The sequence below is a fragment of the Microtus pennsylvanicus genome, chromosome 8 (assembly GCF_037038515.1).
Source record: "Microtus pennsylvanicus isolate mMicPen1 chromosome 8, mMicPen1.hap1, whole genome shotgun sequence".
Lineage (NCBI taxonomy): Eukaryota > Metazoa > Chordata > Mammalia > Rodentia > Cricetidae > Microtus > Microtus pennsylvanicus.
In genome coordinates, this window is record NC_134586.1 from 72,843,986 (window position 1) to 73,129,997 (window position 286,012).

Below are 286,012 nucleotides of genomic sequence, written 5' to 3' on the forward strand. Positions count from 1 at the left end.
TGTTTTGTTTTGGTTTTGGTTTTTCAAGACAGGGTTTCTCTGTAGCTTTGAAGCCTGTCCTGGAACTCACTCTGTAGACCAGGCTGGCCTCGAACTCACAGAGATCTGCTTGTCTTTCTGCCTCTTGAGTGCTGGGATTAATGGCGTGCACCACCACTGCCTGGCTCTTGCCCAGTAGTCTTTTAATAAGACTTTAATCTTGGATGATATTTTAAAAAAGTAAAGTGTTTTGCTTTCTTTCTTTGTTCAGAAAGGTTTGATCTATGCAGCCCTGGCTTGCTTGGAACTGGCTGTGTAGACCAGTCTGGCCTTGAGAATTTGCAGCAATTCTCCTGCCTCCCTAGTGCTGGGATTACATGTGTGAGTTACTGCACCTCGCTGGATTCTTATTTTGTTGACTGAATAGCTAAAGGTTTACTTACCTAAAGTGTCAGCTTGTGTTCATACCCTTTGTGCGTCAGAGGGACTGAGGGGAAAGGGTACACATAAAGCCACAGACAACAGGGAAGCAGCAACCTCTGTCGAAAGCAACCAGGATCTGATGAGTGTCTGTCTTACTGTCATCTAAGATACCATAATTTGGGCTAGAGAGATGGCTCAGTGGTTAAGAGCACTAGATGCTCTTGCAGAGGACCTGAGTTCAATTTACAGCACACACATTCAACCATATGTGACTTCAGTTCCAGGAGAGTCAATACTTCTGACTTGCATGGGCACATGATGCGTGCATGTGTGCATGTATGCATGCATGTATGTATGTATGCAAATATATGTGCATGCATGTATATATGCATATATACATATACGCAAGCAAAACATTCATACACATAATAAATCTTTAGAAAAGCTATAAGTTACAAGCTAGAAGTTCATGTAGGAGCTCTCTGAGACCTAAAAGTCATTTTAGGGTTTTCTGTGGAAGGGCTGGCAGGATGGGTCAGCGGGTAAGAGCATTTCCTCTGCAAGCCTGAAGTCCTGCAGTTTGAATCTCCATAGTCAGGCTTGACTGGTGTCTTTGAAACGCAGCATTGGGAGGCGCAAGGAGGTGAATCTGGAGAGCTCACTGAAACAGCAAGAGTGACAGGAAAACAGCAGTGTTCCTGCTCTGGCCTCAGGCACACCCACACACTCATGTGCCCACCCCACTCATAACACACACACACACCCCTGTGGAGTACAGGTGTTAGGAAGCAGGTTGTTCGCTATACTTTCATTGTTTCTTTGTGTAGATAAGGTATAGGCAAAACAAATTTACATTTTTATATTTCTATACACTTTGCTTTTGTTTTTTTTAATACAATTATACTCTGTATAATAATTCTGGCTGTCCCGGAACTCACTGAGATCCACCTGCCTCTGCCTCCTGAGTACTGGGATTAAAGGCGAGCGCCACCACCGCACGGTGTACACATTTTTGTTTTTTACTCAAAGGGCCATTGTCAGGTACCATGTGTGCCCCTCCCCACCCCATTCAGCAGTCTATCCTGCAATGACTTCTTGCCACCAGTTATATATAGCACAGCAGCTCCTAAGCCACTTTTGGGTGGCTTGCCATCTTTTGTTGTCACAGGAAGTGTGGCCTTGAATTGCCTGAATTGTGTGCCATTTGTTACCTCTGCCAGTGACTCATGGGGACAGATTCCTAGAAACAGCATTGCTAAATCAAAGGGTAAAGGCAGGTTCAATTCTGACAGCTATTGCCAATTTCCCTCCAGAGAGATGATGTCATTTTGAACTCCACGAACAATGTGTGTGAGAGCCTGCGTCCTCACAGCTCCTGGTGTCAGCGTTTGGAATTCTGCCAATCTGATAGTAAGACAAAAACGCTATCTCTGTGTGATTTTAATTTGTACATCTTCTATTATGTCAAGAGTCAAGCATCTTGGCCATTTATCACCCATTATCTATGTTCAGATCGTCAACTTATATAACATGAGGACCCGGGGCTGGGGAGATGTCTCAGTGGGTGAAAGAGCATGGGGACCTGAGTTTGGATCCCCAAGGGAGGTGACAGGCTGCTCCCTGGAGCTTGCTAATTGGAACTTGCTGCAGTAAACTGTCTGCTGCCTTAGAAATTAAGACTGTATGTAACTCAGTGGAACAGTGTTTGCCTATTGCCTAGCATGCATGAGGTCCTAGGATTGCATACACGTGCACTGTGTGTGTGTGTTTGTGTGTGCGCGCACGCGTGGGCATGCATGTCTAAGGGGCTGGAGAGATTGCAGTTAGAAGCACTTGCTACTCCTGTACAGGACTGGGTTTGGTTCCCAGTACCCATATGGTGTCTCACCACTTTGAACTCCAGTTCAAAGGGATTCAACACAATACTCCCTTCTGGCTTCTGAGAGCCAGGCTTGCGTGTACAGGGTGCACAGACATATACACATGATACAACAAGCAAAATACACCTAAAATAATAAACCTTTTTTAGAAGGAAAGAAATAATTTTAGATTTCAACATAACTCAGTTGGTAGAGTGCCTAGCATGCACGAAGCCTTGGGCTCAGTTTCCAACACCTTAAAGATAAATAAACAAACAAAACCAAGCAAGGTAGCAGGTGGAGGCAGGAGAATAAAAAGTCCAATGGCATTCTTCTCTACATATGGAGATCAAGACCAGCCTAGGTTACAACTGGGGTGTGTGTATGTGTGTGTGTGTGTGTGTGTGTGTGTGTGAGAGAGAGAGAGAGAGAGAGAGAGAGAGAGAGAGAGAGAGAGAGAGAGGAGAGGGAGAGGGAGAGGGAGAGGGAGAGGTTGTGGCATATTATGTTCTTGGCCCACAAAAGAGGTGCGTTGTCAGCATCGTGACAGCGTCAACATACATGACATCAAGAGAGTACTCAGAGCACTCAGCATAAACTGGACCTGGCAGTCCTAAAGTTCCCTGAGCCCAACAACAGGTCATTCGAAAGTTTAGTAGTGAGCCAGGAATGGTGCTGCACAGATAGAAGGCTCTAGAGTAGAATGCTAGCCTGGTCTACATAACAAACGCTGTCTCAAAAGAAAGCAAACAGCCGTCAGAAAAGGGTGGGGGCTGAGAAGCAACCCCTAGTGGGGAGAGCTGCAGACAGGGCATTGTCATTATTTTTGCTGCATAGAAAAAGAAGAAGCGAAAAGGGAAAATATGCACAGAATAGGCAGGCCTCAGTGAGTTCGAGGCTAGCCTGGTCTATAGACGGAGTTCCAGGACAGCCAGGGCTACACAGAGAAATCCTATCTCAAATATATATGTGTGTGCGCACGCCTATGTGTGCATGTGTATACACACACAGGAATAAAGGCAGCAGCTAACGGCTTAATTAAAGATGTAAAAGGAAGAAGCAGAGGCCAGAGACAGCCTTGGAAAGGAACACCCTGACATCTGCAAGCCTTTTTGGCACACAGCACGTCGGAGCCACTGTTTTCAGCTCACCAGTCTCAGGCTTTCTCTCCCAACTCTGCTGCCACGAGGAAGCCTTCACAGTCAGTGCAGAAATCAAAGAGCATGACTCATCTTCTAATTTGCCTTCTTCCTCTGTGATAAACACCATAACCAAAAGCAACCTGGGGAGGAAATGGTTTAATTCAGCTTCCAGCTTCCAGTTCGTCATGAAGGGAAGTCAGGACAGGAACTCAAAGCAGGAACCTGGAAACAGGAACAGAAGAGAGGCCGCGGCAGGACCTCTGCTTACTGCTTGCTCCCTATGGCTTCCTCCGTCCACTTTCTTACCCACCTCTATCCAGGATCACCTGTGCAGGGTGGCACCATGTGCAGTGGGCTGGGCCCTCCACATCAGTGATCAATCTAGAAAATACCACACAGGCGTGCCTAGAGCCGGTCTGATGGCTACATTTCCTCTGTAGAGGCTCCCCTTTCCCAGATGACCCCAGCCCGTGCCAAGTTGACTAGCACAGCTTGTTTCCACAAAACCCTCTCTGCAGTAGTCACTGAGTGGACCTGGCCTGTGGACTTTAGCTTAGCAGCCTCTGGGACAAATGGACGAGAAGAAATGGGGAAAGAGTGGGTGTCTTTGTCGCAACCGTCATTGACCACATGAATACATCCCCCCACAGTGACAGCAAGATATGGAATTTGTCTCAGCAGGTGTTTGCTGTACTGTGAGAGGACCTGAGTTTGAACCCCCAGAATTCATGTAAAAACTGGACATGCTGTCTCAGTATCTAATCCCCATACTCTTGTAGGAAGACAGAAGTGGGAACAGGAGTCCTCAGAAGCTTTCGGGCCAGCTAGCCTGGTAGAAGAAGTGGAGAAACACCGAGTCCTTGTCTAAATCAAGGTGGGGAGAAGGTGAATACCAAGGTCATTCTCTGACCTCCACACACACACCTGCATTGTCACACGCGAGTGCACAGATACACACAAACATCATATACACACATGCACACCTGCATTCTCACACGCGAGTGCACAGATACACACAAACCTCATATACACATGCACACCTGCATTCTCACACGCGAGTGCACAGATACACACAAACATCATATACACACATGCACACCTGCATTCTCAATGTGAGTGCACAGATACACACAAACATCATATACACACATGCACACCTGCATTCTCAACGTGAGTGCACAGATACACACAAACATCATAAACACACATGCACACCTGCATTCTCACACGCGAGTGCACAGATACACACAAACATCATATACACACATGCACACCTGCATTCTCACACGCGAGTGCACAGATACACACAAACATCATATACACACGTGCACACCTGCATTCTCACACGCGAGTGCACAGATACACACAAACATCATATACACACGTGCACACCTGCATTCTCACACGCGAATGCACAGATACACACAAACATCATATACACACATGCACACCTGTATTCACACAAATGCACAGACACACACAAACATCATATACACACATGCACACCTGCATTCTCACACGCGAATGCACAGATACACACAAACATCATATACACACATGCACACCTGTATTCACACAAATGCACAGACACACACAAACATCATATACACACATGCACACCTGTATTCACACAAATGCACAGACACACACAAACATCATATACACACATGCACACCTGCATTCTCACACGTGAGTGCACAGATACACACAAACATCATATACACACATGCACACCTGCATTCTCACACGCGAGTGCACAGATACACACAAACATCATATACACACATGCACACCTGCATTCTCACACGTGAGTGCACAGATACACACAAACCTCATATACACATGCACACCTGCATTCTCACACACGAGTGCACAGATACACACAAACCTCATATACACATGCACACCTGCATTCTCACACGCGAGTGCACAGATACACACAAACATCATATACACACGTGCACACCTGCATTCTCACACACAAATGCACAGATACACACAAACATCATATACACACATGCACACTGAGTGACTGATAACCACATAGGTGTGTGACTCTGCCAGCTGATGCCAGGCAGCTTCTGTTGTCATCCACTTCATTGCTGGCATGCTCACCCAGGAAGATTCCCTGTGGCAGGGTTGTGGGCTAGAAATGGTAAGGGTAAGCTGGTGGGCCGATAGGATGGCTCAGGGGGTAGGGACACCTGCTGTCAAGCCCGATAGGATGGCTCAGGGGTAGGGACACCGGCTGTCAAGCCCGATGATTCTGTTCGAGCCCCAGGACCCACAAGGTGGAAGGAGAGCACCGACTCCAACAAGCTGGCCCCTGACCTCCATACACATGCTGTGGTGGTTTGAATGCACTTAGCCCCCATAAGCGCATAGAGGTTTGGCTTTGTTGGAGGAGGCTGGATGACACATGGATTTAATCCAGACCTTGAGGCCGGAGGACACACCTTCTGTTGGAAGTGTGTCAGTGTGGGGGAGAGCTTTGAGGTCTTTTTCTCAAGGTTTGCTCAGTGTGACAGTCAGTCAACTTCCTGCTGTCTGAAGATGTAGGGCACTCGGCTATTTCTCCAGCACCATGTCTGCCTGCATGCTCCCTGCCATGACGGACTGAACCTCTGCGCTGTAAGCCAGCCACCACGATTAAACGTTTCCTTTATAAGAGTTGCTGTGGTCATGGTGTCTCTTCACAGCAATAGCAAACCCTAAGACACATGCCGTGGCACAGGAGCGGCTACACGCATGCACACGAAACAATAAATAATGGAATCGTTTTCGCCAGGCAGTGGTGGCGCACGCCTTTGATCCCAGCACAAAGGAGGCAGAGGCAGGTGGATCTCTGTGAGTTCAAGGCCAGCCTGGTCTACCGAGTGAGTTCTAGGATATCCAGGGTACACAAAGAAACCCTGTCTCAAAAACAAGTAACACATTTTAAAAGTGAGTTCTTACTCACCAAGGCAGGTATAGCGACTGTACCTACTGCCGGTGGCCAAGTTGCCTGCAGCAGAGACTAAAATCCTGAGTCCCAGTTCAGTTCAGTACCAGTCACTTGGTACCAAGATGATTACTGAGCCCCTGACACCGGAGTGGAAGAAGTAATTCTTCATCTTCACTAGCATTAATCCAATTTCTAAATCTAGTCTTTTCTTTTTAGCCTAAGTTTTGGACAGTGCACAGGCCTTCGGAGTGACCTACCAATACACAACACTCCATAGGCTGTCTCTATGAAACCCAACTTAACGCGATAATGTGACGGTGACATAGGATCCATTACTCTGCTTCTTTTCCTCTTGAGTCTGGGTCTCGGTGTAGCTCTGGTGTCCTGGAACTGGCTACATAAACCAGGTTAGTCTTGAACTTACAGAGATCTTCTGCCTCTTCCTTCTGAGTGCTGGGATTAAAGGCCTGTGCTACTACACCCTGCTGGGATCCACTATTCTTAATTTATTAAACTTTAAGGTCATATTCTGCTAAACAGGGAGTCCGTGGCCAGCCTGGGTTCTGTGAGCCTGTGCTTCCAGTTGCAGGGCTAAAACACACTGTGTAGAGTAGAACGCACTTTGGCAGACTGAAGGGTGTCGGGAGGGAAAGGAGGATCGGCAAAGGTGCCAAGAAATGCTAAATTAACGCCAGAATGTGGTTGTCCTTCTGATGCTCTAGAAAAACGAATTCTTTTTCCCAACCTGCATGTACGTGGGTCCCATTTCAAAATGCTGGAACAATTTTCAAATTCTGATGCGAAGAAAGTGCTGAGGGGCCGTCCGCTCTTTCAAAACTAGACAGCGAAAATAAATCGTGTCGAATTTTGCAAACAACAAGAGCACAAATGAGCTGGAAAGTCAGAAAGCCCAGAGCCCACTAAGGAAGGAAAGCTCACTTGTTGAAAGAAAATAGTAAATAAGACATTTCTGCTCAGCTGGGCAATGGTGGCACATGCCTTCAATACTCAGGAGACAGAGGCAAGCAGATCTCTGTGAGTTCGAGGCGAGGCCAGCCTGGCCTACAAGAACTAGTTTCCAGGTCAGCCAGGACTACAAAGAGAAACCCCGTCTGAAAAAACCAAAAAGCAAAAATAAAACAAAAGACGTTTTTCTCTCACACTCTTTTAAATTTTTGTTTTATATTTTGTGTATCGGTGTTTTGCCTCCACATATGCCGAGGCATCACTGGCATCCACAGAGGCCAGGAGAGGGTGCCAGATCCCTCGGGACTGAAGTTTCAGAGGACTGTGAGCTATAGCGTATGGGTGTGGGAATCAAACCAGGATCCTCTGGAAGAACAGCCTAACCCCCAAAGCATCTTTCCAGCCCCCTCTCCCAGCACCATGAGACGAACTGGTGTTCCCCAGTTGGACCAGGCACCCTTTACGGCAGCCTTGTTTGTAGAATGAGGACCACGTAGGACATTTGTAATTGTCTTCTTGTCTTAAAGATGAAGAAACTAATTCCAGATGCTAAGCTGATTTTCTCAGTCATGGGGTAGTTCTGAGAACCAGAGGCAAGCTTGAATCCTCATGACTTTCGGCTGACCTTGCACACGACAGGAGAGGTGGCATATTGCTCAACTTGATTTTTAAAATGTAAAGAATACTCAATACTCATTTATTGGAATGACTTGGCACAGCTTTTATAGATGGGAAACCCTTTAACTCACAGAGTAAGTAGGCTGTGTGCTCTTGTTCCGATCTTCGCCCAAACATACAATTATTGAACTTGATATTTGGAAAGGGATGAAAGGACATAACTGGAAATGTCCACTGTGACCACGGTAGGTATGTAGCGAGCAGATGAATGTCATGAGAAGGGCTCCTACCACACGCTGCACTCCGCCCTGACCTGGCACCACGTTCAGGAAAGAGTGGTGATAGGTACCCGGGTTCCGTCAGATTTACCCTCTAGATGCCGTTAGGGGCTGGGGACGACCCAGTTGATAAGTACTTGCCACACAGACACGAAGACCGAAGACATATAAAAGTCAGGCATGGCCGGGCGGTGGTGGCGCACACCTTTAATCCTGGCACTTGGGGCAGAGACAGGAAGATCTCTGTGAGTTTGAGGCCAGCCTGGTCTCCAGCAGAGCTACACAGAAGCCTTGTCTCAAAAACCAAAGCAAAATAAACAATCAGAAAGTTAGGCGTGGGTGCTAGAAGGATGGCTTAGCTGTTAAGAAAGCTTTTCATTTTTACAAAGGCCCCAAATTCCATTCCCAGCGCCCATGGCAGGAGACTCACAGATGCCTTTAATTCCAGCTCCAGGGGATCCAGCACTTTCTCTGGCCCCTGAGGGCACCTGCATTTCTTGTACATAAACGCACACACAGTTGAAAATGAAAATAACTTTTTAAAAAACATGTTTATTATATATCCGGTATTCTGCCTGCATGTATGCCTCTACGCCAGAAGAGGGCAGCATAAATGGTTGTGAGCCACAATGGGGTTGCTGGGAACTGAACTCAAGACCTCTGGAAGAACAGTGCTCTTAACCTCTGAGCCATCTCTCCAGCCTAAATATAACTTTTTTTTTTTAAAAGTCCAGTCTGTAATTCCAGTCTTGTATGTGTGGGAAAGCTAGAGACAGGCAAGTCCCTGAAGCTCACTGGTTGGCCAGCCTAGCCTAACGGATGTGAAGAGGTCAGAGGAAAACGTTTTCCCCTTCCACCGTGGGACCTGGAAACTGAAGACTTCAGGCTTGCACAGCAAGGTTTTAAACGTCTGGGCCATCACACTGTCTCTTACCTTGTGCTACTTTCAGTTTCCTGTTGTTTATTTTGTTACATTCTTCATTAAATTAAAAAGCCAGCCACGGTGGCAGGAGAATTACTGTTAGTTCAAGGCCAGCCTCAAGCAAAACAAAATAGAGCAATAGCAACAAAATAACAACAAAAACTCTCAAATTTAAGGATGATGGCAGAACCTTGGGGCGTTCTACACACATACACACACAACTTCAGTCATCTATAAACCCCTTGTGTGTGTGTGATATATGAACTTATACACACAAATACACATGCACATTCATGCAGGTTATATATAAATATACATATTCACATATACACATACACACATATCCATCTCTATGCAAAATTTGGAGGTTATGCATAAACTCACACACATATACACAGGGACATATTTCTGAATTTCTTCTTTGGTTAAAAAGTACAAATTCAAGAGCTGGAGAGATGGCTCAGCAGTTAAGAGCACTGGCTGCTCTTCCAGAGGTCCTGAGTTCAATTCCCAGCAACCACATGTAATCTGTAATGAGATCTGACGCCCTCTTCTGGTGTGCGGGCATATATGCAGGCAGAATGTTGTATGCATAATAAATAAATACATCTTTTAAAAAAAAGTACAAAGTCAGAACAAGGATTCTGCATTAGCTCACTGAGCGCTGCTGGCATGATGTCATCTTAAGGCTTCTCACATACTGGACAAGCCCTCTACCACTAAGCTACATCCCTGGGTCCCCAGTTTTTCGTTCTCCTTTTCAGGGGGGCTTGCCTCAAACTCACAGTAACTCCCTTGTCCCAGTCTTTAAAATGCTAAATTACAGATGGGAGCCCAGCTCCCTTGGCATCCGCGATTACCACTTTACTTGATTTTCTTGTAAAAATATATCATGCATTCGTTTATTTATTTATTTTATTTAGGTTTCTCAAGACAGGGTTTCTCTGTGTAACAGCTCTGGCTATCTTGGAACTTGTTTTGCAGACCAGGCTGGCTTCATACTCACAGAGATCCACCTGCCTCTGCCGCCTAGGGCGCTGGGATTAAAGGCAAGTGCCACCAGGCTAGGCTGCCTATTTGTTTTCTAATAGAAATAGAAAGAGATTAAATCCAGGATGGGAGGGGAGGTGGGGAGGAGCCAGAAGGAGAAGAGGGAAGGGAAACCATGATCTGTATATATTACTTGAGAAAAAAAAATCTATTTTCATTATAAGGAACAGAGTAAAAAAATATTAAAAATGAGTGATTGGGGCTGCTGGGATCTAGAATGCAGAACATTTATCTTCTAGATGTTGGCCTGGGCCTCGGGAGACTCGGGACTGGGAGGTGAGTTGATAGACCTCAGAAAGAGAAGAACCAGAGGAAACGGGACAGGGGGTAAGTTGTTGGGCAGATGATGGGGCTGGCAAGTTAGGGTTCATTCCAGGCCAGAGGGACTTCAGTGAATTCACACTATCTCGAGAAATTCATTTGACTTGAATTTCTTCAGGAACGGCTAGGGGAGGAAATACAAGCGGGAGACTGGTCGGAAGTCCGTTGCTGCTTCCCAGAGCTGAGAAGCCGTGATACTTGGGTTCAATACACAATGAAAAGTACAAGCCAGACAGAGTTTAGCTCAAACCTCACCCTTTTCCCCAAGCGGTTACTACTGGAGCTGCTGGGGTCGGACAAAACCAGTTGTTAGGGGCGGGGCCTGGACCCTAGGAGCCGTAACAGACTAACCCACACCTGTCCTCTGGAGACAAGCGTGAAAAGCAAACTAGTAAGATGTATCCAATGTGGTCACGATGGGAAGAGGAACAGTGAGGTCAAGTGATCCCTCCAGTCCAACTTTGGGGTCCTGAATTGAAGCTTGGGTGTAAAGAGAAGCGAGAGGTCTTCATAAGTAAGCAGTCGGGTGCGGGTGTGGTCCTGCCCCTCCCTGCCTCAGCTCCAGTCTCCCCCGCAAGGTGGTCTGCCTAGGGAGTCCGAACCGTGTGAAATCTCCCGGAGAGCTCCTCCTCTGGCCGCCCCAGGCCTATTCCTTCTCCCAGCGTGAGATTCCTGGGGAAATCCCCATATTAGTTCTTAAATGCAGTTTTATTATCAATCAGGTACATGAAGACAGCTGATCAGGGCGCAAATGCCACGGAAAAGATAGTTTGTAATTCTCTGTATCTAAAAGCAGGGACAGGCAATCCAACCCAGAGGCCCACGGGAAAGTACCGAGTCAGCCTGGAGGAAGGAGGGTTGAAGAGAAAGCCGAGCAAAACTTTGACTAAGATTTTCAGGGCAGGAATGGGAGAAGCAAGGTGAACTGGTCAAGCAGGTTGAGCTGCTAGTCTGAGTAGCTGCAGCACGCTCCAGTTTAAGTCAGGAGTGTGGTACCCGGCTCTGCGGAGATAGGGGGAGGAAGAGCCCAATAAATGGGGTACCTGAAAGGGGTTGAGTCGCTTGTTTTGCATATGGAAGACCCCATGGAAAGAAGTCATTTGCAATCTCTCGGACACTTACAGCATTCTGGTTATCTCTCCCAAGTCATCAAAGATCCACAAAGTTAAAAAAAAGTTTACAATACACATAATTAAAAATAAATATTTAAAAGAGCTGCTTTTGGAATCAGCTTGTGAATGTATGCACACACACACACACACACACACACACACACACACACACACTAAACCCAAAACAACCAGAACAAAACAACTGTAAAGCTTTGAAAGGACTGAGATGTTTTTTATTAACATTGTATTGTATGGGCCAGGCGGTGGTGGCGCACGCCTTTAATCCCAGCACTCGGGAGGCAGAGGCAGGTGGATTTTTGTGAGTTCGAGGCCAGCCTGGTCTACAAGAGCTAGTTCCAGGACAGGCTCCAAAGCTACAGAGAAACCCTGTCTCGAAAAACCAAAAAAAACAAACAAACCCAAAAACAAACAAACAAAAAACCCCATTGTATTGTATATATGTATCAATTTGGGGAGAACGAGCAATGAACATTTTGATAATATTATGTGTAATTATCTGTCCTGTCCATTACATTATGTCTTTCAGTTGGTGAAGATAAAAGTGGATTAGAGGTATGTGCCACCACCACCTGCCCATTCAAATCTTTAGTGGATTAGAGATGTGTGCCACCACCACCTGCCCATTCAAATCTTTTCTAAAAAATCTTTTTAAGACAAATTTTGAAATGTGTGTTTTGCCTGAATGTATGTATGTGCTGTATGTGAGGGCCTGCTTGTCACAGAGGGCAGAAGCCTGTAGATTCCTTGGGACTGGAGTTACAGGGGGTTAGGAACCACCGCGTGGGTGTTGGAAACCAAACCTGCTTCCTCAGGGAGGGTAGTCAACGCTCTTGTTTGCTGAGCCATCTCTCCAGCTCCAGGTTTACACACCATTTGTTGAACTTATTTCTAAGAATTCAGTAAATATTTTTTTTAATGATTAAAAAAATTTTGGGGGGGGAGGGGCTGAAGAGATGGCTCAGCAGTTAAGAGCATTGCCTGCTCTTCCAAAGGTCCTGAGATCAATTCCCAGCAACCACATGGTGGCTCACAACTATCTATAATGAAGTCTGGTGCCCTCTTCTGGCCTTTAGGCATATACACAGACGAAATATTGTATACATTAATTTTGTTTTGTTTTGTTTCCAGACAGGGTTTCTTTATGTAGCAAACTGTTCTGGCTGTCCTGGAACTCAGAGATCAGTCTGCCTCTGCCTCCTGAGTGCTGGGATTAAAGATGTGCACTACCACCACCCAGCAACAATTTAAAATTTACTACATTTCTATCTGTCTGTCTGTCTTGTCTGTCATCCATCCATCCATCCATCCATCCATCTCGTAAATCCTGGTCTCTGACCTCCATCTTTGGAGACCCCACCCCTGTACCCCTTTAACCTTGAATCCTCTCCCAGAAGGGTCGAGGTATCCCACCAAACCTTGACCCCTCGCCAGAAAAGGTCAAGACCATTCCCCCAGGTTATTTAAACTGCTCCCCCCCCCCCATAAACAAGTGCCATGCCCCTCCCCCCACGGTCGCATTGGCGGCCTTCTGGTTCCCCTCGGGGCCACCCGAGAGTACAGGAGTCCAGTTAAACCTGGATATCTTTTAATTTGGTCTGATTAGATTTGATTGGGATTATTTTGCCTCGGCAGAGAGCTCGTGTTAGAAAATATTCCTAACACATCCATCCATCTGTGTGTGTGCATGTGGAGGTCAGAGGGGAACTCGAGGTCCTGGGGATTGAATTTAGGTCTCCAGACTTGCCTTTAATTGTTGAGCCATCTCATCGGCCCTCGTTGAATTTCTGAATGATAAGTAAATTCTTATTCCTGGAATAGATGCAATTTATCATAATTTATTATTCTTTCCATAAAGAACTGAATTCAGAATATTTTAGATAGTTGCATTTATGGTAATGAGAAACACTGGTCTTTTTAAAATTTCTTTTCTTTCTTCCTTCCTTCCTTTTTTTCTTTCGTTCTTTGCTTTTTATTTTTTGCTTTTCTGGAGACAGGGTTTCACTTTAGCTATTGAGCCTGTCCTGGAACTAGCTCTTTTTTTAAAATAATATTTATTTATTTATTTATTTATTTATTTATTATGTATACAATATTCTTTCTGTGTGTATGCCTGCAGGCCAGAAGAGGGTCCCATTACAGATGGTTGTGAGCCACCGTGTGGTTGCTGGGAATTGAACTCAGGACCTTTGGAAGAGCAGGCAATGCTCTTAACCTCTGAGCCATCTCTCCAGCCCTGGAACTAGCTCTTGTAGACCAGGTTGGCCTCGAACTCACAGAGATCCACCTGCCTCGGCCTCCTGAGTGCTGGAATTAAAGGCATGTGCCACCAACACCTGGCTCTTTTTGGTTTTTAAAGACAGAGTTTCTCTGAGTAGCCCTGGCTGTCCTAGGACTAGCTCTGTAGACCAGGCTGGCCTCCAACTCAGAGATTCTCCTGCCTCTGCCTCCCGAGTGCTGGGATTAAAGGCATGTGCCACCATCGCCCGGCTCCTTTTTTTTTTTAAATTCATTCTTCTCTCATATATTACATCCTGACCACAGTTTCCCCTTCTTTCTCTCCTCCCCATCCTTCCCCACCACATCCAGTCTCCCTCAGATCTACTCCTTTCTCTTCAGAAAAGGGCAGGTCTTCCATGTTTATCAACCAAACATGGCCTGCCAAGTTATAATAAAACCAGGCACATGCCACCATATTAAGACTGGATCAGGTAACCCAGTAGAAAGGAAACAGGTCCCAAGTGCAGGCAAGAGCCAGAGATAGCCCCCACTCCCACTAAAAAATGTGGACGGCTTCACGAATCTGCGTGTCATCCTTGCACAAGGGCCATGCCAATCTTCTCTGTATTGTTCCAGTTTTACTATCTATGTGCTGCTGTAGGGAGCAGGTATCTTTTTTTCTTATGGTGTTCTGTGCTGGCTAGTTTTATGTCAGTTTGAAACCAAAAATGTCATCTGTGAGATGGGAGCCTCAACTGAAAGAATTCCTTCACAAGATGAGGCAACAGGCAAGCCTCTAGGGTGTTTTCTTAGTCAGTGATTGATGTGGGAGGGCCCAGTTCATTGTGAATGGGGCCACCCCTGAGCAGGTGGTCCTGGGTTCTATAAGAAAGTAGGTGATGGTGCATACCTTTAATTCCAGCACTCAGGAAGCAGAGGCAGGCGATCTGTGAGTTTGAGACCAGCCTAGTCTGCAAGTGAATTCCAGGACAGCCAGGGCTGCACAGAGAAACCCTGGTCAAAACAAAACAAAAAACTGGAAAGAGAGAGGGATAGAGAGAAAGGCTGAGCAAGCTAGTAACACACACACACACACACACACACACACACACACACACACACACACACACCATGGCCTCCATATTAGCTCCTGTCTCCAGGATCCTGCCCTGCTTGAGCTCCTCCCCCACTGCTTTGGTGATGAACTATCATACAGAACTGCAAATAAGCCCTTTCCTCCCCAAGTTGATAGAGGCTTGGCCAGTATTCACAGACTGTGCCCTCTGTTCAGTCCCCAGCACTGCCTAAAACTAGGCAGGGTAGCCCGTGGGAGGTAGAGACGAAGGTATATTATATGTACACAGGAATACAGGTGCCACAGAGACCGGGAGATGGTATGAACCCCCTGGTTCGTGGTTCCCGGAGGTTATGCTGCCTCTTATGGGTGCCAGGAATCAAACGTGGGTCCTCTGTAAGACTCTTCAATTTTTAGCCATCTCTTAAGTCCCTATTTATGTTTTCACACGACATGGCCCAGGCTGACCTTCAACTTACTATGTAACCCAGGCTCACCTCTGGCTTTGAACTTATAACCCTACGTTATAGGTCTCTTTGAACAGTGACAAGCACAGTTCCACAAGGTCCGAGTGTCCAGCTGGACAAATGCACCCTGATTTGACAAGGCAGTTTCCTACGAGAGACCATTGTGACTGTTTCTAGCTTTCCCCTGCGGTGCACACACGCTCCCAGGTTCTTTCTTTAGTATAGAATCCTAGAAGTACAAGGATGAGTCAAAGCATTTGCACGTCTAAAGATTTTCCGAGGCATTGCCAAACTTCCTCTCAGACATCTTCCACAACGGCCGCCTAGAGCCCTGTGTGCTTCTCTGAGCAGGGGCCAATGCCGGGTGTTACCCTTCCTTTCTACTCGTGCCAATCTGATAGGTGAGAAAATGCTATTCTACATTGCTTCAGTTTGCATTTCTCCCAAGTTGACAGGTGTGGTTGGCTGACAACAGCTCACTCCCAAGATGACAGGTCCGTAGCCTAAATCTGGAGCCTATGAATGAGGTCAAGAGGTCTTTCAAGATTTGATTCAGCTATGAATCTTATAGCCTGGCAGATAGATGATCCTGGGTTAGTGGAGTGGTCCCTAAAAGCTATTATGGGGCTCCGATGTTTCCACAGATAACAGAAATTAGCCATGTGTGGACCAAAGTTAGGTTAGAGTGCCAAAGGCCCCAGAAGCTAGCAAGAGGCAAGGGACAGACTAATCGGAACCCTCAAGGGAATATAATTCTATCACTCTGTTCTTTCTTTTCTTTCTTCTCCTTCCTCTTTCCACCCCTTCCCTGGGGGTTGAACTCAGGATTTCACATGCTAGGCAAGCTCTCTACCATTAAGGTTGAGACTGGGTTTCTCTGTGTAGCCCTGGCTGTCTTGGACCTCACCATGTAGACCATGCTGGCCTCAAACTCACAGAGATCCACCCACCTCCACCTCCTCTCCCAGGTTTGGGGATTAAAACGGCAGTCCACTATACCTAGTTTTGTTATGTTTAAAACATTTTAAAATATTCTCATACTGACTTCTAGACTGAGTCTAAAATGTACATTGTCACCAATAGTTTCCTACTGTAGACAACACCAGGCGTCAGCACTCCCCTTTATCCTTGCCGCCTGACGGAAGGTGTATGAGTCTCAGTAGTCTGTGGGGATTGAACAAAGGACCTCATGAACGATAAACACATGCTCTACCACCGAACGACACCTCCATGTTTCATACTTGCTTGTAAGTAAATGAATACATGAGGCATGGTCCACCTGTAGAAACTGACAGCTCAAAGGGTGTCTGTTCTCTACTTCCGCTGTTTCGGGCATGGACATGGAACTTAGGCCATGGGGCTTGAAGGCAAATGCCTTTACCTGCTGAGCCACCTCGTCGGCTCAGAAATATTCTCTCAAGGTTTCTTTTTTCTTTTCTTCTTTTTTTTCGAGACAGGGTTTCTCTGTAGCTTTTGGTGCCTGTCCCGGAACTAGCTCTTGTAGACCAGGCTGGCCTCGAACTCACAGAGATCCGCCTGCCTCTGCCTCCCGAGTGCTGGGATTAAAGGCATGCGCCACCACTGCCCGGCTCTCAAGGTTTCTTTACCTATGAAGCTGGTGGGGTAATTGGTTTATTATGCTTGTTGGCTATCAAGGCAGCTTCTTGCTCAGCTTTTGGAAGTTCTGGCTGATAATTTCTTCTTGAAATGAATACAATCAAAATCCCTTTTGAAATCAAGACAGCGAGTATTGGACTTCACATTTCTTCTCCAGCTCTAGAGAAAGAGTGGTCTTCAGGACATGATCAAAAACAGGAATGAGTTGGGACGCTACAGGAAAGAGCACGGAAGGCCGCTCAGCTTGCTTCGAAGTGTTAGAAATTTCCCCAGGCTTTTGCTTTATGCAAAAAGGGTAGAGGGGCTGATGGAATCACAGAGTGTTAGTGCGCGGCGGATCTGCGAGTCCCATGGTTTCCCGCAGGGGGCAGTGCGGTCTGCCAGTGAGGTGGGAGCGGAGTGGGAACCCGCGCGGAGTTCTGGGGGTTGTTTGCAAAGAAAGTTAGGAGACGCGTTGGAGTGCGAGGCAGACTCTCGGGCTTTGCGGGAGGGTGAGAGAAGGACCTCCCAGGGTACCCATGGGGTTCAGTGGAGGGGATCTGGATAAGTTTGAGGAGTAGGGCAGTTGCACGAGGAGGGGAGGTGCAGTCCCCCGGAAGGTGCAAGCGGGCAGGACGCGAGTGTGAATGCGAGTGTGCGTGCGCGCGCTGCAGTTCTCCCGGTTCCGCGAGGCGCGGGTGTCAGCTTGCAGCCGGGGCTCCTCCCTCCGGCCCCCCTGCCCCGCCGGGCGGTCCCTCCCTCCTTCCCCATCGCCCCTCCCCGGCGGGCCAGGCGCTGGGACGCCCCGGCCGAGCAGGCGACTGTGGTGGCGGCGGCTAGTTGGGGAACCCTAGGCTCTGTGCTGCGGGACGATCGGGAGCCGAGTGTCCCTTGTCCCGGCTGGGCGGTATTGGGCTTGCTTCCCACCGAACCACGCCCTGTCAAAACTTTGTGGCTGCAGCGGCCAAACGATCGGAGCCGGGCCAGCAAGCGGGAGGGAGGGGCGCCGGGCCGGGCCAGGCAGGGCGCGGGGCTCCGAGAGCAGCGGCCCCGGCCCGTGCCCCCACCATGCCCCAGCTCGGTGGTGGCCGCGGTGGCGGCGCCGGCGGGGGAGGCGGTGGCTCCGGAGCCGGGGCAACCAGCGGAGGGGACGATCTCGGAGCGAACGACGAGCTGATCCCCTTCCAGGACGAGGGGGGCGAAGAGCAAGAGCCGAGCAGCGACAGCGCTTCGGCGCAACGGGACCTGGATGAGGTCAAGTCGTCCCTGGTCAACGAGTCGGAGAATCAGAGCAGCAGCTCGGACTCGGAGGTAATGGGATTCCTAGGGTCAGCCCCTCGGGGGACCCGGGTCCCGCTCCCGCTCACCCGAGGCCCTCGCCTTTGTGTCTCCTCCACAGGCGGAGAGGCGCCCGCAGCCTGCCCGGGACGCTTTCCAGAAGCCGCGCGACTATTTTGCCGAAGGTACGTGCCTTCTCCTGCTGTCTCCACTCTCTGGCCGGCAGCGATCGGCTCTACGGGTCCCCATGACTCGGGTGGCAGAGCCCCTGTTCTCCTCCCATCTCTGCAGCAGCCACTATGGGGCTCACTCGAGGGGAACTCGGGTTCCAGATTCCCGCCTGGAGTTCCAGATCCCTGTGCTGTCTGGGGGACCCCTGACCTCACTCCAATTTGGTTTTTGTCCGCAGTGAGAAGGCCCCAGGACGGCGCTTTCTTTAAGGGACCTGCGTACCCTGGGTACCCCTTCCTGATGATTCCTGACCTGAGCAGCCCATACCTCTCTAATGGACCCCTGTCTCCTGGTGGAGCGCGCACCGTAAGTGTCAGACCAGCTGTGCCCGGACCGGTGGGCGCCGGGCTCGGCGGGATGCGCCTGCAGGCTCGGCCGTGGTGTGGGGGATGGGGCCTCCTGCGCCGATCCTGGGCAGAACTTGTTTGCGGAGTTAAACTCCCCTGTGGCGGCCTAGTATGAGACTGCATCGGCCAGTGCCGGGATGAAAGTAAAGATCTTTTAACTTTTCGCCTTTGGGAGATCCTTCTTGCCTTTGGGAGATCGCGGCCTGGTGGGTTCTGCTCCCAACCTTCCAAATTCTTGTTTCTTCCAAAGGAAAACTTGGATTTGTGCCTACTTTTGCGGGTGGGGGTGGTGGTCTCGTTTTCCTTCCTGGAGACCAGTCAACTTTCCCCTTGGCAAGGAGGAGAGTTGGGCAAGAGCCTGGAGGAGCCTAGCTTGAGATGTCCACTGACCTCCGGGCTCTCAGGGCTGCTGTGAGCTGTACAAACTCCTTATTTTGTGTGGATTATTCACGACTCCTGTCCCCACCCCCAATCCTCACATCAGGGTCTCAATTTTTCTGCAGAACTCTGGGTTTTAAACTCCTCTGAGATGGTTTGGAGGGCGACCCAAGGCATTCTTACTTGGCTTTTTCCCCCTTTTGTTGCCGGCTTTTCTCATTTAAAGCGAGCGCTGCGCCACTTTAAACCTGTTAATGGGAGCGCATTGTGTGCTGTGTGCCTGGCATTTAGAACAGTGATTAAGCAAATTGACCCGGCCCCAGACAATGTGCAAATGAGGGCGGATTCCTTCACCCCTCTCTAACTCTGAACTCCCGCCCCTCTCCCCCGCAGTATGAGGGGTGCAGTTCGGGGTTGGTAAGGCCTTCGAGCCGCTACTCCACACCCAGGTTTCCTGTGCTGATGGTGGGTCGGATGGTAGATCTTGGGTGCCCACCTTCCTCCTCATCATTTCTGCCTCCTACATAGCTTCCCAGAGTCGATTAGTTCATTCTCCGTGCTAAGCTCTTGTAAAAGTTTATCTTAAGTATGATTATAATCATGGGCTGCCAGGGAAGACGTGGGTGCTGAATGGGTCTTTTCTGCTGTCATTTCAAGGTCCTTCCTTGGTAGAGCCGACGGTCTCCATAGTTGGTGTAGTGTGTGTGTGTTTTCTCACTGGTTGGGGTTGGAGGAAGTTCTTTTGATGGATGAAGAAGGGCACGGAACCACACACACACCTCTTGCCCTTGCTCTGGGATGGAGACCCCATAGCTTTGGGCCTGCTGCACTTCAAGGCAACCCAAGAAGTCCTTTTGAAAAGTGGATATTGACCTAGACTTTTGCTTTTGCTCTTTCAAGGTGAAGGTGCGTGCAGATGTTGGGGACTCCCCCATCAACTTTTCCGCCTGCGCCTTAAGGTGCAGGAAGTTCTCATAACTCTCTGTTTGTGAGTCAGGCCACTTTAGTTCCATTTTTTTGTTTTCTTATCTGGAGCCACTAATGCCCACGTGTCAGCTCTGACCCAGATCTTAGGAAGTTAAAAGTCACTAGAAACAACCCAGATAGGACTAATTCTCCCTCCTTCGGCCAGGTAGTTCCTCTGCACACCCATTTCTTTTATTTTTTTTAACGCTTATTTATTTATTTTCCGTGTTTGTGTGTGCCTTCGCATTGGTATTTTTGAAGCTTATGCCAGGGTACCTGTGCGGAGGTCAGACGACCTTTGGATTCTCTCCTTCTGCCACATGAATTCCCATGGCCAACTCAGATGGTCAGACTTGGCCAGTGCCTTTACCCACTGGCAGGGTCGCATCTCACCCCCATACCTGTGTCTTATCTCCCTGACGAGTTGGCCTAGCAGCAGCAGGTCAGCTCCCTCAGTGTTTCTCTCATGAGCTGCCCTGCTCAGTTGAGAAGTTCACTGATGGACTAGAAAAGTTCTTTTCTAGTTCTGCTCAATTCTTGAGCATCGTGGCCAGTGAATGAAGCAAGTTAGAACACATATAAACACTTGTTTGAACTCTATGGTTGAAATTATCTTCTTCTTGATAATCATACCAATATAATTAATATGATTTCCAAGGGAGGCAAGTGGTTACTCAGACAAAACTAGACCTCTGCTGTTTTCCAGTGAAAGTAGATAGTTGAGGGTTACTGCAGGAGCTGGTAGATTGGAAGAAGATTCTTAGAATATATGATTCAGTCTTTGCTTTCTAGGTCTTGTTTTACCTCAAAATTATGCAACTGTTTTAAGGCTTTTGTTATTAAAGTGTGTGGGGGGATCCCATTTCCCTGCTGTTCTGATTTTATGGAAATAACCAAACCCAAAGTCAAAGTGGAGACCGGCTGCGGTGTTTTCCAGTTTGTGGCTCTTAGGTGTTGCAGACAGGAGCCTAAGCACCCTGACCTACTGGCATCTCTGTTGCCTGGAGCTAGCCAGTCTTGTCGTCAGGCCGTCGTTCTCCATGGGTCATCTCCTCTCCTCTCCACTCTGACTTGGCTGGGATGCTGGGAAGCAGTCTCTTCCCGAGACTGTTTAGGGGAGAGGTCACCCTAACCTGGGTTTTGAGAGAGTCTCATTATATAGTGCAGGCTGGCCTTGAACTTGGATCCTCCTGTGCTTGAGTGCGAAGTTTACAGATGTGTCACCATAGATGTCCTCTTTCTGGGATACCTGAGACTTGTGGAGAAGGGAATGACTGCCACATTCTGTTCTAGTCCTAGTACTTGAAAACATGGTGAGACAAGGTCTAGAATTGAATTATATTATATTATGAGATAACTGTCTAGTCTTGGCTGACCTAGAACAGCTATAGAACTGTTACAGACGAGGCTTGTCCTGAACGTGCAGTGGTCCTCTTGCTGAAGTCACAGGCAGGCATATGCCTCCATACCGGACTATACATACCTCCATTCTAGAGGGGAATTTGTGCAGGTTTACAAAACCATATAGTCTGTTAACCCGACGACAATTTTGCTAAGGAGATGTAAATTAAGTCAAGCATAATGGCACATGCCATTAATCCTGGAACACTAAAGACTAGGATGGGAGGATCGTTCTAAGTGTGGGGACAGCCTGGGCTACCTAGCAAGAGCCTGTCCCCGCAGCAACAAAAACGAACAAAAACTGATGAACAGAATATAATGGCTGCCTGAAAACAGTGGCTAAGGTAAAGGACGTATTGGCTGTGCTTGTGCAGGCCAGCGTTGTCCTGGCAGCAGTTTGTGCCTCCAGCATGGTGCTAGGGGAGGCGCTGAGCACGGCGTGTAAAGTTAGGAGTCACTCTGCATGAGCATACGCTTCTGTCCGGCTGTCCTGGCTTTACGTCTCTCGTGTTTCCTGAGGATGCACCGTCTGGCTGACACCGTTGGTGTGCCCTTTCTGTTCCACCAGACAAACAGAATCTCTAAACGCACGTAATAAGGTTGTTTGGGGGAAAATTATGTAACAACCAAGGAAAACCTTTTCTCTCTTTTTAAGAACAATTCATACACTCTACTATATTTTATTATTTTTGGGGGGGACACATATACCATGTCAGGACAGTGTGGGAGTCAGTGCTTTCCTGCTTTGTGGGTCTTGGGGATCAAACTCACGTCAGTAGGCTTGATGGCAGGCACCGTCACCCACTGAACCATATAGCCAGCCTACAGCCCCCCATCCCCCCCTTTTTTGCTCAGTCTAAACATGCTGTTTTTGGTAAAAATTCTTTTAAGTCATTTCATCTAAATATAACTTCTGTTCCATTTTTGCTAAATATAACTCTTGAGTTTAATGAGGGCTTTTCACATAGAGTGAGCTTTTGGGAGTGCCCTGACTGACTGTGTTGCTGAAATTTTGGCACTTGGCTTGCTGGGGTGACATTCGGTTTCAAACTCTGAGGCGGGACTTGAGTCCTGTCAGTCTTTTCTTTGGGTAGGTGGATCTGGCAGGGAATATCTGACTTGCGTGGTGATAATCTTAGAAACCTATGATTTAACCTCGTTCTCCATTGATCTCATTTCTAGGGCTTCTCAAGGAGCAAGTGGTCTAATTTGTACATGCACATACACACATGTACACATCTAGCCATATACACGTATGCACACTCAGGTATGACTATGAACAGTATTTTGTCCTGAACAGTAAACTAGCAGAATTGCAGTGTTTTGTTTGTTTTGTTTGTTTGTTTGTGGTTGTTTTGCCTGCATGTGCACAGATGTGCACCATGCCTGTGAAGTCCCCTTGGATCTCCTAGAACTGGAGTTACAGATGGTTGTGAGGCACCATGTAGATGCTGGGAATGGAACTCAGGTCCTCTGTAAGAGCAGCCAGTGCTCTTAACCACTAAGCCATCTCTAGACCTACACACTTGAAAGGTTAACCAACAGAATTGTGGGATGAATAATCAGCCCATTGGAAACCTTTTGTAACCAGAAGGCTGTACTCATCTTCCTAGTGGGAGGCGACTTGCATTTGCTACACTGGGGATACCCAAGATTCGCATACTTTACAATCAATCTGTAACTCTTGACTTCCTCTGATGTGTAGAGAGCTTATCCTGGGTGGTGCTGAGGGAGTGGGGGATAAGCTACATTAGGACACAGTAACACAGGCCCTTCCCCTTCGCAAGGATACAAGGAAGTCTCTGTTAAGAGGCAATTAAATCTGGAGGGGTGTTTTTTTAGAATAAGAAATTTGGAAAAATTGCTTTGAATTAGGATGTTTCGAGGAAGGCCAGTGGTGGTGTCTTTAAACTAATTCTTAAAACCCACTCTTTGCTGCTGTTGGGGACAGGCTGGGGTGGGGGCGGGAGGGTGGAGTGGGGTGGAGGGGAGAGTAGTGACTTGGGACACTACCGTAGTAGTGCTGAGCTGGTCAGGCACTAGCAATGTAGTTCAGGCTGTCCTCAAATTCATGCCAATCATCCTGCCTCAGCCTTCTAAGTGCTGGGGTTATGGGCTACCATGTGCTACTGTGACCAGCTTGTTTTAGGTCCAAGTAATTCTTGCTAGTTATAAACTACTTAAATGGCCTTGCTGTGTTTACTTATGATCTCTCTGATCTTGAGATGGAACCCAAGGAGGGAGAAAAGTTCTTAGTTGCAATAGAACTTACTGTGTTCTGTTGCCTAGAATGAGGAGGTGCATGTTAAGCCCTGAATGCTAAGAGAGCAATCTATTCTTACTCAGGGGGCAGCAGAGAACCCTCAAAAGTTATTCCAAGGGCTAGGCATGTACCTGTCAGTAGAGAACGTGCCTTAGGCCCTGGGTTCGAGCTCCAGCAACATACAAAAAAAAGTTATGTTGAAAAGCACTGTGACTCAAACACGTCCTACCACTGCTTAGAAAGATGAGGATGAGGGAAACTAGACTGTGGAGGAGACTCACAGGAGCCAGGCAGAGGTGATAGGGCATGCATGCCCGCAGGCGGGAAAGGCTGCATTGGAGAGGAGTGTGGGTACCCAGGTGGAAAAGTAGCTGTTGTCACAGTTCACTCTGGTATCTGAGCCTGGCTGACCTAGGGAATTATTCCTGCAAGTGGAATACTCACCTTCTATCTTTGCCACCCCGGTGCTGGACAGAAGCTCTGCAAATAGTTTGGCCACAGCAGAGCCCAAACAGGCTGTGAGAGGCTCTGGTTTGGAGGAACTGCTTGGTGTCAGCTGAGACACAGTGGGTGCAAGGGGAATGTTGCGGGAGAAGAGGGAAAAGGGTATCAGAGAAGAGGGGAGGATGCCCAGAGCAGGGAGGGATACCCAGAGCAGGGAGGGATACCCAGAGCAGGGAGGGATACCCAGAACAGGGGGCATGCATAGAGCAGGGAGAGATGCCCAGAGCAGAGAAGACAGTCACTGAAGGGGATCTCATTGGTAAGGGACTGTGAGTAACCTGGAAGGAAAGGCTTTCCACACTGCACTTTATTTTTCTTTTCCTTCTTTCCTCCCTCCCTCCCTCCCTCCCTCCCTCCCTCCCTCCCTCCCTCCCTCCCTCCTTCCCTCCCTCCCTCTTTTCTTTCTTTCTCTCTTGTAAGATTTATTTGTATTTTTGTGTGTATGGATGTTTTTCTAGCTTGTATGTAGGTGATCATGTGCATGCCTGGTGCCTGGGAGTCCACGAGAGGGTGTTGGATCCCTTGGAACTGGAGTTACAGGTGTTTGGAAGCCATACTGTGGGTGCTGGAAATCCAACCCAGGACCTCTCTGGAAGAGCAGCCAGTACTCTTAACTCCTAGACCATCTCTCCAGCCCCACAATTCCCTTTCTACCTAGGGTTACCTGAAAGATAATGGACAAGTAGGCTTTAGTCGACTCATTGAAGAAGCCTGGCTGTGAAAGAAGAGGGCCTACTGGAGAAGGGGCTTGGAGAGGGCTGGGACAGAGATCGTTTGGGGTAGTTTGACAGGATTTAAGATGAGTGGAGGAAGCCGGGCAGTGGTGGCGCACGCCTTTAATCCCAGCACTCGGGAGGCAGAGGCAGGAGGATCTCTGTGAGTTCGAGACCAGCTTGGTCTACAAGAGCTAGTTCTAGGACAGGCTCCAAAACCACAGAGAAACCCTGTCTCGAAAAAACAAAAACAAAAACAAAAAAAAAAAGATGAGTGGAGGAGAAGAGACGAGAGAACTTTGGCATGAGGCAATATCCTTCCTTCATCAGTGGAAGAAGTTCTGTGTAGACACCCCAGCTTTACAGACTTGTTGACACTGGAGGTGGCCGTGCTAGACATCAAGGGGAGTCTTGCACTGCGCGGCTAGGTGGACTTTCCTAAAAAGATTTATTTTATTTTTGAATATGAGTACGTGTGCCCATGAATATGGGTCTCCACAGAGGTCAGAAGTGTCAGAGCCTCCTGCCGCTGGAGTTGCGGGAGGTCGTGAGCAGTCCAACATGGGTGCTGAGAACAAAACTCGTCCTCTGCAAGAGTAGCAAGTGCTGTTAACCTCTAAGCCATTGTCCCAGCCCCTGGGTGGCCTTTTAATACTCAGTAAAACCAACGGAGAGTTGGCTGAGGGGAGGGTCCTAGAATTCAGTTAACTTTTTCTTTTCTCTCTTTTAAAAACATTTTTTTTTTTTTATTATTGTGCCACGCAACGCTGCAAACCAATCTCTGGAAATTTGTTCTAATGTAAAATGAAAACCTCTGCTATTAAAACTAAGTTTTTGTTCTATGAGATAGAGTTTCTCTGTGTAGCCCTGGCTGTCCTAGAACTAGCTCTGTAGACCAGGCTGGCCTCAGACTCACAGAGATCCGCCTGCCTCTGTCGAGTGCGGGGATTAAAAGTGTGTGCTGCCACTGCCGGGCTTACGTTAAAATTTGAAAAGTAAATTAGTGAGAATGAGCTGTGGGGAGTGGTGGGTGCCACCGTGTGTATGTGGGGTACAGAGGACAGCTGTGTGCGGTCGGTTCTCCTCTCCCACCTTTATCTGGCTGGGGTCCAGGGCTAGAGTCAGATTGTCAGACTTAGGAGCAAGCCCCTTTACTTCCTGTGCCACCTTGCTGCCCCCACAGTTGGCCTTCTGACCCTCTTGCCCCTTTGTCTTGAATGCTGGGATTACAGACATGTGCTACTAGGTAGGCCTGGCTTATGTTGTGCCGGGTAAGCCCAGGGCTTCGTGCATGCCGGACACACATTTAAACAGTGTGCTATGTCCTTTTGCCTTCTAAACTGGATCAGATTTGGGGATGAAGGCAGCGTGTTCACTTTCTAACACCTTGGTACATGGCAATGAAGGGAACGTGAAGGCAAGGAAAGGGGCTCAGTCTTTGTTCTAAGCTGCTGTCTGCCCAGAAATATCTCCCCAGGCACTGGTCTCTTCTTGTAACGCACCAAGTAATGCAAGTACACCCGTTGTTATTCCACTTGATAACTTTAGGGTTATAAAGCAAATTTCTAAATCCTTAATTGTTCCTTTTCGTTGTGTTTCTAGTCTAAAGTTTTTGTTTTGACGAGGCTGTATATTCTTAGCTGACCTAGAACTGACTATGTAGACCAGACTGGCCTTGAACTCAAGAAGAACAACCTGCCTCTGCCTCCTGAGTATTGGGATTAAAGGCATGCACCATTGTGGCTGGCTTTAGATGTCTGTTTTGTTTTTTATTGTGTGTGAGTGTTTCCATGTATGTTTGTGTACCAAGTGTGTGGAGGGCATACGGAGGCCGTAGGAGAGCACCAGGTCTCCTGGGACTGGATGCTGGGAACTGAACCTCAGTCCTCTACAAGAGCGAGTGTGGATGCTGGGAACTGAGCCCCAGTCCTCTACAAGAGCAGCCAATGCTTTTAACCGCTGCTATCTCTCGAGTCTTCCAAAACCCTGCCTCTCAAATAAACAAACAAACAAACAAATAAATAATAAATGAATAAGTAGACAAACCACTTCATTGCCGGCAGTTGTGTAGCAAAGGGCTGCTCTTGAGAGGGTAGAAATGGTATCACCCTATTTGGAAAGCGCTTGGCAATGGCTACTAAAATCTCAGTGTTTTTCTGACCCGCTAGGGAGTAGGCACTTGTTAATCCCATTCTGTGGCTGGGCAAATAATAGACTCGTAGAGGTCAAGTGTGTCATACAGAGGCACACTATTGGCTGTTTCAAGCACCAGGATTTGAACTAGGTTGCGTCCAAAGTCCAGAACAGCTAGCTCTTTCCTTTCTCCTCATGCCTTTACACACAAGCCTGGAATCATTGGCCGTCCCTAGGCAAGGGCGCTGGCTTGCTCCTCAGTGCAGAGATTCTGATATGACTGTGAGCTTGTGTGCAGAGGGGACAGACTCACCTCGGTGCCACACACAGGCACTGGGCACATCCCACGTCTGGTCAGCAGTGAGTAAGGGCGGCTGGAAGCTGTCCGGCCTGGACTGTGCTGCCGAGGGATCAGTGACCTTTAGCCTCACCACCTGCGGAAAAAGTCATTATCTGCTGACATTTGGAAGCTGCTTTCTCCTGGTCGAAATCAGTGAGGGCTGGAAGTACACACAGGTGTGTCTTTGTGGAAGCTCCTCGGAGGGGAGGAGGAGGAGGAGGAGGCCCACCTGTTCTCCTTGAGTTTGCATTACAGTCTGATTGGCTTAACAAACCAAACCCTGAGAAACCAAGCATGGAAATCATGTTTCCTACAGCGCCTTTTTTAAAACACTTGGTTAAGTCACTTGCTTTCCTTATGCACTGCCCAAATCAGTCTCATGTAGCTATGACAGACTATGACAGCACTGATTTATTACTAAAGAGATAAGTACTGGATGTTTACACAGTGATTATTTTAGGAATTGCAGAAGAGGTATGAGTGTCTTTGTGTGTGTTAGTTATGGTTTGAAATTAGAAGTTTCAAGGTTTCAACTTTTTTGAAGATTTATTTTAATTTAATTTGTTATTTTATCTGTGTGTGTTTAAGTGAATGTATTAAACCGGGTGTGCAGGTGCCAGAGGAAGCCAGGAGGAGAGTTTTAGGATTTTCTAGCAGCTGTGATGTTGGATGTGGGTAGTGGACCTGGAGCTTGGGTCCTCTGGAGAGCGGCTCTCCAGCCCCCAGCCTTCAGCATATTTTTCCCCTTTTCCAAACCACCAGGGAGGTGCTCTTCTCCTGAAAGCCACGCTGCTTGGGAAAGGCCGGAAATAGCCTTCCAAGTTGCTCTTGCTAGAAGCTGGGGTTTCTTAAGAGGCTGGAGAGCCGACTGCTGCAAGGTACCAATCTAGGATTAAAGGCGTGCGCCACAACACCCAGGATTTTAGTGAGGTGAAGTATCTTGGATCCCTCAAGGTGAATGGGGCAAGGGCTTGTAGGAATGACTGGAGGAAATGTGTGGAAAGACAGGAATTGAAGGGCCACGGCTACACAGAGAAACCTTGTCTCAAAAAATAAAAAAAGAAAAAAGAAACAAATGAAAAAACTAGGAGAGAGGAAAAAGAAAAAAAGGTGGATCTGAAGATGAGAAAGAAAATCACAAGAAGTAGGAATGAGCAGTACGCAAGCCAGATCAATTTACAAGTCCAGATTTGTTAGCCATAGTGAGTAAGCTCAGGCGATTATTGACCTGCCTAAAGCAAACAGAAGTGAATGATAGACAGAAGACGGGGATCAGGTGTGCTCGCTGGAATGTGACCCTTTGCCACAGGGAGCCATGCCCTAGAGACAGTATACCACAAAACCCTTCTGTATTTAAAATACAGCACATGCTGAATTTAAATGTGCACATACTAAGGGATTTATTTGTTATATTTGGCAGCACAAGTATTTAAACATCAGTGTTAAAAAAAAAAAAGGCCCTTGTAGGTGCCTCCAGCGTCTCGGGATCTGTTAGAACCCTTCCCACAGTGAACTCTGTGGATCTGATGGATAATCTCCCTGTTATCCTCCATCCTCCCGGAAGCTATGAGGTAAATAAATCCTAGGAGCCCTGAAGGTAATAGAGCCTTGGGGGTGGAGGAGGGACCTGGTTCCCCGGAGGCTTCATTTTCCCCTTAAGCAAAGTGGCCAAGAAGTAAATGTGAGGGGCTGGAGAGATGGCTCCGCGATTAAGAGCACTGACTGGGTTCAGTTCCCAGCACTCACATGGAAGCTCCACAGCCGTCTGTAACTCCAAGATCTGACCCCCTCACACACAGACATACACGCAGGCAAAACGCACATACAATAAAAAATAGATAAATAATTTACAAATAAGTGTGAAAATGCCATTTGGAGCAAAAGTTACAGCAATGGTTGTGCAGGTAAGACACTGAGTGATGTCCGCAGTGACTTTCCCCTCCCTTTCTCTTAGTCACCATCCGCTGACTGACGGTTGAGACAGGGTCTCACCATACAGCTTCGACTAGCCTGGAACTAGCTCTTGTAGACCAGGCTGGCCTCAAACTCACAGAGATCCACCTGCCTCTGCCTCCCAAGTGCTGGGATTAAAGAAGTGGCAATGTGATCGCTTCTTGGGCACTTTAGGTGCCTGGGGTGGTTAGCGCCTTCAGGCAGGTCTATTTACAGTTCCAGAGATGGTGTTAATTGCCGTCTTAGACTTTATTGATTCTGCCTCTGTCCTCCATTTGATCGGCCTTCGTCTGTTGACCCACTGTTGCTGACTACCTGCTTTGGACCAGCCCTACTTTATTGTATCTGTGAGCATTCTTGTGTCATATAAATTGAATGTGAACTTCCTTCCTTCCTTCCTTCCTTCCTTCCTTCCTTCCTTCCTTCCTTCCTTCCTTCCTTCCTTCCTTCCTTTCTTTCCTGTTGTTGTTGTTTTGTTTTGTTTTTTTCTTTCAAGACAAGGTATCTCTGTGTAACAGCTCAGGCTGTTCTGGAACTCCCTCTGTAGACCAGGCTGGCCTCAAACTCAAGCTCAGAGATCTGCCTGACCGCCCCAGCCTGTGGTCTAACTTTCTCATTGTTTATCTTCTTGGGCTGTTTTCTGAGTGGGCTAATGTAGAGGAGAGCTGTGGTGGGTGTGTACGGGTGTGAGATGAACACTTTGCGCGTCTATTAATGTTTTCCAGCCTTGGTGTTTGTGTTATGATATGCTTGTCAGGGCACGACCCTCCTGTCACAGCTCTGCAGTGGGAGAGGCTTATCCTCACAAAGGGGTTTCCAGATAACACTAGCGTGCTGGCCAGGGAGGGGCTGCGATGGACACTTTAGCCTCAAATCCCAGCCCATCTACAAGCTAGGTGAGCTGAGCTTGAGCAACAAAACTCAAGTAAAAAGTCCGAGGCCATAGTAGGCATCTGTCATCCCAGCACTCCCATAGGGGGATAGAAGGCGGAATCTCGAAAATACCCCGGAAACTTGAGGTCCAGTTAGCCTGGAGTATGCAGTCACCAGAACAGTAAGAGAGGTGGAAGCAGAGGACAAATTCCTGAACGCTGTCCTTAGACTTCCATGTATACACACACACAGCCACTCATACACACCACGTAGATGCAGAGAGAGACGGAGAGACAGAGACACAGAGACAGACACACAGAGAGACAGAGACAGACACACACACAGACAGACAGACATAGAGAGAGACACACACACAGAGACAGACAGACACACAGAGAGACAGAGACACACAGAGACAGACAGACACACAGAGAGACAGACACACAGAGAGACAGAGGGACAGACAGAGACACACAGAGACAGACAGACACACAGAGAGACTGAGACACAGAGAGACAGAGACACACAGAGACAGAGAGACACAGAGAGAGACACACACACACACAGACAGACAGACACACAGAGAGAGAAAGCATGCACTTTAAAAGCAAAAGGACCTCCGCTAGTGTAGCTTAGCTGGAGAGGGCTTGCCCAGCATGCTCAAGGCCCTGGGTTCAATCTCAGCTCTCTCAGAAAACAAAACCAAACAAAAAATGTAACAACTACTGTTGCCTAGGCTGTTTAGAAAGAGGAAGAGCCGCTTTCCTGGTCTGGGAGGAGCTGAGTGACAGGCTATGATTGATTTTTATGGGCTTTTGCTCGCTGCCACCCAAAGAGCAACTCTTTGGTCTGCCTGTCTCCCTCATGCTGTGGAGTGAGTGCTTCGGTCTGTCACTGGGTTAGAATCCAGTCTGCAGGGAGCTGGACATGGTGTGTCCACCTCAGGGAGACTGAGGCAGGAAGCCTCTGGAAGGCCACCCTACCTCACATCATTTCCACTCCCAAGTAAGCCAAGTAAGCTTGCCAAGTTTCCCCAGACATCTACTATATTTCTTTATTTGTTTTTACTGTTTCTTTTTTTCTAATGCATGAATATCTTACAGGAAATGCGTAAGAGACTTAAGTATCATGTTCTGTACCAGACTTTGCCCACAGTTTCGCACCCCTGTGATCCCTAACACAGGTGATTGATATTCGTGTCATGGTTGCCAAACAAATGGTCCACTTTTTAAACCTTGGCACAGGAGCAGGAGCAGTGTTGTCTCAGGTCACCGGTGCATTTGTGAATCTTAAGTAAGATGAAGGGACAAGGTGCTGTGGTGTGTCTGGGGGATAAAGGCCGGGTAGAAGAGAAGTGCTCCCCGGCATGCAGACTTCAGGTCTGAGTTTGATCCTAGTGCTCTAAAAACCAAAACAACAACAATGAAAAACCCAACAAACAAAAAGCAAAACAGAACAAAATGCCCCAAAACCAAACAAGGAGCCCAGGGTCTCTGGAGAGCTGCAGTCTGGGTCAGAGTGGGCTTCTCAAGGGATAACAACCGTGATTTGGGAGGAGTTTTTTCTTAGTGAGATATTTGAAGAGCAAAGGTTATATTTTGTTCCATTCCACATAGAATGGGAAGAGCTTACCAGCTGCAATCAGCGGTTTTTATCTGACAGCTGTAGAATTTGTCACAGTCTGATAATTGGTTTATTATTGGGGAGGGGCAGGATCTTCTGTAGCCCATTGTTGCCTAGAGCACAATCCTTTGGGATACTGACTGATATTACAAGCTCGAGCCCCACACCCAGCTTTAGAGTTAACATTTTGTTGGTTTTTGAGGTGAACTCTTGCTGTGTAGCCCCAGCTGGCCTAGAACTCATAATCCTGCTTCAGCCTCCCAGAGGTTGGAATTACAGGGCAGGCTGTAAATTTTTTTATTTTTTATTTTTTTATTTTCGAGACAAGGTTTCTCCGTAGCTTTTGGTTCCTGTCCTGGAACTAGCTCTTGTAGACCAGGCTGGCCTCGAACTCACAGAGATCCGCCTGCCTCTGCCTCCCAAGTGCTGGGATTAAAGGCGTGTGCCACCACCGCCCGGCGGCAGGCTGTACATTTATATTCTCAAAACATTTTAAGTTACATTTACTTATTTTATGTGTGTAGGTGGCATCCTCATGAAGGTCAGAAGACAGCAATGTGGGCGTGGTTTACTTCTACCGCCACCTGGGTTCCAGGGGTTGGGGCAGCAAGTGCACGCTCTCCCTCTTTCTCTCTCTCTCTTTCTTCTTTCACCATGTCCAGTGTGCGGCACCACACCCAGCAAGGTGAAGAGGTTTTCCTCCACCACCAGCATTTTCTTTTTAAGCTGTATCTCAAAGTTGCTTCCTAAGGAGGTGTTCAAGGGCTGCATCTCTCTGACATTAGCACCTACCTCCCCTTCCCTTCCCAGCCAGTCCAAGTGGCTGCAGTCTGCATTGTTCCTTCTTCCTTCATTGCCTGTACTTTCTTTAAATGAAAGTACCTATCGTCAACTGTTTCGTTCTCTTAGATCAAAGGGCAATAAATTACCATCCACAGATGAAATCCAAGCTGACACTTTTATCAGTAAAGATTGATTAGGACACAGCTATGCTTATTCATTTGCACAGTTGGGGCATCTCTGCGCTGAGGGACCTACTCCTAGTAGGGGTGGAAGCCCTCTTGGCCTCCAGAGTTACAGATCTCCTGACCGGCATTTTCCAGAGTTAACAGACCCTCACTGGGGATCACGTAAGGAAAGTGGTTTCCGTGCTTGGCTTCTTCGCCTTACTATTCCCCGTTAGTTCCTCTTGTCCTGTGAAGCTTATTAACCTACAGTGAACTTAGGTGTAGTGAGGAGCTGCGGACAGGCCTGCTTTTCGTCCCGCCCGGCTCCCGCATGGCTAGCTTTACACCCGAAATAACAACACACAATTTGCATTCTTTTAAACACTGCCTGGCCCATCAGTTATAGCCTCTTATTGGCTAATTCTCACATCTTGATTAACCCATTTCTAATAATCTGTGTAGCACTACGAGGTGGTGGCTTACTGGGAAAGATTCAGCATGTCTGACCTGGCGGCTGGCTCCATTGCGTCTGATCTCACTTCCCTTCTTCCTAGCATTCTGTTCTGTTTACTCTGCCTACCTAATTTTCTGTCCTATCAAAGGCCAAGACAGTCTCTTTATTGACCAATGAAAGTAGAAGGCCCACCTACATCTCTTCAGGACTTAACCCACTCCCCTTCCTCCATTCTGTTGGCAAATGCTATCCTATTGATACTCAAATTTTCTCATCTTTAGCCAGTTGGTGCTTCTTCTAATTGGCTACTGAGTCCTTTGGACAAGTGGAGGCATGACAAGCCGTTCCAGGTCTGCCCTGTCCACTCCCTGGCCCAGACATGGAGCTAGCTAGTTCTCGGGAGTTGACTTTTTTTTTTTTTTTAATTTATATTTCTGTTCAGTGTGAGTGCTCTGTCTGCAGCCCGGAAGAGGGCATCAGATGCTATTACAGATGGTTGTGAGTCATCAAGTGTATGCTGGGAATTGAACTCAGGATCTCTGGAAGAGCAGCCAGTGCTCTTAACTACTGAGCCATCTCTCCAGCCCCCAAGTTGGCCTCTTTTAATGGGAACGGGTGTTTAAAAACCTCACTGTAAACACTAAAGCACACATGTGAAGTACACAAGGGCTCCAGGCACCAGCGAGATTAGCAGTGGAATAAAATACGCCCCTTGTATCTCAAAAACGTCTGATAAGTGTTCTTGCTCTAAAAGACACCCTTTTCAGTATAACTCTTTCTGAGAAAGGGTCTCATGGTACAGCCCTGCTTAGCCTAGCCTGGAACTTGCTGTGTAGACCAAGCTGACCTCCAACTCACAAATAATTCTACCTCTGTCCCTCTGAAATGCTTGAGTTAAGAGTGTGCAGCACCGTGTGGGGCTTCAATATATTCTCAACGCTGAGTCATTTTCTCTGTTTACCTAGTAATCGTAATTATACATGGTAATTGTTTTTAAATAAAGTCTCATTTGTTTTATTCTTTCGATTAAAAAACTTACCTTTTAATCCCAGCACTCTGGAGGCAGAGGCAAGTAAATCTCTGTGAGTTTGAGGCCAGCCTGGTCTACAGAGCGAGTTCCAGGACAGCCAGGGCGACATGGAAGAACCAAAAAGGAAAATCACATACACCTCTGCCAACTGAGAGCATTTCAACAGTCACTAGTTGTGGCTGGAGAAACAGACAGCTTAGCTGTTAAGAGAGCAAACTGCTCATGTAGGGGCCCAGGATTGGTTGCCAACACCACTTCCAGTGACTCTGAGCTGCCTGTAGTTTTACCTCTGAGAGACCCCATGCCCTCTTCTGGATGACACTGGTGCCTGCCCGCACACATACCTACACAGTCACATCTGTAACTAAAAATAAAATAAACATAAAGGAGAAAGCTCGCGGGAGGGTTTCCACTCATTTCCCATGGAATGTCCATCTGATCATGAGAGGGCGTGTCCAGGTCATGAGAGCAGATCCAGTACCATGCCTGTGTCCTCAGTCCTAACATCACCGCACTGACGACAAACATTTGCCAGCTTATGAGAACATCAGGGCGTCGATCAGATGGACATTCAGGTCTTACTGAGATTGAAGCTACGTCTCAGTGACAGGTTCCTGTTCCATGCTGAGGCCGAGGCTACAGGATGTACTCCATAGATGCACAGGTTCACTAGGTGGTCGGTGGGTGCAGAGGGTAGCGCCCAACACACGGTAAAGGCTTTGTCAAGGTGAACTCTGCCAACTGAGCAAGTTCTGGGTTGTTAGAGATAGGCTTTCACTATGTAGCTCTGGCTGTCCTGGAATTTACAGTGTAGACCAGGCTGGCCTCAAATTTACCTGCCTCTGCCTCCAGAGTGTAGGATTAAAACCATGGACCACTATGCCTGGTCTGTGAAATTTTATTTGTACACTGGATTTTCAGCATATGTATTTTGGTTTTCAAATTTTTATTAAATATATATGTATAATTATATATTTGTATCTATATACATACATATATGTAATTTCCTTTTTATTTTCATGTGTGTAGTGTGCATTGTGTGTATACCTGTTTACATGTTTCTGGGCACAAGTATGTGTGGTGTGGGAAGTCCTTCTGTTTATGTGTTGCTTTTATTGGTTAATGAAGAAAACTGTTTTGGCCAGTGTCTTAGCAGAATAGAGCTAGGTGGGAAAACTAAACTGAATGCTGGGAGAAAGAAGGCAGAGTGGAGAAGCCATGTACCCCTGCCAGAGACAGACGCTGGATTGAATTTACGGGGTAAAGCCACAGCCACGTGACAATACACAGATCAATAGAAATAATTAATACTAAGCCAGGAACAAACAAGCAACCTTCCCCAACATATGTGTGAATGTGTGTATGTGTGTACATGCTCGTACATACAGAGGCCTGAAGTTGATGTCAGGAACCTCCTCCACGGTTCTTCCACCTTATTCTTTAAGGCAAGGTCTCAGTCAAGCCCAGAGCCCACCAATATGGAGGCCCTCTTGTCTACTTTTAAAGCAGAATTAAGGCAGGCTGCCACTATCCCTGGAGGCTGGAGCTCCACACTCGGGCCCCTGTGCTTGGGGACAAGTGCTTTGCTCACTGGTCATCTCTACAGCGCCCCATTTTATGGGTTTTGTTTTTGTTTTCCAGATTGGGTTTCGTGTAGCCCAGGCTAGCCTCTAGCTTGCTGTGTAACTGAGGGTGACCTCAAACTTCTGATCCTCCTGCCTCCACCTCCTGCATGCCTGGATTATAGGCCTGCACCTCACTGCCCAGTTTATGCGGTGCTGGGAATCAAACCCAAGGCTTTGTGCATGCCAGTTAAGCTCTCTTCCTACCCAGGTACAGCCCAGCCCACAGGTCCTCACCAACGCCAGAGAAGTGCTCTTCCACTCAGTGATATCTTTAGCCCCTTATGTTTAATTTGGGGTGGCCAGTTTTCTTGGGTTTATATTCCGAAGGACCCTGGGTATTAAATTTCGATTTTGATCCGCATGACTCTGAGACAATGCCTTGGGTAAAAAGTCTGCCTTCAGTCTACATGTGTGTGAATACCTGATATTGTCTATTTATATTTCTCTCTGTGCACAGTATGAAATAAAATAAACACGGAAACCTGTCTTCTTGGAAATTTTTGGGTAACAAGAGTAATGATTGTGTGCTCCTGTTGTACTCCATGGCGTAGCTTTGAGAAGTCGGTCATTGGTGGCCGATCATTTCATTCTGCTTATTATGGTAGTTTTTCTTTTCCCTCCCAATTCCTCCCAGAGTTGAGGCTGTGCAGCCTTTTAAAAACAAATAAAGCAGAGGTCTGAGCTGGAAATGGACCTTTGAACCTGGCTCCCTGGTTCATGTCTGTGGACTTCTCTGTGCCGGAGAGTAGGCGAGCGGTTGCCGAGACCATATGTTTTTATAGAGCTTTGCCAAGGAAAATACTTTAGAATTACATTAGCAACTCAAGGTATTTTGGCCGCTCCAAGAGGACACACGATCGTTTTCCAGTTACATGAACAAGGGCTTTTGTTTCAGACTGAAGGTTCTTACAGGCTTGGAGAACAATAGGCCTCTCTCAGTGCTTCCCAGAGGCCTTTGGGATGCTAATAGGTAGATGGACCATCCTTCCCTGCTTCTTCTGGGGGGTTCTTCTCAGGCCTCTGCCATGCCACCTAGGATTTCTTCTAGTGGACAGTGCAGGATTCCTCTGCTCATTTGGCTGAGGCTTTCCTTGTGCTTGAAGTCTCACCCTGCTCCATGCCTCCTCTGCCTCTCAGCCTCACCCAGCTTCACCCGAGGCACCCTGCTGAGCGTTCTTAAGCCCATCTCCCTCTTGGCAAACTTGTATCTTTCTCATCCAAAACATACTTGTCTCCTGGATCCCAAACTTGCTGAAGACGCCAGGGAATGGATCTGCTATTCCATCTTTATTACATTCTTCGCACCAGGCACACGGAAGGCTCTCACTCGGGATTTGTTGAATGAACGAGGGAACTGTAGAGGGTACACTCTAACCCCCCCGGGTCTAATGGAAACCGTCCTGCAGGGAAACCGTTTTCAGGATGAGAACCATAGATGGGTCTGTTGGCTGGTCTACTCTTGGTACTTCATTTTCAAATACAGATGACTAGAGGGCCAGAGGCCCTCGTCGCTTTTAGTTCAGGTACTAGGCACGTCCAGCAGGAAGCGGTCAGTTATTTAAAGATAAAGCACTGTGCTTGAAATAACTTGTCTCAGTGGTGTGCCGTGAGCCAGCCAGGATTAGAACCTTCATTTCCTGATACCTGTTCCGGGGCCGCTACTCAGTCGGCAGCCTGCACCCCCTTCCGATGCTGGTAGTTACATCAATGGGAACCAGTGTTTCCGACTGCGGGGAGGGAAGAAATCAGACTCCCCTTTGTACACTAATTAGCGCAGGCAGAACAAAAGGCCTAGCTTGGTTTTCGAGTTCAAGTTTGGCTCATATGCAGTTCTCAGTGAAGATTATGATCTCGGATAAATTAAAAACAAATGTTGAAGAAGTCATAATGAGGTAGGGAGGGAATTGAGGATTCTTGTTTTTAAGTAACGCTGGGTAAACAGTCTTCTCTCTAAAGCAGACATTCGTGCTCCCTCCACTTCGACTGTCCAGTTTTTGAGCCTTTGGGTTCGTTTGGTCTTCGTCCTGGTCACTCACCCTTCCTGAACCCAGAGAGGTGGGCCGGTGTCCGCCGGTCTCCTGACAGTGCGCACAGGCCTCATTCACCAAGCCTTTAGGTCTTTGGAAATAGGAAAACAGTACACAGAGGAGCTGGGTCAAATCCACCGAGTCAAAGGGAATCGCGCATTTGGCAAAATGCCCCTTGCCTCAGGAATGACCGACACAGCCTGCTGCCCTGGCGTGGCTTCCTTTTCCTCCAGTCTGCTGAAGGCAAGGACCCGGCAGGGAGCACACAGAAACCCCCTGTGTTCTTTCTTCTCCAGGCCGAGTTCCTGAGTACATTCTTGACCAGATGGGGGGAGCTGGGGGCCCAGCAAGCTGCTGCATTCAATGGGACTCTGTATGTATATGCCAAATGAAGTCTACAGGCGTCTTTACGAGCCCAGTGACCGTGCTGGCAGATGTAAAGAAACTCAGAGGGCCTGTGTGTGTAGAGTCTTGATTCCTATGAAGTTTCCATGAGTACATTCAAGCGCTCCATACATGGATATTCAGTGCCTCTCCTGACCCCCACCCCCGCCTAGAGACGGGGTCTCCTATAGCCCACGCTGTAGCCCTCACTGCGTAGCAAAGGGTGACCTTGATTTCTGGTCCTTCTGCCTCCACCTCAGAGTGCTGGCATTACATGTGTGCACCACCATCTCTGGTTTCTGCACTGCTGGGACTTGAACCCAGGGCCTCATGCCTGTGAGGAAAGTACACACCCCAGCCTACCCCATTTACTCTTTATTGTACTGACCGGTATGTGCCCGTAGTCTGTGTGGATTAACTTGTGCTCACTCATGCAGTTTTCAACAGGGCATACACCTCAACAGACTTTGGAAACGTCTAGAGAGATCTGGGATGTTTAAGTTGTAAGGAAGGGGACATGTTACCAGCGTCTAGCTAGGAGAGAGGCCAAGGATGCTTAGGCTAAGTGATCTTCAAGACAGAAGGGGAAGAAGCCACTTAACAACAAGAAGCTAACGAGGCGGCTCATGAGAAACCTACCAGGACCGGGACATGCGCTTCTCTCTCTGTATGTGTGTGTGCTCTGTGTGTGTCATATGGGTGTACATGTGTGTTAGAGGTCTGAGGTTGACATCGGGTATCTTTCAATCCCTCTCTATCTTTTATCACATCAATTCGTGTGTGTGCGCACACATGCACACACACACATGGACAGTGCCCACTTGCCACAGCGTGTGTGGCAGTCAGAGGACGGCTCCCAGGAGTCAGTTCTCCTGTGTGGGTTCCAGGGAGAGAACTCAGGTCATCCAACTTGGCGGCAAATGCCTTTACCCACTGTACAACCTGACCGGCTTTTTTTTGATCGAGGTCTCTCACTGAACGTAGAGCTTGCTGATTTGGCTAGGCTGACTTGCTGGGGAGCTCCAGGGTGTCCTGCCCCTGCCTCTCTGGCTCTGGGATTTCAGATCATGCTGCTGAATGGATTTGCATACTGGGAATGCAAACTCAAGTCCTTAGGTCTGAGTAGCAAACACATCACCAACTGGGCCATTTCTCGGCCCTAGCTCCTGAGCACTTTTTGCAGTGATGCAAACACTTCCATTTTCTGTTCTGTGGTTTAGAGAAGTATTATATTCATCACTTCATTGAGTCCTCAGAATGACCCTGCAGTGGGCACCAAGGTTATCCTTGTTTTACTCAAGATGAAATCAAGGCTCAGAGAAGCCAATATCCCTTCCTGAAGTCACACAGCAGTTCAGGGGAAGGGACAGGCTTCAGATCCAGATTTCTCTAACCCAGCTCCTGCTGTGTGGCGTCATTTCCCACGGTTGCTTACGCTTACGTGAACCTGCACCGTGCCACCTCCACAGGGAAGATGCTGAACTGGAGAGAGCAGGCGTGCACTCTAAGGCTCTGTCATTTGTGTCTGAGCTTTGGGGTCCCCAAGCTTTAGAACTCACAAACAGGGTGTCTCTGTGACCCTTACTGAGGACGTCTCTGGACGAGCTGCTGAGAAGTAGCTGGGGCAGTGGGCAGTCTGCCTTCAGGTGACTGAGGGAGCAAAGCGAGCTGGGCAGAACACAGAGAGAGACCCTGGTGGATTTACCCCTCCCGGGTCCCTCCATTCTGTTCAAGGGAGATCTTGGGCTCAACAAAAGGTGAGGGGCAATTGGTATAATTATTTGTCATTTGTGAAGAGGGGGGACATGAATTTTAGAAGCCACATCTGGGATGGAGAGGGCCCTGGAAACTTAGAATGCTTGTCTGAAGGTCAGAGAAAAGCATTCTGCATCAAGCGGGGGCAAGGAGGCTGGGTGCTAGGGAGCGCCACTGAGAATGAGGAGTCAGGCTTGGTGTGCAGCCCGGCGGAGGGGGCAGAAGATAGACAGAGCAAAGTTCGGGCCCTTTACATCCACCTAGAGACCCCTCAACATCTCCCTGGAAACCCGCTTCTGAGGCCTAGAGCGCACCTCCTGCTCTTACTCCTGTAGACAAACCCGAATGGTCTTTGGAACCTCCCAACTTTAGCTTCCGTGTCCAGTATTCTCTGAGCAGCCAGACCAGACCCTGTAACAAGCTCTGAGGAGAAACTCTCATGCTTTTTAAAAACATGAGACGATTTAGACATACTCTATCCCCGCATCTATCCTAAGGAAAGCGCTGTGCTGGAATTACTGAACACTATCGGGCCTAGGTTAGATTAAGTCCCCTCTCCCGGCGCGTGCGCACTGGTGCGCCTGCCGGGATGGGGGTAGTTTCCGTCTCCCCCTTTAAAGGAAAATTCTAGCGCTGTCTACTCTTAGTGTGTCTCTCATCCACCTGCCCAGCTTTAAGATAATGATTCTCTGCTTCTCTGTAAGTGACTTACTGAGCTGAGTACCACGCTGGTTTTCCTCTCAGAGAGGCATCTGGTGAAGCCGTTGAAAATGCTTCAGAACCCCTTAGCTCCAGCTCTCCCACCAGCCTCCCGCCTCTGCACAGGCCAGAGCCCCTCTCCCACCCCCCACTGTCTGTCCATCCTCAGAAGGTTGTGCTCTCCACCCTAAGGAAGATTTTCTAACTGAATTGTGCATTTAACTCTGACCAGGCTTTTCTCTGTGGCACAAGCTGTCTTCCCCTCGGGCCGTTTTTCCTCACAGTTGGCTGTGAGGCCTGTAGAAGCACAATTGGGCTTTGTGGTGAGAAGGTTTACAGTGCCCTGGAAGGTGGGGCCAGTCTTGTCTAAATAAATAGTAGTGGGCTTGGCCTCAGGAAGAGGGGATTCCTGGAAGGCGAGAGATGGAGCCTGATGCAGGAGGCACTTCCTGGTGTTCTGGGGCTCCTTGTGGCCTCCTCAGTTCTTTGCTATGAAGGCAGGATTTCCTTGGGCTTCAGGTCCTCAGGTGCTGCCCTGACTCAGGATCTTCTAGGATAGACCCTACTTTAGTGACAAGTCCTCACCCTACTGAGCCCTCCTCCTGCAAGTCTCCACAAGATAATCCGTTGACCACTGCTTGTGACCCAGGGACCTGTTGGGTGGACAGCTCTTCCTCTCTTGGCTTTCTACGGGCCTTGCCTACATTGCGGTTGTCTGCCTGCCCAGTGTCTTTTGACAGAGTCCTGGAGATCTAGAAGGGCCTTTACTTGCCGTCTGCCTGTAGAAGCTTTGACTGGCATGTAAAGAGTGTGGGGTTTGCCTCCTCCTGCTTTCCACATCAGTGCTGACTGACCTTGTGTCCTCTTCAGAGGACTTGCCTTTGGCCTGTCTGAGAAAGGTCATACAGTCAGGCTTCCTCGGCCTAGGAGACTGGAAAGCTCGGTCAAGGAGATGCTTGGTGGGAAATGAACTATCTGGCTCTTTTTCTGTTTACCCTCACAGCCCGCCTGGCCCCCTGGTCTGCAGGCCTTGCCTCTTTCTCATGCAGCAGCAGCAGCTGCCTTTCCAAGAGCTTTCGGTGCTGCCCAGTGGTCTGTTCCCACTCCTTCCCAGGTGCTCTGATTGGTTGGTGGTCACCTGGTTCTTTGGGCAGCAGCAAGGCCTTGGGAAGGGGGTGTGTGAGACAGCCAACACTTTCCTCTATTTAATAGCTTTGGGGTGGAGTGCTGGAGATGTGGCTCAGCAGCCAAGAGGATGTGCAAAGGACCTGAGTTGGGTTTCTGTCACCTACGTGGTTGGGGTGGCTTACCACCACCTGTACCCCCAGCTCCAGGATACCCCCTCTTCTGGCCTCCACAGACACTGCAGTTATGTGTACACACCCACATCCACCTATACATAATTAAAAATTTAAAAAATAGAGACTGGAGAGATGCGTTAGGGCTAAGAGTGCTTTAATGCTCTTCCAGAGGGTCCAGGGTCAGTTCCTTGCTCTACCCAGGCAACTCACAACTCTAGCTGCAGGGCCTGTGGACCCTCTTCTGGCCCCTGCATGCAGTTGGTCCAAATACAGACAGACAAACATGCAGGAACATTTTTAATAAGAGAAATCCTTGAAAGTTCATTTTTCCTTTCAAAAATCTAAAATTAATATATAGAAAAATGACCATTTTTAATAGGGGTTTATGATTTAAACAGATATAGATTCATGCCACTACCACTATAGTTTCCAACACTTGTAGCCACCACGCACTATACCCAAATGTTCCTTATCCACGCTGAGCTCCCCTGGGTTCCTACTGGTTAGTTAGTATAGGATGAAGTCCTAGAGATCCACCCCACCCTCCTGGAAGCTTCCCAGTCTCCTTTCCCTTTACTACTGTTCTGCCCTGAAGTCCCTCCCAGCAGGGTGACAGCCACTCTTTCAACAAAGACAAATCAGGGCCTAGGGTTAAGAGCGCTGGTTGCTCTTGCGGAGATCCTGAGTCTATTTGCAGTAGCCACTAGTAGCTCCAGGGGATCCAGTGCGGTCTTCTGGCCTCTGGAAGTACTGCACACATGTGGTGCACAGGCCTAGAAGCAGACAAAACACTTGTGCATGTAAAACCAACCAACCGACCAACACAGCTAACCAGCACGGGCCCAGTGGTCCACTGCCCCCAAGCCAGGCTGCAGCACAGCGGTTTTACCTACAAGCTGGCTCAATCCATATTTACAATGCCTCCCTTAGCTCTGCGCTTTAGAATCATGTATTATAGGAAGACAGAGATGGAATGAACGCTGTTCCTAGTGGTCATTCTCAGGCTACAGAGTGCCTGGTGGGACAACAACGAGTTAAAAAAAAAAAAAGCTCAGGACCCAGATGTGGTGGTGCACCTGAGAGGCAGAGGCAGGAGGATTGCTACAAGTCCCAGGCTAGAGGTGGTTGCACAGGGAGGCCCTGTCTCAAAAGACCAAACAAAATCAAAAAAGAAAACAAAACAAAACAAAAAAAAACCCACCACTTGACCACAGATGTAAGTCATTTATTTATTTCTTCATTTACTTACTGTGTGTGGTGTATGCCTGTGTGCACATGTGGTGGCCAGAAGCCAACACTGAGGGATCTTTCTCAATTGTTCTCCAACTTACGTTTTTTGTTTTGTTTTTAACTATGGTGTGTTACTATGGGAGCATGCATGTGAAGGCACACATGTAGAGGTCAGAGGTCAGTTTTGTGGAGTCAGTTCTCTCCTCCCACCTTTACAAGGTCCCAGGGATGGAACTCATTGGGCTCATACCACGGGTGCCTTTCCTTGCTGAGCCCTCTTGCCTACCGTCACCTTGCTTTTTGATGCAGGGTCTCTCAGGAACTCGAAGTCTGATGATCTGGAAGCTGTCTCTACCTATACATGTGTGTGTATATACACATGTATATGTATACACATGTATGTATGTATGTATATACATGAATATATACTTTGTACATACTCAGCCCATGGTAGGAGGATGCTATCCACACTGGAACAGGCTTGGCTTTTATTCACTTGCAGTAGGGTCTGTACCTACACCAGATGGCAGAGCTAGATGTGGTTGCATCTCCGGAGGTGGAGCACAAAGGCTCCTGTCCAGCTGGAGTCCAAGCAAAAGCCTGGGGAACAGGGGAAAAAGATGACGATCTTGCCGCATGGCAAGCCAGGTGTCAGGCTATGGGCCTGGCTGACTGTCCTTAGAAAACAAGCTTGGAGATCCATGCCCTATGAGGTCCCCTAAGGTTGAGAATTAATATTGCACCCCCCAACTTTCCTGGACCCCCCGCCCCCCCAAGTACAAGTGACTAAATCCTGTTTTCAGAATCTCTGGGTTGTGGGCCCTGGCTTGTATTAGCTGAAATATCGTGTTTGTGTTAGAACTGGGATAGAGGCCCCATTCCTCTGAGGCTACTCCTCAGCCCCAGCTACAAGGTTGCGTGCAGGAGCAGAGGTTCTCAGTGTTTTTGACCTTTCATGATGCATCTCGTGTGTGCAGTAGGAGGTCAGAGGGGTATCAGATCACCTGGAGCTAGAGTCTTAAGCGGTTGTGAGCTGCCTGATGTGGGGGCTGGGAATCGAACTCAGGTCTTCTGCAAAAACAGTATTCTGGGATTGGAGAGTTGGCTCTGTGGTTAAGAGCACTGACTGACTGCTCTTCCAGAGGACTTGGGTTCAATTCCTACTATCCGCATGGCAGCTCTCGGCTGTCTGTGACTCTGCTTCCAGGGGACCTGACATCCTGACACAAGTAGCCACACATGCAGGCACCAACACACCTAAGATCAAAATAAATAAATTTAAAAATGTCTAATTAAAGAAACAGTATTGCTCTTAATCTCTCCAGCCCTTCTTTATCTTTATATTTCTAACTGAACAGAACCATTACAGCCACCGGGTCAAGTCTTTCTGTGCTCTGTTGTCCGAAGGAAGAAATTCTGGATCCTCTTTTCTAACCGCCTTTGGGGTCATTGTCAGAAGCACGGGGGCAGGTACCCTTGCAGCTGAGGGGTGGGTCCTCAGGGTGCCGTGGCCAAATCTCCAGGTTGGTGAGACCTTGTCTCATAAAGTCAGGTGAAAGCAGCTGAAGAAAACACTCCCTGTCAACCTGGCCTCCGCATGCTCGTGCCTGTGTGGGCGCATACATGTGTGCATATAGGCACACACAAAGGCATGCGCTCACAGACACACACACACACACACACACACACACACACACACACTCTCTTCACCTACTCAGTTTCCCATAAAGGGCGCCTGAGACTGAATCTGGAGGAAACCAGACTCCAGGCAGCCCTGGGGCATGCTCCGAGAACCACTAAGATAAACACGAAATACACTCTCTCCAGATTCTGAGAAAGAAAAGCCCTCAAAGGTCAGAGGGTCCAGTGGCTCTCAACCCGGGATTGCACATTAGAATCATCTGGGGAGCTTTTCAGACATGCTCCTGCCCAGCCCCCACACCCCGAGCTCCGTGGTTCAGCTGGGCTGGGGTGGGGCTCCAGCTTCCCCGGAATTTTTCTAAAAGCTCCCCAGGGGCTTCTGATGCGCAGCCAAGTTTGTGAAGCACTGCCTATAGTCCCGAGATCCTCCCTGGATATTTGAATGACAGGATTAAAAAGATCCCCGCCTGGCAGGGTGGTACCCTCCCCAGCAGACCAGGGGCTGATGGTGGAATTGGCAGCCATTACCCCCAGGTTCCATAACGCCTCTCTGTTGTCCAATGTGTTTGCTCTTCTTGTCTTCCTGGCCAGGTCCCAGAAGCGTGTTCTGAACAGGGTGTCAGGTCCCTGGAACTGGAGTTAGAGGCGCTTGTGAGCCATGAGGGAGCGGGAATTGAACTAGGGGCTTCTAGCAGCCAGTGCGCTTACCCTCTTAGCATCTGACACAGTTTAAAGCCAGGGCATCTTGTGTTCGGCTCCACCGTTAGGCCTAGTCACCACTACCAGCCCCGCCACTGGATTGTCAAAGTGGGTTCTTTAGCGACTCTGACTTGTCAGATGTGTGCCCCCTGATGGCTAGGCAATTCTGCTAGTGTTCTTACAGTGAACCTCTTTATTTTGTGATTTATTTTCTGGGTGAAGCATCTTCACACATCACTGGAGGCCACCTACGGGAGAGTCTACGTTTGCTCTGCTTCGTTCTCGTCCCCTCCATACAATGCCAGCTTTTTTACTTATGCATCTAGTACCATTTTTTTTTTATTTTTGAGACAGGGTTTCTCCGTAGCTTTTTGGTTCCTGTCCTGGAACTAGCTCTTGTAGACCAGGCTGGCCTCGAACTCACAGAGATTCGCCTGCCTTTGCCTCCCGAGTGCTGGGATTAAAGGCGTGCGCCACCACCGCCCAGCTATTTAGATCTAGTACCATTTTGATAAACGCCCCAGGCTTCCTTTCCCACTGTCCAGTGCTCTGCGGCCCTGGAGAAGCTGGGGCTGTAGGTTTGTGTTTGTGATAACTTGTGGCTCTGGTCAGTTAATACCTCTATAAATGGAGCTTAGATTCCAGTCTTGATGGTCACTTGATGTAGTTAATAGCTATGCCTTTCCCTTTGGGTTGCGTGGGACCCCCTGGGTGTGCATGCACACATGCACGCACCATACGTGTGCACAGTTCACCATCACAATCACAGTGGAACAACTTGTTTGTGGCACTGGAGAGAGGGCGCAGTAGTCTGGAGTTTGATTCCCAGCACACACACTGGGTAACTTCAGCACCAGGGGACCTGACTTATTTCTCTGAACTTTCAGATGCATGCTGACACACAAGCATACACATATACCCATAATCATTTTAAATGCACATGTACACATAAACATAAAATGAACTTAGAAAAAGCTTGTTTGTGAGGCAAATAGTACGGTGGATTCTTCTCATACCTGTTAAAGTGTCCTGTAGCCTCCAGGCTGAGTGCAGCTGGAACATCTGCCTCCTGAGTAATCAGCCTTTGAGGCCTCAGGCTGGAGACAATAATTTGGCGACAGGACTGGGCGCCAGAGCCAGCATGGAAGATGATAACATTTGCCCCAGTGCTAAACATGGTTGTTGAGAAGCTGTGCCTGGACCTGGAGCATTGGCATTTTAGGTGGCTACTGTGGTCTCATACACAGGCAAATACTTTGGGATTTAGATCCAGAGAGATGAGGGGATATGGGAAGGGGGGATAGAGCGGTGTGCTGGCAGGGCCTGGGCAGACATCAGGGTTGTAGAAAGTTTATAAGCTGATGGGCATGGTAGATACCCAGGGTTCTGCTCCAGACATCCCATCTACTCCAGACCTTTGTGTACTGGGTACAGAGTCAGCTCTGACCTCACTGTGGGCCATGGCTTCTGGAGGCTGTATGGGAATTGTAGTTTGAATGAGATGTCCCTCGTAGTCTTGGGCATTTGAATATTTGGTCCCAGCTGGTGGGCCTGTTTGGATAAGTTTAGGAGGTGTGGCCTTGCTGGAGGAAGTGTGCCACTGGGGGTGGGCTGTGAACTCTCAGCCTCCCGCAATGTTTGGATAAGTTTAGGAGGTGTGGCCTTGCTGGAGGAAGTGTGCCACTGGGGGTGGGCTGTGAACTCTCAGCCTCCCGCAATGTTTGGATAAGTTTAGGAGGTGTGGCCTTGCTGGAGGAAGTGTGCACTGGGGGTGGGCTGTGAACTCTCAGCCTCCCGCAATGCCAAGCATTCTCTGCTCCACTCTGACAGTGAAAGATGTCAGCTCCTGCTTCCTGCTCCAGCTGCCATGCTTCCTTCCCCTCTGTTGTCACGATCTTTTAGTTCTCTAGAACAACCAGCTATCATGGTATTTATCACAGCATAGAAAATAACAGTCAGGGAAGTGGGCACCCAAGGTGGGATATTGCAATATTGATGTGACAGACCCAACCGTGTTGTTTTTTGAAAGAATGTAGAAAACTTAGGTTTTTGATGAGGAAAGCAGTCAAATGCTGTAAGCAGGGACTTAGTGGGCCTGGAAGACAGCACTGCCGAGAGTCGTGTGGACTATGGAGGCCCAGCCCAAGAGGCCCACCAATATTAGCCAACTGGTCTAGAGACCATGCTTGTGTTATCTTAGCAAAGAATGTAGCTGCCTTTTACCCTTGTCCTAAGAACTTGCTTGAGGCTAAGTTTAAAAGTAACGAGCTAATTTCTGTGACGGAGATTTCAGTGGTTGTTAGTAAACACTCCTATCTACAGTGAAGAAGAGCAAATATGGGGAAAGAAACACAAACTGTATGGTTTGGAGAGTAAAAGAACACCAGCAAGTCAGCCTTGCAGCCCAGGCTTGTGTTGAAAGAGACAAGCAGCCACCGTTTGCTCAGCACTGGGATAAAGGGAAGGTTGTTCCCAGGACAAGACCCCACTCAGCTGAGCTTCCAGCTTGTGAAAGAGCAGAAGGTATTTTTCCGCTCCTGAAAAGCAGATGTGGTTCAAGGGACCCAGGCCATCCCAAGCTGGGAGCTTGACAGGCCGTTCACTGGGCTCTAGCATCAAGAAGGATGCAAGAGTTAAGGAACGACGCACACTTCCTCCTTGGTGTCAGCAAGCCAAGCCCAGGCTCCGTAGCTGCAAGAGCAGAGCCAACTAAGCTGATTGGCCCTGGCCATGGCTGAGGAGCTGAAGCATCTGATGTTTGCCGGGCTGGGTTTCCATCTTGCTTTGGCCCAGTATCTCCTCACTATGCCCGTGCTGTCCCTCCATTTTTGAATGACAATGTGAATCCAGTGCCATTGCACGTTGGAAGTATGTGATTAACTTTTTTTGCTTTTTCAGGGGGTTTAAAATGAAGAGGTTTCCTTGAATTGCAGAAGAGACTTGGGCTTCTACATAGTGTTCAGACTGTGAAAGACTATAGGCACTTTTGAAGGTGGGAAAAATGTATTTTGCATTATAATATGGTCAAGAAACTAGGAGGGCAAGGAATGGAATGCTGCAGCCGGAATGAAAAATGTCCCCCACAGTCTCAGACATTTCAATACTTGGTTCCCAGTTGGTGGCGCTGTTAAGGTAGGTTTAGGAACTGTGGCCTTACTGGAGGAAGTGTGTCACTTGGGGTGCGTGGGTTTTGAGTTCTCGAAGCTTCCTGCCGTTCCTAGAGCTCCCCTGCCTCATGCTTTTGGTAAGATGGAAGCTGCCAGTGTCCTGCTCCTGCTGCCGTGCTTCCTTCTGGTGCGCCATCATCAACTCTTCTCCTACGGTTCTATAAACCCAAGTAAACTCTTCTGAGGAGCTTTGGTCATGGTGTTTTATGACAGTAATGAAGAACTAGCTCATGGGAAGGATAGGTGCTCTTAGACCCCATGATTCTGAATCAGGGATGTCAATCATTTGACATTTGTCATATTGTCCCTTGAGAACCTGACAAAGTTCACACTTGAGAACATTGCAATCCAGTTGCTCTTTTTTTTTTTTTAAGAATCTCCATGGTTTACCTAAGTTTATGATTTTATACGTGTCCACAGGCATTGATTGCATGTATTAAATACATATAAGTTAGGTCACACCTTGGGGACACAAGCAGGAACGCATGCTGGGCTGCGAGGTGAAAATCGTAAGGGAAGCGCTGAAGAGAGGCTGTGTGTCAAGAGCATGCATGTAATAGGGCCCCAGTTCAGTTCTCTGTACTCCCCTGACAGTACACAGTCACCTGCAAGTCCAGGTCCAGGGAATCTGGCGCCCTCTTCTGGTCTCCATGGGCAGCTGCATACACATGGTGCACTTGTACACGCTCAGGCCCACACACAAGCATATGAATACATTTTTTTTAAGATTTATTTATTTATTATGTGTACAACATTTCTTCCACGTGTGCCCGCATGCCAGAAGAGGGCGCCAGGTCTCATTATAGATGGTTGTGAGCCACCATGTGGTTGCTGGGAATTGAACTCAGGACTTCTGGAAGAGCAGTCAGTGCTATTAACCACTGAGCCATTTCTCCAGTCCCATGAATAGATTTTTTTAAAATAAATATTTTCCTCACTACAGAGTTTAGCATGCAGTCCCACTTATAGCCCCTGGGGGGACTTGTGATGTCAGGGAGAAGGGGCAGTATGTGCCCACGTGCCCTACACTGCCCAGTAAAGCTGGGTTTAGACACAACTGCAGGTTATCAACAGAGCGTTCGCAACTACAAACGGGCAGGAAGCCAGACTTGCCGCCACCAAGGACAGGAGTCTGGTTCAGAGCATCCTGTCTGCCTTCTCCATTGAACTTAAACTTGCCCACTGGGATGAGCTCCACCGTCCCAGTTCTTCGTTTTTAGGAAATCTGCGGTGGCTCCTTTTGCTCTGCCCACCAACCCCCTCACAGTTCTGGAGGCCTCCCTAGGTGACCTCCCCACCAGACCAGGCTCAGCTCTTGCCCGACGCCTTTATTCCGCACTTTTCACCCCACTCGTTCCACACTCAGTGGGCACTGACTTCCCCTCTGGACTTCCACCACGTTGGACATCTTACCCCTTGTCTAGCAACATTGGCTTCCACGGCCTGATGGGTGCCCATTCTCCTCCGGACATCACAGTCCACACAGCTGGTCTTCTACTTGACCTTATGACAAATATGCAGATAATTGGTATTTGGCTCCAGGTGTCGAGAAAACAAGACAAAGCAGACAGTGCTTGTCCCACAGTCAGGGTGGGACAAGGACCCCATGATGTGGCTTTCCGTTCTCCTGCTGCATAGCTGCAGATCTGTGCTACCAACACCACCCCACTTGCCGAGTGACAGACGTAGCCAGCTCTCCGCCTGGAGTGTCAAGGCCGCTGGCCTGGATCCTAGAGTGTCAGGCTCTTCCTGAGAGCACTGGAATTTATAATTACAGAGTCATTAGCCTGGAATGCCCGAGTCCCAACCATCAATCAGGATGTTAGTTGGTGGTTTGGGTTTTGCTTGGGTGATAGTTAGACAATTAAGCTAATTTTGAGTTTGAAAGATCAGAATTGGAAATTCTGTTTGGAATTTTTTTCTCCCCCCCCCCCAAACTTAGTTTGGGGGGGGGGGGAAACAACAACCAAACGAACAGTGTCTCTTTTATTTGTTTGTATGTATGTATGATGTGAAGGCATGCATATGTGTTTGCATGTGTGCGTGTGGAGGAAAGGGGTTGGCGTTGATTTCTTCCTTCACTCCCCACCATTTATACTCAAGAGCTTGCTAATTTGGCTATTCTAGATAGCTACCTTGCTCTGGGGATCCTCTGTCTCCTCTTCCTTAGCTCCGGGATTACAGATAGGCCACCATTGCCTGCCTAGCCTCACATTTATATAGTCAAGAACATTACTCACTGAGCCAGAGGTTTGTTTTGTTTTGTTTTTAATTTATTTATTAAGAACTTCAGTCAGGGGGTGGTGGCTTTAATCCCCAACATTCAGGAGGAAGAGGCAGGTGGATCTCAGTGAGTTCGAGGACAGCCAAGACTACAACAGAGAAAACCCTGTCTCAAAACCAACCAACCCACCAACCAACAAGTAAACAAACAAACGTTTTACATGAAGTACTGTATTTATTATATCATTCTCTCTCCTCCAGCTCCCTCTATCTCTCCCCCTCCTCAAATTCATCTTCTCTTATTCTTTAACTATTCCACACACATTTAGAAATACAACCTGTTGAATTCATTTAGTGGTGCTCATTTGTGTTTGGGGCTGCCTGCTTGGCACTGGATGACCTACCAGGGCTCCTTCCTGACAAAGAACAGTTCTTCCTCTCTCAGTGGCCGATCATTCCGGTAGCTCTGAGAGCTCCATCTGTCCTGCGTGTCCTCTGGTTGTCACCGTCGGGTCTCTTTAGATGACCCTGTACTGAGATCTCGCAGGTGCAGATCCACGGTCACCCACGGAGGACACAGTTGTGCAGCAGATGGCCAGGTCCTCTCTCTCAGTCTCCACCCCTCATCAGCCATGTTCCTGGGGCCTTAGGTTTAGGCTTGTGTTGCAGCTGTTTCGGCTGGGGGCGGGTGTCCCAAGGTTAGTTGTTCTTTGCAGCTTGACCAATTGTACGATTGTAGCTTCTGGTAATTGTCTCAGTCTGTGCTACAAAAAGAAGCTTCTTCAGTTTTCATACCCGGACTTGTGAGTGAGGAGATGGTGTCAGGGTGGGTGGGGCCAAAGGTGGTTCGTGAAGATAAGGCTTGAGCTGGGCCTGCCCGCATGAGGCCGCTGTTTTTGTTTTTAATTTTTAAAAATTAATTATTTTGTGAGTGTGTGTGTGTGTTTATGTTTAACTTGGCTATTGTTAGACTTGGTTCTCTCCTTTCGCAACGTGGGTCTTCTGGTTTGGCGCACATGGTGAGCAGCCCCCAGTGTGGTCTTACTACTGAAATCGGATGTGGTTGAAAGCTGCCTTCAAATGCAGACTTAGGCCTTCAGTGAGCAAGACCAGGTGGGCTGAAAGGAGTATTTCAGAGGGAGGAAGACAAGATTCCCAGGGCCCACAGCTGCCAACTCTGTGGACTTGTCTGTCCCACCTCCCGACGTGGGATGAGAGGAGAGCTTCTCTCACTCTGTCGAACTGTCTTAGGGTTTAGGCAAATGCACTGTCTTCCGAAGGCTGACTTCATTCTCAGAAGTACCAAGTCTAGCATTTTCTACAAAGGCAGTAGTCTTTGTCTATAGAAACAAACCATACACAGTCATCAAAAGAAAACCTAGTTGGGTATAGTGATACACACATTTAATCTAGCACTGTGAAGGCAGAGGCAGGTAGATCTCTGAGAGTTTGAGGCCAGCCTGGTCTACAGAGGGAGTAGACCAGGACAGCCAGAGCTGTGTAGAGAGACCCCATTTCAAAAAGAAAAAAAGGATTCAGAAGAAGGAAGGGAGGAAGGGAAGAATTGAGCTATTGGAAATTTTGTTTTTTACTGGTTTTATTTTTGTTTGTTTGCTTTGGTGTGTGTGTGTGTGTTTTGAGACATGATCTCACTATGCAACTCTGGCTGGCCTGAAACTCACAGATCCCTCTGCCTTCCAACTGTGCAACCAAGCCTAGCCTGATTTTTTTTCTTTTTTCTAATGAGCTTGGTATAGTACAAACATTACTTCTGGTACTTTTGGGAAAGGGGCAGGGGAATCAAGAGTTTAGGGTTATCTTGGGCTACTTAATGAGTTTGAGGCCAGCCTGGGCTACACGGGAGCCTGTACCAAACAGACAAATTAAGGAGTGAGTGGTGATAGCTATGGTTTAAAGTGCCAAATCCTAGCTTGTTCCAGACTCCTGTGATTCCTATAGCGTGTGCAGTGGCCTCTGCCTGCTGCTCCAGAGATCCCCAAATCCTGAAGGGACAGTGTGCTCCCTCCCCCTTCTCCCTCACTGGAGTTGCCTCTGTCTCCCATAGATCTTAGTTCTGAACGTCCCAGGAAAGAAAAGCGACACCTGGAAACTCACCCAGTAGTGGCGCTGTGAGAACTTGTTCTTCCCACCTGGCCAGGAAGCCAGTGAACAGCAGGCTTGGAGGTTCCTGGAGGTTCCCGCTGTGGCTGCTTCATTGGAGCCCCAGGCAGGAAGAGGTCAGGTGACCCCAGAGACAGAGACTCCCCTTGGAGTTTCCTGCCTAGGGACAGGATGAGTTCTGTGTCTGTTTGCCAAGGAGGAAATGAATCTTCTGTTTTACAGGCATTGGAAGGATTGTGTCAGAATGATGGTGGACAGGGGTGGGCTTGTGGTGCGGCCTTTAATCCCAGCAGAGGCTGGTGGATCTCTGCCTCTGAGGACAGCAGAGTTCACTGTCAGACTTACATGCTGAGACCCTGTCTCTCCCCCCCAAAACAACAACAACAACAACAACAAACACACACACACCTAAAGCAGTAGAGCAGGGCTGGGGGGCTCTGGGCAAAGTGTGCTGTGACAGCCTGAAGACCCTGTTCCAGCACTTAGACAAAACCAAGGCATGCCTTACATCTGTAATGCCGTGCTGGGTGGAGGGGGACGATCCCGGAGCTCCAGGTTCAGTGAGGGGCCCTGACCGAAACCTGTAAGACCAGCCCCAGAAAGTGTCACCGTGATGGATGGATTGGCTTTTCTTCCCTTGCTGGCGGCGGAGAGTAGAGGTCCGAGCCTCACCACTCTGAGACATTACTCCATATGACCCTTTGGCCTCTCTTCCCTCCCTGGGTTTTATCTTTATTTTTATTACTATTCTTTTTCTTTTTAAGACAGGATTTTGTAGTTGTGTGTGACCTGGAGCTCACTATGTAGATCAGACTGGCCTCAAAGTCACAGAAACCTGCTCGCCTCTGCCTCCTGAGTGATGGGTTTAAGGGCACACACCACCACACCCAACTGGTCACACTGGTCTTTAAATTTTTATTTTATTTTTATTCATGGATTTGTTTATGTCTGCGTGAGTATGTGCCACATGTGTGCTGGTATCTTAAGAGGCCAGAAGAGGCCATCAAATCCCCTAGAGCTGAAGTTTGAGCAGTTATAAGCTGCTCAACATGACTGCTGGGAACTGAACTAAGGTCCTCTGCAAGGGCAGAAAGTGTTCTTAACCACTGAGCCCCATTTCTTGTTCCCAAATTCCCGTGGCACACCCGTCTCGGGCCTTTCTATGGAAAGAGCAGAACAAACAGAAAGGTGAGGTGAGAGATGACTCCTGCTGGCTGTGCAATCGATGGCGAGAAGGATGAAGAGTTGGGGACAGTTCTAAGTCATGTGGTCATGGAGTCACTGAGAAAGTGACCATAAACCAAAGGAGCCAAAGAGGAGACGCAGGGAGCATGCTGTTTGCCTCCTTTGTTATAACTTCACCTCCACCAAGCTTGTTCACTGGGCCGTTCCAGTAACTAGACAGGGCCAGGCACTTAGCAGGTGCCCAAGAGATGTTTGTTTGTTGACAGAGGGTTTCATGTAGTCATGTAGCCCAGACTGATCTCGAATTCATTGTATCACTAAGGATGACTTTGGAATGATCCTCCTGCCTCTACCTGGGATAAGGTGTGCACCACCCTTTTTCCATGCGTGGAGACCTGGCTCCATGCTTTAGGTGTGCTAGGCAAGCACTCTGCCAAATGGGCTACACCCCCAGCCAACAGAATTTTTAAAGCAGCAACAGTATATACATATACACATATAGATTGTTTGTTTTTTCCAAACAGGGTCTTACTATGTAGCCCTGGCTGTCTTGGATCTCACTGTAGACGAGGTCATCCTCGAACTCAGAGAGATTGCCTACCTTTGTCTCCCAAGTGCTGGGATTAAAGGAGTGCACCACTACAGCTGACGACATTTTAAAGGGCCCAAATGTGCCTCCTTTCCCCACATAAGCTTTGGTTCCAAAAGGCAAATGAAGAAAACAAGTTAGTCTTCTCAGGCAGAGGGGCCCAGGGCCTGCAACTGTCAGTCAGAGGGTTCCAGGGCCCGCTGCCTGAGCTGCGGGTGCGGGTGGGGGTGGGAGAACTGGTCTTTTCTGACCCGCAGACACAGGGCAGGGAGAAACACAGGATACTAGGGGAGTGGGTTAGGTACTGAGAAGAACTTATTGGCGGGGCCACACATTGTTCTACAACCAATGGTACCCATTAGCGGATAATCAAAAATACTTCCTTGAATTATTAATATAGGCTAAATAGAATCCATATACACTGTACACAAAAACAGGAGACTAGTTTGCATTTAGAAAAGCTGCAAGCCAACTTTTAAATAATAAGTTTATTGGGATTTGCATGCCACAAAATTCGTCCTTTGTGGATACAGTTAAGTGGTTTTCAGCATATTCGAAAGGCCGTGCAGTGCTTACCACTGTCTGAATTGGTGACTCTGTCATCAACCCTTTGGCAGCATCTCCCCACTTCCCTCCCCCAACTCTCTCTGGGTTCTGGACATGTCACAAGTAGACACGCAGTCTTTGCGATGGGCTTCTGCCAAGCAGTATAATGCTTCAAGTTTCATCTATGTAGTAGCATGTATCGGCACTTTCATCTATGTAGTAGCATGTATTGCACTTTCATCTATGTAGTAGCATGTATTGCACGTTCATCTATGTAGTAGCATGTATTGCACTTCCATCTATGTAGTAGCATGTATCGGCACTTTCATCTATGTAGTAGCATGTATTGCACTTTCATCTATGTAGTAGCATGTATTGCACGTTCATCTATGTAGTAGCATGTATTGCACTTCCATCTATGTAGTAGCATGTATTGCACTTCATCTATGTAGTAGCATGCATTGCACTTCCATCTATGTAGTAGCATGTATTGCACTTCATCTATGTAGTAGCATGTATTGCACTTCATCTATGTAGTAGCATGTATTGCACGTCCATCTATGTAGTAGCATGTATTGCACTTCCATCTATGTAGTAGCATGTATTGCACTTCATCTATGTAGTAGCATGTATTACATTTTCATCTATGTAGTAGCATGTATTGCACTTCCATCTATGTAGTAGCATGTATTGCACTCTATTCACTTGTTTATGACCAGATATTGGTCCACTGAATGGATGTACCACATTTTGTTTGTCCACTCACTGGTCTGTGAGCGTGCGGGTTCTTTCTATCTCTTGATCTTCACTAAGCCGTCTGGAAATGCAATGAAATGCTTGATGGAGTTTTTAAAAAATGGAGGCAGCGTGGCTTCCCTGGCAGTTGGTGTGAGGCTTGGAGAAGATGGGTACATCATCTTTCTGTTACGGTGTGTAATCTGTTTCTTTTTTCTCTTCTTTTTGGTTTTTCGAGATAGGGTTTCTCTGTGTAACAGCCCTGGCTGTCCTGGAACTCACTTTGTAGACCAGGCTGGCTTCGGACTCACAGAGATCCGCCTGCCTCTGCTTCCCGAGTGCTGGGATTAAAGGCATGCGCCACCACCGCCCTGAAGGCATGTGTGTTTCTGTGTGTTGACCTGTGGGTCAGGTCTGGTTGGCCTCGCACTTGAGAGTTTCCTCACATAACAACACGGTTCCCTAACGTCTGCTGTGACACCAGGATCCCCTCCCCTCCCCTGTGCTGTGCACAGTGGGTATTGAATGCTGGCTATTGCAGCTGCTGGGAGCTGGGAGCCCTTTGCCGTGTAACTGGAGAGGACGGGAGCTGTGAAGGGGAGCACCTGCTTGGGTGTGCAGTGGTCTGTGCAGGGCATCAGGGTTAAATCATTCCCAAGCTTGCTTTACTCCCATTATGGCTTCTGAAAGCACATGGCTGACCTCACTAGAAAAGAAAATCCCTGAGTTCTGATAAGCAGAAACCATGGACTTCCTTTCCTCTTAAAACAACAGGTACCTGGCCCTGCTAAACAGGGCCTTTGAATATCCTCGGGCTGCCAGGAGCCCTGGGGCAGATGCTTCCCCTCCCTGAGGGTCACAGCCTTGAGGCTTGGCAGTTAGGTTTTGGGGACAAAACAGAACAAGTCCTGTGGACAACAATGAGGCCTCTTGGCTCTTTGTCTACCTGTCAACCTCTGATTTCCCGATGATCGGGCAATCTGCATTAGCAGGTAACTCAGCCCATCGGGAGTTCTCACTGCCTCTCAGTTGTCTGTGGTTATTGTCTGCAGAGACAGTATTGAACACAGAAAAAAAAAAGAAATTAAAAAGGGAAACTGGGGAGGGCCGGAAGAGCAAATCCCGAAGCCCTGCACACAAAAGGTAGTAAGAGCAGATCAGTAAGCCCAGCACACAAAAGGTAGTGGTAACCTGAGCCGGGGCGACTGTCGGAGAAGCTCTTCCCTGACATCACCAGCCATGGGCAGCAGAGAAAGAGAGATAAACATGTGAGTATCTCGAAGTGAGGGGTAGGGATTAGAAGGCTGGCTGGGTGTTCCCATGGATACAGATTTGCATTCCATGGGACATTCACTAACCGCCCCCCCCTCCTACAGGGGCTCCCAGGTGCTGGGATTATAGGTACTCACCAGTGTGACCAGTTACATCTGCTCTCATGGGAGGAGCTGCAGGGGTGGACAAAAGTGATGTTTGTAGGGACATTTGGATGCCTCAGACGGCTAGATAGAGGAGGTCTTAGACACCCCAGCTTGTGGTGAACCAGGAGCTCCTGCGGATGGCTGTTTCACAGCCAGGGAGATTGGGTTGGAAGTGCGCTTTCTCCACTCACTGCTCCCCTACGAGGGACCTGTTAAGGTCAGAAGAGAGTTCTCAAGTCCTCTAAGCTCACACATCCCTAGGATAGATGACCTTCTAGTTTCCCCTTCTCCACACACCGCAGATCCTGGTCAGGAGCCTGGCCGTGGCAGTGTCTTCTGAGGTTAGACGGTTCCGCTGATGGGCCACTTCTTTAGCTGTTAGCTTCTCCCTGCACCATCTGGATCCACCTGCCCCTGCGCCAGTGAGTCTGTGCCCACTCCCATAGCACAGACTCTAGCTTCCAGCGTCTGAGGGGAACTGGCTGTCACAGGAGTTAGATCCCTCTCGCCCACCCTCCCAGCCCAGGAGAGAACTGCCTTTCTGCAGGTCACACTCTGAGAAATTAGTGACTCCTGGAAGCTTTGCTCCATGTGGCTCGCTGTGACGACAGAGATGTAGTGGCTTATGAACCAGCTGCTTATTTCTCACCATTCCGGAGGGTGGGCGGGGAATCCGAGGTCAGGGTACCAGCACAGTACGGTTGGGACTGGAGGCTGACTGCTGGCTTTTGCTGCGTTCCTGTGTAACAGCATAGCCCACTGGCCCCATCCGTGACGCTTAACCTCCACAGCTTACTGTCCTCCCAAAGACACCTCCAGACCGCATCGTCTTAGATTTCAACCTAGGAAATTTGGGGTAGGGGCTTGAACATTCAGCCCATAGTTCTCGGTGCAGTTAGTATATGTTTTAATTTGTTTTGTTTGTGTGAGCCTGGGTCTCACTATATGGACGTAGCTGGCCTGGAACTCATAGAAGTCTATCTGCCTTTGTCTCCCAAGTGCTGGGGTTCAAAGGTGTCCTCTACCACACCTGACTTTATTTAAATCTTTCAATATAAAAATGCCCCGACCACATTATATAAAAATGGAAAAGATGATGAACCAGCATCTCAACAAGCCTGCTTTTTGTTTTGCTTACGATTCTGGGGATTGAACACCTCTTGTATGCTTAGCAAGCGCTGTGCTACTGAGCAGCTCCACCTCTTACATTTTTATTTCCGTGGGCGTGGGCGTGTGCACGTGTATGTGCGTGTACATGCACACATGTGTAGGTCAGAGGACGGATCTCTCCGCCGTGTGGGTCCTGGGAATAGAGCTCACATCAGCCTAGCTCTCTGGTGTCTTTATCCACTGAACCATCTCCCTGACCATCTTCTTACTTTTGAAATTGAGTACCAGTAAGCCGCATAAGTTGACTTTGAACTACTTTGGCCTTGAATATGCAATCCTCCTGCTTCAGCTTCCTGAGTAGCTGGGATTATTGGCAGGCCAGGCCCCCACATCCACTTTCACTGACTGCTTCCTTTGTGTATATTCTGACTCATCCTTATCTTGTATAGTTATGGCCAAATGTGCAAACTTTTGATGTTTTTTTCCCCTCTTCCAGTATCTATATAATAGTTTCCTCCATGAGTCTAGGCATTGAAGGGGAAAACTGAAGGATCCAGACACCCTGTAGCTCCAGTGAGCATTAGGATGGCTGTACACTGCACTCTGCACACTACTGTGTGGAAAGTATAGACCATCACTCATATCTTAACTAGTGACCTTGACCATGGAGAGCACCTCAGAAGCAGGGGCCTGAAGTAGCTTGAGGTAGGACCAGGTTCTGGGCCTCCGGACCATCTCCACACACGAAGCAATACAGTGTTATGAAGGAAGGGCTGAGATTTGAATCCTTCGGAAGGGGTGATAAAGCAGCTCCCACCCTTTCTAGAACTTCTGTGTTTTCACCTGTCCTTAGCCCCTGTTCTTTCATCTTCCTCTCTCGGTAGTCAGTGCAGTTTATTTTGTGAGCCGCTTCCTTCCTCTCCACATCGATCAGCTGAGGCATCAGTTCACAGGTCTCTTTCCTCTATACTCCTTCCCAGGGGCTCAGGTTGGAGGAGCAGGGATATGGGATACAGAAGGACCAGAGCTTCAGAATCCAGGACTGTCCACTCTCCCTTCCAGAGAGCTTGCTTTCCCCTGGCCTGGCCAGTGAACTCTGGGGATCCCCCTGCTCCTGCCTCACCACCCACTGTGGGGCCTTCATGTTTGTGCAGAAGGCACTCCACCAGCTGAGCCATTTCTCCAGTTCCACCCTCAACCTTTCTGAGGCAGAATCTGACTATGTAGCCCTGGCTGACCTGAAACTCACTGCACAGACTGGATCAGGCTAGCCCTCACACATGTGGCAAGCCTCTGCCTCTGCTTCCCAAGTGCTGGGGTGCTGGGCGAGGGGTGGAGTGTGTGTTCCCAACTTAGTTTCAGGCGGTCACACTGCTTGCCAAAGTGAACCCTGGACTGTAGCATCTCTCAGATTTGCCCCCCCCCCAACCTTCAAAAACACCAACGAATGGATAAGATTGGCACCGAGCCACCTGTCTGAAAGGGACTTTCTTTCCCGCGTAGAGCAGTTAAGTGATGCTGGCTGAAGTCCCAGAGCTGCGCTCTTCACACACACACACACACACACACACACACACACACACACACACACACACCCGCGCTCACTCTACCCATGAACAGCCCTTGCTCCTTTACCTGGCAGGGCAGGGATTTGATGAGAGGCCCGCGGGCTGGTCGGACAAAAGTCCTGTCACAGTGTTGGTTTGGTTCCTCTTCGCATGCGGAATTTGCTGAGCTAAGCATTTTTTCATGGCACGCACGTAAAAAGATTTCTCATCCTTTTCTTAAAGAGAGAAAAATGTCTTTCTCTGTCTGTAGTCAAAACTTGTTAGATGCTGTGCTCAAAACCGCTAGTCACGCTCTGCCCTCGGAACCCTTTCTTTCTGGCAACTTTCTCTGCTTCTAAAGATCTCTGGAGTTAATTTTTAATGGCTGCGTGTGTGGGGTGAGTCTGGCTGTCCCTTGTGGGTGTTACCACCCAGGACATGGCTCCACAAAGGTCCTGGGAACTGCTCCAAGGCTGAGTAGGCAGGAGGAACAGAGAGACATCAGCTGGGGAAAGACTCAAGGAGACCCTTCCCCCTCTTTGAGAGAGGGAGGCAGAGATGTGGGTTCAGGGACTTTATGTTGTGCCCTGAAGCTATGGGGTAGCAGTGTGCTAGCTGAGGGCCCAACTGTCTGTTGGGTGTGTCCACTCGCCTTGGTAGGACAGAATCAACTCATTATATATGTGGGAATCTACCCACGGATTTCACGTGTATGTGTGTAAGTATGTGTTTATTTGTGTACACATACATGTGGAAGTTAGGGTGTCATTTTCAGTAGCCACATACCTTTTAAGTTTTTTCATGTATATATGTGGTGTACGTATTTTTTTAAATTATTTTTACTTTATGTGCATGGCTGGTTTTTCTGCTTATTTCTGTATGAGGTTGTCAGATCTTGGAGTTATAGGCAGTTATGAGCTGCCATGTGGTGCTAAGAATTGAACCCTGGTCCTCTGCAAGAACAGCCATCTCTCCAGCCCCGGTGTGTATATTTATTGCATATTTGCATGGGTGTGGATGCTCATGTTTGTGCAGTATGTGTGCACATGGAGACCAAGGCTGACATCGGAAGCCTCCCTTGATCACACCCCACCTAGACCCTAGAGCTTAGAGCTCGCTGCTGTGACAGTCTAGCTGCCCAGCTTGCTCTGGGGATCTGGAGCTGGAATTACAGGTGGGCTGCAACATCCACCCAGCATTTCAGAGGGTCTGGGGATGCAGACACTAGTCTTCATACATGTTGCTTGCAAAACAAAGAAAGCACCGAGCCATCTCCACGGTCTCTACTCTCCTTTTTATTGAAGGAAGGGTGAGGTTGGGGGGAAGACGAATCTCCTACTGTTCTGAAACTTACCAAGTAGGCTTGGCTGACTAGCTGGCCACTACTCCCGGGGATTCTTCTGTCTCTCCACCTCCCCACTGCTGGGATTACAAGCGTGATGCCTGGCTATGTGGCGGGGGTGCGTATATTCATGAGTGCAGAGGAGGATGTCAGATCCCTGGAGCTGGGGTTACAGGCTGCTGTAAGACATCCAGCTTGGTGCTGAGAGCTGAGCTTGTGTTCTCTGGGAGAGCCCGATTTGCTCTTTAATGCTGATCCCTCTCTACAGTCCCAAGTACTGACTTTTTAGAAATGTCCGTTCTAGGGATCAGACCCATCCTCGATCCAAAAGCAAGCACTTTATGGACTGGGCCGTCTCCCCAGCCCCCATCACAGGTTTCTAGTAACTTTCATCTGATGAAATCTTTTCAGTTCACACTGAAACCCCCAAATGATACTCCACACCATCTGGCTCCCAGGAGTGTCTTGTGCTTGTTTTTTTGCATTCTTGGTGGCCTCCAAAGCAAGGAAGTGACAGCTGATGAGTGGGGTGTTTCCTATGCTCCAGGCACTGCTCGAAGTATCTCGATCCCCTCGTGTGCAGCAGCCTAAGAAGACAGGCTAAGCTCACCATCTCCATCTTACAGATGGGAAAACTGAGATGTCATAAGGTCATGCCATTTGTCCGACGTCACACAGCTTGCAAATTGCAAGCCGCCAGTAGCTTCCTTCCTGCCAGAACTGAATGTGATGACAAGCCACAGACTGGGAAGACCCTTGACCAGTGGCCCCTTGCCCTAGCATCTTGCATGGCTTTGCCTGAGGCTTCACCTGCTTCTTTATGTATTGATTCTAAGGGAGGGGAGACAAAGGTGGCTGTGGGTGGTTTCAGGTTCCATAGACCTCAGGGGCCAGCTACCCTGTGGCTCTGCCTGGCAGTGATTTTTGTGGGACTAGGAAAGCCTGTCCTAAGAGGAGGTTCCTGAGCCTCTGACAAAGAAGGCTGTACATTGTTACGTGAGAACAGATTGGGAATGCATGCCTGTCCAGTCTGGTGAGTGGCAAAGACTAGGTGTTTGTAAATCAATACACCATAAGCCACCCTAGGGAAATCTGCATGTGGTCTCTCATCTGCACTCCTAGCATTCTAGAGGCTGAGGAAGGAGGATTATGAGTTTGAGGCCAGCCTGGGCTACATGGTTGAGGAGACAGGTACTTCAATGCTGTCCTGGGTTTCAATACTGAGAATCAAGCCTGCTGGATCCCCAGAGCCCACTGACCAGCCAGCCAACCAAAACGAGATCCCTCCTCAAAGAGTAAATAAATAAATGATAAAGGAGAGCAATAAAAGACGCTCAACATACATGCACACACAAATGTAAGCCCTTTCCCCGTACCCCCCCACACTCACGCACGCATGCACACACACGCCCGTGCACATGCATGCACAAACCAGGCATCACAGGACAGCTTTAGGAGTGAAGCAGGTGCTCTTAACTATGACTGTAATCAGAGGGAACAGAGCCTGACCGCAGCAAATGGAAGGATTTCTACTTGGAGGAAGCGACCTGGAACACACTGGGTCCCAGCCGATGACAGCCTGCTGTCTTCATACCAAGTCTAAGATCTGTGGTCTTTGGGATACACACAGTATCTCCTGTGTGTACTTCCGGGATTCCCTCTGGACGTCACTGCCCCATCATTAGGTGACATTTGGTGGATCAGTGTAATAAGTGTCTTGTATTCTTGTCCCAAGGCTGGGGGCATATGTGGAAGGTAAGGTGTTCCAAACACAGGTCACAGCTTAACATACGGACGAGGAGACAAGCCACTGTTAACCCATGGACTCCATGACACCCAAGGCCACATTGGAGAGCCCTTCAGGCACAGAATGCTGAGTGACACAGTCATGAGAAAGGACGCAACAGGGAACCGAAGGAGTGAGTGGAGGTGGGGAGTTGGGGAGGAACTAGACCCGTCAGAGCTGAACTTGACCGTCAGACAGACAGCCTCTCACACAGCCTGGTTCTTGGCTGGGTTTGCCGTTCTTGCTACTAACCTGTGAGAACTGCAGGCCCGGCAACCCCGACATTCATTCTCTGTGAGCTGAAGTCTCGATGGGAGCGCTAGACACTCTCAGCTGAGAAGTGGCGGGCACCCGAACTGGCGCCAGGAGATGGAGGGCAGCAGGAATGTGTCAACACCAGCAGCTGGCTGATATCTGATCCTGGCTTTCCGTGGCTTCCGCTTCAGCCATTGTTAACATAGCGTGCAGGCTGTGAATGAATGAATGAAGTACGCAGAAGGGTTCTTATGTGCCCCCGCCCCCAGCCAGGGCAGAATAACCCTGGCTGTCTGACTCCTAGGGCTCCCAGCCTTTGGTGCTGGGAAACCTGATTGAGTAGTGGCCCTGATGAGCCGATTAGACTCAAAGCCAGTGTTGTTACTGTTTTTGTTGCGACAGAATCGTTGTTTTACAAAGTAACTCCCCCAAATGGCTTATTAACGCCACAGAGCTGATCTTCATGCATGGTATAGTAACTGCAAGCCTGAAGCATATTGCCTGCCATTCGCAGACACACGTTTGTCTAGAGTTCATGTCTTCCAAAACAGTGGTATCCACTTTGAGTGAGTCTCAGTATTCCCCAAGGATAAGGATTTCTGGGCTGGAAAGATAGCTCAGTCAGTAAAGTACTTGCTATGTAAGTGTTCCTTAAAACTCCCAGCAGCAGGTGTCCGAACACTCACAGGGCTGCTGGAAGCAGGGACAACAGAATTCTTGGGGCTTGCTGGCCAACTGGGCTAGTCAGATTGGCATGCCCTGGGCTCCGTGAGAGACCCTGTCTCAAAAACTAAGATGGAGAGTAATTGAAGAAAACACCGACATTAACCTGTAGCCTTTACATGAACACACATGCAAGCACGTGGGCATACACACATACACACACTCACACACATACACTCACACACATACTCACACACATACACACACATACACACACTCACACACACATACACACACTCACACACACACATACATACACACACACTCACACACATACACACACACATACTCACACTCACACACACACTCACACACATACACTCACACACATACACACACTCACACACACACTCACACACACTCACACACATACTCACACATACACTCACACACATACACACACACTCACACACACACTCACACACACATACACTCACACACATACTCACACACTCACACACACTCACACACACTCACACACACACTCACACACACACTCACACATACTCACACACACATACTCACACACATACTCACACACACACATACAGACACTCACACACACACACACACACACACTATACCCAAACCTCCATATTTCTCCTTCCTTCTTTTCTTTTCTCTCTCTCTTGTTTTTGTTTTTTAAAACAGGGTTTCTTTGTGTAGACTTGCCTGTCTTGGACCTCGCTCAGTAGACCAGGCTGCCCTTGAACTCAGAGATCTGTCTGCCTCTGCCACAAGTGCTGGGATTAAAGGTGTGTCCCACAGCCACCCAGAAAAGAAAACATAATATTTTTAATTTTTTGATGATTTATTTATATTTTATGTGCATCAGTATTTTGCCTATATGTGTGTCTATTGGGTCCTCTGGAACTGGAGTTACAGACGGTTGTGAGCTGTCATGTGGGTGCTGGGAATTGAACCCAGGTCATCTGGTAGCCAGTGTTCTTAATCGCTGAGCCATCTCTCCAGCCCCTAAAACCTCTATATTTTTTAATTTTTTTAAAAATTTGTTTATTCTAAAGGCTCTATATTTCTAAAGTTGTATTTCATTGTAGAAAGCTTGAGAATCGCTTGGCGCAGCGGTTCCCAGCGACAGCAGCAGCAGCTGCTGGCCCGGGGAACACCCTTTGAGAAACCCTGCCCTAAGGCTCTATAGTTCCCTCTTGAAGGGCTGCTTCCAGGCAAGAGCTGAGGGATGAGGGCAAATGGAAGGCGGGTGCAATGACCGCACTTTCCGCCTCAAGGGAACTTGACCAGTACAGTCCTTTCATGTGCCCAGGGGGAACATGGCGTGGCATTGTCTCTGCTGCCCTTAAAAGGCGGTACGGAGCCTGGGTTCACCTGGGACCTGCCTCATATTCATCTCAAATGCACCCCAACCTTGGGTCTCACTTACTAATAGGCACGAGATGCCAGATGATAGCGCTGGGGGATGACTCATTTGGGAAAGTGCCTACCGTGCCAGGGTGAGGACCACAGGACCTGAGTTCAGATCCCCGGTCCCATAGGACCTCAGTTCAGATCCCCAGTCCCCACAGGACCTCAGTTCAGATCCCCAGTCCCCACATCCAGAAACAGGCACAACAGCGTGTTCCTGCCACCTTAGAGCTAGAAAGGGAGACTTCGGTTCCTGGCACCAGCTCACAACTGCCTGGAACTCAAGCTCCAGGGCACCTGCACGTACAAGTCCACACGCAAATGAAAACAAACAGGTTCCTCGGCAGAGGTTCCTCGGTGCTCCAGACTGAAGGAAGAGCAGTGTAGATGCAGTCATGTTGTTCTTCCACGTGGTGGACTTTGCTCGGGATGCTTCCTCCTTGGGGCCTCTTCTCGTCATTGCGGCCTCATAACTGAGACCCTTACAGCCCCACTTGCCGAAACAGGGCTTATTTTTTTATTCATGTCATAGCTCAGTCCTGATTTGAGGGATCATCACTGGATGGCATAGTTAGTAATTGTGTTCTATCCCAGCACCCTTCAGGTTGAGAGACTAAAACATCCTGAATAAAATAAGTGAAGCTTTGGCTCGGTGTGGACATGAGTGCATTGAGCAGTGGCTGGATTACAAAGCTCAGCTCAAGGTAGAGAACGCTCCAGCAAGTACCACTCGGATGCCGTCGGGGACTTCAGGTCCACCTGGCTGTGGGGACCACAGCTTGAGCAAGACTGAAGGAGGCAGAGATGAGAGTGGGAGTTTGAGAAGCCCGGAGTGTCACCTGTTGAGGCCTCCATAAAGCTGAGCTGTGGGTGCCCAGTGTAGCTCCGGAGAGGAGAGTTAGGGTTTGACCTGGGGTGCATACAGGAGCTCGCCAGGTTCTGTGTTAAGGAAGGAAACGTCTTTGGGAAGGAAGAATGAGGAAGTGACCGGGCTGGAAATCCTCTCCATGGAACAAACTACTGTCCAGCGAAGCCTCGGGCCAGGTAGGACCTGAGTGTCAGAAGCAGGAAGGGGATCTGTGGGTCAGCGAGTGAGTGTGGGATGGGCAGGAGCTGGCTCTGAGAGCCAGGAGGAGGGCCTGGGTCTGGGCTGTGGAGAATGGTTTGTCAGCTGGCACTGTGGGGTCATCTGGAGCAGAGGTGACCCGCAGGCAGCAGCTTGCACTGATTGCATATGAAGGGAAGTCAGAGGACAAGGGGCAAGTGTAAGTGTCAATTCACAGGACAAGGCCAGTGGCCCTTAGGGCTCCAGATGTGTATGTCGCGGTGGTTACAGGAGCCTGCTCTTCTGGCCCTCAGAGCATGGATGTTGGAGGCCACGTTCCTCACAGAGAAGAGCATGGTTGAAGACGGCCTCCTCGGCCCGCTCTTCTCCTGCCCCTTTCTCACAGCACTGGGGCAAGGCTGTAGCTCCCTCTATAGGACTGTGAGCTCACGGGGCAGGAAACCAGGTCCTCTCTGTTTGATCTGGCCTGTGACCTCTAGGGCCAGGTGAGCTGGGCATGCCCTCACAGGCATTCTCTCTTCCCAGCCTCCCAGCACCCCTGTAAGGCAAAGACTCTCACCATCTGCTCCGGTATTTCAGAAATGAGGAAACAAGCTCCCAGGCTCCCAGAGGTCATGGCCTGCCTTGCGTTCTCTTAGCAAAGTTCAGCAGCAGGTTCTGCCTACATCTGGGTGCCTAGTCTCCACCCATGGAACGCGTGCTGTCCCACTGTTCAGGGCCTTCGAGGGCCTCAGGACACGAAGCTTGGCATTTCCAGGCAGTGCAGGCATCGAGACTGAGTGAGGCACCATTGACCAGCTAGTGTGCGCTGGTAATAGCTAGAGAGCCTGGGCACCACACCAGCTTAGGAACTGGGGAACCTGTGGTAAAGAGTCCTCCTACTGGGCAAAGTGGGAACCTGGCAGAAGAGCTGTGGGCTCAGAGTGGCCGGCCACCAGCGGCAGAAAGGGTCATCCTGACTGCTGGGGGTCTCTGCCTGAGGTGTCACAATGGCACTGAGGGTCTGGGCAGCTGTGGTGGTTTTGTGTGTTGAGTGTGGGTGTGTGTTCACCTGTGTACAGCGGCACATGTGTGCGTGGAGAATCAGAGGACAACCTTGGGTGTCGGTCCTCAGGGGTCCTTTCCGTCTTTTTGTTTGAGATGGAGTCACTCACTAGCCTGGAACTTTGCCCAGGCGGCTAGGCCAGCGGGTCAGTGAGCTCCGCTCCCTCTTCCTATCTTGTCATCCCTGGGATTACATGCAGGTACCACTATGGCCAGGTTTTTATGTGGGTTTTGGGGATTGAACTTGGCTTCTTAAGAGAGCGAGGCAAATGCTTTACCAGCTAACCATGTCCTCAGCTCTGTGATGTGTCTTTGTGATTGGTTCATAGGTGACATTGAGAGTTATGCGGTCCCTGGCCAACTGTAGTCTAGATTGATTGAGGCCCCGCCTCCTGCTCTAACTGTGTTCTCTGCTGCGTTACAGAGCATGATGAGACTTGCATCCTGTGCTGCTAAGAGTTGTCTTGGTCAGCAGCAAATATGAGGACTATGTATCTCCCTTTCTCCAAAGAGCTGTTGTGGTTTCTCCTCACCACTGAGGGGCGCCATGCAGAGCTGGAACTGATCCCCTTCCCCTTGGATGGAGGAAGTAAGCCTTGTGGCTGTTTGGCTCGTGAGACCCCGCACTTGCTGGGTTAAGTTTCCACTCTCATTCTTTCTGTGCTGTGCGTTCCTCATATTACAGGACACAAATTCATGGCTGGGTGGTGTCATCACCACCCCCCTTTTGGCTCTGAATCAGCAGAGATCATAAACTCATGTCTCAAAAGTTTTAGGGTCGAAAGCAAATCCCCCCACAAAGTGCTGAAGCAGTGGTGGGTTCAGGAGACCGTCCCTTGTGTAATCAAGTGGGTGTAACTGTCAGAATGTCATCTTTGGCTGTGACCTCTCTCACCCTCTGCTTTACACAACACACTTTCCGTTTCACTTCCTTTCAGAGCCTCCGTGGTTGCCAGCTGGAGGGCACTCGATACTCTTGAGTCTTCCCAAGACCGAGTGCACGCATTTATCTCTCCCGAAAGAAATTTTCTGCATGGTTCCTTAAGCCAAAGATATGCCTGTCTGATATGGAATTCCAGTCATCTGGGACAGGCTGGAGGGAGAGAGGAGGATGCAGGCTCTTCTTATGTCTGTGGCTGCAACTCCACTCTTTCTGTGTGCAGTATATTTATACTGATGGCGACCCACGAGTGTGTGTGCGCATGTGTGTGCTAGCGTGTGTGGAGACCAGACGATAACCTTGATACTCTGAGTGCCATCCATCTTGACTTTTGTTTTTATTTCTATTCACGTGTATGTGTGTGTGTGTGTGTGTGTGTTAGTATGCACATATATGTACAGGTGCCTGCAGAAGCCAGAAGAGGGTTCTAGAGGATGTTTGAACCACCTGATGTAGGTGCTGGGAACTGCACAAGCAGCAAGCACTCTTAAGGACAGAGCTATCTCACCAGCTCCCATCTTGTCTTGGAGAAGGTTTCTCATTAGTCTGAACTTGCCAAGAAGGCTAGGCTGGTTGGCCAGGAAGCCCCGGAATCTGCCTGTCTCTGCCTTCCCAGCGCTGAGATGGCAAGCACACAGCACACCTTTTTTTTTTTTTTATGTACATTTTGAGGGAGTGAATTTAGGTCTTTATGTTTGCAGGACAAGGTTTTACCAACTGAGCTGTTGCCTTGACCCTATATTGACCCATTCTGAGTGAGCGCTTATGTAGGTTATTAAGGTCGCAATTGATTACTTCCTTTCTCTGTGGATGTCCAGTGGCTGCTGCATCTTTGTTGAAAAGGCTACCCCTTCCAACTGAATTGCTCTGACACATTTACATTCACCTAAGCTTTTTGTGCTGTGGGGGAAGGGATGGGTTGTTGCTGTTTTCTTTGTTGTGCGTTATTGATCTGTATAACCAATCTTTCAGCAATAACATGCTGTCGTGATTAATGTTGTGTGCAGCGAGTCCTTTGCGGAGAGGGTTTTTTCCTTTATTCTTTTTAAAGTTGTCTTTCCTCTTCTGTGGAGAATCCATAGGAAGCCTAAATAGTTTATAAAACTAGAGTCATTACCATCCAGACCTGAAAAACCAGGTTTTTTTCTTGTATGCTCTCATAGAATCTTACAGCTGGGAGTGAGCTTAGCACCTTCGTTCAAAATAACCATGACCTGGGAGAGAGCTAGAATACAGTGCATCAATAAAAAGGCGTACAACATCATAGATGAACTTCAGGGAAATTATACTGCGCATGCACATGCAAGCGCGCGCGCGCGCGCACACACACGCTATCTCCCAGGGCTACATATTACATTGCTCCTTCTTTTATTTGTTGAGGAAGGGTTTCAGGGCAGCCCAGATTGGCTTTAAACTCATGATCCTTCTGTCTCAGGCTCCTGTTTACATGATTATAGGTTTGGGCCATCATGATCTGCTCTTATATAGATAACATTTTGAAATAACAAAATGATAAAGAGGAAGGAGAGATTAGACTTTGCCAGGGGCTAGAAATGGGGCCCGTAAGAGACAAAAGTTCCCATCATGAGTGTCTGAGGGTTTTTTGTGTTGATAGTTTTGGGTGTCCTGTCCTACTATCCTATATGGTATCTACTATCCTATGTGGTATCCACAATCCTATATGGTATATGCTATCCTATATAGTATCTACTATCCTATGTGGTATCCACAATCCTATATGGTATATGCTATCCTATATAGTATCTACTATCTTATGTGGTATCCATAATCCTATATGGTATATGCTATCCTATGTGGTATCGTATCTACTATCCTATGTGGTATCCATAATCCTATATGGTATGCACTATCCTATATGGTATGCACTATCCATATGGTATCTACTATCCTATGTGGTATCCACTATCCCTCTTGCTGTGTTAAAGTACCCTGACAAAAGAAACTTAAAGGAACCAGGTTTGTTTTGGCTCACAGTTAGAGGCTTCATAGACCATCGTGTTGGGGAAGTCAAGGCAGCCAGCGCTTACCGAGCTGATTGCATCGCATGCACAATCATAATGAATCATAATGAATGCCTGTGTTCAGCTCACTTTCTCCCTCCCATCCAGTTCATGACCTCAGCCAAGGGTTGGTGCCACCTACAGTGAGTAGGTCTTCCTGTCCTAATTAACTGATCCTATATTACCCCCCCCCCCAGGCATACCTGGAAACTCATTTTCAGTGATTCTCCATTTTGTCAAGTTGACAATTGAGATCAACCATCACAAGCCCCTACTGTGGTCTCAACACAAAGCTCCACATAATAATATTACATTGAAGCACACACATGCATAAAAGTGTTCTTACAAAAAGTTTATGAAGCCGGGGAATGGTGGCACATCTCTTTAATCCCAGCATTTGGGAGGTGGAGGCAGGAAGATCTCTGAGTTCGAGGCCAGCCTGGTCTACAAACTGAGTTCCAGGACAGCCTGGGTTGTTACACAGAGAAACCCTGTCTTGAAAAAATCAAAAAGACAAAACAAAACAAAAACATTTATGAAACCTGAGCAAGCTCCATGGATGTACCAGCACCAGCATTCTGGGATTTTGTGGAGGGGTTGTGTTTGCCAGCGCATGCTCATGTGTGTGCAGGGCACGCTGAAGCACTCCACAGATTTCCCATCTTGTATTTTGAGGTAGGATATCCCTCTCACTTCTTAGCCTTCTTCCTAGGCTTGGCTGACTCCTCCCGTTTCTTCTGCCTGTCCAGTGCTGAGATTGCCAACACACTGCAACATCGGGCTTTTTTATGTGGGTTCGGGGACTTGAACTCAGGTCCTCATGTTGGTACAGCAAGCACTTTACTGACCGAGCTATCTCTCCACCCGACATCCTTGGTTTTGTCGTGTCCTACAGCTGGTTACACAAGGTCTAGCTCTTGAGAGAGCTTGAGAAAAGGATGCCTAGGACTTCCCTATATGTTCCTGGGAATGTGCAGTCGCTTCATGTTATGAAGACAAAACACAAAGCAACATTACATTGTCTGATAACAATGCCAAACCTAGAAAAACTCAGATATGTGGCTGTTTGTGCAAAAGGAGGGAAGGTGGCTTCATCTGATGTCATAATGCTTTATTTCTTAAAAACAAAACACCCTGGACTTGAAGCAAATGTGGCCAAATGTTAGCATTTGTGAATCGGGATGATTTGATTTGTTTCCTTGCTGGGCATTCCTCTGCCCTCTTAAATCTGTTTGATTCATTTAATAATTATTTTGAAAATAAAATGAATGCAAGTAAGGGCAAGAGTGATGTTCAAGTATTTCCATGTTATCTAGAACTGTTCACAAAATTGATCGGGACACTTCATATTTCCTCAGTGACACCGCTGCTCCCTCCCAGACACCAGCCGCCCCCTCTGTGAGTCACCGACGCTAGGGCGCAGAGGCTAAGAATGCCATGCATCTTTTTTATTATGACACACTAATTTCATTTTAATTGCTCATTATAGTATTGCATTATAAGGAGGCACTATCTTTAATTACCTTGGGGGGGGGATGTTTCTAAAGCAATGTGATCTCTGAGGCTACAACCATCCTTTCCCAAGCCATCACCTGTCTGTGAACTTTCAATATTCGCTGGAATAGACTTTCCTGCTTCTCAGAATGGAGTCTGCCCGTCCACTGGAGCAATGAAAAGGATCCAAAATGGGTGGTTCTCCCCTTCCTGGTTTATTTAAAAATGTTAGTGTCATCACAGGAATTACACACACACACACACACACACACACACACACACACACACCTCCCAGTATAGCGACCAAGAATGGGCCGTCTCTCCAGTCCTCATTTAAATATTGGCCACGCACTTTGGAGATCATTTTTCTTGGTGACATGTTAAACAATCTCAGGTCAGATGCAGTCCTTAAAGGTCACAGTGGGTGTGAGGAATGCTGCAAACGGATGCACGGGCGGGCACGCAGAGGCGTCCTTCAGCACAGGCCTGCACCTCGCACTTCAAGAGCAATGCCTTTTGGCTCGTCTCCTGGATGTAAATTTCTGCAGTTTCTTCATGGAGTGCCCTAGGCCTTTGGTTGCCACTGTGGGGGGAGGGGCACTTTTCTGCAGTTGGCGGCTGGTGGGGGGGGGACGTCATTGAAAACCGTCAGAGACGTCTTCACACTGCCCTTTGTGGTAGGGTGGCCTCCCTTCCCGTGGGCAAAGCCCAGGCTGGAGCCCTCCCGGCTGCCCAGTGGCTTTTGTGTGCACGCAGCTTTCAGCTCCTGTCCATCAGACTGAATGGGCCCATTCAGGGGCATTCATGCGCCTCCGAGACCCTGGCTGCCAGGACACAATCAGCTGAGAGGGCTCTGTGGGCTCGGCACAGGAGAATGTGCCTGCTCTGCCTGCCTCCAGGAACCCCCCGATTGTTCCGAGGAGCCGGTGGTACAGGAGGGAGCGCAGAAGGGTAACACCAGACAGCAACTTGGGGTTCATTCATGCTGTGCCTTGCCTTCTACCCCCAGAGTGCGAGGGCTGGAGGAGTGGAGTGAGCGCGCCCAGGCCTGCTCAAGTAGTTTATCTTTTGACCTTCACCTATCTCCGTAGACACCCACTGGTCTTCTGCTGAGAGCAGAAGCCTTTACAGGCCTCATACCAGAAGCACTCAGTAAGCGCTTGCTGAATGAATGAACCGAGTCACGGCAGCTTCCGTGTAGCCCCAGAGAGCACTGGTGTATTCTTGCTGGTCTTTTAAAGAGTCCCCCTCAACCCTTCTTCTTGGGGCCTGGGCAGATCGTGAGGGGATCGTCGTGTATATTAAGGACAGCAGACGCATGTTTTCAAGGTAGAGTGTTGCCATAGAGTTCAGCCCATCGGTAGCTCCGGAGCCTTCCTCGGGAGCACTCTGCAGAGGGAGGTCCCCCACTCCACACTGACTCCGCAGCAGCTGGGGGGTACATGCTTAGAAACCCCTTGTCCCAGAGTGTATCTCAGTCGGGGGTCAGGTATCCTAGAGCCACGCTGAGGCCTAGAGCCATGCTGAGGACGTGGAAGTTTATGAAAAGCGCAGGCCAAGATGCTGAAGAAACATCGGAAAATTCTGAGGCCCGCAGCCACAGCTGCCTCGGGAACTGCAGAAGCTGCTGAAGAATTTTTCGTCGGGAATTAGTGGAGTGCTTGGGAAACAGGCTTTCATTAAGACCGTCTTTATTTTGCACTCGTTCATAAAGTTTTCCTGAGGAAGGGTCTTCCACTCTGTAGCCCAGGCTGACTTGGTAACCCAGGTTGCTCTCAAAGTTACAACTATCCTCGTGGAGCTGACATTGCAGCCATCAGCGTCACACGTACTTTGGTGGTAGATGCCTTATTTCGAAGGTTTTACTTTTATTATTTTTGGGGGTCTGTTGGCGGTTATGTGCACATGTATGCAGGTACCCTCGGAGTCCAGGGGTTCCCGATTCTCCCCGATATTGGAGCTACAGGTGATTGTGAACTGTTGTATTTGTGTGCTAGGAACCACACTCTGGTCCTTAACAGGAGAAAGTGCTCTTCACTTGAAGAGCCCCCTGGCTGACTGGGAAGATGTCTTAGTGATAGAAGGCTTTAGAGTTTGGATTGCCAGAACCCATGTAAAGCACCTGCATATCTATAAACCTAACCGTCCTGGAGTGGGGACAGGAGAAAAGCCCTGTATCTGCAGCAGTGAGCAGGAGACTGTCTCAAACAAGGTAGAAGGTGAGGTCTTGCATCTGAGATTGCCCTCTGACCTCCACATGCTGGCCATGGCACACGTGCCAGCGCTCTCTCTCTCTCTGTCTCTCTCTCTCTCTCTCTCTCTCTCTCTCTCTCTCTCTCTCTCCCTCTTGGAGTCTTTAAGAGCTTTACAGTTTAGTTAAGGAATCTTAAAACATTGCACAAAACACTTTACAAACTGACAACAGTTGGAGCAGGGACAGTATCAGACTGAGGATAAGCAGATGAGAAAATGCACCCCGCCCCCACCATGCAACCCAGGAGCGGGTCACAGGCCCGAGGAAGCTGGCATTCATTCCAAGGAAGCAGTTAAACTGCTCATTGTCAAATAGACCGGTGTAAGTCCGCTTAATATGGTGCCATCGTCAAACCATCTAGTCCCAGAAGCTCGTCCTGTACATATGGGTGCCGTCGGACCTCACGGACCCTATCCTGTGCTGGCTCAGCCTTGGAGCCCACCTGGCTTCTGCTTACTCAGCTGTGGGATGGGAAACACCCTAAGCAGGATTAGCCAGCACTGTGTGTACCTACTTAGCTCGTGTAAAAGTTGATTTCTTCATTGGAAAGAATCAACTTCACACAAGGGGAAGTTACTTTATATTCCGGCCTGGGGTTGGGGGTTACTTTTCAGTGGGAAGGGATAAAAACTTGGCTCCAGAGTATCCAAAGCAGTTTTGTAGCATGGAACACGGGGTTGTGGTCTTATTTTACCATGGTCTGATCCATTTCTCCATTTCCCGGGACTCTGTGCTGTATATGATCAGGATGCCCCAGCTGCGTGACCCTGTATCCAATTACTGGTGCAGCCATAGCTGGCCAGCGAGACAGTGGTCTCTACAGCTTCAGATTCCCTTTAGTCTCTGTCATCTTGCAAATAACAACAGCGTTTGCTGCCTTCCTCCTTCCTAATCCTGAGTGCACACATTGGAAAGACAGGGCGAGTTCCATTCTCTCCATGCTCAGTCTTCTATTTGCAAGTGGAAGTTGAATACTGTGGTTTATAGAAAGCGGGGAGAGCCCTGGCAGATCCAACCGATTATTGATCTATCGTTTCTAATTTCGTCAATCAAATGAATTGTATCCCTACCCCAAAAGAGTCAGACGTTGCTATGGTAGCTGTGAGCCCACTGGTTGGTGACTCTGACTAAAGTGCTCATAGTTCCTCTGTCCTTTGTTCTCACAGGTGGTGGAGGGTGGAGCCCTGAGAGGAAAACTCTTGCCCAGCCTGTCCAGTGACAAATCTCTGTTCATGGCTCTCTGCCCAGATGGGCAGTCAAGGTCTCAGACAGGTTCAGAAGCTGGCAAGGTTGGCAGGCTAGCTGAAGTTCAGTCTGGATAGCATCCTGAACCGAGGATGGTTTTTGTTTTTGTTTTCTTTTTCTCCAAATGATGTTATTAGAACAATGGGCAACATTTGAATAGTCTAGAGAAGGGATGATGGTATTTTACCCTTGCTAATGTGCTCTGTAAGAGAGTGTCTTTAAGGGAATGCACTCTGGAAATAGCAAGAAATGAAGGCATCTTACTCTCCAATGGTTTGGAGAAAAGAAAATACATATGGAAAGATCTGGACTTAAATGATTACTTTTTGGGCATTTGGGGGGAAAGGTAGGAGTTAATCTTTACTATTTTTACACTTTTTCTGTTAATCTGAAAGTGTTTCAAAGCCAGGTGGTGGTGAATGCCTCTAATCCCAGCACTCAGGAGTGAGTTTGAGACCAGCCTGGTTTATAGAGTGAGTTCCAGGACAGCCAGGGCTACACAGGGAAATCCTATCTCAGAAAAACAAACAAACAAACAAAAACCAGTAACAACAAAAGTATTTCAAAATGATAAAAGGTTTTAAAGATTCCCCCTTAGGTGTGTGGGCTGGGGGTATGGTTTGGGGCCCTGGGTCCGAGTCCTCAGCACCTTGTAAACTGGTTGTTTTTGGCACACACCTGTAGATCTAGCACTTTGGCAGGCGGAGACCAGAGAATCTGAAGTTCATTGTCATTCTTGGCTATATGAGACCCTGTCTCAAACGATAACAACAAAAAAGAGCCCTCTGTGTCTAAGGCCTCTGTGTATGTAGGGTTGGGGAGCCCAGCATGGAAACCTTCGGAAGGAGAGGATTGGGAGATCCGAGTGAAGAAAGTCCCTAGAATGAAGGAGGTCTCTTGTAGGATCACTTTCAAGAAATTATACGAGGTGATGTCAGGGCTTGACAATGTGGGAATTGAGAAGGCAGTGCCCTAGCAAAGAAAGGAGATAGAGAGAGTGCCCAGACAAATAGCTCGAATTTGGACCCCAAGGAAGCAAAAGACTTAAACAGGGAACTGAGTTGAGAAGCACAGGCTTGGAGCATCCAGGAGGCTGAGGAGGGCTGTTGAGCACAAAGCCCCCAGTGAGACCCTATCACAAGCAAAGCATTAGGGTGGGTGGACAGGGACCCCAGTGTGATCAGGAGACCTTGTGAGTGTAACCAGGATCCTGTAAGGCCAGTCAGATTTAGGAATGTGTAGAATTTGTGTGTGAATGTTACGTGTATATGTGTTCATGTGGGCGTGTATACACATGTGCACGCGGAGGCCAAAAGTTGGAGTTGGGTGTCTACCCCGCTCCCTTTTAAAGATGTTATGTGTGTACAAGTGTCTTTGTGTGCGGCGTGTGCTCGTGAGTGGCGTGTGATCGTGTGCGGCGTGTGCTCGTGAGCAGCGTGTGATCGTGTGCGTGTGCAGTGTGTGCTTGTGTGCAGCGTGTGCTTGTGTGCAGCATGTGCTCATGTGTGCTCGTGTGCTCGTGTGTGCTCGTGTGCTCGTGTGCAGCCTGTGCTCGTGTGCTCGTGTGTGGCCTGTGCTTGGCGGAGCCCGTGGAGGTCACAAGAGATTCTAATCCGATCCCTTGGAACTAAACTTACAGAGAACTGAGAGCCACTGTGTTTGGAACCAAGACCCCAGGTCCTGTGCAAGAGCAGTAGGGGCTCTTTTTTGTGCCAGTGAGCCCCCCCCCCAGCACCTTTGGAAATAGTTTCTCCCTGGACCTGGAGCTCATCAGTGTGGCCGGCCATACGGCCTGGGATCTGCCTGTTCCCCAGCCAGGAATTACATATGTACTCCACTGTGCCCAGTATTTTGGGTGTATGTGTGGGTTGAGACCGGGTTTCTCTGTGAGTATCCCTGGCAGCCCTGGAACTTACTCTGCAGACCAGGGTGGCCTTGAAGTCAATCCATCTGCCTCTACCTCCCGAGTGCTGGGAGTAAAGTGTGCACCACCGGGCCTGGAGATTGTGTGCAGCTTCTACGGGGGTGCTGGGGATCCCAACAGACTGGTCCTCATGCTTGCACAGCATAGAAGCCAACTCCCCAGCACAGGCTCCCCTAATTGTGTTTTCTCATCTGTAAAATGAGGGTCACAGCAGTGGAGACTGTATAGTAAACTGTGAAGAAACAAGGAGAGAGGGTGGAACCACGAGAGTCCATGGACCGGGGAGGCGCATCCATCAGTCTTCTGGGTGCTGCCCTTGCTCCCCGTTTCCTCAGCACTGAGATGGCCCGAGTTCCGTCTCCAGTCCATTTTGTTTTCATTTTGAAACACGATTTTGCTAACTTGCCTAGGCTGGCCTTGAACTTGTATTCTACTATCTCCGCCTCCTAAGTGTTAGGATTTTTTCCCCATGTGTTTACACCATGGTTGCCTTTATTTATTTATTTTTCCTTGTAGCTCAAGGTGGGATTTTTGCTCTAACCTTCCCTCTCATCCTCCCACGTGCTGGAATTACCACTGTGTGTCACCATGCCTTATCTTACCACTCATTAAAAAAAAGGCGGAAGTTTACTGTGTAGTCCAAGATGGCCTGAAACACTAGGTTTCCAGTATACCACCATGGTATACTGGTTGGTTGCCTGTTTTCTTTTTAGAGAAAACAGAAAAAAATAGGATTTATTTAAAGTTTTAATTAAAATTGGAGATTCTTGATTTGTCTTGACTCATTATAGAAGTATTGCAACCTATAGAAAATGAAACAAAGGCCAGGACATGTATGCGTGTATGTATGTGTGCACACACAGATTTTATGGTGAGCCACAGTTACAGGATATGTGTGTATGTATGTATGTATGTGTGCACTCACAGAGTTGATGGTGGTTTCTAGTTACAGGCACTGGATCATAAGCTTTCATCCGAGAGCCTGAGCCAGAGCTGTCTCCTTCAAGGTATCCTAATTCCTCGGGCCCTTGTTATAAAACACTTGCCTAACAATCGTTTTATCTGTAACTTTGCATATTTTCATCTTCAGAACTTTAAGTGCAGCAAAATTTATTTTAAATTGCCATAGCTGGGTCCCCTGCGAACGCACTAAATGCTTTGACCACCAGGCTGGCTGTTTAGCCCTCCCCTCCAGCTTTATCTCTTTATGGTTTTTCAAGACTGGGTTTGGTCGTGGGTGGCCTCGAACTCACAGAGGTGGTCCTGCTTCTGTCTTCTAAGTGCTGGGATTAAAGGTTTACACCACCACGGCTGTATTCAAGAGTCTTTCCTGATTTGCCTCCCCCACTCACCGAGACAGGGCGTCTCCTTTGACACCCAAGCTTTTCCATGCAGCTAGCCAGCTCGCTTTAGATATTCCCCCTCTGCCTTCTGACCATTATCAAAGCCCTGTGTTGAAATAAGGAGTGGCGGGCTGCGTCCCCGGCACCCGGCCGCCCGCACGGCTAGCTTTACCCGAAATAATTACACACAAACTGTATTCATTTAAATACTGCTTTGCCCATTTCTATCTAGCCTCTTCTAGGCTAATTCTCACATATTAATTTAGCCCATTTCTAATCATCTGTGTAGCCCACGAGCTGGCTTACCAGGAATGATCTTAACCTGCGTCTGCCTGGAGTGGGAGAATCATGGCGACTCCCTGACTCAGCTTCTTTCTCCCAGCCTTCTGTTCTGTTTACTCCTCCCACCTATGTTTCAACCTATGAGGGCCAAGCAGTTTCTTTATTGCTTAACCAATGAAATCAACAGATTGATATATGACACTCCCACATCAGCCCTGCTTCAAACTTGTGCAGCCAGAATTCCTTCCTCCCTACCCCCAACAGGTTCTCATGTACCCAGTCTTTCCTCAATGTCCTTATACAGCCCAGTCTGACCTTTGAACTCCCCATCCTGCTGCCTCTACCTTCTGTGTGCTGGGATTCTAGGGAACACCACCATGCTCCATTTGTGCAATATTGGGGCTAGAACTCACAATCTTGTGTGTGCTCTGCAAACACTCCCAACTAAGGGACATTGTCGGCCCTTTTGTTTTCGTTTATAAAACTGATTGTGATGATTTAAATTTTAATTGCATATTCATTGCACATGGTACTGCAAACATCTTGAAATTTATTTTAATGTTAGGCGTATGGGTGTTGTTATGCCTGCATATCTAAACACCACATGCATGTATTACCCATGGCTGGGATAGGAGAGGGTGTTGGATCCCCTAGGACTGGAGTTACAGACGGTCGCTAACTCTCAGGTGGGTGCTGGGAACTGAACCTGGGCCTTGTGGGAGAGCAATGAGTGTTATTGACGTCTGGACATAAAATCTCCCACTGTAATCAATTTACCATTCGGTGCCACTGGGTGTGTTTAAACTGTGCAGGTGCCACCGGTTCTCTGGAGCCCTCTTCCAGGCCCCAGCCGCAGCTCTATACCCATGGAGTACCAACAGCCAGGGCTCACTCTGCAGCTCTGAGTATGAGCCTTACACAGATTTTATCACCTCCTCGCCAGAGTCGTCCGCACTGACGACTGGAGAGCCAAGAGATCATTTTGATTGGGAGCATGAGTGCCTTTTAAAAAAAAAGCCAGGTAAGAGGGAGGGAAGGGAAGCCTTGCTAATGTGAGCAACAGGGCTATTTCAGGCACTTGAGGTGTGCCAGGCATCTGTGCTCACCCCTTCCTCGCAGCAGAGACCCTCAGGGAGTTCTGACAGTTCAGGATGCCCAGGCCAGCCTGGCGATAGGCCCCATGCGTTAGCACTTTGTAAAGGACTTTCAGATGATGCCTTGGTTACAGTCAAGGGCCAGGGCTTCTCTAGGACAGCCGTGTCTGTAACCTCTGCCACCTGTGCAGGGTGACGTCATTTGACATTCAAGAAGGAACCAAGCCTTACTAAGCATTCATGCCTCTGCCGTAGGCCATTCTGTCAGGGAGCCGTGTTCCCTGCCTAGGTCATCCTCTGAGGGCCAGTGAGGGTTGTTCTTTCCTGGGTGACTGTCCAGGCTCTCAGCCCCAGGGCCTCCCCTCTGGCTCTTATTCCGCCTGCAGGACGGTTCCCTCGCTCCTCACCTGGAGTTTCCACCGATCTACTCCACTCCGTGCCAGCCCCCCTCTCTTTTTCCTTCGGTGTGAGATGCTGTTTGTTTTGATTCTCCAGCTGCTCGCCCTAGTAGGTACTCGGTAAATACAGGCGAATGAATGAGAAGAACGCAGGCATGAACACGCGCTTCTGCTCAGGGGAGAAAGCCAGGGAATGAGCTTCTGAGAATGCACTAGAGTAAGCCAGGGAACTTGCAAGCTGGTACTCCCAGCGGCCTGACTTGGATAGGTGTGGTACCTGGCTTGAGTACTTGTTGGGAGGGGAGGGTAACGTTTGGGGACGTGAAGCAGAAAGCTGGGAAGGGAGGGGCAGGAGCTGGTGCTGACCCAGCTGTGTGAGCGCTGTCAGGGAGACTCACCATTCTGAGCTGCCCTCTGGTGCTCCAGCTGCACTGCTGTGGGTCTGGTGCTCGGGGGAGAATTCTTGAACGCTGGAATGGATTATTTTTTAAAATCCTATTCTTGACATTTACAAATGGGGAACAAAAATAAAACTCACATGATGAAGTATTCATGAGATGTCAGCGTTCCAGAGACCACCGGTGCTCAAACCAGCCCTGCCAGGGAGGCACACAGCTCTGCCCGCCACTCTGTCGCTAGTGGAGCGTCTTGTAAATGTGGCATTGGTTAGGGAGTTGTAGCTGAGCATGGCTCTGTTAGGTATTTAGGCACACAGGACTCCTCGACATCAGCCCTTGCTGGTGTGTGCCCTTGCTGGGCGTGGCTCGGTGTCACCGCTCAGGCCTGGGTGCAGCTTCACAGTTTTTAATGCTCATGATACAGCAACAGGAACTGTCGTCGTGTGGGAAGACGATGGGGCCTAGGCTGGACCCCCAGCTTAGCCACGCGGTTCCTAGATGGCGTTGGGCAGGCTACCTGCATTTTCATCAAGAGCCAAATATGACTGTGGGGCTGGTGATGTAGCGCTGGAGCAGAGAAAAAAATCTAGTTTGTGTGAGGTCCCGGGTTCATGCCACCAAGAGAGAACAGAGGCAGGGGCATGAGGGGAAGATTTGTGAACAATGGGATGGAAAGACTTAAATGAGTTTAAAGAGGTGAAATATTTAAAACATTATCTAGCAAATACTTACCAGGTGGGTCTCATGTACCCAAGACTGGCCTCCAGATTGCTTTGTATGCAAAGATGATCTTGAACTTCGGATCCTCCCAGCCTTACTTTCTGAGAGCTGGGGTTGCAGGCATGTATCAACATACTTGGTTGTGATGGTTTCAAAGGAAACGATCCCCCAAAGGGAGGGGCACTACTAGGAGGTGTGGCCTTGTTGGAGAAAGTGTGTCCCTATGGGTCGTATATGAGATCAAGCCACACCCACTCTCTCAGATCACTTCCTGCTGCCTGAAAGATAGAGAATTCCCAGCTGCCTCTCCAGCTCCATGTCTGCCCGTGTACCACTGTGTCTCATCATATGTTGATAGATTAAACCTCTGAAACTGTATTCTGCCACCTCAAAATGTTTTCCTTATAAGAATTGCTATAGTTATGGTGTCTCTTCACAGCAATAGAACTCTAACACACTGATTTCTGAAATGATGGAGATTTGAACCCAGCAGGCACAATACTTGCTAGCCAATCACTCTACCAACTGAGTTTTATCTCCCCAGACCCTCTGTATTACAATTTTAAAGGTTCTAACATGAAACAAAGTGTTCTACCACCTTTTCACGGCCTGTACCTATTAAACTAATGAGTTCTGAGTTGGAAGGGGGCAGGTGGTGTCTAGCTCTGACAATGTGGCCTCCGAAGGACCATTGTAGCCAAACACAGGCAATCTGTCTGTGCTAGTGTGATTTTAGGGGTGGAGCACAAAATACATAAAACATTTACAAATGCTTCTTGGAGGACAGTAAGGAGAGAAAGGCTATCAAACATTACTGGAAGAACTAGTCTACCTGTTTGTATTTAATGCCATGTATCTGGGAAACAAGATTTTTCTTTTCAGATCTCTGCAATCAAAATAAAATTCTAGACTAAATCCCTAGGTGATATGGCTACATGGAAACCTTTTAAACATGACAAGGGCTCCCGAGATGCAGCCGAACACCTTTGCTCTTCTCCTTAATAGATCTGATTATTTTGTTTTTAATGTTGGGGATTTTGGTGAGATTCTTGCTTACAGGAAAAATATTTCCTCAGTTGAGAATTTGAATAGCCTCCTGAGTGTGCAGAGAGCCCTACCTGCCTGGCCAGGTAACACAATGCTGGCAGGCTCCGGGACAGCTTGCCGAAAGCCAGCGTGATTGGGTGCCCTGATTCTTGGGGAGCAGAGGTGGGAGGCCATGCCCAGCACATCAAGCACAAAGGTTGTGGAGGGGCAAATGCAGATGGATGCTCTGGTCTTGAGCTGTGTGTGGACTGCCTGCAGGCACCCCTAGAAAAGCTGGGACTCGTGTTCGTGTCTGGAAAGACAAAGACCTTCTCTATTGCTGCAAATGTGGGTGAGGGGCTGACGCCCTCACAGGGAACAAGCTTGAAAACCAAGTCCAGTTGACCAATAGCCTTCGGTTACACTCACGTGACATTGCTACTACTCCTGAATTTCCTGTTTAGGGTTTTATTAGCTTTCCGTGAAAGGAGACATTGTGAAGAAACACAGATTAAAATTCAACTTCTGAGGCAACCGAGTAAGTGAGAAAGAGAGTTGGGGAGTCAGGGAGACTAGAAAATCACAGAGTGATCACCCAACAAAGTTAGCCCCCAAACACTGCTGCTTAGAGTTCTGGAGCCACGCAGCTGGGCAAGGAATGCAGAGCAGAAGCCCAAGGGAGATGGTGGTGGCTCCTTCATTCCCAGTCTCTGGGACTTAGAGAACCTTCTGATTGGGGGAAGAGTTTCCTAGAGGCTGGGGTTGGGTTAGGGCCGAGTCAGTTTCCCACTAACATGCTAATGAACAGCCCACACTAGCCTGACTCTGCCAATTGGAAACAGCTTTGGGGCTCCAGAATATATGGGGAGCCTAATGAAGACCTGACGTGGCTCTTACCAGTGTATGGGAAAATAACAGAGATGAGATTAGCAGGGTCCGTATGAGTGAGGCCTTGGAGGTGACTTAACCCGAGGTGAGGAAGGGGCACAAATCTCATCTTTCCAGCCCCGTGAAGAAGAGCTTTCCAGCCAGGCATGGCAGCACACGTCTGTAACCCAGCGCTTGGGATGTGCAAACAGAGTGATCAGGAGTTCAAGGCCAGCCTGGAGACCCTGTCTCAAATGAAAGTTGTTCCCTTAAGCAGTGGGACCTGAGGAAGAGATTGCATTTTGCTCAGTCAGAAGGTGGATGCAGAGGCAGAGCTAAGCAGATCTCTGTGAGTTCAAGGCCAGCCTGGTCCACACAGAAAATTCCAGGTAGGCCAAGGCTACATGGTGAAACCTGAGTTTGAAATTTTCCTAGACTCTGAGGCACTGCTCAGCATTCTGAGTTCCAGGCTAATGCCTTCCTTACCACTTGTGTGGAGAGGGTTTCCTCGGGGTAAGTCAGCAGAAACAGGGCTATATTAAGTTCCCAAGGATGAAATTGCAATTTGATCCCTGCCCCAACTTAGGATGATAACTGTGCTGGCTAGTTTTCTGTCAACTTGACATACACTAGAGTCACCTGAGAGCAGAGCGCCTCACCTGAGGAAACCTCTCCATAGGACTGTGCTGTAGGCAAGCAAGCCTGTAGAGCATTTTCTCAATTAGTAATTGATGGGACAGGGCCCAGGTCATTGTGGGCAGGGCCATCCCTGGGTTCTTGGTCCTGGGTTCTATAAGAAAGCAGGCCTGCCTGGCTTTAATCTCAGCATTCGGGGAGGCAGAGGCAGGTAGGTGGGTTTCTGTGAGTTCGGGGCTAGCGTGATCTACAGAGTGAGTTCTAGGAGAAGTAGGGCTGTTACACAGAGACCCCCTGTCTCAGGGGGTGAAAAGAAGGTTGAAGAAGCCACGAGGAGCGGAGCCCGTAGGTACTCTCTCTTCAGGGCCTCTGCACCATCCTCCAGGTCCCTGCTCTGTTGTTTGTTTCTGTCCCGACTTCCTGTGGAAGTGTAAGTCAAATAAACCTTATCCTCCTCAAGTTGTTCTTGGTCATGATGTTTCATCGGAGCAATGACAGCCCTAAGACAGTGACGTCAATATGCGCATTAACCATCTTCTCTCCCATCGGCTTGGTCTATAAAATAGTCTTTTACTGATTTTTTTAAAATGTGGATGAAACAATAAATTCTCCTGCTTTCTAACAGCCAGGAACAGGAAAGCACTTCCATTTTGTTTGCTTCGTGTTTATGAGAAAGGATAAAATAACACATATTAAAACCACCGTCAGGGCCTCTCTCAACAGCTCAGATTCTAGGGCCTCGGTTCTCTGCCCTGGCTGCACACAAGCAGCAACTTAGAGTTTCTGGAAAACACTGTCCCAGAACTCCACCCTGGACCTATTAGATCGTCAGCTCTTGGAAGGCAGGCCAAGCATCTGTGCTTTTAAAGCTCCCTGAGTGATTCTACTGGGACCATTGTTTGGAATATACCAATTGGACATGAAGACCGAGCCTCATGTTCAGGAATATTATGCAAGATCATTTTTTTCTTTTTATTTCCTTACTATATTAAAAAATTGTACCCTTCTGGTTTCTTTAGATAGAATTCACATGCCATAAAATCCAACCTTGTACTAAAATCTATAATTCAGCTGCTTTAATATATTCACAGACTCGTGTGACCATGACCACCATCAAATTCCAAAACACTTCCATTATCATACAAAGAAGCCTGTACAGTCCCTGGTAACCAGCAATCTGGTCTCTGTGGAGTTGTCTTGGACTTGTATATGAATTGGATAATTCAGCGTGTGGCCTTTTGTCATTGGCTTCTTTCACTTAGCGCAGTGCTCTCAAGGTTATTTATGTTGTAGCGCGAAACAGCACACATTCCTTCTCATGGCTGGGTGACATTCCATTGTGGTTCATCAGTTCATAGATGTTTGTCTTATGTCCACTTCAGGGCTATTATAGATAATGCTGCCACATGCATTCATTCATAGACAAGTTGTGTATATGTGTGTGTGTGGGTGGGGTGTGTGTGTATGCATGCACATGGTTTTAGGTATCTTGGTACTCACCTAGAGGTAGGACTATTGTATCATAGTCATTTTCTATTAGACCCATTGAGGCACTGCCCTCCCCTTCCCATCTTTTAAAATAAATGCACCATTGTATGTATGGGTGGGGCGGGGGTTGGAGGGATATTGCTGTGTGCCTGTTCATGTGCAGGCCAGAGGTCAGCGCAGGTGTCATTCCTCAGGAGCCATCATCCTGTGTGCTAAGACAGAGTCTCACTGGACATGGTGGTGTAAACCTTTAATCCTAGCACTTTCTAGGCAGGGGCAGGCAGACCTCTGTGATCTGAGTTTGAGCCCAGTTTGATTTACATTTTACCTGGAACCTCCAGTTCAGCTAGACAAGACAGTGCTCGAGCTTCAGGGATCCGCCTGTCTCTGCCGTCTCACCTCTGAGATAATGAGAGCACAAACCGCTAGGCCTGGCTTTTCCCATGGGTCCTAGGGGTGGAGCCTGAGTCATCAGGCCTGCATAGCTAGCCCTTTGCTGAGGGTCGTTGCCCCATCCCAGATGCACTGTTTTAGGTAGCCTCCAGTTGCAGAGGAGGGCATGGATTTCTCTGCATCTTCTCCCAAACTCACTGCGGTCTAGCCTTTTGACTACGTGTTCCTGGTGGGGATGAATTTTGAACGCCTTTTATGTGCATTGGCTGTATTTTCCTTAACGCAAATCTATATTCAGTCCTTTTGACTTTTAAAATTTGGGTTATGTTTTTACAGTTAAGGAAAAGGCTTTTAAAAGTTTCTATCCTATTTTATTACTTTGTGTCTGTGGGAGTGTATACGTGGGGCAGTGTACTTGTACTGGTCAGAGGACAGCTTTCAGAACTCAGTTCTTATCTTCCATGAGAGTCCTGGGACTCAAACTTAGGTCATCAGGTTTGATGGCAGCTCCTTTACCCTCTGACCCATGGTTCTCAACCTTCCTAATGCTGTGACCTTTTAACAGTTCCCTGTGTTGTGGTGACCCCCCCAACCATAAAATTATTTTTGTTGCTACTTCATAACTATAATTTTCTGCTGTTATGCATCACAATGTAAATATCTGTTTTCTGTTGATCTTAGGTGACCCTGTGAAAGGGGCCCCACCCTCACCCCAAAGGGGTTGTAACCCACAGGTTGAGAACCACCTCTCTGAACCATTTCACAGCCCCAAAGAGATATTATGTATTCTGGAGACTAGATCTTTATTAAAATATATGAGCTACAAATATTCTTCCCTATCCTAGGGCTTTGTCCTTTTATTTTTTCAATTTTTACTTTACTGATAGTGTTTTGGAGGACACAAAAGTTTTACATTTTGCTGTCTGCTTTTTCCATTATCATATGCACTTCATTCAGGGAGGGACAAGAGAGGTGGTCGGTACGGATGGACAGGTGGACTGGGGCTTTCCCTGAATACCCTGGCAAGCGAGCTCTTGTGAGTGCTGGCACCTAGCAGTCAATAGCATGCTTCCGTGACTTACCGTCTGGTGGGGAGAGCATCAGGAACCCATGAGTGCTTGGAAACAAGCCAAAAAGAGTGGGGCAGGAAGAAGAGCAGAAGAGGCCGTGCTGTTGGGTTTCTCCTGGGTGTCAGCAAGGCCCAAGGGGAAGGAGTGTGGGAGCAGATTCCTGAAGGACACAGGAGACGGCCATATACAACTCTGGGCAGGAAAGCTGAGTGTTTCTGGCTGTGAGCTGACTGTGTCACGCAGTACGGTGTTGGTTATTACCACAAAGCCACAGTGGAGGACAAGGCTCTGTGGAACGGTGGGAACTCCTTTTTTTGTGGAAAGCAGAGCTCAAGGGGGAGAAAAATGTTTGCGGGCCACATATTTTTTTATATCTTCAGATCATGTTTTATTATCTTGAGGAAGCGATGAATCATAAAAAAATGTGATTTTCCCCCCTTCTCTCCCCTCAAGAGTCAATATGAATTTAATAAGAACAAGATTACTTTTTAAAATATGCTGGGCTTGGCAGGTTCAGCCCCGTTTGTGTGTCTTCTCCAATGGCTGAAGAATTTTACAGGCCCGTTGGATTACAGGGTCGCATGCACCCCCTAATCCGAAAGGCACTACATGGAAATGGGGTGGTCTGGCTCTGAGTTTCCGCCCCGAGGGACAGATAAACACCACATATCCACATCGGTAGGAAGCAAGGGCCTCTGATCCAGCTAGAGTGATCTCGGGCTGTGTGTTAGAGTAACCGAGACAGTGAATCCGCAGGCAAGAAGCCCGAGGCAGAGGTTGCTGACCTCTCCATATAAAGATGGCAACAGCTGGGAAGTCCGGATAACATCTGTCCTGGTTTCGTTTCTGTTGCTGAGACAAAATATTCCTTCTGAAAGCCACTTCAGGAAGAAAGGGTTTGTTTTAGTTCACAGTTCCAGGTCAGGTGGCAGGAACACATAGTCGTGGGGCCAGAGAGCCGGCTCACTGCTCCTGCACAGGACCTGGGTTCAGTTCCCAGCGCCCACATCAGGTGACTCACAAGTGCCTGTAAATCTAGTTCCAGGGGATCCGATGTCCTTTTCTGACCTTTCTGGGCGGCTGAACACATATGCGGACACACACGCGTACACATTAAAAACTTATGTAGCCACATCCCACCCACAGTCAAGCACAGAGATGAAGGTGTGCGTGCTTACTGGCTGGCTTTTTCAGCCCGATTCCTCACCTTTGGTTTAAGACTTCCTACAGTGGTCTGGGTTCTCCCACGTGAGCTAACTTATTAAAACAATTTCCCAGCCAGGTGGTGGTATCACACACCTTTAATCCCAGCACTTGGGAAGCAGAAGTAGGTGGATCTCTGTGAGTTCGAGGCCAGCCCCGTCTACAAGAGGTAGTTAGTTCCAGGACAGGCGCCAAAGCTACAGAGAAACTCTGTCTTGAAAAACCAAAAAAAAAAAAAAAAAAAAAGGTGTGTGTGGGGGGACACAATACCCCAAAGGTATGTCTACAGCCAACCCTGATAAACAAGCCCTCACTAAGACTCTTCTCAAGTCTAGATGAGTCAAGAGGACAGCCAGAGCTAACCAGCACCCCACTTTGCATGAGGCAATAAGCCTGGCCATGTTGGAGGCTACTTAACTCCATAGGGGCACAAGGTGAGCTTCTCAGCTTGCCATTCATTCTTCAGCTCTTCTCCCGCTGGGCAGTGTGGCAGTTTTGCTCTTAGGCAGTTTCCAGGGCTGACGCTCCCGGGAGGCACTGCTGGAACTCTCTGTTTTGCTATGTGGCCTCTTTGGGTCAGGTGAGAGAACGGGGATCTACAAAGAGGATGCTCAGCAGCTTCCAACCTGCGCAGATGAAATGCCTGCGCAGAGTACGGTCTACTGACCCCTGCTTTCATAATCACAGGTATCTGTTGAGATGCAGATTCCTGGGCCTGTTCAAGGCACAGAAAGTAGAGCTTTGCACGGAAAGAGCTGATGCGAGCATGCGCCCTGGCAGCAAGAGCACGAGCATGCGCCCTGACAGCCAGAGCGATGCCGCACACGTGATCCACTGCTCAGCCGCCGCATTTCTAGATGGTGGCATGAGCTTTCCTATCTGAGGACGTCTAGTTTAGCAGGTCTGGGATGCTTCCAGGAAGGCAATCAGCCAGAATATTAATGGTGACACTGCAGATAGTTTGAGACATATAAGTATCTCCATTTTGCATCTCCATATGTTTAAAATCATGGACCTGTAATCCATGATTTTTGACCTGTAATCTTCAGAGGTCAATGTTAATTAAACAGTACTTCCTTTCTTTAATAGTCTTTTAAAAAATGACTTATTTTTATATGAATTGGTCTTTTTCCTGCATGAATGGCTGTGTAAGGCGGCTGATGGATCCCATGGAGCTGGAGTTACTGACGGTTGTGAGCTGCCATGTGGTTGCTGGGAATTGAACCCAGGTCCTCTGGAAGTATAGCTAGTGCTCTTACAGCTATCTCTCCAGCCCCGACGCAACAGTATTTCTTACGTCCCGGACTTCGATTCTGAGCTCATACCCTACTCCACCTGGCTTTCACACGGAATCTGAGGATCCGAACCCCAGCTTCGCAACAGCCCCGAGAGCCGAGTTCCCTCACCTCCTCTTCCCCTTGCATGACTGGTTTCTCTAAAAGCGACTCGCCCTATGGTCACATGGCTCATGAGTATAAAGCTCAGAGCCCACATATTATTGTCACTCAGCACACAGCAAGATGGATCTTGCCCCTAGAAGCATATTTAGTTTTTTTAAGCTTTATTTTATGTTTATGGGTGTTTGCCTGCATTTGTGTCTGGGCACAATATGTCTGCAGTGACCACAGAGACCAGGACAGGGCAGTGAATCTCCTGGGACTGGAGTTATGGACAGTCACTAGCTGCCATGTGGGTCCTGGGAATCAAATCAGGATCATTTGGAAGAGCAGCCAGGGCTCTTAACTACTGAGCCATCTCTCCAGCCTCCTGGAGCTGTTGTCTTTATCAGAGCCTTGAGACTTCCGGCATCCAGGGATCCAGTGTTTGATCATGACAGAGAGACAGGCCTGCTAGCTAATTTTGGAACTTGTTCATCTCCCTGTCTGAACCACTGACATGGAGTATGTTAACAACTGTGTCATCTCTGGGAGCTGAAAGGGGTGTATGGAGCTGCAGAAGGCTCTGGCCTTAGCTGAGGTGGGGGCATGGCTGAGTGGTTCAAGTTCTTTTTATATTTCATGTGCATTTGGTGTTTTTCCTGCATGCATGCCTATATGATCCCCTGGAACTGGAGTTACACATGGCTGTGAGATGCCATGGGGGTGCTGGAAACTGAACCCGATGCCCGGGAAGAACAGCCAGAACTCTTAGCCGCTGAGCCATCTCTCCAGTCCCCAGTGGTTAAAGTTCTCACTACATAAACATCAGGACAGATGTAGTTTGGATCCCCAGAGTCTGAGTAAGTGCTGGATGGGTGTGGTGCCCTCTGTAGGAATGCGGAATCAGGATTCCCAGAACATACTTGTAGCTAAGACGGTCAACTAGATGAATGTGGGTTCAATTGAGAGACCCTGCCTCAATGAATAAGGCTGAGAGTGATTTAGGAAGTCTCCCGACATTGACCTGAGCTTACACACACACACACACACACACACACACACACACACACACACACACACACACACACAATACACAAAACACATACACCCATAGACACGAGAAAGTGACAAAAAACAGTGATTTAATGTAAGAGACTTAATTTCACATTCCCTGTTTGTTTAAATTGAAGGTAGGGCAACATTCTAGACCTCAGTGTCACTGTAAGGATTAAGTGAGAGACTGTGTGGGAAGGATCTTTTGTGCTAGTTGGATGCAGGCAAAGGTGAGTCTTTCCCAGGAAGGTCCAGACTGCACTTATGATTCCACGAAGCATAATGGGCCTCTTGGCTTCTAATTTTGAAACAAGGACCATGAAGACACAAACATTGAAGTCACAAATCCAGATTGTGGACTGGAAGACCATGCCCCCCTCACCCCCACCTCCACCCCCACCCGTGGTTGAGCCTGGTCAAGTATTCAGTGTCCCTCACAGTAGGCAAGGCTGTTCCCACTGACCTAGTCACCTTCAGATGTGGCTTGGGATGGGAACAGTGGTTGGACAATATTAGAAAATGCCATGTAGCTGGGCATAGTGGAGCACACTTTTGGTCTCAGGATTTAGAAGGTGGAGGCAGCCAAGGTCAGAGGTTCAAGGCCAGTCTCAGCTGTATAGCATGTTCAAGGATAGCCTGGGCTACCTTAACACACACACAAACACAGTTTTCTTTTTGTGTGTTACATGTGATATGGGTGTATATGCATGCAGGCACGTGTTGCACATACATGTGAAGGTTAGAGGTTGACATTGAAGACCTTCCTCAATTGCTCTCCACCCTATCTTTTGAGACAGGGTCTCTCCCTAAGCCTGGAGCTTCACTGTGCTTTAGCAATGCTCTTGTCTTGTGGGTGCTAGCATTACAAGCGTGTGCCAGCTTGCCCTGCTTTGGAAGGAGCTACTCTTCAGTTCTGAATTTCCAGTAGTCCTCATCACTCTTTGTACCGTTTCCACATCCAAATGACACCTCTCCAGCTGTCTCTGTGATGGAGAAGCGGTACTTCCAAACAGCCTTGGCGAACCCCGTGCCTCACAGCTTTATTTGGATGTAAGATCACTGTAGTCATGTGTCACCCGGAAATACTTGAATGAGAGTTTGAGAGTCTAAGGATTTGCCACTTCCGGCCGGGAGCATTGCATCCTTTGGAAGTGTCCTATGTCATACTATGCCAACAGCTGTAGAATTTTAAACCGCCATGGCAACAAATGGGTGCTAACCACAGCTAAAAATAGCCACGCTGGGTAGTGAAGCTGGGGTGGTGCCAGGAGCAAAATGTGGGTGGCTCTGTACCCCAGAGGGAGGGCAGAAGAAAACCCTGCCTCTCCCAGCACCCAGGATTAAGTTAATCTGTTTGTGCCATCCCTAGCAAAGAGTCTTCTAGCTCCAACCTGCCGCTCACATCGTGGATAGCGATTCTGCCCAGATCTCCAAAAGAAGGGGCTGTGTGTGGAGAGTGGATGTTCACCCTCTGTCCTCACCCTCGGCCACCCCTGGCTGCGTTCCTGGGGACCCTGGGCAATGAAGGACGTGAGGGATAGTCAGGGAGTGCTTCGCCTCAGCAGCCTGACCTGCCCAGGCATCCCGGCCCCATTAATCCTTCTCCTCCCTCTGAGTGCCCGAGCACATCTTCCATGCCCCGCTGCACTTCCTGAGCAGTGAAACATGGTGGCTGTCAGGATGATGGGTGGCGAGTGGGGTAAACATAGCTTGTTACTACCAGATTCGATTACCGGGCATTGCTCGAAGACAAATGACAGAGGGCCTCTCCGCCACTAAAAGGCAAGGGGTGGTCTCAGTCACGAGGACGGGGTCTCCAGAAGAGGAGTCACAGATGTTGTAGAGTGTTCTCACAAACCTGATGGTGGTAGGCAGGACTGATCGTGTTATCTCAGGTTTTCATTACTGGTGGTTTAGACCTGGGGGCCCTGGTTTAACCCTGAGAATAACCAAAACCTGGAGAAAGATACAGATTTAGAACACACAAAAATGATCAAAACCAAGCAAAACTGATGATGCCAAGAAGGTCAGAGCTGTGGTTGCCTTTAAGGCAGAGGAGCATCAACTGTGGTAAAACAAGCAAGAACCTTTCAAAATGGTATCTAGAATGTTCCATGTCTTCCTTCCTTCCTTCTCCCTTCCTTCCTTCCTTCTCCCTTCCTTCCTTCCTTCCTTCCTTCCTTCCTTCCTTCCTTCCTTCCTCCTTCCTTCCTTCCTTCCTTCCTTTTTTTTTTGAATTTTAATTATGGGGTTCAAGCATGTGTGTATGGGGACCACCAGAGGTCCAAGTCCCTGGAGCTGAGATTAACGATCTCACTTGTGATCCACCAAGTGTGGGTCCTGGGAACTGAACTCAGGTCCTCTGGGAGAGCAGCATGAACACTTAACTTGCTCTCTAGATTGTTCTACATGTTGATCTGGTAGTATTGATATTAGTTTATATATGCACAAAAGTTGACTAGACTATACCAGTCCTTGAGCCAAGTCTGGTGGCATAGGCCCATAATTCCAACTGTTCATGAGGCAGAGGCAAGAAGATTGAAAGTTCAAGGGCTGCCTGTGATACACAGTGAGCTAAAAATAAAAAGACCTGGGGATATGGTCGAGTGCTTGCTTAGTACACGTAAGACCCCGGGGTCAGTCCTAGTACACATAAGACCCGGGGTCAGTCCTCGTACTGCAAAAGCAGGTGGACTTTGTTTCAGGGCTTGGGGAAGAGATGGGTGTATGCTCTTCTTCATGTATATGTGTACTGATGCACATGTAGGAGTCAGAAGACAGCATTCAGAGGTAGGCAGATCTCTGTAAGTTCAAGGCCAGCCTGGTCTGGTCTGGTCTGCAAAGCAGGTTCCAGGACAGGCAAGACTGTTACATAGAGAAATCCTGTCTTGAAAAACCAAAATAAATCAAAGCAGAGACAGTCTCCTTGTTGCTACATTACAGGCTGGCTATCAATCCACAAGACTCTCCAGACTGCCCCCCCCCCTCCCATCTCCCTGTGGCTGCACACTGGGATTCTAGATGTTTGTGATGCTGTGACAGGCTTTCCCATGGCTTCGAAGGACCAGAACTCATTTTGTCAAGCATATACGGTATCTTGGTTAGGTTTTTTTATTGCTGTTGAGACAGCATGACCATAGCAGCTCTAATACAGAAAACATTTAATTGGGGTGGCTCGCTTACCATTTGAGAGGTTCAGTCTATTATGATCATGGCAGGAAGCATGGGGGCCTGTAAGCAGACGGGGTGTTGGAGTAGCTGAGTGTCCTACCTCATGACTCAGAGGCAACAGGACGTCGACTGACAGTCACACTAGGGGAAACTTGAGCAAAAGAGACCTCAAGGCCCGCCCCCACAGTGACACACTTCCTCCAACATAGCCATACCTCCTAATAGTGCTACTCCGTTTGGGGGCCATTTTCTTATAAACCATCACATGTGGCAAGTGCATTTACCCACTGAGCCTCATCCCTTAAAATTTAAAGGGATATATATATATATATATATATATATATATATATATATATATATATATATGTTTATTTTTATGTATTGTATCTTTAGAAATTAAATGAAGAAAATTGTATTAAAGAGATCTATGGACAAAAATCTCTGGCCACACCTCAAAAATTTAGCTATTACCAAACTTGGAATTTGCATTCCCAGTTTAGGCCCTGGGTCCTAAAATTCTGGCTTGGTTAAGTCTGGACACTTCAGACATAGTCACCAGACCGGCAGGATGGCTCACCAGGTAAAGATGCTGCTGCTCCAGTTGTGTTCTCGGACCGCCGCCTGCACTTCACAGCAGAGCAGGCCAATGCGTACCAGTCAGGCTAAACAAACAAATACATGCAGCAAAGTGCCAAAACCCAGTCATCTGTGGAAACAAAGCAATGACAAGTCTCTTCGTTTCACAGTCCAGAGGCACATTTGCAAAGCCCACCCCTCTATTCCTGCCAAGCCTCTCCGCTCTTCTACTGTTGAATGAGATAGTCAGGGTAGCAAAGTCAAGCACACGTAGTTTGAGCTGCTCTCCTGCCCCTTACCAGCACTGAGACATTCTAGAAAACCCTCGGAGTCTCCGAGATTAATTTTCCTCATCTGTGAATTGAGCGAGTAGCATTTATTTTTCATTTCATTTGTGCGCATGTACGCACAGTATGTGTCTAGGCCAAAGGTTGGTGTCAGGCGTCTTCTTCAATGGATTTCTGCCTGTTCTTTTGAGACAAGGTCTCTCTTCACACCTGGACTCACTGATAGGCTAGGCTTGCTAGCCAGCAGGCTCTAAGAGTGAATGTCTCCACCTTCCTAGTGCTGGAATTCCACATGCACACTAGCGTGTTTGATGTGGGTGCTGGGGATCCGAACTCAGGTCCTCATGCTTGCACACAGACACTCTGTCGAGCGATCCATCTCCACAACCCCAAATTGGGCAAATAATTGAAGTGCATTCATCAACAGCCATGCCTTAAAAGGCTCCATTGAGCCCCTAGCAAGAGATGCTAAAGACGTGGCTGCTGCTGATTGCCATGGTCACCAGCATCACTGGTTGTGCCAGGTTTGCAGGAACTTGCAAGCCACAAGTCCTCACCAGAGGGGAGCCTGTGCCTCCGTGATTGCTCCAGCAAACAGTTCCCACATACCCCAACCTTTCCTACAGTTGGGCAGGCTCCAGGGTGCAGAGGCCCCCTCTGACTTGGCTGGACTGTTTGGCTCAGAGCAGGAGTGTGGTCAGGTTGGCCAACAGTGTACCCATGTTGAAGCAGCTGTGGTGAACATCTGGCTCTGATTATCTGGCCGGGAATGGCTGGGGGTGGGAGCTCTGTGATTTATAGATTGCCCCTTTGGCTGTAAATCCCATCTGTAATTGTGACTTCTCTGTCCCTAATTGTTTGCAGAGAAGAGAGGCGCTCAATGGCTTACAATCCCTGGCAGAGCCCACAGCCTTACTTGGGGGGGGGGGGGGAATGATGAGGTTTGTTGCTAGGATACAGTCGTCTTTGTTTTGGTCCCTGCTCAGCAGTGTTTTTAAGGCCCTGTATACATTTCTCTGTATTGTTAATGTAATTTGTTCAGGCAGTGAAGAGCCAAGTTCAGCCGAAGGAATCCGATACTCATAACAGAAACACCAGAGGCCAGGTTTTTGTGGTCAAATTAGGGTTTTGAGGCCTTGAAGAGAATGAGATGTTGAGCTATGCAAGAGGGACAATCCCTCTTTCTCTTCTTGTACTAACGCTGGCTTGGGTTCAGCTTCCTCGAGGAGCTTGGCTCCGAGGGCACAGAATCCACTACACTCAGGGCTGTTAATGGAGACCTGTCCTTCTCCCAGAAAGGGAATGCAGATTTTATTCAAAAGAGATGAAAGGAGGCTCTCAGAGAATAAGCTAGCCTTGGTCCACCCAGCCCATTCCAGCTTTGCCTGGATCCTGGCTTCAGGAACCTTCACCAGCCCCTCCTCCACTCAAAAGGACTTGACCGCTGTCAACTTCTGTCGGGAAGTTATGTGACTGTGCAAAATGCAGTTTGCCCGTTTCCGTTGCCCGTGAAGATCTGACAGCCCCCTTGCCGTCTGGGTATCCCACGTCCCACTGTGCTTAGAGTTTTCGGAAACGATGGAGTCCAAACAAATCCCCATTAGCCAGCAGTGAGTTAACTCGGTACACATCTTACCCTCTCCATTATGCCTCAGAAAGCAAAGTAACATAAGAACAAGTGAGCATTCCAGCCCACAGACATATCCCATGCCTTGTTTTGCTCATGGAACACATGTATGTTGTGAAATTGATCAGCTCAACATCATTAGCACCCACATTTGCATGTGTGAGTGCATCTGTCCATGTAAGAGTTGCTGTACCCCCTCCGTGGTTGTAAGTAGAATGAGATATGGTGCTGTCCCCCAGCCTCCAGAGCTTAAAACTTAGGGGGAGATACTAGAAAGCCAGTCCTTACCATCTTGTGAGGAGTGTCTGACAGGGCAGAATTAAACATCACTTCGCACCTCAGGAAAGAATAGTTCACGCAAAGAGGAGCGTAAGGGACCAAGCCAAAGGGCATCTTGTGATAAAGGGTCTTCACAGTGACGTAAGATGTTCCAGCGAGAGTTTCTGTTAAAAGGGAGAAACATGGGGGCTCAAGAGATGGCTCTGTGGTTCAGAGCACAGACTGCTCTTGTAGAGGATCCAAGCTCAGTTCCTAGCATCAATACAGCAGCTCAGAACCTCTAACTCCCGTTTCAGGGACTCTGGTGCCTTCTTCAGGGCTCAGGCAGATATGTGGCACACAGACATACATGCAGAGAAAACACTCATACACATTTAAAACTAAAATGATAAAAGATAAAAAAGAAAGGTGGCCATAGAAATGCAAAGGAAAAAAAACAGCTAAAAATTAAAGCTTGAGATGATACAGGTGTCTTCAAGGATACTGGCTAAGAAAAAAATGCTTCAATTAGGATCATTACTTTAAAGAAGGCTTTGGCAACATCTAGTAAATATGTATAGCTTAGTCCCAGCAAGTCCTATACACAGTGGACATGAACAAGAGTGTCTCTTGTTGCGTTGCCTGCTAAAGCTTAAACTGTGGTCATCAATATAACTACACACATGCAGTCATATGCAGAATCAACCAGGTCTCCACATATTAGCAGGGACGAATGGAGGTTGGTTGGAAAGAATTGTTAAAGGATGTATAAAATACGGCACGGCTCACAGACACCTCAGGACGCCCCACCCCACCCTGGTCTCAGTGTGTAGCTCAGTGCAGAATTCCGTGCAAGGTTCCAGGTGCAATTCACGACTCCAAACAAAACTCCCCCAAAAATGCAAGGGGCAGTCCGTCCTGTAGGAGACCACACGTGCTTAGGAGATGGAAGCTGGTATCTAAGGTGATGTATTCAGTAACAATGCTATCTACAGTTGATTTAGGCAAGGTAGAAATATGTGTAGGACTACGTAGAGGCAGACAGGGAATAGAAGATAAATCAGGCATGCCAATCATGGTGAGACTGGTTGAAGGTCAGAGTTCACCGTGTTCTACTACGTTCTTGTACGTTTGGAGTTGTTCGGGGTAAAAAGTTGAGAAGTCTATTTGGGTGATGCATTTGTGATTACAGAAACAAGCAGAGGCCTGATAAACAGTACCTTGGAGACAGTAATTACGTCTGGGCAGTATGGGGGAAAGGAGAGCGAAAGCTGAGGACTTGGGCTGTATCCAGTCGATTTTATTTCTGAGAAAGAAAGAGGGAGGGAAAGAGGAAGGAGAAAGAGGTACGAAGTTGGTGATGGTAGGAGAGACTTCAGTCTAGACAATAGTACATTAGCACAGCTAGCTATTGGCTCTGCATTTTGAAATGAAGTGGATGTAATTTTATATAAAAATGCTGTTTCATTGGTTTTTATAACTAAAAATAATGTGCCTGTGTGAATGAGTGTGTGTCTCTGTGTGTGTGTGTCTACGTGTGTGTGTGTCTGCATGTGTGTCTGCGTGTGTGTGGCCCAGAGGACAAACTCTGGTGTCATCCTCAGGAATACTATTCACGCTCTTTGAGACAAGGTCACCCGCTCACTCTGTCCTGGAGCTCACTGACTATTCGAGGCTGGCTGGCCATCGAACCCTAGGGATCCTCCTGTTTCTGCCTCTCCAGTGCTGGGGTGACTAACATACCATGCTTGGCATTTCGACGTGAATTCTGGGGATAAAACTCAGGGCTGTGTAATTGCCAGGCAAGTATCATTTACCAGCCCTAAAATTAACATTTAAAAATATTTATAGGCCAGATGTGGTGTGCACACCTTTAATTTCCAGCACTCCAGAGGCAGAGACAAATGGATCTTTGAGTTTGACATCAGCCTGGTCTATATAGTGTGCTCCAGTTCAGCCAGAGCCACATGGAGAGACCCTGTCTCATTTAAAAGGGGCTGAGCTGGACATGGTGGTGTATACTTTTAATCCCAGCACTGAGAGGCAGAGGCAGGCAGATCTCTGAGTTCAAGGCCATCCTGGTTTACAGAGCAAGGGAAAAACCCTGTCTTGAAAAACCAAGGGGGGGGGGAATCCAACTAGAAATAATTTTGTTTTCATAAGTCATTTGTTTAGGGGTGAGGGAGATGGCTCTGTAGAAAGAGTGCTTTCTGTGCAGGTATGAGAACCAGACTCTGTACAGAACTTCCACAAAAGCCGGCTGAGCCCGCCCTATCACAGGAGGCATAGACAAGGAGCGTCTGGGGCAGGCTAGCTAGCTATCTTGACGACCTTGCCTTGGTATGTAAGTCAGAGAGCAATGGAGGAAACACACACACACACACACACAGAGAGAGAGAGAGAGAGAGAGAGAGAGAGAGAGAGAGAGAGAGAGAGAGAGAGGCTCAGACAGACAGATATAGGATGTTTGTGGAATGTAGATTCTCATCTCCGGTGAGGGAGCTATGATGTCCACCCTGGGTTCCCTGTGGCAAGCAGCACCCATCCATACCACTGGGGAGCTGTTTAGCAGGGCACCAAGCACAAAGCCAATTGTCTGTCGTGGTTGATCTCTGCTCTGGTTTGTGTGTATCGAGCTTTAGGGTGTGGGACAAGCCAAAAGATGGCAGGATGTCACAGCTCAGCTGAAGTTCCCAAGGACTGAGTCAGGCTGCAAATAGTGACCCATGCAGACCCTAGTTGTCCAAACACAGTAGTTTGTGTATCCCTAGTGGAATAGAGAACAGGAATTAAAAGATGCCCCCAATCCCCTTCAAGTGTTTTCATGAGCCGAATTGGTGATGAGGTATTAAGCGTTACTCCGTGCTGTTGTATGCATTCTGAGTAGCATAAATGAGTGATTTACATTGGTGTTACTAAAAAGAAGGATTCCTCAAGCTGGAAGGAAGGCCTGAAAGTGATCATAGAATCTTGAACTGAAAAACTAAAGGATGGATATAAACACATTATATTTATATACACGAAGAATGGTCTTTTTTTCCTAGCTTTGTCTGCTGCAGAGGCCTGGGGAGAATGTTCATCTCAGAAATGCTGGTCAGTGCTGCTGCTTGTATGTGTTCTCTAGATTCTGCTTCCCACTTAGCATAAAACACGAGCCTCTAAGCTGGGTCTAAACTGTAGGCTGTACTGTCCCTCTCTATGTCTGTCCCTAGCAGACCTATAATAGAGGGAAACCTGTAACTATGGAATCTCTTCTATAGTTGCCACTCTCTGGATCCCCTCTCCCTTCTGTCCCTTGCTAGCCACTTGGTCCTAGGGTCCTTCCATTCTCTGTTGCTGCCCTCTAACCCTACAGGGTGTGGTTTGTGGACTTTAAGTCTAGACCATAGTACTGGTGGCCTGGTACCCATTCTTTTAAATGAAGGAATGAATGAATGAATGAGTGAATGAATGAATGAATGTAGGTATGTATGACTCCACTCAGGGGAAAATAATGTTTTTTTTTTTAATTATTTGTATGTGTGTGTAGGGATAAGTCCCACCCCTTAGGGGGCATGTTCGCCTCGGGCTAATGTTTGCCTATGAATTTGGCAAGCTCTCAGCACTTACTTCTGCTTTCCTGGTCTCCGTGGGAATGGTGGTTCTGTAAGTCTATTTCTCCATTAAAGCTATATATACACACACACACACACACACACACACACACACACACACACACACATATATAAATTTACAATCTGTCTGCATTCGTTTTTGGCGCCCAATGTCAGTGGTGTGGGAGTATCATATATTAATCTGTTGATTTCATTGGTTAAGCAATAAAGAAACTGCTTGGCCCTGATAGGTTAAAACATAGGTGGGAGGAGTAAACAGAACAGAATTCTGGGAGGAAGAGGAAGTGAGCTCAGAGAGACGCCATGCTCCCCTCTCCCGGGCACACGCGATAGCTCTGCCTCAAAAGCTCCAACCTACCCAGGATGGACGTAGGCTAGAATCTTCCTGGTAAGCCCAACTTGGGATGCTATACACATTAGTAGAAATGGGCTAGTCCAGGTGCGAGAGTTAGCCGAGAAGAGGCTAGATATAATGGGCCAAGCAGTATTTAAAAGAATACAATTTGTGTGTTGTTATTTCAGGGCATAAGCTAGCCAGGCGCCCTGGGTGCTGGGGACACAGCCCCGCCGCTCCAATTACTACAAAATGGGGCCCAACGTGGGGCTCGATCCCACGACCCTGGGATTAAGAGACGCCATGCTCCCTTCTCCTGGGCAGACGCTATAGCTCTACTCTCTGAGGCAGACGCATGAAGCTCAGACCCAGGATGGACATAGGCTAGAATCTTTCCCGGTAAGACTGATGCTATACAGATTATTAGAGATGGGTTGATTGGGATATGAGAATTAGCCTATAAGGGCTAGAGTTAATGGGCCAAGCAGTGTTTAAAAGAATACAGTTTGTGTGTTGTTATTTCGGGGCATAAGCTAGCCAGGCGGCCAGGGTGCCGGGGATGCAGCCCCGCCACTCCTATTACTACATGTGTGTCTGCCCATGTATGGGCGTGTGCTTGTGCAAGCTCAGGTGCCCACAGACCCAGAGCTGGGAACTGAACTGAGCCGCTGAGCCGTCTCTGCTCCCTCCACTTTCTTGGTGACTTTGTCTAAGCATCCTCACTGGACACAGAATGAACGCAGGTTCTTGTATCTTTGGCCTTGTCTAGAAATCCCCCCTGCTGCAGACATCAGCCTCTACCCCACCAGTCTTCTCAGCTTAGTGAAAGTGTTGTTAGCTCTAGGAGGATTTGAGATAGGCAGAAACTCAGGAAGAGCGTCTGCCTCAGGCTGTGCTAACCTGACCCAGCCTTCTATGAGTCTAGACTGCTTGCCCCTGGCCTCCACTGTGGGTTAAGGTGAGAGCTTAACGGGGTCTTCTCTGTCTTAAAAAAAAATTAAAAATGCGTTTGTGTGTGTGTGTGTGTGTGTGTGTGAGCATGCACGTGTGTGTGTGTGTGTGTGAGCATGCACGTGTGTGTGTGTGTGAGCATGCACGTGTGTGTGTGTGCACGCACGTGTGTGTGTGTGTGAGCATGCACGTGTGTGTGTGTGTGTGTGAGCATGCACGTGTGTGTGTGTGTGAGCATGCACGTGTGTGTGTGTGTGTGTGTGTGTGTGTGTGTGTGTGTGTGAGCAGGCATGCACACATGCATGCAGAGTGCAGAGGACCATTTGCAGGAGTCAGCTCTCTCCTTCCGCTTGTGTGCCCTCAGGATGAAGTTCAGGTATTAAACACGTTTACAGTGAGCAAAATTATGGGCCTCTCTTAACACACAGAAGGGTCTTCCAAAAAGGAACTCAACCTTACTATCTATAATTTCACTCCCAAACGATTGTAATAGCAATAACAGAAATGCCATCTCAGAGTAAAAGACAGTCTTTTAAATACTATAAACTCGGTTGTAGCAAGAGCTTATCTTTGGTCTTCCTTTCAGCCCGTTAGTCATAAGCCATTGGCCATTTAGTCATACGCCGCTGGTCTTATTTTCCACCCTTTGTTTGTGAGTTGGGATTTGCCGTGAGGTATGTATATATAGTCCAGGCTGATCTCCAACTCCAGATCCTCCGGAGCTCTGGGATTCTAAGCATGTGCCGCCACACCTAGCTCTTACCTGTTACATATGTACTTTGCCGTCTGTGAATCTGTCTTTATAGACAGATTCCAAGTAAATATTTAAATTTTTATTTAAAAATATCTCTGTGTGTGTGTATCTATGGTATTCTGATATTTGATTTTCACTCCACAAATAATGACTGAGCAGCTCCCGGCACTCTGGTGGTGTCTGAGGAAATAAGATGCAGAAATGATAAGGTTCTAGGCCTATGGGAGTGGAGCATCTTCTGAGAGCAAGGAGTCAAGTCCATTGCAGATGGGGACTCTGCAGGGACCCCGAAAGAGACTGCAGGGGCCAGGCTCTGAGATCAGCGTGTTGTCTTGTCTTACAAACACACACACACACACACACACACACACACACACACACTGTTCTTCTTGGGCTCAGCAGGTTAAGCATCTATTATGTAATCTTAATGACTCAAGTGAAATCCGCGGAACACAGTGAAGGGGGAAGGAGAGGACCCAGGTTCACAAAGCTGTCCTAAGACCTCCACACATCTGCTCTGTGCGCCCCCACCCCAAGAACAAGAATAATACATGAGTTTTTAAAAAGGAAAATATATATATATATTGAAGAACACTGAGGAGGGTTTGTAAAGTGTCTGGGATCTAGGACGTTCTTATAATCCCAAACACTGGAGGAACAGACAAGAGTCTATCTTGAGTTCAAGTCCAGCCTGACTCTAGTGAGTTCCAGTCACCAGCCTGGACCACATAGCAAGACCTTGTCTCAAAAACTAATGAATAGAAACAAGAACCTGGGAGGGCAGAGAGAAAAATGTGAACACGGATGCAAGCATTTGTGTGTAGCTCCATGTTGCAAATGAATGAAGAGCGTGGGAGTTTTCACACTAGCGTGGGGAAGCGGGGACACATAGAAGGAATAGTTGGTCTTCCGTGAGCTACCGGAAGAGAAAGTGAGGAAAGTATGCATGTTCATTTGAGGGAAGTTGGAGATTTTTTTTTAATGTCACCCACCACTGGCTTTCTCCTGGATTGTATGATTGGTTCTCTGTCATTTTGAACACTGTCTTCTTTTCCTTGAGGCTCAGTTGATGTCCTGCTTCTTTCACTGCATCGAAACGATTCATCTAGCTGGTCTCATTTTTAGAAACTTCAGCTTTTCTGGCATTTTTATTTTCATAAGCAGTGCACACATGCACAAAGCGTCGCCACCCTGTCTTCCCTCCTCTGTTTCCCCTCCCTCTCTTCCATGCCCATATCAGGTAGTGTGTGAGAAGGTCAGAAGACATCCCTGAGTGTCCCTCCTCACCTTTTTCTGGTTTGAGACAAGGTCTCTTGTTTACTACTGAATACTCCAGGCTTACTGGCCCAGGAGCTCAGGTAGGTTCTCTCTACCTCCCATCCTGCCATGGGGTAATTACAGGCATGAACTCTTGCTCTTGGCTTTACTTACATGAGTTTCGAGGATTCGAACTCTGATCTGCACAGCAACCATTTTACCCACTGAGCCTCCCCAGCCTGTCCCAAGCATTTGAGAAGTGTTACCCTAGATGACTTCCCGTGCTCGGGCTCAGCATACCTAGGGGCATTCTAAAGCTCCATCCTATGGCCAGATTTCTTTGCAAGGGGCTGGGCAAGGCTGTCTGTTTCTAGGTATTTCTCCTTTATCCCCACACGGCACTGTGTTTTGTGGTCAGCCCTTTGGTAGGAACAGCCAGTCTGATTATTTTAAGTCCTTTAAAGAAATAAAATAAAATCTAAAAGGTTCAAGTGTCTATTTCTCTTCTGCATACAGCGTAGCCAGGGGTAGCCTGAGGGGACAGTTGTATATCACCTTTTAATTGCTGTTCCGTCTTTCATGAAGGAACACATGTCTTTCCAAATACTCCACTTGCACAGATCCCTTGACTTTTGCTCCCCCAGGATGGATGCTGTATTGTGGGAGAAAGAGCGTATAAATGTTCCCGGAAATGTTACAGGGTACATGGAATCCTTTGAAACATCTGCAGGAATCTTGCAGACTGGAGAGGCTGCTGAGCTAGCCAGCAGGGACACCCTGCAAGGGAAGTCTGTTTTCCTGGGAGTGGGGTGGGGGCGCAGTGACTCCAAGCATGTCTCTTGTTGGCATTTTTTCTTTCAGCTAGAACTGGGCTTCTCATTCACATGTCCTTCCAGGAGGTCTGAGAAACAGTTGTTGCATCTGAGAATAATTAATCTTGAACTGGGATCTCAGGGTTATCTGGTCCAACAATTTGTTGTCTGGCGTCTGCTTGAACACCTGCAGTGAGAGCAGCCCAGAGCATACCGAGTTCCCCCTCGTCTGTGTGACAGCCCTCCACTCCTGAAAGGGTCTCTGGACGCACTTTTGAGTATCTGGAGCCTAATTGTACTCCAGACAATCAGGGATGGTGTGTTCCAGACCTGTGTGATCCCCAGGCATCACGGAAAACATCAGCCATTGAAGCTGCCTCCTTGTTGGGGCACCCCTATTGTTGCGGTAGCTCTCCTGATGTTTCTGTCCATTCATGTTGCTGCCAATTCAGCCGTATTCTGCTTCCATCCGTTCTTCTGCCACCCAGAACAGTGGAGAAAGCTGCGCACTACAGTTCACCTCTGTTCACCTTCACTCTAATGTCTTTATCTCCTTTTCCCAGAGAAGTGTTGGGGTTAGATGTGTGGACTCTGGTCAAGAGAAGAGCTTCCTTGAATCCCAGTTTCTTTATCCATAAACTGGGACTCAGTAATCCTCACCTGTTTTTTTGTTTTGTTTTTGTTTTCAGAGAGTTAATGCTAGGAAATAAAATGCTGAGACTAGTTTCTGGCATTGTATGTGGGCCAGCAATTATGACTATCACATTGATGAGTCTTTTCATCTTTTCAACAATCCTTTCTTTCTTTCTTTCTTTCTTTCTTTCTTTCTTTCTTTCTTTCTTTCTTTCTTTCTTTCTTTCTTTTTTTTGAAAGGGTCTCACTATGCAGCCCTGACTGGCCTTAACTCACAGATACCTGCCTGCCTGCCTCTGCTTCTGGGATTAAAACATCCTGCTCAGAATCGTAGTCTTCTTTTTTATATAAATATAGTTTTTTTTAATTGAACTTTTGTTCTCCGCTCCCCTCTTTTACTCTCCCCTTCTCTTTTACACCCTCCCATGCTCCCAATTTACTCAGGAGATCTTATATTTTTCTACATCCCATTACATTAGGTCCATGTATGTCTCTCTTAGGATCCTCACTGTTGCCCAGGTTCTCTGGGATTGTGATTTGTAGGCTGGTTTTCTTTGCTTTATTGTCTAAAAGCCACTTATGAGTGAGTACATGTGATATTTAACTTTCCGGGTCTGGGTTACCTCACTCAATATGATGCTTTTTAGATCCATCCATTTGCCTGCAAATCAAGATGTCATTGTGTTTTTCTGCTGTGTAAATTACCACATTTTCCTTATCCATTCTTCGGTCAAAGGGCATTTAGGTTGTTTCCAGGTTCTGGCTATGACAAACAATTGTGTTATGAACATAGTTGATTGCATGTCCTTGTGGTACAATTGATCATCCTTTGGGTACATACCCAAAAGTGGTATTACTGGGTCTCGAGGAAGGTTGTTTCCTAATTTTCTGAGAAATCACCACACTGACATCCAAAGGGGCTGTACCAGCTTGCATTCCCACCAGCAATGCAGAAGTGTTCCTTTTCCCCACAATCTCTCCAGCATAAGTTGTCATCAGTGTTTTTGATCTTGGCCATTCTTACAGGTGTAAATTGGAATCTTAGAGTTGTTTTGATTTGCATTTCTCTGATGACTAAGGATGTTGAACATTTCCTTAAGTGTCTTTCAGCCATTTTACATTCTTCTGTTGAGAGTTCTCTGCTTAGGCCTGTATCCCATTTATTTTTTTACTGGATTATTTGTTCTTTTGATGACCAATTTCTTGATTCGTGTCCCCACTGTGTGCAGCTTCCGGGAGAACATCGGAGTAAAGAAAGTGTACAGTCAGTATTTGATGAACAAGAAATTCTCGAAGGCAGAAACTCATAGAAAGCTGGGCTAAAGAGAAATGGAGAATAAATACATGGGAAGATTTATACAGACTGTTCATGTAGGCTGAGTATCACAAAACAGTTCTGTAAGATTTCAAACAGCTTCAGAGGCTACAAACAGCACTGTGTTTGAGCACCTGTCGGCACGCCTGAGGCCCTGGCTGTTTGTAGCCTCTGTCAGCAGGCAGCTTGGAGAGTTGGGCTCAGCCATTAATTCTTATCTCTATTTAGGTTCTGCCTTTGGAGGGATTTATTTATTTATTAGCGTGTGCTTATGTTTTTGTTTGTTTGTTTAGTGCGCGTGCACAGATGCTCATGTGCCTTGACCCAAACAGTGGGGACAGGAGTCTCCTGGTAAGCATGGCCATCCGTGCCGTCTCTTTATGGTAAGTTTGAGAGCTCCTGGGAAGGCCGTGTGGACCCCTCAGTGTGTCTCCTTTGCTCTCTACAGTCTAACACAGGGGTATTAACCCTTGAGATCCCGAAATGCTGCTTTCACATTCTCTTTTCTGCTATTCCTCCCTTTTAAATTTATTATTATTGTGTCTGTGTGTGCATAGTGCATAGTTAGAGGAGTGTGTAGCACAGCACCAATGTGGAAGTCAGAGAGCAATTTTGCTGAATTGGCTGCACTCCTCCTCTACCATCCCTGTGGGTTCCAGGGATTAAACGACTTGTTCAGCAAGGGCCGTTGCCTAGTGCGCCTCCTCGCTGGCCCATCTGCCTGCTGTCTTCTATTCCTCATTGAGAAGTAGCTTCCTAAAGCATTCTTAGCAGACAGCCTCCACCCTCTAGGTCCTGATGTCATCTCCCCAGCCCTGCAGACATTTGGCTGGACGGTTGCAGCCATCAGCACCTCATTCTTTTTGTTTTTTATACTCCGTTTTACCTTTGCCTGGCTGACGAGAGCGGTCTAGAACTCAAAGCGGTGCACTTGGCTCACAGGGTGGCAGCTGTAACTTGGGGCTCAATGCAGACGTCTGTCTTACCCCAGGCCGAAGACTCTGCACCTTTTCCTTCATGCTCTTTGAAGAACTCAAGTTGATGCATTTTAAAAATGAATCATAGAGGCTGCAGAGATATCAGTAAAATGTTCGCCATGACGCCGTGAGCACTAGAATTCGATCCCCGGAGCCCAGTTTGCTTTTTATTTTGTTTTGTCTTTAATCCAGGCCTGGTGTCACACACTTATAATCCCTGTGCTAGCGCCAGACCAGCGAAAAATTCTGTGTTAAAAACAAGGTGTGCAGCACCTGAAGTTTACCTAAGGCCTCAACGGCCCTGTGCAAGTATATGCATATACCTCCTTGTACGTGTGTGCGCTCACAAACATGCACACACATGAAACCTATCATAAAATTCAGTTTTCGAGTCTTATGAATCATACAGAAGTTATTTGGATTTTTTGTTGTTGTTGGTGGTGGTGGGTTTTTTTTTTTTTGTCGTTTTGTTTTGTTTTGGGACAGGGTCTCACTATGAAGCCCTGGTTAGCCTACAACTCACTGTGTAGACTAAACTGACCTTGAACTCATAGAGATCTGTCTGCCTCTGTCTCCCAAGTGATTTAATCCCAGATGGCATTTAAAGACATGCATGCACAATTGCAGCTTCCAATTATACAATAGTATCAGCATCTAATAACATAGTATTAGAATAGTGCTTCTCAGCCTTCCTAATGTTGAGACAATGGTTTTACTCTGAAAAGATTTGTTTCTTGTACTTGTTTAGTAAAATGCTGATTGGCCAGTAGCCATGCAGGAAGTAGAGGTGGGACAATAAGAAGAAGATCATTCTGGGGAAAGTTTTAGTCTGTAGTTGTCACCCTGACAGAGAGGAGGCCAGACGCAGAACAAGCAAGATGTGACTGTCTCGTTGAAAAAGGTACCAAGCCGCCGGGCAGTGGTGGTGCACGCCTTTAATCCCAGCACTTGGGAGGCAGAGGCAGGCGGATCTCTGTGAGTTCTACAAGAGCTAGTGCCAGGACAGGCTCCAAAGCTACAAAGAAACCCTGTCTCGAAAAACTTAAAAAGAGAAAAGAAAAGAAAAAAAGAGAAAAGAAAAGAAAAGAAAAAGGTACCAAGCCACGTGGCTACATAGACAAGAATTATTGGCTAATTTAAGTTACAGGAGTTAATAAGAAGCCTATGCTAATAGACCAGTCAGTTTATAATTGATATAGACATCTGTGTATTTCTTTGGGACTTAACAACTGTGGGACCGGGCAGGACAGAAACTTCGGTCAACATTTCCTCATGTTGTGTTCACCCCGACCATAAAATTGTTTCATTGCTACTTCATGATTGTAGTTTGGCTACTGTTGTGAATCGTGATTAACTATCTGAGACACAGAGTATCTCATATACGGCCCCTAAAGCGGCTGCGAATTGCAGGTTGGCAACCGCTGATTTAGAACAATGTCATTCATCCCCAAATACTCCCCGCCATCCCTTTCCCAGTCATTGGTTCTCCTGTAGCCAGCCCTAGATTCTGGCATGCACTCTCTGGCCTTTATCCCTATCATTTGGGCTTTCCCAGAATGACATCCGTGCAGCCTTGGGAGCCTTACTTCCTCCACTCAAGAAAATGTGTTTGACATCTGTCCATGTGTCTGCCTGGAGCCATGGTTCTTCATTACTCGGAAGTGTTCCACTGTGTGGATGAAGTCATGCTTACTCTTTGCTTTATTTTTTTTTTTTCGAGACAGGGTTTCTCTGTATCTTTGCAGCCTGTCGTGGGACTACCTTCTGTAGACCAGGCTGGCCTCGAACTCACAGAGATCCACCTGCCTCTGCCTCCTGCGTGCTGCGATTATAGGTGTGTATCACCACAGCCCTGCTCAGTGATGCTTGTTTGTCCATCCATCCAGCCGAGGGAGATTCAGACTGTTTCTAGTTTGCACCCTCATGTCCGTTTTTCTGTGGGAGGATCGATCCTCTTTTAACAAGGCAGCTCATCTTCTTAGTCATTTTGCTTTTCACCCTTCCTGTTCTCCTCTGATTTAAAGGCTGTGAGACTGTTGATAGAACCTAGAACCTGGCAAAGTCCACACCGCAATACATCCTTGGAGGGAACCCTTTTTATTTCATGAACCCAAAGCAAACACCTAAGTGTCCCTTCCCTTGAGAAGCCACATCTTCCGTCTACAGAATTTATCTTATGCCTGAAGTAGATTGGTCACATTAACTTGTAAGTCTTTGAACTGTTATCTCTGATGGTTCCCCTTAACTGTCAACTTGACACAACCCAGAATCACCTGGGAAAAGAGTCTCGAGGAGGGACTGTCTACATCGGGTTGGCCTGTGGGCATGTCTGTGAGGATTTGATTGTCTTAACTGATGTGAGACAACCCAACCCACGGTGGGTGACATCATTCCCAAGGTGCAAGCAAGCAAGTGCATGGATTTGTTTCTTTGGGTCCTTGGCTGTGCCTGTCATTTTGCTAGCTATTTGAAGCTCCTGTCTTGGTTTTTTTCATAATGGTGGACTGTATCCTAGAATTGTAAGCTGAATTAAATTCCTTTTCCCCTTGGGTTACTTGCCTCCCCCACTTTCCAGGATGTGCTATCACAATAACAGAATGAAGCTAGAACATTATTTTTTTCTGTGAGACTGTCTCATGCGACCAGGCTGGTCTCAAACTCCCCCTGTAGCCAATGGGAACCTTGAACTTGAGCCTCCTATGTGCACTTTTTAAGTGCCGGGAACACAGTCCTGCTCCGTCACGTTCCGTTTATGTGAAGTTAGGGAAAGCATGTTATCACCTCACCTCTGTCCTAGCCGTGGGCTGATTTCATCATCATCATCATCACCATCATCTTCATCATCATCATCATCACCATCATCATCATCAAGTAAGCTGGTGTGGTGCTAACTGCTTGTAGTCTCAGCTACTTGGAAGACAAAGGCAACAAGAGCCTTGGAGCTCAGTAGTTTGAGTCCAGCCTGGGCTACATAACTAGACTTGTTTTTTTTTTCTTTTGGATTTTTGAGACAGGGTTTCTCCATAGCTTTTGGTTCCTGTCCTGGAACTAGCTCTTGTAGATCAGGCTGGCCTCGAACTCACAGAGATCCGCCTGCCTCTGCCTCCCAAGTGCTAGGATTAAAGGTGTGCGCCACCACCACCCAGCTCATAACTAGACTTTTTGTTGTTGTTGTTGTTGTTGTTGTGTTTTGTTTTTCTAGATAGGGTTTCTCTGTGTAGCACTGGCTGTCCTGGAATTTGCTGTGTAGACCAGGTTGTAGAACTCACAGAGACTGTCCTGCCTCTGCCTCCCCAGGTGCCGGGATTAAAGGCTGTGGAACTAGACTCTTCTCTCAGCGCTAGTGCATAATAAACAAACACCACGCACTGAGGGCGGGATAAAGATGTGAAAGGTGGGACAGCTAAGGTGCTGGACCTAAGACTGAGCTTGTCCGCTGGGCCTCTGGCGGGCGTTTGGGAAGACAGTTGAGAGAAGCAGCGGTGTGTAGATGCTGGCATTGTCCTGCCCAGACGACATTGGTTGTAGAGACCCTATTCAGGGGAGGTGTGTGTCTGTGTGTGTACGAGGGTGTGGAATGGGGCTGCGGCTGGGGATTTAACTTGTTTCTGAAGGGTATTCCTAAATCCTGCTCTGGGTAATTCCCTGACTACCATTTAATCAGCTCCATTAAGCCCTTCCCTGTCTAGTGCACTGTGGTCCAGACACAGCTCTCCTGGGCTCCCAGTAATAGCTCAATTGTGTGTAAGTGGCTGTGAAGAGGCTCTGTGTGCTCCCTGAATAGGACTCATCTCCATGGAAACCGGCCCTGGCTGAGGGGCTGACCTTTGACCCACTTGTTGCCACCATACTGTTAACCACTGGTGCCTGTTGTGTGGAGAGAGAAGGCAAGGAAATGGCCGTCAGGTTTCTCGTTTGCCTTTAGTTTAAGCCTAGCTACATACTAAGTAGAAATAACACACCAACATTAACCCAAAGCCAAAAAAAAAAAGGTTTATTTTGATTATAGATTCTGCCCCTCCCTCCCAGGCCTTTCTTTTCTTTGTTCTACCAGGTAGAACTCAACCAAGTGATGAATTAGTTATCATCATCCTCTGGGTGACAAAAGGAAGGAAGGAAGAGGGTTCTCGTCCAGTAATATAGGCCCTGTGATATGGCCATGGGCAATGCTTCCCCTCTTTAGTGACCAAGACGCTGCTAGGCCTTCTACCTGTGGTGTGCTCCACCAGCCCAGGTGTTAGTCATGCATCCTTCGGAGATGACATCAACAAAACATGGCTGCCTAGCAACTGTGTAGCCAGGGCAAGATGACTTTAGCAGCCTGAGGGGCGTAATTAGCTCAGGCCCCATGCTTGCAGGTGAGCATGTGGCCCTGTGTTCCCTGTAGCTCCGTGCTTGAACATGCAGAGTTTTCCTGACTCCATTCTTTGATCTGGGTCATGTGTTTATCATGGGCCCCCGACACTGTCTTGATTTTAGAATCGTGTCTTCCCAGGTCTTCTGTAGGGGGGTCTCTGTCTCTGGCCTGGGTCCGGGTCCTGGTTGCTCCCTGTCCGTGCATCCCTAAGTACCCATAAATTTTTATTGTCTGTCTGTTTTATTTGACTCAGGGTCTTGCTAGGAAGCCCCAGTGAACTGACACTTGCTTTTTAGAAATTCTCCTGCCTTAGCCTCCCCGGTGTCAAGATTACAGGCATGTTTATTCCCAGCAAAACCCAGAATTCTTTAGTGAATTTTTCAAAAGAAAGGTAACTGGAAGATTTGGGCTTCTCTGCTAGGGCCACCCCGTGAATAAGACAGGTGAGGTAATGTCTTAAATGGGAAAACGGGTCTATTGATAAGGTAGTTATATGACCCCCCCCAGGTTCTGTCTTCAGCCCCTGATCAGGAATGGTGGTACGCTCTGTAGGCCCCACGTTCAGGAGGTAGAGGCAGGAGGGCCAAATGTTCAAGATTATCCTCAACTGCATAGTGAGTTCAAGACCACTCTTGAATGAATTCTACCCTATCTTGAAAAAGAGAACTTTTGATCGATTCTATAAATGGAAAACGAGAGACCTTCGGCGAGGAGTGCGTTGTGTGTACCCACTCCCTGCTTTGTCTTGCACTTGGGCACCACAAAGACTCCAGGCTGGGCTTCTTGAAGAAAGGCAAGAGAGTGTGGTAGTTCTGCTTTAATACCAGGTGCCTCTAGTCTCATAGCTCTCCCTTGAGAATGATGGGGACATTTGCAGTGAGTGACTGAGATGGCCAAATCCAAAACCCTTTGGCTGCCACGGCATCAAGGCACCAACCTGTGCTGTGTCTTGTTCTTTAAACCTTAGGGCAGGGTCTTGGATTCTTTTGCTAACTCTTTCATCTCAGAGAATCCAAATGAATCTGTGATTCTGCCTCCACCAGCTCTGACTAAGGTAGTACTTTCTAGAACTATCTGCCCTGGCGTGTGGTCCCAGAAATGGTATTTTAGAAAACGCTGTAGGACTGCAGACACCCCAACTGCTACAAGAGTTCCTGGGCAGTTTTCATGTGTATCCATGTGCCCACAGTACGTGCCTTTGATTCTAGGGTGCTCCAATTGAAGGTCTCCATTCTAACTGTTCTTTCTGGCTGGGACTGGTGACCGTGAGGTCTGCGGTGTGGGTGTGACTCTCTCTGTGGCTGTCACTTGTTTCGCGAGGCTTCATGCGTAGCCCTTCCTTGGGCTACAGGAAAGTCTGCACCAGCCTCCTCCATAGGGTCATGCACAGTAAGTGGTTCAATATGCTTCTCCATCTCCAGAAAGTGCCATTAGCAGTGCACGGTCTATTTACTGGAGGTTGGGTCCCCGGCTAGCGTTTCCACTGCCTGAGTTGCGGGGAGCCGGAAATACACGTATGTTTAACCCCAGACTTTCGAAGGGGAGAAGCTCCAGGCCCTCGTTCTGCAGCTGTGTAAACAGTGGGGGGCAGGGGACAAGTTAAAGATGATGCTGAGACATGGAGGGGGAAGTAGTGGGGAGAGATGGGGGTACAGGGTTGCTCAGGGAGGGACAGGGGCATGGGACACAAAGGAGAGCCCACAGGCTTCCAGATTTCTCACATACCTGGGACACATATTGGCCAATGTGCGGGTGATGGGGTGGGGATGAAAGATGCTACAAGCTTGGCCTGACCGGGGCAGATGAGGCAGGCAGGCCAGGGCAGGTGATGGCATTCCAGATGAGAGAGGCTTCCGCCCTGGACAGCTCGTGCCCTTTGGGGTCAACAGGAGGGAAGAGTCTCATTGCCTATCTCAGTTCAGGGAGAGACCTAAGTAATGGTAAGGTCCCAGATGTGTTCCCAGGAGAGGTCCAGTATGGAGCAGCAAGTGAGGGCTTAGACTCAGGCACAAATCCTGCCCCAAACTAGTGTGGAAGAAAGGGCAACACATAAATTGCCCCTGTCCCTCCCCCTTTGTTTCCTGTGAGGGGTTTGAGAGGAAGTGGGGGAGACGAAATCAGAGCGGTATCTGCAGCCAGGGGAGTGTGGATGCTTGTTCTCCAGGTCTTCTCTCCCTGGCCACTCAGGGTGGGGACTCAGACTCAGCATCTTCCCTGGTGCACCCCGTGGAGTTGGAACCCATCCCTGGATGGCTCAGATCATTCAGGATTCTCTTGTTGAGCTTTTCTGTTCTTTTTGGAGGGGGCTAGTAGAGAAAATTTCACTTATCCCTGTAGCTCATGTTAAATTTTTAAAGCCCAATGCTGATCTCAAAAGATCAATGAGAAAATCAGAGTGGGTGAGAGGAAGGCCTGGACCCAGTCCACTGCTTCCATAGAAGTGCTGGCGTACTGTGGCCCCTTCCTGGGGGAACAAATCAGGAGAGCTTTGCATACAGGTAAGAAACTGTCTGCACTGTGCTGAGGGCCCAGAGAAGGATGCTCTCTGTCTCTGTGTGGCTGCATCAGAGTATGAGGACCTCACAGCAGCTGGGAAAAGAGACTATGGGGACCATAGGAGGTTCCCCAAGTATTTGGGAGGAGCCCACATGCATCGCATAGGGAACCTCAATCTGACAATCCAGAAAGGAAAGTAGGGTGTATAACCCCCTAAACACGGACCCTGTGAGTTCAACCTCTGCCCACTCTGCTGGTTTGTTTAAGTCAATTTGACACAAACTGAAGTTGCTTGGGATGAAGTAATTTCAATTTAAGGACCATTTCCGTTAGACTGCCCTGTGGGAATGTCTGCGGGACATTCTCTTGATTAATGGCCAGTGCCCTCATTGGACAGGTGGTCTTGGTCGTGTCATGGGAGCAAGCGAGAAGCGGAGTTCCTCCATGGCCTCTGCGCCGGTCCCAGGTTCATCTTGTCTCAGTGATGGAATGTGACCTACCCTTTCCTTCCTAAGTCCCTTCTGCTCGGTGCTTTTATCACAGCAGCAGAAAAGCAAACCAAAAGCAGCTTTTTACTGTTTCTTTTTTGCATGGCAGTAAGATAATTATTTTTAAATGTCTGTTAGTGCTGGAGGCTGGGTAGCTCAATGGTAGAGCTTGGTTAGCATTTGGGAGGCTCTGGGTGGGTACCTAGCACCACAAAGCAAACAAATGTGAACGGTGTGTATGTGACGCTCCACCTGCAGAGCCCTCCCCGTCAAAAGCGACACCTCAGACTAGCCCTGTACAGTCAGCCTGCCTCAGTACCGCCTGTCGGGACTCTGCAGAGTGGCTCTGTCTTCCACCTCTTTTTCTAGTTGACTGGGATGTTGATGAGGCCCAGACCAAACCTGTCTGGGCTCTCAGGTTGGCAAATGAGTTTCAAAGACCCCCGTGTCTGTGCACCCCTAGTTAGGGAAGTGCCGCCAGCCCACCTATTTGTGTTTCAAGGACCCAAACTCAAATGTCTAAGTACACACTAGTAGGATTTGCTGAATGAGGCAGGGGCAGGAGGATCTGTCTGAGTTCAAGACCAGGCTGAGCTGCACAAGATCAAGTCAGTCTAAAATATAAACAAAGCCAAGCCATGGTAGCTCACACTAATCTCAGCACCAGGGAGGCAGAGACAGGAAGTGATACGGCTAGGTGGAGAGAGGAAAGTAAGGCGGGAGGAACCAGGAGCTCAGGATTCAGTCTGAGGTTTCTTAGAGATGGCATTCAGTCTGAGAACTTGGAAAGACAGGATTTAGAGCATTCAGCCTGAGAATTTGTAGGGACAGGATCACCCCTTTGGTCTGACAGTTCTTTAGAGGTAAGAACTAGTGACTGGCTGCTCTGCTTCTCTAATCTTTCAGCATTAACCCCTATATCAGACTCCGGAAGGTACGGTGGTGGAGCTGGGGGTCAGCAAATGATGTGGGAGTCTCCCTCCTGAGCCTCATAGTTGCCATCTGAGAGCTGAGCAAGAGGACTGGGGAGCATCCCCCGACAGTGAGAGCTGGTAGTGCCATTAGTGACCATAGACTAAGCCATGTGCCGCACAGCTCGGTGTCTTGTTAGCATCAGATAGAGTCCTGCAAGCCTGGGGAGAGGGGAAGGGAGGGAGAGATTTTTCTTCCTAAACCACAACAGTACAATCCAGTGTGATACTTTTGGGGCAAGTTGGCTCTTAATGGATATGTGAAATCTGTGTCTTTTGTTTTTGTTTTTAAGGAAATGGAGAAAGGAAGGAAGCTGGAGGGTTTGAATTTGTTCTGCTAGCTTTGGAATTCTGCAAAATCAGGAAATCAGAATGTAGCAGTTCTCAGAGCGGTGACATTTAACTTGATTGGGAAAGGCACACCCAAGGTCACCCTTTAAAAGGGCTTGTCTTCCTTTGCTACACTTGTTTTACCCAGCACGGCTTTTGGAGCTTTAGCACTTTTGGCTTTTTCTCTCAGTGTCGGAAAACAAAGTTGGAACAAGTCTATTGCTTGGCCTGACTCTTAGAATGCTTTGTGCAGCCCAGGGCCTTCTCCAGGGTGGAGCCCTAGAGGAGTTTGCTGATTGACTTACAGATGGAAGTCTACAGGAAAGGAGTGGAAGGAACGGGGATGGGAGTGGGGGCTTCCTGCCAATCTTGAGGCCAGAGAACTGGATGTGTTTTTATGCAGTCCTTGTTCATGTAAGATAATTTAGGCTCCGGGTATATTTTTAGTTTATTGGTTTAAAACTTTAAAATAATAATAATTTGAATGTAGCCACCACTTATTTTTAGTATTATAGCTAAATTCTGTTAAGACACTGTTACTTGTACTTTCTTAGGACCCGAATAACTGCATGAGTCCGGGAATAGCCTGTTCTTGTTGCTCAGTGAATATTCCTTTCAGAACCACCCTGCTTCCTCCCCTCCGCAAAAACATCTCCAAGTCTAGGAGACTTTTAAACAGAAGACGACAGGAATTTCTTCTACTTACCTGAGCCACAAGTTAATACTGAGCCATATTTACCTGCGATGCCCCGGAAGGGAGGCAGTTACCGATGTCATTCGGCATGGCTTGCCCAACCTTCATAATTTCCTCATTTATGATCACACTATTCTTCCCTGTACCATGAGGCTGGGAACCTCATGGCCGCTGGCTTCTCCTGGGCATTGCTCTTCTCCTGGGGCCAGCAATAAGGATTCCGCATCAGGTGGTGTCTGGGGTCTGTTCTTTCCTACTTGTAGTCACGCTGTGCTTAGGAATTCAACCCCTTCTGAACATGGAGAGACGGACCTTGGGCAAAAACACTTGAAGTGTGAGGCTGAGTTCGAATTCCCAGCACCCATTTAAAAACCAGACGTGGCCACGTGAGCCTGTAACACGAGCCTTGGGGAACTGATACGGGGGAAATCTGGTAGATCACCCACTGGGTAGCCAGCCAATCTACCCGGTGAGCGACCAGCTCTCTATGCCATTAAATACCACATGTGTGGCGTGCACACCCAGACACATGTGTAACACACGTATGCGCACGCACACACACACACTCACACTTTGTATATGGGATACCCTGAATAACAGCAAGGGTGGTCCCATATACAGTGCTCTAGGCTCTATCAGCTAACCTTCCCCTCCACCCTTGGCCTTGGTGACAGTGGATGCTCAACCACTGTGCGTTCTTTCTCTGCACCTCTCCCTCAACCTCTCTGAGCTGTCAGGAGCTGTTAGGTCCTCCCTCCACTCCTTGGAGAAGGTATTTGTGGCAGATTGCTTCAAGACCTGCAGTGGGCGAGATGTCCCCTTTCTCCTCTTTACCAAACTTCATTCTCTATCTCAGTCAAGAAGTCCCGTGCGCCCCACCCCCTCCCCGGCCACTGGAGACCTTGTCTCCCCTCATTTCTGCCTCCCTGTTGTTAAATGAGGCAGTTTTACGTCAGACTTTCCTCACAGTCTGCAATTTCAAAGGTCTTAAACGAAAGGGCATGTTTTTCCTGCCTTTCCTCATTTAGATTACAGTTCTGTCATAGAGGGGCCTCCCACCCATCTCCAGACCTCAGTGCTCCGAATGCCAGAGAAGGTGTCAGCAGTGAGTAACTGCTGGACTGCCCGCGGCCAAGGCTCTTCTCACTCTGCGCGCATTCCAAGTTAGTGTTAATTCAGTCCTGGTTATTCCCTCACCCACCCACCCCCATTTATAAATAATTGTTATCCTGCAGAAGCAGGAGGATTTACTGCAAGTTCAAGCCCAGCATGGTCTACATAGTGTGACCCCTGTCATCCCCCAGATAGATAGATAGATAGATAGATAGATAGATAGATAGATAGATAGATAGACAGATAGATTTTTAAAACAAAGAAACCTGTATCTGGTCTTGGAGTGTATATAGTCCAGTGGTAGAACTCTTGTCCAGAGGGCACATGGCCCTGGGTCTGGTCCCCGGTACCGCACATGTACATAGAAAAGAACCTGTGGGCAGGTGTTATAGCCATTTAGAATCTTAAGTGCTTAAGATATACCTGAAGGCTGTCGGGAAGACCTGGCTACTACAGCTTGTAGATGGGGGGTGGGAAGTTTTTGGTAAGGTGGCCAGGGCTCCCAGGCCTTGTTTGGAGTTGCTAAAGGGTCACTTTGGCATCTTACCCATGAAGAGCCTTGGATGACACCTGTTTAATGTCTAAGAAGGAGCTGGGGACGTGTCCTGTGGCTCTGCCTGGGAAAACTGTGTTTGCACATAATTCTCAGAGTACTCGGTGTCATGAATAACATAAGAGAACCCGGAAAGGGAGGGAAGAAGCTAGAGCGTGAGAGAAGGAAGTTACCGGGCCAGAGGCAAACCCACGGCATGGGGTGGGGTGGGGGGTCGCAATTCGAAAGGCAAGATGTGGGTTCTGGGTGAAAGCTGAGGCACTGCTGCCGCACACAACATGTCCCTAAGTACATGTTGTATTGCTGTTCACACACACGGAGCTTCCTAAGGAGACAGATACTTATTTTGTGTTGTGTGTGCTTCTGCTCACTTGTTAAGTGAGCTTTGAGATACAGGGATTGACCAGGAACCACAGTGTGGATGGCGCCCCCTAGAGGTGGGAGATGCATCTCCCCCCCCCTCCCCAAATAGAACTCAACAGCAACCTTGCAAATTGTGGAGTCCAAGTCACCAGTGAGGGTTCAGGGAAAAGCCTTAATCCGTCTGTTCATTAATTTAATTTAATGGACTTTTATTAAAGGCCTTGTTGAAAGTGATTTTCAGTAAAGATGAAAGGGAACAAGACCGTGGCAGGATGGCACTCCTGGAAAAGTAGAAAGGTCCTGAGTGAACTCATGCCAGGGCGGTTGGTGGTGGCTCCTCAGAAAGTGCAATCAGAAAAAAATGGTCACGGTGGTAGAAACGGGGATGTGTAAAGTAGAATGGTGTGGGAAAGGTCACGTCGTGGATCTGTTTTGAAGGGAGAGAGGACCTGTGGAAAGATAAACTTTGGGAGCAAGAGAAAGAAGAAACAGGAATGCCGCCTGAGCAACAGGAAGGAAGGAGGAGCCTTTGCTGGAAGTAGGGAAGGATCAGGGTGCCGAGGAAATGGTCAGGAGCGGCTGAGATTTGGGGACATCCGGTGAGGGTGCTGATTGGGTGCAGAAGTCAGGAAAGAGCCATCAGGAAGTCGTGAACCCAGAGTAGCAGCTCTCCCGGGAATGAGAGAAGAGAAAAGGCGCAAGTATGGTGGGCGCTGCACTCGTCACTGTTGCTGGGAGAAAGAGTGGGAACAGCTGAAGGGCGCGGACAATGAGCGGGACTGGACTCGGGGGCTTCCAGGAGAAATGCATGGAAAAGGAGAAAGAACTGGGGTCAGAAGCTGCAGAAGGGAACTTCAGTTAGGACAGTGTTGCGGCAAAGGAGGTCATTGCTGCCCACAAAGATGAACTTAGCGTCCCGATAGAGCTGGGAGCAGAGACACATGCCAGGCACTGATGGCTGCTCTTCAAAGTTCCAAGCACACCTTAGTGTCCCAGAACACTCGAAACCCGATCTAGTCACTGGTTCAGGTTCCCATGGGGGGCTGGCTGGCTGGCTCTGCTGCATCACTGGCGTAGGGACACAGGCCCTAGGAGCTGCTTTTCTGGGAGCCGAGGACTGAGGTACGAGTTTCTATGCCAGGTATCTACCATCCCCTCTTCCATTTGGGGGAAGGGTGAACCCTGACTAAACAGGCTTGCTTCAGGCAGGCTGCAGTGCAAATGAGAAGACTGGACAAGGACCGTATGGTAAATTTCAAGTTTACCAAGGGTCTCTTTAAAATGGGCCAATGAACTACCATCCCCTGAAGGGGTGTAGTCAAATGGGAAGCCACCGGCTAAAGTCCATGGCCCTTTCTCTGTCCCAGGCAGTACATACAACATTGGCCTTGAAGTGATATGGGGCAATCTGCTGTTTCTGCTGACTATAGTATGGCTTCAGATAGCATGGCACACACGGTGGACTTAATGCCACACTGTTATTTATTGCTACCATTGGTAGCATGGATCTGGCCTCCAGATGTGGCAACGTCCCCAGTGACTTAGTCTTGCGCCAGGAGGAAACTGACATGGATATCTCAACATGAGAGAGTGCTGGCGGGGGGGGGGGGGGGGGGGGTGCTGTGTCTCAGCTTCCAGTCTTTCCTAAGCTTTCAGGCTTAGAGGAGACTTTAGCTGCCTTCAGAGAAAGACCCAATTAGATAGGAACAGAGTCAATTGTGTTGTGGATTCTAACGTGTTAAACTGTAAAAGCAAGAGCTGGGCATGGTGGCTCTCACCTTTAATCCCAGCTCTCAGAAGGCAGAGGCAGACACAGGCAGAATTTGAGGCCAGCCTGGTCTACATAGGGAGTTTCTGGCCAGCTAGAGCTATGTAGTGAGAACCTTCCTCAAAAGTAAACAACAAATAAATAATACAGGAAAGCTCATTGGAGGGGGCTAGGGAGACAAGTACACACCAGCTTTGATGGCCCATACCCAGCACACACAACACACTCACACACAGCCTTACCCACAAAGTCCAGACAGACACACATGGGACTCACATCCATGGTCTCATTAGATCTGTACTTAGTTATAAGACTATTAGGAGTGAACTGGTGTAGCCACTCTGTCGAGTAGACCTAGGTCTCCTGACTTCCTCATCTAGCTGTGGAAGGCTGAGGTAGAGTATAGTCCCTTTGATAAGGGCACCCTGTAGACTAAATAAATAAATAAAAAAAATAAAAATAAATTTTAAAAAAAGGGTACCCTGTAGTAAGAGGCCACTTGTTTGTTTCTGGCGGCTCGGCCCCAAAATAATCACACAGAAACCATATTATTTGCAATACTGTCTGACCAATAGCTTAAGCGTACTTCTGGCTAACTTGTAAATTAAATTAACTCATCCCCATTAATCTGTTTATTGCCACAAGGCTGTGGCTTACCAGGTAAAGTTCCTTTGTCTGTCTCCCATGGGACTACATGGCTTCTCACTGACTCTGCCTTCTTTCTCCCAGCATTCAATTTAGTTCTGCTCCCCATCTACCCAACTACCTAGCTCTGTTCTACCCTATCACAGGCCCAAAACAGCGTCTTTATTAACCAATGGTATTCACAGCATATGGAGGAGAATCCAACATCAGTACCCTGGCATTTATTACTAATACGTGAGCCAAGGACCGCGGGCAGAACTACAATTCTCGGGGTTCCCAAGCATGTAACTCATGAAACAGTTCCCCTTATGTCATGAAGTCATGCTGTCTGGTCATCAGCTGATACATGGAACCCTCTCAAGGGGTTAGCTAACATCTTACTTGGTAGAAGGTGGTTACTAACAAACACATTCTAGTCCAGCTGGATGGTTTGGTGGCTATTTCCTTCAAAACTGAAAGAAGCCATCATATTATTAGTGTGTCTTATTTAATTCCCCTACTGAATAACCATCCCAGAGGCCCCTTCTGTCTTCAGAAATGTCAAGCAAGTATTTATTTCATAAGTGGCTCAGCAGACTCCATTCATGTTGATGGAGAACTGTCCTAGTTATGATGAGTAACCATCTCTATCGGGTTGGTCTGGGGTGGGTTGGCTGTGGGCATTGTGTTTGTAATGATTCTGCCACACAACATGGCTGACACTTCCGGGTTCCAGGGCCACGCATGTGCGGACAAGCCCCCCAGGCCGAAGTGCCTAATGCCCCTGGGAATCTTAAAGGGCCCCGCGTGACCCACGTGCAGCATGGTTGCATCATCTACGTATGATGCAGCTGCGTGAGCCCTTGCATGCACGCATGAGCTCCGTCATCTGCGTATGACGCAGCCACATCATCCCCCTGTGCGCATGTGCTGGACTCAACCATCTTCCTCTCTCTCTCTCTCTCCACACCGACCTTCACCAGGCTTATACAACCCCCACCCCAATAATCTCCTAAACGCGTTTGTTGCATGTTCCGTGTTTCCTTCTCATTCGCACCAGGTAATTTCAGTCTTGACTGTCTTAATAGATGTGAAGGACCCAGCCCGCGATGCACAGAGCCATTTCCCCAGTAGAAGGCCCTGGGCTGTATAAGCAAACTTGCCAAGCATGAGCCTTAGAGAGCCAGAGAGTGCAAGCCAGCATGCAGCCTTCCTCTGTGATTTCTGCTTCAGATTCTGCCCTGTTTTCCTTCAGGGATCCACTGTGACCTGGAAGTATAGACCGAAGGAACCCTTTCATCCCCTGCCTATCAGAAAAGGAAGTAGAACAGAATTCCAGCTTACCAGGATAACAAAATATCCAAACTAGTCCACAGCCTGTTATGGTTAAGATGGCCATTGTTACCACTCACACCAGCACATCAGCACAGTTGCTCAGACAAGGTCACCTCAGAAGTTTGAGAAGTTCCCAGTGCCACAGAGGCACTGGAGCAGGAGTTACAGACAATTGTAAGCTATCATGGAGGTGCTGGGGCTTGAACCTGGGTCCTCTGTAGGCACAGCCAGTGAGCTACGTCTTGTTTTCTGAAGTGGTATCTCATTATATAGACCAGACTGGCCTTGAACTCACAGAGATCTGCCTGTCTCTGCCTCCTTTCAGTGCACGCTCCACCACATCAGGTCTTGTTTTGTTTTTTTGAGCCGGAGTCTCACTATTGACCATGGGTTACCCTTGAACTTCCTGTCCTCCTGCCTCAGCCTTCCCGTGTTTAGATTATAGATGTGTATCATTGACCGCAGTGAGCTTAGGTGTATCTTTCTTTTTGAGTCTTACACGATTTTCACATTTTACTTTAAATACTGAAACAAGTCTAGGAAATCAGGCAGCTATGCTTGACCCTAGTCCTTAAATTCCCAAAGTCTTCTAAGCTGAAATCTCTTCCAATTCGGGGGTGGGGGGCGGAATCCTGTCTCCAGGTGAGTATTTTGAGAAACTTTGTTTCAAATTAATTTAGACATTATTATTTAATTTTCAAAAACCTACATGGACTTTTTCTATTCACAGTGTTTTGGGATTCACAGAACAATCAAATCCATTCTTCCAGCAGTAGAATTTGAGTTTTTTTGCCAGAATTTTAGGGGTTTAAAAATAAGCTTTAAATGCAGAGCATGCCATGGTGAGGTTGTCCATGTGTCCTGTGGCCCCACAGAGTTCGGCATGAATGCTGCAGCTGGATTCGATTCCTTTGTGAACATGCAAATTAACATCTTCAGTGGCTCCCTCTGCCAGCACACTTATCCCAATCTCCAAATGTGTTATTTGTTATTAAAATCACCATATTTATATGTGGGGGATTTGCGGTGACTTCCCCAGATGCCAAAATCCTAACTGTAACCATGCAGGTTCTTCAAACATCCCTTGGGACTTTAGGAAATCTCCAGTCCGTAGGGTAGACGTGAAAGGGTGCTTTGTGGTGAGCGGTATTTGGTTCTGTTAGCTCCAGGCTGGAGAGACCGCTCAGCAGATGAAGGTGCCTGCTAAGCGAGCATGGCCACCTGAGGAAGAACTGGTTCCACAGAGTTGTCCTCCGGCCTCCACGTGCACCGGGGCGGGAATGCACACTCATACGCTCACACTTGAAATAAGAGCTTTCTGAGGTCAAAGGCATGTAACCCACCAACCAGTCCTTGGGAATGGAAGCAAGAGGATCAGGAGTTCGAGATCAGCCTGGGCTATATGAAAACCTGTCTCTAAAAAACGAGCATTTCTTCAATCCCAGCAGAAGCAGGTAGAACTCTCTTAAATTCAAGGCCAGCCTGATCTACTTAGAAAGTTCCAGGACAGCCAGAGCTATCTAGTGAGACCCTATCTCAAACAAAACAAAACAATTTGAAAACCAAAGACAACAAAGTGTGATGACCAGGTCCTCCCAGTTCCTTATTTTTAAATCAGGACTGTGATGTATTTATAAATCATTTTGCGAACAGAAGATATAGGGAGCCTGTTCACTTCTTTCCAGTGATGGGCAGGGCAGGTGTATCCCAGATGTGACCTCAGGAAAGCTCTTGTTAACGGTGACACGTCTTGGTTATCTGGAAGCTTGCTTCTTAGTGCTTGATTACAATGGGAAGTTGTTCAAGGGATTGTAGATTGGACTCCAAACTCTACCCTTCCCCAATTTGTTTATTTGTTTGTGGGGTGGTGTTTCAACTGCATGTGTTTGTCTGTGCGCGCATGCCTGGTGCCCTCAGAGGCCAGAAGAGTGTCAGATTTCCTGGGACTAGAGTTACAGACAGTTTTTGTGAGCTGCCATGCAGGTGCTGAGAATTGAACCTGGGTCACTGGTTGATGGCACCCACTGTGAGGCTGTAAAGCCAGGCAACCCAGTTTCTAAGAGAGGTCCAGGACCTGCAGAGGCTGTTTCCATGGACCCCAGATTTTCCTAGCCTCTCCCAGCCAGCTGCGGAGCATTTACATCTGCAGAGAAGAAATCATGAGCATCTGACAACATTTGTTTAGCTGATTTTGATTGTTGCTGGGACCCCCCCCCCCACACACACACTCACACTTTGGGGATCGGGAGAGGAGGATATCAGCCAGTCCCCAACCCCCATTCCTCCAGCTACCAAGATCGCTAGTGTTGTGTTTGCCGTTCTCCAAAAATGTGCGCAGACATGGCTGATCCGCCCACGCTGGCCTTTCCGATAACAGAGGCAGCTCAGCCAGAAATGAGTGGTTGGTCCAGAATAAACCCACCCAGGGTGGCTGTCGGCTCTTTGCGGCCCCTGTTCAGACCTGGCCTGAGGACAGACATTTCCTTTAACTGTCTTGAGTGAGAGCTGGCCTGGGCTTCTTCCAGCATCTCCTGGCTCCCCTTACCCGCCTCTGCGATATGTGGGCGCTACATAAATACTTGTTGACTGACTTGATTCATTCCCCGCAGAAGCAAATCCAAAGGAAGCAGGGAAAGGGGAAGTGAATTCAACTCCTTCTTAAGTATCAGGAGGGAGGGCCCGGCCTGGTGTCTGACTGCTGGTGAGATGTGGCTGTTTCTACCCGTGAAGCAGAACTAAGAGATGAAAACCTTTGTTACTCACTCTTATCGACTGTGTCGCTGAAGGATGGAGGCTAAAGGTTTCTCAGAGACGTGTACACATGTTTGTGGGTGTACTTGCCAGGGATGTCCATTGTCTTCCACAGTCACCCTCCCCCTCCCCACTAGAGACAGGGCTTCTCCCTGAACCCAGAGCTACACTGCTGGCCAGTGAGTTCAGGGATTTCTGCCACTGTTTGTTTCTCCACCCCATTAAGGTTCCCCTCCCCTACACCACTGAGGTCACCCCCCCCACCTCTCCAAGGTTACCCACCCCCTGATAAGTCTCTGTTTGGCACTAGGATCCACCTGAGCCACCTCCCCAGCCCCCCACTGTGATTCTTTCCCATACCTGCTGTGACTGTGTGAAAGAAGTGCCCCCACCCCGAGACCCCACCCGGGGACCCCACCCGGGGACCCCACCCAGAGTGCAAAGGCCTCATTTTCTGGTGAGAGAGGTGAGACGAGCTGGCCTCACCTCCCTGCAGCTGCTTTTCTTTTTTTCAGACAGGGTCTCTATAACCCTGACTGTCCCGGAACTCACTGTATAGACCACTATTTGGACTCAGAGATCAGCTGGCCACCACCTCCCGAGTGCTGGAATTAAAAGCCTGGGCTCCCACTGGCTGGCCTTCAGCTGCTTTTCTTGTCTGTTGAGCTATCCTCAGAATCTAAGTAACTTTTTGCATCCCCGAGACCCTTTCTGGTACAAAATTCACTTGCTCATGAGGTTTGAATTTGGGTTTCTATCCCTTTGTGAGGTAGAAATCCTTAGACTGTTGGGGGTTCAGGCTTGGTTTTGTATCTGCAAACATTAGTTCCCAGTTGTGACCATGAGGGGATCCCACACACACACACCTGTTTCTGTATCTTTGAAGCTAACACTTCCATGTCCAGCTGTGTTTGCAGATGGGAAGACAGACCTGGGCAGTGAGTACAGGGAGCCACTGTTCATGGTGTTCGCACATTTGTGTTTTATAGAAAGGATGAACTCTGGGGCTGGAGAGATAGCTCAGCAGTTAAGAACACTTGTGGATCTTCCCGAGGACTCAAGTTCGGTTCCTAGCATCTGCATTGGGCTGCTCACAATTGCCTGCGGCTCCAGTTAGATCCAGGAGCTCATATGCTCCCTTTGGACCTCCTCAGTCACCCTCACACACACATGCACATGAGATAAATAAGAAGTTATGAGCTTCTGGGGTCTGAGGTCTAACCATTAGGCAGTACAGCCAGTAAGCATATCTTACTAATGACAGAACCACAAGCCGCGAGGCTCTGGCATGCACTTTACCACGGCTCTCAGGATGGAAGAGAATGGCTTGATTACTGTTTGCCAGTTTCCTTGTTGGAAACGCTCCTGTTGTGGTTGCTTTCCAACTGCTGCCATAATGTGGCTGAGAGCTGAGTTTGGGAAAATGTCAGTAACCGCCATGGGAAGACATTTGTGACACCTACTTCAAGTTAGTCGGCTCCCACACCCAAGCTTTCTCCCCCACCACATACAACAATGGATAATTTACCTAGCTCAATGGTGCTTGCTTCCGGCTGCATCATTTCATGTCTGCTGTGTGGGTGGCTCTGCCCAGTCTCCCCCCACCCCCGAAGAACGCTGAATGGCATATTTGGGACACGACTTAAGTAAAGAAAAGGAGGAACTAAGGTCTGTGGGGGATTGCTTAGTGTGCGGACGGAGTGAAGGGGGTGTTACAGAAGTGATTAACAGCTGGATTCTAAAAGAGCAGTTTGTTAGTGGCCAAATGCTGGACCCCATAGCCCAGAGCGCCAGGGGGTCAGAGAGAAACCAACCCTGGAGTCAAGCACATGGCAGGAGCAGGGTCCTGATTTCTACCGAGGATGTTTGCACGTTATTTTTCTTTCTTTTCCTTTCTAAGCAATGTAATGACTTGGGAGTGGAAAGAAAAATTAACCAATTTATCTTGCTGTCCGAATAATGTTTTGGGATAAGCAAGCGCAGGTCAGCCTACCAAGTGGCTAGGTCACTGCCCTGTTTAACGACCTGTATCCGGATTTTATTGTGTCTGGATGATAATCAGTCCTCATTTCCACCATGCACAAAGAGAACCTTGTGACGGAGGAATAAAAGCCCTCTGCTTTTTAATGGGCACAGGAGATGTGCAAACTGTAGGTGCTTAATACATGTTAATTACCCCAAAAGCCTCTTCTAGCTGCTGGCCACCATCAAGGAGAGGGACCACGGAGGACCCGGATCTGGCGGTCAGTGGAATATGACTATGTGAAGTTCAGCTAAAAGCTTTCTTTCTATCAGATACCGCATCTCTGGGGTCACTCCTGCAAGTCTGAGTCCAAAGTCTGGTTCAAAACAACATAACCAGCAGCTTCCTTCCACTGGCGCCACAGACCAGCAGGCCGTCCTCACTCACCTTTTGGAGGCATTGCATGCCAGGTGCACGTGAGGAGAGCAGAGGCCGAGATGAAGAGGCCTAGAAGGCGTTGGGTCCACAGAAAAGGACCTGAGGGATGCGTCCACGCGTGCCCAGCGCTCATGGATTGGCCATTTTCCCTCCTTACCCACACCGGCTGCATTCCTGGTTGTTTTCATCTGAGGGTCCCTGCTCCCCAACCCCAGCCCTGACAGCAGCAGGGACCAACACTTCTAGTTGTGCTAAATGCACAAAATGAGCAAGCAACAAATGAGTTTGCTTCCTGATGCAAACTCAATGTGACCCCTCAATAGACCCTGCAAAAATTCCCGGGCCCCCAAGAGAGAATAGTAGAATAGAGGCAAACAGGGGAAGGAAAAGCTGCATAGGTGGTGGAGCAAATGTTCTCTAGAGCCCAGCTCCAAAGAAGAATCTAGAAATGTCTTTAGGTAAAGCGTGTCATTCAAGTAACTGCAGCTTCCATCAGGGCTCACCACCAGCCCATCCCTGCCCTGGGAACCCAACCCCGATTCCTATTTGCCCATCTTAGGAAACCTCCTAAAAGCTGACCCATCCTTGCTGCACCAAGGGCAGGCTGCAACTGCCAGGCTGAGTGGCCAGCCTCTCAAGGAAACAGAAGCGCTTTATGATTTCGAAGCCCAGAAATGCTGAGCACTGTCCCGCGTTGCCTGCTGTAGGCGTAGGGCTGGGACCGCCGCACTGTCTCAAAAGGCCTAAAATTAGACTCTTGTCACTCCAACCAAAGCAGGTCTCATCCTGGAAGAGGGTGGTCCCTGACTCAGTGACCCATATCTGTAAAATAAGGCCAGATATGTGGACAGTGAGATGCCGAACAATACATTCTGTGTCACGCTGAGTGGAAATGTTGGGTGTTCGTGTTTCTGAAGATGGGAAACCCCACTAGATTACTTGGTTTGTAATTACTCGCTGTGTAGCAGACCTCTGGCTTACGGTGTCAATCAAAAGTAGATGCTGGTGGCGGTTATTGTGGAGGGTTTGACACCAGGTCAGAGTGCAGTCCTGTTTCACCTAAACGCTGTTCCTATTGTTCTACCTGCGGAAGGAACCTGCTTGCTGTGGGCAGGAGGTCTGGCCTGGTTCATTTGATCACAGTGGCCTTCCTACATTGTCCTGAGCTGGCTGGCTTATGCTGAAGGGTCAACACAGCATATATTGATTTCTTTTTTAAAACTAATTGCAGGCGTTGGGCTGAGCTTTGCAGAAAGTGACAATGAAAAAGACCGACCTTGTGCATAAACCAAGCAACGAGATGTGCTCTCAAACTGTTCTGAAGGCTGAGAAAGGCTGTGGAGAGCAGCTGGCCTTGGGCCCTCAAAGAAGCCAGGACATTAGATTAGCACACCTTCCCTTCACCCCCCAGCTCTCCCACTTCAGAACCACACCCTTCCTACCAGTTTAGGAGCTTGTCCAGTCTAAGCCCTCTGCTTGCTCAGTGTTGACTTGGTTAAAGTGTGCCACAGTCTTAACTAGATGATGGCAAGTTTGAGGGTGAGGACAAGGTCCTCTGTAGCTCAGGCTGGTCTCAAACTGTTGAGTGCTGGGTTACAGGTGTGTGTCTCAGCCCAGTTTACATCTCTAGTGCTGGGGATAGAGCCTGCACCCACTGCGTTCTAGTCCAGCACTCTGAGCTACACAGCTCCATGCTAGCATCTTTAGATTTGACGGTGAGGAGGGAGCCTTCCGGGGCGTGCATGTGGAGGTCAGAGGACAACTTGTGGGGGTCAGTTTCCTCTTTCACCGTGGGTCCTGGACATAGGACTCAGGCTGTCATGTTTGGTGGCAAGCGCTGAAGCTCACTGGGCCGTCTTAGCAGCCCTGTACCAAGTCACTGTAATGTATGAGAGCCGAGTACCACGAGGGAAGCTTCAGATCAAAGGAACTAGAGAAGGGCAGAGCCAGGAGTCAGCCTGTCCTCCACTGTCACCTGTGATCCACTGAGGGGGAACAGAAAATTGAGTGGAGCCTTGGGGCCTTTGGGGTGGTGCAGCATTTAGGAGCTCCCCTCACCTTGCTCATGGCCTGGTGCGGGTGGAAGAGCAGGAATCCCCTCTGGGCATGGGCAGCCAGGCAGAACGTGATTCAGGATGGCACCTGCAGACTTGCTGCCATTCAAGCCACAAGCCCTACTCAAATGTCCCCTGCAGCCAGGACGAGGTAGTGATTGCCTTAGCAGTGTGCCAGGCCCTGGCAGCACTGTCTGGTTCATTCACACTTGAGGTGAATGTCAGTATGAATGGCCCGGCTAGTTTAGGAAACCTTTCAAAGCAGAATCTCTTGTCATTGTTTGGTAGCACTGGGGATGGGGCCAGGGCCTTGTACATGCGAAACAGAAATTCTACCAGCAAGTTAGGTGTCCTTCGCTCAAGGGGAGGGGTTTGGTTTTGTCTGTCTTTCTCTCTTCTCCTTTTTTTTTTTAATGCTCTTTTGGTTTGTTTTCAAAATAGTCCCTCACTGCACACTGTACAGGCCTGGCTGACCTGGAACTCAATTCATATGTAGACCAGGCTGGCCTCAAACTCTCAGAGATCTGCCTGTCTCTGCCTCCTGAGTGCTAGGATTAATGGCAAGGTTTTGGCATCTGGGTTTTGTCAGACTGGCAATTGGCTCCCTGGGTGAAGCCCTCTGTGTACCCATTTTAGGTTAGGAGTCCTCTGCCCATCGTCAGAGGGCTCAATGTTTGTTCCTCAGGAAATAAATACTCCCCTGGAGTCTCATTACAATTAACACGTACTGTCTCTAAAGGAAGCGTTTGCCAGGCCAAGGTAAATGGAGCACCCCAACCCACACTTAATGAGTTTTGCCTGTGTAAACCATATTAATTGTGGTTGTTGCTTTTTAATTGTCCTTAAGTTTCTTGCGTACTAACTGCCCCGGGGCAGGAGATCTGGTTTCTGCTTGCACCGGGGCCTCTACTTCCACCCTCTGCCCAGGAGTCTGCCTCAGCAGCCTGCCCTGACTCTGCTCCCCACTCCCACCAGCTGGCATCAGTACTGGGACTTACATGACTCAGAAAAATAAATAAATAAATTTAAAAACATAACAAAACTTTTTTTGTAAAAGCTCCCTAGGTCTAGACTGGGAGGCAGGGGTTTATGTGGAAAAAAAGAAGTAGGGGCGTTGAGGTTTCCCTGAGGTTCCCTCACGAGTGTCCTGGACTAGCATGGGAGTTCAGGATGGTCGTATATCCACAAATGACAAAGGCATCCTCAGACAGAACTGGATGACATACAAGGCTCCTTTCTCCAGCAGGTGGAAACCAGAGCCAGGCCGCTGCTGAGGGAGGGACCAGAGGCTCGCTCTGTCACAAGCTTGTCAGACTTCCACTACAAGGTAGTCCCCACTCTAGACCTGTCTGCCCACACCCTGGCACAGAACAAGCTCCTCAGCTGACGGTGCGTGCACGTGACTCACCTAGCTGACACAGTCACGGCAGAGTCACTTAGGGAGATGTACAGACAGACACATGTCAGTTCTTCACCTCCAGCAGCCAGGCCTTCCCCAATAACATGCTGCCATCTTTCCTGGTTCACGGATGTGCGTGCGCCTGCCTACGAGGGGAGGAGAAAATGGTGATCTGCGGCTTCATGTCTACAAGCTGCTTTTGCAAGGAGCCCTAGAGCAGGAGCCAGAGCCCTCTGCTTGCTGCGGAATCCCCTGGGAGCAGCCTAGCAGATTGGGTTGAGTGTTTCTAAGCTGTTCCTGCTTCCAGGCTGTAGGTCCCTCCTAGGCCAGGCTAGACTGGGACGGGTTTCTGGGTTGCTATAGGCCTGGGTTTGGGAGCATCTCCCAAGGCTCCCCACCCCAGTTCTACATAGGGCAGGTACCTGGAGTTAGCCACCAGCCATTTGCGGTGAATCTCGTGTACCCTGTCTGGAGTCCTGCAGGAGCGCCCCTGCATTTTCGCCTATGGTCACTGTATAGTGATTGACTGGGTCTGATGTCTGGAGCCTTTGTCTGGGCCCCTGGCATCCCTCCCCGGGGACCATTGTCTGGCTTGGTGGGTGTTAATCCGCAGCCTCTGAGAAGCTGCCTGGAAAATGGGAGGTTAATGTGCAAACAGCAGGGAGCGTTGTCAGTGTGTGGGGCTGGACACCAAGTAGGAGGGAAATAGTTAAAAATCCTTTTCAGAGCCTGGAGGGGAGGAGGGGTGGGCGAGGGAGCAGGCCCAGCCTTGTGTTAATCTTACTGGAATGTAACCAGTTCGGGCAGTTTCTGGCTTTGGTATTGCCCCGTTGCTCAGGGGCCCAGCGCCTCGCCTCTGTCTCCTCTAAGACTCCCAAAGGTTAACATCCTGGGTCCCTTCTACCTTGGCTGTCCCTAGCCTCTTAAAGGAACCTGAGTAGGCTGCTAAAACCGGGAGAACCCCATGGCCAGCCCGCACCACAGAGGACCCTCAGAGGGGTGGTTGCACGGAGAAATTAGAGGGGCCAGGGGAGAGAATGTTCAAGGAAAAACCCCCAAACCTGTTTGGTCAGGTTTGCATAGCTGCCTGGAGACCGGGGAATGCATACCTAGGGGAAAGTGCTGCTGCTGGACACTAACAGCTAACAGCAGCCTGTGTGTGTTGGGGGCGGGTGCCGGCAGGGTCAGCTTTACCAGGAGAGTGTGCTCACAACTCCTGCAATTAACAGTCAAACAAGCCTGTTGTATTGGTCTGGGCTGTGCCTCCATAATGTCTGCGTATTAAGAATCCATCGAGTTTTACACGGGATAGTTGTGCGCTTACTTCAAGCTGTTGGGCCTTTGCTGAGGACATTTAAGAAGTAAATTCGAGCGTGAGTCACTGGCTCTGTAGGTTCGAGCCTTGGCTGTGTGGTTAGGAGGACCTGACTTCAACTCTCAGAGCATATGCTGAAAATCTGGGTAGATTCCGGAGAGGACCCCACTTCCAATCCCAGCACCACGTTGGGTGTGGATGTGCTAGTACCCTTGCATCATCGGGCCTGGGGGCGGGGCTGGGGGGACACGCACAGGACTGCTGGAGCTTGCTGGCTGACAGCCTCAGTCCAGGACCAGTGAGAGAGAGAGAGAGAGACCCTTTCTCAAAGGAAGAAGGCACAGAGTGCTTGAGCATGGGGTCCTGCCTTCCACAAGCACGGCCCGCACATGCGTGCATTTGTACCACGCTCACCTAACTAATATACACAGAGCCTGCTGTGCTGTGTCCTCATAATTTCAGTATTAGGGAAGGGGAGACTGGTGCATCCCTGCAGCTCACTGCCAGCCAGCCTAGCCTGCTAGGTGAGCCTCACCCAAATGAGACCTGCCTCAAAACAAAAACAAAGAATAAGCTGGGGGACCAGAGAGATGGCTGGGGGTTAAGATCACCTGCTGCTCCTGCAGAGTGCCCTGGTTCTGTCCCTAGCACCCATATCAGGCAGCTAACAACATATGTGACTCCAGTTCCTGGGGTATAGTGCCTTCTTCTGGCTCCTGTAGGCATGCGCATACATGCATGCAGCAAACACACATACATAAGAATAAATAAATCCTTGAAATAAGGAAAGCAAATAAACCCAAGATGAACAGTGCCTGAGAAATGGCACCTGAAGTTGACTTCTGCCCCCGCACTATGTAGGTGCACACACATAAATACATTTTTCTAAAGAAACAAATTAGCTTGGCGGTGGTGGCGCATGGCTTTAATCCCAGCGTGAGGCAGGCGGATCTCAGTGAGTTGGAGTCCAGCCTGGTCTACAAAGTGAGTTCTAGGACAGCCACGGCTACACAGAAAAATCCTGTTTCAAAAAACAAGCAGAAAGAAAGGGGGGGGGGAGCGAAGGGAAGGGAAAAAAGCCAGGGGGTAATGGCACACACTTTTAATCCCAGCACTTTGGAGGCAGAGGCAGGTGGATCTTGGTAAGTTTGAGGTTAGCCTGATCTACGAAAAGAGTTCCAGGACAGCCAGGACTGTTTGTTATGCAGAGAAACCCTGTCTCAAAAACAAAAAAAGAAGAGGAAAGAAAGAAAAGAAATCATATAAATAAATAAATAGAAGGAAAGAAAGGAATTAATCCCAACACTCTAGAGGCAGTGGCCAGCCTGGTCTACATAGCAAGTTCTAGACCAACCAGGACTACATAGCAAAACCCTGTCTCCTCCCACTTCCCAAAGCAAACAAGAGTGAAAGATGTTTTTAAAAACCTCCTTCCTAACCCTAAACCCTTTTCTGGCCACCCCAGTAGCAGGGAATGGGGACCCTGGACCAACATGGACTGTCGGAGACCAGGTGGCTCTCTGTCTGCTATTGGGAAGCAGCACAGAGGTGCACAGCAGCCAGATCCCAGGCTTTCACATCCCAGACCACCCATCACTCACAAAATCTGAAGAAAGAATCAGAAGTAGCAACTATAGGAAGTCTCCAAGTCCTCATCCAGCATAAGGTCACCATCCTAGCTCACAGAGAGCCACATGGCTACTGAGCTGCCCCGACACCCCACCGAGCTTGTATATTCCTCTTGCAGGCCAGATCCAGAGCGCGGGTGCTGCTGTGCCCTGAGCTGTGTGAGGCACCCTTCTGCCCCCACAGGGACAGGCCAGCAGGCCGGACCCTGGATCCTTTCTCTGCTGTGACCCGCCAGCCATCCTGAGTTCAACATAATGAGCTTCATTTCCTTCCCACTCCCAATTTTTCCATGATTCAGGATTGGGAAATGATTTTCCTCTGAGTATTTTTAGGCCACAACATGTAGCGTCTAACATTTAAAAATCTTGGCTCCTCCATATCTAGCTGTGTGGCCTTGGATAAATTAAAATTTCTGTAATCTCAGTTTCCTCATGTGAGGTAATAGGAGTAGCAATGTTACTAAGCCGACTGGGTGGAGGATGGACCGAGTGCAGAGCATGCTGATGTACTTGTTACCTGGGATACAGATTAGCTGCTGTCACCATCCTAACAGGAACGCACGGTGCAATGTGCCCCACAGTCCAGGACACTGAATCCCTCCCTGAATGCAGCATCACCCCTGCACCTAAGTAACGGGGCCTCACGTTAGGAGTCCGTTCCCTCCTGAAAGCCCCCTACTTTGGCCCCTCTTGGCACTGCCCTCCCAAAGAGCAGCTGTGCTGCACAGGAGACCTGCGGAGACACAGGTTGGAAGCTGGCCTGGGAGAGACTAAGGATACTGCTGGACCAGGCTCACTACCACCTTCTCCCGTGTAAGTGAAAATCTGGGGTGTTCTTTATTTGGGCCTCACCTTTTTGTGAGGTTTGTTTGCTAGGCTGAGAGTAACTGTATTCAACAGCTTCTTGTCTTGGGTCATAACTGTGTGTACATCCTCTCTCCAGTCTTACAGACACCAGGGATGGGCCTGCCTCTGTGCCCTCCTTCCCCAGCAGGCAACCATCTTGACCTCTGAGGCCAATGCCGGTTTTTTTTTTTTTTGGTTAGTTTTTTTAAATAATTTATTTATTATATGAGTATCAATGTTTTGCCTGCACATATGTCTGTGTGGGAGTGTCAGATCTTGGTGTTATAGAAGTTGTGAGCTGCCATGTGGGTGCTGGGATTTGAATCTGGGTCCTCTGGAAGAGCAGTCGGTGCTCTTTAACTACGGACCCATCTTTTTTAACTACAACATGTGACTTATTAGTGTTGTGTCTAAGGCTGGAAAGACAGCTCAATCTATACAAAAAGTGTTGTCGTGCGCTATAGATGAAGACCTGAGTTCCAGCCCCAGAATCTATGTTTACCAAAAGGCAGGCGTCCTAACACATGCTTGTATTCCCAGCACTGGGGAGGTGGGGAAGGGTGGGTCCCCGAAACCTCCTGGTCAGTCAGACTGGCCTAATCTGTGAGCCCCAAGTTTAGTGAGAGACCTCATCTCAGAAAACAAAGTGGACAGATCCCAACTATCAGTTGCCAAGGGTGTCCTCTGAGCACAGATGTACACTTGCCCCCTTCAAAAAAGCGACAACAAAGAAAAATGCACGTCGAGTCTAGCATAGAGCCCTCCTCTAGGTGAGTCGCCACCTAGATTCAGAGTCTGCCTCAAATCTCACCACTCTCTCCAACTCTCAAGAACATTTACCACAAGGGACATGTGCTTTGTCCGCCCTTACTAGGTGAAGGCTGCCTGCCCAGCCATATGGTCCTTCTGCCTCCCACAGCAGCAAACCCCATACAGTGCCTCACACAGTGGGTGCACCCTGAGTATTTGTGGAATGACAGGAGGGGCGCATTACAAACAGATCCGTGTTTCTGGGGCTTGCATTGATTTCTCTAAAACTGCCCTGTCAGTAACACTCCCCCACCATCACCTCCTCGCCCCGAGTAAACAGATTCAGATCTTCAGGAAAACCAGGCAGCCAGCCCTTAAGAAGCCAATAAAGCTAGCCTTCGTTTGGATTGTCTTTGGGCTAGGTTTGCTTGGGAATTTGTATCTGTAGAAGAGATCTTAGTGTTCACCGCTCTGAGGCAAATTTTTTGCATTCATTTATTCCTTCCGTGGTTTGGCCCCCGTAAAGCAGCGGGCTGGCCTGAGGGGAAGGCTGCCTGAAAGAATCCCAGTTTGTCTGTAGCAGTAGAAATTAAACAACCTCTCCGGGCCGTGCCCTCAAACTTCAGCCCCGTTTACTATTGAAAATTGTGTCTCAAGGGGTACAGAGAGGCGTGGGATAATAGAGACTAAAAAATGTTTGAGATTTGGACATTTTGTTTTCTTTTTCCCTTGGAGAAAAATCTTTTGGGAAAAGCTTGGACGGAGACCCTTAGAGTCATACAATCTTAGGTTTAATTCAAGCCCTATGTCATAGCTTGATTCATTTTTGTGAACAATGGACAGAAAAGTGCCAGTGGGGAGTCCAAGAGGCCAGGATGCTGAATGAACTGAGAGACGAGGCGGGGGGGGGGGCACAGTCAGCTGAGAGTGTCCCCTGTACTGCGTGGACTCCCCAGCTGTTCCCAGCCGTTCAGGAAGTCTTCAGAACTTGGTGGCTAAAGCCCCAGGCATTGTATAGGTATCAGAAGAAAGTCTCTGGAAACTTCCAAGAGATTGCCTAGTGTCTCCAGTAGACCTGTCAGGGTCTGCATCAAATTGCAGAACTGTCTTGTCCCCCTGTCTCCAAGACTGCAAGTTGCAGCAGCTGGAACTAAGGCATGCTTGCAGGTCAGGCCCTGCAAACTCGCCCTCTCTCATTCAGGCAGGCTGCCACCGTCAGAATACGGCGATAGTAGAATTAATGGGAGGTGCGGGGTGGCACAATCAGTAACGTTCTGGCTATGCGAGCGTGGGGACCCCAGTTGGATCCCTTGCTCCTGTAATCTCAGTCCTGGGAGGAAGAGATCAGAAGATTCCTGAGGTCTGCTGGCCAGGCAGTGCAGCCCAACTGACGACCCATGTTTACTGAGACACCTGTCTCAAAAAAGAAGGTGGTAGGCAGAGTTGCCACACCCAGAGGTACTGGTAGTGGACTATCACCTAATTTTTAAAATATGTTTGGATGTTTTGCCTGCCGTGTATGTCTGTGCACTACACACATTCCCTACCAGAGGAAAGCATTAGGTCCCTGGAAACCACACCTGAGTTCTCTGGAAGAGCATCCAGGGCTCTTCTCTCCAGCCCTGATGGATAGAATTTATAAACAAAAGAAATATAGATAGTTCATCATTTAAAAGGACCTTTAATAACAGAAGTAGAGGCAGGCAGATCTCTGTGAGCTTTGGGCCAGCCTGGGTTACACAGGGAGACCCTGTCTAAACAAACACACTTCTTGTTCAGGGTTCATTCGGGTAAGGCCTGGCCATTAGTGGACACCCAAGAGAAGTATGTTTTAGTGACCTTAATGACCATAGGCTAAAGATCCTGCCCTTCTCTACCCCTCCCCTTGCCTTCAGGAAGCCCATTTTGCCCCCAGCCCCTTCGACAGCAGACAGGTGGCATGCAAGTAGCCGTATCGCCAAAGTGATGCTCACCTCCAGGATGCGGTGAGTTCTGAGGGGCCTGCAAACTTGCTACTCTCCTGCAGTACTGCATCCGCTCAGGACAGGCTGCGCACCTTCTCTGAGATGCTACCGCAGTGACCTTTGTGCCGTTTCTAATTGGTAATCTTTGCTGTGATCTGAATAGATGCCCAAGCATTGGTATTGTTATCAGCTGCTTCCAGAATGGTTGCTTGTGTGTGGTATTTCAAAACCCAAGCCATCAAAATGATTTCCAATGATATTAGTAGAATAATTTAAGTTCCTACAACCCACCATACAAATAAACTATAGTAGCAGAAAGCTTCAGGCCTGATTCTGGGGGTGTGTGGTTTCTATCAACATCCATCACACAGGCCAAACCTCTGGCTCCCCACCTCCACTGGGCATGGTGGCACTCACCTTTAATCTCAGAACTCAGGAGGTAGAGGCAGGAGGATCTCTGAGCTAAAGGTCAACCTTATCTACAAAGTGACTTCAGGAACAGTTGTGGCCATGTAGAGAGCTCACTGTACCCCCCCACCAAAAGAACAGAAAGGGCATTTGGGTGGGGTTGTGATTATCACGCACGTGACCCCTGGGTCTGGAGAGCCAGCTTGCTGAGGGTCTGCGGTCAGCGGCTCCCTGCACAGTGAAGGGAAGGAATGCTCCTTGAAGTGGATGCTATGCACGCTTCTGCAGCACCTGTGTGTCTTGGCAGAGGTCGTCAGGGCAGGAAGGTATGCTTTAACTCTAACCCAAAGCCAGCCTAGGGCATGAGAGTAGTGGAAATGGATATTGTCACAGCCAAAAGCACAGGATGTAGGCTCAGGGCTTCCTCTCCCGAGGAATTCCCTCTAGTCCCGGGGGCTCTGCCTAGCCAAGTGGACTAAGGGGGAAAGCGCCTGTGGGGTACAGAAGCTGCCAGCTTGGAAGAAAGAGCTGCTGGACCAAGGTGAAGGGGGAGGTGGTTCCCAGTGTCTCATTAAGGACTTGTTAAAGATCTAGGCTTGAAGTCTCCCAGGAAGACTTGTGATCAGGACGTTGCCAAAAAGAAAAAGATCCAGCCACATGGAAGAATGAACCATTATCTAATTAGGGACTCTTGAGAACCACAGGATCTCCTGAGAAATCTGACCGTAATCAGAGAGCAGTAGTATGGGCTGTAGTTGGTGCCCAATGCCACCTCTGAGTAGGTCTTGCATCTGATTACTGTGGGATACTGTGCCGAGACAATAGGAGCAGCTATGTCAAGGGCGGGAAAGTAAAGAGTAGCCCTAGATATCAGCTACTGCCGTGGCTTCACTCGCCTTCCCAAGGTCAGTGGCTGGAACTCTAGAAAACAGACATGCCTCCTTCTGCCTAAGGGGTGTGCGTGTGTGTGTGTGTGTGTGTGTGTTTGCATGCATATGTGTTATGATGACTACATACCTTCCCAAAGCAATTGGGGAGAGTCATGGTCTTCCAAATAGCAAATAGTACCCAGAGTGGTGGTTCAGCCCCTGCAGAATGCATGGCAATCTTTTGGCAAGTCTTATAGGCATAGATAAGGAGAGCTTGGTGCATTGAGACATTGGAATAACCAGAACAAGGTTAAAGGATGCTGCTGGTTAGGTAGCTGGAGATAGGATAAGTACGCTGGAGTCTTAATGCCCGTGGGGTAGGTGGGTGCTTTTCTGCAGCATCAGGGGAATTGAACAGAAAGATCTTCTGGCTGGTGGTGTGACAGTAGGAAGGACAGGGGGACTTGGGCAGGAGCTCTGTGATAGACTAGTGAGGAGTCTATCGAGAGTTTCAGGATGATCCTGAGTTAGAGTGATAGAACTTGGTCCTCTACCAGGTGTAGGTGAGGAAAGGACCCAGCATCGTCCCCAACATTTGTTCAGTTGTCAGTGTGGCCTTGAATCCTGGTTCATGTCAGCGCTCCCATCACTTTCAGAAGAGCCTTAGCTTACTAGTCATTGATAAATGCTGACTTTTGATGCGTCTGTGGGATTGAGATGCTTATGGCCAGGGGCAGAGGAAACAACTGGAAACAAGGAGAGAGGTTAAGAACATCATGATTCTTTCCTTGAGAGATGTGCACAAACATCCCAGATACTACACGGTGAAAAAGGATGGTCACGCCATCCAGTGGGTTTGTTGAGAGCTGACGCCACTGACTTTGAGACAGCTGTATCACTGAAACCCACCCAGCACAAGTGATGCTCATAAAAGCTTTCTCTCTGAACGGCCTTGCAGACACTGAAGACTCTTCTGGCAGTTACTTCCTCCTCATCTAACCTCCGGTGAGGGGCTTGGTGAATCTTGTAACTTTCTGAACTTCCTGATTCTTGTGAATTAAACTTCTTTGTCCTTTTGGATCTTAGCCTACCTCATCCCTCCAGGAGAGAATGTGTCACCATACAGATGTGAGGATCATTGTGTGGGTACCAGCCAGAGAATAAAGTTAGGGAGAGAGGAGGATTCTCAAAGCCTTATTTTCAGGAATACATGAAGGGCATGGACTGGGGACGGGGGGTGGGAGGGAGGTGGAAAAGCCCAGAAAAGTATCTCACAAGGTGAGACAGTGAATTCTTAGGGCAGAGACTTGGAAAATGACAATGACATCAGTAGTAGCCTGAGTGAGAAAAAAAAAGAAGGGCGGTGTTGTTGTTGTTATTGTTATTGTGTATCAATTTTGTGGATACCACAAGCTTGTGGAAGAAGCCAGAGGACAATGTGCAGGCCTTGGTTCTCTCCTTCTACCATGTGGGTCCAAGGGACCCAACTCAGGTTATCAGGGCTGTGGCAAGTGGCTGAGCTTTGTCCGCAGCCCATGTTCAGTTTTGTAAAGAGTCCAGCAGGGAAAATGGTAGCCACACAGCAGCCTGTCTGTCCCACTGTGAGACTGAGCAAGAGCACCCATTTACCTTACATTTAAAACATTTTCTAGAAAATGGTAATTGAGGAAGAAGAAATCAATGGTTCATTTGACTGTGGCTTCCAGATTATTTAATTTAGCATACATTTGCATGACTGAATGAAGACCCCTGACAAAGACTAATGTACGGGGCATTACACGAACATGGAAAATCAAAGTAGATCAAATGAGAATTTGGCCAATGAACTTCAAACCTCCAGTGCGGTGCTGATGGAGTTGTCGCCCAAGCCAGCATTTTAAAGTCAGCAGATGGGAACTGTAACCCCATGAAGGAGGTGGCAGAGATGTAACATCTTTGGATGAACAGATGTGGTACCTGAACAAGGCCTGGTCACTTTTCAGTCTTGGTCCCAAATAGCTGCTTGTGTAATTCAGCTACATACCCAGTCTCATGCATAGGCTGTACCTAGAACCGATGTGCTACCTAGAACCGATGTGCCACCTGGGTTCGGTGTGCTACCTAGAACCGATGTGCTACCTAGAACCGATGTGCCACCTGGGTCCGGTGTGCTACCTAGAACCGATGTGCTACCTAGGACCGGTGTGCTACCAGAGTCGCTCAGGAAATGGCCTGAAGTTTGAGATGTGTTTTTTAGAGTGTGTTCAGAAATGTACCCTCCTCGCTGAGCCAGGATGCCTAGAATTCCATGAAGACCAAGTCCCGAAATTGGCTGGAGAGCTTAGGAGAGGCACTGCGGCCCTTCTCTCAACCCAGAAATAAAGTGGAATGTGTTGAAACCATTAGGAATGTCCGTGGAACAGTGCTTTTAATGGTTTTATCTAGTATGCCACCAGGAATCTCAGTGTAGATGTCTACTGCCTGATTTTAGGCAGGTAAAGACCATGGCAGTTGGCAAACTGGAGCACTGGGTGGATGCTTGCTCGAGGAGTATGACAGAGGAGTGTGGACCAAGTATGGGACGGTGGGGTGGAGGGTAGGAGTTGTAGCTCCATGGTGAGGCACAGGCCGAGGGCGCACGAGACCAACAGAAAGAAAAACAGAACATGGGAGGACTGGATCCCTAGCAGCAGGGAGAAACTGCAGTGTGGTTCAGGGCTACCTGCGACCTCATGCTGACATCACCTGGGCAGCAATGGAAGGAGGCAGAATGTTAGGGTCCCACCCTGGAACCAATGCGAGGCAAGGGGAGGAGGGATGGGAATCAATGGGTTCATAGCTTCTGCAGGTAGCCCTGATGTCCAGGGAGGACCGAGGATCGACAAACAGACTTCACTCTATAGCCTTTCTCTATGATCCAGCTGAACCCAAACCTTCCTGTCTGTCCATAAAGCCCTTCCATTCACATATAAAGATGCCTGTTTTCCAAAGGCGAATTCTCTACTCATTTGGCACCTGCTATTTCCCTGGAGAGTGTCTAGGGAGTACCTTCGCATGTCTTTAAACCTTCACCTGCTCCATAAATTCAAATAGCACACACGGCACGAGTTCTTTAGCAGTGCTTGGCTCTTACAAATGACTCTGGTGCGCGTTCGTTCAGCTGTATTTTGTTCACATCCTTAATTATTTCCTGAGGATACATTCCTTGAGGTGGTATGCCTTTGCAAGACTCGGTACGTGCCTCCAAATTGCACAAGAAAAGGCTTACTAATTTATTCCCCCACCAACAAGGCATCAAAAAAAGTGCCCAAGGTAATTAAAGAGGAATCAAAAAGGCCCTTGCCAGCTTGACAGACTAAAAGGAGTTAACTCATTACTGAATTCATAGCTTCTTTATCTCAGGTTCTGGAAACAAATGGGAGTGGAGCCCTGAGATTTTTCCAGATGGCTTGATGCCTGGTCCAGACCATCTCTGTCTCACAGACCAAGTTTGATGATCAGAGGACTTTGTTCCCCACAGTCATTAGCCAACATGCTCCCAGCGGGTTTGCAGGCATCACCAGGGGGCAGTGTGGAGCCGTCGTGAAGACAGAGAAGGCTTTCTGGTTTAGCCATAAGAAAAATTTGAATGACACAGTTACTCTTTTGTTGAGTGTTTTATGACTTCTGCAGATTGGTGCTCATAACATTGATTTGTCTGCATTAGTAGTTTATCCTCCTCCAATTGTTTTTATGTTCACTTTCGTGGGTTCTGGAAACCATCACGGTCCACGTAGCTCTTCCCCAGTGAGGGCCCAGGACACCTGGGTTGTTTGTTCTCAATTCCTTTGTGTGGGTGGGTGGCCTCTGCAGCTGTGGTGGGATAGCTCAGCCCTTTTGTCTGCGTGCCCTTGTCTGAGAAAGGCCAGGGTGGGCTGCACAAGTGATGTGTGCACTCTCTCCTCAGCACTAGTTTACTTAAAGAGTTAAAAGTGTGGTCTTTGCATGAGATAGGGCTTCGGGCTTAGGTTACTCAGCTCTCTGTGCTGTGGTCCTTTCGTCGTCGTGAGGGAAATAATAGCTACATCTAAAAAGTCCATAAGGATAAAATGATACAACGCATTAGAATAACTTGGTGGGTTGCAGATGTTCTCATTAAAGAAACCTGAATCTCTCTCTATGCAGACACTGTGCCGTCCTTCCCTTGGTTTAATTTATGAGTATGTGTGTGTGTGTGCCAGCTTCTCTATGTGAATACCACACACTTGCCCACAGAGGCCAGAAGAGGGTGTCAGATTCCCATAGAACTGGAGGTACTGGCAGCTGGGAGGTGCTCAATTGTAGGTGCTGGGAAGTGAACCTGGGTCCTCTACAAGAGCAGCAAGTGCTCTTAACTACTGAGCCATCTCTGCTGCCCCTTGCTCCTGCACACTTACTTTCCTGCCTAGGGTGATGTTACTATGAGGATGTGGATTTTAAACACGCTGTGCTTCACAGCAGCTCCAGCATCACCAGTGGCAGAGAACTACATGTGTGTTCGTCCCTTGCTGTTTCGCGGGGGCAGGTCTCAGCTCCACGAGCGTTCAAGTCTGTGGTTTAAAATAGGGTAGCACTGGGCAGGGCAGATGGCTCAGCGGGTAAAGTGTTTGCCACACAAGCCTGACAACCTGAGTACAGATCCCCAGAACTCACATAAAACAGCCAGACACAGTCGTACCAGCAACTGTAATCACAGCACATCCCCGCCGTGATGAGATGGGAGGGAGAGAAGAGGAATTGCCCACAGCTTGCAGGCCAGTGAGCGGATGCCCACAGCAGTTTACTACAGACCCTGCCACGTGATTGCCACACACATACCATGGCATACATGTGGCTACGGTCAGATGCACATAAATTAATAGGGGGTGTTTGTATATTTCTAGGCACATCTCCCCTATACTTTAAATTATTTCTAGATTGCTTTAAATATTTAGCATAGGGGCTGGAGAGATGGCTCAGTGGTTAAGAGCATTGCCTGCTCTTCCAAAGGTTCTGAGTTCAGTTCCCAGCAACCACATAGTGGCTCACAACCATCTGTAATGAGGTCTGGTGCCCTCTTCTGGCCTTCAGGCAGAATATTGCATACATAATAAATAAATAAACAAACAAACAAACAAATAAATAAATATTTAGCATGGTTGCTATGTAAACATGTAAGTAACAATACGGAACGTGGCATGTGTGTTGGTGTGGATATAATCACTGAAGGTCTATCACTTAGTTTGGGTCTCTATTGTTGTGAAGAGACACCATTACTACAGCAACTCTTATAAAGGAAAGTGTTTAATTGGGGTGGCTTACAGTTCAGAGGTTTAGTCCATTATCATTACGGTGGAACGTGGCAGCATCCAGGCAGACATGGTGCTGAAGAAGGGGCTGAGAATTGTATTTGGAAACGGTTATGATACCATTAACTTTAGATTCCTAGGGTTTGAAGCAGAGCCTTACGTTGCTGCGCAAATGCTCTGCACTGAGCCCTGTCCTATACAGCACAGACCATCAGTAAACTCATGAGCTTCCTGGCTTTACCCAAATTCTGCAACTAAAGATATTCACATGGTTTCTGACTCAATAAACGGTGTTTGTTGTTTTTGTTTTTCTGAGACAGGAGCTAGCCTGGAAGTTGCTATGTAGACTTGGCTAGCCTCAAATTCACAGAAAGCCTCTGCCTCTCTCTACCTTTCCCTGAATGCTGGGATTTAAGGCATATAGCACCACTCCCAGTCCTCAGTGGGTATTTAATTCAGTCTTACCCAGCCGGTATATTGCCTGTTGATAGGGTGGCCGCCTGTTTCCAGGCTTCACTGCTTTCACTGGGACCAAACCCAGATCAGGGACAACCCCGGGAGCAGCCCGCTGGTTGCCTTTGGATGCATTCCCCCAGACTGGCGGAAACCTTTCCAGGAAGGAGTACTTACACCTCTCATTCAGTTACTCCTGAAATGCCCTCCCCTGGTCACCAAGCACTTCTCACAGACAATGAGGTGTGTCAAGTGCTATGGTGACCAGAGCACACACAAGCTTCCTGTCCCCCAAGAAGCTTAGAGGGGGAAAGAGGAGAAATGCTATCCTAGGAAGTACAAAGGCAAGAACACTAGGAAGTAAGTCATCCCAAGTTCAGGGCTAGAGAAGCAAAAGATGCTTCGGCAGCCAATAGACAGGACATCCTGGCTAGCTAAATGATAAAAAGTGAGAAGCCAGTGCAGGGTAAGGTGTCTGCTGCTTTGACCTCGTGTGCACCAGAGGATGGAACCTTGGGCTTTAGGCAAGAGGCAGTTATAGCCTTTGGAGCTTATGTATGTGCCTCTCTCAATACATATATGTGTATTACACGTGTGTGTGTGTGTGTGTGTGTGTGTGTGTGTGTGTGTGTGTGTAGCCAGCAAGAGGGCTCAGGGGATAAAGGTATTTGCCACCAAGCCTGAGGACCTGGGTTCAATTCCTAGGACCAACATGATGGGAGGAAATCATTCCCACAAGTTATACTCTGATGACCACATAAATCCTGTGACACATGCTTGTACATGCAGACACATATGCAATAAAATGTTATTTAATTTTAAAAAGGATATTTTTTTAATTTTAGGAAGTATACATATGTTTTGTCTATGTGTGTATATGTACACAATACATACTCTGTGCCTGGTACCCTGAGAACCAGAGTAGGGTGTTGGATCCCTGGAACTGGAGTTACAGATGGTTTGAACTGCCTTGTAGGTACTGGAAAGTGCATAAGAATTTTACAAGAGAAGGTGCTCTTAACCACTGAGCCATCTCTCCAGCCTTTGAAGTCTTTAATTTCTTTAAATTACTTTAGGTGCATGGATAGTTTGCCTGTATGTGTATCTGTCCACCAGTGCTTGGTGCCCACGGAACCAGAACAGAATTTGTGGGTGCTGGAAATTGAACCTGGATCCTCCAGAAAAGCATCCAGTGCTCTGAACCACTGAGCCATCTCTCCAGCCCCTCTAAATTATTTTAATTAAAAAAGTCATATATGGGGGCTGGAGCGATGGCTCAGTGGTTAAGAGCATTGCCTGGTCTTCCAAAGGTCCTGAGTTCAATTCCCAGCAACCACATGGTGGCTCACAACCATCTGTAATGAGGTCTGGTGCCCTCTTCTGGCCTGCAGGCATACACGCAGATGGAATATTGGAATATTGTATACATAATAAATAAAAAAGTCATATATGTGTGTATACACGCATCATAGATATGTGATGTGTGTGTATCTATATATATAATGGAATTTATAAGTGACAGTATCTGGAAAATTAAAATTTTAGAAAATATGCACATATATACTTAGTAATTATATATAATTTAGTAATTATATTTTGTTTGCTAATTACAGTACTGGGGATCAAACCCAGATCTTTGAGCATGCTGGACACTTTGAGTTCATTCACATAAACCCTCTGGGGACTCACTGAGATGAGTGTACATTTCATGGAATGAGAAGGCAATGATGGCGTAGGTTGTGATATAATGTACGTGGAGTCTGACGTACAGCCTGGTCACCATCAACGGTCATTTCTTAGCCTTCTGGCCATCCTCATTTCCTGTGCAGGAAGCTGTGCTTTGGGCACCTTTCTCAGGGGTCAAGGCACTGTGTAGGGGAAGTCACGGGTTTTTCTCACCTGTCGATCAGAGACCTCTGCTAGGACTGCTCACCTATGGAGGGGTGCTCTGGACACCAAGGGCCGCTGACTTTGGGCAGGCTTTACAGTCGGCATGGCGCGGAGGCGACTCGGATGGGCCCTAGGAGCTCTGTTTGCTGGGAGCCAGCCGTCTGCTGCCTGGCTGTTCTTTTGTGCTGTGTGTTTTACTGGCCCCAGATAGCCACTTCCTGTTCCCTATTGACTTTACACAGACCCTGCTTCCTTTCTCCTCAATACCTGGGATGTTTTCCAGCTCCTCCTCCCACCAGGGAAAATCCATAAACTTCAGAATTCCCAGACCTGCTTTTGGTCCCCGGGCTCTGCAAGTTAGGGCTGTTTCTTGCTTCTCAGTGGCCTTTTCTGTGAACCCTTGCTCCCTTCCAAGAATGTTTTTGATTGTGCCAGCCACGAGGAAAAGGTTCGCGGGGGCTGGCTCTTGCTCCTGCTTCTTTCCAGACAGAATATCTGTTATCTACCATCAGTTCTAAATCAGGGAACATAAGTGTCACAGCTCCTCACAGTGACTGTCACCCACTGTTAGAAAGCCACCTGGTATGCTACACTGAGCACTCTGAGCTCTCATCAGCCAGGACTGGGAATTATTCGGTCATCTATTAGCAATGTCTTACATGGTCCTGGAAAGGAGTACCCTGTGTGTGCCCCATGGTCAATGTTCGAAGATTGCAGGGTTAGGCTGACATTTCTAGAAAGCAAAGTAAGGTCCTTGCACCTTTAAGGTAATCTATAATCGGACAAGGCCCTGTATCCCCCTGCTGTCCCACACTTAGCAACGAGGTTACAGATATCCACCATCACCTCTGACTTTCTCCTGAGCTTCCTGGATCAAACTCAAGTGGCCAGGCTTTCGTGACTAGTGGTTTTTACTCCCGACCCATGGCCAGGCCCATTTGTTTAGCTGTGTGGGTGCTTCTAAAGGAGCGTGAAAGGTGGACCGGCAGACATGGGCTGGTGGCAGAAGAGTGGCGCTGGAGAGAGCATTTGGGACCTTCCCAGCTTTCCCCACCTCTTCCTCAGTAGAGACAAGCAAGATTCAGACCTTCTACCTGCTCTTTTTCAAACCAAGTTGCTTAAGCTAGACATGTAGCTCAGTGGGTAGAGTTCTTGCCTAGCACCCACACAGCCCTGGGGTCAATCCCCAGCACCGCATAAGCCAGGTCTGACTGCACATGTCTGTAATCCCTGGGAGATGGAGGCAAGAGGGTCAGGGGTTTAAGACAATCTTCAGCTAATAGCAAATTTGAAGAAATAAATTTCAAAAAAGAGACTGGAGAGATGGCCCCGGGGTTAAGAGAATGCACTGCGTGTGCAGGGGGGGCCCTAGTTTAGTTCCTAGCAACCACACCCGGCAACTCCAGCATCAGAGGTGCGGTGTCCTCTTCTGGTCCTTGCAGGTACCTGCACGTATGGACACATACCCACACACAGACTCACAGTCTCACATGCATGCACATAATTAAAACAAACAAAGAAAAAACAGGTTGCCACTCTAAGGTTCTCCGCATATAGGGAGAATAGCCTAGTGCCAGGCACACTTTCAGAAGCGTCTAGAATCCTGGAAGTGTCTACTACCAGCGGGAAGCAGTAAAAGATGCTGAAGTAGACTTTGAGGGTTCTGATTGAGTAGATGGGGGGCTGAAATTGAAGATTACTTTTTAGCAACTTTGTTTCCTGCTGCTAAATACATGGACCTTGTTTAAGAAAGAAAAAGTAACTGAAGCAAAGAACAAAAGCCAAACAAATCGCCTGAAATGCTAAAAATCTCAGTGGTGACATTTTAGTGAGTGACCATCCAGCCTTTGTTAGCTGACTTTTCTCCTGAGCACTTTGTCCAGGACGTTTAGTTGGGTCAGTAAGTCAAGCAGAAGGCATTCAGAACCTGCAAGCTGCTGGGAGGGGGTGGGGAGGAACACAGAACTTCCGGAAGGAGGTGTGTCTCCCCAGAGCTGCCTGGTGAGCAGAGGCCTGAGAGGCCTTGGGTCTGCACAGTGGTGGGAGAGAGAAGCTCACCTGGAGTGCTGGGGAAGTGCTTGGGCTGTGGGGTATGTGAGGGGAGGATGGAGGGCAAGAGAAAAGGAGGGCGTGAGGGAAAGGAGAGGAGTTGGAAATGAGGGAGGAATAGAGAGTGAAGAAAGGAAAACGGTACAGGAGAAAAGAGGAAAATGGAGGAAGAGAAAGGAGGGAGACAGGGAGGAGGAAGCAGAGAGAAGAGAGGAAGAGGATCTATACGAGCAGCCTCTAGTTCTGCCCATGTCCAGTGCTCAGAGGACAGAGTTGTCACTGCTTCTGAAAGGAGCGTGCTGCTGAAGAAAGATGTACCTGGCCATGTGTTCTGGTCTCCATGACAACCTCAGGCCCAATCAACTAGGCACCACATGTACAGCTTTCTAGCCATCTATGAATGGAGTCAATAATTCTCCAAGTCAGGACAGGCCAAAGAGCCCCCTCCACCCCTGCCTACCAGCAGTGGTGTGTGGCCAGCCATTTGGTACCAGGCCAACGATTAGCATCTCTTCCCACTGCCTGCAGTGACTCACTATGGTCTCTCGAAACCAACTGTGGTGGGAACGTTCACACCGCAGATACCACAGATGCTACACAACAGGCTTTGGTGTTGGACTTCAGTTTCTGCTTAGGAAGCAGCAGTAAGGGTTTCCTGATGCACCGCTGAGTAGGACCTCTCCCCCACAAAACACTAGAGCTGTTTGAGTCCCCAAACTCTGCTGACTCGTCCCCATCTCTGGGCAAAGTGCAAGCTCCCCATTGCATAGTTTCTTTCCCATTCCAACAGGATCTTGCTGTGTCACAGGCTGAACTTAAACTCCTAGGCTCACCCGACCTGCTTCAGCTCCTCAGTAGCTAAGGGAAAATAGTGACCCCCCCTCTCTCTATAAATAATATAAATTATATATATATATATATATATAATTTATTTACTGCAGAGGGTCACATGGAGGTCAAAGGACAACTTTGGGCATCATTTCTATCCCTCTACCATGGAGATACTTGTACCTGCTGAACCATCTCACCCAACCACTCCCTACATTTCTTAAATGCCCAGTGGTCACTTGGTCCTCTCCACCGTGGCCTCCACACTGGAGTGATTGCTCCACCAGCAGAGCGGTTGGTCTCCAGAACACATCCTGAGACCTGAGGTTCCCCCAGATGAGCTCGTAGGTGGTGTTCAGCTGGACTCCTGACTTACAGAACACCTTGGCATGCCTTTGTTTTCAGACCAACAACTGCCTTTCTTTTGCATTTCTTTTTCCTCCTCTAGTCGGCCGTCTTGTTCAGGTCTTGTCTTTAGATTGATAGAGTAAAACAGCCCTGGTCTCTAGGTGAGGCGACCGAGTCCAGAGAGGTTAAATGGGTCCTGGGCCTCTGCTGTTCTCTCTGCATCTCTCCTAGAGAGCCTGCTCTCTGCGTCAGACCTTAGCTCATGTTCTGGTAGGAGACAGCCCCAGATCCTCTGGAACAGGAGACACGAGTACCTGCAGATCACTTGCTACAAGGTGGCAGAGCATGGTTTACAAGAAAGCTGAACCTCACTGTCCCACTTCTGCGGGACATTCACCGCATCCGCCATGGAATGTTTGTGGAGCACCTCTGCCTCCACAGCTTCAAAAATATTTGTTGACTAAACCTTGGGATGAATCAAAGAGGGACAGAAATAAAAGTTATTTTGTTAGTTTAAAGCGTTAAGAAAAGGTCTGGGGTTTTTTTTTTAAGACTTTTTATTTATGTGTGAATCTCTCTCTCTGCGGGCGTGGGTGCATGGGTGTGTTCTGGAAGCCTGAAGAAGGATCGGTGCCCTGGAGTTGGAGTTCCAGGTGATCGGGTGCTGACATCGGAACTCAGATCCCCTGGAAGGGCTGGAAGTTCTTCCTGCTGAGCCATCTCTCCAGCCCTAGAGTATGATTAAAAAATAACTCCACAGAAAATTATCTATTGTATTAACTCCAGAAGTAGCTTATTATACATAGATCCCTATGGACTTAAAACTGAATTTATTTCAGAGGACACGTCTATCCACCAGCCTCTGGAAGGACCGTGACCTTCTGCACTGAGGTGGACTGAAGAGGCTGTGTTGGGATCTAGTGCCGTCTGGTACATTTACGCAAATGCTTGACGCCACTCTATAAAAAAAAATAAGAGATGTAAGAGTTAAAATGTGATGTTTGATTTTTCTTTTTTTCATTACCCTTCTTCAGTGGTTTCTGAAAATTAAATACTTTTCCCACTTGGGGAGGTATTTTTGACTTCCTGCTACTGAGACTGATCAGAGTTGGTGTATTTTCCTCTTTAAAATATTTACTTATTCTGTTTGTTTGAGAATGTGTGTGTGAGTGTATGTGTGAGGGCACCCATGAGAGGACATAGCATCCTGGAACTGCCCAGGTCCAGTGCTCAGAGGACATAGCATGAGAGGACATAGCATCCTGGAACTGCCCAGATCCAGTGCTCAGAGGACAGATTTGTCACTGTTCCTTCTGTGAGCTGTGGCTGTGAGCCACCAGGTGGGTGCTAGGAACTGACCTCAGGTCCTCCGCAAAAGCGGCCAAGTGCTTTTAACCACCGAGGCATCTGCCCAGCATAGAACAATCTATGTGTGGGAGATGAAGGGCCATTCTCCCAGATGCCGTGCGTGTGGGGGCAGGCGACTGAAACTCATGGTTATCCCACTGCTTCAGCCCTCCGAGTGCTGGGAGCAGAGGTGTGGGCCATCACCCCTGCATAAATGAAGAGTCTTAAACTGACTTCTAGGAATCAGCAGGGTTGAGCAACAAAGACTCCATGCTGTCTCTCCAAATCCTAGCAGTACTATACGAGTCACTCAGTAGTAGCAACCAACTGCTCACGACTAAATGGAACAGTGGTGGAGCACACTTTAATGCCGCCCTTGGAGAACATAGTGAAACACTGTTTGTCCCACCCCCTACTCCCAGGAAAAAAGTGAAATATCTCTAAAGGGTATACTGGCCATCCAGGCTGTTGGGTTGACAGATGGCTCAGCACAATTGTCAGGACAAAGCGGGTTAGGATTTCAGGACTTTATTTGCTGTCATGGCTCTAAAGGAAATGTCTTCCCACAGACTCATGCATTTGAATGCTTGGGCTCCAGCTGGTCGTGCTGTTTGGCGAGGAACCTTTGCAATGTGGTACCTACCTGGTAGAGGTATATCACCTAGGGTGGCCTTGAAGGGTGTGTCCACCTCTGGTTCCAGTCAGTACCCTGCTTCCTGCTTCCGGGATATGTTAGGAGCTGTACCACCTGCTGCCCAGAACTCTGCCACCCGTGATGAACTGAAACACCCCTGCAACTGTGAGCCCAGATAATTCCCTCCTTTGCAGACATGAGACACATAACTGAACAGGCATAAGCCATGAGGGGCCCAGAGGACAAAGTATACAAACAGTACCCACCCCACCATGGGAAATCTAGGGACACTCCAAGCACAGCTGGGCCAGTGGGGGCAGCTGAGTTGTGAGGTAGCCTTGGGTCTAGGATTTGCTCAAAGCTACTTTCTCCCGGGTAAGAGATGTGTACTGGGAACTAGAAGAACAAAGTAGGATACTCAGGTCCAGCCAGAAGTTACAGATAGCTGGGGGTGCCAGGCAGTGAGGGTTGCTTACCTTGTTGATTTTCTCCCTGGACCACTGACTACAACCAGTGTAGGGTCTCAGCAAAGGACAGGCTGGCTGGTTGGTGTTTCGTAGGTGGTACAGGTGCAGTGAGGGGCAGTGAGCTCATCCACTGTGGAGAAATTGGCCATTGCTCCACATTGTCCACTTGTTGCACAACTTTCTGTGGCCAGCTGCCTTTAAAAGGGAGAGGAAGGGCTGGGAGGTGGCTCTCTGAGGACTGTTTACCATGCAAGCATAAGGACCAGACTTCAGCTCCCACGAGGCTTAGCTTAGAGTCACTGGGGAGGCAGCAAGTGTGTCTCTGGGGTTCATGGGTCAGAATGCTCGCCCAGTGGGCCAGCTCCACGCCTTAGCAAGAACCCAAGTCTCAAAAGCTAAGATGGTCTACTCCTGAAGAACAGCATCCAAAGCCCCTGAACACATTCTCTCTCTCTCTCTCTCACGCACACACACACACATGCACATACGTACATGTGACCTCAGCGGGGGAGTGGGGCTGGGTGTGGTAGAGTATACCTATAATACCAACACCAGTACTCAGGAGACTGAGAACGCTGAGTTACTGTGAGTTGGAGACAAACTTGTGTTTTGACTTTTTCGGGTTTTTTGTTTGTTTGTTTCAAGACCAGGTTTCTCTGTAGCTCTGGAGCCTGTCCTGGAACTAGCTCTTCTAGACCAGGCTGGCCTTGAACTCACAGAGATCCACCTGCCTCTGCCTGCCAGTGCTGAGATTAACTGCCTGAGCCATCACTGGCCGCCTGAGACCCTGTGTTTTTTTTTTATTTATTTATTTATTATGTATACAATATTCTGTCTGTATGTCTGCAGGCCAGAAGAGGGCACCAGATCTCATTACAGATGGTTGTGAGCCACCATGTGGTTGCTGGGAATTGAACTCAGGACCTTTGGAAGAGCAGGCAATGCTCTTAACCGCTGAGCCATCTCTCCAGCCCGGAGACCCTGTGTTTTGAGATGTTTCACTGAGCGTGAAGCCATTTGAGGAGGGGAGTGTTTGTTTCCCCCGTCTTGTCTCCTGGTGACAGCGTCTGTGGCATCCTTTCAGGCAGCTTTAGGAACCCTTGGACTTTATTCAAGAGAGCCCTAGCTTAAGGTCGAAGGAGTCCTTGTTCACCAGTGGGGACCAGAGAGGCAGACAAGGCTTGTTTCCTCATTGGGAAGCTGGGAACGACTCTGTCCTCTGCCTGTGTCCTCTCCTCTGCAGGAGAAAGTGGAGGGCTTCCAGGAGCTGGAGTTCGGGAGATGAGTGTTTTCCTTGCTCCCCACACAGAGTGTTCTCCCCTGGCTGCATTCTGTGACAAGAAGCCTTGATTTTTCTCTGGTGCAGAGACTGTGGGCTTACCAGCGAGTCCTGGACTCACAGAGCGGAGTGAGGCAGGGTGGGCCTGCCTGGCGCAGGGGCCCTCACTACTTTCTGGGAGCCTGAGGGTTAATCTCTATAGCTCATTGGCAGCTCTGCCTCTGTCCAGGGCATGCTGGGATTTCCTCCCAGCTGTTTTACATCATGAAGATTTGTGTGTTGGGGAAATTCCAGGGCACAGCTGCAATTAATCTGCTGCAGGGTCCCGGAGCAGTGTGGGGATTGTGTAGGACAGGTCTCCGCCCCGCTGCAGGAAAGCGGGCTCTAGCCTCTAGGGAACATCCTTCAGAGGGACCCTTCCCCAGGCCCGAGTCGAGCGGAAACAGCCCACCTGGCCAAACGCTTAGCCCAGGGAGAACTCTGGGAAGGAGTGGAGAAGCAGAAAGAGGCAACAGAACATTAAGGAAAAGAGGCAAGGCACCCCTCTAAATCAAAGTAACATCCAGACCAGCACTTGTTAGAAATGTCACCCAAAAGAAAATGACTTGTCCGCCTTTGCTTAGGAATGTGTCACTCTGGTCAGCATTCCACAGAAAAGTACAAGAAGGAACAAACCCTGCTAGCCTCTTAGGGTCCCGTCCCCCCACCCCACCCCAGGAATGCAAGAGTGCTCCAGGTAGGAAAATCAGTCTCTGTGGATGCATCTCACAGATGAGTCAAATCAGAAACCACGTAACCGTGTTTGGTGGCTGCTGAGTGCATTCAATGTCCGTTCCAGTGAGAACAATGTGGAAATAGGACTAGAATCACTCTTCCCTAACGAGGGGAAGATAAGGCCAGGGCTGGGGAGATGGCTCCAGAGGTTAAGAGTGCTTGCTGCACAGTCATGGGGACGTGAGTTCAAATCTCCAGCAGTCATGTTAACAACAACACCTGGAGGCTGGGGAGGTGGCTCAGCCGGAAAGGCACTCAAAAGCCGAGGACCTGTTTGATCCCCAGAAGCTACATAAAGGTGGAAGAAGGGAACCAATTCCCCAAAGGTGACCTCTTGCCTCACATGTGGCACGCATACACACACACACACACTGATGATAAATAAATAATTTTGTTTTGTTTTTGTTTTATGAGACTGTGTAGCCTTGGCTTTCTCAGAACTCGATCTGTAGACCAGGCTGGCCTGGAACTCACACTCATCCACCTGCCTCTGCCTCCTGAGTGCTGATAAATAAGTGAATTTTTTAAAGTTTTAAGTTGGGTGTGAGCACACGTGCCTCTGTGACCTCAGCGCTGTGGTGAGCAGAAACAGTGGGATCTCTGGGGGTTGCTGGTTGCCTGTCGAGCTGCAGTGTAGTAAGCAACCCTGTCTCGCTCAAGGATCGAGCAGGATATCTGACCTCCTCCTCTGCCTCTGTGCATGGGTGTGCGCCCACACACACGTGTATGCACCACACCCGTTCACGCATGCACACATAAAAGTAAACAAAAAGATTTTTATTGCATTTATTTATTTAGCGAGAGTTGCAGTGGGTGGGGGAATTGTCACGGCACGTGTGTTGAGGTCAGAGGACAATTTTCAGGAATCAGTTCTCGCCTTCCATCTTGAAGGAGAGCCCAGGGATCAAACTCCAGTTGTCAGGCTTGGTGACAAGGGCCATTACCTACTGAAACTACTTGGTGGCCCCGAACACAAAAAGGTAACATTCTAAACCACAGACTCTCTGTACTTCACTATAAACCAGAATAGCAGGTTAGGTCCCCCCCCAGTTTCCAAGACTCCGTGAAAATGGGACCTCGCTGTCAGCCCCTCTTATGTGTCACAAAACATGGTAGCATATTAAAGCAGTGTTTGTAACCTGAGGATGGTGGCGGCGGCGTCTGTATGAATATCGAAGAGGTCCTTAGTCATAGACAGCTCTCCAGAATAGCTGGCCTTGTCGCTCAGCCCCGCAGTTGCATTGATCCCTTGAAGTCCCGGAGCTTTGCCTTTCCAATGGCCATCCCAGGAGAGGGGGTAGACGGGCCGGGTTCTGAGACATCAGCTGCCAGCTGTGCTGCTCTAGGCGTGAGCCTGAGCCTCGGGCAGCTTGTTGGCTGGAGCTTAGATAGGGCTTGGCGGAACCTGTTTTAATTTGTCCACACGCCATCATTGTGCACAGAGCCTAAGCTCAGCTACACATCACTTAATCCCCACAGACATGCTCCACCCATGCGCAGTGACCTCTCATGGGAAACTCTGCCAAGAAGCGCTTTCTTGGCACTGGGGAGATGGCTCAGTGTTGAGTGGGTACTGCCCTTGCAGAGGACCCGAGTTCACTTCCAGCACCCACAGTTCATGGTACCCACACACATGTGCACAACGCACAGAGAACACAATTACAATGAAAAGTAAATGAATAAATAACTTTTTAAAAAGCTGTTTCTTTCCACTGGGCATGATCTAGGCATTCAGAACCACGCAGACGCCTGCGTATCCCGAGTGCTGGCACGGAGTCCCCCTGCTCTTGCCTTTTGTTGCCCGGATGGGAAGCATTTAATACCCCACTCCTTGTGCTGCAGTCTGAAGGCTTTCTAAGTCATTCCACTGTTCCCTGAGCCTTCAAATTCTGCCAGCCACCCACAACTCTCTTCAAAATCTTAAAAAGTAGGCTAGGGAGATGGCTCAATGGTTAAAACACTTGACACACCAGCATGAGATCCAGAGTTCGAATCCCCGACGTCCATGTAAAAGCTACGCTGGGGTAGTGGCCCAGCTGTAATCTCAGCATTTGGGAGGCAGAGACGGAATTCAGAAAGCTCCGGGTTCTGCTGTGAGATCCTACCTCAATATATAGGGGAAGAGCAATCGAAGACACCGAGTATCACGAGAACCAGGCGAAGAGGGTAGTGCCACAGAGTCTGTTTGGCTTCTGCACGTGCATATCCCTCCACACAACACATGTACACCATACACAAGTTTTAAATTGATAAAAGGAGAACTAAAATAGTTCCAAAATGATCCCCTGTTTTCCCAGGCCTAGGCTTAAGACTGGTACCGTCTAAGTTTCCCGTTCTCAGTTAACATTAGCGTGTGAGCTGGGCATGTGGCACGTGCCTGTGGCACCTGCATGGGACACTGAGACACTTCCAGCCCAGAACGATGTCTCGTTAGACAGATAAAGCAACAGAAAGTCAGAGCTCGTACTCTGAGTGTGTGGTCATGTGAAACTCTTTACTGGGAATGTATGTGTGGTAATGACAGCATACACATACCTGACATCCGCTCTGTCAGCGAGATGAGCCCTCATAAAAAATAAAGTAACTGCAGGTCAATTCCTTGCTCACTAGAATAGCAATTCCCACAGCAGGCAGCCCCACCCCTGCCCCCATCCTGGGAGACATTTGGAAAAGTCTGAAACATTTCTTTTCTTCCTTCCTTCCTTCCTTTTTTTTTTTTAATTTGTTTGTTTGTTTGTTTGATTTTTGAGACAGGGTTTCTCTGTGTAGTCTTGGCTGTCCTGGAACTGGCTCTGTAGATCAGGCTGACCTGGAACTCACAGAGATCCGCCTGCCTCTGCCTCCCAAGTGCTGGGATTAAAGGCGCGCGCCACCCCTGCCTGGCTCTTTTCATGTTTATGAACATTTTGCCTCCTTGCTTGCGTGTGTGTGTGTGTGTACGCATCATGTACGTTCAGTGCCTGTGTAGAACAGAAGAGGGTATCAGGTCCCCTAGATCTGAGTTACAGGCAGTTGTAAGGTGCCCTGCTGGTGCCTGGATCCAAACCCGGGTTTTCTGCAAGAGCAGCACATGTTCTTAATGGCTGAGATATCTCTTCAACCCTGACTTTGAAACATTCCTGTCAAGAGAGGATGGGAGGCTGCTGAGGCTGGTGAACTGCTGGTGTGTGAGGCTAGCCCCTCTGCTGGTGTGTGAGGCTAGCCCCTCTGCTGGTGTGTGAGGCTAGCCCCTCTACAATAGAGTCACACAGCCCATTATGTCAGTCATTAATGCCAAGGGGAACAATACTGCTCGCCAGTCCTAAAGCCAACTGTGTGTGAATGAACAAAAGATCACCTACAATGTTATTTACAACCTCAAACGTTGTCCCAAATCAAAGTTCAGATTGTTTTGGCCCACCCCAGTAGGATTTCAAGCTATCCCTGGGACAGCCAACAAGTGCGCATGTTTTTATAGCTCAGTGGGAAACCAGATCGTGATAGACCCGATGCGCTGAGACTCCCCTGTTGTGGTTCGTGTTAGGGTGATAGAGTCTGAGATATTTCCTTTTAGCCTCAGGTGTTTGCTACTGAGGTTCCGTTTTTTTAAGTGGTCAAACATTTAGGTTGTTGCCTCTGGAAGATGTTTGGTTCCCAAAAGTCCTGGCTTCCTCAAGCCACTGCCCTAGGAGAACATCGATGTCCATATTTCCATTTAAGCTCTGGGGGTGGGGGCAGATAGAAGAGGAGGGGGAACGTCCGTCAGGTGTGTTGGAGGCCGGTACAGTGGAAGGGGTCTGAGGGCATCCCACTGGACATAGTGCTTGCCATGCAAGCGTGAGGACCAGAGTTCGGATCCCTAGCACCCATGTGAATCCCAGGTAAGCGTATGATGACTCACCTTTGACTCCAGGACTCAAAAGTGTTCCCGGGAGCAAGCTAGTTAGCTAGACTGGACAGCTCTGGCTTCGCTGGAGCCATCTTGCCTCGGTGAATAAAGCAGAGGGATTGAGGAAGACTCTGATCTGAGGTCAGCGCCGCCCCCCCCCCCCACACACACATACAGAGAGAGAGAGAGAGAGAGAGAGAGAGAGAGAGAGAGAGAGAGAGAGAGAGAGAGAGAATATGTTCTTGATCATAGAGCTGTGTAAGGAGTGGAGTTTAACGTAATAATAAAAATCCTAGGCTCATGCTTTGACACACTTGGTCTGTCCCTTCAGCCAAAAGCCTAGGCTGGTGCCCCTTCCTGCTACTAGAAGGGCTGTGTGCTAACCTGTGTTCTTTGAGTGGGTGTGTTTTGATTTGTTTTTATTCTTTCAGGAATTGGTTCTCACCTTCCACTTGCTAGGTCAGGATCTTTCTTGTTTCTGCTGCTGCGCCAATACTAGTAGGCTAGCTGACCCTAGGAGCTCCCATGCAATTCTGTCTCTACTTCCCATATAATAGTAGGAAGTAGGAATGCTGGGGTTATAGATGCATGCTCCCCAATGCCAGTGTGTGCGTGCGTGCGTGTGTGTGTGTGTGTGTGTGTGTGTGTGTGTGTGTGTGCGCGTGCGCGCTTCAGGGTTTCTCAATGCCTTTACCTGTTGAGCCATCTCCCTGGCCTATTTGTTTATTTTTTGAGACAAGGTCTCTTGTCGCCCAGACTGGCCCCAGACTTTCTATGTAGTAGGTGATAACTTTGAACATCTGGTTCTTCTAGCTCCATCTCCCCAGAGCTGGGATTATAGGCAGGCATTACCACTGTTGGTTTACGTTTTGAGAAGCAAACCCAGAGTCTCATGTATGCTAGAAAAACATTCTGCCAGCCTGAGCTACATCTACAAGCCTCGCGGGTGCCTCTCTGAAATATCGGCCCCTGCCCTGTTCGCCCTACCCAGCTCTTTTCCTGTCCTAGCGAGCTGTTCCTCCCTCCCCTGTGAAACCCAAGAGCGATGATGACTCAAAGACTCTCTGAGTCCTGCTGAACCTCGCCTTCCTCACAGAACTCTGGTTCTCAAGCTAGTCTCAGGAATTCTGCACAGACGCTGTCCCATTGGTCGGGTGCCCAGAAGCACCCCGTCAGTGTTGACTCTAGGACAACGTGCTTGCTTTCGCTCCTGGCAAAGACTAATGGTTTGCTTATGAGCATAATCGCTGCCATTTATCAAACATCTCCCACGTGCACAACGGTGTTCAGTCCCTGACATGGTCCTGCTCCTGCTAACAAAGTGAGTCATAATAGCTTGCCCCACAGGTGACAAAACAAGACTCCAAATTGTTAAGTCATTTGTCTCGGGTCCTAGCCCACATCGGCTGAGTGGTATCTATACCCGTGGATGCTGTGCTCGGAGCCCAGGCTCCCCCACTTCCCCTAGACGCCCTCCTGTCAGCTGTGCCGTACCAATGCTAAGGAAAGGTTTTTCCACTGAAGAGCGTGTGCGCATGAATTTGTATGCACATGGGTATGGAAAGACGTCCCCGCCATCACGCAGGGCGGAAGGTGAAATGCTGGGTGATGGGTCCAAGGTTGAGAGACCTTGAGTGTGAATAGATGCTGGGTGTGGTAGTACATACCTGTAATCTGGGCGTGCCAGTTTTAGAGCTCGAAGATTGAAGCGAATTCAAGGCTAGCCTGGTCTAGTGAGTTCCAGGCCATTCAAGATTATGTAACAAGACCCTGTCTTGGGTTTTTTTTGTTTTTGTTTCTGTTTTTGTTTTTAAGTTTTTGAGCCAGATCTTATTCTAGACTGGCCTCAAATTTGTTACATAGTCGAGGGTGACCTTGCACTTTGGATCCTCCTACCTCTACCTCCCAAGAGCTGAGATTTCAGGCCTGGCACCACCATGGCCCATATAAATGGTGCTGAGAATTAGGCGTAGGGCTTTGTGAATGCTACGTGAGGACCCTCGACCACCTGGACCGTATACCCTGCCCAGTCCCATGCTGTATCCATTTGTTTACCATTCCCAAAGTGTGTGTCTTGGGGAATGCCATCAGTGATGCTGCAGGAGATGGAGATGGGCCAGGCAGGGCCTCCACTGGGGAATCTCCACTCCGATGATCTGACTTCCTCCGTATGGAGAATAACGAAGCCTTGGGCTTCGCATTGGAATGTATCCATCCTCTCCCCACTTAAGAGTTTAGCTGAGTTATTTACTGTCTTGCTTCTGGCCGTGGTAATGGGATGGTGGTAGCAGAGTGACTACGTTAGATCACGTGGTAGTGGCAGTGGTTTCCCCTGTCCCGGGCCTGTGTGCTTCACATAGCTGGTTACCTCCCTGCGAGCCCTTTCTGTGCCTGGTGCTGGAGAGCCTTTATCTTACCTTCTTCATGTTTTCTGTCCCCTGTGCAGTACCTGCAGATGAAATGGCCTCTCCTCGATGTCCCCTCCAGTGCTACAGTCAAGGACACGAGATCACCATCGCCAGCACACTTGGTGAGTCTGTTTTAGCAGCCTGGGCCCCCCTGCCCCTGACTCCTTTCCACCTTCCAGAAGCTTCCTGTGTCTCTCTGGTGTCTTGCTTTTCTTTCTATGCTAAAATAGCTGAAGAGGGCTTCTTAACGGAGAAGGGCTTGTCTAGCTCACAGTTGGTGGGAGCGGCTCTCTGGTGGGGAAGCCATGGTTGCAGGAGCCTGAGGCAGCTGCTTACGCTGCCTCCCCTGTCAGGAGGCAGAGCGTGATGGAAGCTGGTGCTCAGCTCATTTTCTCCTTTTTGTTCAGTCTGGGGATCCTGCCCGTTGGATGGTGCCTCCCACATTCAGGGTGAGTCTTCCCTCCTCGGTTAAATCTTTCTGGAAACACTCTTCCAGACGCACCTGGAGGGTGTTTCCATGGTAATTGTAAATCCAGTCAAATTGACAATGAAGATTAACTCTCACACTGTGCGGGCACAGCCAGGGGTTAACAAAGAGGTTACCTCTTAGACACCATCACCTTCTCGTCCACCTCAGCACATAGGCACGCACCACCTGGGATACTTGATTGAAGACACATGGCCTTGACCATTAACCCCTGTTCTTCCTGAACACCTGCTTCAAATCCTTCTCCACTTCCTATGAACAAGGAGTCCTTTCTGTCCAGTTGGTGCTCCTTCAGAACACCTCCTCTCGTCCCCAGAGCTGCAAGGCTGCAGTTAGAGAGGCTCTTCTCTGCCAGCTGTTTCAGGAAAGCATCCATTAAAACCTGGCCAAGGGCTCCTCGGCACAGCTGTGGTAACGTCAGCCTTGCAGGACAGTGGGGTCCCAGGAGGGCGCCTCATGGCCTCATGATGCAGAACTCAAGTCCAGAGCATATAAAAAACGGTGCTGGAATATAACCCTTGCATTCCATCTTCCAGGAAGCAAGGAAGGAAGGCTCCAAGTCGATGCCTGCCAAGCTATCCGGTGTCAGAGTCTCAGAGTCACAGGGGACTTCACCTTTCTCAGCCTGTTCACTTTACAGAAAGGAGGCTAGGGCCTTCTCACTGCCCGCCATACTACTCTAAAGCCTCAGGGAATCCATGGTGATTTCTGAAGCTCTACTGGAAACAAATTTAAAGATCTATGAAAGCAGAGTATATCAAATAAAATGGCCTCCATGTTGCCATCCCTCACATTCCCCCTCTTGCCGCCCTTATTTTACAGCAAATCCCATGCGTATTATTTTCTCACACAGGACATTCTAAGATATACTGATAATCCTTGCTCATTAAAAGCTTAGAGGCCAGCCGTGAGGAAGAAGATACACACAGAATATAAATAGAGGTGCGGTGAGCCTGTGTGGTTTCCAGCCATCACGGGACCAGCTTAGAGTGGCAGAGCCCTTGGTAGTTTACAACATGATGTCGTGTGTGGTTCTCAGATGACTGTCACCACCATCTGTCAGGACGGTATACAAGAATAACCATGGAGGGCAGAGCCAGCCACCCAGGTTAGTCTGTCCCAAGACGTGCAAGGAACTAGTGGCAAGTTCGGTATCCTGTCACCAAAGCATTGAACAGTTGTGCCACCAAAGGGCCACGGTGGCGCTTCTGGTCCCCAAGGTCCTGTTTGGAATGGTGAGCATGAGGTAGAGGTGCCCTCTAGTGGCTGGAATCAAACACAGCGAAGGCCCTTTAGTTTTCTTCCAGTGCCCGTCTCTCAGCCCACCCTCGCCCATCCTGTGGCACCCCAAAGCCTATCGCAGCAGACCCCAAAATGTCAGTGCTTGCTGCGCTCCCTCCTGTCCAGGGACTATCTTTTCACAGGTTCCTTTGCGGAGGCGCGATTTCCCTTTCGAATCTAACACGTATTTCTGGATGTTCCATCCTCCCTGTGAGCATCGCCCTACTTGCCGGCCTTAATATCCTCAGCCGTACTTCCCACGCTTCCGCCGTGACAGCGTCCCTGCCAATCCATGTGTGCCTGGCTCAGCTCTAACTGCCATGTTCAGTCAGCTCCTTGCTTTCTAGGCACCACGTAGGTGACATCTGACAGTGTCGAGCACTCCCACTTCCTTGGCTCCAGGACACTATCAATAATTCTCAATATTGGCTCTCTTTCTTTCTACCTCCTTTCCCTCAAATAAACCAGGCACTCGTGGCTCTCTCAGAGAGATAGAAAAGTGTGTGGAATTCCTAAACTCTGGAGGAGCTTCTTGCAGTTGCAGCTGCCAATCACCCAGCCACTGCAGATGCGCGCTCCCTGTCTGTCACAGCACAGCACAGGAGAGGGACAGAGGGCCCTTAGAGAAGCTTGAGCTGCCGGTACACAGTGCTTTATAGATAGCAAAGTGGACAATTTCCCCAGTAAATTTCATATTATCATACTCTATATTCTAATATTGCAAAGCGAGGAAGCCAGAGAACGGCTCTGCAGATGCTTGCTGCCATGCCCGATGGCTCGAGTTTGATTCCAGGGACCTTCTCAGTAGTAGAGACCTGGTCCTAGAAATTATCCTCCAACCTCCACAAGCCAACTTGAGAGAAAGGAGAGGGGAGAGAATTTAAGTGTAATTTTAGAAAACCCGGATGGACTGGGCATAAACAGACAGATCTCTGTAATGAACCCAGAGTCCAGCAACTCCTCCAGACTCTGGCCGGAGGAAGACTTGAGGTGTCTGGGGAGGAGGTGGTGGTGGGTGGGGCTGTCGCTGCCGAAACCCCTGCTTTGCTTCCTTCTCTTCTCGAAGCTTCTTGCCAATTACCTCATCTCTCTTTGCCTCAGTTTCCTCATCTATTAAATGGGGATTATAGGCGCACTGACGTCATAGAGTTGTCCAGAAATGAGCCAGCATGCTGTAATGAGTTCAGCATTGTGCCCAGCACAAAGTAACTCTTCACTAAGGGCTTTCCAAACTGTCACCACACTACACCGCCATTGCCACCACCACTGCTGCCTTTGCTATTGTTAAGAAATTAAGAGAGGGAATGAACAATTAACATCGCGTTTAATTAGCAGAACTAAGAGGTAATGAGGGCCTGAATTAGGTGCCAAAACAAATGGACAGATTGCGAAGGTAATAGAGATAATGAGCCCATAGAATTTAACATCTTAATCCCCCAAGGATAGGATTTAATTGGGCTGGGGTGGGGCTAGTATCTTAGTGTTTTAAGCTCCCCACGGCGACTCTAAGGGGCAGCCAGAGTTGAGAATCATTCCCATAATTGCAAATCAAAGACAGGAGGCAAGGGAAAGAGGCGCTCCCAGCATCCCTAATGACTTAAGATGACTCCTTGTCAAGCCAGAGGGTGTGAGCAGAACCTGAAGTCTCTCAGGTCCCAGTCACAGAAGTTGGGGGATCGTTTTCTTTTCTTTTCTTTTTTTTTAATTAGAGAAATGAAAACACTCTAGATTATGAAAATTTAGCTTAGATCAGAAGTAAAATATTTGAAGACGTTTGCCCAGGGAGTAGGGCCAATGAAGAAAATAGGCTACATACTTGCAGAGATTTGGTGAGTCATGCGGAGTCTGTCAGAAAGGGTGTCCAAACAAGTCGGAACCCGGCTGTGGTGGGGGTGGAGCTGAGTGGTGCTATTATTACTATTTACACCTTGAAAACCAGCTGGGGGCGGGAAACAGAGCGTCGTCTCTATTACTGGTTAGTTTTCCTGCTTTGCTTTGTCGATTTTGATTTTTATTTTATGTGCATGAGTGCTTTGCCTGCCTGTCTGTGCACCATGGCCGTGCTTGGTACCGCAGGAAGCCAGAAGAGGCCGTCAGGTCCCCTGGAGCAGTGATTCTCAACCTGTGAGTCACAACCCCTTTGGGATGAAATGACTTTCACAGGGGTCGCCCAAGACCATTAGAGGACACAGATACTTATATTACAATTGGTAACATTAGTAAAGTTACAGCTAGGAAGTAGCAGTGAAATAATTTTATGGTCGGGGGTCGTCAAAGCACAAGGGACTGTATTAAAGGGTCACAGCATCAAGAAGGTTGAGAACCAGAGTTCCAGATGGTTGTGATAACCGTGTGGGTGCTAGGCACTGAGCCCAGGTCCCCTGCAAAGCAGCCTGTGCTCTTAACCACTGAGCCATCTCTCCAGTCCCCAGTGTAACTATTATGATATTTGACTGCCATAATCTCACCGCTTGGGGTTGATTGTGCTGACATGCCACTCTCTTCCCGGAGCACCGAGCAAAGAAAAAACCGTATCTGCTTTGTTCATAAGCATTTACCCTGCATCTTCCATATGCATAAGTAAAATTTGTGAAGGAAGTGGGGAATGCTCGGTGAGAAGGTGGGCGGTCCTTCTATCCGTCTCCTCACTCCAGGGTCATCTCATTTGTAATGATAAGTGCAGTGTGTGAGTCGGGTGTGGGGGCGCACATCTGCAACCCCAGTACCTGGGAAGCTGAGGCAGGAGACTCAGAAGTTCAAGCCAACCTGGACTACATAGCAAGGCTTGTCTTAGAAACACAGAAGAATAAAAAAAGCATTATGTACACTTGTGTTGCTTGAGAACGTACCAAAGGGGATAGAGGAAGGCAGCGGGCATCTATACCGCTACATAGACTGTCATCTGCGTGTATGCATGCGTGTGTGTGTGTGTGTGTGTGTGTATAGGCATTCACTGCCACACCTGGTTTCTAAGGTTCAAGAATTGAATTCAGGGCCCCTTCCATGCTCAGGGCCCCTTCCATGAAGGTGCCTGCCACCAAGCCTGACTGCCTGCCTTCCATCTCCGAGATCCTCGTGGTGCAGGGAGAGAAGGGATTCCCGCAAGTTGGCCTCTGACCTCCACACACCGGCACTCACTCACAAAAAAATAAACAAAAATGTAATTAACATATTTTCTTTTATTAAATTTATTTATTTATTATATATACACTCTCCAGGATACAGTGCCAGATCTCGTTACAGATGGTTGTGTGAGCCACCACGTGGTTGCTGGGAATTGAACTCAGGACCTCTGGAAGAGCAGCTAGTGCTCTTAACCTCTGAGCCATCTCTCCAGCCCTGTAATTAACATTTTTAAAAGAGCAGTGTTACTCATGGAGCAAGGGGGGAAAGGCTCATGAGTTGAAAAAGAAGCCTGTAGCCCATGGCCAGCATTGCTCTAATGTTTTAATAGTGAATACCCTTTTTTATCATTCTGCATTGAGTCATTCTCAGAAACAAATGAGAGAGCTTCATGTCAAATGACTGGCGGCTGAATCAGTGCCTGCATGCTTGCCTTCTAAGGACCACATCTCATTGCCCGAGTCCCAAACCCCGAGGTGGCATTACCCTTTAGTATCATACATCACAAGAGGTGTGTGGTGGCTCACATTTGTAATCCTCACGCTCGAAGTGTTAGGGTAGGGTGGCCAAGAGGAGCCACATAGTGAGGCCCTGTCTATTCATAACTATGTAAATGAATGAGGTTTGTATGTGGCTATGTGTGACCCTGTCTATCAATTCATAAGCAGATAAATAATGAATTAATGGGTGAATAAGTGCAATTTATGTATTGCTTCTCATCTCACCAGATCACCTATGTATATCCAGAAGTCTCCGAAATCCTTAACCATGTGTGGCTCCCCCGTTCTCCTACACTCATTATACTTCTTTTTACTTAATATTAAATTTTTTTATTTTCATGTAGCTTCAAACTTTCCTAGCCAAAGCTGCCACACACTTTGCTTCCAGATCTTCAAATCCAGCTCCTGCGGTTTCTCCCTCTCCCTTCCTCTGTATATGTTTTTCCCTTTTCCACTTCTGGTAAGTTGATAGTAACTTAGAAATGTGATCTCTGAACACTTTAGGTTTCTTAAGAACAAAAATGTTTGCTTAAATAACCGCAACGGAGTTATCAAAACATCGAGAAAGGAACATTAGAGCCTGAAGAGAGAGCTCAGTCAGTAAGAGTGTGTGCTGTATGATAATGAGCCCCTGAATTCAAATCCCAGCCCCCACAGTAAAAGGAGGAAGGATGGGATCATGCACGTGTTCCTGTGACCCCAGTTTACAGCCTAGCTCCAGTTTCAGGGAGACTAAGTGGGGATAAAGTGGGGAGTGATGGATTAGGATACCCCAGGTTCTCTTCCGGCCTTGGTTCACACAGGGCCTTGTGCATAGAACATAAAAACAAAAGAAAAGCAGAATGATGGACATTTCACACAATTCCCTAGCTGTCATAGTTAGGTTTCTATTGCTGTGAAGAGACACCATGACCATGGCAACTCCTACAAAGCAAACATTTAATTAGGGCTGCTCACTTACAGTTTCAGAAGGTCAGTCCATTATCATGATGGGGTGCATGGTGGCATGCAGGCAGGGGGCGGTGCTTGTCTGTCAGTCACACTGAGGGACTCCTGAGCGAAAGACCTCCAAGCCCACCCCCCACCATGACCCATTTCCTCTGACGCGGTCGTACCTCCTGATATAGAGTCATTTGTGTTCCACCCAGCACGTAGTGCACAGAAGGAACGGCTGTGCCTTCCATCCTGACTCCCATCTCTGCTCATCTGTTGGGTTTCATTGGTGTGACTTCTGTTTCCAGTCAGCGCAGGGCCTCAGCCTGCCTTGTTTTCCCTAACTCTCACAGGCAAGCTGGTGGTTTCATTGCTGGGCTTCTCTGTTGGGCTTGTTTTGTTGAGTTATAGCCTCTCATAGCCCAGGCTGGCCCCAGACTTGGTATTTTCCCAAGGATTGCCCTAAACTTCTGACCCTCCTTCCTCTGCCTCCCAAGTGCTAGGATTACAAGCATGCTCTGTTTACTCAGTGAGCAAGATCAAACCTGGGCCTTCATGTGAGATGGGCCAGCTCTCTGCCCGTTGCCCTGCATCACCGGCCAAACCAGCTGTTTGCAGGTTGTCCTTCAGTTTGAGGCTGTCTGACATTCCCTCAATTACGATTGTGCACTGTAGGCAAGAAAGCCACTGTGTCAATGCTGTCTCCCCGTCCAATCAGGAGCAGGCCCACTGTGTCAATGCTGTCTCCCCGTCCAATCAGGAGCAGGCCCACTGTGTTAGTGCTGTCTCCCCGTCCAATCAGGAGCAGGCCCACTGTGTCAATGCTGTCTCCCCGTCCAATCAGGAGCAGGCCCACTGTGTCAATGCTGTCTCCCCGTCCAATCAGGAGCAGGCTCATTGTGTCAATGCTCTCCCCGTCCAATCAGGAGCAGGCCCGCTGTGTCAATATGGCCCCATATTAGATGTGTTGGCTTTGGGATTAGCTGGTGGCCGGTATTTCCACCTTGGTGCTTCTGTCCCCGTCCCCCCCCACACACACACCCCACACACACCGGTCACTAACGAGTGCTCTGTGGGAGAGGACTTGAAGTTGTGCGTATCCTTTCCCACACATATTTACCCACTGAGTCAGGACATCCATCAAGATTTAAAGGCAGGGACTGCCTCATTCCTTCTGGACTGGTGAGCTTCCTCGTGGTGTGGAGACCCCCAGGCATAAATTAATTTTCGCTGCCACTTCCTAACTGTAATTTTGCTACTGTTATGAATCGTAATGTTTTCTGATGGTCTTGGGTGGCACCCACGGTCATTTGAAAGGGTCATTTGTCCCACAGGTTGAGAACCACTGTTCTATTCCTTTCTACAATCGCACTTTGGCGTTTTTTAAAAACTTACTCCTCCCACCCGCTAACTTTCTTGTAGAATAGAATCAACAACGCACCAAATCAAATTTGCGCCCTTGATAACAGAGATAAATAAACCGACCAGTGGGGGTCAGTGAGACGACTCAGCGGGTAAAGGTCCTCACCATGCTTGAGGACCATGCCGCGGAAGGACTGAATCTACCTCTACCTATGTAAATTGTCTTCCGACCCCGACACCCTTGCTGTGGCACACATATGCACAAGCGCATGACACACACACACAATGGTTTTATGGTTGTTTTGTTTTGAGATACTGTCTCACTCTAGTCCTGACCAGCCTCAAACTCAGAGATCCATTGTGCCAGCTAAAATGGGCTTTCAGGATGAACTTTGTGATTTAAAAAACCCGGAAACAAACAAACAAACAAAATAGGCACTGGAGAGATGGCGCAGGGATTAAGAGCGCTCTGTTCTTCCAGAGGTCCTAAATTCAATTCCCAGCAACCACATGGTGACTCACAATCATCTATAATAAGATCTGGTGCCCATTTCTGGCCTGTAGACATACATGCAGGCAGAATACTATAACAAAAATGTTCAGTTCTGTACAGCTGAGTGAAAATACGGTATTTTCTAACAGTTTGAATTGCAAGGCTCTTTAACTGTTTTCCGTTGCTAGTCTCGGAGAAAGAGGTCTGTCCTCAGGGAGGAGGACTGAGAGTTTGAATCCAGCCTGGATTACAGGGCAAGGCCCTGTCTCTAAACTCTTCCCGCAAATGCACACAGGAAGGAATGGCGGCACTAACTGAACAATAAAGTAACCGTCGGTTTCTCTTTCTCCCCTGCTCCCAAGAATGGGAAAGCAAGGGCTCTGGTCAGGAAGGATTTACCCAAAGGATTATATTAGTGCTCCGACTCGCAAAACCTTCAACACAGACCCTTGCACAAAAGGACCTGAAGGCACATTCCAGTTCCCAGAGCATCTTATCTCTTACTGCCCTGCAGGTTCTTGCCTTGTCTTTGCATCTTTCCTGGCCTGCAGCATGGTCCTTGTCAGATCTTCGGGGTTGGAAAATTTCCTTTTGGTTCTTGGTGTTATGCTGTTTAGAGACATGGTCTCGCTAAAGAACCCAGATTGGCCTCAACTTCATTTATTTTTAATTTTTTAAAGGTGTGTGTGTGTGCGCGCGCTTGCTCATAAGACACCTTGTGGGAGTCGGTCCTCCCCCTCCACCACGTGGTTCCTAGCAATCACACTCAGGGCCTCAGGCTTGGAGGCCTTTGCCTGCTGAGCTGTTCACTGCCCTGACCTTTTGTTTGGAAAGCCAGGCTTACAGGTGTGATTACTCATCTTGCCCAGCCTATTCCAAGTGGTTTGTGCTCAAGGCACTAGAGCTTGAGCCCAGGGCTTTCCCTGTGTTGGGGTGCTGTGCACTTCCTCCTCCTGCTCAGTCCACTGACCACTGCTAGGTCCCCAAATATACTAAGATACCGCCCACCTCGAACCACTCCACCAGTGCTCCCATGCCAGAGTGCTCCCCTCCACCTCTGCCTCGTATCTAACTCGCTCCCGCCTTCAGTCATTTTCTTAGTGACCCGGAAGAGCCCATCTGATCTGCCTTTCCCTTTCCGGTCGACTTTTTTTTCCAAAGTGTTTATCAAACACTTCCTACAACACTGTATTACTATACCTTGAGGACCGGTGCTTTTGTCTAAGTAGATCAGGTTCTTTCTTGGAAAGATTTCTCTGTGTGTGAGCATCTGTGTCTGCATGAATTTATGTACCCCACATATGTACAGGTGCCCTTCACGGCCAGAAGGCATCAGATCCCCCGTAGTTTTCACGTGGGCACCATGTGGGTGCTGGAAACTGAGTGCAGGACCTCAGCAGAGCAGTCAGTGCTCTTATCCACGGAGGCTTTTCTCCAGCCCCAGATAGAGTTCTCTCGCTGCCTCCGTGAGACCCGGAACACGTCATACAGTGAATGCGAAAGTTCTTATTTATTTCTGTGATGAGGCCAGTTGTTCTCTGCTGTCGATTACTCTCTGTGGCTGTCTAAATCAGTGCCTGTTCATGCAGCCTCTCCGGTCATGTAACCCATAGATAAGTGCCATCGTACATGGTACAGAAAGGTTCTGTGTGGGAGTCATGTGTCTCCTCTGCTCGACAGGCTGGGGTAAGGTGATTGCTCACAGTGTGGTCTCAGAGTGATTTTGTTGGGCTGGGGATGCACCTCAGTTGGCAGGGTTTGCCCTGGGTTCCATCCCTAGCACTATCTAAAGGCAGGTGTAATGTTGCACACCTGTAATTGGAGAACTCAGCCAGCCAGGCGGTGGTGGCACACTCCTTTAATCCCAGCACTCGAGAGGCAGAGGCAGGAGGATCTCTGTGAGTAGTGAATTTGAAGTCATCCTGGGCTAGATGAGATCCTGTCTCAATAAGAAGGAAGAAGGAAAGAAATTATTAAAGAGTTTGAGACGTGTCTATCTATCAAGGAAGATGTCCAACTTTGGAATTTTTTTGTTGTTTTGACTTTGTTTGGCGTCGGAGATGGGGTCTCTCTCCACAGCTCTGGCTAGGTAGACCTCATTGTGTAGAACTACTAGCCTCAAACTCAGGGCAATCCTCCTGTTTCTGCCTCTGGAGTGCTGAGATCAAAGGCGTGTGCCATCATGCCTGGCCTGGTCTGGTTTGTTACATGTAACATACATTTATTTATTGGAGGGCAAGGGGAAGCACGTATCTCATGGTGTTTGTGGGGATCAGAGGACAACTTCCGGTACTTTTCTTCTTCTGCCCTTGAGTTCCTGTGATCGAACTCATGCTGTCCAGCGTGTTGTCAAGCTTGCTGACATGAACCTTTACAGCCGAGCCATCTTACCAGTCCCTCTCGTCCAAATTTCAGTCAAGTTCCCCTTGTTATATACAGATTTCTCACCCTTATTTTCTGCCCCAGCTGGCTCCTTCTGGAATATTTTGCCAGTTTTAAGATAGACTTGAGAGTAATTTAGAAATAGGTGGCCAGAAGCTGTGGCATCTGAGGTAAGTAGGAAATTTGGGAGTAGAGTAGCTCTAACACTGTTGAGCCAGCAGTCGGGAGCACGCTTGCGCAGGGACCAGCTTTGGAGCCCAGCATCCACACAGTGGCTCCCAACTATCTACTCCAATTCCAGGGGATCCAATGCCTCTGACTTCTCTGAGCACCAGATATCCACACGGTACATATTACTCAGAAACATAATATAAAGTTTAAAAATCTAAAACAAGGGGGCTTGAGAGATGACTCAGCAGTTAAGAGCACTGACTGCTCTTCCAGAAGTCCTGAGTTCAATTCCCAGCAACCACATGGTGCCTCACAGCCATCTGTAATGAGATCTGGTGCCCTCTTCTGGCCTGCAGGCATACATGATGGCAGAAAACTTTATACATCATAAAGAAATAAATTTTTAAAAAAAGAAAAATGTAAAACAAGATTCATTTATTAAAGTGAAAGAAAGCCAGTGTGGTTGCACACACCTCTGATCCCAGCACTCAGGTGACAGAACCAGGTGGATTTCTTTTTTTTTTTTTTTTATTTATTTATTTATTTTTTTGGTTTTTTTGAGACAGGGTTTCTCTGTGGCTTTGGAGCCTCTCCTGGAACTAGCTCTGTAGACCAGGCTGGTCTCGAACTCACAGAGTTCCGCCTGCCTCTGCTTCCCAAGTGCTGGGATTAAAGGTGTGCGCCACCATCGCCCGGCTAACCAGGTGGATTTCTGAGTTTGACGCCAACCTGGTCTACATACAGAGCTTCAGGACAGCTAGGACTACATAGAGAAACCCTGTATCCAGAGAGAGAGAGAGAGAGAGAGAGAGAGAGAGAGAGAGAGAGAGAGAGAGAGAGAGATGCAAATATGCAGAGTTAGAAAGGACAGCTAGGACTACAGAGAGAGAGAGAGAGAGAGAGAGAGAGAGAGAGAGAGATGCAAATATGCAGAGTCAGAAAGCAGACAGCTCATGAATTAAGAGCTTTGTAGGTATCTGCGATGAGGTGCGTGCAGAGAAGGCTGCTCTCTGTCACAAAACTTATTCACAAAAAAGAACATCTGGGCAGGTGGTGGGTAGTAGAGCATCCTGTCATGGATACGTCAGCAAAAGGGCTCAACTTCATGATCTGGGGTTCTAGCCCTGAAACCCACATGGTAGGAGAGAACCAATTCACTGATCTCCACAAGCACCGTGCACATGCATGCGCACACACACAAATAAATGTTTAAAAGAATTTTATAATTAGGGCCAGGCGGTGGTGGTGACAACTTCTTTAAATCCCAGCACTTGGGAGGTAGAGTTCGAGGCCACCCTGCTCTACAGAGTTTTAGGATAGTCAGAACCACTCAGAGAAACCCTGTTTTTTTTTGTTTTTTTTAATATTTATTTATTTATTATGTATACAATATTCTGTCAGTGTATATGCCCGCAGGCCAGAAGAGGGCACAGTCTCATTACAGATGGTTGTGAGCCACCATGTGGTTGCTGGGAATTGAACTCAGGACCTTTGGAAGAGCAGGCAATGCTCCTAACCTCTGAGCCATCTCTCCAGCCCGAAACCCTGTTTTTGAAAAAAAAAAAAAGAAAAATAATAATAAAATAAGGAATGAGTCCTTACTGAGTGGAGTGCGCCGGGAGGAAACTGGAAGCTTTATGTTGTGTGTGACAACGCACTTCTTTGCTGATTCTTCGTCTTTGAGCACATCTCAGTTTAGCTGAGCCCGGCCAAGTAGCCATTCAGGTCTTAGGGATGCACTTAGGAAATACACAAGGAGCTAGGGCTATTCCTGCAACAATCCTGAGGCTAGAGACCAAGGGGCACGGCAAAACTACTACTTTCTGTTGCCTGGGTTGGGCGACGGAGCCACCCTGGGCTTAGCGGATCATCCGAGACAGATAGAGAGTCGGGGTATGGCAGGATGCTGCTGCAGAGCCTCTGAGGACCTTGGAGCTCTTCTTCCAGCCCCGCTCTCTGCAGTCTCAGCAGAGGGACCTGGAGGGACAAGGTCTGAGGGAGCCTCCACCAAGTGCTTCCTATCCCACTCCTTCCCATGGGCTTTGCGATGTTTCAAAGAAGCTGATGTCGCTGCAAACAATTGCAAACATTTTTAGTTTTTGTTCTCCTCCCCACTGCCCCATCGTCACCCCAAGAAAAGACAATCTCTCTCAGAAAACAGATCAGTGATGGTAGAACTCACGTTTTGAATCCTGTTAGTTGCCTGCTGAAGTGTTGGGTGACTTCCTGGGCAGCTGTTGTCAGGTCAATGACTCCTTCACCTGGCTGAGGACGTGCTCAGACTGTGTAGCATGCGGGAAGGATTTCGCTCTGTTCTGGATGGGTGCCTTTCTTGTAGAGCAAGCACCTGTGTCTTCCACGTCTCGTTCTGAGGTTGTCCACTGAAGCTGTGCGTTCCTGATTCATGAGCTCAGCTTATGCTGTGATCCTCAAGCTCCCGAGGGCAGCTGGAGAGAGAGGGGAGTGAGAAGCGCAGAGAAGAGCAGACTGTAGCTCTGCCTGAAAGAAGAGGCTGGCTCAGCAGCTTTTACTTCCTGTCTGTTCCCTAGCTCATTTTTTGCACAATGATGCCCCCTAGTGGCAGATGATAACAACGGACAGAGCCTCCTTCAGGCCTGCTAGACAACTGAGTGACATGCTCCAGCCCAAGACTTCATACTATAAAATGACAAAATGATACAAATAAGTGTAAATAAAAAACTGAGGCACGAAGTTGGAGCAGATGAGTGTGAGACCAGCCTTGACCATGTAATGAGATGATGTCAGAAATCAGTACGTGACGCATGAGAAGTTGGCGGCAGGGGCGGCTTACATGGTGTGCTTGTGTAGAGGTCGCTTTTTAAACCCCTAGTTTGTTTTCCCAACTGAGATGGTTTTGTGTAATTCTCTTTATTTTTGTTTTTCATTATATTTCTCTGTATGTATGCGTGTGGACATACTTGTTCCATGGTATTCTCGTGGAGGTCAGAGGCCTTGCTGTGTGGGTTCTAGGTATAAACTCGGGCTGTCAGGCAATGACCCCCTGAACCTTCTGATCCTTCTCCATGATTCTGTCACTTTTCTTTGGTAATAGTCCTGTTACATTCATAGCGCCAGAAGTCACCTTTGACAACCCACCCCCAAGAAACCCAAGTACGTCATTTGAATGCGCTGGTTTCTTAGCGGTCTGATGTGAGAATTGATTGTTTATGGTTTTAGTTGTACTGTATATTTTGTGGGTCTACAACCAGGGGTGATGGCCAGTAAATAAAGTGAAAACACTGCTCGGGTTTTTTGTTTAGTTGGTTTTTGGTGTTTTTTTTGAGACAGCGTTTTTCTTTGTAAGCCTGGCTGTCATGGAACTCACTCTGTAGACCAGGCTGGCCTTGAACTCACAGAGATCCGCCTCCAGTACTAGGGTTTTAACCTTCCTCATCTACTACATCCTATAAGCACAGAGGGGTAGAACGTTGCTTAGCGTGAAGCCCATTTCCACCACCAAGACCAGCGCGGCTCATGATCGGGTTGGGTTTTCTACCCCTTGCTCCGCCCACCTTAACTGCAGAAAGACCTGTGAGCCTACAAAGCTCCAGGGACTAAACAGATCCGAGTTTGTAGTATGAGCATCAAATGAAAGAAGGACTGCAGGAAGGAGCGGCAAGCTCAGAGAGCCTTTCGTCTGTAAGTCTGAACTTGGCAACGAACCTGAGATCTCCTGTTTCCATGGACGTGGTGGAGAAAATGTGCTAAGCCCTCCTCCCCTCCGTAGAGATGGCATAGTCCATTAGAACTGAGCAGCCCACAGGCACCTCACTACACCTGTGAAGGGTACTGTGTGGGGCCCGAGAGGGGGTTCCCTGGCCTCTCTCATCCTCTTGTATTATTTTCTTCCCTCTAGGCCTGTTATGAGGGCTGGATAGGGCCTTGCACTGACAAGGGCCGGAGCACATTCTGCCAGTGAGTGACAGCCGGGTGCACACTGTCTCCCTGGCCTTTGTGCCTAGTCCATCTTCTCTCTCTTGCAGTCCAACAAGGTTCCTGTTGTCCAGCACCCTCATCACATGCACCCGTTGACACCCCTCATCACCTACAGCAACGACCACTTCTCCCCTGCTTCCCCTCCCACGCATCTCTCCCCAGAGATCGATCCAAAGACAGGTGAGTCTTTGGTGGTTCCAGGTATGGACTGTGCTCCCACGGAGCGGGGTTTAGAAGAATCCTTAAATGAATAAAATCTGTATTCAGATCTTGTGGGAGTTCTCTAAAGGCTGGTTGCCTTGCCGGTTTGCTTGAGTAGTGTTTTGTTTGTTTTGTTGTTTGGTCTGGTGGGTTTTTTGCTTGGTTGGTTGGTTGGTTTTAACCTATGCCTTCCACCTATCCACACTAAAAGGCCATTGTGAGGAATAAAGAAATAAAAGAAGTTAAGCATAGAGCCTGGTACCGTTGTACATTCAGAGTGCTGTCCGGTCTCTCTGAGGCTGTGCCTCCGTAAACCAGAATGTGTGCTCTACACCATATATTTCAAATAAGGGCCTTCTGGACAGACTTTAAAATAGCTCTAACACCGGGGTGGGGCTGCCTTTTTATGTGTTGTCGGTGATGATTAACTGCCCACCATACCTGTCTGTCCCTGGGAGCCAAGGTCTTCATAACATTCCTACTGAGTCACTGTGGTTCTAGGAATTTTCAGAGCCCTTATTTGGAGAAATGCTGATTATTGCTGGGGAGGGATAAAGGTAAGGTGAGAATCCAGCATTTAGAAGCAGGGTGGTTTATTGGCAGAATAAGTTTATTGTACTGGGAATCAGTCAGGATTTCTAGAACATGGGTTAAAGGATGACTCGGGATATTTTTTGCTCTCTGTGGGCTATGTCCTGGTCCCTGTATGGCACCCTGTCCAGAAAACAAAAGCAAATTACAACCACAGAGATAGCTCCTGGGTAGCTAGAGAGATAGTACAACCACAGAGATAGCTCCTGGGTAGTAGAGAGACAGTATATGGGTCCTCCCTCCTTTGGATGCCCTTGTAGCATCCCAGAGCTTTGCGCGAAGGTGGAAAGGGCAGCGATTCTGAGAGACAAGGGCTTCCCGGGGTGTGGACAGCCTGGGTGTGCTGGGGAAGGAGGCTCCTGTTGGATGATATGAGTTATGAAGGTAGGGAGAGGGGACTATCTGACACATGTCTCTCTGGAAGCAGGAATTCCCCGGCCCCCTCATCCATCTGAGCTGTCGCCGTATTACCCGCTGTCTCCAGGAGCTGTCGGACAAATCCCCCATCCCCTCGGCTGGCTGGTCCCACAGTAAGGAAACCCACAGCCTTTCTTACCTTCCTTCCTTCCTCCACTGAGCTCTGCCTTCTGGACCCCAGGGCTTAGACATTACTCCCCAGCTTCTCTGACTCCCTGCCCCCATTTCTCTGCAGCCCCCTCAGTCTTGGCCCTAAAACCCCTCATGTCTGACTAAGTCATCTTGCTCCTCCCTCACCCTCACAGGCAAGGACAGCCCATGTACTCACTCCCTCCTGGTGGTTTCCGGCATCCTTACCCTGCCCTCGCCATGAACGCCTCAATGTCCAGGTTAGTCCTGGGGCTGGGGCCGACAACGTGACGTGTTGGGATATTTGTCTATTAGTGACTGTGCCGTTTCTGTCCATGAGCCGGCCTGTCCCCTGTAGGTTAGTGAGCAGGTATGGGGTTCCCTGATCCTCACTTCTCTTTGATGAGGGGGCTACCTCTTGCCAAATGCTCTTTATACCACAGCTCCATGGAATGGGACCTCAGGACTCTCTCTCTCTCTCTCTCTCTCTCTCTCTCTCTCTCTCTCTCTCTCTCTCTCTCACACACACACACACACACACACACACACACACACACACAAACACACACACACACAGCTAAAACCTCAGAGCCCTAGCCTGTTACCCTGCCTCCGCATTCCACCTACCAGACTCTGGGGAACAGAGTCATTTTGAACATGTCACACTGAAGCCAGAGACTAGGTGAAAATGTGTATCTTCTGTGATGATGTCAGATAAGGACACAATGTATGGAAAATTGTCGCAGGGGTGGCTCTACCTAACAATGGGACTGTCAGTGACAGATAACCTATGGCCCACAGTCCTGCCTTTCTCTGTATCTCATGCCTTCTGTCTGTCACGCCTCTTGTGTTTGTCATTCTCCCTGCATTCAGCACCAGGCTTGGGTATCTTGTGTGTGGTAGGGGAAGGGGAATAGCATTCTTAGTTATTCCCCAAAGCTGAGAGCCTGATTCTGTAGAACACAGTCATCTGGGTGGCACATGGCCCTTGCCTCTCTCTTCTCATTTGTCTCCACTGGTTTTGCAGCCTGGTCTCAAGTCGGTTCTCCCCACACATGGTGGCCCCTGCCCATCCTGGTCTGCCCACCTCAGGAATCCCCCACCCTGCCATCGTCTCCCCCATCGTGAAGCAGGAGCCAGCGCCCCCCAGTCTGAGCCCTGCAGTGAGTGCGTAAGTAAGAGGCCGTCTGGATGGAGGGGGAAGTGAGCGACTGACCAGTCCATGTCACTTGGTTTTTCTCTCCTGGTCTCAGCTTGCAATCCTAGTCCTGTCTTCTCTCCCAGAGACTGTTTGATTTTCTGCATCCCTTCCTTTAAGACTTGGTGCATCTGTTCTCATGGTCAGGTTCTAGTGGCTGTGAGGAACTAAGGAAGCTTTCAGCTTCACTCCCTTCCCTGCCTTCTCAATAAAACATGAGGCCAGGAAAGGAGAAAGTAATTCTCCCAAGGACTCACGAGAGCTGATGCCAGAGCAAAGACCCAGACATTATCCTTTGTCGGAAAGACAGCAGGAAAGCCCACACCACTAACACCATGGCTGAAGAGCCCAGAGAACCATAGCCTACCTCCTTCTCTTCCTCTCTCTTCTTGCCTCTTCCTCTCTCTCTTCGTCCCCCACCCACCCAGATCCTTCATTTATTATTTATATATGCACCAGAAGAGGACATCAGATCTCATTACAGATGGTTGTGAACCACCATGTGATTGCTGGGAATTGAACTCAGGACCTCTGGAAGAGCAGTCAGTGCTCTTAACCTCTGAGCCATCTCTCCAGTCCTCTGCCCACACATGTCCACCCAAACCAGCCTCTCCTCCCAAAGGCGTTGTTCAGCTGCCGGTGAATCACTGACAGGGGGAGCTGGATGGAGGTGGTACCTAATCTCTAGCTCCATGCCTCCATAGAAAATCCCCGGTTACCGTGAAAAAGGAGGAAGAGAAGAAGCCTCATGTGAAGAAGCCTCTGAATGCCTTCATGTTGTATATGAAGGAGATGAGGGCCAAGGTGGTGGCTGAGTGCACCCTGAAGGAAAGCGCGGCCATTAACCAAATCCTGGGAAGAAAGGTAAGGCCCGCCCTCCTGGTGACGCGTCTTGGCGTCAGGCCTCAATGGCCCCTTCCCTGATTACTCTGTGTTTCTCAACCCTCTCTCCCTCAGTGGCACAACCTGTCTAGAGAAGAACAGGCCAAATACTACGAGCTTGCCAGGAAAGAACGGCAGCTTCATGCGCAGCTCTACCCAACCTGGTCAGCCCGGGACAACTATGTAAGTGTCCGTGCTGTGGGGGACCTCATACTCACACACACAACTATGTAAGTGTTCGTGCTGTGGGGGAACTCAGACACACACACAACCATGTAAGTGTTCGTGCTGTGGGGGAACTCAGACACACACACACATACGCTTGCGCACATACACACACACAACTATGTAAGTGTCCGTGCTGTGGGGGACCTCATACTCACACACACAACTATGTAAGTGTTCGTGCCATGGGAGAACTCAGACACACACACAACCATGTAAGTGTTCGTGCTGTGGGGAAACTCATACTCACACACACAACTATGTAAGTGTTTGTGCTGTGGGGGACCTCAGACACACACACACATACGCTTGCGCACATACACACACACAACTATGTAAGTGTTCTTGCTATGGGGGAACTCAGACGCACACACAACTATGTAAGTGTTGGTGCTGTGCAGGAACTCAGGCACACACACACAACTATGTAAGTGTCCGTGCTGTGCAGGAACCCAGGCACACACACACACACACACACACCACCCCAGGAGCTGCACATCTTCAGGATTCAGAGGAGAGAAAAGAAACAATTCCAGTTGTTTAGAGAAGTAGCCTTGTTCTCTAGAAAACAAGGAAACCGAGTTTGAATTCTTAGTATCTATGTCTAGAAATTCTTTGAAACTTGTCAGGTTTTTTAATATGATTTCTTTTTGTGATAGCTCAGGAGGTAAAATATTTGCTTTGCCAGAAGACGAGCATTAATCTCCAACACAGAGAGCCTGGCATGGTGCTGTGTTCTTAGACTCCCAGCACTGGAGAGGAGGAAGCAAATCCTCGGCGTTCACTAGCCAGTCTAGCTTGTGTGGCAAGCCAATGAGGAAACCATGTCTCCAAAAAAGGTGGACAGTGCCTAAGGAATGGCATCCGGCCCTCTAGTCCCCGTGTGCACTGCAAACACACACACACACACGCCCAAGGAGGGGGCAGGGGGAAAAGAGGCTTCTAAAAGACTAGTAACCTCTCTTCTAGGAAGTAAAGAATGAAGGAAAAGAATGGCTTGGAAGCCATCAAGACCAAGAGGCTTGGCTGCCCCAACCAGAGGGACTTTTTGAGAAGGAAGAGTGGGGTCACTCTGCCTCTTTTCCTAATACCCTTGCCAGGAGTAATCAAGAGGCGGGAGACTGGCACCTGTGTTCTGGGGTGATCTGCGGTCCTCTTGCAGAGCTGGTGTTATTCTGTCCTTACTCATCTCCTCCTGTGGCCATATGTTCCAGGGTAAGAAGAAGAAGAGGAAGAGAGAAAAGCAGCTGTCCCAGACACAGTCCCAGCAGCAAATTCAGGAGGCAGAGGGTGAGTCCTGGGCTGGGGTCCCTAGGAGAACACGAGCTGTCAGATTCCTCATAGAAAACTTTGAGCGCTTGGGAATTTCCCCAGTTACTCTCCTTAAGATAATAAGTATTTGAGGGGTGGGGTTCGAGACAGGGTTTCTCTGTAGCTTTGGGGCCTGTCCGGGAACTTCCTCTGCAGACCAGGCTGGCCTAGAACTCACAGAGATCCACCCGCCTCTGTCTCCCAAGTGCTAGAACTAAAGGTATGTGCCACCACTGCCTGGCGATAATAAGTATTTTTATTTATTTATTTATTTATTTATTGTTTTTTTTGAGGCAGGGTTTCTCTGTAGCTTTGGAGCCTGTCCTGGAACTAGCTCTTGTAGACCAGGCTGGCCTCAAACTCACAGAGATCTGCCTGCCTCTGCCAAGTGCTGGAATTAAAAGCGTGTGCCACCACCACCCCTCAAATACTTATTATCTTATATTTATTATAATTATATATTATATTATAATATATTATATTAAAATAATAAGTATTTTAAAGCAAGAGAAACCAAGAATCTTTTCAACGCCCAGGTGTGTCTCAGTCCCTCTGAGTTGTCCCTTAAGGGTTATTCAGTAAAAATAGGAATTAGCTGGAATTAATCTCAGAAATTCCCTTCCAGTGGTGGCATGCTAGAGATAAACACAGCACCTGGTTTAGTTATTTTTCTCGTTGCCTTGACAAAACGCCTGATACCTGGCAGAAGCGACTAAAGAAAGGCTTTGTTTTGTCTTAGAGCTTGAGGATCCCATCCCTCGTGGTGGGAGGACCCTACAGCTGATCATACTGTGTTCTTGGTCAGTAGGCAGGGGGCTGAACGTGGGTGCCCAGCTTGATCTCTCCTTTTATGTAGGACCTCCGTCAGTGTTCAGGTGGGTCCTCCTTGCTCTGTTAAAACTGTCTGGGGACATTTTATGAACATTTTATGGGCACACTTAGAGGTGTGTTTCCATGGTAACGGTGAAGATTGCCCGTCACACCACTTCGCGATGAATTCCCTGGAATTCGGTGTTCTTTGGTTGCACACCAGAATAACTGCGCTTGCCTTTGTTCAGGAACCACATCACACAAGACGCTGTAATAGATGACTGCTAGCACAGAGCGTTGCTCGGGGTGACAGGTTTTAGGTCCTGGCCTTCATCTCAGGTTCATCTCAGGATAAGGCTGATTGTGCCGTTTGCAGTACACTGGCCTCCTTTCTTCACGTTACCTGTGTGTTCCTGTGCAGCCGCATACAGTAGTAGAATGTAGAGACGACACAAAACCTGTTATGTGACACGCCACAGTGCTCCGCAGGAGCGCCCCTTCTCTGCGCCATGAGCCAAGGATTTTCAAACAGGCTGGGGATTCATCTCAACAGCTCAGGGCTTTAAGGAGGAGGTGATGAGGTGGGAGACTTTAAACTGTTTCTTTCTGATCCGATTCTGAGTGCGTCTTTATCAGTCTGGGCATTTGGTCTTTAGACTGTGCCTTCTCTGGGAGTCCTTATGTGTAGTTTCCTAATCCTGGAATCTTTGAAGAGCCTGGAGATGCGTGCGGCTCAGTTGAGGGAATGCTTGCCTAAGCATGCACGATGTCCTGAGCCTGGCAGCCAGCACCACATCAGAGGTTGTACTGCGCATCCATCGCACAGTTCAGAGGTAGAAATAGGATCCTGAGATTGTCCTTGGCTCCAGTCGGAGGCCAGCCTGGGATACATGAGAGCCTGTCTCAAACAAATAAAGCCCGGACTGGAGTTAGAACTCAGTCTGTGCAAGCATGAAGAGCTGCCTTCTGATGCCCGGTACCCACGTAAAGATACCATGCAACCCGGTCATCTAATCTACTAAGAACAGCAGGCTTTATAGCCAGTGAGAGGTTCTGTCTCAAAAAAGAAGTGGAGAGTGGAGAGTTGGCTCAGCAGTGAAGAGCGCTTGTACCCATCTGTCACTCCAGTTACAGGGCATCTAATACCCTCTTCTGGCCTCCACAGGTGCCAGGCACACCTAGTACACAGACATGTGTAGGCAAAACACCCATCCACGTAAAACAATTGTTTTAAAAAATGAAGGTGTAAAGCAATAGAAGAAGCTCAGCCGTGACCTCTGCCCTCCACACACACAAGCACACACACCCCACAATATAATTTTTTCAAGTATTTTTCAAGCAATCTTAACGATTCCAATGCACAGTCATCCCTCGGTATCCTTCAGATTGGCCCCAGGGCCCCACCGTACTCCGCTTCTCAGATCGCTGATCCACAGATGTTTGAGTGCCTTGAGTAGGTGGTCTTGTATTTATATATAGCTTATGCGTATCCTCCAGCTACCATACACCACTCTAGATGCTTCTAACGCCCCACACAATGAACGCTGTGGAAATATCTACTAGGTTCTGTTTGCTTCGTGAAAAAACAGCAAGGAAAAGAAATGTGTGTGTTTAGTACGGAAAAGATTTTTCCCCCTGAATATTTTCATTGGTTCTGGGTTGGATCCACGGAGGGGGAGCCACAGATCCACGAGGCTAACTGTACTGTACCCGTGTCTGACCGCTGCTCTTCCTCTGCCCCTCCCATTGCTCCCAGCTGATCGTTTTTCCCCTGTGTTTTTGTCTTTAGGTGCTCTGGCCTCCAAGAGCAAGAAGCCATGTATTCAGTACCTGCCCCCTGAGAAGCCTTGCGATAGCCCTGCCTCTTCCCATGGCAGCACGCTGGATTCGCCTGCAACTCCCTCCGCAGCCTTGGCGTCGCCAGCTGCCCCTGCGGCCACCCATTCCGAGCAAGCCCAGCCCTTGTCCCTCACCACTAAACCGGAGACCCGAGCCCAGCTGGCTCTCCATTCGGCTGCCTTCCTGGCCGCTAAGGCCACAGCCAGTAACTCCAGCCAGATGGGCAGCCAGCCGCCACTCCTATCCAGGCCCTTGCCCCTGGGCTCCGTGCCCACTGCTCTGCTGACCTCTCCCCCTTCCTTCCCAGCTACCCTCCATGCCCACCAGGCCCTCCCCGTGCTACAAGCCCAGCCTCTTTCCTTGGTCACCAAGTCTGCCCACTAAGCCACCCCCTGTTCTATGCAGGCTGTCTCGGGACTCCAAGTAGGAATGATTCAGAAGAGAGGAGGGGATAAAAGGAAACATTATTGGTCAATATTTGACCACTCTGGACTGTTCTGTAAAGTGACTGGTAACGGCAGTGCTTTACGACTATAGATGTAACCAACAGCTGATCTTCAGGCTTTTTTAAAAAAAAAGAAAAAAAAATACAAAATAAAACCTTCATCACCCCCGCCTCCCCAAATCTTCACAAGAAAGCACTGAAAAGCAGTGTGTTGCTCTCGCCCCCTGCGCTGTGGTGGGTATTCCTGGGCGGAAGATGCCTCTCTACCTCTTCTCTTCCTGACTTTCTGCCCTCCCTTGTTCTCACCGGTCCCACCTACCCTAGCTCCCCCACCGCATCTGCCATGTTGCCTGGCCTGGAGTCCTAGCCTGGCTCCCTTCCTCCAGGTCACTCTTGTTCCCTAGCACAAGTGTTTGTCATGCCCAACACCAGTTCACGCCCCTCTGTCCTCTGCCCATTGTAAGGCCATTACCACGTGTGATGACATGTTACATCTTGGCCTGATCCGTTCCCACCAGCATCCCCCTCTCCTTCAGGCCCCAGTGGGCCAGCCTCGGAGAGCTCTCGTGGTGGGGAAAGAGGTCCTTCCTCTGAAATGGTCCCCCACCCCTGCATTTAAAATGACTCAAGGTGCCTCCAAGAAGTCTGTGTTCCTCTCGGTGCACAGTTGAGTCTTCCTGCCTCGCAGTCTCAGAGTGGCAGGCGGGACCCAGTTCCCACTGCCTGGCTCCTGTCCTTCAGTGTGTGCTAGTACAATCTGCCGAAGTTCTAAGACCCTCTGCCCCTCCCCCCACCACCTCACAAGCTTCTTCTGTGTGTATTTCATTTTGTTTTTATGGTTTTTGGAGCAATTTAAACTCCCAGTTTATTTTCACAAAAGAAAATAAAATTACAGTTGCAAGACTGTTTCTGGATGTTTCTTTAGACCTTTTGTTGAATCAAACCACTGCATTCCTGCCGAGCTCTGCGTTAAAGTTTTGCAGGCCATTGATCATAGAGTCATACCAGCTGAGCTCAGAGAACCTCAGGTAACTTCTAACCCTCCCCACCCCCAACAGCTTTCTTTATGTGTATGAACGTTTTGCCTGCGTGTATATATGTGCACCATGTGTGTGCCTGGTGCCTCAGAGGTCTCCCCTGAAACTGTTGTTATAGAGTGATATAAACCACTGTGTGGATGCTGGGAACCAAACACAGGTCCTTCGGAAGACCAAATGCTCTTAACCACTGAGTCATCTCTCCAGCCCCAACTTCCAGTCTTAAAGGCACGTTCAGTGTTGACCATTGAGACCCCCAAAGTGAGAATCTTATCATTTATAATTGATTTAAAGAGATTTCTAATGTGTATTCCTATTATGCTTCTATCCCTCCCCCCCCCCCCCTTTATTAGAGTTGCCAAGGAGCACTGGCTGGATGCCCTTTGAACTTTCCGTGGTTTCCAGCCCTGTGTGGCTTTCTTCAGACATAATTTACTAATTTATACTTACATTTTACCCATTCGAAATAGCGGGCGGGACTGGAGTACATCTCAATGACCTCTGTAAGAGGCTTTGATAGCAATACTGCCAATTAAAAATGACGTGTCATTTATCATTGCGTGTGGCAGATGCACAAGCTGTTTCGGTGGTCAGAGGACTTTCCGAACCAATTCCACCTTCCAGGGATGCAACTCGGGTCTTCACAGCAGGCTTGGGTAGCAAGTGCCTTTATCTGCCAAGCCATCTTGCTTTTTTCCAGAGGAAGTTTTGAGACAGGGATTCTCTGTATAACAGCTTTGGGACTGTCCTGTAACTCACTCTGTAGACCGAGTACTCACTGAGATCCGCCTGCCTCTGCCTCTCAAGTGCTGGGATTAAAGGTGTGCATATCCACCACCCAGCCATCTTGTATTTTTTTTAAAAGAAGACAATCTTTTTAAAAGTATGATGAGCCATGAATCTGTGTATACATTGCCACGACCAATTAAAAGAAAATTTAAGTTTTGCCCAAGAGAAACTCTATCTGTTGAAGGTGACTCCCTATCCGGTCCCCTCCAACACTAGCCAGCCAGTAATCTATTTTATCTCTAAAAATTTGTTTATCCTAGGATTTATCCAAAATAATTCAACATGAGGTCATCTATCACCAAGTTCCCTCTGTGTCATGTTTGCAAGTTTATCCATGTTATACCTTGGATCAGTATTTCGATACTTTTTAACAGTAGTAAAATGCATTTAGCATGAGTTTAAAGTTTTTATATTTTAGGGCTGTAGTTTAGCCCAACTGCTAGAGTACTTGGCTAGCACACACAGCACCCAAGTTTCAGTCCCCAGCACCACATAAAGCCAAGTGGAAGATAGACGCAAGACGACCAGACCAGAAGTTTATTGTCATCCTTGCCTACATAGTGAGTTTGAGGCCAGCGTATGTGACATGAGTTCCTGCTTTAAAAAATAAAGAAAGAAACAAAACTATTCCAGCCATTTTTAGGTAGCATTCAGTACATTTACAACCCTGCGATCGGGATTGCTCTCTAGTCGCGCTACAAAGTGCTTAAGAGCCCTTGCTACACAGTCACGGGGCCAAGTTCAGATCTGAGCACCCACATTAACGACTGACCCTTGCACACCTTTCAGCCCAGCTTAGAAAACTCAAGCTCCACGCTGAGGGAGAGACCTTGCTTCAAAGAGAGTTCAGCAGAGGATGACTGGAGAAAGCTGGACACCCTTTTCCGGCACTTACCACACCCACACAGACACAGGTGTGCAGACAGTCATACGCATAGATACATACAAACACATCTTTTATTTATTTCGTTTTGTAATACAAAACTTTGCTATGAAGCCTTGGCTGAACTGGGATTCACTCTGTGACTGGCCGTGAACTCACAGAGATCTGCCTGCCTCTGCCTCCCCAGTGTTGGGACTAAAGTTGTGCTATGAAAAAGAGCCAAAAGTGGGGGGGGGGTCCTTAATTCCTATCATGCTCTGAGCAATGACGAAGGCCACTCAGGGTCTTTGACTCTTGAATGGTCTCTATTGACTAGACTTCAGTTTGCTTGCATTTTGCCTCACAAGGAAGTGTTTTCCAGGAGATGGCTGTATTTGGCAGCCATAGGTAGGTCACGTTGAGGAACTAGGACAAGGTGGAGAACTGGAAACTGTAAACAGTGACTAATCCCTGGTTCAGAGTAGCTGAATAGCTAGACACGCAGCTCAGTTAGTAGAGAGCCTGCCTAGCACACACAAAGCCCTAGGCGCAGTCCCTAGCCCAGCTTTTCTGAGCACCGTGCCTAAGCCTGTCAACCAGCTCTTGAGAGGATCCAAAGTTCAAGGTCATCCTCAGCTGCAAATCTAAGTGGAGGCCAGATTGGAATACTTAGACACTCTCAAAAAACAAAATAGCACAAGGTATAATGGTGTACACCTTTAATCTCAGCATTCTGAAGGCAGAGGCAGGAGGATCTCTGTGAGTTCTAGACCAGAGTGGTCTACATAGCAAGTTCTAAGCTAGTCAGGGCCACATAATAAGACCCTGTTAAAAAAAAATTAAAAATAGTTGCTGTAGTAACAGAATTGTAATAATTCATTACACGCACATATATATACATAAATAATATATACACACACATGTATGGATGTGTATATGTATGTATGTATGTGTTATGATGGTCCTGGGAATCAAACCCTGGACTTTGTAGGAAATAAGCTAACACTCTACCACTGAGCTACCCTTCCTCCTGCCCACTATATGTATAAACCACTGTGTGCTTATCTGTTCATTTGATGTCAAATATTGAATGCAACCATGTTGCAGAGAACCTGTGTTTGATTCCCAGAACCATCTGACTTTCATGAATGTATGTTATGCACAGTCACATACAAGTAAGCCAGGTAGTAGTGGCTCATGACTTTCATCCCAGCGCTTGGAAGGCAGAGGCAGGGGGATCTTTGAGTTTGAGGCCAGCCTGGTCTACAGATCAAGTTCCAAGACAGCCAGGGCTACACAGAGAAACCCTGCTGTGAAAAATGAACAAACAAAAGAAGATTTTCTTTTAATTCTTTGGGGGTAACAAGGGATGTGACCATTATGTCCCATAAGTAGCTGTTTAAATTTCTTAAGGAAGCCGCAGACTCTCTTAGCAGCTGCACCGTGTTCCGTTCCTACTTGCGAGCTCCGACCCTCCTTTGCCTCGCCAATACTAGTTTTCTAGCTTTTCTGAACTCATATTTTATTGATTTTGATTGATATTTCCCTAATACTGATGATACATAGCATCTTTTTGTGTACCTGTGGGCTAACTGCCTTGGCGTTATTCAAAGCCCCTGCCTGCAGTGAGCTATCCTGGTGCCCTCATCAAAAATGAATTAATGACGAATGGGCAAGCTTGTTCTAAACTCAGTTCTGTCCTGTTCATCCCCGTGTCCTTGCATCAGCACCATATCGTCCTATCTACTGAAGCATTACAGTAGCTTTAAGGTTGAGGCTGGAGAGATGGCTTCGCAGTTGAGAGGACTTGTTAGTTTTTCAGAGGACCAAAGGTTGACTGCCAGCACCCTCACCTGGCAGCTCACAGCTGCCTGTAACTCCAGTTCCAGAGAACCCAAAGCCCTCTTGTGGTTTCTGTGGGTACTTAAAAGTGCATCCCCACACATAGAGATGCATGTAATAGATGATAAAATACATCTTTAAGGTCAATCAAGTTAGGAAGCGTGAGTCCTCTGGCAGTATTTTTACAGCACTGCTGAGTTTCTTGCTTTTCTTAAGATCAACTGATCAATTCTGCAAAGAAGCCAAATTAGAATTTACCAAAGATGCATTTTGGCTCACAGTCTGAGAAGGGATAAAAGTCCATCATGGTAGGAAGGCATGTGGCAGCAGTGTGAAGTCACTGTTCGCTTTATGTCTGCAGGCAGGGGGCAGATGCATGCTGGTGCCCAGCTTATGTCGCAGGCAGGGGGCAGATGCATGCTGGTGCCCAGCTTATGTCGCAGGCAGGAAGCAGATGCATGCTGGTGCCCAGCTTATGTTGCAGGCAGGGGGCAGATGCATGCTGGTGCCCAGCTTATGTCGCAGGCAGGGGGCAGATGCATGCTGGTTCTCAGTTGACTTTCTCCTTTGGTTCAGTCCAGGACTCCAACCCATGGGATTGCACTGCCCGTAGTCAGAATTGGTCTTCCCTGTCATGGAAACACCCTCACAGACACTCCTCACATCTCCTATCACCATAAAATTCCATACATGGAACTATTGAGATGGCTTATTGGGAGGGCGAGAGAGATGGCTCAGTGGTTAAGAGCACTTGCTCCTCTTGCAGAGGACCTGAGTTGATCCCCAGTGCTGACATGGTGGTTCACTACCATCCATAACTCTAGTTCAGAAGATCTGAAACCCTCCTCTGACTTTCGAGGAAACCAGGCATGCGTGTGATACACATGCATACATGCAGGTAAAGCACTCATGCACATAAAATAAATCTTAAAAGAAGGGAAGGCGTAGTGGGTAGAGGTGTCTGCTATCAAGCCTGAAGACAAGCCTCAAGGTCCATCCTCAGGACCCACACACATAGAACTGATTCATGAGAGCGCTGATTCCTGATTCCTGCAAACTGGCCACTGACCTCCACGTGAATATTGTGGCACACGCACACTCACACAAATATACACCAAATAAATAAAATGTAATAAAAATTTGAAAACATTAAAGAAATCCCGCCAAAGGTTGATAAGGAGTCTCAGCAGGTGAAGACACTTCCTACCAAGTGAGGCTGAGATCTACATTAGATTCCCAGGATTAACGTGGAGGAAGGGGAGAACCCATAGCCATGAGTTGTCCTCTGACCTACACACACACAAAATAAATAAGAAAAAAACAGTTGAGAAAACCGTTGCTTATTTTGGAAAAAAGAAAAAGGTCTCCAATTTCTTTCCATTGAGTACGGTAGTGGTAGGTTCCATGCACACCCTCTTCAGGTTGAGGCCACACTTTCCCTTTTCTTAGTTGTTGGTGTTTTTTTTTTTAATCATGAAGGGATACAAAGAAAATTTAAGATTTATTAATCTACTGATGTGGGAGAATTGCAAATAATATTGTTTCTGTGTGGTTATTTCAGGAGTCTGGGCAGCCAGGAACACACAGCAGACTCCTACTACAATCTGCTTTCAGCTAGGCACAGTGACTAACTACCACGCTGAGGCAGGAGGATGGCTTGACCTTGGGGTTCCAGGCCAATTTGGGCAACACAGTAAGACTCCCCCCCCCACACACACTTTAGAAAGAAGAAGAAATTCTGCTTCTTCCTTCAAGTGCAATTTCTGTAATTAGGAGGCGATGCTATCCTCTGCCTCCTCCAAGCCTGCCCCCAGGAAGAAGCATGGCATGGGGAGGAGCCACGGTAGACCTGGTCCTTCCTCCGCACCTGCCCTTTGTCTGCTCCCGGTCCTTCCTCAGCACCTGTTCTTCCTCCGCACCTGTTCTTCCTCCTCACCTGCCCTTGTTCTGCTCGCTCCGTACCCGCTCAGCATCTATGCTCATTCTCCCTCTCAGCCCCAACATGGTCTCTACCTCCTCACTCTTGAAAGAAGGCTTACCTCTCAGAATATCTGGAACACTGAGGGCTGAGAGTGTAGCTCAGTTGGTGGAGCACCTCCTAGCACACGTGATCCAGGCACTCAGGAAGTAGGAGCTGGAGGACCACAACTTCAAGGTCATCCTCAGGCTACAAAGCTATTGTGCGGCCAGCTTGGAATACAGGAGACTCTGTCTCAAAGAAGGAGAAAGTTAAGGAGGGCTGGAGGACTGACTCAGAGGTGAAGAACTCTCCTTGTTCTTGCGGAGAACCCAAGTTTGAATACCAACATGACAGCCCACAGTCATCTGTAACTCCAGTTCCCGGGGACCCAGTGCCATGACCCTTGGGTACCGGGCACGCACATGCCCACATACATACATGAAGACAAAACACTCATGCACATAAGATAAAATAAATATACTTTACGGGGGGTGGGGGGAGGAAGGAAGGAGGAAGGAAGAAAATTGAGGCCAGTGGGAATGCTCTGATTTTGTTTGTTTTTTTTTTTTATCTCTAGACCTAAAAATCACTCCTTATACCGCCACAAATCCAACCTCTATGCTTTTGGCTCCACCTTTCATACTTTGTACGTTATTGTATTGATCATACTATCTCTGCTCTCTCTCCCTTCCTCCCTTCCTCCCTCCCTCCCCCTCTCTCCCTCCTTCCCCAACTCCTTTCCCTTAGTCACTACAGTCCTCTCACAGGATCCCCGTGTTCCACCTGCTCATGCCCAGGGCAGCTAGCTTGCGCCACCGTTGTCACTGCTGACCCCTCTGCAGCCAAACTCTCACCACCACTTGGCTGAAGCATCTGTCTTAGCGCTTCTGTTGCTGCAGTGAAACACCATGACCGATTAGGGAGGAAAGGGTTTATTTGGCTTATGCTTCCACCTTACATTTACATTCCCTGAAGGAAGTCAGGACAGGAACTCAAACAGAGCTGGAACCTGGAGGCAGGAGCTGGTGCAGAGGCCATGGAGGGGTGCTGCTTACTGACTTGCTCCCTATGGTCTATTCAGCCTGCTCTATTATAGAACAGCCCAGGGATGGCCCCACCCATGATGGGCTGGGCCCTCCCCCACTGGTCACTAATTTAGCTAATGCCTTACAGTCCGATCTTAGGGAGGCATTTTCTCAATTGAGGTTCCCTCCTTTCAGATAACTCCAGCTTGTGTCAAGTTGACACAAAACTAGCCAGCACAACATCTAATCGGGAATCTTATTTCAGCCTCTGCTGCTTGGTACTGTTCATTTCCCCTTCCTTCTCAAAGCGCTGATCTGTGACAAATCAGAGCGTTCCGAGGATATATATATGGTTGATACCTTGCTGTATTTTCAGTTAGCTATCATGTGCACATATATGACTAGAAAAATGTTCATAACAATAACTCTAGGTAAAAAAAAAATTTCTGCCTTTAATCCCAGCCCTTGGGAGGTAGAGGTAGGTGATCTTTGTAAATTTGAGGTCAACCTGGTCTACAGAGTGACCTGTCTTGAAAAAAATTTTTTTAAAAATTATTTTCTTATTTTGACTTAATCTTCATTTTCTAACTTTTCCATATGGAGTATATTATTTATAGCAATAACTTTAGAAGTTTAAGTATAGGCTATGAACTGTTAAACATTATACACAATTGATCTAACTCTCAAATATTTTTATTTAATTAATTAATTTATTATTATTATTATTATTGAAACAGGGTGTCTCTGTGTAGCAATCCTGGCTGTCCTGGAACTCTCTCTGTAGACCAGGCTGGCCTTGAACTCACTGAGATCCACCAGCTTCTGCCTCCCAAGTACTGGGATTGAAGGTGCGCGCCAGCTAAATGTTTTTATTTTTGTGTGTATGGGTATTTTGCATGTATGCATATACATGTCTGGTGCTCACAGAAGCCAGAAGATGGTGTTGAACACCACCCCCCCAGAACTGGAGTTATGGTTAGTTGTGGGCCATTATGTGCTTGATGCGGGGAAGTTGAAACCAAGTCCTGTGCAATAGCGACCCATGCTCTCACTGTTGAGCCACCTCTCCAGCCCTAAGAGTCAACATTTTTATCTCTCATTCATAATGAAGGAACTGGCAAAGTTCTTAAGTGATGACCCACATTCATGTGAGCTATCTGTGCAGGAATTAAGTAGTAAGGAAAACCAGTCAGCAGCCGGGCCTATTGATTTACGCTGTAATCCCAGCACTCAGGAGGCTGAGGCAGGAGAATCAGGAGACTAGTATGAGCAACTTAGTAGGACCTAGTCTCACAAACAAACAAACAAACAGAGGCTGAAGAGATGACTCAGCAGTTAAGAGCACTTACTGCTCTTCTAAAAACCCACTTGCAATTCTCAGCACCCACATGGCAGCTCAAACAGTCTATTGCTCCAGCCCCAGAGGATCTGATGCCTCCTTCTGGCCTCCACAACACCAGGTACACACACAGTGACGAAACACCCATACACATACAAGCTTCAATAGATACACAGATGACAGAAAGAACAAGAGGGAGATTGCGCAATCAGTAAAGTGCTTACCTTACAAGCAGGACTGAAATCGGATCCTCAGAACCTGTTAAAAAGTTGGGTGAGTTTGAAACCCCCACTGCTGGGGAAGTGCAGACAGATAGAGCCCCAAAGCTTACTGGCCAGCAAGCCTAGCATACTCATTGATGTCATTACTACGTCAATGCAGGACCTTGTAAAAGGCAGATGGTGCCAGAGGAATGACATCAGAGGTTGTTCTCTGGCCTACACACACACACACACACACACACACACACACACACGCACGCACGCACGCACACACGCACGCACACACGTATGCACACATATTCAGGAAGTCAAGAACTCTTTTTCTCCTATCAATTTGACACATTATGAATTCTCAGGATTGGGGAAGATGGGGAGAAAGAAAACCAACTAAAATAAAGTGTTTGAAAATGCCACAAAGTAACTTAATTCTTCATATGTTAACAAAAATGTAAAGGAGAAAGTCAGGTTAATACTAGTGCTGGCTGGTCACTGTAGTTGTTGCTACTCAGGAAGCTGAAGTGGAGGATCACCTGGGCCCAGGAGTTGGAGAGAAGTGTGGGCCGCATAGTGAGATGAGAGGAAAAACTGGGGGGAGGGGAAGAGAAAGGAAGGAGAATGAAAAAGAAAATAGCTCCCTCTTATCAGAAGTTTGATTAAAAAAAAAAGAAACAACAACCCTAACCTTGAGCAAATTGCTGAATCTGAGTATTTGTCTCAGTATTTTATTTATTTATTTGGTTAGTTAGTTAGTTTTTTTCTGAGACAGAGTCTCTGTAGCTTTTGGAGCCTGTCCTGGAACTCTCTGTGTAGACCAAGCTGGCCTCGAACTCACAGAGAACTCCTGCCTCCTTTCCAGTCCTTCTGGGAAGCAGCTGGTACAGCTCCCCAGTCTCTTCTCCACTCTGACTCCTTCCCATCATTCTCGCTGGACTGCGCACCACCTGGAACACTGCAACAGTCTCCTTTTCCCCACTGCCCTAGCCAACTCTTTCTGACATGAGCAGAGTAATGGGCACACACTCTCCACTCTGACTCCACCCTGCCCCTGCTTGAACCTCTTCAGTGGTTCTTCTACTGTTTAGATAAAACACAAATGCCCGAGAGCTCTGTGGGAGCAGAACGATTTTCCTCCCCTGCCTAGTAACGTGGACACCAGGTCAGGTTTAATCATTTGCCACTGCCCTCCCCACCCGCCCACACCCTCACTAAGCCAATATCCTTAAATGTTAGTCAAACATTTATCTTAAAGCAGGCAGACAGAAGTTTCCTTTAAAAAAAAAGATTCATTTGCCAGTTCACTTCCTCTAGCCAAGGCAGAGTCAACATTCTAAAGATTTTTTTTTTAGCTCTGGAGACTGTACCCAGGGCCTCTCACAGGCCAGGCAGGTCCAGTCCCTGAAATAATCTGGTAGACTCCTCACACCTCTGTGATTTTTTTATTCTCTCTTCAGTAATGTAAGAAGAGGGGAGAGGGGAGAGGTGGCAAGGAGGTCATTAAAGGGACTTTTATACAAATAACAGAAAAAGCGCTTGTTTCCGAAACTGTGTTCGTGTCATGTGCTAATTTGAAATTTGGAAAAATTGCGGCCACCCAGGACTACCTGTCCTATCATATTACATTCAAGTCTCTCACAGAGTGAGTCCTCTTTGGCTGGAATGGGCCCAGCTTACTGTTCGACCTGAGTTGGCTGACAGATTTTCTATTGCATAAGGACTTATGTCCTGCGCCACTCCCAGATGGTTTGTTTCTCGGCCTGGCTCTCTTCCAGACTCTTCTCGACTCTCCTTGTTACCAGCAAACCTGCTCTTTAGGCTTCCCCGCAAGACCAGGCTCCCCACTGCCGGCATGCGCTGGTCCTCATCCCCTCTCCCCTTTCATCGGTCCCAGGAATATCTACACCCTCCGGTCCTCGGGCCCAGCGATCATTCTCAGCTGATACCCACTTCTCACATTTCTGCTTGGCAGTTCTTGGAGGGCACTCTATCACTCATTTGTCTGGGTGTCATTGTAAACTACTTGACAAAAGAAATCTAGAGGATGACTTCAGCTTATCGTTCCCAGGAATACACAGTGCACCGTGGCAGGGAAATCCCAGCAGCAAGAGGAGGAAGGAGGTGGCTGCCCACACTGAATCCACAGTCGGGGAGCAGAGAGACGCTGAAGTTCTATATTGTGCTCAGCTTGGTTTCCATTTTATTCAGTCCAGGACTCCAGCTCAGGACATACTAATGTCCACATCCAGGGTGGGCCTTCCCACCTCAGTTAACCGCCCCTAGATAACCTCTCACGGGCATGCCCAGAGATTTCTTTCCACGGTGATTCTAAACTCCATCGGGTTGACAATAAAAATTAACCATTATAGCCACCATGGACAAACATCTATATAATGTTTATGGGCCTCACCAGATTGCAAGCTCTATGAAATTAAAGTCTTACTTATTTATGTACTTTTTTTCGTTTGTTTTTTTCAAGACGGGGTTTCTCTGTGTAGCCCTGGCTGTCCTGGAACTCACTCTGTGGAACAGGCTGGCCTTGAACTCACAGAGATCATCTACCTGTCTCTGCTTCCTGAGTGCTGAGACTAAAGGTGTGCCCCATCATGACCATCTACCTTTGAGACCGAGTGTTACTTTGTTCTTCAGACTGGCCTCCAAATTCTGGTAGTTCAAAAGGTCCTTTGCCTCTGAAACTAGAGAGCTGCTCTTCCAGAGGACCCAGGGTCAATATCCAGCACCCATATGGTAGCTCATAACCATCCTTTAACTCCAGTTCCAAAGGATCTGATGCCCTGTTCTGGCTTCCTTGGGTCCCAGAGAGGGACATGATGAATAAGCACAAAGGGAGACAAAATACACATACACATAAAACAATAATATGACAATTTTACTTAGAATAGCCTCTGTCTTAAACCCCCGGGGTATTAAGGACCATGGAACCGGGCATGAAGGCACACAACTGTAATCGCAACACTTCTAAGGCAGAGGAAGGAAGACTGGTACCAACTGAAGGTCTTTCGAGTGAGTTCCAGGTCCACTGTGACTGCCTGTCTCCAAACAACAAAAAAATAAAACGAACATGGTTGTTGGGACTTGTAGTTTGAGCTAGGTCCTACTATTTGTTAAATCGCTGTTTACAAAACACCTAACCTGGCAAATGTTCATCAACGATCTCAAGCACCCTGTTTCAACAACCCAGCACTGCCTCAGATGACACAAGAGCTGAATGCAAACAGCAACCCATAGGTGGGCAGAAAGCAAAAATTAAAAAAAAATCTACATGTGTGTCTGTACACCATATGCATGCAATGTCTGTAGAGGTCAAAAGAGGGTGTCCGATCTCCCGAAACCGGAGTTACACACCTTTGCTAGCTATCTTGTTGGTGCTGGGAATAGAACTCAGGTCCTCTGGAAGAGCAGTTACCGTTTTTTAACCACTCAGCCATCTCTCTAGCCCCAAAAGAATTTTTTTTTTAAGACAGGATTTCTCAGTGTAGCCATGGTTATCCTGAAACTAAACCAGGCTAGCCTCAAACTCAGAGATCCCTGTGCCTCTGCCTCCTGGGTGCTAGAAGACATATGCCACACTGCCAGGCTTCCCTGAAAGAATTTTAGAAAAAAAATTTAAAAAAAGAATTTAAGGAATATATATATATAATATATATACATATAACACACACACACATATATTCTTAATAACCCAAACAGCAAAGTAGAAATATATTTTTTGCTGTTTGGATTATTAAGAATGTGTTGGGGCTGGAGAGATGGCTCAGTGGTTAAGAGCATTGCCTGCTCTTCCAAAGGTCCTGAGTTCAATTCCCAGCAACCACATGGTGGCTCACAACCATCTGTAATGAGGTCTGGTGCCCTCTTCTGGCCTACAGACATACACACAGACTATTGTATACATAATAAATAAATTAAAAAAAAAAAGAATGTGTTGCTGCCAGATAGTGGTGGTTCACACCTTTAACCCCAGCACTCTGGCAGAGGCAGGCATATTTGAGTTTGAAGCTAGCCTAGTCTACAGAGTGAGTTCCAGGATAGCCAGGGCTACAAAGAGAACCCGTCTTGGAAAAACAACAAAAATTGCTGAGGTGAGGCAGAGTTCTTGTCTAGTGTGCACAAAATCTTATTACCATGTAAATTGGGTTTGAGGAATACAAGCCTGTATGTAATCCAGTAGATCTGGGCAACAGGAGATTTTATATTCTGGATTAGAAAGATGGCTCAGCAGTTAGGGGTATGTGCTGTTCCCCCACAGGACTAGAGTTCAGTTCCCAGCACCCATGTAGATGGTTCTAAACTGCTTGTTAGCTCAAGCTCTAGGGGATACGACGTCCTCGTCTAGTCTCCAAGGGCACCCGTGCATAGATGGTACACACTAATAAATAAATTTTTGATATCCTATGTCTTAAATAAATAACTCGAGAGGGTCGTGGTGAGACACATGTAATTCTAAACACTCAGGAGTCACGAGCTTGAGGCTAGCCTGTCCACAGAGCAATACAGTCTCAAATACATAAAAATTTAGGGGGAAAAAATCCGTGGTAAATTCAAAGGGCCCTAGAGACCGTCAAGAAAAGGATTACGACCAGGAACGAAGTGATGATTTTGTTTCTAGATGGGAAAGACCAGAACAGGGTACATTTTGTGTGGAGTGAGAAAAGCTCCAAAAGCAATGGAGAAGATAGAAACCCGGGCCGACGACGCAGCAAAGCGGTTCCCGTCCCCGAGACCCCACATCATGAGCCGCGAGAGACGACGCAGTGGCTGCCGGTCAGAACAATTTCCAAAGCGCGAGGACAAGTGAAGAGGAAAGAGACTGCAGAGCTCGTCAGAGCGCTGAGAAAAACAGGGCGAGCGGGACTTGACACGCAGCCCGTTCCTAACGGAACACACAGCCACAGACGGCCCGGACTCGACGGCCCGCCCTCGGGGGGGTGGGGGGGCTGCGCCGGAAGAGGAACAGCCCGCCGGAAAGGGAGGGGCCACGCGCTCCAAGTCCCCTGCGCCGCTCTCACGTCAGCAGTGAGGGCGGAAGCGAAGAGTACAGGATGCGGCTCCTGGTTGCGTTGCTCCTGCTAAGTGTCGCAGTGGCGGGTAAGACCCCCTCCCCCCGCCCATCCCACTCTGTCCCTTAGGTCCCCCCGTCCTCACCTCGGCGGCTCGTCCCCGGAGCTGGCGGCTTCCTTGCCTGACCCGACCCTCTGGCCATCTCCTACCTTCCCCCTCGGCCATCGCCGCTGGGCTCTTCCCGCTCTGAGAAGTCAAGCCCCCTTCTCTTCTCCTGGCCTTTCTTCTGAGGACTCACTGTTTTTTCTGTTGCCTGTTCCTGATTCAGACCCCATCTCAAGAAAAGATAAGTCTCCTGAAGTAAAAGAAGTAAAAGCTACGTCCCCGCCTCCTACGGAGGTAGAGCCTTCTAAGTCGGGAATGCCTGGCAGTCCGACCGGGCAGAGACAACAGCAATCCTCTACCGTAGGCCAGGTGGAACCGATTACGGCAGCAGTTTCCAGTTCGGCGGTATCTGGACAGCAGGTCGCTGCAACCGATCCCCCCAAAGACGAGTCGTCTGATCCCAAAACTCAGCCCGAGAAAACAGATACCAAGTCAACGGGGTCTGCACAACAGCCCCCGCCAGCCGACCCCAAACCGGAGGAATCTGGGCAGAAGCCCACAAACGTTGATTCCAATGAGCCCGTCTCCAAACCCTCCTCAAATCAGGAGACCCCCAAGATTGAGAAAACCGAGCTAGCTGGAAAAGGACAGAAATCAACGCCTACTTCCAAAACTGAATCTGGGGAGAGACCAGCAGGAGACTCTGACTTCTCTTTAAAGCCAGAGGGAGGAGAGAAGTATTCAGAGCCCACTGAAGCTGTGGAAGCCAAGGAAGAGAGTGAGGTAGAGCCAGAAGAGGGCTCACCACTTGAAGAAGAGGGTGTAAAGGTGTTGGACCCTTCCTCCAGTGAGAACCGAGAGGGGCCGCTTATAGAGTCTGTGAATGAGGAGAAGGATCCCTCTTATAAGGACAGTTCTCCAAGCACCAGTGCCGAGAGCAGCCACTTCTTTGCCTATCTGGTGACTGCAGCTGTCCTTGTTGCTGTTCTCTATATTGCTTACCACAACAAGCGAAAGGTAAGAGGAGACTGGGATTTCCCTAACCCTGAGAGCTTGGTCATGGACAGCTGTCTGTCCCTCATCCACTTGTGGGCTCGGAGAGTGTCAAGATCAACTTCAGTTTTTTTCAGACCCGACTAGGGCTTATGAAACTCTAGTTTTGTAAATCATGTGTTTTCATCATGTGACCTGTTTCCTGAGAGTTCTGCTGTAAAGTGCCAAGTTGGACATGAATCGTGACCTGACCTAATTGAGATTCTCCTCCCATAACTTGGACCTCAGGTCTTTCACAGCCTCTGTAGGCCGAGTTCTTGATAAAGAGGCCTCTTCCTTTTTTCCCATGCTTGAGACAGTTTCCCATTTCTAACTTCTACTGCCACTGTCTTCCATCTGTAGGCAGAAAGAATATTTTCATTACGTAGTCTCTAAAACCAGTGCCATAAAGCTCAAGGTCAGCTCTTCTGCAACCAGCAAGAGGAAATTGCATAAATGTACCCATCTTTGTGGTTAAAGTGGCACCCGTGTCCTTTAGAAACAACTCTGATGACAAAATGGTTGTGTGAGATTTTGAAGATAATTTCAGTAGCCTGATTTAATGGGAGAGTTCAATTTGTAATGGCCATCAGGCATATGCTATAAAGAACAAGGGAAGAAGGCACAGGCTTCATTCCATATCCACATGCCTGTGATGAGAGCGGCAATCAGTGACGCTGTCGAGGCAACGTGTGGGAGCAAAGCGTGCATTTGTAGCTAGGAAACAGGCAGTGATTATGCTCTCTCTCTCTTTTTTCCTGAAGGACCTGACCTAGAGCTCTCTGGCAAGGGGACTGGCAGACCTTTGATTCGATCCCCACAATGAAGTCGTACAGATTCCCACAGGCTGCACCCTCCATCTGTTCCCTATTAAATAGTAGAAAGGATTTTCTTGTAACCAAGCCCTTTTAAAACCTTTACAATTTCATTGCTTACTTTTGTGGTGCTGGGGGTTGAACTCAGGTTATGTGCATGCTAGGCAAGCATTCTACTACATTGCAGTATCCCACGCTTGATTCAGCATTTGCCTCCTATGCCTTGTTTGAACTCCAGCACTGAAAAGTAAGAGAGAGATAATAAAATTTAAATAGGCCTCTTTGTGGAGCTAGGTAACTGCCTCTGGCTTCAGGAGCTAAAGTACATCATTACAGAGCCAAATGTTAATCTATTTTCTTTTTCCTTTCCTCAGATTATTGCTTTTGCCCTAGAAGGAAAAAGATCCAAAGTCACTCGGAGACCAAAGGCCAGTGACTACCAGCGTTTGAACCTAAAGGTAAGGAAGAAGGAGCCAGGTCTAGGAAGGATACAAAACTTTAGTTGGGCCAATTCTGGGGATGCTGCCGTCTTTGTCGCCCAGTCTTTGGAAACTGCAAACAGGACCATCTGTACCATCTGTACAGTGTACATGTATCTACAAAGTTTGAGCTAGAAGCCTTTCAGTACTTTCGCACTTGACAGATAACAGATCTCCTGGAAATATGACTTGTTTATCTGTCTGTCTGTTTTTGCCCTAAGCTTCCACTCAAAGACAACATCAGCACCTCTAGTAACTGCATACACTTTTAAACACCATTTGCACTGTGTCAGCTCTTGACACATGAGCATTGCGGTAAACATTAAACATCCAGATCTAGGGCTGGAGAGATGGCTACAGGTCAGTACTGCAGGCTGCCTCTCCTGATTATGGCCAGTCTGTCTCTGCCAGGGAGAGGAGCCTTGTCCATCACACAGCAGCAGGAGCTGAGGAAAGCTCTCCCCACAGGCACCTGGCTAGTCATGGTAGGTGGCTACAACAGGCACCTGCCCTGTTCTGTTAAGCAACAGAAAGGACATTGACAAAGAACAGTTGGTGACCCAGATGGGAACAGTTCACCGGTACAATTGACAGCACTACAGACTCTGCTCAGAACCTCTGTCATAAATAGGTCAGCCCCACAGTTTGCTCTAGCCTGCTTCTTTCCTTCATAATGGGCTCTTAAGGATTTTTTTTCCTCCTTAATTTGTTTTAGTTGGAAAGAAAACAATGTACATAAAACTTATTCACAATAAAAATAGAGTATGAAGTAGAAGCCACTAATTCTCTCTACCTGGCATCATATTTCGGATTTATTTCTTTATTAGCAGGTATTAATTACATATTTTCACTGCATATTTTCGTGTGTGTGTGTGCCTGTATGTGTGTGTGTATGTGTAGTTGGTATTTACCACTACCCCATTACCCCGTCTTGTGTTGGATGAGTTTAATTCAGGCAGTTCTCCTGAACTTCACTTTCAAAAACACAACACTAGTATATGTTTCTGAAAAAGGTGAACGTTACCAACGAAATGTGTTGTTCTCATTTCAGCTTTGATTATTTTTTTGTCTGCAAGAACCTTGTGCTCCCTGCTGATTTGTTCCTGAATCAAGAAAAATGAAAAGACTGACCTTCTCTGGGGTTTGTGGCAAGTCCAGGCCGGCAGAGATGGGATTGCTTCAGGTTTTGCACCTGCACTTTGGTGACATTGTACTCTGGTGGTGTTTATTTACTTTTGTGTTTCCTTTATGCTGGTGTGTTCCGCCATTCGTTCTTCCATGGAGTGTGAGGAGGGAGCCCTTGAAAATGTGACTGACTAAAGGAAGCCCCTCCCTTAGGCAGGCACACGATGGACCACTCCCGTAGCCGCTTTATCTTTGCAACTCTAGAGGAAGCTGCAGAGAGATGCTTTCTAGACAAGAAACAGAAGATGGTGGGTGTGATTCTGATGGGCAGAAAGGGGTTTGAACCCTTATTCTCTGTAGAGGCCTCAGCTGCAAACCAGCGTAGCAGGTTTAAAGAGTGCTGAAGTCTGACCCACTTGACTGTCTATTTTTCTGTAAGTTTGCACTCTGGTTGTACTAGCATAAAAGGAACTTGGGGTTTCTGGAAGTAAAATCATGGTTCCATGGGTTTTTGCTTTGTTTTGCTTAATATGGTGATGATCATTGAACTAGTGTGTTCTTGCATATGGTCATCCCAATAGGAAGGAAGTCCTTGGAAAGGGGCAGGTTCATATTAGTGCAAGGAAATACATAGGAGGGATTTGGTATGTATGAAAGGTTTTCCAAAAACTCCATTTTGCTTTTTTTGCCTATAATAGATATTTAGGAACTAACTACACTCTCCAAATTTCTCTTGTTCTGTTTAATGGTCCTCTCATCTAAGATGCCAAGGTAATGAGTAAAATCTTTCCTCTGGCATCTGGTCATGAAGCTGTAAGAAACCAAGTAGGCTCCCTGATATAATTGAGGATGTCTTGGATTATGCTGTGTCTATCTGAAGTTTTATTCCAGTCTATGTAGTCCTGCCTAAAGAGAGAAAAGTCTCAGCTAATCTCAGGGATATGGAAAGACTGGGAAAAGGGAAAACACGATGGGAGAACTCAGTCTGAAGAAGATATGGAATTCTTTCCCTGTGCTGACTGCAGCAAGTGCTTGAAGTTTGTGTTCTTGGCAGGTTGCCTTCTAAAAGTAAGATCATTGCTACCGATTTCTCAGCCGTACACAAATCTTCTATTAATTTTTTCCAAGTTGAGGAAGCTGTTCTCACTCTCCTTCAGCTTTTCCTAACACCTCTCTAGCTCCCCATCTTCATTTTCTCTTCCTCTTCCTGTTTGTGCGCCTCTGCATGCTTACCTCCAGTCTCTTATGCATGCCTATTACCTATCCTGTTCTAGTTGCTGTTGCTTCCATTACCTTGCCTACTCTTTCTGACATTTCTGGCTTGTCTTGATCTGTTTTGCTACTGTTTCTAAGGTTACTCAGTTATCAGATCTCCAGATTAAGCAGCTCATTTTCACACCTTGTTCTACACGCTTGATAAGTGGATGCTAGGGTCCACGCATTTTGACAGTATGAGTGTCTCTTGCAAATTGTGCTTTCACTTATCTTGTGGGAGGGGAAAGTGCACAGAGCCATGTCTCTATTGCTTTGGTCTCCTCAACTAATCCATCCATCCCTTATCCTCTCTGTAACTCTTTATCTTTGGGCTCTTGGGAGGCATACGTCCCAAGAACCCACTTCAGTTATACACTAAAAATACATTGTCTCCTTGTCATCCATTCAGAATTTCTCCCTTGTACCTGTCAAGCTCCTCTACCTGTTCTTCAGATTCTTTAATCATCTGAAAACTCCACACTGCTAACTATAACATTTTTCTTGTCACAGATCCTCCCATGCCCCTTTAAAAAAAACTGAGTATACTCTCCATTAATTTTCAGGAATCACCTGAACTGGTTCTCCTGACCTTTTCTAATACCAGGATTGGGAACATGGATCTTTCCAGAATGTGTGCCCTGGTCTGAAGCTTATGTCTGGAGTTGTATTCTCGACTAGATTCCTTGGCTTCATCATTCAGGCCACACTCCCTGTCTGTCTCTGCCTTCATCATGTTTTCTGTATTCCAGCTTCTCTTGGTGCTCTTGGTTAGTTTTCCCCTCCTTTTGGCTCACTCAGGTGCTTGTGTTTTGAAGGACTCAGCTCAAAGGCTTATATTCCTTCCTAGCTTCCCCAGTGGATCGGCTCTTCCCCACTGCTCACTGATAGCTCCTTCTGTCTGTCTCATCTTGATCTCCAGCATGACTCGTTCTGATGTCACTGTGATCTCCCAAAAAAACTAAGCCCTGAGAGACAGCCATTGGTGTCCTATCTGCCTAGTATGGGTAACACCCTCCACTCCCAACCCCGCACCCCAATAGGAATTCGGGGGTCAAATTTCCTGTTGGAGGTGTGTCTGAACCTGGGGCTCATACAGCTCTTCCAGGTCACGGGTTGCTGAGACCGCACACTTGTTGACTCTTGTTCTCGAAGGCAGGACTTAAGATAGATTTTCAGGAACCAGGATGGACAGCGAGGAGACAGACACACGACGTATTCCCAGGGACGCAGAGCCTCTCCCTGTGGACTGCTGACAGTTTCCTGTGCTGGCAGACACAGCGGGACTTCTCTCACTTGAAAAGCTGCACTGGAAGGAGACGGCTCCCACACAGAAAGTCATTTGAGGTTGTCTTCTCTAGGTAGACCACTGGAAGCATGTTTTTCTAGACTGTGTGGATGGTGCTGGCCCAGCTGAGGTGTCCACACCAGGGCTGGGCTCGCCTATGGAAGCACACGGAGTCTCAAGCAGTGCTCCCGTAGACTATTCTCAGCTTGCTTTCCTGCTCAGTTGCTGAAGGGCAGTTTTGTAATGGGAACCTGCTTGTCATAGATGCTAATAGTTTGTTTTCTGCTATGGATTATAGAAGCACTTCAGGACCAAACAGCTAACTAAACGTGCTAAGGTGTTTTCCCTGGACTCGGAGCTCTGTGTTCTGAAGAACTCCCCTGGTAGTGACGCTCGCTCTTCTCTCTTCTCCAGGGCCTGGCGTGCTTTGCACATGTTCTGAGCCATTCGAACAAGGAAGGGTTTTACCGGGCCCCTGCTCTGATTCAGTTTTCTCTTAAGTCTTGCTGGGAAGGTTCAATTTGGCATTTCCTTAAGAAAGCTGTAGAGTCAGGCGTGGTGAAGGAAGCCTTTAAACCCAGCACTCAGGAGGCAGAGGCAGGAGGATCTCTTGAGTTTGAGGCCAGCCTGGTCTAGAATAGCAAGTTCCAGAGAGCCAGCGTTACACAGTGAGAGCCTCTCTCAAAAAACAAGGAAAAGCGGCAGAGATGTTGAGGTTTAATCCAAATCAATCATGGTGACTCTCAGGTACATTTAGTTTCCTGCTCAGCTGTGACTGTAAATATTTTTTTTTTGTTTTTTTAAGACAAGGTTTCTCTGTCACTTTGTAGCCTGTGCTGGAGCTTGCTCTGTAGACCAGGCTGGCCTCGAACTCACAGATCCGCCTGTCTCTGTCTCCCAAATGCTGGGATTGAAGGCGTGCGCTACCACTGCCCAACGTATTGTTTTTTTTAAATTAGTTTTTTTTTTTTCGAGACAGAGTTTCTCTGTAGCTTTTGGAGTCTGTCCTGGAACTAGCTCTTGTAGACCAGGCTGGCTACAAACTCGCAACACCCGCCTGCCTCTGCCTCTGAAGTGCTGGGATTAAAGGCGTGTGCGACCACCACCGAGCAACTCTAAGGATTTTGGCGCAACTCTAAGGATTTTGGCTGAGAAACTCGGGTATGAGAAACTTCTCAGCCTGCAGAGCATAGCGAACACCCATGAAGGAAGCCTCCTCACACTGTGATAGGAATTTAACTCAGACTACCATGTTAAGTAAATGACTGAATATTGTAATTATTTTCCTTGTTTTCTTTACCCAATGAGTAGATTGCCACTGTTAGTCATGTTTTGTATTTTCACCTCTTTGTAACTTAACTGTAATGGCTTAATTTTATTTTTTTAAAGCTTACTGTGGTATAATAAGTATTTTCCAGTTTATTTTACTGAGCTGCTAGTGCATCTCAGTGGAGTTTCATGTCGTTATTGAACAGAAACCTAAATAAACGTCAGATATCGACGCACTGAAACACTGCATGTATTAATACCATGCTTAAATGAACTAAAATTGGTGCCTGTTCAGCCTGAGTGAAAAGTTTTAAATTTTCACCATCTTCACCACTGATTCATATAGATGGAGAATCCCTACTCTAGAGCCCAAAGCAGCTTTGTAATAGTAGGAACTCAAGTGAGAGATGATACAATGCTCACAAGTTTAAAAATATTACATAAATTGTTGTGCCTCATCCATGTATTTGAAACAAATGAATTTGACGTTTAGTCTGGGAGCCCATTCCCCAAGTTATCTCGTATGTATTCAAATATTACAGACTCTGAAGGAATTCTGATTCCAAGGAATTTGGAAAACAATACTCAGTTTTTAATATGTGTAGTAACTAGAAATGTAAATCGCTAGGCTCTGTGATCATTGGGCTTCCTGTATTCAGGCCCAACGTCTCCATTCTCGTCCCCTCCCTGCCAGGCTGGCCATTTTGTAGTCAAGGTCTCAGCAGGCTGGTGGATGGGACATTTTGCTGGTGCAGTGGTATCTCTTGGTCCGTCTCTGATTGGAATGCTCCTTCAGGCTGCTTCTGTCAGAGGACAAAGCTTAAGGCTGAGAGCCTCTTGGCTCTCACTTTGAGAGTTGCCACCACAAACCCATGCTGGTCATCCTTCCCTTTGACAGAGGGGAGCAGCACAATACTAGAGTGGGTAGAGCAAAAAGCTTCAGGGCAGAACTGGACCAACCTACTCCAATAGCCAACACCCTCAGGGGTTCTGAGTGTTTGACCCTTGCTAAGTGTTGGGTGTGTGGAAGCATGGGAGCATTCTTCATCTTGAGACATCAGGGCTGTGCAGCCCACACTAGGCCTTAGCAGGGTACAGAGGAGAACTCTATTTGCAGCAGGCATCAGAAACAAAGCGCTTTTGAATATATGCACAAGGAAGTACAGCAGAAGGACACCATGAGAAAGAAGTTGGGGAGGTGCCGTTCTCTGGCTTAGCTCTGAATGGGCTACTTCATCTTCTTCTTCTGTTGTGCCTGGACTTTTGAACCAAGAGCCTGCAGATCTGAGTACAAGTTCCTCTTCAGGATGGCACTGCTACACAGCAAGGCCCCTTGTAGGGCCCCTACCAGCCCACACGTGAAGATATCTTGGCCTAGAAATCAAAAGCAGTGGCCCATGAATGTCTACCCACATGAGGATGGGCAAGCAACGGTTCTTGTGTTCATGCCTCCATTTCAGGGCCACCAAAAGAAAGACAGCTTCAGATAGACCTCAGGACTGTAGTTAGCCAAGGTAGCCCAGCTCCTAATATGGGAGCTGATGGGAACAGCGGGGTCTGAGGATGGGAATAAAAGATTGTGTTAGGGAAGCCCAGATTCTGGCAAAGTGAAGGTATGTACCTGTCAGGTAGAGGTTGGGGATGGGGGTTTGGGCTCTTAGGGAAGCCATCGTATAAGGATGCAGACGAGCCAGGTCATGGTCGGCCCCATAGGGAGCACCTCGGGGAGCAGCCAGATAGTACTGGTTGGTCAGTGGGGATCCCCCAATCACACTGTCCACCTGAGGAGGCAAAAGGGCAGGGCAAAGGTGAACAAGGGAATCTGCAAGGACCTGACCCTTCCTCGCGACTGTTACCTCAGGCTTTACCCCTGATCCCAGGAAAGACAATCAAGGCGTGTGTCATCATCTCCAGCATTGTGAACATCAGCCCCTACCTTGCCCTCCAGCTGTGGGAAAAGTTTCATGACCACGGACATAGAAGCTTCCATGAAGGCGTTTTTGAGGGTCTCATAGTCAGAACCCCGCTTGCCCTTTGGCTCCTCCTGCCACTCCTCAAACCACTCGAAGGCCGTGGGCACCAGCACCGTCATTGAGGATCGATCTGCAGGTATAAGGCCACGTTCCTGCTGCATTGCTCCACCTTGACCCACATCCAGCTCCCATGGACCTGGAACCCTACCTGGAAATCGGTCCTCCCAGGTTGGGTCCTTGGTTGATGGGAAGGCAATGAAAAGAAGGGGAATGTGTTCTGGAGCCTTTTCCTTGGGCATAGAGACGTAGCGTTCCATCCTGTAAATGAGGTGCGTGTGACTGCCAATCTCTAGGCCATTTTCCTCTGAAGCCACCAACAGCACCCAGAAGATGGTTCACTTCCAGAAACTCCCCACAGGGTGAAACAGACACAGCTTTGGTATAAAAAGCCTTTCTGGAAGTACACTGGGGACCGCGCACCTGCTCCCTCAACAGACATCCTCCTGCGATTCTTAGAACCCTGTCAAGGGTGGAAGCGTGGTCCTGAGGGTTGAGGTCCAGAGCCATCAGTCTTCCCACCCCTCCCATCTTACGCTTTATCCATGTCCGTGTCGAAATAAACATAGTAGTTGGTGGACTGAAGCTTCAGGTCCTCCTTGGTTCCTCTCAGGCAGATGAAAACTGAGAGCATGCTCATGCCAGGCCTTATCATCGCCAGCTGCTTCTTCACATCTGTAGAGGGAGCCAGTGAGCACTGCATTGCAGGAGCTGTGACCAGACAGCTCCTCCTGCCAGGACAGCCTCAGGATACTCCCTTTCTGACCTGCAGCTTGCTGCTCAGCTGCCAGCATCCACAGATACATAACCATTTTTACAGCTCTTTCTACGGGATCCTGGCAGGGACCTGCTCTTCCTGGCTGTGACTATCAGCCTCAGATTCTTTCCTCCTCTACCAGCTCTGCTCCATGCACCATTGGTCATAGGTGCCGGCTCCTACACTGCTAATTCACAGCACCTCTGGACGATCAGACTGTCTCAGTCGTCCCCCTAAGAAACTGTAGGTGCACACAGACAAGTGTGTCCGGATGTGCGGGGAGGAGTCAGAAGACAAATTGGTTGTCTTCTTTTTCTTGGGGATCTAACTCAGATCACCAGACTTAGCAGCAAGTACTTTTTGGTTGTTGTTGTTTTACCCTTTGAGTCATCTCTATTGCCCTTGTTGTTTGTTGAGGCAGGGTCTCACATAGCCAAGGATGACTCTGAATTTTTCATCTTCCTGCCTCCACTTACCTGGTGCAGGTTTACTGCTTGCCTGTTTGTGAGGATCAAACCCAGGGCTTGATGCATACTAGGCAAGCACACTAATCAGCTGACTTTCACCCCCATCTCTCTTCCTTCCTTCGAGAGTCCTTTTCTATTAGAGTCCCAGTTTATCAGGCAGGGGAAGGCAAATGTACAGGCTTTGGATTCTCAGCCTGAAGTCCACAGCCTACACATTGACAACAGACATAATAACATGGGCCTGAGAGCAGCTCCGCCATTGCCTCTGTGAAGTGTCCTTCACCTGTGCGGTCCTGGGTTCCCCAAATGTAAATGTGATGGTGCTGGTAGCAGAGGGGAGATCGACAGCCAGAGGGGTGCCCAACAAGAAGACGAGTGTCACCCAGGCTGGGTTATAAGCTCCACAGTAGAATGCCAGTTCAGAGGACCAGCCTTTTACCTGGCAGACAGCGGACACTCTCTGGCACTAAGTGCTGGTAGGTATTGAACACTCCTGCATTGGAGATGACGACGGGGCAATAGATGTTCACCAGCTCGTGTCCCTTCTTGACACTGACACCTGTAGACACGAGAATATAGCTGAGATTCTGTGAGCTCCTGAAGAAAAGAAGGATAGGGGTGCAGTGAACCCAGGGGATCACACACATCAGACAAGTGCTATACTACTTAGTTATATCCCAGCTCTTAAATGAGTTATTTTTTTCGCTGGCACAGAGGCTGCCCTTGAATCTGCTTCTCCATATCTCTTTTAAGTGGTGTGTGAAATTTATTCACACTGAACCCCAAGTTTGCATTTGCACCATTTAAATAAAATCAATGTTGGGTCTGGAGGTCTAATTAGCAGCTATTTGAGAGAAAGGAATCACAGAGTCATGGGTGTCTGTAAGATGATAGGCACAGCCGGGCGGTGGTGGCTCACGCCTTTAATACCAGCACTCGGGGGGCAGAGGCAGGCGGATCTCTGTGAGTTCAAGGCCAGCCTGGTCTACAAGAACTAGTTCCAAGACAGGAACCAAAAAGCTACAGAGAAACCCTGTCTCAAAAATCCAAAAAAAAGAAAAAAAGAAAAAAAAAAGATGATAGGCGCATGGAGAGAGAGGGAAGGTTATTTTGTTTTGGCAGAGCAGAAGGAAGTTCTCTTTTGGAGATCACAGCTGAAAGAAGGTCAGTGAGCTGCTACTCAGCCTCTCTGAGCTAGCACGTTTTCACCCTGGCCTTTGACTCCAGAGTCTCATTGAAAGCAGAATGATAGAGATTTAATTAAAAGCTTATTTGTCAGCAATGACATAGCCAGTGCCTGCAGGAACGGTATTCCCACATTGCGGTGGACTGAAGAGGTCGGCTGCTGCCAGAGAAGTGGACCAGAACTGTGGAGCCACATTCGCTGGCTAAAACAGCAGCAGATTAAAGTGCAGCCTCTGTGCCAACAGAAAAATAACTCACTTAATGGCTGGGATATCACTCAGTGGTACTGCACTTGTCCGGCGTGTGTGAGGCCCTAGGTTCACTGAACACCTAACCTCCATAAAATAAAATCGAGGGGGGCTGGAGAGATGGCTCAGAGGTTAAGAGCATTGCCTGCTCTTCCAAAGGTCCTGAGTTCAATTCCCAGCAACCACATGGTGGCTCACAACCATCTGTAATGGGGTCTGGTGCCCTCTTCTGGCCTGCAGGCATACACACAGACAGAATATTGTATACGTAATAAATAAATAAATATTTAAAAAAGATAAAATTGAGGAAAACATGAAATACATTTCTCTCAGAGCTGTAGCTGTAGCCATGGCATGGTGACATATGCCTGTAATCCTAGCATTTAGGGGGTAGAAGCAGGACAATCAGGAGAGTTCAAAGGAGAGCCTCATGTATCCAGTAAATTTGACGCTAAGTGTGGATCACATAAGACCTTCCCTCAAGAGATTAATTCTTTCTGTAGCCACGTTATCCAGATGACTCCTAGTGTTCCTCTAATCAAAGCAAACCCCAACACATACACTACTCCCTAGCCTCAAATGCTTCTGTGTTGGCCGTCTCTAGCTCTTCTCACCCACAAATAAGGTCTTGCTTATCTTTAGCCAAGTGCTCCCATCTCAAGAACACTGGTTCTCTGGAGTCCCGGGCCTCCCTCACTGCTGCCAAGTTCTACGTCCACAGTGCTCCCATCACTCAGCTTCATGAATCACAAGAGTTTCTGAGGTCCGCTATAGCCTCTGTGTCCAACCTCATCTCTGGCCACTCTCACAAACCCTCATGACAATCCTGACCTGTTGTAACAACTGATTTTTTTCCTTTGTTCAGTGTGGCTGTCAGGGTGCTGCAGCCCACATGTGGAGCTCAGAGGACAACTTACAGGGTCAGTTCTCTCCTTCCAACATGTCGGCTGTGGGAATCAAACTGAGGTCATCAGGTGTAGTGGCTGGAATATTTATCCACTGAGCTGTCTCACCAGCCCAGACCCAAGGATCTTACCATGAATGTACAGGCTGGTTCAACTATAAAGACACATTAGGTCCTTTTCACCCCAGCCCAGTGACCCCTCAGCTCAGTGCAGGTCTATCTTTCTTTTTTTTTCCCTCCAAGACAGTGTTTCTCTGTAGCTCTAGCATGCCTGTAACTCAAAGAGATCCACTTGCCTCTGCCTCCCGAGTGCTGGGGTTAAAGGTGTGTGCCATCACCGCCAGACTACTAAAGGTCTTACCACAGGCTCTCCCAGCGGAGTCCAGCAGCACACCCTGTACGAGAGCATTGGTGAGGACAGCACCCCCGGCACGCTGAATCAATGGGATGGTATGGAAGGCAATTTCACTGGATCCTCCTCGGGGGTAATACGCTCCTTGTATGTAGTGGTCAACCAGCAGAGCATGCATTGAAAAGGTGGTGTGGCTGGGGGTTACGCCTACAGAATGAAAGGAGAGAAAAGATGAGCAGGCAAGAGTGATCACTTGGCACCATTCTTGGAAGAAGCAGGGCTTCTTGTGAAGGGTCATGTGAGTCCATCCCAGGATCCCATGCTCCTTTTGAGCTTAGTGGGATATAAATACACTCCATGAAAACACTATCCTGCAGACACCAAGGAAGTCACTGACACTGATGGCTAAAGAGAAAACTTGCCCTTGAGCAGTGTGACAGTCTCAACCTCAAAGCTGAAATGGAAAGATCACTCAATCAAAGCCAGACTAGCCTACAGAGAGTTCCAGCCCAGCCTGAACAAAGTCAGAACCTGTCTCAGGGGAGAGCGATGTGGAGGAGAAAATGCACTGGGGATGTAGCTCAATTAGCAGGGTGCTTTCCTAGCATGCAGGAAGGCCTGGGTGTGCTCTCCAGCACCACGAACCCAGGCTTAGCAGCACAGAGCTCTAATCCTAGCACTGGGATTGGAGGCAGAAGGATCAGGATTCAAAGCTTGCCTGGAAGACCTTGCCTCCAAAAAAGGAAGAGAAAAGAAAAAAGGAGAGAAGAAGAAAAGATAAAATGGAGAAGAAGAAAAAAATCTTTTAGACAATAGATAAAAAAGAATTTCTACCAGATTTCAGCAGGAGGCAGACTTCTTAGTCCTTATCCACAAACTCCAGCAGGCCTGGGTCTATTCTGGCTTGTCAGCTAGGCAGATGGGGAAGAAAGACCAAAAGTTGTGAGAGCAGCTGAGAAGAGCCTGGGCCAGTGGCACCCACCGTAAGTGGGGAAGATGTAGCTGAGAACGGCCTGGAGCTCAGGGGAAGCCCCGAGCTGCTGCAGGACCTCGGCCAGGCTCTGGGTAGATGCTCGGCAGAAGGGAGAGAAACGAGTCAGCAGCCCGAAATTGTTGAGGAGCTGAGTCAAGGGCAACGGGAGGAACTTCAGTACGATGGCATGAGAGGCTCCACGGGCCACCACCTGGGGAAGAAAGGGTAGGGTGAGTCTCTGGAGCCCCGTAGGCTGACACCTCTCCTATAGCTGGCACTAACTGCAGGCCCGGCAATACTTACTCATGTCTGAAGTTTTGAACTTAAAAACAATTTAAGCTGGGGGTTGGAGAGATGGCTCAGAGGTTAAGAGCACTGGCTGCTCTTCCATAGGTCCTTAGTTCAATTCCCAGCAACCACATGGTGGCTCACAACCATCTGTAATGAGATCTGGTGCCCTCTTCTGGTGTGCAGGCATGCATGTAGGCAGAAAACTGTATGCATAATAAATAAATAAAAATCTTTAAAAAAAAATTAAGCTGGCCGGGCGGTGGTGGCGCACGTCTTTAATCCCAGCACTTGGGAGGCAGAGGCAGGAGGATCTCTGTGAGTTCGAGACCAGCCTGGTCTACAAGAGCTAGTTCGGGGACAGGCTCCAAAACCACAGAGAAACCCTGTCTCGAAAAACCAAAAAAAAAAAAAAAAAAAAAAATTAAGCTGAGCGGGCATGGTGGCTCAGGCATGTGATCCCAACAGTTGAGATGCTAAGGCAGGAGAATTGCTATGAGTTCAAGGGCAACCAGAGCTATACACCGAAGCCAGGACTGTATAGCAAGACTGTCTTCCTCATCGCAACACAACAACAACAACAACAACGACAACAACATGGCCCCAGATTTTCTCCTTCTTCCTACTCAAATGAAAATATATTTGTTTTTCCATTTCCTGCTTAAAATATTATTTTTAGATATATATATAGAGAGAGAATCCAATATATCCCAATGACCATGACCTATTAATCCTCCTGCTCCTCCCTCCTGAGTGCTAGCATTATACAGTAGACCACCATGCTCAGTTTATGGGGTGCTCAGAAGTAAGTCAGAGTGTCCTACATGCTAATAAGCATGAGCCACAATCCTCAGCCCTCAAATTCCTTCCAAATATCCCAGTCCAGAAGCCAGGTGTGATGGCATACAGCCAGCAGAGGCAGGTGGATCTCTGTGAGTTCCAGGCCAGCCAGCACTACACTGTGGGACTCTATCTCAAAAATCACAAAACAACCAAGAGTCTGGCTCCTCTCAGAGGACATCTGACTTCCTCAAAGCCTGACTCCCCAGGGGTGCCATCTAGAGGCCGGAGTGAGGGCAGCAGCTGAAGAGCCAGGCAGGGCACAGACATATACAAGTGTACACTGCATTCAGGACAGACCTGACCAGTCCTTCCTTCCTGCCTCCCCACCTCAGTTCCTCACATCCAGGTCCTTCACCAATGAAACAGTCAGTCTTGTTGGGAATGAACTGTGGATGCTGATTGGGGTTCATGCTACCTTAACTAGCTCCATGTACTTGTCAATGACAGCTTCTTCCTTGGGGAACTTCTCCTTAAGGCCCTGGATGTACTGTTTCCTCCCACTGTACATGGGGAACTCCTTTCGGCCACTGGGCTTTTCTAGTATCATCAGGTCATAAGGAGAGGCCATGGGAGCCCAGTCCAGCTGCCCTTCAGTGATCTGGTCCAAGATGAAACGGCCAATGTTGCCTTCCCGCATGCGTCCAACATAATGGATTCCTGTTGGGAGGTGGAAAGAAAAGGAGGTACAGATATAAAAGGATAATAGAAATGTGCCAGGTAAGGAAGAGGTTTCCATGCCTGGCCAAGTTCATGCCCAGAGAAGGCTGCCCACCCGTTCTAAAGGAATCTACTAGAACATATACCATCCAATGCCTGCCAGGCCAGACAGAAATGGAGATGCCCAGAAAGAAGTTGGGACCTCCAAAACATACAGGTGACCCCTAATTATCCCATTTTGCATATCCAATATCACCCCATAGTGCCCGTTCCTAGCCTCCCAAAGACAGATCCAAGTTCCCAACCCTTTTCCGCAGAAGCCTTACCAGTGTCAAATTCAAGTCCATTTTTGCCGAAGGTATGACAGCAGCCCCCTGCCTTGGCATGTTGTTCCAGGACAAGGACTCTTTTGCCAGCTTTAGCCAGAATCGCAGCTGAGGCCAGCCCCCCAATGCCACTGCCAATCACCATGGCATCCAGCTTCTCTGGTACTCGGCTGGCTGAGAATGCTGGAGAAGGGAGGAGACAGAGGGTGTGTTTCTCAGACAAGAACAGGGAGGCAGAGAAGTCAGAGAAGCCAGAGGGGACATATCTAGCTTATAGTATGTGAGAACCCTCTAAGGCAACCCTGGCCTGCTGGTGCATACTGGGATTCCAGCACTTGGAAGGTGGGTTAGGAGTTCAAGGTCATCTTCAGTTTTACAGATGACCTGCAGGACAGCCTGGGCTCATTAGACCCAGTCTCAAAACAGGACAGAAAGCGAGACAGACCCATCTAGGGCACTTTAGCAGAGAACTCTTGATTAATATGGCTTGAAACATTTTACCAGGGAATACTCAGGACCAGGAAGGTTAAACAGTGATGAGATGGGTCTTAATCTCTACTACGCATCTGGGGAGTTTCATATTTTTCAGAGAAAGTAGGAAGCAGCTGACTACCAGAAAGAGGGCAAGAGCACAGGCGTTGTTATCTAAGTGCAGACATTTCTGTGAATGCGAACACAGAAAGAAAAGAACTCGGGGAGGGAGGAGCCTGTGCTGGGGGCTCTGGGAACTGGGCTTCTTTGGAAGAGGCAGAGTCTGTGAATGCCAACGGAGCTGGGGCAGGCAGGGCTGCTCAGAGCTGTTACTCTGAGAATCACAGCACCAACCTGACACAGACCACTGGTGTGGCAGTCACCTGACAGAACCAACCTAGAAAGCTCTTCCAACACAAGACCTGAGTTTGTTGTTTCTCCTGCTCTCTTCCTTCATTTCCCCTTTCGTTCTTTCCTTTCCGGGATTCATTGATGTGGGTTGTCTGGAGACAGGGTTTCACTGTGTAGCCCTAAAGGGCCTGAACTCCCTGTGTAGAGATCCACCTGCCTTTCCTCCCCAGCATGGGGAGTAATGTGCCACTAGGTCCAGACATCTGTTCATTAAAATCCCTGCCCAGGGCAGATGTGGAGCGCACAGCTTCAGTTCTGGCAATCAGGAGATAGAGGAAGAAGACTGTCAGTGAGTTTAGTGCCAGCCTGTTTTATATAGAAAGTTCCAGATTAGACAGGACTACAGAGAGAGACCCTGACTGAAAAAAAAAATTATTGCTGCTCAGGCCCTGGTTGCTCATATCTGTAATCCCACCATCTGTAATCTCTTTATTATGGCAGTAGAATCAGTGTGAATTTAAGGTACAGTCGGCCCATATAGCAAGTTCTAAGATAGCCTAGGCTACAAGTATGAGATCTTTGCTCCTCTCCTAATCCACAAATAATAACAATAATAAAATACCTGGATTAGTACACCTTAGGCAGTAGACACTCAAGGATCAGGAATACATTGTCAGTCCCCAGTAAGTAGTGAATTGAGGTAGCCTAGGCTAAGGTTTACAAGCAAGAGTCCCCTGGAGGTCAAACAAGAGATCCTTGTTTGTTTTTTGAAGGTTTTACATTTGAGGGTTTTGGTTATTTGTTGTTTGTTTAGACAGTGTCTCTCTGTGTATTCCAGCCAGGAATTGCTAGTTTGCACCACTATGCCCAGCTCCAACACTTTTTTAACATCTTGAAGGCCAGGCATGTTGGTCCCTGCTTGTAATCCCATATTCCTGAAGGCAAAAGCAGAAGGGCTGCTCCGAGTTTGAGCCTGGGCTTCATGGTTAGTTTGAAGCCAGTTCCGATCCAAAAGTGAGACTTGTTTCAAAACCACAAAGACTAAAACCCTTTTGAGCAACTCTACTCGTGTTTTACAGATGTCAGGTTGGTGAGGAGTGCTGTTCTTATCCCGAAGCAGTAGTGAAACTCTGAAAGTTTATAAAGCTTTAATTCTGTGAACTGGGACTACACTCTGCCTATCAAACCACTTGTTGGGAAAATATTCTTTACTGCTCCCCATACACTGCAGCTTGCACTGGAGCATAGAGAAAAGTTGGTTCTAGAACCAAGTAGGTGAAAGGCCTCTTATTCATTGTGACCTGTTACCTGAACAGATTCCAGCCGGAAGGGCTGGGTCTAGCCAATGTGCCAAGAGTAGTGCCCGCACCCAGGAGCAAAGAATACTAAGATGTGAGTTCTCTTGTGCAAGTGAGTTTTCCCAGCACTCTTTTTTTTTTGGGAGGGGGGGTGTGTGTGAGTGACAGGGTTTCTCTGTAGCTTTGGAGCCTGTCCTGGAACTAGCTCTTGTAGACCAGGCTAGCCTCAAACTCACAGAGATCCGCTTGTTTCTGCCTCCCGAGTGCTGGGATTAAAGGCGTATACCAGCATCGCCAGGCTGCCCAGCACTTTTCTAATGGGCAGACAGGTCCGTGCCCTGCATGAGACCACCTGAGAGCAGTCCTGGAACCCACACTGACCACTGCTGACCTTGTTTGAGAACCTTCTTCCTAGCCTCCTTGTCGGTCACCAGGGGTTCAGGTGGCCGCTTGACGTCCTCGGAGAAGGGGTTCGGGGAGTCTCCGCCAAAGAGACCAAGGTAAACCCTGCGGAGACCCGCCAGCAGCATCAAGGCGAGCAGCAGCACGGCCAGCAGCAGCGCGGTGAGCCACATATTGCTGCCAGGGCAGGGAAGAAAGCGTCCTTTCCGTCTGAGCTCGACTTTTATGACTGAAGCTCCGCCCCGATAGTTTGTCTTTAGAGGAACAACTAGCAAAGCATGATTGAAGAACTTTGACCAATGCGCAAAGCTGATGAAGCTTGTCTTCCTGGCTCTTTCTACGACGTGGGCGGCGTGGGATTTGCATTCCCTCCTGGGAAATGTAGTTCTAGCAGGGGACAGGCGCTGCTGAAGGACTGCACGATAAGGCTCCACAGGGGATGTGGGACCCTTACTGGAACGTTGGGTACGCGTTAGGTAAGCCAGGGGTGGGATGAGGGAGATTGGGGTAAGGGGGACAATGTGGGATGGAAATGTTCACCGTGGGGCCACACGAGGCTGAAAGTTGCAGGTCTGAGGGCGATCGCGTTGGGAGGCAGAGAAGACCTGGGTTTTGGCGCCAGTTCTGCAATGGATTCGCTGAAACCTCGGAGGCAATTCATTGCTTTCCTCCTCTTTCCCTTACAAGCAGTGACAAAGTTTTTGTCCCCGCGTCCCCACACAGCCTCCATCGGTCTGGGTTACTTGATGAGTTGAGAGCCCAGTTGAGAAACTGGGCAAGCGCTCTCCTGATCTGTAACTCACTGCTGAAAACTGGTCCCTCAAGTTGCCCCTAGCTGGATCCCCTAATCACAACTACTCTGAAAGGGGCCTTTAAGTACAGAGCCACCTAGGAACAAGACTCAACAAAGACCATCAGGGATCATCATGTCCCTGTGTCCATTTGCATTTAAGCATAAACCAGCTTCTAAATGACCTCTTTAAGTTAGCTCCAGAGGACAGTGTAGCTATCCTACCCTCTTAACGTTGCCCTTTGAGAAAAGTAGGTCTGAGATAAGTACTTGATTTGAGACTGTTTTTATAGGAAGCCCATTTCCTCAAACACCAGCCATGGGGGGTGGGGACTTCATAACTGAGGATTTTGTCCCTTTCACAGGCCCCAGCAGCGCTCCAGTCGACCACTGAAAGCAGGGCATGCCTCTGTGATGCTTGGTTTGTTTCCCACACAGTGAGAGGAAAACCTTCCTGAGCCTGCCCAGCAAACCTCCCTGTGCCCCTGCCAGGTTAGCTGGTGTGTGTGTGTGTGTGTGTGTGTGTGTGTGTGTGTGTGTGTGTGTGATCCTGTGCTGCCATCCAGGCCAAGATGGGAGGAAAGGAAAAGAGAGGTAGATGCTGAGGTTCCAGGGAGAGAAAGCTAGTTCCGGGGGATGCTGCAGGTCAGGAACTACCACATCCTTCCTAGATCACAGCCCAAAAGCTGTCAATGATCCCAGTTTGTTACTGGCAGCCAGACTTTGAGGAAGGTAGATCAGATTCCTCCAGTCGAGAGCTGACTCTGTGGAGATGCCTGTCTCCTGCCTTAGTCCTCCGAGCCTGTGAAGTATGACTGTCGGTTGTGTGAGAACCCTCCAGCCACGTTTTTCTTCCCTTGGTATTAAGGGTAGAATCTAGTGTCCTGCTGCTATGGTACAACCCCGGCCTTTCCACCTTACTCCTTGGTGTGGGTGTGAGCGTGCCTGCCTTATGGAAACAGAGAGGCTCGAGGAGAACAATTGCCCTGTTATGTCTCTCTGTGCCTTGTGCCTTTGAAGCTGGGTCCCTGACAGAACCAGGAACTAGGACCATCAACCGGTAATCATTAATCTTCATCCCCTATTGCAGCATGAATAATAAAACCCAGAGACAGATATTGGGGTTCAACCTGAAAACCAGAAAAGCAAAGCAACCAAGTCATTAGAGAAGTCTTACCTCTACCAAGACTGGGCAACTGCACATTAAGCAGACAAAGCAGCCTAAGCCTGTCTGTCCTCCCATTTTATATTCCCTCTAGTGCTAGGATTAAAGGTGTATGACTCCCTAGTTAGTATTGGGATTAAAGGTGTGAGCCACCACTACCGGGATTTGTTTTTGCATTGATCTTGTGTAGCCTAGGGTGCCCTTGAATTCACAGTGATCCATTTGCCTCTGTCTTCCAATCCTGGGATTAAAGTCATGTACCACCACTGCCTGACCTCTAATGGCTTAGCTTTGCCCTTCTCATCTTTAGGCAAACTTTATTTATTAAAATATAAGTAAAATATGTATTTTATTTATGTATTTCCCCTTTTCCTCTTAAATAAAAAAGAAGGCTATAACTAATATAAAAACTATATACAGGCCAGGCGGTGGTGGCGCACGCCTTTAATCCCAGCACTCAGGAGGCAGAGGCAGGCGGATCTCTGGGAGTTCGAGGCCAGCCTGGTCTACAAGAGCTAGTTCCGGGACAGGCACCAAAGCTACAGAGAAACCCTGTTTCGAAAAAAAAAAAAACAAAAACAAAAAACTATATACAGTAATTACAATAACTATATAATATACAGGCAATAAGTATATCAACAATGTCTAGTCCATTCGCATTTGACAAATTCTGAACAAATACTCCATATCTACCCTACCTTAGTGAGTCCAAAGTCTTATACATAATTTACTTTTTATCATAACGTGCTCTGTATCTGGTAAACAAGGAAAACTATAAATATAACTATAACTATAACTATCTAGCCTATAACTCCCTCAGAGACCCAAGAAGGAAATAACATTAACTGAGTAAGCAGGAAGAGCAAGCAAGTGACTTCCAAAAACGTGAGTGATGACAGAAACAGCTGTCTTCCTGGACCGTCACCCAAAGTTCCTCTGCAATGTTTGGCAGTCACTTTCTTTTGTGTCCTGCTTGTCCAATTAGGACAGCATGCTGTCAGCTGTTGGAGTAAGGGTATTTTCTTGATCAGTGGCTTACTTTTGCCACAAAGAAAGTAAACTCCCTGTGAAGTTTCTTTGATGCCCATCATCTTCTCTGAAGTAGATTGGTGCTGCCTGGAGTAAAGAAAGTAAACCTGTGAAGTTTCTTTGATGCCCATCATCTTCTCTGAGGTAGATTGGTGCTGCCTGGAGTAAAGAAAGTAAACTCCCTGTGAAGTTTCTTTGGTGTCCATTATCTTCTCTGAAGTAGATTGGTGCTGCCTGGAGTAAACATATCTCATTGTCAAAAAAAATAAAAAGAACCTAGGTTATTAAAAAATCTTAAATGCCATATTCTGTTTATCTCAGAAGTCTTTGAAGATGACCTGCCTATATAATATATATCTTTGTTTGATCTTGAAAACATACCCAATGTGACTACAGGTTTGATTATACTAGGTGATTAACTACTAACCTGCATTTTCTTATTATCCTAAACACTTGGTAATAATAATTTTCAAGGACTAGAAATTTGCATTATGTTGTTAAATGAGTTATATAGGTACAATACCTTGAACAAGAGTAGAAATATATGTGCAGCATGTTTTAACAAATTCATCTCACTATACAAAATTTGTATACAATATACAAAAGTCCAATTCAATGTAGATCATTTAAAACTAGTAATTGATTTTTAAAAGTAGATTCGATAATCTACCTTTTTATCCTATCATATCTATATTTCCCTTTTTTCTTTTAAAAACAAGAACTTGAATCTAATTTCCTTTGTTTAGCTTTTTTCCTGATCACCAATAGTCACTTGTAACTAATGCCCTAAATAATGAAAAATATCCATAATTCCTTGAACAACCAAGCACCACCCACCCCACCTCTTGGGAATGTGGACGTCATATTCTTAAATTTACTTCCTGATGTCTGGGGGCTATGGTATCTTTAGGGTGTCCTGAAAGGAAAAATTTGGCTTAATTGTCAAGTCCTGGAAGAGGTAGCTGTGTCATTTTTTTTTTTTTTTTTTTGCCCACTCTATATGTGATGGGACAATGCAGAGCTTGTCTCAAGTCCTGGCTTGAGTAGTCTATTGAACGAGGGGGGGGGTGGCACATGCCTTTAATCCCTGTACTTGGGAGGCAGGGGCTGGCTGATCTCTGTGAGTTCAAGGCTAGCCTGATTTACAAGAGGTAGTTCCAGGACAGCCAAAGATACACAGAGAAACCCTGTCTTGAAAAAATAAAAACAAACGAGCAAACAAAACAAAAAAAAACCCAAAGAGTAGTTTGTTAGCCTGGATCATCTCAGCTAGCCACCTCAAAATTATTCTGCGCACTTTGTAGTCCAAAACCTATCCTTAAGTGGTGTTTTTTAACTTAGTGGTATTATCATAGTCCTGGAGGAGTCATCACTGTGGGGCCCCACCCTCCTTGTGGAGATTTCAAAGGTCACTGTTAAGGCGTGTCCATGGTTCAGTGCAGAAAACTGATAGATACTCAAACCCCAAATCATGTACAGGAAGGTAAATAAAACCATTTTCTATAATTACTCAGTACTCTATATGACCATTAACATCATGACAAAATGTTTAATATATATAATCAATATAATATATATAAAATATATAATAAATATATATTATACATTAAGAAAAGATGTCAAAGGGTCAATATAAAATCAAAGGATTATGAGATTACTAGCAATAAAATAATCCTTAAAGTTTTGTTTTTCTTCTGTCCCATATCAGGTGGCTCTTCTGACATGAGACAAAGATTTTGAATTTCATTTTAATAAGCATGCTGGGTTTAGAGAAGGAGAGATCCACATTCCAACTCCAAATCCAGTTTTAATTTTTAATTAGACTGTGACTACAAAAAACTATTTGAATTATATATCTGTAGAGAACAGCAGAAACAAACATCTGGTAAGATTTATGAAATTTTACCCTATTCAAAATGTGATATTCCAATAGGCCAATTTACTCTTTTTATTAAGACATTTTTTTCTGGATGATTTGTCCTTTTTCTTCAGATGTCTCATTTGCCCAGTGGTCTTCAGATTCCTTAGCTGGATACTCTTATTTTCCTGAAAAGACAAACAAAACCCTTCCCCAACCTGAATTTTTTGGAGATTCTCTTTTGGCGTGTTAAATCTGATGAAATGAAAAGCATTTGTTAGTATTATAGGTTAGTTCAGATTAAAAGGTCATGTTGTTTGATGAACTAGCATCTCTTCTCATTAAGAGGTGTATCTTGTTTAAATGGAATCTTTATCAATTTTGATGGTATCTATAGCTTTTCTTCTCCTGTGGAAACAAAAGCAAACCTAACACATCTCCTGGTTTCTATTCAGAGGTCAATACATCATTAAAGTGTATCGGCTGATTTAATTCCACAGTTGTTTCTCCACAGCTGTTGTTCCTTTCTCATTAGCATTTAGAAAATTCAAAGTTAATAAAGCATTATGTAACCTGTTTCTGGGAGTATGTTTCATCCCTTTCTGTTTTTTTGTTTTGTTTTTTTTTTTTGTTTTTGTTTTTTCGAGACAGGGTTTCTCTGTGGTTTTGGAGCCTGTCCTGGAACTAGCTCTTGTAGACCAGGCTGGTCTCGAACTCACAGAGATCCGCCTGCCTCTGCCTCCCGAGTGCTGGGATTAAAGGCGTGCGCCACCACCGCCCGGCCCTTTCTGTTTTTTTTTTTTTAAAACATATCCTTTAGAGCTTTATTTGATCTTTCTATAACTACCTGTCTTTTTTTTAATATTTATTTATTATGTATACAATATTCTGTGTGTATGCCTGCTGGCCAGAAGAGGGCACCAGACCCCATTACAGATGGTTGTGAGCCACCATGTGGTTGCTGGGAATTGAACTCAGGACCTTTGAAAGAGCAGGCAATGCTCTTAACCTCTGAGCCATCTCTCCAGCCCTATAACTACCTGTCTTAAAGTATTGTGTGGTATGCTTTGTATTATAATAAGCAAAAAACTGTTTTATTTTCTTAGAGACATATGCTGGAGCATTGTCTTTATTTATCCAGATATATTTATGATGGCCATAACTTCTAGCAAATGTGTGATTACCAAATCAATCTTTTCTGAACACAAAAGAGTTGCCCATTGAAAACCTGACTAGGTATCAAAGACGTGGTATACATTCTACAAAATGGAACACCTCCATCTGCCAGATTTCATTCCTTTGAGTACCCTTTGGGTTGCTTCCTGCAGATAGTGGTGTTTGGTTGTTTGGTTGTATAAGGAACAAGTAGGACATTTCCTTATATCTCCTTGGCTTGTTGACATGTAATAGAAAAGTCCTTTTCTAAACCTTTGCTATTCCCATGATGTTTTTATGAGATTCTGAGCCCTTTAGCACATTTCCAATCGATAATTGATCAATTTCTTCATTACCTTGTGATAGAGGACCTGGCAGACTCATACAGGATTGGACGTGTGTTATGTATATAGGATGATGTCTATTCCTGATTACATCTTGTACCTGAATAAACAATGAAGTCAATTCTGTATCATCTGGTATAAATTCAGAGGTTTCAATATGTTAGACAACTCTTTCTGCATATTGCGAATCAGTAACTATGTTGAGAGGTTCTTTAAAATCCCTTAGAACCATGAGGATAGCATATAATCCTGACTTTTGGACAGAATCATAGGGCTTTGTTCCACATAAATATTCTGATTTGTAACCTGCCTTTCCTGATTTATTTGCATCAGTATAGAATGTAGGGGCTCCGTACAATGTGGAAAAGGATCTAGTTAGTTCTCTTTATAAGTTGAATTCTCTTGCTTTTGAGATAATTGTTGTCAATCTCTCCCAAGAAATTACTACTAGATCTTTGCCAAGGTTCCCTTTCTTCCCATAATTTGTTAATTTTGTCATTTTTACAAGATACTATGATTTCTGTTGTGTCCTACTTGATGAAGTCTCAATTTTTCTTTTAAATGTAACTTGAGTCTTTTTCCATATAAGTTTTAAATTTTTTACTAGGTTTCTGTGGTAAAAAGATCCATTCTAAGATAATATCTTCCATCTGCTTTAAAATTCCTGTAGGGGAATGTTTGGAGGGTAATGCAGTTAAAATTGGATCCACACGATCCATGTATGTCTTCTGTAATTTCTCTTCAATCAAAGACAATACTCTCTCAGCTTCAGCTGGGATTATTTCAGTCCTTGTCACCATCTAAGGTTTTGTTTAAATGAATTAGTTCATCAGGTTTTATCTCAATAGTGGGCCTGAGCTGGGAAATGTCTCCTAACAATCGTTGGATGTCATTAAGAGTCTGAAATAGATCTCTCCTAATTTGTACCTTTTGGGGTTTAACTTTCTGTAACTCTATTTTGTAACCTTAATAATTAATAGAATCTCCTCTTTGTGTAATTTTTTTATTGCTGAAATAAACACCATGACCAAAAGGAACTTGGAGAGGAAGGAGTTTAGTTCATCTTAGAGCTCGAAGCCCATCCCTGAGGAAAGTCAGGGAAGGAATCTAAAGGCAGGAACTGAAACACAGCCTTAGAGGAACTCTAATGCTTACTAACTTTCTCCTTGGGCTCGCATTCAGCCTTCAGTCTGCTTTCTTAGACATCCCAAGACCTCCCTGGAATCCTGCCCACATTGGTTGGGCCCTCCCTCATCAATTGTAAGTCTAGAAAGTATCAGTCAGACAGACTGGCACTCAGGAAGCTTCCCACGGTGCCACCTCTGCTATATGCTAAGTAACTCAGCCACATTGCCTCCTTGTCACCCACCCAAAATTTCTCTCTTGTACCCGTCAAGCTCCTCTATCTGTCCTTCAGTTTCTTTAATCATCTGAAAACTCCACACTGCTAACTATAACATTTTTCTTGTCACAGATCCTCCCACTCCCCTTTAAAAAGAAACCGAGTTTACTCTCCATTAATTTTCAGGAACCACCTGAACTGGTTCTCCTGACCTTTTCTAATACCAGGATTGGGAACATGGATCTTTCCAGAATGTGTGCCCTGGTCTGAAGCTTCTGTCTGGAGTTGTATTCTCGACTAGATTCCTTGGCTTCATCATTCAGGCCACACTCCCTGTCTGCCTCTGCCTTCATCATGTCCTCTGTATTCCAGCTTCTCCTGGTGCTCTTGGTTAGTTTTCCCCTCCTTTCGGCTCACTCAGGTGCTTGTGTTTTGAAGGACTCAGCTCACAGGCTTATATTCCTTCCTAGCTTCCCCAGTGGATCGGCTCTTCCCACTGCTCACTGATAGCTCCTTCTGTCTGCCTCTTCTTGATCTCCAGCATGACTCGTTCTGATGTCACTGTGATCTCCCAAAAAAACTAAGCCCTGAGAGACAGCCATTGGTGTCCTATCTGCCTAGTATGGGTAACACCCTCCACTCCCAACCCTGCACCCCAATAGGAATTCGGGGGTCAAATTTCCTGTTGGAGGTGTGTCTGAACCTGGGGCTCATACAGCTCTTCCAGGTCACGGGTTGCTGAGACCGCACACTTGTGAACTCTTGCTCTGGAAAGGCAGGAGTTAAGATAGATTTTCAGGAACCAGGATGGACAGCGAGGAGACAGACACACGACGTATTCCCAGGGACGCAGAGCCTCTCCCTGTGGACTGCTGACAGTTTCCTGTGCTGGCAGACACAGCGGGACTTCTCTCACTTGAAAAGCTGCACTGGAAGGAGACGGCTCCCACACAGAAAGTCATTTGAGGTTGTCTTCTATAGGTAGACCACTTGAAGCATGTTTTTCTAGACTGTGTGGATGGTGCTGGCCCAGCTGAGGTGTCCACACCAGGGCTGGGCTCGCCTATGGAAGCACACGGAGTCTCAAGCAGTGCTCCCGTAGACTATTCTCAGCTTGCTTTCCTGCTCAGTTGCTGAAGGGCAGTTTTGTAATGGGAACCTGCTTGTCATAGATGCTAATAGTTTGTTTTCTGCTATGGATTACAGAAGCCACTTCTGGACCAAACAGCTAACAAAACGTGATAAGGTGTTTTCCCTGGAGGCAAAGCTCTGTGCTCTGAAGAACTCCCCTGGTAGTGACGCTTGCTCTTCTCTCTTCTCCAGGGCCTGGCGTGCTTTGCACATGTTCTGAGCCATTCGAACGAGGAAGGGTTTTACCGGGCCCCTGCTCTGATTCAGATTTCTCTTAAGTCTTGCTAGGAAGGTTCAGTTTGGCATTTCCTTAAGAAAGCTGTAGAGTCAGGCGTGGTGAAGGAAGCCTTTAAACCCATAACTTAGGAGGCAGAGGCAGGAAGATCTCTGAGTTTGAGGCCAGCCTGGTCTAGAATAGCAAGTTCCAGAGATCAGCGTTACACAGTGAGAGCCTCTCTCAAAAAACAAGGAAAAGCGGCAGAGATGTTGAGGTTTAGTCTAAATCCTAGTGATTCTCAGTTCATTTAGTTTCCTGCTCAGCTGTGACTCTTAAATATTTTAGCTGAGAAACGTGTGTTTGAGAAACTCCTGAGCTTGCAGAGCACAGCGAACACCCATGAAGGAAGCCTCCTCACACTGTGATAGGAATTTAACTCAGACTACCATGTTAAGTAAATGACTGAATATTGTAATTATTTTCCTTGTTTTCTTTACCCAATGAGTAGATTGCCACTGTTAGTCATGTTTTGTATTTTCACCTCTTTGTAACTTAACTGTAATGGCTTAATTTTATTTTTAAAAGCTTATTGTGGTATAATAAGTATTTTCCAGTATATTTTACTGAGCTGCAAGTGAATTTCAGTGTAGTTTCATGTAATTATTGAACAGAAACCTAAATAAACATCAGATATCAACGCACTGGAACACTGCATGTGTTAATAGCATGCTTAAATGAACTAAAATTGGCGCCTGTTCAGCCTGAGTGAAAAGGTTTAAACTTTCACCATCTTCACCACTGATTCATATAGATGGAGAATCCCTACTCTAGAGCCCAAAGCAGCTTTGTAATAGTAGGAACTCAAGTGAGAGATGATACAATGCTCACAAGTTTAAAAATATTACATAAATTGTTGTGCCTCATTCATTTGTTTGTATATGAAACAAATGAATTTGACGTTTAGTCTGGGAGCCCATTCCCCAAGTTATCTCATATGTATTCAAATATTACAGACTCTGAAGGAATTCTGATTCCAAGGAATTTGGAAAACAATACTCAGTTTTTAATATGTGCCAGGAACTAGAAATGTCATCACTAGGCTCGGTGATCATTGGGCTTCCTATATTCAAGCCCAATGTCTCCACTCTCATCCCCTCCCTGCCAGGCTGGCCATTCTGTAGTCAAGATCTCAGCAGGCTGGTGGATGGGACATTTTGCTGGTGCAGTGGTATCTCTTGGTCTGTCTCTGATTGGAATGCTCCTTCAGGCTGCTTCTGTCAGAGGACAAAGCTTAAGGCCGAGAGCCCCTTGGCTCTCAGTTTGAGAGTTGCCACCTCAAACCCATGCTGGTCATCCTTCCCTTTGACAGAGGGGAGCAGCACAATACTAGAGTGGGTAGAGCAAAAAGCTTCAGGACAGAACTGGACCAACCTACTCCAATAGCCAACACCCTCAGGGGTTCTGAGTGTTTGACACTTGCTCAGTGCTGGGTGTGGGGAAGGCATGGGAACATTCTTCATCTTGAGACATCAGGGCTGTGCAGCCCACACTAGGCCTTAGCAGGGTACAGAGGAGAACTCGATTTGCAGCAGGCATCAGAAACAAAGCACTTTTGAATATATGCACAAGGAAGTACAGCAGAAGGACACCATGAGAAAGAAGTTGGGGAGGTGCCGTTCTCTGGCTTAGCTCTGAATGGGCTACTTCATCTTCTTCTTCTGTTGTGCCTGGACTTTTGAACCAAGAGCCTGCAGATCTGAGTACAAGTTCCTCTTCAGGATGGCACTGCTGCACAGCAAGGCCCCTTGTAGGGCCCCTATTAGACCACACAAGAAGATATCTTGGCCTAGAAATCAAAAGCAGTGGTCCATGAATATGTACCCACATGAGGATGGGGAAGCAACGGTTCTTGTGTTCATGCCTCCATGTCAGGGCCACCAAAAGAGAGACAGCTTCAGATAGACCCCAGGACTGTAGTTAGCCAAGGTAGCTCAGTTCCTGGTATGTGAGCCGAAGGGGACAGCGGGGTCTGAGGATGGGAATAAAAGATTGTGTCAGGGAAGCCCAGATTCTGGCAAAGTGAAGGTATGTACCTGTCAGGTAGAGGTTGGGGATGGGGGTTTGGGCTCTTAGTGAAGCCATAGCATGAGGATGCAGACGAGCCAGATCATGGTCGGCCCCATAGAGAGCACCTCGGGGAGCAGCCAGATAGTACTGGTTGGTCAGTGGGGATCCCCCAATCACACTGTCCACCTGAGGAGGCAAAAGGGCAGGGCAAAGGTGAACAAGGGAATTTGAGAGGACATGACCCTTCCTCGGGACTCTGTTACCTCAGGCTGTACCCCTGCACACAGGAAAGACAATCAAGGCGTGTGTCATCATCTCCAGCATTGTGAACATCAGCCCCTACCTTGCCCTCCAGCTGTGGGAAAAGTTTCATGACCATGGACATAGAAGCTTCCACAAAGGCGTTTTTGAGGGTCTCATAGTCAGCACCCCGCTTGCCCTGTGGCTCCTCCTGCCACTCCTCAAACCACTCGAAGGCCGTGGGTACCAGCACCGTCATTGAGGATCGACCTGCAGGTATAAGGCCATGTTCCTGCTCCTGGCCCTGCCTTGATCCACACCCACTCCCCTTACCTAGAGGCCTACCTGGAAATCGGTCCTCCCAGGTTGGGTCCTTGGTTGATGGGAAGGCAATGAAAAGAAGGGGAATGTGTTCTGGAGCCTTTTCCTTGGGCATAGAGATGTAGCGTTCCATCCTGTAAATGAGGTGGGTGTGACTGTCAATCTCTAGGCCATTTTCCTCTGAAGCCACCAACAGCACCCAGAAGATGGTTCACTTCCAGAAACTCCCCACAGGGTGAAACAGACACAGCTTTGGTATAAAAAGCCTTTCTGGAAGTACACTGGGGACCGCGCACCTGCACCCTCAACAGACATCCTCCTGCGACTCTTAGAACCATGTCAAGGGTGGAAGCGTGGTCCTGAGGGTTGAGGCCCAGAGCCATCAGTCTTCCCACCCCTCCCATCTTACGCTTTATCCATGTCCGTGTCGAAATAAACATAGTAGTTGGTGGACTGAAGCTTCAGGTCCTTCTTGTTTCCTCTCAGGCAGATGAAAACTGATAGTACGCTTATCATGCCAGGCCTTATCATCGCCAGCTGCTTCTTCACATCTGTAGAGGGAGCCAGTGAGCACTGCAGGAGCTGTGACCAGACAGCTCCTCCTGCCAGGACAGCCTCAGGATACTCCCTTTCTGACCTGCAGCTTGCTGCTCAGCTGCCCGCATCCACAGATACATAACCATTTTTACAGCTCTTTCTACGGGATCCTGGCAGGGACCTGCTCTTCCTGGCTGTGACAATCAGCCTCAGATTCTTTCCTCCTCTACCAGCTCTGCTCCATGCACCATTGGTCATAGGTGCCGGCTCCTACACTGCTAATTCACAGCACTTCTGGACGATCAGACTGTCTCAGTCGTCCCCCTAAGAAACTGTAGGTGCACACGGACAAGTGTGTCCGGATGTGAGGGGAGGAGTCGGCAGACAACATAGTTTTCTTCTTCCACTCAGGGATCTAACTCAGATTACCAGACTTAGCAGTAATTATTATTTTTTCCTTTAGCCATCTCTATTTCCCTTGATTTTTATAGAGGCAGGGTCTCACGTTGCCAAAGAGACCTCCCTGGTGAAGGATTATTACCAAATACCCCTCAGCTATCTTGCCTGTTTGTGAGGATCAAACTCGGGTCTTGATGCATGCTAGACATGCTCACCAATCAGATGAGTTTCACCCCCAGCCCTCTTCTGCCCTTCGAGAGTCCTTTTCTATTAGAGTCCCAGTTTATCAGGCAGGGGAAGGCAAATGTACAGGCTTTGGATTCTCAGCCTGAAGTCCACAGCCTACACAGTGGCAACAGACATAATAACAGGGTCCTCAGAGCTCCGCTATTGACTCTGTGAAGTGTCCTTCACCTGTGCGGTCCTATGTTCCCCAAATGTAAATGTGATGGTGCTGGTAGCAGAGGGGAGATCGACAGCCAGAGGGGTGCCCAACAAGAAGACGAGTGTCACCCAGGCTGGGTTATAAGCTCCACAGTAGAATGCCAGTTCAGAGGACCAGCCTTTTACCTGGCAGACAGCGGACACTCTCTGGCACTAAGTGCTGGTAGGTATTGAACACTCCTGCATTGGAGATGACGACGGGGCAATAGATGTTCACCAGCTCGTGTCCCTTCTTGACACTGACACCTGTAGACACGAGAATATGGCTGAGATTCTGTGAGCTCCTGAAGAAGAGAAAGATAGGGGTGCAGTGAACCTTGGGCTCACACAGGCCAGAAAAGTGCTGTACCACTGAGTTACATCCCACGCTTAAGTGAGTTGTTTTTCTGCTGGCACAGAGACTGCCCTTTATTCTGCTTCTCCATATCTCTTTTAAGTTTGTGGAAAATTTGATCCCTGTGAACCCGATTTTGCATTTGCTTTAACTAAATAAAATCATTGTTGGGTGTGGAGGCTGAGTTAGCAGCTAGTTGAGAGAAAGGAATCACAGAGTCATGGGTGTCTGTAAGAATTAGATGATAGGCGCATGGAGAGGAGAAGGGAGGGACTTAGTGTAGCATGGGTTATTTTGGTTTAGCAGAGCGGAAGGAAATTTGCTTTTGGAGAGGGCAGCAGAGAGAAGGTCAGTGAGCTGCTACTCTGCCTCTCTGAGCTAGCATGTTTTCACTCTAGCCTTTGACTCTAGATTTTCATTGAACGTAGAACAATAGAGTTTTAATTAAAATCTTATTCATCAGCAATAACATTGCCAGTGCCTGCTGGAACGGAATTCCCACAGGCCATGGACTGAGTAGCTAGACGCTGCCAGAGAAGCAGACCAGTAACTTTGAAGCCAAAGTTTTCTGGGTAAAACAGCATCAGATTAAAGCGCAGCCTCCGTGCCAACAGAAAAATAACTCACTTAATGGCTGGGATGTCACTCAGTGGTACAGCACATGTCTGGCGTGTGTAAGCCCCTAAGTTCACTGCACCCCTACCTTTCATACAAATCATGAAATCTCCTTCTCTCAGAGCTTTAATTACAGCATGATGATATGTGCTTGTAATCCTACCATTTAGAAGGAAGAAGCAACACAAACAGGGGCTAAAAGGGCAGCTTCCACTATAAAGAGAATTGAGAACTAACACTGACCACGTAAGACCCCGCCTCAAAATATTAGCTCTGTCTATAGCCACACTACAGACAGATGTCTCCTAGGCCCTCTGTTCTCAAACCTAGAAGTTCCTCTGAGCAAAGGAGGCCCCAGTCATTCACACTCAGGCCATACCTCAAATATTTCTGTCTTATCTGTCTCTAGCTCGTCTCACCCACCCATAAGGTCTTGCTTATCTTTAGCCAAGTGCTCTCATCTCAAGAACACTGGTTATCTGGAGTCCTGGGCCTCCTTCACTGCTGCCAAGTTCTACGTCCACAGTGCTCCCATCACTCAGCTTCATGAATCACAAGAGTTTCTGTGGTCCGCTATAGCCTCTATGTCCACCTCATCTCACAAAACCTTTATGACAATCCTGATCCGTTGTAACAACTGTATTTTTTCCTTTGTTCTGTGTGGTTGTCAGGGTGCTGCAGCCCACATGTGAAGCTCAGAGGACAACTTACAGGGACAATTCTCTCCTTCCAACATGAAGGCTGTGGAAATCAAACTGAGGTCATCAGGTGTAGTGGCTGGAATATTTACCCACTGAGCTGTCTCACCAACCCAGACCCCAGGCTCTTATCCTGAATATACAGGCTGGTTCAACTATAAAGACACATCAGGTCCCTTTCACCCCAGCCCAGTGACCCACAGCTCAGTGCAGGTCTCTTACCACAGGCTCTCCCAGCAGAGTCCAGCAGCACACCCTTCACGGTAGCCCTGGTGAGGACAGCGCCCCCGGCACGCTGAATCAATGGGATGGTATGGAAGGCAATCTCACTGGATCCTCCTCGGGGGTAATACGCTCCTTGTATGTAGTGGTCAATTGTCAGAGCATGCATTGAAAAGGTGGTGTGGCTGGGGGTTACTCCTAAAGCATAATGAAAAAAAGATAAGATGAGCAGGCAAGAGTGGTCACTTAGTACCATTCTGGAAGAAACAGGGCTTCTTGTGAAGGGTCATGTGAGTCCATCCCAGGATCCCATGCTCCTTTTGAGCTTAGTGGGATATAAATACACTCCCTGAAAACACTATCCTGCAGACACCAAGGAAGTCACTGACACTGATGGCTAAAGAGAAAACTTGCCCTTGAGCAGTGTGACAGTCTCAACCTCAAAGCTGAAATGGAAAGATCACTCAATCAAAGCCAGACTAGCCTACAGAGAGTCCCAGCCTAGCCTGAACAAAGTCAGAACCTGTCTCAGGGGTGAGCGATGTGGAGGAGAAAATGCACTGGGGATGTAGCTCAATTAGCAGGGTGCTTTCCTAGCATGCAGGAAGGCCTGGGTGTGCTCTCCAGCACCACGAACCCAGGCTTAGCGGCACAGAGCTCTAATCCTAGCACTGGGATGGGAGGCAGAAGGATCAGGATTCAAAGCTTGCCTGGAAGACCTTGCCTCCAAAAAGGAATGAAAAGAAAAAGGAGAGAAGAAGAAAAGATAAAGGGGAAAAAAGATAAATGAATCTCGAGTTTATAAAAAAGAATTTCTACAAGTGTCCAGCAGGGGACAGACTTCTCAGCCCTTATTGACAAATTTTATCAGGCCTGGTCCATTCTTGCTTTTCAGCTAGGCAGATGGGGAAGAAAAACCAAAAGTTGGGAGAGCAGCTTAGAAGAGCCTGGGCCAATAGCACAAACCGTAAGTGGGGAAGATGTAGCTGAGAACGGCCTGGAGCTCAGGGGAAGCCCCAAGCTGCTGCAGGACCTCAGCCAGGCTCTGGGTAGATGCTCGGCAGAAGGGAGAGAAACGAGTCAGCAGCCCGAAATTGTTGAGGAGCTGAGTCAAGGGCAACGGGAGGAACTTCAGTAGGATGGCATGAGAGGCTCCACTGGCCACCACCTAGGGAAGAAAGGGTAGAATGAGTCTCTGGAGCCCCTGTAGGCTGACACCTCTCTCATCCCCAGCACTGACTGCAGACCCAGCAATGCTTACTCATGTCTGAATTTCTGAACTTAAAAAAATATAAGCTGACCAGGCATTATCGCTCAGGCTTGTGATCCCAACAGTTGAGATGCTAAGGCAGGAGAATTGCTATGAGTTCAAGGGCAACCAGAGCCATACACTGACATACGAGTCAGGACTGAATAGCAAGACTGTCTTCCTCTCACAACACACACAACAACAAAAACAAAAACTACAACGACAACAACAACAACATGGCCCGGATTTTTCTCCTTCTTACCACTATGAGTCTATCATTGCCCTTCCTTCTCTAGCTCAAAAAAACTGTAGTTTTTTTTTTATTATATATATAGATTCCGATATATCCCTGTGAACTCCTAATCCCCATGCTCGTACCTCCTGAGTGCTAGGATTACCATCTGCTCAGTTTATGAAGTGTTCATGAACTTATTTAGAGGTTTGTATGTGCGAAGCATGAGCCACAGCTCCCGCCCTCAAATTCCTTCCAATTATCCCGGTCCAGAAGCCAGGTGTGATGGCATACACCCAGCAGAGGCAGGTGGATCTCTGTGAGTTCCAGGCCAGCCAGCGCTACACTGTGGGACTCTATCTCAAAAATCACAAAACAACCAAGAGTCTGGCTCCTCTCAGAGGACATCTGACTTCCTCAAAGCCTGACTCCCCAGGGGTGTTCTAGAGGCCAGCGTGAGGGCGGCAGCTGAAGAACCAGGCAGGACACAGGCATATACAAGTGTACACTGCCTTCAGGACAGACCTGACCAGTCCTTCCTCCCCACTTCAGTCCTCCCAACCAGGTCCTTCGGCAACGAAGCAGTCAGTGTTGTTGGGAATGAACTGTGGATGCTGATTGGGGTTCATGCTACCTTAACTAGCTCCATGTACTTGTCAATGACAGCTTCTTCCTTGGGGAACTTCTCCTTAAGGCCCTGGATGTACTGTTTCCTCCCACTGTACATGGGGAACTCCTTTCGGCCACTGGGCTTTTCTAGTATCATCAGGTCATGAGGAGAAGCCATGGGAGCCCAGTCCAGCTGCCCTTCAGTGATCTGGTCCAAGATGAAACGGCCAATGTTGCCTTCCCGCATGCGTCCAACATAATGGATTCCTGTTGGGAGGTGGAAAGAAGTACATAGATAAAAGGGTTGGTCCCTGGAAATGTGCCAAGTAAGGAAGAGGTTTCCCTGCCTGGCCAAGTTCATGCCCAGAGACGGCTGCACACCCAATCTACAGAAATCTACCAGAACATATACCACCCAATTCTTGCCAGGCCAGACAGAAATGGAGATGCCCAGAAAGAAGCTGGGACCTGTAAAACATACAAGTGACCCCTAATTATCCCATTGTGCATACCAAACATCACCCCATAGTGCCCGTTCCTAGCCTCCCAAAGACAGATCCAAGTTCCCAACCCTTTTCCGCACAAGCCTTACCAGTGTCAAATTCAAGACCATTTTCTCTGAAGGTATGACAGCAGCCCCCTGCCTTGGTATGTTGTTCCAGGACAAGGACTCTTTTGCCAGCTTTAGCCAGAATCGCAGCTGAGGCCAGCCCCCCAATGCCACTGCCAATCACCACGGCATCCAGCTTCTCTGGTACTCGGCTGGCTGAGAATGCTGGAGAAGAGAGGAGACAGAGGGTGTGTTTCTCAGACAAGAGCAGGGAGGCAGAGAAGTCAGAGAAGCCAGAGGGGACATATTTAGCTTATAGTATGTGAGAACCCTCTAAGGCAAACTGGGCATGCTGGTGCATACTGGGATTCCAGCACTTGGAAGGTGGGTTAGGAGTTCAAGGTCATCTTCAGTTTTACAGATGACCTGCAGGACAGCCTGGGCTCATTAGACCCAGTGTTAAAAAGGGACAGAAAGAGACCGACCCCTGTCTAGGGCACTTTAGCAGAGAACTCTTCATTAATATGGCTCGAACCTTTTTTCCAGGGAATACTCATTCCAGGCAGGCAGATTAAACAGTGATGAGATGGGTCTTAATCCTACTATGTACCTGACAATTTTCGTACCTTTCAAAGAAAGTAGGAAGCAGCTACTGTAGAAAAAACTGGAAAGAGGGCAAGAGCACAGGCATTGTTATCTAAGTGCAGACATTTCTGTGAATGCGAACACAGAAAGAAAAGAACACGGGGAGGGAGGAGCCTGTGCTGGGGCTCTGGGAACTGGGCTTCTTTGGAAGAGGCAGAGTCTGTGAATGCCAATGGAGCTGGGGCAGGCAGGGCTGCTCAGAGCTGTTACTCTGAGAGTCACAGCACCAACCTCACACAGACCACTGGTGTGGCAGTCACCTGACAGAACCAACCTAGAAAGCTCTTCCAACACAAGACCTGAGTTTGTTGTTTCTCCTTTCTTTTTCTTCATTTCCCCTTTCATTCTTTCCCTTCTGGGAATCGTTGATACGGGTTTTATGGAGACAGGGTTTCACTGTGCGGCCCTAAAGGGCCTGAACTCCCTGTGTAGAGATCCACCTGCCTTTCCTCCCCAGCGTGGGATTACAGGAATGTGCCACTAGGTCCAGACATCTGTTCATTAAAATCCCTGCCCAGGGCAGATGCAGGGGCGCACAGCTTCACTTGTGGCACTTAGAGGTAGAGGAAGAAGACTCTCAGTGAGTTCAAGGCCAGTCTGGTTTATATAGAAAGTTGCAGTACAGCCTGGGCTACTAGAGAGATAGTGTCCGCCCAAAGAGTTCACTGCTCAGGCCCTTGTGGCTCACATCTGTAATCCCACCATTTGTAATCTCTTTCTTATGGCAGGAGAACATTGTGAATTTGAAGCACAGTTGGCCCACATAGCAAGTTCTAAGTTAGCCCGGGCTACAAGTATGAGATCTAAGCCCCTCTCCAAATCCACAAACAATAACAATAATGAAATGCCTGATTAGTACACTTTAAGAAGTAGACACACAAGGATTAGGAATATATGGTCAGTCCCCCGTAAATAGTGAATTGTGGTAGGCTAGGCTGAAGTTTACAAACAAGAGTCAAACAAGAGATCCTTGTTTGTTTTTTGAATGCTTTGTGTTTGAGTGTCTTGGTTATTTGTTGTTTGTTTAGACAGAGTCTCACTGTGTAGTTCAGCCTGGAATTGCTAGTTTGCACCACTATGCCCAGCTCCAACATTTCTTTAGAATCTGAAGGCTGGGTCCCTGATTGTAATCCCATCATTTTGTAGTCAAAAGCAGAAGGGTTCCTCCGTGTTTTAGCCTAGGCTTCATGGTAAGTTTGAAGCCAGTTCCAAGCCAAAAGTGAGACCTTTCACAAAAACCAAAAACCTTGGGAGCAACTCTACTCATCTACATCAGACGTCGTGATGACTGGAGATTAGTGTTCTTATCCCTAAGCGGTAGTGAAACTGCGAAAGTTTATAAAACTTCAGTCCTATGAACTGGGACTACACTTTGCCTGTCAAACCGCTTGTTGAGAAAATTTTCTGTGCTGCTTCCCATAACGAGAGTTTGCACAGGAGCATAGGTAAAAGTTGGTTCTAGAACCAAGTAGGTGAAAGGTCTCTTATTCTGTCAGCTGTTATCTGAAGAGATTCCAACTGGAAGGACTCAGACTAGGTTATGCCCATATCTTGGTATGCCAAGGGTAGTGCCTGCACTGAAAACTTCAGGAGCAAAGAATACTAAGACGTGGAGGTTCCGTGTGCAAGTGAGTTTTCCCGGCACTTTTCTAATGGGCAGACAGGTCCGTTCCCTCCATGAGAAGACCTGAGAGCAGTCCTGGAACCCACAGTCCCTCCAGCTCACCTTGTTTGAGAACCTTCTTCCTAGCCTCCTTGTCGGTCACCAGGGGTTCAGGTGGCCGCTTGACGTCCTCGGCGAAGGGGTTTGGCGAGTTTCCGCTGAAGAAACCCAAGTAAACCCTGCGGAGACCCGCCAGCAGCAGCGCGGCCAGCAGCAGCAAGGTGTGCCACATCTTGCAGCCTGAGCTTGGAATAAGGCGACTTCTCTTTCTGGGTCAGCTTTTATGTCGGAAGCTCCGCTCCAGTAGTTTGTCATTAGAGAAACACCAAGCAAACCGGTCCCACGAACTTTGACCAATGCCTGCGCAAAGCTGATCTTGAAGGTCCATCTTCGCCCTTTTTTTGACGCAGTTTCAATTGAGTGCATGGAAACTTTGTTCCTGCTCAGGCCAGGAGACACTTAGCACCTGCGCAATGAGGCTCCATAAGGCTATGCGGTGACCCTTACTGGTAGGTTGGCAATGTGTCTGATGAGCCAGGGGGTTGGTGTGAGGAAGATGCAGTTGAGGGAGACAATGTGGGGTGGAAATGGTCACCCCTGGGAAGGACAAGGCTGAAAGTTGCAGGTCTGAGGGCGATTCCCCTGGGAGGCAGAAAAGACCTGGTTTCTGGTGCCAGTTCTGTGATGGATTCACTGAAACCTCTGAGGCAACTCATTGCTTTTTTCTACTTTCCCTTACAGGAAATGAGAAAGTTTTTGTCCCCGCGTCCCACACAGCCTCTGCCTGTCTGGATTTCATGAAGTGAGAGCCCAGTTGAGAGTCGCGAAAGCATTCTCCTGAATCTCTAGCTCACTGCAGAATTCTGGTCCACGAAGTTGACCCTAATGGCAGTTCCTTGGACAGGTTCAGAGCCACAGGGAACAAGCGTCAAGAAAGACCATCAGGGATCATTATGCCCGTGTGTGCATTTGTATTTAAGGATAAACCAGCTTCTAAATGACCTCTTTAAGTTAGCTCCAGAGGACAGTGTAGCTATCCTACCCTCTTAACGTTGCCCTTTGAGAAAAGTAGGTCCGAGATAAGTACTTGATTTGAGACTGTTTTTATAGGAAGCCCATTTCCTCAAACACCAGCCATGGGGGTTGGGGACTTCATAACTGAGGATTTTGTCCCTTTCACAGGCCCCAGCAGCGTTCCAGTCGACCACTGAAAGCAGGGCATGCCTCTGTGATGCTTGGTTTGTTTCCCACACAGTGAGAGGAAAACCTTCCTGAGCCTGCCCAGCAAACCTCCCTGTGCCCCTGCCAGGTTAGCTGGTGTGTGTGTGTGTGTGTGTGTGTGTGTGTGTGTGTGTGTGTGTGTGTGATCCTGTGTTGCCATCCAGGCCAAGATGGGAGGAAAAGAAAAGAGAGGTGGATGCTGAGGTTCCAGGGAGAGAAAGCTAGTTCCAGGGGATGCTGCAGGTCAGGGACTACCACATCCTTCCTAGATCACAGCCCAAAAGCTGTCAATGATCCCAGTTTGTTACTGGCAGCCAGACTTTGAGGAAGGTAGATCAGATTCCTCCAGTCGAGAGCTGACTGTGGAGATGCCTGTCTCCTGCCTTAGTCCTCCGAGCCTGTGAAGTATGACTGTCGGTTGTGTGAGAATCCTCCAGCCACGTTTTTCTTCCCTTGGTATTAATGGTGGATTCTACTGTCCTGCCTCTATGCTACAACCCCGGGTTTTCCACCCGACTCCTCTTCTTGTTTTGCTTTTAAAGATTTTATTTAGTGCGGGGGGAGGGGGGGGCAAGTGGAACTGTTTGCCATGGTGCCTGTGTGGAGTCAGAAGACAACTTGTTTCTCCTTCTACTATGTGGGTACCTCTGGGGATTGAACTCAGGTCATCAGACTTGCTGACAAACACCTCTACACACTAAGCCATTTCACCTACCCTTATTTTGTTTTTTACTGAGAAAAGGTCTTGCTATGTATCTTCAGCTGACCTGGAGCTCTATGTAGATGAGGTGACCCCGAAACTTAAAGTGATTCTCCTGACTCTGCCTCCAGGGGCATACACTACCATATTGAGGGTGATCTCTGATCTACATTTTTTTTTTCATTGTTGGGAATTGAACCCAGGATCTCACACATGATGAACAATTGCTTTTCCTCTGATCTATGTCCCAGGCTTCGTGTTTTTCTGTTGACCCACACACATCAATCCCTGCCACTAAGGTCTTGGGAACTCTTGTCCACGAGAAGACTGACACAGTTTGACACAATCATCTGGTGTGAGAGGCGTCCATGATGTCTAGTCCCTCGTGATTGTGATGTGATCTTTGTCCTGCCCTAGTCCTGGACGACATGAGATGAAAGGCATAGAGCAGGGCGAGAGTTCGCAGCTTTCCACAGCGTTTTCCCAGCCTTGAGAAGCAGAAGCAAGCCTCAGCTACATAGCAGGTGTGAGGCCAGACCAAACTGCATCTCCACATCCTGTTTGTATGTCCACATCCCTACGTCAGAGAGAGAGAGGGGGTGGGGGTGGGGGAGAGGGAGAGCGAGGGAGGGAGAGAGAGAGAGAGAGAGAGAGAGAGAGAGAGAGAGAGATATGCTCATCAGCTAAGAACATTTGTTGCCCTTGCAGAGAACCAGGATTGAGCTCTCTCACCTGCATGGCAGCTGACAGGCATCTGTAGCTCCATCTCCAGTTGATCCAATGCCCTATGGATCTGTGCATACATGATAGACAGACACACCTGCATGAATACAAATAATAATTTCTAAAAATTGGGTGTGGTAGTGTGGTAACACATTATTGTAATCCCAGCGTTAGGACTGTGGAGACAGACAGATCTCTAAAGCTCAGTGGCTGGCCAGCCCAGCCTGCTTGTTGGATTCCAGGCAAATGAGAGATTCTGTCTGAAAAACTAAGCTGAACGGACCCTGGGTTGTAACAGCACCTGGGGTTATTAGGAACTTGTATGCTTGTGTGTGCACATGTAAGTTGAGCTGAAGATGTAGTTCGGTGGTAGCTTGGCATGCATGAAGACCTGGATTTGATCACCAGCACCAAAACTACACACAAACAAATTTGGTTATTTTGACTTAGCAAGGTTACGATATCATCTGGTATTTTGAGTTTTTCTGTCCCTCTGGGGAAAGTCCTAGATTCGTAAGCCCCAGAGCTCCTCCTGGGTCTATCACCTGAACAGACTCAGAGCTCTTCAGTAAAGTGCAACCAACAGTCAGCCTCACCCCCATAAGCCAGCTAGGTCTCAGTGAGGTCATGGACAGACAGACACCACTAATTAGGTCAGTGTCACTGCCAACTAGACAGTCATAGGCCATCCCCAACCCCTCCAGTCCCCTGTATGTCCCATCCAGTCCTGCATTGTGGGCAGTAAGCAGTAGCCATCTGGCTAAGCATCCTGTGTATTAAGAATAGATTCACAGTTGACAGAAGATTTTCAAAGTCTTTTCCTCCTTGAATGGATGCATAACTGGATGACAGAGCCAGTTTTTTCTTCTTTTCCCAGCCCTGCCCCACCGCTGTTTTCCAGAGTGAAGCTTCAGAGTCCCCAGGGCTCCGTTCAGGACGCACAGAAACCTCCTGCACCTTGGTGATGGCACAAAGGGACTGTTTGCTTACTTGTAGCCTGCATGGCCGCCAACAAGGAAGGCAGAGGTAGAGCACGTGGGCCTGTGGCGCTCCTGGGAGCTTTGGAGCTCAGACCATCGAGTCAAACCCTTTCCAGAGCCTGAGGACAGGCTCGTCTGAACCAGTGATCTTGAGGCATGAATGAGAGATCTTGCTCTGTTGGGACCGAGAACAAACTACAAGATGGACAGGTGAGCGCTCGTGCACGGAGAAGGAGGTGCTGTTTGGGGGCTGCACGGTTAATGAGACAGACAATGTGGAGTTTTAGAAATATTTAGGGGAAATGATCATATATCTTCATTCTTGGAGATCATGGGCTGAAGGTGTAGTTCAGCAGTAAAGCAATTGCCTAGCTTGCCTGCAGCAGTAGGTTCTATTTCCAGGATCAGACAGACAGACAGTCACACAGATGGACAGACAGACAAACATAGTCAGGAAATTCTAAGCCACCATTGTGGACGTCTGTGATGCTAACACTTGGGAGATAGAGACAAAAGGATCAGAAACCCTAGGTCTTTCTCAGCTACAGAATGAGTTCAAGGTCAGCCTGGGATCCTTTGATTCTGTCTCAAAACCAGAAGATTCTTTCCACGTGTAGGTGTTTTTTTGTTTCCTGGCTTAAAGATTCTTGGTTCCTCTTCCTTGTGTTGGGGAATGGGGTTGGTGTCTGAAATTCACTAAGAAATCAGTATTGCTTGGACTTACATCAATTAATTTAGTATTCTCTTCCTTGTCAATCACTGGCTTTGGCTCACTGTCTTACTTAGCTTTTGAAAAGCATTAGAACATCTTTCTTGAAATTTTCTCTTTTTTATAACTTGAGTCTGTGTTTCTTGATTGTGAATTTGATAGATGAGAGTGTATATTGTAAGGTTAAAGGTTAGACACGCCTGCATGTTATTGTAACCCTTGATCATCTAGCTAAAAAAAATTATCACATATTTTGATCTTTGATAACCTAAGCCCTAAAAAATTATCTCAGAATAGTTCATATGCCATTTATTCATATGTATTAGGGTTCTCTAGAGGACAGAACTGATTGTGCGTGTGTGTGTGTGTGTGTGTGTGTGCGTGTGTGTGTGTACATGTGTGTGTGTGTGTGTACGTGTGTGCGTGTGTCTTATATTTGTGTGTCTATTCGAGTGGCTTACAGGTTGTGATCCTCCTATCCTAACAGAAAGTTCAAGAATCCGGCAGTTGTTTAGTCCATGAGTCTGGACGTCTCAGCTGGTCTTGAGAACACACCAGAATCCTGAGGATGCAGGCTCTAATGCCACTGAAGGGATGGACTTGCCAGCGAGAGCGAGGGCCAGCAGGCAAAGCCAAAGCCTCCGCTTTTGTGTCCTTTATGTAGGCTGCCAGAAGCAGGTGTGGGCCCAGAGTTAATGTGCTTCCTTCCACTTCAGACGGCCAAGAAAAATCCCCCACGATCTGTCCAGCAGCTTGATTTGCTAATACTAGATGTAGTCAAGCTGACCACTAAGAATAGCCATCACATCTATGATTTTTAAATGTTTGGGGCTAACGTGGTAGAAGGATTGGCCCTAATCTGTGCTTCTGTTTGTTGTTGTTGTTGTTGTTTTTGAGACAGTTTTTTTGTGTAGCCCTGGCTGTCCTGGACCTCACTCTGTAGACCAGGCTGGCCTCAAACTCTCTGTCTGCCTCTGCCTACCAAGTGCTGTGATTAAGGGTGTGTTCCAGTGCTACTTAGCTGTTGTGTTTTTTGTTTTTTGTTTTTTTTGTTTTTCGAGACAGGATTTCTCTGTGGCTTTGGAGCCTGTCCCGGACCTAGGTCTTGTAGACCAGGCTGGCTGCGAACTCACAGAGATCTGCTGGCCTCTGCCTCCCGAGTGCTGGGATTAAAGGCGTGCGCCACCACCACCCGGCTAGCTATTGTGTTTTTTAAACGCTATCAAGGGAAAGGTTTGCTGAGCGAAAGGGCTGGGCAAAGTGCCTAAATGAACTTCACTGATGCAAGTTCCAGGACTTGCAACAGTAGAGAGACTTAGGGGCTGGTGAGACAGCTCAGCTGTAAAGGCGCTTGCTGCCAAGCCTAATGCCCTGAGTTCCATCCTCAGACTGAAATAGTGGAAGAGGAGACACAACTCCTACAGGTTGCCCTATGACCTGCACATGCATACATCAAGTGATTTCTTAAATAACATTAAGTAATCCTTTTATAATTTTGCCCTCCCCTCTTCTACTCTTTATCCTCCCTTCCTTTCTCTTATGGTAGGTACCCTAGCCATATCCGTGCTACACCGTGTTAGACCTACAGTACTACATGTACAATGCTACATGCTTCTCTTCAGATCATGAAAACCCAGTGTCTCAAGCAAAAGCCTGCAGCACCACCCCCTCTGTGGGAGCTGAGGGTAGAGATAGGCTCTTCTGTTCTCCCGCCTCGACCTCCCAAGTGCACCACCATGTCTAAATGGTTTTCTTTAGATTTCTCCAAAGTTCATTTCTTTCTTATTCTAGGAAAAGATGAGGAATTGATGTGGTAGGGTCTTCTGTTTGTGTTAATTTTATTGGTCAATAAAGAAACTGCCTTGGCCCATTTGATAAGCCAACCCTTAGGTGGGCGGAGTAGACAGAACAGAATGCTAGGAAAAAGGGAAGTGAGGCAGACGTGATAAAGCTCCAGCCCAACATGGAAGTAGGCTAGACTCCTTCCCGGTAAGCGACCACCTCGTGATGCTACACACATTATTAGAAATGAGTTAATCAAGATGTGAGAATTAGCCAGAAGAGGCGAAAGCTAATGGGCCAGGCATTGTTTAAAAGAATACAGTTTGTGTTGTTATTTCGGGGCACAACTAGTTAGGTGGCCGCAAGCATGACAGCAGGAACGCAACCTGCCGCTCTTTCTAAAAGGAATTTAAACCATGGCCTGTGAGAGACTGCTGCAGGAAGTTGACCCTGGTCTGTCTGTCTGTCTGTCTGTCTGTCTGTCTGTCTGTCTTGCAGGTGGAAAGTGTCTCTGCTGGGCACTCCTCATTGTACAAGGACAGTGGCGCACGCGTGGCTTTCAGAGGAGTTCTGGTATATATCACACGCTCTTGGCGTGCCTCTGCTGCCAACCTAGGCTTCCGTGTACTGGGGACACAGGAGGGCAAGCACAAACCCGACACACAGTGTCTGTCTGATAAGATCATAGCACCCAGAGGATGAGCATCGAATGCACTAGGGATGCCAAAGCACACCGCTGTCCCAAGGGGCTGTGTGCCTCTGTGTTTATAGCATTCAACAGGACATGCGTTTGTCCCACACATTAATAAACTGCAACCACACAGTCAATGTATCCAGGAACTGCACTTTAAGAATATCTTTCGGCTGGAGGAGGTGCTGCAGGCCTGTAGGCCCGATCATATCAGAGTCTGAGACAGGAAGACAAGAGTTCAAGGCCTGCCTGTGCAATATAGCTATGCTCTGTCTTCAACAAAAACAAGATTGAATTTAGAACTGGGGTGTAGCTCAGTGTAGAATGAGTGTTTAGTGTGCACTTGGCTCTGAGCTCACGTGAGTGTGCACACACACAGGCAGTTAGGACTGAGGTAATCCACAGTAAAGTTGTTGTCGTGCCCACATGCGGACCTGGGTTTGATGTCTGAAACGCACATAAAGGCTAGGCATGGGGGCTGTGCTTGCAATCCTAGTGCTGTGGGGGCAGAGGCAGACAGATCTTGGGGCTCAATGGGCTGCTAGTCTAGCCAAAGCATGGAGCCTCAGGGACCAGTGAGAGACCCTCTTGCAAAAAGCAAAGTGGAAGTCTCCTGAGTAACAAAACCCAAGTTCACCTCTGGCCTACGTGAGTGCACACACACACACACTCACTCCTGTGGGTCCCTAAATCATGTCAGAATCATCTTCTGGCTCCAAGAGGACAGAAACAGTGCATACATGGTTTGTCCATCTCTCTCCAGATTTTAGGCACCCACTGGATAAGGCTAGCTGAAACCTTGAACTTTGTGTTGCATAACTGTTGCAATGGCAGATTCCCTTGCCCTCTCGCCAGGGTTTTTCTTCTGGCTCACACATGTGGTCAAATCACTTGTAGGTGAGAGGTCATTGGGTGAGAGATAGGTCTATCAATGATCAAGGTGCTCGGAGACCAGGGTTGAAGGTAGGAAGGCTGTGTCCAGCCCCACCACTTTCCCAGTGTTCCACACTCCTCACTTGTTTTGTTTTCTGTTCTTTTGAGACAAGGTGTTGTGTAGGCCCATCTTTCCTAGAGCAGGACTACAGTCCTGTCTGCAGCTCTGTCACTAGCTTGGGATTCATACCTCGTCTACATGATTACAAAGAAAAGGAGCAGCGTATCCTGAGCCTTTGTCAGGGTAGCGACAGCCTGTCTGGAAGGGTACGCGTCTGTTCTGGATTCTAACCATCGCCAGAGAACTTGGCTGTTATACCATGTAGAAAGATGGGCCCACAATCCACTCTCTTTTATTATTTTAATAAGACCTGTGCTTCTGCAATAGAGCCGATGATTACACCTGGCTCGGGTAAAGACCTTCCTATTTACCCAAATCACCAGTCGTTGGAAATCTAGTTCACGGGAGAGATACTTTTGGGCACTGTGTCTTGGAGCCATACTTTCTTGTCAGGATAAATTATAATGCTTTAGGAACAATCATTCTCCCAAAGGCTATAGTCCCCTAAAGGAGAAGAGAATCTCCTGGGTTGAAAATGTTTCTTCTGCTAGTTTAGAGCACCTCTCAAATCTTTTACATTGTATCAAAATCTAAAATTCTTTAACATATGCATTAACTCCCAACGTTTACAAGTGTGTTAAACTTTTCTCAGTAGTTGACAAGTCAATATCATATTCTCAGCATTGTCGGTCAATACCAACTTTTCCAAATCTCTTTAGGTCAGTACCATCATTTTCAGCATCATTGGTCAATACCAACTTTTCCAAATCTCTTTAGGTCAGTACCATCATTCTCAGCATCATTGGTCAATACCAACTTTCCAAATCTCTTTAGGTCAGTACCATCATTCTCAGCATCATTGGTCAATACCAACTTTTCCAAATCTCTTTAGGTCAGTACCATCATTTTCAGCATCATTGATCAATACCAACTTTCCAAATCTCTTTAGGTCAGTACCATCATTTTCAGCATCATTGGTCAATACCAACTTTCCAAATCTCTTTAGGTCAGTACCATCATTTTCAGCATCATTGGTCAATACCAACTTTTCCAAATCTCTTTAGGTCAGTACCATCATTCTCAGCATCATTGGTCAATACCAACTTTTCCAAATCTCTTTAGGTCAGTACCATCATTTTCAGCATCATTGGTCAATACCAACTTTTCCAAATCTCTTTAGGTCAGTACCATCATTCTCAGCATCATTGGTCAATACCAACTTTTCCAAATCTCTTTAGGTCAGTACCATCATTCTCAGCATCATTGGTCAATACCAACTTTTCCAAATCTCTTTAGGTCAGTACCATCATTTTCAGCATCATTGGTCAATACCAACTTTTCCAAATCTCTTTAGGTCAGTACCATCATTTTCAGCATCATTGGTCAATACCAACTTTTCTCAGCATCTTATTTGCAGTTACAAATATCAGGTCAATACTGGTAAGAGTACAATGACATTGCTGTTATCAAATGCCAGTTTCAGTCTCTGAGCAGCTCTTACATCCTTAGGTTGCCTATTTTTTTTTTAACTGTAGCAGGCTTCAGTCATTTCTTATTTTGAGTCTTTTTTTCCCTGAGGAGAAAGCTTAGGTCTTAGTTCTCAGGGCCAATATTTAACCAAAATGAGATACTAAAACAGTCAAATGTGCAGTCTGCATCTTAGTTCCAAGTAAATAGGATTCAAACTGCAGCAAGTCGCAGCCATAGTAGTCACCTCAGCAGGGTCTCTTTGTCTGGAATCTCTGGAGGCAGAATGGCACCCAGCAGTGTAGAGTGGTGGCAGCAACAACAGGTCCCTAATCAGGCATTCCTTGCTGTGGGAGCTAGGAAAGTCAGATCACAGGTTCCTCCTGGCTCTCCTCTTATTTTGTTTCTCCTGTTGGGCCATTATCAGCTATGATGTCATCAGGTCAGGTATTCTTCTGCTGAATGCCTTGACCTAGTTGCTCTGGAAGCCATCTTACTTTTTCTTCATCCTGGGAAAAAAAACACAGACATGCCCTCGACCCCAAATTAATATGAGATCTGGCCCTCTCCATATTCCAGTGCAAGGGTCTCTCCACCTTGTTTTAGCAAAGATGGTCTTTGTACTATTATGCCACAATCTGTCCGCTGCTGCTCACTTATGGATCCATATTTAGAAAATTTAGTGTAAACAGTGCATTTACACTAAATTTAAGATTTAAGACGTTATATTGCATCTGAGGATACAACTCTCCTGCTTTTACCTTTTGGAGTTGTGTTTTCAAGGAGTTATGCACACGTTCCACAATTCCTTGCCCTTGAGGATTATAAGGATCACCAGTCTTATGTACAATATTCCATTGGGTATAAGATCTTTGAAGTGCTCTGTTAACATATCCAGACCCATTGTCCATCTTTATTACTTTTGGGGTTCCCATGCATGAAAAGGATTTCAAGCAATGAGTTATTACATGTTGGCAGCTTCCTCAGTTTGTGCAGTGGTCATCATGAATCCTGAATATGTATCGATTGTCACATGCACATATTTCAAGCTTCAAATTTGGTAACATAAGTTACATCCATCTGCCATATATGATTAAGAAGCAGTCCTCGGGGATTTACCCCCAAATGAGGCATGGGTAGATATTGTGGGCATCTCTTACATTGCTTAACAATTTGACGAGCAGCTTCCCTGGTCAATTTAGATTGCTTTGTTAAACTTAAACTGTTTTGATGGTTCAAATCATGCAACTGCTGGGCAAGTTCAATCTGAGATAGAGCAATTATTTTTGTAAATTAGTCAGTTAAAGCATTACCTTCAGCTAATGGACCAGGAAGATTTGAATGTACTCTGATATGTCCCACAAAACATGGTAATTTTCTATGTTTCTAATGAATCTGCTGAAACAATATCTTAACTTGTTTATTGCTAGTCCCTATATAAGGGACTGTTTCCAATATTTGAAAAGCATTATAAATATACCGGCTGTCAGTCTATAGATTAAAAGCCTCATTTGCAAAATTTTTAAACATTAAAGCTACAGCTTGCAGCTCAACTATTTGAGCTGAAGCTGGTTTTGTCTATACCATGTGTCCTCTGCCATTGACTACATAAGCAGCCTTCCCACTAGATGAGCCATCAGTGAAAATTAACAAAGCATCCTTTATGGGATCTTTTGCCACCATTTTAGGAAATGAATGAATGCAGTTGTATAAACTGCAGTCAGCTGGGAAAAGATTATCAATCTGACCTTGAAAATGAGCAAATGCAATTGCCCAACAATCCTTATTTTGGAATAACAATTCAATTTGCTGCTTAGTGTAAGGAACATTGATCACAGCTGGTTCCTTGCCAAAATATATCCTAGATTCTATCCTGCTCTTCTGTGCTAAGCATGCTATTGTTCAAAATAAGGATTTAATACTTTAATTGGTGATACAGGAAGGTGCAGCCACAGAAGTGGTCCATTTTGCCATACAACCTCTGTAGGAGCTAGTCTTGTAGGTGAAATACATGCATGCCATGTATTTCATGTATTTGGCTGTAATCAGTATAACACACCTGTTGTTCCCATATACCCTGCTCTATCTGTGAGAGAATCTGTCTGGCAGCTTCTGAAAACTGCCTGCTGGAATTTGGATCACTATCTCCTTTAAGGATTTCCCTTAGAGGCTTGAGGTTTCCTATAGGAAAACTTAGATAAGGCCTCAGCCATTGTATATTTCCTAACAACCTTTGAAAGTCATTATGAGTTTTTAAAGCATCCTTCCTAATTTTATCTTCTGAGGCTTAATTTCTTTGGGGTATAACATCTGACCTAAATATTGAAAATGTGGGTGTTTCTATATTTTCTCAGGAGCAATAATTAGTCCTGCATGACTTAGGCTTTGTTGTAATAATCCATATGTCTCTAGTAAAATATCCTCATCTCTATGAGCAAGCAGGATATCATCCATATAATGGGTAATATAAACCTGTGGAAATTGATCTCTAACCCTTTGTGTAGCCTGAGCTATGAACTCCTGGCATAAGGTAGCACTATTTGCCATGCCCTGAGGTAAGACATTCCATTGATAGCTCTTCATTGGCTCTCTGAAATTTTCTCTGCTCCTCTCCCGGCCCCTCCCCTCCCTCTTCAACCCTACCCCAAGTTCCCCATGTTCCCAATTTATTCAGGAAATCTTGTCTTTTTCTACTTTCTACTTCCAATGTAGATTTTATCTATGAAAGTCTCTCTTAGTATCCTCATTGTTGTCTAAGTTCTCTGGGATTGTGGTTTGTAGGCTGGCTTTCTTTGCTTTATATTTAAAAAACACTTATAAGTGAGTACATGTGATAATTCTCTTTCTGTGTCTGGGTTACCTCACTCAAAATAATGTTTTCTAGCTTCGTCCTTTTTCCTGAAAAATTCAAGATGTCATTTTTTCTGCTATGTAGTACTCCATTGTGTAAATGTATCACATTTTTCTTATCCACTATTTTTTAATTATTTATTTATTATGTATACAATATTCTGCCTACACGTGTGCCTGCCGGCCAGAAGAGGGTACCAGACATCATTACAGATGGCTGTGAGCTGTGAATTGAACTCAGGACCTTTGGAAGAACAGGCAATGCTCTTAACCACTGAGCCATCTCTCCAGCCCCCTTATCCATTCTTTGATCGAGGGGCATTGAGGTTGTTTCCAGGTTCTGGCTATGACAAACAAAGCTGCTATGAACATAGTTGAGCACATGTCCTTGTGGCACAATTGAGCATCTTTTGGATAGATACCCAAAAGTGGTATTACTGGTTCTTGAGGGAGGTTGTTTCCTAATTTTCTGAGAAATCACCACAGTGACTTCCAAAGGGGTTGTACCAGCTTGCATTCCCACCAGCAATGTAGAAGTGTTTCCTTTACTCCACAACCTTTTCAGCATAAGTTGTCTTCAGTGTTTTTGATTTTGACCATTCTTACAGGTGTAAAATGGAAGCTCAAAGTTGTTTTGATTTGCATTTCTTTGATGACTAAGGATGTTGAACATTTCCTTAAGTGTCTTTCAGCCATTTTAGAGTCTTCCGTTGAGAGTTCTCTGTTTAAGTCTGTACTAAATTTTTTTTTATTGGATTATGTGATCTTTTGGTGTCCAATTTCTTGAGTTCTTTGTATATTTTGGAGATCAGATCTCTGTCTGATGTGGGGTTAGTTAAGATCTTTTCCCATTCCATCGGCTGTCGTTTTGTCTTGTTGATTGTGTCCTTTGTTTTACAGAAACTTTTCAGTTTCAGGAACTTCCCATTCATTAATTGTTTCTCTTAGTGTCTGTGCTGCTGGGGTAATATTTAGGAAGTGGTCTCCTGTTCCAATGCATTCAAGTGTACTTCCCACTTTCTCTTCTATAAGTTTCAGTGTGGCTGGCTTTATGTTGAGGTCTTTGATCCATTTGAACTTGAGTTTTGTGCATGGTGATAGATATTGGTCAATTTTCATTCTTCTACATGTTGACATCCAGTTATGCCAGCACCATGTTAAATATGCTTTCTTTGTTCCGTTTGGCATTTTTGCTTCTTTGTCAAAAATCAGGTGTTCGAAGATGTGTGGATTGATATCTTGGTCTTCTATTCTGTTCCTTTGGTCCTCCTGTCTGTTCTTATACCATTATCAGGCTGTTTTCAGTACTATAGCTCTGTAGTAGAGTTTGAAGTCAGGGATTGTGATGCCTCCAGAAGTAGTTTTATTGCACAGGATTGGTTTGGCTATCCTAGGTTTTTTGCTTTTCCAAATGAAGTTGAGTACCATTCTTTTGAGGTCTTTGAAGAATTTTGCTGGGATTTTGATGGGCATTGTGTTGAATCTGTAGATTGCTTTTGGTACTGTCCCATTTTATTATCTGAGCGCTAACTACTCATGTATGCATGTGTGGTAAAATTTTTCCTCATGTGTTACTCATGTTCTCCTCCTTACTTCTGGTCCCTTCTCCAGCATTTCTTGGGGTTCAGCTGTCAATCCCACTTCGCAGGTGCCATTATGTCAGTGCCTGATGCCCCAACATAAAGTGTTTTTCTCTGTCTGGACTGGCGTGGAGGCGCGGGGATAATTGAGACACAATTCACACAGCAATATCAGAAGGAAGTCTCGAGTTTCATTCAAATCCTGAAGATCACCCGCATTTATTATCCAACACCTCTTATCCCCCAAGGTAAACTAAGGTGGAAGTTCATTTAACATTCTGTTTCCAGGGCAGCAGCACTACAGTCACAGCTACAGCTCTGTCACTAGCTTGGAATTCACATCTCTTCCCAGGCAATCTACATAATTACAAAGAAAAGGAGCAGCATATCCTGAGCCTTTGTTAGGGTAGTGACAGCCTGTCTGGAAAGGTACTTGTCTGCTCTGGAATCTAACCATGGCCAGAAAACTTGGCTGTCACACCATGTAGAAAGGTGGGCCTACAAGAAGGTTAAGTAATTTGGCAAAATAAAATAAAATAAAATAAAATAAAAATACAGCTAGTAAGGAGCAGCGGTGAGTGATCTCCTCTACCCGCCATTTTCTCCTCAGTTGTTATTACCTTTCAGGAGTGTTTTATTTAATCCTCACGTCTGTTCTGTCAATCAGTTTTTCATTACCCGGAGGCTGGGTAATGTTCTGTGGAATGGGTTTTAAGCAGGCATGATGGCACATGCTTGTATCTCCAGCACTTGGGAACTTGAGGGAGGTAGAAATGTCAGAAGTTTGAGGTTATTTTTGGCTAGATTGTGAGTTCAAGACCACCCAAGACTACATGAGACCCTACCTAAGGTCCAACGTTCAGTGAAGTTCAAAAAGGACTGCATCTGTTGTCCTACCTGCTTTTAGAGTCCCAAATTGGTGCAGGGTATCCCATGACCAAAGTCATGTGACAGTGTCTCCTCTAGTTCCTATCCTTCCTGTTTTGTTTTGAGACAGAGTCTAAGTAGACCAGGTTGGCCTCGAACTCACAGAGATCTGTCTGCTTCTTCCTCTACCTCCCAAGTGCTACTATTAAAGATGTGTGACATCATGCCTGGCAATTTTTAAATTATATGAATTGTAATTTTCATAAAAGTCAAAATGAAGTCTTTTGGCGAGGAATAAAGATATACCCAAGCACCAGATCCTGTTTGTACAAGGTCATTGAAAGCCATGAATACTCATGATTTAAAAAAGGTTGATTCGATGGCAGACTGAGCAATGACCTGTCTAGTATCCTTTTCAATCTTTTTGTTACTAGAACTTTTTTCTCATTACTATTACTGTTTTGTAAGACATGGTCTCACCATAGCCCAGGCTAACCCTAGACTCACAGCAGTCTTCCTGAGTGCTGGGTTTGCAGACATGAACCACCATGCCTGACTTCAGGTTGGTATTCTATAAGCCCAGCATTTTGTATTTTGTGATTCTGATTGGCACAATGTCTGCTCTCTAATATGTGAGATTACAGCACTGAGTTTGATCTGGACTACAGAGGAATATTCTGTCTCAACAACAACCATAACCATATCTAAGCAAAACCTCACACGGTCTTGTGAATGGCAAGTTGGTGAGCACAGGGGCGGTTTCTGTTGGGAAGGATCCTGTGCGGTGGAAATGACATTGCAGTGCCCTGTGTACTTTACAGGGCCACAGAGGGAAGTTGCTCGCTCATTTCCCTTTATATTTTTTGTGCAGTCCTTTCTTCCTTCCTTCCTTTCTTCCTATCTTTTTTCCTTTCCTTTTTTTCCTTTCCTTTCCTTTCCTTTCCTTTCCTTTCCTTTTTCTTTCTTTCTTTTTTATTTCTTGAAACAACATGAATCCAGGTTAGCCATGCATAAACTCACAGCTATCTGCCTGCCTCTTCTTCCCAAGTGCTGGGATTAAAGGCTTGCACCACTATGCCTGGCTCACCTCTGCATTAGCCACGCTGTAATCCCTAGAAATTCCTCGCCTATGGAAGCACAGGCGTCTCAAGCAGTGCTCTCGTAGACTATTCTCAGCTTGCTTTCCTGCTCAGTTGCTGAAGGGCAGTTTTGTAAAGGGAACCTGCTTGTCATAGATGCTAATAGTTTGTTTTCTGCTATGGATTATAGAAGCCACTTCTGGACCAAACAGCTAACTAAACGTGATAAGGTGTTTTCCCTGGATGCAAAGCTCTGTGTTCTGAAGAACTCCCCTGGTAGTGACGCTTGCTCTTCTCTCTTCTCCAGGGCCTGGCGTGCTTTGCACATGTTCTGAGCCATTCGAACGAGGAAGGGTTTTACCGGGCCCCCGCTCTGATTCAGTTTTCTCTTAAGTCTTGCTAGGAAGGTTCAGCTTGGCAGTTCCTTAAGAATGCTGTAGAGTAAGGTGTGGTGAAGGAAGCCTTTAAACCCAGCATTCAGGAGGCAGAGGCAGGAGGATCTCTGAGTTTGAGGCCAGCCTGATCTGGAATAGCAAGTTCCAGGGAGCCAGAGTATACAGTGAGAGCCTCTCTCAAAAAAACAAGGGAAACCAGCAGAGATGTTGAGGTTTAATCTAAATCCATCATGGTGACTCTCAGTTCATTTAATTTCTGCTCAGCTGTGACTCTAAGGATTTTGGCTGAGAAAACGCGGGTTTGAGAAACTCCTGAGCTTGCAGAACAGAGCGAACACATATGAAGGAAGCCTCCTCTCACCGTGACAGGAATTTAACTCAGACTACCACGTTAATTAAATGACTGAATATTGTAATTATTTTCCTTGTTTTCTTTACCCAATGAGTAGATTGCCACTCTTAGCCATGTTTTGTATTTTCACCTTTTCGTAACTTAACTGTAGTGGCTTATCTTTATTTTTTTTTAAAGTTTATTGTGGTATAATAAGTATTTTCCAGTTTATTTTGCTGAGCTGCTAGTGCATCTCAGTGGAGTTTCATGTCGTTCTTGAACAGAAAGCAAAATAAACATCAGATATCAACGCACTGGAACACTGCATGTGTTAATAGCATACTTAAATGAACTAAAATTGGCGCCTGTTCAGCCTGAGTGAAAAGTTTTAAATTTTCACCATCTTTCCCACTGATTCATATAGATGGAGAATCCCTACTCTAGAGCCCAAAGCAGCTTTGTAATAGCAGGAACTCACGTGACAGATGATACAATCCTCATAAGTTTAAAAATATTACATAAGTTGTTGAGCCACATCCATGTTTATAAAACAAGTGAATTTGACGTTTAGTCTGGGAGCCCATTTCCCAAGTTTTCTCATAATATGCATATATTACTGAATCTGAAGGAATTTGGATTCCAAGCATTTTGGAAAACAATACACAGCTTTTAATATGTGCCAGCAACTAGAAATGTCATCACTAGGCTCGGTGATCATTGGGCTTCCGGTATTCAGGCCCAACGTCTCCACTCTCGTCCCCTCCCTGCCAGGCTGGCCATTTTGTAGTAAAGGTCTCAGCAGGCTGGTGTATGGGACATTTTGCTGGTGCAGTGGTCTCTTGGTCTGTCTCTGATTGGAATGCTCCTTCAGGCTGCTTCTGTCAGAGGACAAAGCTTAAGGCCGAGAGCCCCTTGGCTCTCACTTTGAGAGTTGCCACCTCAAACCCATGCTGGTCATCCTTCCCTTTGACAGAGGGGAGCAGCACAATACTAGAGTGGGTAGAGCAAGAAGCTTCAGGGCAGAACTGGACCAACCTACTCCAATAGCCAACACCCTCAGGGGTTCTCAGTGCTGGGTATGGGGAAGCATGGGAGCATTCTTTATCTTGAGACATCAGGGCTGTGCAGCCCACACTAGGCCTTAGCAGGGTACAGAGAAGAACTCGATTTGCAGCAGGCATCAGAAACAAAGCACTTTTGAATATATGCACAAGGAAGTACAGCAGAAGGACACCATGAGAAAAAAGTTGGGGAGGTGCCGTTCTCTGGCTTAGCTCTGAATGGGCTACTTCGTCTTCTTCTTCTGTTGTGCCTGGACTTTTGAACCAAGAGCCTGCAGATCAGAGTACAAGTTCCTCTTCAGGATGGCACTGCTGCACAGCAAGGCCCCTTGTAGGGCCCCTACCAGCCCACACGTGAAGATATCTTGGCCTAGAAATCAAAAGCAGTGGCCCATGAATGTCTACCCACATGAGGATGGGCAAGCAACGGTTCTTGTGTTCATGCCTCCATTTCAGGGCCACCCAAAGAGAGACAGCTTCAGAGAGACCCCAGGACTGTAGTCAGCTAAAGTAGCCCAGTTCTTGGTATGGGAGCTGAAGGGGAAAGCAAGGTCTGAGGATGGGAACAAAAGATTGTGTCAGGGAAGCCCAGATTCTTGGCAAAGTGAAGGATTGTACCTGTCAGGTAGAGGTTGGGGATGGGGGTTTGGGCTCTTAGTGAAGCCATAGCATGAGGATGCAGTCGAGCCAGGTCATGGTCGGCCCCATAGGGAGCACCTCGGGGAGCAGCCAGATAGTACTGGTTGGTCAGTGGGGATCCCCCAATCACACTGTCCACCTGAAGAGGCAAAAGGGCAGGGCAAAGGTGAACGAGGAAATTTGCAAGAGCCTTACCCTTCCTCGCGACTCTGTTACCTCAGGTTCTACCCCTGAACCCAGGAAAAGACAAACAGTCAAGAAGACGTATGTCATCATCTCCAGCATTGTGAATGTCCGCCCCTACCTTGCCCTCCAGCTGTGGGAAAAGTTTCATGACCACGGACATAGAGGCTTCCACAAAAGTGTTTTTGAGGGTCTCATAGTCAGCACCCCGCTTGCCCTGTGGCTCCTCCTGCCACTCCTCAAACCACTCGAAGGCCGTGGGTACCAGCACCGTCATGGTGGATCGACCTGCAGGTATAAGGCCACGTTCCTGCTGCATTGCTCCACCTTGACCCACACCCAGCTCCCCTGGACCTAGAGCCATACCTGGAAATCGGTCCTCCCAGGTTGGGTCCTTGGTTGATGGGAAGGCAATGAAAAGAAGGGGAATGTGTTCTGGAGCCTTTTCCTTGGGCATAGAGACGTAGCGTTCCATCCTGTAAATGAGGTGGATGTGACTGCCAATCTCTAGGCTATATTCCTCTGAAGCCACCAGCAGCACCCAGAAGATGGTTCACTTCCAGAAACTCCCCACAGGGTGAAACAGACACAGCTTTGGTATAAAAAGCCTTTCTGGAAGTACACTGGGGACCGCGCACCTGCTCCCTCAACTGACATCCTCCTGAGAATCTTAGAACCCTGTCAAGGGTGGAAGCGTGGTCCTGAGGGTTGAGGTCCAGAGCCATCAGTCTTCCCACCCCTCCCATCTTACGCTTTATCCATGTCCGTGTCGAAATAAACATAGTAGTTGGTGGACTGAATCTTCAGGTCCTCCTTGGTTCCTCTCAGGCAGATGAAAACTGAGAGCATGCTCATGCCAGGCCTTATCATCGCCAGCTGCTTCTTCACATCTGTAGAGGGAGCCAGTGAGCACTGCATTGCAGGAGCTGTGACCAGACAGCTCCTCCTGCCAGGACAGTCTCAGGATACTCCCTTTCTGACCTGCAGCTTGCTGCTCAGCTGCCCGCATCCACAGATACATAACCATTTTTACAGCTCTTTCTACGGGATCCTGGCAGGGACCTGCTCTTCCTGGCTGTGACAATCAGCCTCAGGTTCTTTCCTCCTCTACCAGCTCTGCTCCATGCACCATTGGTCATAGGTGCCGGCTCCTACACTGCTAATTCACAGCACCTCTGGACGATCAGACTGTCTCAGTCGTCCCCCTAAGGAACTGTAGGTGCACACGGACAAGTGTGTCCGGATGTGCGGGAGGAGTCAGAGGACATATTGATTGCCTCCTTCTTCTTGGGGATCTAACTCAGATTACCAGACTTAGAAACAAAAGTACATTTTTTTAACCCTTTGAGACATGTCAGTGGTCCTTGTTGTTGTTGAGGCAGGGTCTCACATAGCCAAGGTTGACCGTGAATATTTCATCTTCCTGCCTCCACCTACCCAGTGCAGGTTTACTGCCAAATCCCCCACAGCTATCTTGCCTGTTAGTGAGGATCAAATCCGGGGCTTGATGCCTGCTAGGCAAGCACACTAATCAGCTGACTTTCACCCCCATCTCTCTTCCTTCGAGAGTCCTTTTCTATTAGAGTCCCAATTTATCAGGCAGGGGAAGGCAAATGTACAGGCTTTGGATTCTCAGCCTGAAGTCCACAGCCTACACATTGACAACAGACATAATAACATGGGCCTGAGAGCAGCTCCGCCATTGCCTCTGTGAAGGGCCCTTCACCTGTGCGGTCCTGGGTTCCCCAATTGTAAATGTGATGTTGCTGGTAGCAGAGGGGAGATCGACAGCCAGAGGGGTGCCCAACAAGAGGATGAGCGTCACCCAGGCTGGGTTATAAGCTCCACAGTAGAATGCCAGTTCAGAGGAACCAGCCTTTTACCTGGCAGACAGCGGACACTCTCTGGCACTAAGTGCTGGTAGGTATTGAACACTCCTGCATTGGAGATGACGACGGGGCAATAGATGTTCACCAGCTCGTGTCCCTTCTTGACACTGACACCTGTAGACACGAGAATATGGCTGAGATTCTGTGAGCTCCTGAAGAACACAAGGCCTATACCCTTCTCCATATCTCTGTTAAGTGGTGTGGAAAATTTGATCACACTGTGCATCCCAAATTTTCTTTTGCACTAATTAAATAAAATCAATGTTGGCTCAGAGAGGCTGAGTTAGCAGCTAGTTGTGAGAAAGGAATCACAGAATCATGGGTGTCTGTAAGATGATAGGCCCATGGAGAGGAGAATGGAGGGACTTAGTGTAGCATGGGTTATTTTGTTTTGGCTAAGCGGAAGGACATTCTCTTTTGGAGAGGCCAGCAGAGAGAAGGTCAGCTAGCTTCTACTCATCGTCACTGAGCTAGCACATTTTCACCCCAGCCTTTGACTCCAGAGTCTCATTGAAAGTAGAACAATAGAGATTTAATTAAAAGCTTATTTGTCAGCAATGACATTGCCAGTGCCGCGGGAATGGAATTCCTAAATAGGGGTGGCCTGAGTAGCTGGACTGTTGCCAGAGAAGTGGACCAGTAACTTTGAAGCCAACGTTTTCTGGGTAAAACAGCAGCAGATTAAAGCACAGCCTCTGTGCCAATCGAAAAATAACTCACTTAATGGCTGGGATATCACTTGGTGCTACAGTACATGTCTGGCGTGTGTGAGCTCCTAGGTTCACTGCACCCCAAACTTCCATAAAAGAAAATCAAGGAAAGCATGAAATACATTTCTCTCATAGCTGTAGCTGTAGCCATGGCATGGTGACATATGCCTGTAACCTAGCATTTAAGAGGTAGAAGCAGGACAACCATGAGTTCAAAGGAGACCCTCAGGTATCTAGCAAATTTAGGCTAACCTGGATAACTTGAAACTCTACCTTAAAATTTTAGTTCTGGCTGGGCGCTGGTGGCGCACGCCTTTAATCCCAGCACTTGGGAGGCAGAGACAGGCGGATCTCTGTGAGTTCGAGACCAGCCTGGTCTACAAGAGCTAGTTCCAGGACAGGCTCCAAAACCACAGAGAAACCCTGTCTCGAAAAACCAAAAAAAAATTGAGTTCTGTGTACAGCCACCCTATCCAGATGTCTTCTAGGGTATACCCTCATTTCTCAAACCTAGAATTTCCTCTGAGTAATGGAGGCCCCAGGCAATCACACTCAGCCCATACCTCAAAAGCTTCTGTGTTTTTTGTCTCTAGTTCTTCTCACCCACCAAAGACCAACTTGCTTATCTTTAGCCAAGTGCTGGCATCCCAAGAACACTGGTTCTCTGGAGTCCCAAGCCTGCTTCACTGCTGCCAAGTTCTACGTCCACAGTGCTCCCATCACTCAGCTTTATGAATCACAAGAGTTTCTGAGGTCCGCTATAGCCTCTGTGTCTAACATCATCTCTGGCCATTCTCAGAAAACTCTTATAACAATCCTGACTTGTAACATCTGCATTTTTTCCTTTGTTCTGTGTGGCTGTCAGGGTGCTGCAGCCCACATGTGGAGCTCAGAGGACAACTTACAGGGTCACTTCTCTCCTTCCAACATGTCGGCTGTGGGAATCAAACTGAGGTCATCAGGTGTAGTGGCTGGAATATTTATCCAATGAACTGTCTCACCAACCCAGACCCAAAGATCTTACCCTGAATGTACAGGCTGGTTCAACTATAAAGACACATCAGGTCCCTTTCACCCCAGCCCAGTGACCCCACAGTTCAGTGCAGGTCTCTTACCACAGGCTCTCCCAGCAGAGTCCAGCAGCACACCCTTCACGGTGGCCCTGGTGAGGACAGCGCCCCCAGCACGCTGAATCAATGGGATGGTATGGAAGGCAATCTCACTGGATCCTCCTCGGGGGTAATATGCTCCTTGTATGTAGTGGTCAACCAGCAGAGCATGCATTGAAAACGTGGTTTGGCTGGGGGTTGTGCCTAAAGAATTAAAGGAAAGAAAAGATAAGTAGGCAAAACTGATCACTTGGCACCATTCTGGAACAAGCAGGGGTTCTTGTGAAGGGTCCTGTGAGTCCACCCAGGATCCCATACTCCTTTTGAGCTTAGTGGGATATAAATACACTCCCTGAAAACACTATCCTGCAGACACCAAGGAAGTCACTGACACTGATGGCTAAAGAGAAAACTTGCCCTTGAGCAGTGTGACAGTCTCAACCTCAAAGCTGAAATGGAAAGATCACTCAATCAAAGCCAGACTAGCCTACAGAGAGTTCCAGCCCAGCCTGAACAAAGTCAGAACCTGTCTCAGGGGTGAGCGATGTGGAGGAGAAAATGCACCGGGGGTGTAGCTCAATTAGCAGGGTGCTTTCCTAGCATGCAGGAAGGCCTGGGTGTGCTCTCCAGCACCACGAACCCAGGCGGAGAGGCACGGAGCTCTAATCCTAGCACTGGGAGGTGGAGGCAGAAGGATCAGAATTTAAGGGACCCTTCACTACAAGAATTCAAAGCTTTCCTGTAGCAACCTGTATCAAAAAGGAAGAGAAAACAGAAGGAGAGAAGTGGAAAAACAAATCTCTAGTTTATAAAAAAATAAATTTCTACCAGTGTCCAGCAGGGCACAGACGTCTCAGCCCTTATTGACAAACTCCATCAGGCCTAGGTCTCTTTTGGCTCATCAGCCAGGCAGAAAGAACAAAGCTGAACAGGCAGCAGCTGAGAAGAGCCTGGGCCAGTAGCACAAACCGTAAGTGGGGAAGACGTAGCTGAGAACGGCCTGGAGATCAGGGGAAGCCCCAAGCTGCTGCAGGACCTCGGCCAGGCTCTGGGTAGATGCTCGGCAGAAGGGAGAGAAACGAGTCAGCAGCCCAAACTTGTTGAGGAGCTGAGTCAAGGGCAACGGGAGAAACTTCAGTAGGATGGCATTAGAGGCTCCACGGGCCACCACCTGGGGAAGAAAGGGTAGGGTGAGTCTCTGGAGCCCATGTAGGCTGACTCCTCTCTTAAAGCCGGCAATGACCGCAGGCCCAGCAACGCTTACTCATGTCTGAATTTTTGGATTTAAAAAAAATATAAGCTGAGCGGGCATGGTGACTCAGGCTTGTGATAACAACAGTTGAGGTGCTAATGCAGGAGAACTGCTATGAGTTCCAGAGCAACCATAGCCATACATTGACACCCAAAGCCAGGACTGTATAGCAAGACTGTCTTCCTCATAGAAACATAACAACAACAACCTGGCCCCGGATTTCTCTCCTTCTTCATATTCAAATGAGAATATATTTGCTCTCCCATATCATGCTTAAAATAATATATATATATATGAGTGTGTGTGTGTGTGTGTACAGAGAGAGAGAGGGAGAGTGTGTGTCCAATATATGCCAATGACCATGACCTATTAATCCTCCTGCTCCTCCCTCCTGAGTGCTAGCATTATACAGTAGACCACCATGCTCAGTTTATGGGGTGCTCAGAAGTCAGAATGTCCTCAAGCTAATAAGCATGAGCCACAATCCCCAGCCCTCAAATTCCTTCCAAATATCCCGGTGCAGAAGCTAGGTGTGATGGCATACACCCAGCAGAGGCAGGTGGATCTCTGTGAGTTCCAGGCCAGCCAGCACTACACAGTGGGATTCTATCTCAAAAATCATAAAACAACCAAGAGTCTGGCTCCTCTCAGAGGACATCTGACTTCCTCAAAGCCTGACTCCCCAGGGGTGCCATCTAGAGGCCAGCGTGAGGGCAGCAGCTGAAGAGCCAGGCAGGGCACAGATATATACAAGTGTACACTGCCTTCAGGACAGACATGACCAGTCCTTCCTGCCTGCCTCCCCACCTCAGTTCCTCCCAACCAGGTCCTTCACCAATGAAACAGTCAGTGTTGTTGCAATACTGTGGATGCTGATTGGGGTTCATGCTACCTTAACTAGCTCCATGTACTTGTCAATGACAGCTTCTTCCTTGGGGAACTTCTCCTTAAGGCCCTGGATGTACTGTTTCCTCCCACTGTACATGGGGAACTCCTTTCGGCCACTGGTCCCTTCTAGTATCATCAGATCATAAGGAGAAGCCATAGGAGCCCAGTCCAGCTGCCCTTCAGTGATCTGGTCCAAGATGAAACGGCCAATGTTGCCTTCCCGCATGCGTCCAACATAATGGATTCCTGTTGGGAAACAAAATGAGGTACAGAGAGAATAAAATTGGTCCCAGGAAATGTGCCAAGTAAGGAAGAGGTTTCCAGGCCTGGCCAAGTTCATGCCCAGAGACAGCTGCTCACCCGTTCTACAGAAATCTACCAGAACATATACCACCCAATTCTTGCCAGGCCAGACACAAATGGAGATGCCCAGAACGAAGCTGGGACCTCAAAACATACAATTTACATACAAAACTCCAAATTATCCCATTGTGCATACGCAATATCATGCCATTAGAATCCGTTCCTAGCCTCCCAAAGACAGATCCAAGTTCCCAACCCTTTTCCGCACAAGCCTTACCAGTGTCAAATTCAAGACCATTTTCTGTGAAGGTATGACAGCAGCCCCCTGCCTTGGTATGTTGTTCCAGGACAAGGACTCTTTTGCCAGCTTTAGCCAGAATCGCAGCTGAGGCCAGCCCCCCAATGCCACTGCCAATCACCACGGCATCCAGCTTCTCCGGTACTCGGCTGGCTGAGAATGCTGGAGAAGAGAGGAGACGGAGGGTGTGTTTCTCAGACAAGAGCAGGGAGGCAGAGAAGTCAGAGAAGCCAGAGGGGACATATCTAGCTTATAGTATGTGAGAACCCTCTAAGGCAAACTTGGCACGCTGGTGCACTAATGGGATTCCAGCACTTGGAAGGTGGGTTAGGAGTTCAAGGTCATCTTCAGTTTTACAGATGACCTGCAGGACAGCCTGGGCTCATTAGACCCAGTGTTAAAACGGGACAGAAAGAGAGACCGACCCCTGTCTAGGGCACTTTAGCAGAGAACTCTTGATTAAAATGGCTCGAAACATATTTCCAGAGAATACTCAATCCAGGCAGTCAGATTAATCAGTGATGAGATGGGTCTTAACCCCTCCTATGTACCTGGCATTTTCATACCTTTCAAAGAAAGTAGGAAGCAGCTGACTACCAGAAAGAGGGCAAGAGCACAGGCATTGTTATCTAAGTGCAGACATTTCTGTGAATGCGAACACAGAAAGAAAAGAACACGGGGAGGGAGGAGCCTGTGCTGGGGGCTCTGGGAACTGGGCTTCTTTGGAAGAGGCAGAGTCTGTGAATGCCAATGGAGCTGGGGCAGGCAGGGCTGCTCAGAGCTGTTACTCTGAGAGTCACAGCACCAACCTCACACAGACCACTGGTGTTGCAGTCACCTGACAGAACCAACCTAGAAAGCTCTTCCAACACAAGACCTGAGTTTGTTGTTTCTCCTGCTCTCTTCCTTCATTTCCCCTTTCGTTCTTTCCTTTCCGGGATTTACTGATATGGGTTGTCTGGAGACAGGGTTTCACTGTGCAGCCCTAAAGGGCCTGAACTTTCTGTGTAGAGATCCACCTGCCTTTCCTCCCTACATGGGGTTACAGGAATGTGCCAGTAGGTCCAGAAATCTGTTCATTAAAAATCCCTGCCCAGGGCAGATGCAGTGGCGCACAGCTTCAGTTCTGGCAATCCAGAGGTAGAGGAAGAAGACTGTCAGTGAGTTCAATGCCAGCCTGGTTTATATAGAAAGTTCCAGTATAGCCCGGACTACATAGACAGACACTGACTCAAAAAAATAATTATTGCCGCTCAGGCCCTGGTTGCTCACATCTGTAATCCCACCATCTGTAATCGCTTTATTAAGGCAGTAGAATCAGTGTGAATTTAAGGTACAGTCGGCCCATATAGCAAGTTCTAAGATAGCCTAGGCTACAAGTATGAGATCTTTGCCCCTCTCCTAATCCACAAATAATAACAATAATAAAATACCTGGATTCGTACACCTCAGGAAGTAGACACTCAACGATTAGTAATACATGGTCAGTCCCCACTAAGTAGTGAATTGAGGTAGCCTAGGCTAAAGTTTACAAGCAAGAGTCCCCTGGAGGTCAAACAAGAGATCCTTGTTTGTTTTTTGAAGGTTTTAGATTTTTCTGTGTTTTGGTTATTTGGTGTTTGTTTTGACAGGGTCTTACTGTTTAGTCCAGGCTGGAATTGCGAGTTTGCACCACTATGCCCGGCTGCAACACTTCTTTAGAATCTCGAAGACCGGGCATGCTCGTACCTGCCTCTCCTACCACTGAGAAACCCTGTCTCGAAAAACCAAAAAAAAAAAAAATCCCATCATCCTGTAGGCAAAAGCAGAAGGGCTGCTCCAAGTATGAGCCTGGGCTTCATGGTGAGTTTGAAGCCAGCTCCAAGCCAAAAGTGAGACCAAAAACCTTGGGAGCAAGCAACTCTAGTCATGTTTCACAGATGTCGGGTTAATGGGGAGTAGTGTTCTTATCCCAAAGCAGTAGTGAAACTTCCAAATTTATAATCAAACTTCAATCCTATGAACTGGGACTACACTCTGCCTGTCAAAGCACTTGTTGGGAAAATTTTCTGTGCTACCTCCCATAACGCGAGTTTGCACAGTAGCATAGGAAAAAGTTGGCTCTAGAACCAAGTAGGTGAAAGGTCTCTTACTCTGTGTCAGCTGTTATCTGAAGAGATTCCAACCGGAAGTGCTGGGACTAAGTTATGCCAATATCTTGGTGTGCCAAGGATAGTGCCCACACCCAAAACTTCAGGAACAAAGAATACTAAGACGTGGAGGTTCCGTGTGCAAGTGAGTATTCCCAGCTCTTCTCTAATGGGCAGATAGGTCCGTTCCCTCCATGAGAAGACCTGAGAGCAGTCCTGGAACCAGCAGTCCCTCCAGCTCACCTTGTTTGAGAACCTTCTTCCTAGCCTCCTTGTCGGTCACCAGGGGTTCAGGTGGCCGCTTGACGTCCTCGGCGAAGGGGTTCGGGGAGTTTCCGCTGAAGAGACCCAAGTAAACCCTGCGGAGACCCGCCAGCAGAAGCAAGGCCAGCAGTAGCACGGTGAGCCACATCTTGCAGCCTGAGCTTGGAATAAGGCGACTTCTCTTCTGAGCTCTATTTTTATGCCCGAAGCTCCGCCCCGCTAGTTGATCATTAGAGAGAGAAACACCAAACAAGGTCCAAGGAACTTTGACCAATGCTAGAGCAAAGCTGATCAAGATTGTCCAACCTCGCTCTTTGTACAACGCGATTTCCATTGCCTGCTGGGAAATGTAGTTCGATCACGGGCCAGCAGCCGCTTAGAGCCTGTGTGATGAGGCCCCACAGGTGATGAGGTGACCCTTACTGGAACGTTGGGAACTCGTCCGGTGAGCCAGGGGTAGGGTGAGGAAGATGGGCTTGAGGGAGACAATGTCGGATGGAAATGGTCACCGCTGGGCCACACAAGGCTGAAGGTTGCAGGTCTGAGGGCGATCCCGCTGGTGGGCAGAGAAGACCTGGTTTCTGGTGCCAGTTCTGTGATGGATTCGCTGAAACCTCGGAAGCAACTCATTGCTTTCTCTACTTTCCCTTACTGTCAGTGAGAAAGTTTCTGTCCCCGAGTCCCCACTGTTAGGAATATTTCTTATATGAGCCTCTCTGCTGACGCAAATAATTCCATTCAGACCAGTGAGAGAGAAAAAAAGATTCCCAAGTTTAATGCAATGCTCCCGGATGGCCCCGGAAAAGCAAAGAAAGGAAAACAGAGCAAGGGGGAGACGACGGGAACCCGGAAACCACTTGTTCATTCTCTGAGGGGCAGTTTAAATAGCCTATGGAAGTGGTCTTGACCTTCCCTAGGGAGGGGTCTTATGCCTGGATCCGGGATGAAGCCCCCAGGTAAACACGCACACAACCTCTGCTCTTTGGAGTTCTTGAAATGAGAGCCCTGTTGAGAACTGCACAAGCGCTCTTCTGAATCTGTCACTCATTGCGAGGCGGGGTGGGGGTGGGGGTTATGGGGACCGGACTGGTCCTTGAAGTTGCACCTAGCTGGATCCCCTAATCACAACTACTCTGGAAGGGGCCTCTAAGTACCAAACCACCTAGGAACAAGCGTCATGAAAGACCATCAGGGATCATTATGCCCGTGTGTGCATTTGTATTTAAGGATAAACCAGCTTCTAAATGACCTCTTTAAGGTAGCTCCAGAGGACAGTGTAGCTATCCTACCCTCTTAACGTTGCCCTTTGAGAAAAGTAGGTCCGAGATAAGTACTTGATTTGAGACTGTTTTTAGGAAGCCCATTTCCTCAAACACCAGCCATGGGGGGTGGGGACTTCATAACTGAGGATTTTGTCCCTTTCACAGGCCCCAGCAGCGCTCTAGTCGACCACTGAAAGCAGGTCATGCCTCTGTGATGCTCGGTTTCTTTCCCACACAGTGAGAGGAAAACCTTCCTGAGCCTGCCCAGCAAACCTCCCTGTGCCCCTGCCAGGTTAGCTGGTGTGTGTGTGTGTGTGTGTGTGTGTGTGTGTGTGTGTGTGTGTGTGTGTGCGTGCGTGTGTGATCCTGTGCTGCCATCCAGGCCAAGATGGGAGGAAAGGAAAAGAGAGGTGGATGCTGAGGTTCCAGGGAGAGAAAGCTAGGTCCAGGGGATGCTGCAGATCAGGGACTACCACATCCTTCCTAGATCACAGCCCAAAAGCTGTCAATGATCCCAGTTTGTTACTGGCAGCCAGACTTTGAGGAAGGTAGATCAGATTCCTCCAGTCGAGAGCTGACTCTGTGGAGATGCCTGTCTCCTGCCTTAGTCCTCCGAGCCGGTGAAGTATGACTGTCGGTTGTGTGAGAACCCTCCAGCCACGTTTTTCTTCCCTTGGTATTAAGGGTAGAATCCAGCTACTGGATGACAGAGCCAGTTTTTTCTTCTTTTCCCAGCCCCGCCCCACCACTGTTTTCCAGAGTGAAGCTTCAGAGTCCCCAGGGCTCCGTTCAGGACGCACAGAAACCCCCTGCACCTTGGTGATGGCACAAAGGGACTGTTTGCTTACTTGCAGCCTGCATGGCTGCCAAGAAGGAAGGCAGAGGTAGAGCACGTGGGCCTGTGGTGCTCCTGGGAGCTTTGGAGCTCAGACCATCGAGTCAAACCCTTTCCAGAGCCTGAGGACAGGCTCGTCTGAACCAGTGATCTTGAGGCATGAATGAGAGATCTTGCTCTGTTGGGACCGAGAACAAACTACAAGATGGACAGGTGAGCGCTCCTGCTCGGAGAAGGAGGTGCTGTTTGTGGGCTGCACGGTTAATGAGACAGACAATGTGGAGTTTTAGAAATATTTAGGGGAAATGATCGAATATCTATATTCAGACCATAGGCTGAAGGTGTAGTTCAGCAGTAAAGCAATTGCCTAGCGTGCTTGCAGCAGTAGGTTCTATTTCCAGGATCAGACGGACAGAACAGGCAATTCTAAGCCACCATGGTGGGACATCTGTGATGCTAACACTTGGGAGTTGGAGACAAAAGGATCAGAAACTCTAGGTCATCCTCAGCTACAGCATGAGTTCAAGGTCAGCCTGCGCTCAAGTGATCCTGTCTCAAAACCAGAAGAATCTGTCCACATGTAGGTGGTGTCTTGTTTCCTGGGTAATTTGAAGATTGTTGTTTCCTCTTGCTTGGGTGGGGAAGGGGGATGGGGTCTGAAATTCCCTAATAAATCAGTATTTCTTGGACTTAACATCAATCAATTTAGTATTCTCTTCCTTGTCATTCACTGGCTTTGGCTGATTGTCTGACTTAGCTTTTTAAATTTTATTTCTTTTTTTAATATTTATTTATTTATTTATTATGTATACAATATTCTGTCTGTGTGTATGTCTGTAGGCCAGAAGAGGGCACCAGACCTCATTACAGATGGTTGTGAACCATCATGTCGTTGCCGGAAATTGAACTCAGGACCTCTGGAAGAGCAGGCAATGCTCTTAACCACTGAGCCATCTCTCCAGCCCTAATTTTATTTCTTTATTTATTTAATGTGCATTGGTATTTTTTCTGCGTGTATGTCTGTGTGAGGGTGTCAGATCTTGGACTTACAGACAGTTGTGAGTGTCTATGAAACTGAACCTGTGTCTGCCAGAAAAGCAGTCAGAGCTCTTAATCACTGAGCCATCTCTTCAGCCCCCTTCCTTAGTGTTTTTATTGCTGTGAAAAACACCATGACCAAAAGTAGAGGAAGGAATTTAGTTCATTTTAGAACTCGCAGCCCATCCCTGAGGAAAGTCAGCACAGGAACCTGGAGTCAGGAACTGACACACAGCCTTAGAGAACACTAATGCTTACTGACTTGCTCCTCGGGCTCACATTCAGCCTTCAGCCTGCTTTGTTATACCTCCCTGGACCTCCTGAGCAGGCGTGCACTGCCCACAGTGGCTGGGCCCTCCCTCATCAACTGTTAGTCTAGAAAGTATCAGTCAGACAGTGTGGCACAGGCATTTAATCCCAGCACTCAGGAGTCAAGGACAGGCAAAGCTGAGTTCAAAGTCACCTGGGACTGCATAGTGAATTCCAGTCCAGCTGGGAATAGAAAATGAAACCCTGTCTCAAAATAACAGACTTGTCTAAACGCCCGTACGTATGAGAGAGATGTTTCCCCAGCAGAGGCATCTTCCCCCGACTGTGCTAGTTTTATATCAAATTGACAAAAATGTAAGCAGCATACTGACCGCCACCCTGAGGCCCGCTGGCCCACAGTCACCGCGTGCGTATGTCCACGTGAGCCTGGCAGCTAGCCTACACTCTATACCTTCCCCTCTGTCTTGCTGCCAGATATGAGGTTCAGGGAACAGAACACAGACAGAGCATTTGCTGAGCTCTCCAGGGAGGTTTCCTCCTCAGAAGGGGACAAACTGTTCTTCCAAAGGGAAGTATAAGGAAGGGGCTGAGATCTAGCCAGAGGAGAATAAAGTGAATCTGGTTTTTATTCACCAAATATTTCTCTCTCTTTTTTGTGTGTGGATTTTTATTGAGCCCTACATATTTCTCTGCTCCCCTCCCTGCCGCTCCCCTCCCTGCCTCTCCCCTCCCCCGTTCCACCCTCTCCCAAGGTATTCATGCTCCCAATTTACTCAGGAGAGCTTGTCTTTTTCTACTTCCCATGTAGATTAGATCTATGTTAAGTCTCTCTTAGTGTCCTCATTGTTGTCTGAGTTCTCTGGGATTGTGGTTTGTAGGCTGTTTTTTTCTTTTTCTTTCTTCTTTCTTTTTCTTTATGTTTAAAAACCACTTATGAGTGAGTACATGTGATAATTGTCTTTCTGTGTCTTAGTTACCTCATTCAAAACAGTGTTTTCTAGGTCCATCCATTTTCCTCCAAAATTCAAGATGTTTTATTTTTTCTGCTGAGTAGTACTCCATTGTGTAAATGTACCACATTTTCCTTATCCATTCTTTGGTCGAGGGGCATTTAGGTTGTTTCCAGGTTCTAGCTATGACAAACAAAACTGCTATGAACATAGCTAAGTACATGTCCTTGTGGCACGATTGAGCATCCTTTGAATATATACCCAAAGTAGAATTACTGGGTCTCGAGGAAGGTTGTTTCCTAATTTTCTGAGAAATCACCACACTGACATCCAAAGGGGTTGTACCAGCTTGCACTCCCACCAGCAATGCGGAAGTGTTCCCTTTTCTCCACAATCTCTCCAGCATAATTCATCATCAGTGTTTTTTATTTTGGCCATTCTTACAGGTGTAAGATGGAATCTCAGAGTTGTTTTGATTTGCATTTCTCTGATGGCTAAGTATATTGAGCATTTCCTTAAGTGTCTTTCAGCCATTTTACATTCCTCTGTTGAGAGTTCTCTGTTTATGTCTGTACTCCATTTATTTTTATTGAATTATGTGTTCTTTTGGTGAACAATTTCTTGAGTTCTTTGTATATTTTGGAGATCAGACCTCTGTCTGATTTGGAGTTAGTGAAGATCTTTTCCCATTCTGTAGGCTGTCATTTTGTCTTGTTGACTGTGTCCTTTGCTTTACAAAAGCTTTTCAGTTTCAGGAAGTTCCATTTATTAATTGTTTCTCTCAGTGTCTGTGCTGCTGGGGTTATATTTGGGAAGTGGTCTCCTGTGCCAATGCATTCAAGTGTATTTCTCACTTTCTCTTCTATGAGCTTCAGTGTGGCTATGTTGAGGTCTTTGATCCATTTGTATTTGAGTTTTGTGCATGGTGATAGATATGGGTCTATTCTCATTCTTCTACATGTTGGTATCCAGTTATGCCAGAACCACTTGTTAAATATGTTTTCTCTTTTCCATTTGACATCTTTTGCTTCTTTATCAAAAATCACATGTTCGGGGGCTGGAGAGATGGCTCAGTGGTTAAGAGCACTGGCTGTTCTTCCAGAGGTTCTGAGTTTAATTCCCAACAACCACATGGTGGCTCACAACCATCCGTAATGAGATCTGGTGCACTCTTCTGGCATGCGGGTATACATGGAGGCAGAATGTTGTATACTAAATAAATAAATAAATCTTTTTAAAAAAATCATGTGTTCGGAGATGTGTGGATTGATATCTTGGTCTCCTTTCTGTTCCATTGGTCCTCCTGTCTGTTCTTATGCCAATACCAGGGTGTTTTCAGTACTGTAGCTCTGTAGTAGAGTTTGTGAAGTCAGGGATTGTGATGCCTCTAGAAGTTCTTTTATTGTATAGTATTGTTTTGCCTATCCTGGGCTTTTTTTTTTCCATGTGAAGTTGAGTACCTTTTTTTTTTTTTTGAAGACTGTGAAGAATTTTGCTGGTTTTGATGGTCATTGAGTTGAATCTGTAGATTGCTTTTGGTAAGATTGCCATTTTTACTATGTTAATTCTACCTACCCAAGAGCATGGGAGATCTTTCCACTTTCTGGTGTCTTCTTCAATTTCTTTCTTCAAAGATTTAAAATTTTTGTCATACAAGTCTTCCACTTGTTTGGTTAGTTAATCCAAGATATTTTATGCTATTTGTGGATATTGTGAAGGGTGTTGATTCTCTGATTTCTTCCCAGCCCTTTTGTCATCTGTATACAGGAGGGTTACTGATTTTTTTGAGTTAATCTTGTATCCTGCTACATTATTGAAAGTGTTTATGAGTTGTAGAAGTTCCTTGGTAGAATTTTTGGGATCACTTATACAAACTATCATATAATGAGATGATCACGTGCTTTTTATTTTTCAGCTTGTTTATATGGTGGATTGATTATGTTGACAGATTTTCTTTCATACATTGAATTATCCCTGTATCTCTGGGATGAAGCCAACTTGGTCATGGTGGATGATGGTTCTGATTTGCCAGTATTTTATTTAGTATTTTTGCATCAGTGTTCATGAGTGAGATTGGTCTGTAATGTCTTTCTGTGGTTTGGGTATCAGGGTACTTGTAGCTTCATCAAAAGAGTTTGGCAATGTTCCTTCTGTTTCTATTATATGGAATAATTTGAGGAGTATTGGTATTAGTTCTTCTTTGAAAGTCTTGTAGAATTCTGAGCTGAAACCATCTGGTCCTGGGCTTTTTTTGTTTGAGAGACTTTTGATGAGTTATTTACCAATTATTATTGAGATATACTGTCAATAAAAATTTATTGTATCTTGTACTAGGCCGATGGATGTGGAAAGCAGAAAGACATATTAGAGAAGCTCTCCGTGTAGCCCTTTGCACAGAAACTGAGATTGTATGCATGGGAGTCATAAGACTTATAGAGGGGGCTAGAGCTGGGCGGTGGTGGCACATACCTTTAATTCCAGCACTCAGGAGGCAGAGGCTGGGGTGTCTCTGTGAGTTTGTGACCAGCCTGTTCTACAGAGCAGGTTACAGGACAGGCCCCAAAGCTACAAGGAAACCCTGTCTTGAAAAACAAAACCAAACAAACAAAAAGCAAAAAAAAGTTAGCTACTCTTCTAGAGGACCCACGTCAGTTGGCTCATAGTCTCCTGTAACTAAAGCTCCAGGGATCGGTGTCCTTTGTGGCCTCTGCACACATATGACATACACTCACACAGATATACACACTTAATCTTTAAAAAGTCAGAATAGAACTTGGTGTGGTGGCCACCCCTTTAGTCCCAGCACTTAGAGGCAGTGACAGGTGGATCTCTGTGAGTTGGAGGCCAGCCTGATCTACTTAGTTAGTTCCATACCAGCCAGGGCAGCACAATCAAGTCCTGTCTCAAAAGAAAATAAGGGGCTAGGCAGATGTCTCAGTGGTCAAGAGCACTGGCTGCTCTTGCAGAGGCTCCAGATTCAGCGCGTGCACCATGTGATGGGTCGTGACGATCTGTAGTTCCTGTTCCAGGAGACCTGATGCCTTCTGGCCTCTACAGGTCGCAGGCATGCGTGCATGATGTGCACAGGCATGCATGCCAGCCTCATACTCATAAGCATAAGTCTTAAGTCTTAAAAATAATTGAGAAAGGGTTTCTCTGGGTAGCTTCAGCTGTCCTGGACCTCATTCTGTAGACCAGGCTGGCCTCGAACTCACAGAGATCTGCCATTCTCTGCCTGCTGAATGCTGGGATTAAAGGCATGTGCCACAATTGCCCTGCTACAGATTTGTGTAATTTTTTTTCCTTTGGTTTTTTGAGAACTTCTCTGTAGCTTTGGAGCCTGTTCTGGGACTCACTCTGTAGACCAGGCTGGGCTGAACTCACAGCATCCTATGCACTGTGTGTGTGTGTGTGTGTGTGTGTGTGTGTTTGACAATGGGAAAGAGAGGAGGAAAGAGAAAGGTAGGAAGAAATGGTAAGATAAATGAAACACATGGGTAGAATACGGTGAGGTGGCTCTCTGTTGAAACTTCCCCACCTGTCACCACAGCCCTCGGGAGGAGCTGGAAACAAAGGGGTCAGCACTTGTTATAAGCCAGCCAGAGCTCCAGAATGAAACAAGATTCCAAACAAACAACAGTGATGGAATGAATATTAAAGGTAGAGGCGTCTCTTCCATTCTGAGAAAGGAAAGCTAAGTTCTACAGGGCGCGTGGAAAGAGGCTCTTGGGTCATACAGTTGGCGCACAAATATGGCAGCCTGTGTGCTGTGATAAATCCCAGAGACGAGCCGCACTTCCTCAGGACTGTACTGTGTCTCACTGAGTGGACCTACTTTAAGGTTTAGAGTTTCGTTTGGTTGTTTGATTGTTTTTTGTTTTGTTTGTTTTTCAAGGCAGAATTTCTCTGTGTAACAGCCCTGGCAGTCCTGGAACTCTCTTTGTAGACCACTCTGCCGTTGAACACAGAGATCCGCCTGCCTCTGCTGCCCAAGCGCTGTGGGATTAAAGGGGTGCGCCAGCACCGCCCAGCAAAACTATATTATTATTATTATTTTTTTTTTTTGGTTTTTCAAGACAGGGTTTCTCTGTGGTTTTGGAGCGTATCCTGGAACTAGCTCTTGTAGACCAGGCTGGTCTCGAACTCACAGAGATCCTCCTGCCTCTGCCTCCCAAGTGCTGGGATTAAAGGCGTGCGCCACCACCGCCCGGCAAAACTATATTCTTTAAGAGGACATTTACATCATTAGAACATCTTTCTTGCAACTTTCTCTTTTTTATAACTTGAGTCTGTGTTTCTTGATTGTAAATTTTATAGATGAGAGTGTCTGTTGTAAGGTTGAAAGGTTAGACACGCCAGCATGTTATTGTAACCCTTGATCATCCTAGCTAAAGTAAAAATTATCACATTTTTTGACCTTTGAGAAAAGAAACATTATCTCAGAATAGTTCATATACCATTTATTCATATATATTAGGGTTCTCTAGAGGACAGAACTGATTGTGTGTGTGTGTGTGTGTGTGTTTGTGTTTGTGTGTGTGTGTGTGTTATATGTGTGTGTATTTGAGTGGCTTACAGGTTGTGATCCTCCTATCCTAACAGAAAGTTCAAGAATCTGGCAGTTGTTTAGTCCATGAGTCTGGACGTCTCAGCTGGTCTTGAGAACACACCAGAATCCTGAGGATGCAGGCTCTAATGCCACTGAAGGGATGGACTTGCCAGCGAGAGCGAGGGCCAGCAGGCAAAGCCAAAGCCTCAGTTTTGTGTCCTTTATGTAGGCTGCCAGAAGCAGGTGTGGGCCCAGAGTTAATGTGCTTCCTTCTACTTCAGATGGCCAAGAAAAATCCCCCACGGTCTGTCCAGCAGCTTGATTTGCTAATACTAGATGTAGTCAAGCTGACAACTAAGAATAGCCATCACATCTATGATTTTTAAATCTTGGGGCTGGAGAGAGGGCTCAGCAGCTGGAGCACTTGCTGCTCTTGCAGAGCTCCTGGGCTCAGTTCCCAGCACCTACGTCAGAGGTCTTGTCACCACAGGACCCGAGCCTCTCCTGGCCTCCTTGAGCGCCCGCACACACATGGCATTCTCAGATTCACGGAAAGACACACACAATAAAAATAAGATACAATTCTGAACAATAAGGATGTGCTTTTGAGCCAGGGAGGTGGTTGACAGGGTGAGGCTCTTTCTGCACAACGTGGATCCCCAGAACCCATGTGACCAGATGTGGTGCCCTGTGCCTGTGACCCCTATGGCGAGATTGAGGTAGTCCCCTCAGTGTTCCTGCTAGCCTGGCACACCAGCAAGGAATAAGAGACCCTGTCTCAAAGCAAGGTGGGAAGTGAGGATAGACATGTTAGGTTGGGTTCTGACTGTCACACATGCGCCTACACAAACCTCACACTTCAAGTCATTTAAAATGATATTTCCTTCTGTGCAAATCACGGATTTTCTACTGGATTATTTTTGTGTTTTGTGTGTGTGCCGGTCTTGCTTTGTAGCCTAGACTGGTCAGCTAACAGCATCTTAAGTGATGGCTCTGCCTCCCGTGGGCTGGGATTGCAAGGCTGTAACTACCACTCTCCGTTGTTCGGTTTGTTTGGTTTGGGGAAATGGCTGAGTGGTTGATTTGAGACAAAATCTCCTGTGTGTGCTTTAAAATTTATTTTTCCTAACTTCAAGAATTTGGTACATATATATGGTATATATATATATGATAGCATTTGCCTCTTACTTCTGCCCCTAACTCTTCCCAGAGCCACTCCCAACCCCGCCCAAATTATGACTTCCCTTTAATAAACAAAAAATAATGCCTCAAGTGCAGTTTGTTCTACTCAGGAGTTTGTGGGGGTGAAGGGAGCTGCTGGGGCACTGGGACCATTCAGGGCCCACACATCTAAAGAAAAGTGACTCTCCCTCCCTGTCACGTGCTTCCTGAAAAATTTTCTTTTAATTTCCTGGTTTATAGAATTCTTTCCTAATGTGGTAGGAGGATTGGCCCCTAATCTGTGCTTGTGATGTGAGGGGAACCAGTTATGCAAGTGTTTTGTTGCTGTGATTTGGTTTTGCCTCTTTTGTTTTTCGTTTGGTTTTTGTTTGGTTTTGTTTTTTTGAGACAGTGTCTCTGTGTAGCCCTGGCTGTCCTGGAACTCACTCTGTAGACCAGGCTGGCCTCAGACTCTCTGCCTGCCTCTGCCTCCCAAGAGCTGGGATTACGGGTGCGCGCCACCGCTACTTAGCTCTTATGTTTTTTAAACGCTATTAGGGGAAAGGTTTGCTGAGTGAAAGGGCTGGGCAAAGTGCCTAAATGAACTTCACTGATGCAAGTTCCAGGACTTAGGGGCCGGCGAGATGGCTCAGCTGTAAAGGCACTTGCTGCCAAGTCTACTGAGTTCTGTCCCCAGACTGACATAGTGGAAGGAGAGACCCAACTCCTACAAATTGCCCTCTGACCTGCACATGCATGCTTTGACACACATGGCCCCATACATATATATGTACAAGCATACATGCATACATCAAGTGATTTCTTAAATAACATTAAGTAATCCTTTTATGGTTTTGTCCTCCCTTCTTCTACCCTTTATCCTCCCTTCCTTTCTCTTATGGTAGGTACCCTAGCCATATCTGTGCTACACCGTGTTAGACCTACAGTACTACATGTACAATGCTACATGCTTCTCTTTAGATCATGTGAACCCAGTGTCTCAAGCAAAAGCCTGCAGCACCACCCCCTCTGTGGGAGCTGAGGGTAGAGATAGGCTCTTCTGTTCTCCCGCCTCGACCTCCCAAGTGCACCACCATGTCTAAATGGTTTTCTTTAGATTTCTCCAAAGTTCATTTCTTTCTTATTCTAGGAAAAGATGAGGAATTTAAACCATGGGCTATGGGGGATTGCTGCAGGAAGTTGATCCCAGTCTGTCTGTCTGTCTGTCTTGCAGGTGGAAAGTGTCTCTGCTGGGCACTCCTCATTGTACAAGGACAGTGGCGCACTTGTGGCTTTCAGAGGAGTTCCGGTATATATCACACGCTCTTGTGTGCCTCTGCTGCCAACCTAGGCTTCCGTGTACTGGGGACACAGGAGGGCAAGCACAAACCCGACACACAGTGTCTGTCTGATAAGATCATAGCACCCAGAGGATGAGCATCGAATGCACTAGGGATGCCAAAGCACACCGCTGTCCCAAGGGGCTGTGTGCCTCTGTGTTTATAGCATTCAACAGGACATGTGTTTGTCCCACACATTAACAAACTGCAACCGCACAGTCAACGTATCCAGGAACTCCACTTTAAGAATATCTTTCGCTGAGGACACCATAGAGAAAATAAACGCTCTGATCAAAGAAAACTGCAAAGCCAACAAATTCTCATCACAAAACATTCAGGAATTATGGGACACAATAAAAAGACCAAATCTAAGAATAATCGGAATAGAAGAAGGAGAAGAGTCACAGCTCAAAGGCCCCAGAAAATATTTTGAACAAAATTATGGAAGAAAACTTTCCCAACATAAAGAAAGATATTCCTTTGAATATTCAAGAAGCATACAGAACACCAAACCGACTGGATCAAAGGAAAACATCCCCTTGCCATATAATAATCAAAACACAAAATATACAGGTTAAAGAAAGAATACTAAGAGCTGCAAAGGAAAAAGGCCTAGTAACTTATAAAGGTAAACTGATCAGACTTACACCTGATTTCTCTATGGAAACAATGAAAGCCAGAAGGTCTTGGATAGAAGTACTGCAGAAGCTAAGAGACCATGGATGCAAGCCCAGACTACTATACCCAGCCAAGCTTTCATTCACTATAAATGGAGAAATCAAGACATTCCACGATAAGAACAAATTTAAATAATACGTAGCCTGCTGGGCGGTGGTGGCGCACGCCTTTAATCCCAGCACTTGGGAGGCAGAGGCAGGCGGATCTTTGTGAGTTCGAGACCAGCCTGGTCTACAAGAGCTAGTTCCGGGACTGGCACCAAAGCTACAGAGAAACCCTGTCTTGAAAAACAAACAAACAAAAAAACAATACGTAGCCACGAATCCAGCCCTACAGAAAGTAATAGAAGGAAAACGGCAACCCAAGGAATCCAACATTGCCAACACTGCCTACAATAACTCAGGCATCTAGCGACCCTTCACTAGCACAACTCAAATAAGGGAGACACATAAATTCTACTTCCAAAAACAATAAGAATATCCGGCGTAAACAACCACTGGTCATTAATATCACTTAATATTAATGGTCTCAATTCACCTATAAAAAGGCACAGGCTAAGAGATTGGATACGAAAACAGGATCCAACATTCTGCTGTTTGCAAGAAACACATCTCAACCACAAAGACAGGCATCTACTCAGAGTAAAGGGTTGGGAAAAGGTCTTTCAAGCAAATGGTACTAAGAAAAAAGCAGGTGTGGCCATATTAATTTCTAACAAAACTGATTTCAAACTAAAATCAATCAGAAGAGATCGAGATGGACACTTTATACTCATAACAGGAACAATTTGTCAGGATGACGTCTCAATCCTGAATATTTACGCCCCTAATATAAAAGCACCCACGTATGTAAAAGAAATATTACTAAAACTCAAGGCAGACATCAAACCACACACACTAGTAGTAGGAGACTTCAATACACCTCTCTCAGCAATGGACAGGTCAATCAGACAGAAACCTAATAGAGAAGTAAGAGAACTACTGGAGGTAATGAAGCAAATGGACTTAACAGACATCTATAGAACACTCCACCCAAATAGGAAAGAATATACCTTCTTCTCTGCAGCCCATGGAACATTCTCGAAAATTGACCACATACTTGGAAACAAAGGAAACCTCCACAGATACAAAAAAATATCAGTGTCCACCTGTGTCTTATCAGATCACCACGGATTAAAGTTAGAATTCAACAACAATCCTACCTCCAGAAAGCCAACAAACTCATGGAAACTGAACAGTCAACTTACTGAACCACACCTGGGTCAAGGAAGAAATCAAGAAAGAAATTAAAGTCTTCCTTGAATTTAATGAAAATAAAGGGACAACATACTCAAACCTATGGGACACTATGAAAGCAGTGCTAAGAGGAAAGTTCATAGCACTAAGTGCCCACTTAAAGAAAACAGAGAAAGCATACATCGGAGACTTAACAGCACACCTGAAAGCTTTAGAAAAAAAAGAAGCAGACACGCCCAGGAGGAGTAGAAGACTAGAAATAATCAAACTGAGGGCGGAAATCAACAAAATAGAAACACAGAAAACAGTCCAAAGAATCAATGAAACAAAAAGTTGGTTTTTGGAGAAAATCAACAAGATCGACAAACCCCTATCCAAGCTAATTAAACGACAGAGCGAGAACACACAAATAAATAAGATCAGAAATGAAAAGGGGGACATAACCACAGACACAGAGGAAATTCAGAGACTCATTAGATCTTACTACAAAAGCCTGTATGCCACAAAACTAGAAAATGCAAAAGAAATGGACATATTTTTAGATAAGTGCCACATACCAAAGCTAAACCAAAACCAGGTGAACGATCTAAATAGACCTGTTAGTCGCGAAGAACTAGAAACCGTTATCAAAAATCTACCTTCCAAAAAAAGCCCAGGACCAGATGGTTTCAATGCAGAATTCTACCAGAACTTCCAAGAAGACCTAATACCTATACTCCTTAATGTATTTCACAATATAGAAACAGAAGAGTCATTGCCAAATTCCTTTTATGAAGCTACAGTTACCCTGATACCAAAACCACACAAAGACCCAACCAAGAAAGAAAATTACAGGCCTATCTCACTCATGAATATCGACGCAAAAATTCTCAATAAAATACTGGCAAACCGAATCCAAGAACACGTTAGAAAAAATTATCCATTATGATCAAGTAGGCTTCATCCCAGAGATGCAGGGCTGGTTCAACATACGCAAATCTATCAATGTAATCCACCATATAAATAAACTGAAAGAAAAAAACCATATGATCATTTCATTAGATGCTGAAAAAGCATTTGACAAAATTCAACACCCCTTTATGTTAAAAGTCTTGGAGAGATTAGGGATACAAGGGTCATACCTAAATATAATAAAAGCTATTTACAGCAAGCCGACAGCTAACATTAAATTAAATGGAGAAAAACTCAAAGCCATCCCACTAAAATCAGGAACACGACAAGGCTGTCCACTCTCTCCATACCTCTTCAATATAGTGCTTGAAGTTCTAGCAATAGCAATAAGACAACATAAAGGGATCAAGGGGATTCGTATCGGAAAAGAAGAAGTTAAGCTCTCGTTATTTGCAGATGATATGATAGTATACATAAGCGACCCCAAAAACTCTACCAAAGAACTCCTACAGCTGATAAACACCTTTAGTAATGTGGCAGGATACAAGATCAACTCCAAAAAATCAGTGGCCTTCCTATACACTAAGGATAAGGAAACAGAGAGGGAAATTAGAGAAGCATCACCTTTCACGATAGCCACAAATAGCATAAAATATCTTGGGGTAACTCTGACCAAGGATGTGAAAGATCTATTTGATAAGAACTTTAAGTCTTTAAAGAAAGAAATTGAAGAGGACACCAGAAAATGGAAAGATCTTCCTTGCTCCTGGATTGGGAGGATCAACATAGTAAAAATGGCAATTCTACCAAAAGCAATCTATAGATTCAATGTAATCTCCATCAAAATCCCATCAAAATTCTTCACAGATCTGGAGAAGACAATAATCAACTTTATAGGGAAAAACAAAAAACCCAGGATAGCCAAAACAATCTTATACAACAAAGGAGCGTTTGGAGGCATTACCATCCCTGACTTCAAACTCTACTACAGAGCTACAGTATTGAAAACAGCTTGGTATTGGCATAAAAACAGAGAAGTCGACCAATGGAATCGAATAGAAGACCCTGACATTAACCCACAAACCTATGAACACCTGATTTTCGATAAAGGAGCTAAAAGTATACAATGGAAAAAAGAGAGCATCTTCAACAAATTGTGCTGGCAAAATTGGATGTCAACCTGTAGAAGAATGAAAATAGATCCATATCTATCACCATGCACAAAACTCAAGTCCAAATTGATTAAAGACCTCAATATCAGTCCGAACACACTGAACCTGATAGAAGAGCAAGTGGGAAGTACTCTACAACACATGGGCACAGGAGACCACTTCTTACGTATATCCTGAGCAGCACAGACATTAAGGACCTCATTGAATAAATGGGACCTCCTGAGAAGCTTCTGTAAAGCAAAGGACACTGTCGCTAAGACACAAAGGCAACCCACTAACTGGGAGAAGATCTTTACCAACCCCACAACTGACAAAGGTCTGATCTCCAAAATATAAAAAGATCTCAAGAAACTAGACCGTAAAAGGCTAATCAACCCAATTATAAAATGGGACATTGAGCTGAACAGAGAATTCTCAACAGAAGAACTTCAAATGGCCAAAAGACACTTAAGGTCATGCTCAACTTCCTTAGCGATCAGGGAAATGCAAATTAAGACAACTTTAAGATACCATCTTACACCTGTCAGAATGGCTAAAATAAAAAAAACACCAATGATAGCCTTTGTTGGAGAGGTTGTGGAGAAAGGGGTAAACTCATCCATTGCTGGTGGGAATGCAAACTTGTGCAACCACTTTGGAAAGCAGTATGGTGGTTTCTCAGAAAATTCGGGATCAACTTACCCCTGGACCCAGCAATACCACTCTTGGGAATATACCCAAGAGAGGCCTTATCATACAACAAAAGTATATGCTCTACGATGTTCATAGCAGCATTGTTTGTGATAGCCAGAACCTGGAAACAACCTAGATGCCCTTCAATGGAAGAATGGATGAAGAAAGTATGGAATATATACATATTAGAGTATTACTCAGCAATAAAAAGCAAGGACTTCTTGAATTTTGCATGCAAATGGATGGAAATAGAAAACACTATCCTGAGTGAGGTAAGCCAGACCCAAAAAGAGGAACATGGGATGTACTCACTCATATTTGGTTTCTAGCCATAAACCAAGGACATTGAGCCTATAATTAGTGATCCTAGAGAAGCTAAATAAGGAGAACCCAAAGAAAAACATATAGGCATTCTCCTGAATATTAACCTTCAGCAAGCGATGAAAGGAGACAGAGACAGAGACCCACATTGGAGCACAGGACTGAAATCTCAAAGTCCAAATCAGGAGCAGAAGGAGAGAGAGCACGAGCAAGGAACTCAGGACCGCGAGGGGTGCACCCACACAGAGACAATGGGGATGTTCTACTGGGAACTCACCAAGGCCAGCTGGCCTGGGTCTGGAAAAGCCTGGGATAAAACCGGACTCTCTGAACATAGCGGACAATGAGAACTACTGAGAACTCAAAAACAATGGCAATGGGTTTCTGATCCTACTGCACGCACTGGCTTTGTGGGAGCCTAGGCAGTTTGGATGCTCAACTTACTAGACCTGGATGAAGGTGGGGGTTCCTTGGACTTCCCACAGGACAGGGAACCCTGATTGCTTTTTGGGCTGAGGGGGGGGACTTAGTTGGGGGAGGGGGAGGGAAATGGGAGGCAGTGGCGGGGAAGAGACAGAAATCTTTAATAAATAAATAAATTAATAAAAAAAAGAAAAAAAGCAAGGGGGATAATAGAAAGCTCATGGGTGAAAGAAGAGAAACATGGAAACACTGGGTGTAATTAACACAGTGAAACAAAAGAGGACTAGGAGAAGGAAATGGCATGCTTAGAAGTATGTCTGCTCAACATACCTGTGATACAAGCTATATCAGAGAAGTAGTTGGACCAAAGTTGAACTGAAGCATTATCAGGAACATATTAGGAGTTGAGAGAAAATAGAAACCATAGTCTATTTTCTTGAGTACCCAGAATAATGATCTCCAAAGATGTCAGGCTAACATCATTTACCTACAAGTATGTTACCTTATGCAGCAGATGCAAATAAATGAAAAACCTGGAGATAACGAGGAAATCATAAATTATTTGATTTTTTTTAAAATAAATCACAAAATCTTTCTAAAGGCAGAAGGCAGGAAAGACAGAGAAATGATAATGAAGGCAGAGGTGAAAGGGGTAAAATTACTGTGTTTAAAGACAGAAACATCAAAAAATGTGGAAAGCTTCTTAAAGTCGAAAGATGCAAAGTAAAAGACTAGGAGAACTTCACAAGACTGTGGCCAACTCCATAGTTATAGTCAACTAGCAACCCATCCTTTACTTCCGTTTAGCAATTGGATGTCAAGCTTATACATGGACACTGTTTAGCCACTGCTTTTATCCATTTGTGCTGCTAAAGCACAAGATTTGGGGCAAGTGATTTAAAGAAAAGACATTTTATCTTACAGTGTTGGTGACTAAAACATTCTGGGTCTAGCCCTTGGAATCTGGTGAGAATTTTCTTTTTGTATTTTTATTATAAGACAAGGGAGATACAAATAAGTATAGGTGTGACTAATTGTGCCAGAAGAAGAGATAGAAAAACTGCTCCTGGAAATACTTCCTGTAGCAAGGTTAATAACCAACTAAAATACTTCTGACACATCAGAGCATTTCACTGGGGGTTTAAGTTTCAAACACGAAAATTTTAGAGCATGGGAATAGTTAACTTTGGGACTAAAGCAGTAAAAATTAGATATATTGTTTTAGGGATTATGCTGATTTATTGAATGAGTGGTTGTGGAATCTCCTTTAATAACCATGACTTCCCTAGCACTGATAGTTAGCTAGGTTTCCAGGACCACAGATGGTCACCCTTTTATAAAATGGCTCTACAAATATTTGTCTTTATACCCAGAAATAAGGAAATTGCTCTTTGCAACAGAAGGAGAGCATTATAGAAAACCACAACAAATCAAAGTGTAGAATTCTGAAGCCTAGTCCCAATGGACACATCTACAAAATGCTGCTATACCCCAAATTCAGGGAACATTGTGGATGAGTGGGTTAAAAGTTTGTAACAGCCAAGGACCAGGGAGCTTACTATGCGATTTAGTCTCTAATAATGTCAGAAGCTACACCCATAATGTTTAACTAACATGACTGCCCAATGTGAGCTGAACAAGGCTGCCACCAATAAACATGACACACTGAATGGAGAAAAGCCCATGAGGCATCCCCCATACACAAACTGCTATAGACAACTGTGGAAAGCTGGGGCAGAATTGACCCTTCCCAGAGAAAAGTACATCAGTTGGTTGTCTAGTGCCAAACAGTCAGTCCTGAAAACATACATACAGGTGGTAGCAATATATTAACCGAGCAGATTATCGTTTGGGATTTAGGTGGAGCTATATACTTTTCTGTATGCAATAACAATTAGTAATAACAAACAAACAAATCAGAAAAGAAGCTACGAGTATGAAGGATAGGGGAGGGGTATATACAAGAGTTTGGAAAGAGCGAAGGGAAAATGTAATCTTATTATAATTTTGAAAAATTTAAAAATCAAATATATAACTTTGGATGTAGAAAAAGAAATGAGAGCACAAGAGACATATGTGTATGTGTTCAATATATATCTGTATATGTATGCATGGAATATATGTACGGGTGCATGTATATATGCATGTTTACAACACGCATATTTGTGTGCATGTGTTATAGATATGTGTTCCTGTTGTATGGATATGTGTACATCATCAGGATCTTCTAGGACACTTCATGACAATGAGATGAAATTAGACAGGATTGATGAATATTTATGTCAAATAAAACCATATTGAAAATTCTCTAAAAAAAAAATAAGAATATCTTTCGGCTGGAGGAGGTGGTGCAGGCCTGTAGGCCCGATCATATCAGAGTCTGAGACAGGAAGACAAGAGTTCAAGGCATGCCTGTGCAACATAGCTATGCTCTGTCTTCAACAAAAACAAGATTGAATTTAGAACTGGGGTGTAGCTCAGTGTAGAATGAGTGTTTAGAGTGCACTCGGCTCTGAGCTCACGTGAGTGTGCACACACACAGGCAGTTAGGACTGAGGTAATCCACAGTAAAGTTGTTGTCGTGCCCACATGCGGACCTGGGTTTGATGTCTGAAACGCACATAAAGGCTAGGCATGGGGGCTGTGCTTGCAATCCTAGTGCTGTGGGGGCAGAGGCGGGCAGATCTTGGGGCTCAATGGGCAGCTAGTCTAGCCAAAGCAAGGAGCCTCAGGGACCAGTGAGAGACCCTCTTGCAAAAAGCAAAGTAGAAGTCTACTGAGTAATAAAACCCAAGTTCACCTCTGGCCTACGTGAGTGCACACACACACACACTCACTCCTGTGGGTCCCTATATCATGTCAGGATCATCTTCTGGCTCCAAGAGGACAGAAACGGTGCATACATGGTTTGTCCATCTCTCTCCAGATTTTAGGCACCCACTGGATAAGGCTAGCTGAAACCTTGAACTTTGTGTTGCTTAACTGTTGCAATGGCAGATTCCCTTGCCCTCTCGCCAGGGTTTTTCTTCTGGCTCACACATGTGGTCAAATCACTTGTAGGTGAGAGTTCACTGGGTGAGAGGTAGGTCTATCAATGATCAAGGTGCTCGGAGACCAGGGTTGAAGGTAGAAAGGCTGTGTCCAGCTCCACCACTTTCCCAGTGTTCCACACTCCTCACTTGTTTAGTTTTCTGTTCTTTTGAGACAAGGTGTTGTGTAGGCCCAAGTTTCCTAGAGCAGGACTACAGTCCTGTCTGCAGCTCTGTCACTAGCTTGGGATTCATACCTCTTCTACATAATTACAAAGAAAAGGAGCAGCGTATCCTGAGCCTTTGTCAGGGTAGCGACAGCCTGTCTGGAAGGGTACGCGTCTGTTCTGGATTCTAACCATCGCCAGAGAACTTGGCTGTTATACCATGTAGAAAGATGGGCCCACAATCCACTCTCTTTTATTAATTTTAATAAGACCTGTGCTTCTGCAATAGGGCCGATGATAACACCTGGCTCAGGTAAAGACCTTCCTATTTACCCAAATCACCAGTCGTTGGAAATCTAGTTCACGGGACAGATACTTTTGGGCACTGTGTCTTGGAGCCATACTTTCTTGTCAGGATAAGTTATAATGCTTTAGGAACAATCATTCTCCCAAAGGCTATAGTCCCCTAAAGGAGAAGAGAATATCCTGGGTTGAAAATGTTTCTTCTGCTAGTTTAGGGCACCTCTCAAATCTTTTACATTGTATCAAAATCTAAAATTCTTTAACATATGCATTAACTCCCAACGTTTACAAGTGTGTTAAACTTTTCTCAGTAGTTGACAAGTCAATATCATATTCTCAGCATTGTCTGTCAACACCAACTTTTCCAAATCTCTTTAGGTCAGTACCATCATTCTCAGCATCATTGGTCAATACCAACTTTTCCAAATCTCTTTAGGTCAGTACCATCATTCTCAGCATCATTGGTCAATACCAACTTTCCAAATCTCTTTAGGTCAGTACCATCATTCTCAGCATCATTGGTCAATACCAACTTTTCCAAATCTCTTTAGGTCAGTACCATCATTTTCAGCATCATTGATCAATACCAACTTTTCCAAATCTCTTTAGGTCAGTACCATCATTTTCAGCATCATTGATCAATACCAACTTTCCAAATCTCTTTAGGTCAGTACCATCATTTTCAGCATCATTGGTCAATACCAACTTTTCTCAGCATCTTATTTGCAGTTACAAATATCAGGTCATACTGGTAAGAGTACACTGACATTGCTGTTATCAAATACCAGTTTCAGTCTCTGAGCAGCTCTTACATCCTTAGGCTGCCTCTTTTTTTTAACTGAAGCACGCTTCAGTCATTTCTTATTTTGAGTCTTTTTTTCCCTGAGGAGAAAGCTTAGGTCTTAGTTCTCAGGGCCAATATTTAACCAAAATGAGATACTAAAACAGTCAAATGTGCAGTCTGCATCTTAGTTCCAAGTAAATAGGATTCAAACTGCAGCAAGTCGCAGCCATAGTAGTCACCTCAGCAGGGTCTCTTTGTCTGGAATCTCTGGAGGCAGAATGGCACCCTGCAGTGTAGAGTGGTGGCAGCAACAACAGGTCCCTAATCAGGCATTCCTTGCTGTGGGAGCTAGGAAAGTCAGATCACAGGTTCCTCCTGGCTCTCCTCTTATTTTGTTTCTCCTGTTGGGCCATTATCAGCTATGATGTCATCAGGTCAGGTATTCTTCTGCTTAACAATTTGACGAGCAGCTTCCCTGGTCAATTTAGATTGCTTTGTTAAACTTAAACTGTTTTGATGGTTCAAATCATGCAACTGCTGGGCAAGTTCAATCTGAGATAGAGCAATTATTTTTGTAAATTAGTCAGCTAAAGCATTACCTTCAGCTAATGGACCAGGAAGATTTGAATGTACTCTGATATGTCCCACAAAACATGGTAATTTTCTATGTTTCTAATGAATCTGCTGAAACAATATCTTAACTTGTTTATTGCTAGTCCCTATATAAGGGACTGTTTCCAATATTTGAAAAGCATTATAAATATACCGGCTGTCAGTCTATAGATTAAAAGCCTCATTTGCAAAATTTTTAAACATTAAAGCTACAGCTTGCAGCTCAACTATTTGAGCTGAAGCTGGTTTTGTCTATACCATGTGTCCTCTGCCATTGACTACATAAGCAGCCTTCCCACTAGATGAGCCATCAGTGAAAATTAACAAAGCATCCTTTATGGGATCTTTTGCCACCATTTTAGGAAATGAATGAATGCAGTTGTATAAACTGCAGTCAGCTGGGAAAAGATTATCAATCTGACCTTGAAAATGAGCAAATGCAATTGCCCAACAATCCTTATTTTGGAATAACAATTCAATTTGCTGCTTAGTGTAAGGAACATTGATCACAGCTGGTTCCTTGCCAAAATATATCCTAGATTCTATCCTGCTCTTCTGTGCTAAGCATGCTATTGCTTCAAAATAAGGATTTAATACTTTAATTGGTGATACAGGAAGGTGCAGCCACAGAAGTGGTCCATTTTGCCATACACCTGCTGTAGGAGCTAGTCTTGTAGGTGAAATACATGCATGCCATGTATTT

The 286,012-nt window shown here is 47.3% G+C and overlaps 5 protein-coding genes, 4 long non-coding RNA genes and 1 other non-coding gene across 11 annotated transcripts; 5 read left to right on the plus strand and 5 right to left on the minus strand.

Moving 5' to 3' along the window:
• Positions 1-14,411: 14,411 nt before the first annotated feature.
• On the minus strand, positions 14,412-14,518 carry LOC142856645 (U6 spliceosomal RNA). The gene has a single exon (XR_012911688.1). It is a non-coding gene; the product is annotated as a U6 spliceosomal RNA (small nuclear RNA).
• A 3,251-nt stretch (positions 14,519-17,769) lies between these two features.
• On the plus strand, positions 17,770-184,566 carry Tcf7l1 (transcription factor 7 like 1). 2 transcript variants are annotated; one of them, XM_075983809.1, is made up of 13 exons: positions 17,770-18,301; positions 18,390-18,453; positions 18,678-18,805; positions 160,962-161,045; positions 161,331-161,372; positions 175,660-175,792; positions 176,832-176,934; positions 177,127-177,210; positions 177,978-178,121; positions 178,853-179,012; positions 179,106-179,213; positions 180,470-180,545; positions 183,166-184,566. In XM_075983809.1, exons 1-13 carry the CDS (start codon positions 18,059-18,061, stop codon positions 183,597-183,599), a joined length of 1,803 nt encoding a protein of 600 aa, XP_075839924.1. In that variant the 5' UTR covers positions 17,770-18,058; the 3' UTR covers positions 183,600-184,566. The 2 variants fall into 2 exon arrangements, with proteins under 2 accessions (XP_075839924.1, XP_075839925.1); XM_075983810.1 differs by lacking the exon at positions 161,331-161,372 and having other exon boundaries at positions 17,771-18,301.
• LOC142856391 (uncharacterized) lies at positions 173,210-194,791 on the minus strand. Its single transcript, XR_012911630.1, has 3 exons — positions 194,407-194,791; positions 173,838-174,102; positions 173,210-173,725 (listed from the first exon to the last, which is right to left on the minus strand). It is a non-coding gene; the product is annotated as an uncharacterized LOC142856391 (long non-coding RNA).
• A 2,552-nt stretch (positions 194,792-197,343) lies between these two features.
• Tgoln2 (trans-golgi network protein 2) lies at positions 197,344-205,357 on the plus strand. Its single transcript, XM_075981872.1, has 5 exons — positions 197,344-197,514; positions 197,640-197,838; positions 198,080-198,873; positions 200,078-200,161; positions 201,234-205,357. The coding sequence occupies exons 1-5, from the start codon at positions 197,344-197,346 to the stop codon at positions 201,237-201,239; spliced, it is 1,254 nt and encodes a 417-aa protein (XP_075837987.1). The 3' UTR covers positions 201,240-205,357.
• Positions 205,358-205,669: 312 nt separating this feature from the next.
• Positions 205,670-216,840, minus strand: LOC142856393 (all-trans-retinol 13,14-reductase-like). The gene is made up of 12 exons (XM_075983812.1): positions 216,657-216,840; positions 214,146-214,328; positions 213,578-213,819; positions 212,041-212,242; positions 211,068-211,265; positions 208,809-208,928; positions 207,682-207,820; positions 207,297-207,406; positions 207,052-207,218; positions 206,737-206,896; positions 206,348-206,489; positions 205,670-205,918 (listed from the first exon to the last, which is right to left on the minus strand). The coding sequence occupies exons 1-12, from the start codon at positions 216,838-216,840 to the stop codon at positions 205,834-205,836; spliced, it is 1,932 nt and encodes a 643-aa protein (XP_075839927.1). The 3' UTR covers positions 205,670-205,833.
• Positions 216,841-216,868: 28 nt separating this feature from the next.
• On the plus strand, positions 216,869-225,874 carry LOC142856398 (uncharacterized). Its single transcript, XR_012911633.1, has 3 exons — positions 216,869-217,143; positions 217,823-217,949; positions 224,537-225,874. It is a non-coding gene; the product is annotated as an uncharacterized LOC142856398 (long non-coding RNA).
• Positions 225,875-226,723: 849 nt separating this feature from the next.
• On the minus strand, positions 226,724-236,755 carry LOC142856395 (all-trans-retinol 13,14-reductase-like). The gene is made up of 11 exons (XM_075983814.1): positions 236,587-236,755; positions 234,258-234,440; positions 233,691-233,932; positions 232,542-232,743; positions 231,576-231,773; positions 229,833-229,952; positions 228,736-228,877; positions 228,351-228,460; positions 228,109-228,275; positions 227,792-227,951; positions 226,724-227,544 (listed from the first exon to the last, which is right to left on the minus strand). The coding sequence occupies exons 1-11, from the start codon at positions 236,753-236,755 to the stop codon at positions 227,399-227,401; spliced, it is 1,839 nt and encodes a 612-aa protein (XP_075839929.1). The 3' UTR covers positions 226,724-227,398.
• Positions 236,756-237,703: 948 nt separating this feature from the next.
• On the plus strand, positions 237,704-243,209 carry LOC142856397 (uncharacterized). Its single transcript, XR_012911632.1, has 3 exons — positions 237,704-237,832; positions 240,045-240,357; positions 243,137-243,209. It is a non-coding gene; the product is annotated as an uncharacterized LOC142856397 (long non-coding RNA).
• Positions 243,210-253,527: 10,318 nt separating this feature from the next.
• On the minus strand, positions 253,528-263,932 carry LOC142856392 (all-trans-retinol 13,14-reductase). The gene is made up of 11 exons (XM_075983811.1): positions 263,597-263,932; positions 261,204-261,386; positions 260,628-260,869; positions 259,453-259,654; positions 258,490-258,687; positions 256,659-256,778; positions 255,527-255,665; positions 255,142-255,251; positions 254,897-255,063; positions 254,572-254,731; positions 253,528-254,323 (listed from the first exon to the last, which is right to left on the minus strand). The coding sequence occupies exons 1-11, from the start codon at positions 263,763-263,765 to the stop codon at positions 254,178-254,180; spliced, it is 1,836 nt and encodes a 611-aa protein (XP_075839926.1). The 5' UTR covers positions 263,766-263,932; the 3' UTR covers positions 253,528-254,177.
• Positions 263,933-263,938: 6 nt separating this feature from the next.
• Positions 263,939-282,707, plus strand: LOC142856396 (uncharacterized). The gene is made up of 4 exons (XR_012911631.1): positions 263,939-264,062; positions 265,045-265,171; positions 265,615-265,927; positions 274,917-282,707. It is a non-coding gene; the product is annotated as an uncharacterized LOC142856396 (long non-coding RNA).
• The last annotated feature ends 3,305 nt before the right edge of the window (positions 282,708-286,012 follow it).

Excerpts from the sequence above, each read along its gene's own strand:
- Tcf7l1 (XM_075983809.1), top strand. The coding sequence starts at position 18,059 with ATGCCCCAGCTCGGTGGTGGCCGCGGTGGCGGCGCCGGCGGGGGAGGC. Across the intron at positions 175,793-176,831 it reads AGAGATCGATCCAAAGACAG|GAATTCCCCGGCCCCCTCAT; the intron begins GTGAGTCTTTGG and ends CTCTGGAAGCAG. Across the intron at positions 179,214-180,469 it reads GGTCAGCCCGGGACAACTAT|GGTAAGAAGAAGAAGAGGAA; the intron begins GTAAGTGTCCGT and ends CATATGTTCCAG.
- Tgoln2 (XM_075981872.1), top strand. The coding sequence starts at position 197,344 with ATGATTTTGTTTCTAGATGGGAAAGACCAGAACAGGGTACATTTTGTG. Across the intron at positions 197,515-197,639 it reads AGACGACGCAGTGGCTGCCG|CCACAGACGGCCCGGACTCG; the intron begins GTCAGAACAATT and ends CGGAACACACAG. Across the intron at positions 198,874-200,077 it reads CTTACCACAACAAGCGAAAG|ATTATTGCTTTTGCCCTAGA; the intron begins GTAAGAGGAGAC and ends TCCTTTCCTCAG.
- LOC142856393 (XM_075983812.1), bottom strand. The coding sequence starts at position 216,840 with ATGTGGCTCACCGCGCTGCTGCTGGCCGTGCTGCTGCTCGCCTTGATG. Across the intron at positions 207,821-208,808 it reads GAGTGTCCGCTGTCTGCCAG|ATGTGAAGAAGCAGCTGGCG; the intron begins GTAAAAGGCTGG and ends CTCCCTCTACAG. Across the intron at positions 206,490-206,736 it reads CCCCAACCTCTACCTGACAG|GCCAAGATATCTTCACGTGT; the intron begins GTACATACCTTC and ends TTTGATTTCTAG.
- LOC142856395 (XM_075983814.1), bottom strand. The coding sequence starts at position 236,755 with ATGTGGCACACCTTGCTGCTGCTGGCCGCGCTGCTGCTGGCGGGTCTC. Across the intron at positions 233,933-234,257 it reads TGGTCTTGAATTTGACACTG|GAATCCATTATGTTGGACGC; the intron begins GTAAGGCTTGTG and ends ACCTCCCAACAG. Across the intron at positions 227,952-228,108 it reads TCCCACAGCTGGAGGGCAAG|GTGGACAGTGTGATTGGGGG; the intron begins GTAGGGGCTGAT and ends TTGCCTCCTCAG.
- LOC142856392 (XM_075983811.1), bottom strand. The coding sequence starts at position 263,765 with ATGTGGCTCACCGTGCTACTGCTGGCCTTGCTTCTGCTGGCGGGTCTC. Across the intron at positions 259,655-260,627 it reads AGTACATGGAGCTAGTTAAG|GTGGTGGCCCGTGGAGCCTC; the intron begins GTAGCATGAACC and ends TTTCTTCCCCAG. Across the intron at positions 255,252-255,526 it reads GACACGGACATGGATAAAGC|GATGGAACGCTACGTCTCTA; the intron begins GTAAGATGGGAG and ends CCTCATTTACAG.